At 43.7% G+C, this 269951-nt stretch overlaps 2 protein-coding genes across 3 annotated transcripts; both read right to left on the bottom strand.

Moving 5' to 3' along the window:
* Nucleotides 1-41134: 41134 nt before the first annotated feature.
* STAU2 (staufen double-stranded RNA binding protein 2) lies at nucleotides 41135-206715 on the bottom strand. 2 transcript variants are annotated; one of them, XM_054385295.1, is made up of 14 exons: nucleotides 206666-206715; nucleotides 205441-205571; nucleotides 202588-202747; nucleotides 199243-199378; nucleotides 168935-169094; nucleotides 163839-163946; nucleotides 156357-156569; nucleotides 150072-150209; nucleotides 146651-146782; nucleotides 143359-143419; nucleotides 128270-128577; nucleotides 108287-108400; nucleotides 42092-42180; nucleotides 41135-41228 (listed from the first exon to the last, which is right to left on the bottom strand). In XM_054385295.1, the coding sequence occupies exons 2-14, from the start codon at nucleotides 205552-205554 to the stop codon at nucleotides 41135-41137; spliced, it is 1827 nt and encodes a 608-aa protein (XP_054241270.1). In that variant the 5' UTR covers nucleotides 205555-205571; nucleotides 206666-206715. The 2 variants fall into 2 exon arrangements, with proteins under 2 accessions (XP_054241270.1, XP_054241271.1); XM_054385296.1 differs by lacking the exon at nucleotides 108287-108400.
* A 32174-nt stretch (nucleotides 206716-238889) lies between these two features.
* Nucleotides 238890-268279, bottom strand: UBE2W (ubiquitin conjugating enzyme E2 W). The gene is made up of 6 exons (XM_054385468.1): nucleotides 268255-268279; nucleotides 251680-251771; nucleotides 246783-246885; nucleotides 244406-244561; nucleotides 243699-243774; nucleotides 238890-238959 (listed from the first exon to the last, which is right to left on the bottom strand). Exons 1-6 carry the CDS (start codon nucleotides 268267-268269, stop codon nucleotides 238946-238948), a joined length of 456 nt encoding a protein of 151 aa, XP_054241443.1. The 5' UTR covers nucleotides 268270-268279; the 3' UTR covers nucleotides 238890-238945.
* Between the last annotated feature and the right edge of the window lie 1672 nt (nucleotides 268280-269951).

Genomic DNA, 269951 nt, shown 5'->3' with positions numbered 1-269951 from the left:
ACCTTGAAGACCGTTGAGTCCAACCATAGATCACGGGGTCCAACCCTTATTTCAGCACAAAGCCAGTGTAGTTTAAGTAGCTCAGGTAAAAGTTTTAAATTGCTAAATTAGTAATGTGGAAAGTTTTCCTTAATTCTGTAGGATGATGCCACAAAAGTTTCCTATTAAACCCAAATGAACCAACATGGGTGCACCTCTTGGTATCTCTCTGTCTTTGGCTGATCGGATAGGCAGCTGATGAGAGCTTTCTCAGAAAGGCCCTCTCTTAATGGTGCTAAGCTTGTATTCATGTAAAGAAGGTGCTTGAAGCTTGTGCTGTAACACTGTGCTTCCCAGTAAGCATTTCCCATATACTCAGCAGCACCAGGGAGAATGCACCTCAAGTACTATGTCCAGTTTGGGGCACCAGAGTATAAGAAAGGCATTGAGGTGCTGGAGTGGGTACAAAGGAGGGCAATGAAGCTGGTGGGTTTGGAGAGCAGGTCTTATGAGGAGAGGCTGAGGGCACTGGGATTGTTTAGTCTGAAGAAGAGGAGGCTGAAGGGAGACCTCACTGTGCTCCACAGCTACCTGAAAGCAGTTTTGAATGAGGCTGGTGTTGGCTTCTTCTCCCAAGTAACCAACAATATGACAAGAGGTACTGAATTTCAACTGCACCAGGGGAGGTTTAGGCTGGAGATTAGGAAAAATTTCTTTGCTGCAAGAGTGGTCAGGGATTGGAACACGCTGCCCAGGAGGTGGTGGAGTCACTGTCCCTGTTGGTGTTTAAGAAACAAGTAGATGTGGCGCTTTGGGACACAGTCTAGTGGTCGTGGAGGTGTTGGGTAGAAGGCTGGACTTGATGATCTTAGAGGTCTTTTCCAACTGTAATGATTCCATGATTCTAAGCAGACAAATCACATCCTTGCTGCACCTACAGTGGTGCTCCAGTTGTTAACAATCAGTGAAGGCAAATAAGCTCTGTCTGTTTTACAGAGCTGGGGGCTTTGGGCAAGTTTTAGCTGTATTCCTATCTGATGAGTAGATGCTTGATGCTTTCACAACACAGGAGCTGACTGCTTCCTTGTTATAGAAGATCTTTGGATGACTTGTTCAGACGTCATGTCTGCATGGTCAGGGGAATGGTACCTTAAGGGCTTACATGTGTTTGTTTAAACAGCTCAGAAGGTGTAAGATAACTTCTTTTTCTCTGAGGAATAAAATTCTTTGCATTTGCCTCATGACAAGTCCCTGTGCACAGGCAGCTGCTGCAACATAACTGGTGTATCAAAGGTGTGTTCACAGCCAGGCTTACCTTCTGGTAGCTTGTTCCGGAGTCTTTCCAGGTAGTTCCCAAACACATGTCTTTACAGTTTTTTAGAGCCAGGCTCTCCGGAGCACTGCCCTGTGACAGAACAAGAAATAAAGGGCACAAACTGAAACACAAGAGCTTCCCTCTGAACTTCAGCAAACACTTTTCATGCTGAGAGGGTAACTGAGCACTGCCACTGCTTGCCTAGTGAGGTTGTGGAATCTTCATCCTTGGGTATATCAAAAGCCATCTGGACACAGTCCTGGGCAACCTGTTCTAGATGGTCCTGCTTGAGCATAGGGGTTGGACCAGAGGACCACCCCACCTCAGCTGTTCTGTGATTTTGTGACTCTGTAAGCAAAAAGGGAGCCTGGCTTCTGGTTAGTAGGGCATATGTGAAAGTCAGTTAGCAGCTCTTAAAAGCTTGACTGTGTAGAGAGGAAATGTAGTCTTCCAAATTCACATCTCCAGTACCAACCCCCTGTATGGACAGCCTCAGTGGGTAGTGGAGCCTGGGTTAATCTGGCTTTATAGATGAATAGGACCTGTAAATCTAGATTTTTCCTTCTGTCCCATATAACAGATGTCTGAGGGAACAAGCTTCTCTTCCATTCCCTAGTCTGTGGTTGCTAGATTTCTAAACTGAGTGTACCTATTAAGTAACTAGTATGAGATAAGACAAGTTTGGGCTTCAAGATCTTTGCTTTTAGTGTTAGTAGTTTCCTGTGCCATGTACTTGTTGGTTATTTTATGTATTCATGTAGTTGCAGCTTGGAGCATCTATAGTAGATGCCCAATATGGTAGAAATTGTTCTCTCCCCACAGCTTGTTAGGCTGGGGGGTGGGACAGGTAGAGTTGTTAACACGCAAAAAAGGTTACATCATAATGACTTGTGCAGAAGACCTCCAAGTGAGGTAAGCTAATCAGGAACAGTACCCTTTGGCTTCATAAGTGGTCAGTCATTCAGGAGCAAGGGCATCACAGCCTGTTGGAACTGTGGTGTGCAGACAAATGCTGATGGGCCTTGTCTCCAGGAGCAACTTGGGAAAACGCAGAGGAATCACAGTTCTGTGGCAAACCTAAATTAAAGGATTCATTTATCTAGGGTTCTAAAATTGTGTATCCACACAAAAGCATGAACTTAGCCTCTGAATTTGGTTCCTAATTCTTCTCCATTTCACTGAGTAAACAAGTCCTAAGCATCTGTTCAACAAAACCAGCTGACTGTAACACACATGGTAATCACTAAGTATTCAGCCTCAGAGTCTGTTTCTGTTCATTCATGCTTTAAACCCAGGTTTTCCAAGTACAGAAGCTTTGGGGCTCTGCTCAGTTTCCATTGCTGCGAGGTCATACCCAGAGGTATGAACTCAAGCAGGAAATAAAGCTGATTGTCACAGATCTAAAGTCTTATGAGAGCCCCTGAAACAGCAGGTTAGGCAGAACTGGTTGGTGAGGGCACCTGATTTAATGTTTACTTTGTCATGAAGCTCCTAACCCTAAATGCAAGGTGTCTAGTCATGCAGCTGCTCCCTTCCCTTGTGGGGAAAAAAAAAAAACAAAAAAAAAAAAAAAAAAAAACCCAAACTGGAAAATCTAGGAATGGTCCTCCACAAAGTCAGAAGTGTGGTTACATAAACCCCAAAACCTCACATCCCAATTAGCTTGTCATGTTTCAACCTGGCCATTAACTACTGATGTATGTAATGATAGAAAGCATTGCTTGATCATGCCACCAAAGAAAGGAAGACATTCACATTGACTTTATTTAAACACAGTTTAAGTGGACAACCCAAATATTTAAAATAACTTTGGAACTAACATTCCAGCTTGCATACTTCTCTGTCTGCTTAATGCTGACAATATACAAAAATTAATTTATTACACACACAGAAAGAAAAAGAAAAGCTTTTGAGATAAATGATGAATGTGCAGAAGTTAGGATCAAGTGGGTTTGTGTGTGTGTGTAAGCTACATTGGCAGGATATTTGTTTCCCTCTTCCTAAGCAGAGCAATTGTAGCTCTTAGCCAAGGAGCCACAATGTATTTTGAAATCTATAAACACATCCCTGAAGGTCCAGGCTGACTAGATTCCCTTCAAAATGTTGCCCTGTTCTGACTGAAATTCTGGCAGACACTATGCCTGGGCCAGTGTCTCTGGCACTGGGATAACTGGACCTTTTCTTTCCTAATCCTGTTATTGATAGAAGCTGCTGTGGAAGCAACATGTGGGGAACACCTAAAGCTGAGCCATTAGGAATGCCAGCTGCTGTATCCAGGGACATGTTTTTAGTGGGAGAGGATGAACAGGATGCTAAGATGGCTCTGGGGGTCTCCCCTCCATACCCAATGCTAGCAGCTTCTGTCTCAGTGTGTGTGCACACAGTGTCCCACTCGGTGCCTCCCCCCCCCGGCCCAGCTGCAGACAGCCACAGTCCTCAGCTCACCTACCAGGGCTGGTCTGCAAATCTGGACATATCCCTGGCTCAGAAGCTATTCTGGAACAGCTCCATGTAAACCTGGGCCTGTCTTTGTGCATCTGTGTGTGTATTTGAAATCAGCATCAACTTAATGCAATTCAGCCTAAGTTAAACAAGAGCAATGCTCTGGAGCTAGAGATGCTGCACTTCACTGAGATGTGTCCACCGAAGGTAAGGATGAGCAAAGTTAACTTAAACAACTTCTGTCCTCTTCACAGACAAGAACATTTTGATCCACTCTTTAGGACAAACCTTGTTCAAATACCAGTTAGGTCTTTACATCATCAATAGGTAATGGGCAGGAGGAAGTGTGCCACAGTGATTAGGATATTAGGGTCTTCCTGCCATGCTGAGAGCCAGGAATATTGACCTTCCTAGTTGCTATGAAAAGGAGCTCCTGCCTAATTAAACCTCTGGCATGTCAAATACCTAAATGCACACTTTGAGTACTGTGCTCAGTTTTGGGCCCCTTGCTACAGGAAGGACACTGAGGTGCGGGAGTGTGTCCAGAGAAGGGCAACAAAGGTGGTGAAGGGCCTTGAACACAAGTCCTGTGAGAAACAGCTGAGGAAACTGAGGTTGTTTAATCTGGAGAAGAGGAGGCTGAGGGGAAACCTCATTGCCCTTTACAGCTCACTGAAAGGAGGTTGGAGCAAGACAGGAGTCGGTATCTTCTCATATGCAACAAGTGACAGGACAAGAGGAAAAGGCCTCAATTTGTGCCAGGGGAGGTTCTGGCTGGATATTAGGAAAACTTTCTTCACAGCAAGGGTCCTCGGGCATTGGAACAGGTTGCCCAGTGGCAGGTGTTGGAGTCATCATCCCTGGCAGTATTTAAAAGACTCGTGAACGTGGTGTTGAGGGACATGGTTTAGGGGCACTGTTTTAGCAGTAGTGGGATTGCAAGCTCTAGGCAAGCAATAGGACTTGATGATCTCAAAGGTGTCTTCCAACCTTGACAGTTCTATGATTTGATGTCAATAGCATGATTGGAGGAGAGGGTGGAACTAAGGTCTCCCAAATCTCTCCAAATCAAGCTAAAGTCAGTGCTCTTCACTTTGCAAGTGTCTGCAATGAGGTTTCATCACCAGGTCTTGTAGCAACAGTGGGAGTCCTAATGCTGGTATGGCTCCAAGGGACCAGTGTTTCCTCAAGGTCTCTGCTTTCCCAGGACTTGCCTGTGGACTGCAATGCTTGAAATGCTGAGAGCTACCAGCTTCTTCTCCAGCAACTGCTGACAGCAGTGGGGAATGAGCACAAGGCAGATGAGACCCAAGGCTTCCAGTGGAAGAGTCACAAACCAGAACAGTCCAGCAAAAACACTGCTGCATGCATTTTCTCCTCTCTGCCTTGTATCCACAATCCAAACAACCCGACAACAGTGCCAGCTTTCCTCTGCTGGCAGTGACTCCAGGTACAAATCACTGGAACGATTGCTCTCTCTGGTTGATTTCTGACCTTACAGAAGTGACCACTTCTCTGGTTGTTTAACTAACAACTTTGACATTTAAAAATAACATATGACTACACATCAATCATCATCTGTTAACCTGTGCAAAAGCAGGTACTTTGTAAGTCTCAGGGCTGCACTGGGAATCCGGGGGTGGAAATGCAGGTTGTTCAAGCAGTAGTTCAGCCTGGTTTAGCATTCTTTCACATCTTTATTTTGGAGCAGACTAGAACAAATGAAGCAATTAGAAGATGTGCAGTTGGCCTTACTGGATGGCAGAATGAAGTTCCCTGTGGTCAGGTCTGGTCTGGTCTATAAAGAGGTTATAAGCCTTGGGAGCGAGGTTTTGAAAATAATTTGATCTATATTTTAATCTGGAATCCTTATTTATAGGCAAGCAGTCCTGAGTCACAGCTGTTGGTGCGATGGTGTTTTCTCAAGGAAATCTTTTCTCCTCTGCTAAAAGGGAACAGTAGTAAATTTCACCAAGCCATTAACTCAGACTGGGGCTGGGGCTGGGACAAGAACTGGAAGAGAGGTGCGCCCAGGTTTTCCATTCCTGATTTTAGCTTTAGATTTTAGCTGAAATTAGAAAGCAGAATAGATTTAGAGGTAAGTGTTCCCAGAGTCTTCGAAGATCAGCTTTGCACTATCTCTGGCTTTCTGCTATTGTAAGTATTTGCAGTCCCTTGTGAAGGTTCTCCTCTGAAGACCTGGAGCATCTAGTAAGAGCTTTCAAGTCAGCCAAGATATCCCCTGTTTGTTGAAGGGGCAAAATTAGATATGAAATTCCACAACCCTTGATCATGGGGATCCCAAGTACCTTGTTTCCACAGAAAATGCATTTGTTGCCTCCCTCCTAATGCTTGAATGATCAGATGTGGAGATGCTGTCAGTGTTCCTGGGATTCGCCTTGGGAAGCTGAGCCTTTGCCACTAAATACTTGGAATCGGACCTAAAATTATTCTCTCACTGAGGACTCATAACACAATCTGCTGCCTTGAAAATTCTTAAACAGAACAGCTTGTGGGACAGGGATGGCTAGGAAGCAGAGAAACTAATATGGCACTCTGGGCTAGAGGGAGCAAGGCAGAGCTCAAGCAAAGGCCCCGCTGGGAAATTCATTAACCGCAGCTCCTACAGCTGCTGGAACTGCCTGTTCTGTCACTGTCTGGACTTTTTCCTTCGGTTTTACTCCCTGAAGATAATCCCAGTGTCATGGTCAGGACTTGAAGTTTCTCACTTGCTGAAGTGCTGCATCCTTGCCTCTTCTCTCTGCTGGGGGTGACAATTTTGACCCTGAGAAGGGCCAGGAGCCAAACCACTGGGGCAAAGCAAGAGCTTTCCATCTGTTGGATCCATCTCAGGAGGCAAAAAGGGAGGTTGTTTAACATTGCCCCCTGAGCTTTTGTGCTGTGTTGTGCACCTGAAGCCCTGTTGAAGTATGTCTAGGCCCAGAAAAAGAAATACAAAGCCTTAGGCAGAGAACACATGCCCATAGCACCTGACAGAAAAAGACACTTTTAGAGCATACATGCATAAGCAGGAGTGTACAGAGATGGTTACGAACCTCTGAACCCACAGGCAGAGTGGTGTCTGCAGGGAGCTCCAGTAGGCAGTTTTTTTCTGTCAAGCACCTTTGACTTCTTCCCACGTAGGAGCCCATTGCATCTGCAATTTTTTCAAACAGAAAGACACCACACATGGGAGAACCTCATCCTTCCACAAGGACAAAGCAATGCATCTGTTGCTGAAACATAGAAGTGAATCTTTCCTGGCCAGGTCAGTACCCTCTTGGCTGAATGGCATGGCATGCCCACTGGTGTGCAGTGGTACCCTTCAGGAATGGCTCCAGGTCACGTTAAGCCATTCCACACAGCAGCTGTGGTTGAACCACTTTTCAAACTTCAAGGTTGTTAGGGCCAGATCTGCCATTTGAAGACATCCAGGCACACTTCTGTTAAAATCAGTGGGACTTGCTGGGAGGTGGGGGCTTTCTCTGTTGAAATGTCTACTTGTCTACTCATTTCTTAAACACCTCCAGGAATGGTGACTCCACCACCTCCACGGACAGACTGTTCCAATGCCTGGCCACTCCTTTAGGAGATAAATTTTTCCTAACATCCAACTTAAACCTCCCCTGGTGCAACTTGAGGCCATTACCTCTTGTCCTGTCATTAGTTACTAGGGAGAAGAGGCCAAAACTAGCCTCACTCCAACCTCCTTTCAGGTAGCTGCAGAGAGCAATGAGGTCTCCTCTCAGCCTCCTCTTCTTCAGGCTAAACATACCCACTTTCCTCAGCCTCTCCTTGCTGCATGAGTACTCCTGCCTTCTTCCTTAGAGAGTTGTGCTGTGTTAGGTCAGATTTCCATCCAGGTCTAAGTATTTGAGTTCGTGGTTTCCCTCATTTGGTTCCTTGTTTTAACTACTAAATCTTCTTTGTATGTCAGCTCTGTAGACATCTAAGCAGTGAACATGCTTGCAAAGATCTGTGGTTGTTAGCTAGCTCTCACACAAGGCAAGCTGGCATTTTAAAACAAAGTTTAAACACAGAGAAACAGGATTTTATAGCTGCCTATCATGCAGACAAAGCAGATCCAACACACAGAAATAGCCCTGTCCTTCTTAAATCTGTATTTTGAACTGACTTTCAACCAGGTGTTTCCACTTTAATTTGATCCCAGGCATTCCTAGAGGTGATGTAAGATCCAGATCCACAAGGTAATAATGAAGTCAAGAGTTGAAAAATTATCAAGGCCTAATCTGGCAATTCAGTCCCTTGTAAATCATTGTGGTTAGTTATTGCAGGGCCATTCTTACCAACCATGTTCTCCTGAGACTTCGCATTAACTTCACCACCTGTTTGACTGTCAAAGAGACAAATTTCCTTGAAGGGAATCATCCACTCCTGACATTATTTATGTCTGGGGGAAGAGGATGGATTGACTGGGAAACTTCAGTGGCAAGAGTCTACATATGCTGAACCAGGGAGTGATGCAACTAATTTAATCTGTTTGATGTTACACATAAGATCCCAAAATGAAACCTATAGGATTAAGGAATTCTGCTGGCCTGTTTGGTGCTCTAATGAAATGTGGACAACTGTTGCTCTTTCTTCTTCTTTTTAACAATCAGATGCAAAAGTCAGAAGAGCACATCCAGAGCTGTTCTGTCATCTGTTACTGCACCTGTGCACTCAATGTCCCAATGGCTTAGACCCAAAAAGTGTGTCAATGAGTTTAACAAAAGCTCTTCTACTGAGAGACAAAAAACCCCAGGATAATAAACACAGCTCAGTGGGGTGGCTCCTTCAACTAACTGCCTGGGTTACAGGTTACGTGTGATAACTTGTAGGCTCTGAGCAGTGTCAGTGAGTGAGGCAACTTGTGTCTTCAATCAAAGATAGAGCAAAATACTTTCACAAGCTCAAGCTTGAGATTTCTACACAAAGCGTAAGCCCAAATTGCTGCTCAGGCTTTTTTCTTCTTTGTCTTCTTTTTCTTTTTTTTTCTTTTAGGAATATCTTTCAAAACAACTGAAAGTTGAGTAGATTAGAAGTAAAGATTAAAAAAATAGATATTAGGTTCTAAATCTGTTATTTCCAGCACACACCAGTTACTTCCGACAATATTTTCTTGAGTTCCTTCCACTTGAAATGATACAGCTTATAGTGTGGATTTTGTAGAGGGAGTATGGACACATACATGCTATGAAACTCTCATCCTTACCTTGTCATTCAGTACCCTGAATCTGCATCCACTCCACATGTCTTATTCTGTGTAAAATCTGTCCCAGTGGAGGTGGTTCTCTCCTGCTCACAGCAGCTTTGCATGTCTTTCTCTTGAGTGGTGCTGACCATAAACCCAACCTGCTGATGCTCTCTGCCAAAAGGCAGAAAACCAGCTTCCGTGGCTTCTCTGCCCCATTGGTGCTCCTGACCACACAAAGCAGACAGTGTAAAGAAAGCTTTTACCTGAATTTACAGAGTGTCTTGTGTTTTGAGGTACTTGTTTTGTTATTCTATACTCTCCCAGACTGCTGGCAGCAGTGCAAGGAAGGTTGTGCCTCCATTGGAATCTCTACTGAGAGATGTAAACTAAGGAACAGATTGTTGGAGAGGATCTGGCAGAGCTCTAGAAGATGCTGTGAGCAAATCTGGGAATAAAAATGCATCGTAAGGAACTGCAGAAAGATGATACAGAGTTAAGGGAATGCTCAGGATATTACTCAGAGATGTTTTTATTCAGGGTGTGAATCCTGTATGTTCTTTAAGATATCTCTACAGCAGGCAGTGCCAGGATTGTGGTCTTCCCCAGTGGAAAATGAAGGAGGGGGAGGGAACCTGAGCTGAAGCCCAAACCATGCCTTTTGAGGGCACTAGAAATGTCTCCATGTGGGTGAAAGCCTTTCTTGGGAAGACAAGGTCAGTCAAGCTGTTGGTGAGAATATAGTCGAGACCCTTTCTAATGCCCACTGGTATTTCTGGAAAAGACTGAAGTATTTCAGGTCCAGCAGCCCAGCATCACCAGCCCAAACAGACCTCAGTTAAATTCATGACATTTCTGTTTATTATATTATTCTTACCCTTTTTGTGACCCAAACTTCAGCCAAATATGTGGAGCTGCAGGTGTTGCACGGGAAACCGAAGATAGAGTCAGCTGTCTCTCTGAGGCAAATCTGTTTACTTACCGAAAACATTCAGAAATTGTGCTTTCCCTAGAAGCCTTGACCTGCAGGTGACAGGTTTTTTGCTTCCTGCTTCACATTGCTGTCAGCCAGCATTCCCTTCAGGATAATGTCTGCCCAGGCTCTTATCAGAATTACATTTAGCAAGGCAGCAAAGGAAGGGGCATGAGTCTGCAGCCCAGCTTTAAGTAGCCTTGGTAATGTATTTCTTGAACTGCCTGGTCACTGAGGAAAACAAAACAAAATCCAGAAGAAGAGACCAGAATTCATCTGCTTTCCAGACAAGTTCCACAATGTTCAGCTGTGGAGCCTGGCCCTGCCTGTGCTGCCTTGCTCACTTCTGGCCCAGCTTCGGCTGAGGAAGGCTGCATGCAAGGGTGGCATAGCTTTGACTGCTGCTTCCTTCTTCAGTCAAAACATTCCAAGTTTGCTTCCTAGAAGAAAGACTTGCTCTTCATCAGGAACTCAGTTTTCCTCTTTCTTTTCCTGGCATAATGGCCAAATGAACATTCAAAGCAAGCTGGGAGAGGACAAGTACATGATAACATGGCAGGTGAGAGTGACTTCCAGTTTTGATTTCCTTCCTTTTGCCTAAGTCAGGCCTGACAGACATGTAAGCTTTTTCCTCTGTGTGATCAGAGATCTTCCAATTTCCACTTTTGGAGCAGATCAGACAGCAGGGTGTCAACATCTCCCTGACAAACTGCTGCTGCAGGTAAGCCCTTACTTGCTGCACATGAACAGTCAGGTCCATGCAGACACAGACAGTCCTGTGTGTCCAGGATGCTTGGCTCAAGCAAGTGTCCTACACTTCCAGGTTGGCTTCAAATTCTCTCTCCTCTCAGTCTCTAGGTCCTTCCTTTACCTTCATCTGCAAACTGGGACTATTTATAAACTCTGCTGACTTGTCAGGTGAAGCATGTGAGCGACCTACTGATAGATGTGTTTGGGTGTGTAAAAATAATTGCAAATTTCTCTTCACCACACTCACTTTAGTGAGAACCACGCTGATAGGAGAGCTGGGAGATGGTTTCTGATGGACATGGAGCTTAGAAGCAGAATGAAACAACAGGGTAAGAGGGTTGCAGAATCAGAGCAGGATCACCTAGGGCAGGTTACACAGGCAGGTTTGGAAAATCTCCAGAGAAGGAGACTCCACAACATCTCTGGGCAGCCTGCTCCAGTGTTTTGTCACCTGCACAGTGAAAAAAAAAATTCCGTATGTTCTGTTCCCATGGAACCTCCTCTGCTCCAGCTTGCACCAGATGCTCCTTTTCCCATCATTGGACATCACTGGGCAGAGCCTGGCTCCATCCTCCTGACACTGCCCTGCACATCTTTATAAACATGAATGAGGTCACCCCTCAGGCTCCTCTGCTCCAAGCTGAAGAGCCCCAGCTCCCTCAGCCTTTCCTCAGCAGGGAGATGTTCCACTGCCTTCAGCATCTCTGTGGCTCTGTGCAGGACTCTTGGAAGCAGTTCCCTTATTGAGAGGCCATGATATGATGTGGGCTTTGGAGGACTGGGCTTGGCTGACCAAGGTGACAGGGACCTATGGGTACAGAGAGGGTAGAGGGAGCTGATAACGGCAAGTGCCAAAGTGAACAGGGACTGACCCTTAGTGGGAGCCATCTGTCTGTAAATAGGCTTAAGGGAAAGGAATGGGCTTGTGCAAACAATTTGTTCTGACATTTCTTAGCTGTTGACTCCTGGGGTCCCTTAATTACGTTTTTCACTGTGTTGATAAGAACATCTAAAGCATACACGTGTGAGATATATTAAAATGAAAAAAGACCCCAGTGCCTCCAGCACTGCTCTCATAGAAGACTAATTAATCCTTTCCCAATCCTTCTCACTAAACTGTTATCTTTTGAAAAATGAGAATGAAAAGCTGTAAAAGATAAAGCTAGAAAAGGAAGAGGTAGATATTTAAGGTGAAGATCCACTGGCTATTTTTATACTACAGCCCTACAGAGAGAAGATTTTCTGTGCTCAGAGGTATGAATTAAGGCCATGTGAGTCCAAACTCTGGATTTCCTGGCACGTGTCAGTTTAAGCTGTTATAAAAACGTATTCATAGGAGTGTGAACACTTATAACTCATGCCTTTCTGCTATCTGGGATACACTGCTGTGCCATTTGCATGTGCAATTTACCAAAGAGCTTGGAAGAGCAATGCTTGGAGAGGTAAATCAGTCACAGGATCATCGAATGACTCTACAATTCCAATTGTATTTTGAATGCACACTCTTAAATTATGGGAAAACAGCCACATGGGCCATTGATTTTCCAAACATGCAAGTTAAAGATGATTTACTGGCAGATGGCTGTGTGCAGGGGTACACACACAGAGAGCTGCTTACCCCCAACTTTACAAGAAATCCTGGGAAACATCCCAGCTTGCTTTACAGACTTACAGTAAGAAGAATGTGACACCCTTTGCCATTATGTTTGCTGCCAGGGATTCAAGCAGAGGTAGAGGGGGAAGGGGAAGGCTTTTGGCAGAACAGCTCAAGGTCTTGAGCTTAACCTTTGAATAAGCAGTGACTGTTTCTTCAGGAGAACTGTGGGTGTTGGAGTAGGACAGTGAGACAGAGGAGAGTAAGAATACCTCAGCAGGGGTTTTCCTTCTGCTTTATGGAAAATGATGCAAAAGCATCCATGAGTTCCTTCTAATGGGAGTGAAAAGAGCCACAGGACTCATTTTTTGTTAAGGCAGACAGCAGTTTCATGAGGTCATTGTTCTTAGTCACAGCTATCTCACAATTGGCTGAGCAGCTTTTTTGTCTTCACCTGGCTGCATTGCTCATCCAACGCCCTGGGGGATTCTCTTCCCAACCAGATTTGAGAGGGCTGTTTGGATGACAGGAGCTTTTAAAAACAAAGTGCACTTCCTCGTGACTAATTGCTTTCTGGTTTCTTGTTGGTGATGCAGAGCCATCTCTGTCTGAAAGTGTGACTAATAATACTGCATCTACCCATTGCTCCAGGGACTTGCCCATTTGCTCTTGCCCTGGAGAAACAACTTAAGAGATGTCTTGAGAGAGCAGGAGCCTTTCTCATCATCCTTGCACATGTGGGACTATCAGAAAGTGAGGGTTAAAGGGCAGCACGACCCTGGCACAATTCCAGGGTCCCAACCCTTTGTGACATTTCTGGGGCTGGAAGACTGAGACCAGCCCTTCTGGAGTTTTGCTGGGGGCAGAGCTCCTTGCTCAGTCTGCCTGGCCCCACAGTCATGGGGCTTCACTGCAGCTGGGCTCATTAACAGTGTTTCCCCCCTGCCCTCCCGAGGCAAGCTCCTGGGAACAGGTGGTGAGTAGCAGAATCCTGTCCGGTGGTGGCACCATGCTTACCTCCACCCATGGTCTGGGCACTGAGAAGACCTCATTATCACACTCCCCTAAATGTTTACAATGAATGATGAGGAACCCACTCAGAAAGAAAAAAATATTCATGTCTTCAAAATCAGAGGGAAAGCTGCATTGCGGACAACAGTCTGTGAGGAAGGTGACAAGCCATGCCTGCATGTACCTGTGTACACAGATACACCCTGCTCAGACAACCAGCTCCACTGGACCCTCCCTCTTCCTGCCTAAGCTTGATTAAAAATATCAACTTCTTTTCCATATAGACTGTGAGAATGATGCAGGCACTTCAAGTGTATCTGTCTCATGTTTCAGGTCACAATCACCCCATGAATGCTCCAGGCTTGGGACAGAGCAGCTGGACAGCTGCCCAGCAGAAAAAGACCTGGGGGTGCTGGTTGGCATCTGGCTGAACATGAGCCAACAGTGTGCTCAGGTGGCCAAAAAGGCCACCAGCATCCTGGCCTGGGTCAGGAATAATGTGGCAAGCAGGAGTAGGGAAGGGATGATGCCCCTATACTCAGCATTAGTGAGGCCACACCTCCAATACTGGGTTCAGTTTTGGGGTTCTCACTCCAAGAAGGACATCGTGGTGCTGGAGTGTGTCCAGAGAAGGGAAAGAAAGCTGGTGAAGGGTCTAGAGAACAGATCTGGTGGGGAGCAGCTGAGAGAACACGGGTCGTTCAGTCTGGAGAAAAGGAGGCCGAAGGAAGACCTCATTGCTCTCTATAGTTTCCTGAAAGGAGGTTGGAGTGAGGGGGAGGTTGGTCTCTTCTCCCTATTATCAGGTGATAGAACAAGAAGAAATGGCCTGAAATTACACCAGGGGAGGTTTAGGTTGGATATTAGGAAAAATTTCTTTGCTTCAAGAGTGGTCAGAGATTGGAACAGGCTGCCCAGGTGGAGGTGTTCAAGAAACGTGTAGCCATGGCACTTTGGGACATAGTTTAATGGCCAGGGTGGTCTGAGGTTGAAGGACTTACTGATTTTACAGGTCTCTTCCAGCCGAAACAATTCTATGATTCTAGGTATTATGATTAAACCCCATGTTAAACCAACTCATATAGACCAACCAGCTGAAGTCCTTCCTCTCATTTCCATGGTCATCGGATCAAACCTGCAACCAGTATATAAGAGCTTTCTCACTTCTTATAATTAAACTGTGTCCCTGAAAATATCATTAAATTCTATCAAATTCTTCTCATATTTCCTTCCAAAGCAACTCTACCCTTATGAGTCGAGAATTACGTACTCTGCCTCATGGCAGGTTTTTAAATAATGCACCAGAACTATGCCTGCCACTTGCTAGCCCTAGTAAATTTGATATTTACACTGTCATCAGCTAAAGTGTGTTGGGCTCCTGTTGTGTAACCTTGGGGATTTGCTGGGGTTTCTATAAAACTCAGGCCAGCTGCAATAGCGAAGGCAGCTCAGTTTAATAGGCTAATAAATACATTTAATGACCCTCATTATGTCTGGCAGTGATATCTGGTATTAAAATGCAAGTGTTAGCCTGAGCAGAACGTAAAATGCAAAGTCCCCTGCTGAAATGGTGCAGTCTGTGTATGTGTAACCCACATAAACACACACACGTGCATGCAAACCCATTGGAGGGGTCCTGAAGAAGAATGCTCTGGCATTTCTTTTTCATTAGTTCTTGAGCTATGTCAGATATCTTTGCAACTCAAGAGAAGAAATAATTTCAAGTTGCAAGAGAGTATGGTAGAGGAGACATGGGATAGATCTGCTCCCATATGAAGGCAAGCAGTCACGTGCCGGCTGGCAGACACACTGCACCCAGCCTGTACCACTGGTAGGGAGCCAAAATAAGCTGGGAAGGGACTTTTTATAAGGGCTTGTGGTGACAGGACAAGGGGCAATGGCTTTAAAAGAGCAGGGTAGACTGAGATTAGACATTGGGAAGAAGTTTTTTTGCTATGAGGGTGGTGAGGCACAGGATGTTCGCTGAAGTTGTGGACACCTCATCCCTGAAAGTGTCTAAGAGCAGGTTGGATGAGGCTTTGAGCAACCTGGGCTAGTGGAAGGTGTCCCTGTCTGTGGCAGGGGGGGTTGGAACTGGATGATCTTTAAAGTCGCTTCCAACCAAACCATTCTGTGATTCTATGACCCTGTTATCTCCAAGGGATGTCTCCACTTCTCAGGTGGCTCCAGACTCTGGCCAGGCTCAGGCACAGCACTGGGACTGCTGTTGGGATGTCAGGGAGGTTTGACAGTTCAGGCTAAACGAGGTGAATGGAGGCTTTAAAAAATTCCCTCCCTGATCAGGTTCATCAGTTTGGATGGATAAAATGATAGGGAGATGCTGTAGTGGGGGGGGGGGGGGGGGGGGGGGAAGGTGACATAAATAAGTAAAAAATGATCACTTTTGTATTTAAAAATAAATCCTCTGGTAAACCATTCAGCTTGTCATTGCTGAATCAGAACATGCCAGTCACTGGATCATCTGGACCCGAACGTCAGCAGGTGCTCAAAGCACAGACCCTTCATTTTCATGTACGAGATTGATAAACTCCTGAATTTCCTGGCTAGCATGGATCTGAGCACTCCAGAAAGCAGGGGAATGAGGCTTGAGTGTTTTCTGTTGCCACTACAAAAAATAGGATTATCCCAGAATTCCAAATATGCCCCTCTTTATTTTTAGTTAATATGTTAATCCGCTTAGGGAAAACTCCCCCTTGTGCTCCCTTCTGCTTTCCTGCTCGCCGCATAGAAAATGATCTTCGTTATGAAAGAATTCTCTCCGGCCTTGTTTTCAGTCATTTCAGCACACAGAAATTTCCTGCTCCAGCCAGGCAGTGCTCTAGCACCCTGACCTCCCAGGGCAGGGAAAGGTTCTGCCATGAGTGGTCAGTGGCTTGGAGGGAGCACCCTGCGTGCCCTCATGCACTCTCTGCTCTGGGCTCTTTCTTAGAGGCTTTGGAAGTATTTGATCAGCTCTGCCTTCATTCACTCTTTATGCAAGGTCAGACTTTTTCCCCCTCAGGGACCCCAGCTAACTTGTTAGTCCCAGCCAATCCCTTTTATGGTTTTGGAGGCACAATTCCACTTAGCTCATCTGCCCTGAAGATGAGTGCTCACCTGTGCTGTGCTTCTCAGTACAATGAGATCCACTTTTGCTTTAACTGCTCTCATCAGGAACAAACCTATGGATGATAGCTTTTAGAAGGAGATTTGGTAGCAGGTCAGTGAGGTGTGGAGGCTGTAAAGCACTGCACCACAGGGTTTCACAGAAAAAGGAAGTGTTCAGACAACAGGATGCAAGCAGGGAGAGCCAGAGAGGAAGCTGGGACCTGTAAAACAAGCTGGTCACCCAGGGCCAGAAAGATTGTCCTCTTCAGAGTTCAATAACACTATTAGTCACCATGAAAATACTGGAAAATATAAACTGTGGGTGAACTTCTCATGGATTAGAGATATAAATTGACTCCTAGAGCATCCCCTCTGAACTGGAGATGGGAACAGTATCCAACCACAGGCTCTGAAGTCAGCAACCCATGATCCGTGACATGGCCAAGCTGCTGTGTCCCCAGGCAGAGGTAGAGGGTTAGAGTTAACTGTCTAACCAGCAGTGCTGTTTTCCTCCATCTCATCATAGAAGTCAGTGTGGCCACACACTGGGACTCATCCTAGGGGATCCTGCACTGGTTTTCCTGGAAGCTGTTGTGGCAGAGAAAATCTGTGAGAAGCACAAACCTTGGAGGATCACAACCTCAGAAGGCAATGGAGGAAGAGATCAGTTAATTATAAAAATAGTTTAAATCATATGTGGTTGTTCTTGAAGTTTTGTGAGCCTTGCAACAGCAATAGGCTCACTGACCCTGTTGCTTGTTTCTGTGGTGGACCTTTCTCTGGACAGATATGGGTAACAGCTTATTTTCTTGATTCCAAATGCCATGGGTATGCCCCCAGATTACAACAATGACATTTGGGGAGCTGGCACTGAGGCACTCTGGCCACTCTCTGGTAGAGTATCAGGTGGCAGGCTGCATGTTCAGAGACAAAACTTGTAAGCAAGAGCAGCCAGAGAGCAACAATCTCAATGTTAGCTTTTTCCTCTCACCTATTACCAGGTAATCATAGAATAGTTTGGGTTGGAAGGGATCTTGAAGATCAACTAGTACCAACCCCTTGCCATAGGCAGGGACACCTCCTACTAGATCAGGTTCCTCAAGGCCCCATCCAACCTGGCTTTCAACACTTCCAGGCTTGGAGACTCCACAACTTCTCTGGGCAAACTGTTCCAGTACCTCACCACCCTTATGGGGAAGAATTTCTTCCTAATGTCTAATATCAGTTGAGCCTCCTCCAGTCTGAACCCATTGCCCCTTGTCCTGTCACTTCATGCCTTTGTCAAAAGTCCACCTCCAGCTCTCCTATTGTCCCCTTCAAATACTGGAAGGCTGCTGCATGTTCTCCCCAGAGCCTTCTCTTCTCCAGGATGATCAACCCCAACTCTCTCAGTCTGTCTCCATAGCAGAGGTGCTCCAGCCATCTGATCATCTTTGTGGCCTCCTCTGGACCTGCTCTAACAGTTCATTGTCCTCTTTGGGGACTCAAGAGATTGACCCAGCACTGCAGATAAGGTCTCTGGAGAGTGGAGCACAGGGGCAGAATCCCCTCCCTCCACTTGATGCCCACACTACTTTTGATGCAGCACCAGATGGTACCAGGGTTGGTTTCCGTCTTTGTTTTGGCAATAGCTGCTCAATTGCTTTGACAAAACCAGAGTGCTCTTGCTGGGGTGCTTCCCAGTGTCCTGAAACTAACAGGTTTGCATGACAGAAGTCCCACACCTGCCAAGGGAGGTAGAAGAGAGCTTAGCAGGCAGGCAAGCAAGCAGAAACAGAGTCAGAACTGATACATTTCTACTTAGCATTTCAATATTTTCAACAGAAATCCATTTCAGTGTACTTGTGTTTTCAGCAGAAAGGAAAACCAAAATGATCTAAAAAGCTTTTAACTAACTGTAGTGTCACGGGCAGGACACAGGAACCACAGGAAGTCTTTCCTTGTTCTGCATCATCTCTGAAAGAAGCTCTTGTAGATTATCAGGAGGAGGCCATGCGTTCCTTGTGCAGCTATTGACTTGTCTCTTCTGGAATTACCACACATCACTCCATTGGCAATGGTTTGGTCTGAAAAATCTCATCTTTAAAATGATCTGTCTGTTGTTTCTGGTGACTAAGCACCAAAGAAGGAAAGAGCTTTTCATTACCCCTGCTTGCAATGCCTTCCCCAATTTTTATTCATCTGTTTTCTGTTCCTGGGTGAAGAGGAGTTGGGCGAGTCTTGTCAAAACTGCTCTCTTTCTGCCTGGACAAAGAGGAGTACCACACTGGTATGGTGCTGAGAATAGTCAGGCTGGGAACACATCAAAGGCCAGGAGACCATTCTTTCATATGAAATGGAAGAGGAGTATTCCATTTGTTTGATTCCTTTGAAAACGCCCACTGGGGTGACACAGACACAAAGCAGAGTCAGTCTACACACCCCTGACTGACAAGCACCTGTGTGGCCTAGGGAATGAAACCTTCCCACAGAATCACACAGAATCACAGAATCTAGGGGCTGGAAGGGACCTCCAGAGATCATCCAGTCCAACCTCCCTGCCAGAGCAGGATCACCTAGGGCAAGTCACACAGGAACACATCCAGGTGGGTCTTTAACATCTCCAGAGAAGGAGCCTCCACAATCCTCCTGCGCAGCCTGTTCCAGTGTTCTGTCATCCTCACAGTGAAAAAAGTTTTCCTCGTGTTTACATGGAACTTCCTATGCCTCAACTTCCACTATTGCCTCTTGCCCTCTCATTGGGCATCATCATCGTCACCATCCTGCTCAGTGAAACCCAGAGTGTTTGACAGAAGCATCTCCAGAAAGAAAACTGAGCATTGTGCCAGGCAGGAAAATCAAGATTCATCAGGATCTGGCCTGCCTCTCCAGTGCTCTTACCCCACCTTAGTTCTTCCCTGTATGTTTTCTGTCTTAGACTTGTAAGCCCAAGGTGTTGAGGTAGAAGTAGGCTGACTGAATGTTCATTTCCTGCAAAGGTTTCCTGTATGACGTAAGCAGGAGAGTGGGAGCAGCAAACAGCTCCTCAAACATTAGCTTTGTTGGGGTGTTTGAGGTTGTGTGAAGCTTGAAGGAAAGCTCTTTTTTTTGCATTGATGAGTGTAAACATTAGGGGGGGGTTGAAGAAAAAAAAGTTTTCTTTCCCCCAGCTCAAGGGAATTTGAAGGTTAAGAAGGGTCCCAACAAGCTGAAAAGAAATGTCTCTGCTCTTTAGGTTTATTATTGAAAGTGGCCAGATGCCATTTGGATGTGACTAGAAATGGGAAGTTATACTACAGAATGCAACACTTCAAACCCCATGGTGAAAACAAAAGTGAAAATAGAAAAGCATTCAGCTGTGCTCATTTACATTTGTGATCCACAGCCTAGGGCCCTTTGACATGAAGATAAGAACTGAATTTTATCACATTTCTGTTCAGTGTGAGTGTGGCGTGTCCTGCACAGTCAGCTGGGTTTTCACAAGATGAATCTTAAACCCAGATGGGGTGGTGGGCGGTGGAGCACTAGTGGAGGAAATGCACTACATGAACTAGTTTGAAATCATCTAATGCTATTTTTTTTCTTTCCCAGTCCCAGTTGGAATGCCATCCTGTGCTTCAACTCAGAGCTGTAAATTTTTGCCTTGTATTGGACACAAGACCTGCTAAGAAAAGCAATGCAAGGTTCTTCAGCAATGAACTAATTATTCTGGCACTTGATTCCAAGCAATAATAAGAGTAGAGGAGGCAGAATAGCTTGTAGCTATCTTATTAACTTTCATAAAGAAGGAGCACCAGGCAAAACCTCTGCTACCATTCATGGATCTGACTTATCATTAAGGATCTTTTGCCACTGCCAAAGAATAAGATGGCTTATACTACCTTGTAGTGCTTACAGCAGCAAGGCTTCAGTATGCCCACCTGAAATCACATAAGCTGTTTTTCAAGGCATGTGAAAGTGAGGAATTCGCCAGCGGTTCACCACAGGCTACGGTAGAAATTATACAGGCGGCATGACGTCAGATTCAGGCTCCATACACCTAACCAGCCACTGTGAACTCCTCTGGTGAAAGAACATCCTGGAGTAAAAGACACATTTTTGCCACAGTATGATTCACCCTGCCTTCTCCATCAGTGCACAACAGCCAGTCAAGAGTTTCAATGCTCTGAACAGCCAAAGAGCATGAAGAAGAGGTAGGACCAACAATTCTGGCCCCATAGACTTCCAAGCATGTCCCCATTTTCAGCCACATCCCCAAGTGCCGGGTGTGCCCTGAAAAACAAACTCAAACGTCTGTGCTGTCACTCAGATTCTCTGCAAATCCTATCTCACATATGGTTGCTTTCTGTGTGTGTGCACAAGACCAAGTGATGATAACACAAATGCCCAGAGAAATGCTGTCCAGAAGCATTTCTTTTACCAGCCCTTGAGTAAGTTACACCTTGAATATGGGAGCTCTTAGCCTGGCAAATGAAGAAAAGGTATTAAGTTTCTTTGTGTAATATAGTGGAAAGAATAAAATGACACCTGTCCAGGACATGCTGACAATTTCTGTGTTAGCAAATTAAATAGGACCAAAGAAGGCTGCCAGGCACCAAAATGTGTTTATGTTGTCAAATTGTTGTTGAGATCCCTGACAGAATTCTGGCTAGTAGCATTCATTAAGATGAGTGAATGTGCCTCTCCCATTCTTTGGTGGGCAAGAAAGTTCAGGACTGTGGATGTACCTAGAACAAGCCTCTATATCTCAGAGATTCTGACACAGAATCACAGGATGTTGAGGATTGGAAGGGTCATTGAAAGATCATCCAGTCCAAGCCCCCTACCAGAGCAGGATCACCTAGGGCAGGTCACACAGGAACACATCCAGGCAGGTTTAGAATGTGTCCAGAGAAGGAGTCTCCACAACCTCCTTGGGCAGCCTGCTCCAGTGTTTTGTCACCTGCAAAATGAAAAAGTTTTTCTTTATGCTCACATGGAACCTCCTCTGTTCCAGCTTGCACCCACTGCCCCTTGGTCCTATCACTGGACATCCCTGAGCAGAGCCTGGCTCCATCCTCCTGACACTGCCCTGCACATCTTTATTAACATTAATAAGGTCACCCCTCAGTCTTCTCTTCTCCAAGCTATAGCCCCAATTCCCTCAGCCTGTCCTCAGCAGGGAGATATTCCACTGCCTTCAGCATCTTTGTGGCTCTGTGCGGGACTCTTTCAAGCAGTTCCCCATCTAGGGTCACCCAAAGAGCCACACAAAGTGTAATCAGTACCTACCTACTCACAGCAATCAGAGATCTATGGACAGTCAATGTGGATGCAAATCCTACTGATTTTCATCAGAATATGACTGGGTTGGGGCCTTCCAAAATCTCTGGAACAAGACAACACCTGTTAGTTACACTGAGGCTGTTCCCGCCTCTGTGAGATACAACTATTGGCTCTGTCTCATGTGTGTCAGCATTATCCATCCCAGCTGGGTGAAATATTCTGGGTTGCTCCCCAAATCTGGTACAGATAGGATGCCCCTGAATCAGTGAACTGCCAGGTCACAGTGAAAACATATTTTTCATCTGTGCTGTCATTCTTCACTAGTAATAGCTTAATTGCCTTGGAATTTGACAAGCACAAGTCATGAGTGATTTTGTACATTTTAATCTGATCAGTTGTTCACAGTAATTTATCATTTTTCAAAAGTGAGGAAATAAAGGTATTTCAGAATGGAACTCTGGTTCTTAAGTCTTCCATTTAGGCTGCACAAAGCATGGGAACTAAATATTTACCTTAAATGTGCAACCACTGAACAAATGTAAATGATGACACAAATCAAAGCAGACTTGATCTAGCTCAGGCATTGAAAGAAATTTATTTTTCATTTGCCATGCAGCCTGAAGTCAGACTGCCCTAACTACAGATAGCACAAAACCCTACTGTATATGAGAGGTACAACTTTGATAGACCCATCTGGCTTATTTTTCTATAATACCAAACAATGGCTGGCACAGGACTCAGAGGGCATCAGCCAGCAGGTGATCTACAGGACCAGCTCCAGTTGTGGCAACAGCCCTCCCAAGCATCATTTCTGTCTAAATGGAGCAAATCTTTACTAAGGTGTGAGGAGCAGTCATCAGTCTTAGCTGGCCAAAGCCAAAAGGTAAACAAAGCAAGTAAGAAGCCACTTCAGCTGAAAGAAGAATCTCAGAGATTGACGTTCCTGGCATATTCTGGTATTCAGAGGGACTTTCCAGCACAAATTAGCAGTGGACCAATTTATATATGCTCAGTGGATTTGAGCTCAGCCACAGGATTCCAAGAACATTCCTAGAGGAGCAGTGTTTGCCCTGGAACTGCATGCCATCAGTCCAGAAATACAGCAGATGAAGAAGCAGCTGCTGGAAAGGAGGCAGAAAGCTGGTGGCCATGAACCCTGTACACACTGGTTAATACCCATGAAGAAAGGGGGATTCTGAGCTGGCACATGAACTTACTAAACAGCAAGGACAGCTGATGAGTTTATGCTGCAAAACAAGGGACAGTGACATAATATGGGTGAAACATAAACCATGTGGGGAAAAACCAGTGACACAAAGGAGTGCTGTGAGTACAAGACTGGATGTGGTAGAAGGAGCATTGAGTACAAGACTGAATGGGGTAGAAGGAGCATCATCAGTGTCTTTTAGCACAGGAAATGAAAGGAAGGAGTAAAACCTGTGGCCACACAGAGCCAGCCCAGCTTCCACCCTGGTACGATGGTGTCAGCTGGGACAGGACACTCTTGAACTGCTGCATAGGGATCTCCATACTGTCATTGCCTTCTTTATGTCCCAAATCATGACTACACAAGATTTAAGATGATTATTATTTGGAGACCTCTACATGACAGTTGTATAGCCAGTGAGGATTTAGAGCAGGTCTCAATCTTGTTAATTTCTTGCAAATTTCTTGCACAGCACAAAGCTATTGGGGTAAAGATAGTGAGGCATCATCCATGAATATGCATGTAACTGAGGAAATGGTGATGTACATGTGACAAAGGTGTGTTCTGTTGAGCTGAACATGAACTGTCACATAGCTGCCAATTACAGATGTGTCAGAGAGGTGCTGACTACAGGCAGGGGAGGTTCAGGTTTGTAACGTTCCATTTTCTGATGCATAATACAATACCCACCTTTGCTGGGTGGTGGATTAGTCTTGAGGACTTCTGTTAGCTCTAAACCAGGGTGTAGAGCCCCAGGAGTCCTTACTGTCCTTAGCACATCTATAAAGTTAAACATTTGGGATGATCATCTTTCATGGGAATACATGGGCTTGTCATGGGAGCTTGTTGTTCTCTACATGTAAACCCACTTAGAGACAGCAATGGCCAGGAAGAAAGTTTTGTTTCACAGTGGTCAGAATTGTCTAAGCAAGAAAAGATGCAAGAAGAGTTTGCTTAGATGTAGATTGCTTCTAAGCAAATAGTTGAATGAGACAAGGTCTGAGAAGTAGAATCCATGGTGATGAGTTTTTCAGAGTTCCGTGTTGCTTCTTTAAGTAAGAAACACCATTTTGGTTTGTTTGTGCTGAGGCGGCAGTCCCACTACTCTCAAGTCTTCTGGAAATTCCTGCCCCTCCTCTTCATGATCTGTAATGCAGTGTGTCTGTGCAGACTTGAAACCTCTTCTTTTTTGCCTCTAACCTGACTGAAGAGGTCTGCCCATGCTGCTAGCGTGTACTACCCAGCTGGGTCAGTAAGGCAAGACGCCGTTAAAGCCTGACACCATCACACAACACTGAGTGTTCTGCAGTGGGCTCCGCTCTCTGCGATTATATCTTTAACACATCAATAACTTAGCCTCTGGTTAGCAAAGATCGCTGAAGCATGACTAATCAGCAGATGAAAGTGTCTTTGTGGGTATTAGCTTTAATGAAAAGAAAAGGGATAGTTATTTTGGTGGTTTGAAATCTTCCATAAATCAAAGAGAATAGTGACAAAGCAGGTTCATATGGTAAGAATGAAGCTATTGTGAATAAAATTAAAGGAACAGCTATGCTTATATAAATCACAGGCCAGGACAGCATTTGTAAGAGAGTTCATGGGAACAAGATCATTTAACTTCCTCAGGTGTAAATAACTGATATTTAGCTAATGTTAAAGCATCTCTAAAGAAAAACTGATGGATGAGAGTCCTTAATAGGGAGTTTCCTTTTTTAGGTTTTCCTTTCCTTTCCTTTCCTTTCCTTTCCTTTCCTTTCCTTTCCTTTCCTTTCCTTTCCTTTCCTTTCCTTTCCTTTCCTTTCCTTTCCTTTCCTTTCCTTTCCTTTCCTTTCCTTTCCTTTCCTTTCCTTTCCTTTCCTTTCCTTTCCTTTCCTTTCCTTTCCTTTCCTTTCCTTTCCTTTCCTTTCCTTTTCCTTTCCTTTCCTTTCCTTTCCTTTCCTTTCCTTTCCTTTCCTTTCCTTTCCTTTCCCTTCCTTTCCTTTCCCTTCCTTTCCTTTCCCTCCCTTTCCTTTCCCTTCCCTTCCTTTCCCTTCCCTTCCTTTCTCTTCCTTTCCTTTCTCTTCCTTTCCTTTCTCTTCCTTTCCTTTTTTCTTCTTCTTCATTTTTTTTTTAATGCAAAGAATACCCATTAGTTTATCTTGGCCACTTTGTCATGTGCAGCGACAAACAGCCAACATAGAACTTGTCCTTTACCACTGCTAGAGAGGAGGTCATAGCCAGAGAAACTTCAGTCTGGTCACTCATAGAAGCTGTTCCTGGCTGATGTAGACTAGAAAGTTGCTTGGCCTTCATGATATGGCTTGGAGGAGCTCACAGGGGCAGTGGGGACAGTGACAAGCACAAAGAAAGGTGAACTCCATTCCTTCTGGGGAGTATTCATGTTCAGCTCCTGAATTTTAGACCTCCTTTGCACTCCTGTGTGGTTAATGTGCTGTATAATCACCCCTTGAGCTTTTCCAGGCAGTGACTCAGAGCACTCACACTGAAAGCTTAACCCTCTGCAATGCCTGCATGGGAAGCCTGCATGCCAAGGTAGCTAACAGCTCCCTTTCATCCTCTCATGTTGGTTTATGCTGTGTCTCCGTCATTGATCTTTAGTGGGGTGCATCAAGAAGAGCGTGGCCAGCAGGTCGAAAGAGGATCTCCTCCCCTGCTACTCTGCCCTGGTAAGGCCACATCTGGAGTATTGTGTCCAGTTCAGAGCTCCCTGGTTCAAGAAGTACATGGAGTACTAAGTTTCCATCTCTGGAAACATTAAAAAACCCTCCTGGATGTGTTCTTTTGTGACTTTCTCTAGATGAACCTGCCTTGGCAGGGGGGTTGGACTCAATGATCTCAAGATGTCCTTTCCAACCCCTACCATTCTGTGACTCTGTGAATTTTACATTTCATCCTCATGGATGTGACAATGAACCCCAAACTCAGAATAGTGGCTGGGGTCTCTCTGCCTCTGGCTTAACTGAACATCCTTTCAGGTGGCCTGAAGCAAATGAAAAACCCACTCAGGTCCAGGTCCCTTTGTTTTCAACTGTACTTTTGTATTGCTATCACATGCTTCTTTTTCAAAAAGCTATTAAAAGAACTTGACCTGCATGTTGCAGGAACTGTTGCTAAATGGTTGCTTGGAAATCACATAATCTTGGCCATTACCCTAAGGAAAGGTGGCATCTAAAGTAAGACTTTATGTAGAAATATTAACTTATGCTACCACTCAGCTACTGTATTGGAAGGCTTCCCACACTCTGAAATCTTTCAGTTTGGGATGTTGTTGGGGTTTTTTGTTGTTTTGTTTTGTTTTCTGAAATCTTTTAGCTAGGGGCTTTGGTTTGGTTTAATGCTGCCTCTTTGTTGTCCTCTCACAGTACAACTGTCCAGGGAGCTCCTGAGTAGGTGAAAGAGTTCTGCTGAAGAGTTTGTGAATCAGGATCTTACTCTAAGCTATTTCTTATGCAGCTTGTTTTCACATTTCAGGACAATTCCCACTTAACTAAGGCTAATGATGAAACATTTAATATGGATCTATAAAAAATGTGTGGGGGTGTGTTTGGGTTCTAAACTCATAGTTTGGCCATCACAAGTTTTCCACAGACATTGAAGCAAAGGACTATGTGGTTGCACAGCAACGAGAGTAGGATCAAAAAGTAATTTTCATGGAAGAATTTACCATGGTCATGGTGAAAAAATAAAAGCCCCAGACCAACAAAATGCTGTAATTCAAGACTTTTACATGATTCATAATTTACAATGGGAAGGAAAAAGAGCATGATGATGCAAAAAAACCGCTGTGCACATTTTTGCACAACATTCTACTGCTACATGAATCGTGCTTGTCTTGGGTTAACTTGAGGGAAATAATCCTAGTAATGTACGTAAGGCAGTCATGCCCACTTGTCAGGGGCTTTTTATATCCAGATTTCAGTGGAAAGAGAGACACTTTTTAAACAGATGGCAAACAAGCTCCTTTCCCCTTAACTACTTAGCAAAGTTAATGACGTAGCTAATCATAGGACTGTGTGTGGTAATTCATTCATGTGCTTGCTCCATGTATTTAATGTTTCTGGAACCTCCACTGCAGAGTACCTGGTTACAACTGATAAAATACTATATTGGGTCATCATGGATTCAAGCACATTAAGCACCTGTTGAGGGTCAGCAAGTGCTGAGAGCCACCACTCAGACCCATGAAGCAACCCTGACTTTGCCTCTGACTGAGGCAGGAGAGAGCCTGACTACTACTTGGTGGTGCATCTGATGCTATTTTGTATGCGTTGCAGCTGTGTGACACCATTCAAGCTGGAGGACAGAAGCAACGTTAAAAACATGCCTCTGCCAGGGGAGAGGCTTGCTAATCGTCTCCGAGGACAATGGCTCCTTTTGCTGTGACTGACAGCCTGGAGTACCTTGCACCAATAAAAGCCTCATTTCAAGTGTCAGATGCACTGAGTAAATACATAAGGGGTTCTTCCACGAAAAACTCTCCGTACAGGAAGGAAAACAAGCTGAGAACCAAACCATCTCCTGGTTAGCTTTATGGTTGTGACATGGGAAAATTCCTCAGTCAGGAAGATCTGGCTGTTTACATCACCAGTTCTTTTTATGTACAGTTGTTCCAGTTTGAAGGGGGAACTTTAGCCTAGTCCCTTGCTGCAAAGACTGAAAATAAATTACCATTGGATGTAAAAGGAAATAATAAGGTCTATAGAATTCATTGGATTGCTAATGGGGATATAGAGCAGAGGCACAAACAGTTCTCCCTTCTTCTGTCGCTTTTTCTTGCAACTTCTCTCTCTCTTTTTGTGGCCTTGCAAGGGGTATCTCTGTTTTGACTACTGTGTGAGGTAACAGGAAGGAGGGAGGGAGTGGGGAAGGAGGTGAACAGGTTCCCTTGATCTGTCCAGGAGGGGTCTAGGAGTTTCTGTGTTATTTATAAATTGCAAATAGAGATATATTGTATATACATATTGTCTATTTTGTACATACTCACTGCATTCCTTATTTCTAGATTTTTGTTTGCTTGTAAATATAGCTTCATTTTCTTCCAAAACTTTCTGAACTAGCCTGGCAATTTTTTACTTTGGGGAGAAACTCTCTCAAACTAGTTGGGGGTTAATTTCAACCCACCACAACAGTTCAAAGCATATTCACAGAATCACAGAATCACAGAATCAATAAGGTTGGAAAAGACCTCAAGGATCATCAAAGTCCAACCTGTCACCCAAGACCTCATGACCACTAAACCATATCACCAAGTGCCACATCCAATCCTCCCTTGAACACCTCCAGGGATGGTGACTCCACCACCTCCCTGGGCAGCACATTCCAATGGCCAACCACTCTCTCCATGAAGAACTTTCTCCTCACCTCCAGCCTAAACCTCCCCTGGCACAGCTTGAGACTGTGTCCTCTTGTTCTGCTGCTGGTTGCCTGGGAGAAGAGACCAACCCCCTCCCTTCAGGTAGTTGTAGACAGCAATGAGGTCTCCCCTGAGCCTCCTCTTCTCCAGGCTAAACACCCCCAGCTCCCTCAGCCTCTCCTCGTAGGGTTTGTGTTCTAGGCCCCTCCCCAGCTTTGTTGCCCTTCTCTGGACACGTTCAAATATCTCAATGTCCTTCTTAAATTGGGGAGCCCAGAACTGGACACAGTACTCAAGGTGTGGCCTAACCAGTGCTGTGTACAGGGGTACAATGACCTCCCTGCTCCTGCTGGCCACACTATGCCTGATCCAGGCCAGGATGCCATTGGCTTTCTTGGCCACCTGGGCACACTGCTGGCTCATGTTCAGCTCCTGTCACCCAGTACCCCCAGGTCCCTTTCCACCTGCCTGCTCTCCAGCCACTCTGACCCCAGCCTGTAGCTCTGCATGGGGTTGGTGTGGCCAAAGTGCAGCACCTGGCACTTGGACTTGTTGAATGCCATCCTGTTGGACTCTGCCCATCTGTCCAGCCTGTCAAGGTCCCTCTGCAGAGCCCTTCTACCTTCTAACAGATCAACACCTGCTCCCAGCTTGGTGTCATCTGCAAATTTACTGATGATGGACTCAATCCCCTCATCCAGATCATCAATAAAGATATTGAACAGGATGGGGCCCAGCACTGATCCCTGGGGGACACCACTAGTGACAGGCTGCCAGCTGGATGTGGCACCATTCACCACCACTCTCTGGGCTCAGCCCTCCAGCCAGTTCCTAACCCAGCACAGAGTGCTGCTGTCCAAGCCACAGGCTGACAGCTTGGCCAGGAGTTTGCTGTGGGGGACAGTGTCAAAGGCCTTGCTGAAGTCCAGGCAGACTACATCCACAGCCTGCCCCACATCCACCAGGCTGGTCACCTGGTCATAGAAGGAGATCAGGTTGGTGAGGCAGGACCTGCCCTTCCTAAATCCATGCTGGCTGGACCTGATTCCTTGGCCATCCTGCAGGTGCACTGTGATTGCCCCCAAGATGATCTGCTCCATCACCTTGCCTGGCACTGAGGTCAGGCTGACAGGCCTGGAGTTTCCAGGATCCTCCATCTGGCCCTTCTTGTGGATGGGCATCATGTTGGCAGCTTCCAGTCATCTGGGACCTCTCCAATGAGCCAAGACTGGTGGTAAATGATGGTCAGTGGCTTGGCCAGCTCATCTGCCAGCTCTTTCAGTACTCTTGGATGGATCCCATCTGGTTCCATGGACTTGTGAGTATCCAAGTGGCTCAGCAAGTCCCTAACTACTTCTCCTGGATTTCAGGGGGATTGTACTGCTCCCTGACCCCATCTACCAATTCAGGAGGCCAGTTATCCTGAAGTCCTCCTGCCTTCCTAACAAATTATAAAAATTCAGGTAAATGTGAAACTTGTCAGGGAAAACAGCAATATTGTCTGGAGCAGGTTAAATGCCAAAAAGGGCAGAGAACATTTAGGGTATCTGAGTTTCATAATCTATGCATCTGCCTACACATATCGGTTTGCTTCAAGGGCTCTTTGTGAACTGTGAGAATTATTTAAAAGGTTAAAAAAAATAAAAGTATGGACACTAATTTAGGCATGTATCATAGACCAGCTCAGGAAAGAGAAGAGTCTCACAAATCACACAGGGATTAAGCTGGGGGATATTCAGAAAAGTGAGAGCTGGTGATGCCTATTTCTGAGCCAGTGCCACTCTCCCTACACTGGTGTCTCTCCATACATTTTGGGTGCCAACCATTGTGGCACCCAAAAATGCTGGAAACCCAAAATACTCATGTGGTTGAGAGGTGACCTCCTGTTTGAATTTCCCTGATAATTTCAGTCATTCTTTCTTTCATTTTACCTCTTGACACTGCCAGAAAAGCAAAACTGCAGGGAATTTGCAGGATCCTACACCACCCCTGCTAAGGCAAGGCTCTTCTCCAGCCACTTGGGCCATTCATACAGCCCTGGGTAGGATGAAGGAGCTGATGTGCCCAGTCTGCTGCTTGTCCCATTTCTGCTGTGCCCACAGCAGACAGTCCCACAGCACAAAAGCCATCTCCTGAAAGTGCCTCCCAGAAAAGATTTGCACTGGGACCAGGCAAATGACTCAGCCCTCTGCTACCACTGGCTTTCTGTGTGGCCCCTTCCCACTCCTACAGCTCCTCTGTGCCTTTACTCCAAAGGCAGCATTCTTTCCCCCTGGATGTATTTCTCTGAAGTGCTTTGCAATCCTGAAACATCTCCTCCTCTGCCCCCCAGATCCCATATTTTTCCTAATGTCTGTAGGTTGCTTTTAAAAATAGGACGTGTCCTGACTGTGTGTCTCACTGGGCAGAGGGCCCACTGCCTGTCATCCTTGATGTCTCTCTTATTACTTGTTTTAGATGATTGTTTTCTCAGTATTTAAAAGCTCTGTTGTGTTTCACACTTTCAATTAAGGAGGAAAAATGCTCTCTGTGTTGTAAGAGTGAAACTGGCAGTTGTACACTTTGGTTTGTAGCACAAACAGTTACACAAGGATCCGTTGGCAGCCTTCCCTTCACTAAGGAGGCTATCAGCTAAATGTCACAGATGTGTCTGGGTCTTGCCAAGAGCTGGAAATGTAATGGGAAACTTCTGAAAATGCCCTCAGTTAAAAAAAAAAAAAAGCTCTCAAGGATGTAGTAGACACGTGCTAGCTGCAGGAGAAGATGGAGACTCTCTCAGCATATGGTCAGCGTCTCTTCTTCTGCATTCCTCTTTACCTCTGGAGTCCTCACAGAATGGGCTGTGTCTCTCCCCCACTCTAAGCCAGTTTTCCTCCTCAGCAGCTCAGTTCCTCTGTTGGACTACAAAGCTGAACTTTCCCTTCTTGGTAACAGGATCACAAATAACACAAGGCATTAAAAATGCCCTCACAAATAACGTAAAATGTTAAAAATGCCTTAACCCCTTGACACCTTTGTTATGACCAAAGCAGCAGCATGACCTTACTGCTGGAATTCTCACCCTCCCTTCCCACATCACCCACCATCACTTCATGTTTTAACTACAGCCTAATCTTGCAAACACTTCCTATTCAACAGAGCAATTACCAGCCCCTTTAGTAGCCCACTGACATGGGTGGATTATTCCAGGTAGTACATCCTAGGAAAGCTAAAGAAGTGTTTGCACCACTGGGGCACTTGGTTTGCAAGCTCTTGGGGGATATTATCTTTTGCCTGTAAGGAATCATGCACACGCGCAGTACTATAGAACTAATTAACCACACCAGAACTCACAGCAAACTAGCATGTGCAGGAATTCCTTCCACTGCCTTTCCTGGCTGCTAGAAGAAAATTAGAGAATTAGGGACTTTGGAGAAAGCCTCTTGATAGTATACCAGGGTTTGTGGAGTTCACCTCACTTTGGGAAAATACTTTCTCTTTCTCTGCACCAGAGGAAACACTGAAGAACCTTCACACGGCAAGAAATACAGAGGACATATTTTGAGTTAATCCAAAATCTAATGAATACCTCCCAAAGGTAAATTAAAGCTCTTATCACCCTCTCTAACCTTTAATTGCATAACACAGGAGGTCTGGGTTGTATCAAACTATTGACTCTTTTTTGTTTCTTTGGCTTTCACCAATGTTGCACGAATTGTTCCTTGGTAAAGGCCTTAAGCAATAAAATAAAATTGCTAATTTTATTTCCAATGCACTCATCCTTTTTGTTCTCAAATTTTCTCGTACTTTTCTCTCTCTCTGACATATGACAGGATGAGCTGAATGGGTCCAAATTATGAAATAAACACAAAAGATTAAACCAGGGAAAGAAAACACACAAGCAAAACCAAAGCTGTGAGGCCACAGAAGCTTGGGGCTCTGTGTGATGCTATAACTTCTGGATTAAAGAGAAAAGCAGAATATTCCCTTTTAAAAAATGCTCTTATGAAGGAAAATAAACCTAAGGTTCTTGTTAGAACATAGTTCTCTTGGCTTTCTGATTCCACGAATCCATGAGAACAATCCTTCCTCTAAAGATACCAAGTGTGTCACCATCACTTGCTGCTCAGAGAGAACTTCATCACTCAGGTGCAGTAGTCAAGACAGGTTTCCTCTCAGTAAGAAAGCTTGTGTTTCCTTCTGGGGAGGGTGGCACATGGCCATTATATTCAGCTGCTGTGCTTTTCACCTGCTTTTGCAGATCAGACTGAGTTACGAGATGCACAAGGTGAGATTGCTCAGAGTTCTTGTGGCCCTGACAATGTCTTTGATTAACAGGTAAAATAAACTCTTCTGCTTTCAAAGAATGCTTTAGCCACCAAAACATGGATGTCACTGGGCTACTTCCTCCATTGGAAACAATTCCATGTTGTACAGAATAATTTAGTACTCAGTGTTTCTGACAGTGGAGCAGTGAACACGGATAGCTGCCTCTTGATTAACTGTTTTAAGGAAAAAGCTTGGAATGCCAGGCTCCTGCTATCCTACTCTGCAAGTACCCTAAGCACCAGATAATAGGAATAATTCTCCTTTCTCACTGATTTAGTGAGTGCTGAATAGATCTGTCCAAAATGAAGAGGACTAGCTGGAGAGAAGGATAACATCTGGGAGGATCCGTAACGTTCTCTGAAGAAAGGAGCAGAGAAAGAGGTTCATCCCCAGTCTTAGCTACTGAGTCAAAAGAAGGTATTTGTTGGCAGGAGTTCCTCCTTCACCAGTACTTTGTATGTTGCCCAGATTGGTATATCCCATGAGAGTCTACAACGACAGCATATCTCTCCTTGGGAAGAAAGGGAGAACCCAGCTTCAGAGTCCCAGAGTGTCTGGAGCAGGAAATATTTCATGTGGTCATGATTAAATGCTTTTGAAAGTGCCCAGAATTGGAGAGTAGCACAGAAGAGAAGGACCTGAGGGTCCTGGTGCATAGAAGGATGACCACGAGCCAGCAATGTGCCCTTGTGGCCAAGAAGGCCAATGGCACCCTGGGGTGGATTAGAAGGGCTGTGGTTAGCAGGTAGAGAAAGGTTCTCCTGCCCCTCTACTCTGCCCTGGTGAGGCCACATCTGGAATATTGCATCCAGTTCTGGGCCCCTCAGTTCAGTAATGACCTCAGGGAACTGCTTGAGACTGTCTAGCAGAGAGCCACAAAGATGCTGAAGGCAGTGGAACATCTCCCTGCTGAGGACAGGCTGAGGGAGCTGGGGCTCTTGACCTTGGAGCAGAGGAGCCTGAGGGGTGACCTCATTCATGTTTATAAAGTTGTGCAGGGCAGTGTCAGGAGGATAGACCCAGGCTCTGCTTAGGGATGTCCAATGATAGGACAAGGGCCAGTGGCTGCAAGCTGGAGCAGAGGAGGTTCCATGGGAACAGACCATATGGAAAAAACTTTTTCACTGTGCAGGTGACAAAACACTGGAGCAGGCTGCCCAGAGATGTTGTGGACTTTCCAAACCTGACTGGATGCATGCCTGTGTGACCTGATCTAGGTGATCCAGTCAAATACACAGAAGCAGACAAATATATATAGAATATTTAAGCATAGTATGATATAGAAACATATATATAGTATGTATATACATATAGTGTATATATATATATATATAAATATATATAAAAATCATAGAATTGTCAGGGTTGGAAGGGACCTCAAGGATCATCCAGTTCCAACCCCCCTGCCATGGGCAGGGACACCTCACACTAGATTAGGTTGCTCACAGCCACATCCAGCCTGGCCTTAAAAACCTCCAGGGATGAGGCTTCCACCACCTTCCTGGGCAACCTGTTCCAGTGTCTCAGCACCCTCATGGGGAAGAATTTCTCCCTGACATCTAATCTAAATGTCCTCCAGCTTGGATCCATTCCCCCTAGTCCTATCGCTACCTGACACCCTAAAAAGTCCCTCCCCAGCTTCTTTGTAGGCCCCCTTCAAATATTGGAAGGTCACAATAAGGTCCCCTCAGAGCCTTCTCTTCTAAATATGGATGTTTATGTATTAAAATATTAAAATATGTATATATATTAAAAAATATAAAAAACATAGAACTCCATTCAGAAATGTCACTACTGCCCTTTTCCCAGCAATTTTGTGTTTATTTTTCAGCTGAAGCAAAATGTGAAGGACTTTTGGTTGGAGGAAAAAAGCAAACCATGATTTCTTTAAGAGGGGTTTTTTAGGGAATTTTGGTAAACCAAAGTTTAAAAGGGAATAGCAAACCAGATCAGCTGATTTCTCATAAGCTTTGTTTCCATGAAAATATTTTCAAAATCTTTCTGAAAATCTCTGTGGAAACTTCTGCATCAGCCTTTGTGCAAATGCAGCAGTGAAGAGTGCAATTGAAGCAGAGGGAAGGGACAGAAATCTCCTGCACTTCCCTTTAGATGCCTCCAAAATCTGCTGCAGAAGGGGCAGGATATTCAGGTGGACTTACAAAGTTGTTGTGAGGCTGTGCAGAGAGAAAATTAGAAGGGCCAAAGCCCAAATAGAAATTAATCTGGCTTCAGCTGTTAAAGGCAACAAGAAATGCTTCAATAAATATCTTAGCAACAAAAGGACATTTAGATAGGCTGTAAGAAGAAAATTCTTCACTGAAAGTGTTCTCAAGCGCTGGAACAGGCTGCCCAGGGAGGCAGTTGATCCCCATCCCTGGAGGTGTTTCAAAGAGGCAGAGATGTGGTGCTGAGGGCCATGGCTTACTACAAGCCTTGATAGAATTAGAGACTGATTGGACTTGATGATCTTAAAGGGGCAGGGAGTGGAAGCAGACCTTTTGAAAACACTGCACTAACTTGATTATACTTGCCCCTCACCACTGTAAACAGGTACCAGTGGATTATTAAAAAAAATAAAATTTATGCTGCGTATATAATCACAAACAGAAGTAAATAAGCAAGCTTAGGTGATCTGTTTCAATGCATAAAGACATTTTAAATGTATATTTCAGTGAGATACATAAACTGTTCCTTCCAGGTGAATTTTCCTCTCATTTATTGTCTGCTGTTGGGTAAAACTTCACAGATATTTATTGCAAATAAAGGAGAGTTCAACCCATAAATAAGTTATATTTTCAGTATAGCAACCACTCTGGTTTGCTTTCCCCTCTTCTCATAAATCAGTTATTGAGGTCTGTTTAATTAAGAACAGATTAGAAACATTTTCATTGTTGTTTTTCAAGTTTCCTTTGTACTGCAGTGCTATGGAGTTAAAACACCAAGCACAAAAGTGCACAACCGACCATGACTAACTGCATGAAGCCAAAAACAAGCTGTATGATCAAAAACGAAAGGCAGGGCTGTTCATGTGGGATAATAGAAATCATACCACCAAGACACTGCACACATCTCCTCTGCTGAAGCACACACTTGCTCAGCTCACCTCATGCATCAGGAATGTAGCTACAAGCAGAAACGAACCTGTACAAGAGGTAAATACCCAGTGGGGAAGCTGTGCTTCCCTAAGTCTCTTCCTGGTGGTGCCTTACCCCTTCAGCTCGAGGTTTGTTGGCTGGGGAAGGGGGAGAAAGACAGAGCTAGCTCAGGACGTGCTTCTCTCCTTCCAGCTCTCTGGGGATCTCCTTGGGGAGATACGCCAAATGTGTCAAGCACCATTGCCCAGAGCAGATAACTTCACCTGTTCGAGTTGGAAGGCTGGTGAAGGACAGACACTATCCTTCCCATCAGCTGCAGAGTGACATCCCCACAAAACACACAAAATCCTCATTGAAGAACCAGTTCTGTGGCTGGGGCTGGAAGAGACCTCTGGGGATCATCGAGTCCAATGCCCCTGCTAAGGCAGGTACACCTAGATCAGGTTGCACAGGAACGCATCCAGGCAGGTTTTGAAAGCCCTCAGAGGAGACACCACAACCTCTCTGGGCAGCCTGCTCCAGGGCTCAGCACCCTCACAGCAAGGAAATGTTTCCTCATGCTTAAGTGAAACCTCCTGTGCCCTAGTTTGTGCCCACTGCCTCTTGTTCTGTCACTGATCTGCCTTTTAGCTAATGATCAGCTTTGAGAAGATCCCCTCTCAGGCTGCTCTTCTCCAGACTAAACAGCTCCAGGTCTCTCAGCCTCTCCTCAGAAGGGAGATGCTCCAGTCTCTTCAGCACCTTCACGACCCTCTGCTGGACTCTCTGCAGTAGTTCCATGTCCCTGTTGAACTGGGGAACCCAGAACTGGACACAATACTCAAGGTGAGGCCAGGCCAGGGCAGAAGGAATTGAGAACCTCCCTTGAGCTGCTAGCCAACACAGGGCTCTGACAATTCCTGTCTTCACCATCGTCTGCTGATTTTTCTCAGAGGTTGCAAAGGCCATTCCTATTTGACCAAAGAAAATCTTATCTGCTTCTGGGTGCAGCTGAGAGTGGGGAAATGCTGGATGTGTCTGGGAAATGAGAAAGATTTTACCAGTTATATTTTTTTTATAGAGAGTTTGGAAACACACAAACAAATGCCTACAAGCCTCTGCCTGTTAACTGAACAAACCCAGCTTAAAAGTTTTGCTCCACTCTCATTGCAGGAAGTGGGAAACTTTCTGCAGTTTCATGGGGAACTGGAGCAGGCCAGAGACAAGAACAACAAGGAGCAGCCACCCACCAATAAAACTGATGCAGTAAGGTCCTGTCAGCAAGATCAAGGGCTTTGCATGCGCTGTAGGAAGGATTCGATTTCATTGTCACTTCAGGCCAAGGAGGAGGAGATTCCATAGTCCTGCACTCCTTCATCCCAGCTACTCCCATACTGATTTTTAAAATCTGTGGTGGCTCAGCTCTTTGCTCATGTTTCAGAGGGAAGAGCTGGCAGAGGAAACACCATCTCCTGAGGTTCCTCTCCACTTGTAACACAAAGACCATTTAAAAGTGCTGCTGCCAAGTGCTAAAACTGTTCTATCCTATGACTTTAACCAGGGGAGTTCATATGCCAGCATAGTTCTGTCTTGAATTCAGTGGGGATTTTGGCTGAGGGGGAAATTCAGCTCCACTATGAAGGGAAGGTGAATGCTGGGATGGCTGGGGACAGTAATCTGCACCCTCTTCTCCAGCTCTGCAGGCCCCAAGCCATTGCATTTTGCATTTGCTGGAAGCAGCACATACGTTCTTTTGGAAACCAGTGCTACATGTGTGTGTCAGGGCAAGAACAGAAATTCTGAAGTTGTTGGCAATCCAATGTGCAACTGGAGATGGTAACTCAGATCCAAGTGTAACTGTGCGAATTTCTCATCATTTTGAGCTAGCTGATGAGCCATTTCTAGTGCAAGTTCTTAGTCCACTGACCCCTAGAAAGTGTTGAGAAAATCTTCTGAGAGGATACCTGAGGGTTGTATTTCCTTTTTAGAATTATTCCTCCTGATTAAGGTCCAATCCTAAGCTTTGCTCCTTTTTTCTGCCTTCTTCCTAAGCAGCAATTTGCATTCCAGAACCACATCTTTAAAATGTGGCATTTGCTTGTCACTGAAAGCTCTCTGAGATCCAGGAGGAGAGGTGTGGGATTCACATTAAGCAGAGATCTCAGCTAGTCTCAGTGCTTTGCAAACAGAAGTTGGACACAGTCTCTATCTCAAAGAATGTAGAATCTAATAAATAAAGCAATACAGAAATTAAAAAAAAAAAGGTAACTGCTCTCAAAACAGTAAACTCAACCCTTTTAGAACTAATAATAACATTTAAACATATCAATATTCTTCCAGTGTCCATCATCAGCTAATTATTAAACAAAACTAAATATAGAGTTTGCTCCATTCCATGTGCCCTTGCTTACAAACTCTGACCTAATTTTAGGAAGCAAAATCAGTAGGGTAAAAAAAAAACTCAGGTTACTGAAAGAAAATAAAGCATTTTTAGATCATTGGACTTGAGCCCTCCCCATCATCTTTCAGCTGTTGCCAGATCAGGAACTAAGAGGAATAGCTGTGAACTAAGAAGACCAGAGAGCAAAACCAAATCCACCAGCTGCTGCAACATCTCTGATGCAAGAGTTTTCCTTGTGTCCTTGGGCTCTTGGAAGGTCACTGGGGTATGACAAACTACATTCAAAGTGCATTTCTGTATCTGTGTGTGCAAACACTGCAGGATTTCCTTCGGGAAGTTTCTCATGCATGATATGCAGGTGGAGAGATGGAAACCTTTGCATTATCACAGGAGCCTTGGGGTGCCTTTAGTGACACCAAAATGACATCACAGAGCTCAGCTCTGGTATCTTGCTGAGTTCAAGACAGAGATTCTGTGATTTCATCCATACCTGTAGGGTATCTTTCTTCAGATTTATGCCAGGAAAAGCTCTTTCTTAGCTTTTGTTGGAGCCTCTCCGTGAAGCTTTTCACTTATGGCTTGGGAGGTGCTTTAAAACTGCCACCTATGTGGATGTTACCTCAGGCTGCACAGACCTTTCTGACTTGAGATCAGAACAATTGTAATTCAATTTTGCATCAGGAAAAGAGGAATCATGCTACAATATGGATTTTTTGCCCCAATCTGTTCCATGTTTCTATAGCTTTGAGAAAAACAGTGTCCCCTAACTAAGATACTTGGGTTGTTTTTATGTCAGCCAGAATTAAGCTCTCTCTAATCAGCAACAGGACCTGAGATGAAAATAGCTTCCCAGAGATGATCTGTCCTTAGTGGTGTCTTGATTGGAGGGGCTGGATGAGACATCCTGTAGCCTAGACAGCTGGTTGCATGCATTTAATTGCAATTTGCTCCTTTAGAGTGAGGTGAGCACCACTTTGCTGTTCTCCACATGCACTGGAGCAAGCCTGGAGCTCAGTGCAGCAGCCACCTGCAACAAAGCAATTGATCTGAAGTTTACTGGGTGCATTTTTGTGGCTACGACTAGGGAACGGCACCAAGTGTACTTTGAGCTTCTGTGCAAACCAGTACAAGGGTTCCTCTGTAGTGGTGGGACTGGGAACACACTACAGAGGTTCTGTTTATGCCAGGGAGACCATATTGCCAGTATTCTTGTCAGATAATCCCCAGCAAATTCAGCCTCTTGCCCTTAGGACAAAATTGTCAGGGAATGGGTTTGCCTTTTCCTTTTTTATTTTTTTTTTCCCCCCTTCTCCATGCTATTTGTGCTCTGCATACTGTCAGGCACTGTTGAAGCACAGACTGAGCCTGTTTCTGAGCTTTCTGAGCTGGCTGCTGAGGTGAAGGAGCAGCAGAATTTCTGCTCTGGTTTCTTTCTAGGCAGGTAACATATCCCTGAGAAAGATGGCATGCAGGAGCTAATTATTTTTGTCTGCTGCTGCCTGAGTAACTTGAATCTGTCAGGTGCCAAATGCCTCTGGAAATCCCTCAGTGCTGTGGGAACTGGAAGGTTCAGCTTGTTCCTCTTTTATGGAGTCAGACTCTTTTTGTGCAAACTTTTAGCACAAAGGCTCCTTATTGGCTGGGGAGTAAATGAATCACACCCATGAGAACCATGAACTAGAAAAAAAGATTCCAAAATTTTAGTGACCATTGATTCTGCAAGAGCATGATGCATGCTACCCTGAAAGCCTGTCACAGAGGTGAATCAATGCACCTTGCACCATTTCCTTACACTGCTCTTTGTCTGCTGTCCTGCATGAGTCACTTGGGTTGTGACACCCTGGTTTGCATGCTTCTAAAACCTTGTGCAATGTTGTCGTGACTGTTACGCTGTCAGGAGAAGCTTTATGTGCTTATTGCACTGGGTTTACATGAAATAAAATAGAAGGGTAAATAAATGGCTTAAATGTCAGGATGGTCTAACACAGTAAGTTTGCAGAAGGTGGTGGCATGGGGAAAGGTAGGTTGGACCCTGGCTGTGGCATGGGAGCCAACTATTTGTTGGTTTGCAATTGTTTCAGTTTTTTTTTTACCTCATTCTCTTAGTTGTCTGCCTGTGAATGATAAAGAAAGAGATAACACTGTCATTGTACACATGAATTGATGTGGGTTTACTGCATTTGGGCAAACACTTCAGAGAAACATGCTGGTACAGAGCAGACACAGCTCTTCTCTCTGCTGTCAGCCCTTTCACAAAATGATGATCTTTACACTAACCATTTGCATCCTCGGCTAGATAATGCTGCAGTCCTACCTTTTGCTCTTGGTCCAAATGCAGAGGTTAAAAACATCCAGCTGATGCAGGTGGTGGGTTGGTACGACACACAGAATGGGAGTTGTAGATGTGCTTCACACAACAGAGAGCAGAGTCGAATGGGGAAATGTCGCTTGGAGGCAAGACACCTCTTTAATCGATGATGGCAAGGAAAATCAAGGCCCACATCTGCTTTATTCCTGGAGTATATGGAGGCTGATCACAGCTAACATCTGCTTCTCTTAGGCAAATGCTCGTCAGGATTGAAACTTCTGCTTGCATACAACTCTCAGTAGTGCATCTTAAAGTCATACATGTTCATATATAGGATGAAGAATGCATAACTCTTGCATAAAAAGATAAGCTGTATGACTATATGGAGAAAACCAGCTACAAGTCTCACAGCACTGTCATTGCTTAATTGTAAAATACCCAAGCATTATTTAGAAAACAGTAAGCTGAACTCAAAACTACACTACGAAAAGATTGTATAACTCAACCAAGGATGACTCATTTTCCTCAATATTAATCAATTGTAAAGCTTCCCCTCCTCCCCCACCACCCAACAACTTATTCTTTAATTTTTTTTAAACACTTTTTGTTAATTAGTTGTTATTTTAGCCTCCAGTAAAATGATTAGACTCTGGGCAACGTAGTTATGCTCTGATCTGAAGTTCTAAGAGAAGTGCTGGGGGGTTATAGGCGGAACACACAGTACCATGTATGCTATCTCCTGTGCTAGAAGAGTGTTGTCTTCACAGAGGACTCCAGCCATGGCATTAGTCATTCATTTCCCATACACATCACCCTATTGCGTGTTGACAGGTTTATAAGGATGCAGTGGCGGCCGTGGGTGCTGGGAAGCTCCTAGATGACAGCCTTTGAATCCTTGCAGTCCTGAGCAGTGGTGCCTGAGTTAGTCTGTTTATTGTCTGCTTTCTCTCCCAGATGCTTGACTTGTCTGAAAGATTAATACATTAACAAGAGTGGTAAGGTCTGGGGTTGCACATCTTTAAGACATGTTTATTACCAGATGGCACATGAGATTCAAAGGTCACTGTGGAAGGTAACATTTTAAAGTGAAACAACAATATTTATGTTCAAATACTAGGCTGATGAGATCATATGGAAAAATGTTTCTGATTAAATTAGCTTATAAATAGTCACGATACACATCTATTGAAAATTCCAAATGCCACTTTTAGTTCTATTTCTTACGTTCTATTATTTCCTGATTTATTTAGTAACACAAGACTACCTTCTTATGTAAACCAGACTAGCAGCTGGAAAAAAAACCAAAATCTCTGTACTGGACAGGCAATCCCAAGTTCTTAAATAATTGCAAATCCAGTTTGAAACTTATCCTCATTGTTTACCGTTTAAAGATAACACTCCACGCAAGAGTGTTTTTTCAGACCTGAAATCAATTTTAACTTTACATTCTTTAGGGTAAAATTAATCCTGTGGGCACAAGAGCTCACTGGCTGATAGCTGTCCTTGTTTGCAGGCAATATCATGTGCTCCTACACAGCTGACAAAAACCATGTTACGCTCCTTAGAGAGAATCCATACAGCAAAGAGAAAATCCTTTGCTTTAGGATTGCCATAGGAGGACTGACTGTATCTCATAGCTCATTGCTAAGCAACATCAGTAATGCTAACCCTGAAATCTTGTTTATCCTCTCAAACTGTCACAAACTGCATGTAAATTGCAGAGGAAATAGTTTTGCACAAGTTTAAAAGGGCACCTAAGCTCTGAATTACCATTTCTTATCTCCCAAGCCATATGGGCATTAAAATGCAGAGGATTTTCGTGGTACTTACTTTTCATGTGATCCATTTTCAACTTTCAGAGCCCCTTCCACTGGATCCAGCCCTTGTTCTGAAAACTGTTTCAAGGCACTTAATGCTGCCTACAGGAAAAATGAGTTGTCGTAAAAGCCACAGGCACAAGGGTATGAACACAAAGTGGAGGAAGGTGTGCGTTTTGATAGCCTAAATTGAAATAATTTCCTATATATTGAAGCCATTTAGACTGCAGGGCTAACAGAGTGGGTACCTAACATCCTTTGCATGAGGATATCTCCTTCTTCTGGGTACATGGGTGATTACGACTACCTGAAGGGAGGTTGTAGCCAGGTGGGGGTTGGTCTCTTCTCCCAGGCAACCAGTGACAGAACAAGAGGACACAGTCTCAAGCTGCGCCAGGGGAGGATTGGGCTGGATGTCAGGAAGAAATTCTTCACAGAAAGAGGGATTGGCCCTTGGAGGACCTGCCCAAGGAGGTGGTGGGGTCACCATCCCTGGAAGTGTTTAAAAAAAAACTGGATGAGGCACTCAGTGCCATGGATTAGATGGTATTGCATGATAGGTTGGACTTGATGATCTTGAAGATCTTTTCCAACCTGGTTAATTCTGTGATTCTGTGATTCTCTGTTGTGTTAATGTAAGCTTCATCAGCTACACAAAGACTATGATATACTTCTAGGATTCTTGCCTCTTTGGTCTGTCAAAGACATATCCTGAACAATGTAGCAGACTGATGCCTCATACACAGGTCAGGTAGGGGAGCTAAAGAGGGTGAACCAATACAGGTTGATGAAGAAGCATCAGGAAGGGGAGAATGATCAGTTTTCAGCTGTTCATTTTCCATGCAAGTACACTCTTTATTGACGAGCTTCCCTCTCATCTTAATGAGTCTTGCTTTAGGACTCTTCTCTCCCTCTAAGTCCTTTGGTAAAAGCCAAATGTTTTTTTTTTTTTCCCATTTAAGGTTGGTTATGAAACACTCAGACTTGGAAAACACACCCAACACGATGAAAGAGTTGAAGTCAGTTCTGTCTTGAAGGTGCAATGTAAAGCAGAATTGAAAAAAAATCACTGCCACCTAGGATGCATTCAGGGGCAAAAGGGGTAACTTTGCACAAACACTGTCATCTAAGGTAATATCTCAAACAGTGGGACTGACTGCAGACCCTACAGCACTGCTCTTCACAGTGAAGCAACAATTACTGTGGAGAAAATTGAAAGCTGCTCTCCTCTTAATTGTTGGGACAGAAAGAGTCCACCTCCCCATCTTCAGTATTATTAAACAATGTGTATCTGGGTGAATGAGAAATGGTGCAGAAATTGCCAGGCTGCCCTCAAGTAAAAAAAACAGGCATCCAAAATTGGTGCACCCTCCTGGGGTATATTAAGAACAGTGTGGCCAGCAAGTTGAAGGAGGTTCTCCTCCCCCCTCTACACTGTCCTACTCTACGTCTGGAGTTTTGCATCCAGTTCTGGGATTCCCAGTTCAAGAAGGACAGTGATATACTAGAAGGAGTCCAATGGAGTCTATGAGGATGAAGAAGGGACTGGAGCATCTGTCTGATGAGGAAAGCCTGAGAGACCTGGGAGTGGTTAGCCTGGGGAAGAGAAGGCTGAGAGGAGATCTTATTGATGTTTACAAATATCTGTAGGGCAGGTGTCAAGAAGAAGGTTCCAGTGTCTTTTCAGGTGGTGTCCTGTGATAAGACAAGGGGCAATGGACACAAACTGGAACACAGGAAGTTCCACCTCAACATGAGGAAACAATTCTTTGCTGTGAGGGATTTGAAACCCTGAAACACGTTGCCCAGAGAGATGGTGGAGTCTCCTTCTCTGGAAAATTTCAAGACCTGTTTGGTTGTATTTTGCTGTGTGACCTGCCCTCGATGATCCTGCTCTGGCAGGGGGCCTGGACTGGATGATCTCTTGGGATCCCTTCCAACCCTTACCTTTCTATGATTCTATGATCTTTTGACTGGTCTATAGTAATGAGTAGCTGCTAAAGCTTCAGAAGGCTGTGCAAGGTACTCTCTTCCATAATGCATGAAGGTGGAATTTCTCTAGTTAGTGAAGTTTGATGTTTGTTACCCTACAAAACAATTAAAAAGCCAACCATCTTACAAAGGGTCTTGGTAGACCTCGGATGATCACTGTTAACTTACTCATCCACTCTACTTAATGTTCTGGACTCCCTGTATCTAGCAGCTGACCTGCTCTCTACTTACTCCTTTTCCCCATCCATTGACATAATTTCCCCCACCATCTTCAAATCTCTGCTGTCCACATCTTTCTTTTTATTCTTTTTCCTTGCTTATGGCTAGAGGTGTGAGGGTCAGCTCCACCTCAGTAACAACGTCTTCACTTTTATTGCCCATTGAGTTCCCTAATGAATTAATTCTCCCATTCCTCATTTCTGGTTTTCTTTTTTTTAAAGACAGTTCTTTCTCTACCACCTCATAATGTCCCTTGTTCTTTTGGACATGCATTCTCAACCACAAGCTCTAATCACCATCTGCCTTTCCATCCTTGATCTTAACTGCACAACAAAACCACTGTTTGTTCAACCCTAATAATTTCTCCCAGTGGCAACAAGAGTTTTCATCTACTCTCAACGTCTTTGTTTATTCCAGTAACCCAACACGTTTCTTCATCCCAGTTTCTGTCTTCTCCTCCTCTCCCTGGGGTCCTTTTCATCACAATGCAAGCACTACTGATCGTGTGAGGAAGGGGAGGGATTTGGGCTCCTGTGCTTCCTTGCACAGGGCTGCTTCGCTATTGTACTTTAGTTGGTCATGGGTTAGCAACCATGAGAGCCAAAGTTCAATGGTTAGGAACTGGCACACAAGAACCTTCTGTCTTCTCACATCTATTTTTCCTGATGTACTCTAGTAAAACAACCAGGATCTCCTTTCTTCTTACATATGGCAATTCAAAAACCACTACCAGGTAGCACTGCAAGGATAGAAGGAAACTGGGACATCTGCTCCTCCTACACAGCTTAATTGCCACCTCATCTGTTTTTTAATCCACCTTGTTTACCTTTTTTATATCTACTCCTAGCTTCCGGGTTTGATGTGTGAATTGTAAACTCACTGTTGCAGAACTATTTGTTCAGGTTATTTGTGCAGTGGTTTGGACAAAAAGGTCCTGGTAAGAAGTACAGCCAAGTCATGTCTCATTCAAGATTAGATCACAAGTTGATCCTTTGATATGCAGAACAATCTGATCTTGATCAGTGGTCACTGAAATCCCCAAATTGTTGAGAGATTAATTGGACCAACCCAAACTTCCTAATTCCTTTCTGGAATTGCTCTGAATCTAGTGTACATCTGTTAGTTATTATTGTTTTACTCACAGAGCTGGCCATTGCAAGACATACCACATAAATTACAGAGCAGCTTGCAGGGTTGCTTTCCAGAAACACAGCTTTGGAACTTCCTAGAAAAATATTAGCCACTATCTCAACAGAAACAGAACATGAGGGCATCTCTTCTCTTCTAGCAGCAAGGGGAGAAGTAGCACAAGCTAAAGTATTGAACTTTTAGCCTGGAAGCATGGATCATTATTACATGGGTGTCAAGGAAGTCAATATGGAACAATTATAGGAAACGCAAAATGAATCAGGGTGTTTAATAACAACACATCCATGCTTGTGGTGTGGTCTCTTTTCTCCATCTTGCCCTTCTTCAAGCCTTGCACTTCCCACACTAAAATGTGGTATGAAAGGTATCAAATCTCTTGTATTTCTGAAAGCAAATATCAGAGGGGGAAAGTGGCAGGAAAGCAGTGCTCTACCTGTATCTTTGATCTTCCAAGCAGAGGTGCCAGGGTGTTTGTGTCAGCACTATTGAAGAGCCAGCCTTCACACCAATGCTCATGGCTGGGCTTCTCACCTGTGCTGCTCTGGAAGCTGATGATCTCTTCAAGAAAAGTCCATTCTTCTCAGTACCAAGCCCCCACCCTCCACATCACTTGCCTCAGTCCCATAGCTTTCTCATGCCACTCTAGTGCCTCTGGTCTTCTCCTCTCTATTATCCACCCCAGGGCTCTGACTTCTTTTACAGCAGATGCAGTCATGTTTGCTTCTTCACAAATCTCCCCCTTCCACTACCCCTACTTTTTCCTGATCCTAAATGCTCTTTCACCCAGGTTCCCCAGATACTCCCAGGGCTAAACTTTCCTTTCCCAGGTCCTCCCAACCTCCTACCAGTTTCCTCAAGTGTTTCAGGTTTATATGAGATCTGATTTCATATCTGATTGATGGAACCATGTCTTTCTCCCCACCCGATACCTGTGGGGGGAAGACTACCTACTTATATCTCAACTTTTGCAACAACATTTGAATTTCCAGAGAGTTTCTTTCATATTTAAAATGGGATGTAGAAAGGATCCTTTCCTGGTTTGCGCCTGAAAGGCAGCTGAAGAATGGTAGAGAGCACCTTGCAGTGGCTTAAAAACTTTCCTTTTTCTTTCCCCCATAGCCTGCTTACATTTGGAGAGATCAGCAGAGAGAACCTGCTAAGTAAACAGTAATTTGGACCTTAATAGATGTCCTTAATGTTTCCCTGCTGTGTCCCTAGACAGACATGAAGATGCTGGATTCAGGAAGGAAGCTGGTAGCTGAGAAACTGTGACCTGAATAGTCAGCAGAGTGACACGGGGCAGCAAAGAAGAGTTACAAGCAGACACCAGCCTAATTTAATCCATGATTCAATTCTATTAGTCCCAGCAGATTTACACCACTTGGCTTAAATATAACTTATGAAGAGCAGATAACTCAGGTTAAATGAAAGGGAAAGAAGAGAATGGAACATTTGACAATTAATCTGGTGAACAATTTCCTCTTTCTAAGGCTCAGCACTTCCTTCCATTGATATTTTCTTTTACAATAGAGCATCTGCAGAGATCGAGAGAAATTTTTCTCTCCTCCAGAAGATTTTACAACTGTTTTGTGAGCGAAGCCCCATAGGTTACAGAACAGATGTACTTACACATTTCTCCTATCATTTGTGTTCTCCATAGCTATGACAGTGCCAAAAATATGATGCCAACAGGATGCACTGCGCCGCTAGCTGCTTGTCTTGGCTGCCATTCCCAGGATTACTACAAGTATCTCTCAGGATGGGGATGGATGTTTCCAGTCAGCTTTTAGCTTTTCTCAAGTCAATTGGCAATTAGTAAAAGAGCATTGAAACTGTTTCTCACTCTGGGGATTAAATGTCTTAGAATGACAATCTGGTAACATTAGATCATTCTTTTAGCAACAGCAGACAGGCACTTCACTAGCCCACGTGCATTTAAGACCACATCCTCACAACAAAATTCTCCTGTGTTTGTTTTAGCACAGTATGTGGTTTGTGTTCTTCCTCTTAAATCCATGTTAACTTTGCAGATTATTTCACCAAGCTGAAAACTGTAAAAGTTTGTTGTTCTCTGTGGCCCTTTCAGTTGACTTTACCAAGGAGGTCTGAGACAATCCTAATAAACACACTGCTAGCTGACTGGAGGTATGTCTCCTAACATCAGTTTTCTAAGTACATTAAAAAAAACACTATTCAGTTTGACCTTAACCAGTGTTTTCTGAAGACATAACAATATGGGTAGAAACAATTATGCTGCAGAACTGAACCAAGTCAGGGTCCGGAGCAGGTCATGAAGGACGTGATTTTACTGTCTTTAGTAGCTGGGTCTTAGCTCAAGGTTGAGTTTGCAGAATGAAGGGACTCATTGTGGTCATACTTCCTATAGCCACAGGCCATGTACCTGAATCACAGAGTCACAGAATCATAGAATGGTCTGGGTTGGAAGGGACCTCCAAAGGTCAGCTTTGTCCAAATCCCTCTGCACTCAGCAGGGACATCCTCAACTAGATCAGGTTGCCCAGTGCCCTGTTGAGCCTCACCTTGAACAAATCCAGGGATGGGGCCCCAACCACATCCCTGGGCAACCTGTTCCAGTGTTCTGCTATTCTCATGGTAAAGAATTTGGCTCTGCCTGTGTTCAGGCTTGACGAAATGCTTGCATGCCAGGTTAAAATTATAGATCTAGTTCTGGGACTCCGTTTCACTTGTGAGCCAGAAGCCTAGACACAAACAGAGGAAATGCATGAACAGAACTGGTAGCAAGAGCATTTTGTAACTAAAAAAATAGAAAAGCCTCCCAAATCAGAACGGTCCTTGCTGTGAAAACTGAGGCCTCGAAAGCCAACATCACCTGTGCAAGAACACTGCAGCAAAGATGGCTGTGGCAGTGATCAGATGCACTTCATGGCTGCTTAATATGTGGATTTAAATGCCACAGTTGAAGGCTGCTGAGATAACCACAACAATACCACAGCTGAAGAGGTGAGTTTGTGGACGTAGTGTCCCAAAGCTGAGCATCTATTTAAATTTGTATGTCTTCAGAATTACTGTTCTTGACGATTGGGTTTGGGTTCTCTTGATGAAGAAATTTTTGACCAAGCTTCCACTTGGCTTTAATTTGTTCACACTAAAAATCTGGTGCATACAGAAATGCACTAAGGGAAGTTAGGCCAACCATGTCCTGGGCTGCATCAAAAGAAGTGTGACCAACAGGATGAGGGAGGTGATTTTTCCTCTCTAACTCTGCTCTCATGAGACCCCACCTGGAGCATCCCGTCCAGTTCTGGTGCCCCTAACACAAGAAGGGCATCAAACTTTCAGAGCAGGTCCAGAGGAGATCACAAAGGTATCAGAGGGCTTGGAAACCGCCCCTATGGAGACAGGATGCAAGAGTTGGGGTTGTTTAGCCTGGGGAAGAGAACGCTCTGAGGAGACCTTAGAGAAGCCTTCCAGTACCTGAAGGGAGCTACAGGACAACCAGGAAGGAACTTTTGACAAGGGCTTGTAGACAAAGGGCAATGGTTTTGAGCTGGAAGAGGGCAGATTTAGACTGGAGATCAGGAAAAAATTCTTGGCAGTGAGGGTGGTGAGACACTGGAAGAGGTTGCCCAGGGAGGTTGTGGATGCTCCCTCCCCAGAGGTGTTCAAGGCCAGGTTGGATGAGGCCTTGAACAACCTGGGCTGGTGGAAGATGTCCCTGCCCATGGCAGGAGGTTTGGAACTAGATGATCTGTACAGTGCCTTCCAACCCAACCCATTCTATGACTCTATGACATTTGCTTGTGTAGACACAAACACAAAGCAGATAAAATTTGACTCCTTATAATTGCCATTTAGTTCTCTTGGATTTACAGGCTGCCTATATAAAAGCCAAGCCAAACCCAGGTAATGGGTATTGCAAACAAGTTCCTTTTCCCCACACCTTCTGGTGTAAATGGATTTACTAGATCACAAGCTATAACTCCTGTCCCTTTCCTCCCAATGTGCCATTTTCCCTGGTTGATAAGATTTCATGTGAACCAGTTTTAACACCTGTTTAAAAATTAAATTCAGAAGGGCTTTTCACACTGCACAATGTAAATCTTAATTAAATGACTTTAAGCCCTTTCCTCCCACAATTTATGATATGCATAAAAACCACAGGGGCGTAATATGATTAATTCATGTAGTTTCCTTGAAAATAGCATTTTCTACCCAGATTAATCCCTGCACAAAGGCAGAGCCACCTGACAGGCACTACAATGAAGGCTACTGATTGCACCTGTCGAGAGAAGGAGCTTGGAGGACAGGAGCCCACTACCTTCAGAGAGTGATTATTCACAGATGTAGCTTAGAACAAGTCCCACACAGTGGTTAATGGTACCCTCAGGCAACTCATGAAGCCAGAACTGAAATGACACGTAATCCACGTAGAGCCTAATCTTGCCAACTTTCTGGGGGTATCCTAAAGTAAGGATTAACTGTTCTTGAACAGTTTTTCCAATCTGTTAAGCAGATCTTCTGTCAAAAGCAGCATGCATGTCACCTTCTTCCACCTAGTTTTGACAGACATGTTCACTCATTCCTACATGCCCCTCAATATTCCAAGAAGTGGATTGTGTGAAAGATGATATTCATGACTGAGTTAACAGTAGAGAGAACTGATTAGATATGATTTATTTTCACATGTGAACCACCACATCAGAAATCTGACGACTGTTCTTGGGACTACGCAATAATTGCAGGGGTAATGGACAGCAGAGTATTCTCTCAAAAAGCCGGAGAAAGAGCTGCAGGATCATTTAGGATGAGACAGTTCTGTTGCTTTAAGGGTGATACAAGATTTTCACAGATTCACAAATTGCATCAGATTGGAAGGGACCCTTGAAGGTCATCTTGTCCAATGCCTCTCCAGTGAACAGGGACACCTCCTGGGGCCACATGAAGTCTGATCTTGAAAGTCTCCAGGGATGGAGTTAGAAAGAGAGAAAACCATACTGAAAAGCACCTAATTTTAAAAATAATTAAAAGGTCTTTAATAAATAATGCTGAAAGTCAAACTTAGTGAATGTACCACTAATGTAAGAGACTGGTCTGGTTGCCAAGTTCAGGTTGTGATCTTACTTGTGGGTGAGAATAAGAGAGGAAAGAATTGCTAAAAGATCTGTACAGGACTCAGACTGTATGAGACTGTTCTTACACCTGTATCTTCCCCAACTCCTCCCTCTTCATATAGTCTCAATTGTGAGGAGAAAGGTTTTCAAGTGCTACCAAAATGCTAACTTTTGCCTCTGTGGCAATCTCTGCTGGAAATCAGCAAGCAGGCACTTCTTCATAAACATTTAGGATGAGATGGAATGGCCTCAAGTTGCACCATGGGAGGTTTAAGTCAGACATTAGAAGAAACTTCTTCCCTGAAAGGGCTCTCAAGCACTGGAACAGGCCGCCCAGGGAGGTGGTTGAATCCTCATCCCCGGAGACAGAGATGTGGTACTGAGGGACATCATTCAGCACCAGCCTTGGTAGAGATAAAGAATGGTTGGACTCAGTGATCTGAAAGGTCTTTTCCAACCAAAATAATTCTGTAATTCTACAACCTCAAAAGAGCTTTCAGGTTCAATATCAGTATCAACCAAGTTACATCTGAATTCAGCCCCAGTATCAGCAGTTAAAATAATTTCTAACCAAGCCTCTGGTTGTCAGGTAATTTCTATCTTTTCAGTGAAAATTTTTCAGTTCTGGTCTAAAAATCTGGAAGTTCTCTTAAATTTGTTTCTAAATTCTAAACTCCTTTTCTTTTCTTCAGTTGTTACAACTGAGAGAACAAAGAATCATGCATCTTACTTAGCGGCATAAAGACAAATATTTTTAAATAATAAAATCTCCAAGTGTCTACACTAGGTATTGACAACTGAATTTCACCAGATAACAAGTAATCTCAAATTAATCTTACCCTAATTTTGTATCCTGAGACAATAGATTCTTAAGCACTTTCAGAGAGAGGTAGACATTTGTGCTTTCAAAAATTAGAGACTGCTGATGAGAGCATTTAGGTGGCAAATTATTGCATGGGTAGGTAGAGGTTTAAATCATTCAACTGGCCTCAAGCATGGCCAAAAAGCTGCAGGCAAATATTAAAGGAGTTTTAAAACCCATGGCTTTAAATTTAAAACTGAAAACAGCAGAATGCAGATCGGCAGGCAAAGTCGTTCACCAGCAGGGAAGAAAGGCCATGAATCACTGTCTCTTTCATCACTGATGGCTGGAAAATATCCTTGTCAGCTGTGTCCTTAGAACAGTTTGGGTTGTTTAATTATTTATTTATGGGCATTTCTCCACATCAAGGCCACAGACTTACAAGTCCGCTGTCATTAACCCTATCTGTACTGCAGGAGATTTTGACTTCTGGACTTTAAATACGTGGGTTGAGGTTCTCGGCTGTGTAAGAGTTCATGAGGACTTCCAAAATGTTCTGTAAAAGACACTTGTCCTCATCTGTTTGATCTCCACAGCCCTACCTTGTTTTTAACATCTCTGCCACAGCTTTCACTACATGGCTAACAGTCCATAAAAGAGGCAAAGACTACTTAATTCCTCGCCAGAGAATGAGCTCTAAACTGTGAACCCATATAAGTAGTAGCCAGAACTTGTTTAACAATATGAATGAGCTCTAAACTGTGATGTATTCAAATCAGATATAAGCATTTATTCTGTTATTTCAGTGGTTTTGTTAGGCAGCTGCTCATGCAGAGTGGCCTAAAATTGGATATTAAAAGATCTTCCTGAATTCTCAAAGATCCATACCAAAATTGGCACACAAAAACGTTCAAACTATTGTCGCCCAACGTTCATGTCAATGTGGTTACTCTTCCACTTAGTAACCTGAGCTTGTACAACTCACTCACTAGTGTTTAAATACTTTTTACCTCTTCTTGCAAGTATCCTCCTCTTTATGAGACAAAATGGCACTAAGGACCAGAGGCAGTTTTATTATTCCTGGTTTTAAACAGCAGGAAACTAAGGTAAAGAAAGAGTGCATGAACAAAGGGCTGTGAAGGGCTGGCTCGAGGTCAGGCGCTGGAAGTAAGAATTGTTTTTTCTAGTTTACATGCATTTTGTCATGGGTTCTGGAAAAAAAGATATATATTTCATGATAGAAAAGAGCAGTCTATACTGCAGCCGCAATTTCAATTGAAATGCCTTGCTCCTGTCACTATCACCCAGCAAGCAATAACCTTCCCATTAATGCTGAACACTTTCTCTAAAGAGCACTTTCCCCTCCCCGATATTTTAGGAAAATACCGTATTTTTTTATTTGAGCTTGATGTTTCTATTTCTAAAGACCATGTGTGCTTTGCTTTAGACATGGGAGTAATTTCCTAAGTATCAGATTCCTCCTTTTAGCAATTTTTCAATGGAAGAATGTTTGTTCTCTCATACTAAGACCATTACCTTAGGTTTAAGTGCAAAGTCTGGTTTGAAGACAAAAAGGATTACAAAGGACTGCCCATTGGCTTCTGCAAGCACCACTTTGCAGCTGGAACAAAGAAGGAGTCAGGGCCGTAGATTCTTGCATTACAGCATCTGTGATGAAGCCCAAGTACCAAACTGTCTTGTTCTGTGTAACTCTGCTCCTGTATCAGTGTTCTGAGCAGGATACTTCCAACCTCTTCACTTTCCAAGTTTTATTTTGCAAGTGTGCATACAGCTCCAACAAAGAGCCACATCCAGACTGACAGCTAAAAGCATGCCATTAGCATATATGGCCTGTAATTAGAAATCTGGATGTTTCCACAACGCTTGTTTCCTTTTTTTTTTTTTTTTAATTCTGATTTTGGAGTATTTTTACACTACATTAATTGGTATTTTTATCCTGATTGAAGTGGAGCTACAGGCAGAACTTCTCATCTGAAATAGTTTGTAACATAATTTTTGTCCTTGCTAACTGCTTGATGGCTTGTCCTTATCCCATTTCAACCTACAGCCATCAGCTCCTTTAATGGAAGTATCTATAAAGATCTTCTCTAAAATATGCTTTTCCAGCACACTTAATGTTTTTTAATGTCTTTCCAATTAAATCCAGATGTGAAAAGCTTAAGGAACAGTTCTCAGGACTGAAAAAGATGACATAAATCTTGCAGCTGACAGAGATCCCACTGAGCTCAGTTGGGGAAACTCACAGAGGACTTCTTGTGGGCCAGAAAAGCTGCTGGGTATAAAGACAGATGTGCATACTCCTATTAAAACTTTTAAATGAAAACTGACTCCTACAATGAAGTATCTACAATTATCAGGGACATTACTAACTCAGTCCCTCAATGTGCTGAGCACATCCTGTGTGGGACAGATTTCCCTCATCTTTTGGGGAAGTTTATCAGAGTTGGAGGGAGTCATATCTCTTCAAGAAAGATCTCTTCACCTCCCAGGTTTGCAGCTCTCCAACCACTGCAGGGGCTGGCTCTGGAAAAAAAGCCTTGGTCTCACACTGCAAAACCAGACTCTGCAGTTCTGCCCTCTCTCCTTCACCTCCTCCATAATCAGGCTAGCAGATTAAATTGTGGCTTCATTACAGAAGAGCCTCCAAATGTGCTATTAAATATAGATTCTTACCAACCTGATGGGAAATTGGGTATTCCTAGCAGCTGACTACTGCTGCTGGGCAAGTGCTTTGTGCAACTATCAGTTTGTTTTGCTGTAATATTTTGTACACTCCCAGGATTCTTTCTTTTTTTTTTTTTTTTTTTTTTTTCCCAACAGTAGATCATCTTATTTTGCTCCTCCTGAACTGTAAATGTGGGCCCAGCTCAATCTACATCTCTCAGAAGGACAAGAAATGGCAGCCACATGCAGCTTGTATTAAAGAAAACTGCCCAATGCTGACAGCTTTAATACTTTCCTACCTTCCTGCTACTTACTTATTTCTGAAATTAGGAAAATATCCAGGCAAATCAATGTTTTTTAAAGAGCTGTCTCCTTATGACACACCAGAATGAAAAAAAAAGGACAAATGTTCCAAGACAAAAAAAAGATTTCTTGCTGAAGACACAGTTTGTGTTCGTTAGTGACATGAACTTCAACAGAGTCATTCTGGATAGTATTAATTTCCTTGCATTTTCCTAATGCCCATAGAAAGCTTTTAGCACCATTTGCTGTCATGAGGGAGCATAGAGAAACATAAAGCTAGCTACATGAATCAAAGGACAATCTTGCATAGTCAAGTAGAACAAGAAGTGATCAAATACAGGACCTGGACAATAGCACATCCCTAACACAGAACTGTAGGCTCCTAACACACACACACACACACACACACACAAGAGCTCCTGAAGATAAAATTCCTCTGGTTCTCATCTTGCTCTGTTTTGCACAATGACAAGCACTTTTCAGATTATCACTCCTGCAGAGCTGAGGGCTGGATCTCACTCCCATCAAAATCAGTGCTTCATGACCATCACTCAGGAGACATGAGGAATGCCCTCCCCTTGGAATGAGCCACTGCCTCCGCGAGGATCCCACTCTTGGCCAGCTCAGGGAATGAGCTCAAATCTCCTGTGCTTTGCTGCCAGGGACCACCAGGCCAGCTCTGATTTATAGCTTTTTCTTTGCAGTTTTATGATACAAGAATGTTCACTTGTAATTACAACAGCATTTTGTTGGCTCCCTGCCTTCACTTGGGTATGCACCGCACCATATTCTTCATTCCAGCCTTTTTATGTCAAGACCCAAAATTTGAGAAGAAAAGTACATCAGAAGCAGCATGAAGATGCTGCAGATCTTGCTACTCCTCAAAAAGGGGGCTTATACATATTTGCTGGGGGACACGTGTGACCAGCTGGATAGGACACTGAGGAGCGGAGGTGGTCAAAATTATTTCTCAGAAAACCACAAAATCAAGTAATAAAACTTTTTGTGAGAATGTGTCAGTTTTCAGAAAAGGTTTTCTATGTCCAGGACAGACTCTCCAGTCTAAATGTCATGGGCAAAGTGCCATACCTAACATACCTAACCGCTGGGCCAACGAAGGTGCCTGCTGTGGCATATTCATATACTTGTTGGTTCCTCTGTGTGAAGAACAAACCAAGAGGTCTTGAATTCTTTTCAAAGTGAATGAAAATACTTCAGCTCCTGATGTGTTTCATGGAATCAGTCTATTTTCCACAGGAACAAATGACAGGACAAGGGGAAATGGCCTCAAGTTGGCCCAGGGGAGATTTAGGTTGGATATGAGAAAAAATTTCTTCCCTGAAAGGGTTCTCAGCCACTGGAACAGGCTGCCAGGGGAGGGGGCTGAATCTCCACTGCTGGAGGCATTTCAAAGAGGCAGAGATGTGATGCTGAGGGCCATGGTTTAGCACCAGCCTTGGAAGAATTAGAGAATGATTGGACTCAATGATCTCAAAGATCTTTTCCAACCACAACAATTCTGTGCTTCTCTAAAAAATTTCTGTCACTCAAAAGACAGTGACTTTGCCACTAATCTGCTGAGTGACCTTGGAGATCCACTTTAGCTCAGTATTTTTCAGCCTAAGCTCCTGGCTGTGAGACCATCAAGCAGTATGTTTCCACCACTTGTGGTGTAAATTTGATTGTGTCATTTTCAGTAGAGGCATTGCTATTTTCCTTCCCCAGAGGAAATGCCAGGTATTTTAGATGCCACTTAACTGTCAGTTTCCAAGTCTTTTAAACAAAGAATGTGCTAGCTTAATTTATAGAGCCAGGTATGTCCCATTTGAAGTATCTGTGAGTAAGAAGAAACTCTAAGGTTAGGTTTTTTTTCTGCTAAATGAGAGAAGTTTAAAGCCAATAAACTGCACCTAGGAGATTAAAAAAAGGGGTCCTAGTCACTGAATTTTTAACCTGGGTCTATTGCTCCTGCTGTAGTGTCCAGCAGTCCCAGCTTACAGTGTTTGGAATTAGAGCTGAACTGCAAAATAAAACGACTTTTTGAGAAGAGCAAGCGTCTGGTGAGTGCCAAACACATAGTGACAGACAGCAGCAGCTGAACAGGTTGATTTTTGCAAATATGACTTCTTCCACAGGTTTAAAAAGTATTTTAGACTAGGTGTAGAAACTTCAACTTGCTATGTGGATCAGAGGATCATGAAAATATCTGGAAACTCTGGGAGATCCTGCTGAATCTGGTGGATAAAATGCGAGCTGTACTTTGTCTAGCCCCTTAGTACAGGAGAGGGGAGACAGAGCTTTATGCTTGGGCTCAGCTTTCTATCTCACCTGTGAGAATACTTTCCAAGTGCCCCCAAAGTTTGTCTTCATTCTACAGCAAGGAGTAAAGGAAAAACCGTGGTTTTCCAGCAACAACAACAACAACAATCTATACTATTTCTGTCCTCCCTATCCCTTTTCAAGTGTATATTCATATTTTTAACTTTTTTTTTTTTTAGTACAATATTTTAACCTGCCTTTTTTTATACAAGAGCAGTATCATGACTTCATTGCTTCTCCTTTTACCTCAAAACCCTGTAAGGTCATTTGGGTATTTCCCAGAGGTGAAATAAAAAAAACTAACCTGCCCTCAGTGACTGATCAAGTTAACTGACAGAATTGCTGAAAACTCTTGTAATCCATATTTTTTCCCTGCCAAGTCCAGTACTGCTATTTTACACCCAAATTCAACCATTTCTTTGGCTAATGCATGGTAAGATGAAGGATTTGCCCTCACTCAGAATGAGTCCCAGCTACCTTACTGTTCATTTTGTGAAGTGGAAGCTGTACTTTTGATGACTGGATTATTTTATGTTTTTCTACTGCTTGACACTTCCCTTTTTAATGGAAAAGCCTCAGACTCAGTTTCTTCTGCCCTTTTTGTGTTGATTTAAGTAGGAACTGGATGTGCACACCCAGGATTTCTCTACAGTCATTACCTCCTACTTCTGACTGTTGCTACAATGCAGGTAAAAAGATGAGTAGTGATGATGTGGGCACTTTCAGGCATCCCTCTGAACGCTCCTCCTCTAGGAATGATATACCTCACGGGCTTTGTAGCTCAAAAAGTGCTTCAAGAGAGACACTAACAAGGAGGAACCAGATTTCCTCTAGAACTCTGACTTCTTAAATTCAGGAACCCCTCCAACTGGCAGCTCAGCAGTGCAGACATTCCTTGACTGATTAACTAAACTCTCCAGGTATGGACCTGCTTTTCCTCCATTTACAGTTACATTGAAAAATACAGATGTATGTCCAACAGCTTCACTGAACAACTGGAGTTTAGTCTGGAAGCTCTGCTAACAGCTATTTTATCATTTCATCCTAGAATCTATTATTAAAATCCATTAACTGCAGCTGTCAAAAAGGAGCTTATTCCAAATCTTGCTAGTTACAAAATAACCTGTCAGGGTGAGATTCAATGAAGAATTCAGGGGCTTACAAATTAGGCACTACAAGAGCAAAGTTTTAAATAGCATGTCCCTGGGATAAAAAATAAAAGGTTAGTACTCAGTAAAGTTAAGTACTCAGTTTCTTTATTCAGTATGAAGAGGAGAGCCAGGTTTCTCTGCAGAATGACCCAAGAAAGCTACATGCTGAGTATGGAGCTACCTGCAGGAAATGAAGTGCTCTAAGCCCAGAGGTGGACTCCGGCTCTTCTCTGTATCTCAAAAGCAAAGCCAGGAGTACATGCAGAGGACCTGGCAGCTCGGTCAACTAGTGTCTACAGATGCACAGTCCTCTCCTCAAGACATGTGGCTCTTCCAGCTCTTCAACAGGCCTGAGCAGAGCCCACTGCTTTCACCAGAGAAGAGAGTAGAGGTAAGACTCCCCTTTTTGTCAACAGCATGGATGTGAGAACACTTGTCCAGTGTACTAGAGATACAGATTTTAGATTTCTTAGCTTTAGGTCAAGAAGCCACATGTCCTGCCTCCCAGGGAACAATCTAACCTCCAGGGTCAGTGACAGGCAAGATTCAGCTGTTGCAGAACAAATAAATCAACATTCACAGGTCAGAGAAAAAATTACTTCATGGGCTACACAGCAGTTCTTGAACAATCTCAAGGATCATACCATGCTCCCTAGATACTTTCTGTCTTTATCTAATTGGTACTTAAACACTAAGCTCAGAAGTGATGAGAGCAGGAGCTGCAATCCAGTACTTTGGCTTCTCAGGGGTTTCTTTAACAGGTAGGATGCAATAATATTCCTTTTCATGCATTCTTTGTGCAATCCTGAGTACTTTAAATTTTTTGTTAGTCAGTGGCTCTGGTTACCTGGGAAGGAAGGCAGATAAACAGCTTTACTTGCATTTAGACAGTCTCCTGTGGCATCTCATTATGAATATCTTAATGCTGTGGAAGGAATGGAGTCCAGGTTCACAGTTCCTTGGTAAGTCCTTGTTACTGTGTAAAGCATGGAAACCACCAGCTCCAACCACAGTTAAGAAGAAAAGCCTTCAGGGTGCTACTTTCTCTAATATTTTTCCATATAAGGCATGTTAATTAATATATATTAATAAAATATCTTAATCAAATATTTTGTTAAGAGAAATAATATCAATAATCCTTCACTAGTCAATCACTCTTCATGTAAATGATTCCAATAAGCCTGCAGACTCTATGAAAGGGCTTCCAGGATCAGGCTACAGGCAGTTTTACTCTGCTGTGACAGAGTAGAATTCATAGATTCATAGGAAACCAGGTTGGGAAGGACCTCAAGGATCATCTATTCCAACCTTTCAGGGTAAGAATATAGTTCAAATGAGATGACTCAGCACCCTGTCAAGCTGGGCCTTGAAACTGCCTAATGTAGGGGAATCCACCAGTTACTTAAAATCAGCACACAATAAAAGCAGATACTAGTGTAAGTTAAGTGGCAGTCGAGACTAAAACATTCTGCTCAGTCTCCTGCAGCACTACGAATTTAATACTTTTAGCTGTCACACAAACAATACAAGTGGGGCATGAAGGAGCCACCAGCTTTGTGAGGCTGCAACCAGAAGCTGAGAAAATACACCCATAACCATTTTACATTACACAGTAATATTCTTCAAGCACAAATAAGACCTATTAGAAACCATGCCTGTGATAACTGCCATGCTATCGAGTTACAATAAAGACGAGATCAGATTTATTCTTTCCTTCACAATGAAATCAATATAAACAAATCATAGAATGTTTGGAGGCCAAACTTCTGAAACAAAGACACCCTGAAAAATCTCTTAAAACCACCCACAGATTCTCCATACTGCTCTGTGATTATACAACTTGAGAAGATCATCCAAACTGCAGGGTAAACCAATGTTAGCCTGCAAATGACAGCGCTACAGTGGTTCTGAGAAGAAATTAAGCAAGTCCCAGCAACAGCCGTCAGTAAGGAACCCTTTCATCTTTATCTACCCATCTGCCTTGTAAATGAGGAATACTCTGCTTAAAACCTAGAAAAAGAAGTCAACTTAATCTCCATACTGAGCTCCTGTGTGTGTCTTTACTAAACTGCAAAAAAAAACCAGCTGAAAAAAAATGGGTCACTCTGAAATGGGTCAAGAACTGGCTGGAGGGCCGAGCCCAGAGAGTGGTGGTGAATGGTGCCACTGCCAGCTGGCAGCCAGGCACCAGTGGTGTCCCCCAGGGATCAGTGCTGGGCCCCATCTTGTTCAATATCTTTATTGATGATCTGCACTAGGGGATTGAGTCCATCATCAGTAAGTCTGCAGGTGGCACCAAGTTAGGAGCAGGAGTTGATCTGTTGGAGGGTAGGAGAGCCCTGCAGAAGAACCTTGCCAGGCTGGCTGGGTGGACAGAGGCCAATGGGATGAGATTTAACAAGGCTAAGTGCAGGCTTAGCAGCTCCAGGCTGGGGACAGAGTGGCTAGAGAGCAGCCAGGCAGAGAGGGACCTGGGTTGCTGGTTGATAGTAGCTGAACATGAACCAGCAGTGTGCCCAGGGGGCCAGGAGAGCCAATGGCATCCTGGCCTGGATCAGCAGTAGTGTGGCCAGCAGGACAAGGGAGGTTATTCTGCCCTGTGCTCAGCACTGGTCAGGCCACACCTTGAGCCCTGTGTCCAGTTCTGGGCTCCTCAATTCAAGAGAGATGTTGAGGTACTGGAAGATGTCCAGAGAAGGGCAACGAAGCTGGGGAGGGGTCTGGAGCACAGCCCTGTGAGGAGAGGCTGAGGGAGCTGGGGGTGTTTAGCCTGGAGAAGAGGAGGCTCAGGGGAGACCTCATTGCTCTCTACAACTACCTGAAGGGAGGTTGTAGCCAGGTGGGGGTTGGTCTCTTCTCCCAGGCACCCAGTGACAGAACGAGGGGACACAGTCTCAAGCTGTGCCAGGGGAGGTATAGGCTGGGTGTTAGGAGGAAGTTCTTTACAGAGAGAGAGATTTGCCTGGAGATGTTCAAGAAAAGACTGGATGTGGCACTTAGTCTAGTTGATTGGATAGGGCTGGGTGATGGGTTGCTGCTCCTCACCAGCTTCACCAACTTCCTTGTCCTTCTCTGGACATGCTCCAGCACCTCAATGTCCTTCTTGTAGTGAGGGCTCCAGAATTGAAACCAATACTCAAGGTCTGGCCTCTGCTTTGCTGAGTACAGGGGCACAATCCCTGCCCTGGTCCTGCTGGCCACACCATTGCTGATCCAGGCCGGGATACTGGTGGCCTTCCTGGACACCTGGGCACACACTGGATCATGTTCAGCCAGCTGTCAACCAGTACCTTCAGGTCCTTTTCCACCACGCAACTTTCCAGTGGTGGCTGTTGTGGCCCAATTGAAGGACACTCAAACAACTGGCCTCAGCTGTATTGATAACATTTGATCTTTTCTAGGTCTTATTTACAATGCTAGGCCTGGCTAAAAGCAGTGCTAGAGGCACCAGTGTCACCAGCAGTTGCACAATGAATTGACAACAGACTTGTAGATGAACAATGCTATTCAGTAAGTATAAGAAAAGATATTTCTAGCAGTTTTTCATTATTGTTAGCTCTCCTGGTTTTATCTACCATAGGGATTTCAGCAAACTGGTCATGTATGAAGAGCTAAAGACAAATCACAGAATCACAGAATCACAGAATGGTAGGGAAGGGTAAGGTTGGGTTGGAAGGGACCTCATCAGATCTTTGAATCCAACCCTCCAAAGGTAGGTTCACCTAGGGAAGGTGACACAGGAACGCATCCAGCAGGGTTTGGAATGTCTCTAGAGATGGAGAATCCACCACCTCTCTGGGGAGCCTGCTCCAGTGCTTCATCACCCTTAAATTAAAGAAGTTCTTTCTCATGTTCAGATGGAACTTTATGTTCACGGTTGTGCCCATTACCCCTCGTCCTGTCACTGGGTACCAATGAAAAAAGCTTGACCCCATCCTCCTGAGAGCCACCCTTTAAGTATTGATGAGAGGCCCCCTCAGTCTTCTCTTTTCCAGTCTAAAAAGCCCAAATTCTCTCAGTTTCTTCTTAAGAGAGATGTTCCAGTCTCCGACCATCTCTGTACCCTCTCCAGCAAGTCCTTGTCCTTTGAACTTCTTGAAATACTGTTCCCTAATATTTTGATATTATTTCAATATGCAATTTTAACTTAGGAAGTTTGTAACTGAATATAAATTGTTATGAATTCTAAAGGCAAAACATGAAGTTTAAAAAAAATAAATTGTTTTTTAAGTTGCATGTTCAGTCAAAATGTAATTCCCAGCCTTCAGTGGAGTAGGGGCAGGAAGGAGTTTTTAATAAATTGTCAGAATTGGATGCTGATAGTTTTTGTATTGCAGTTACAAGCTCACAATGTTTTAATACACAACACATTTACTTTGTTAATGATTTCTAAACAAGAGCAAACCTTCCTCTCGTTATAACAGCTGCAGTGGCCCAGATGTCACAATAGCAGAATGTCTTTGCTGGGTAGGGGAGGGACAAGGGCTTCCCTTGGCACTGACATGTGGATGTCCCAGCCAGTGCCAGCCTTTCACAAGCACGTAGTGCCTGGTGGGGGATGACTGCAGGAGAGGGCAGAATTGGTTTAATGAATAAAACACGGACTTAATTTTTGTTGTTGCTGTGAGAGACTTTTGGACGTGGTTTGCTGAGCAGAAAACAGCAGCTCTAGCCCCATGCCTTACTCTCCTTGTTGCACCACAGTGCAGCTGCCCAGTTCTTCTGATTTGGCAACAGGATCAAGCTCTGGCCTTGATGAATTGAGTCAATAAAGAATATGAAGTGCACACACTGAATAACAACTCACCAAGTAGGCAGAGTTGATTGTTTCTGATGAACAGCAAAGTTTGGCAGGCAGAGGAGGTGCCTATGCTATTTGGCTTCTGGGAAGATAACATCTATTGTTGTCTCTACAAAGGTCCTAATACATTGGTAGACTAAAAAAAGAAAACAACAAAAGCCTTGGTTTCTCCTGGAAAACCACAAAGCTTCTTGCCTATAAAGTGCTGTGGAAGGTCCTGTCCAGCAGTGTAAAGAAGCTCCAGCCCTCCATTCCCCAGAGAAGAGGCAGCACAGAGTTCCTAGCCTCCTCCCAAGATTATTACTCTCACTATCCCACATTCATGTCTTTCACCAGTTCCCCTCAGCAGTGAAAAATGAGTCTGTCTGCAGGGTGGCTTAGCTGGCAGGGTGGATGCTATCTCTGGGCACCCAAGAGCAATCCAGTCTGCAGGGGGCATTGCTGGCAGGGTGGATGCTATTCCTGGGCATCCAAGAGCAATCCAGTCTGCAGGGTGGCTTAGCTGGCAGGGTGGATGCTATGCCTGGGTACCCAACAGCTAAGCACAAGGTCTAATAGAAGTGGAAGAAACAAGGGTTTGCCTCTAACATCCTGTAATAAGAAAAGGTTAAACAGAGGGTGAAGAGAGGCTTGAGGTGAAACAAACTGATGTATGCTCCTCGTAGTGCAAATGCAGTTTTCTCTGTGGAGAATGCTACTAGGCAGAGCTAATTGGACAGCTATGCTCTCATAAGGGCCAGCTTGGATCCTTGTATACTCCGCAGTCCTGCACACTGTTTTATTACTTTGCTTTTCAATGTATAAAACTCCATGCACCTGCACTGCACAGCGTTAAACCCTGCATCTACTGCATCTGCCAACACAGAAGCCAGTTCATCTGGTGGCATTGTTAAATGTGCTCACTCCTAAGTGGGTTGGAGGCACAGGACCATCTCTCAAGGCCTCTGCTGCAGAAACAACTGCAGCTTTTCATCGAGGTGGGCAGGACCAGGGCAATTTGTGGCACACTTGAAACAAAGCTGGTTTTGAAACAAAGAAACAAAGGTCTTTTGTTCAGTTCTAACATGTTTCTTGACTTATATTCCCTACTTCTGCCTTTCCCACTCCCAAGGAAGGTTCCATTAATCATCCTTCTAATGGAAACACTTGTGTCTGATTGCTGAGCAGTGGACACAGGCATAGTCTTGGGCATGCACTGAACAAGGAGCCCAAGGGAAGCCCAGCTGAAAAGTTTGGGAAAGCAAGGATGCCTTTTTAAAATAAACTTTGGAGAGGTCAGCAGGACAGCAAGGGGTCAGCACCAGGCAGCCAGTGGGTGGATGGCACAGGAGAAAGACAACAACACTTGTCATTAATTATATCTGTTGGAATGCTACACATTTCCCCCCCAAGTGGTAGTACTCCAGACATCCAAGCACAATCTCTCCCACGTCCTACTCGACCCCAGGCAGGGCACATGCCAAGAAGCTCTTAAACACTAGAAGCCAAGAGGCAGCTAATACAAGTGGAGATTAAAGAATTTAAATTGTCCCTCCATTTGGAAATTTTTTTTCTCTAGTTTAAAGCCATCCTCTCCTAATTGTCTCCTCCAGCAGCAAAATATATACTGTCTTCGAGCTAAGTGTGGCTAGATTTCTGTGCCTAGCCTCCAGCTAACAAAACTCTGACTTTCTTTGGAAAGGAACAACTGCTGGGAACTGGACTGCTCAAAAGAAGAACACAACCTCTAAAACTCATTCTGCAGGATCCTGAATTCCATGTACCCCTTACCTGGGTCCAGACCTGCAGAGGTGTTTTCTCTTAGAAACATGTTTTGCAAGATGTCTGCAACTGCTGGAGTACATCACCACAGCTGATGCTCTCATACAACTGGGAACTAGCCCTGTTTATAAAGCTGATTACTTCACAACCAGCAGTAACTTTAATACAACCTCCAATAAATTGTTGACTGGAGAAGAAATGGCAGGCTAGCAATGGATGCATTCTCACTTAACCCTGAAGACATCAAGGACACAGTCAAAGGTGAAGGCTGAGGCTTGCCAAGGTCATAGTCTACCATAAGCAGAAGAAGACAGGTATCTCTTGAAGGTGATTATCCCACCCTAAATAGATAGGTGGGATGAGTCAACCTCTAGACATGCTCCTTTCTCTGGGGAAACCCATAAAACTAGCCCAGCTTGGAAGTGTTGTAGGTGTCTGAAAGGTAATCAAGATGTTTTAGTGACTTTATAGTTTACAAGGAAGCTTTGGGTATTGAAACTGCAGTGTAGTAGTTACAAATCCTATCAGCTACAAATCACAGTAGTTACAAATCATGGAAGAATATTACCTGTCCACATCATGGAAATTTCTGCCCATTTCTGCATTGCCCTGGGACATCTTTAAAACAGACTGTGAGGTTCTTCAGTGTATATGGAAGGAAAAGGCAGCACCAGGGGATTCTGCAGAATGCTGGAGGGAGAATGGAGTGTTCTCTCTACAATGCAGAACCCTGTTTTGCACTAATGGAACTAGACAGAGGTAACAACTTGAAGGAGGTCTGGATATGCTAAGCCTTGCTAATGGGTTCTGATTACTAAGTGGAGAAGAAGAGAAAAGCCTGTACTGGGGCCACTGGAAAACACTGCACTGCTCTGTGGCTTAAGGACAAATCCCCCTATGATGCAGGGGACACTTTGAGACTGAAGGAGAAAACAATATATCTTTTTGTAGAGAACAAGGAGAACGAAGAGAGAACTCCTCCAGCAGAGAAAAAAAACAGACTTTGGCTGTGTTTTCCCACATCCAACAGCGAATATTCAAACTGAGTGTTGCTGCCTGCTCATTCAAGATGTAAGATGGGCTCTGAATCCACAGCTTCAGAGCTTAAGTCATCAAATATTTTTGAGAGCTTTCATTTAACTTTTTCTTTGCAGATTTCAAGCTTTCATAGTGTCTTAAAACATGGGTAAAAATAGGCTCATTTGACAAGCAGAAAAATATTGTGGAAGGAAACACACACTGTGGTAAGGAACAGTACCCACAGGAAAGTATTCTCAATCTTTTTACTGAAAAGAGGGAAAACTACCAATGCTGAAAAAGCACTAGGAATATAAAGTAACTTGTTAGATGGAGAAAGAACTCTGGAGTAAACCATAGTGCTTGGCACTGAGCAAAAGTGATAAGAACAGAGACTGAAGTACACTGAAGAATTTAAAAAGCAACTTTTCCTGCCTTCCCTTCAGAAAACAATAGCAGACAAGCCATAGCACAAGCCTGGTTGTGTTGATTTGAAAACTTGCTGCTCTGAGTTGTGCTTGTACTAACCAGAGACCAAATTCCTGGCTCCCTTTCCTATTTTGAGCAAGTCATCACAGATAGAAACTGCTTCTACAGGAGGCAGACAGACCTAAACCAGTGTCAGCACAGTGAATTTGCACTCAAACCTCAAGGAGAAGTGAAAAAGTGACCTGGCTGAGTCATCAGTTTCAAAAATAAGCACCATCAGGTATCACAGAATCACAGAATGGTAGGGGCTGGAAGGGACCTCTGCAGATCATTGAGTCCAACTCCCCTGCCAAGGCAGGTTCACCTAGAGAAGGTCACACAGAAATATGACCAGGAGGGTTTTGAATGTCTCTAGAGATGGAGACTCCACAACCTGTCTGGGCAGCTGGTTCCCATGCTCTGTTGCTCTCAAATTAAAGAGGTCCCTCCTCATGTTTAGATGGAAGTTCTTATGTTCAATTTTGTGCCTATTACCCCTTGTCCTGTCACTGGGCACCACTGAAAGAAGACTGGTCCCATCCTTGAGCATGCCATGGGAGCAGAATGAATACCTGTGCTTTCATCCAACACCTGATTATGAAGATGGGCTGGCACCAGAACTGATGAACTTTCTTCAGTTTAGCTCCTCTCCCTCTCTGAAAATGTGCATTGATTTGTCTGGTGTGTGCTACTTGGAGCACCGATGAAAGTTACAGGTTAGTGAGTGTTCTGTTCCATAGTTCTAAACCACATAGGTTCACCAATCATCAACTTAGAAGAGAATTTGAATTGGTCTAATCTGTCCTCCCATGCACCCTGCTGCGATAGTGCTGTCCTTGTATGCTGACCAGAGAAATTCTGTCCTGATCTACAGAATGCCAGTGACATTGAGCAGCTTCTTTCCATGGGCAAGCATTTTTCTGCCCAGGACTGCTTTGTCATCTGAATTTGTGTACCTTCAGATTTTTGCTGTTTATTCTTATTATGTCCTCCTCAGATAGATTAGAGTGTGTTAGGAGCCAGTGGTTTTTAGTTTGTAAGTACTTTGACAGAGTCAGCTCAGCTCCCAGTTTTTTCCTTTAGATGTTGCACCAAAGGAGCTTTCAAGTCTCTCACCAGAAGGCATTTCCTCCCACTTCCTCTAGCAAATACTTTTTTGTGGCTGTTTTCTGAACTTACCTCAGTGTTTCCATATCCCTTTAAAAATGCAGACATCAGGACTGGATGAATTCTTCCAGCATCAGCTTGGCCAATGCCATACACAAGGATGTACCCTGTAACTCATACTTACTATTACCCATGGCATTCATGGCCAAGTACTGTAATGGGAACATTTACTCAGTTGCCCATCTTACATAACCCACGATCAGTTACTTACTTTTCGCCTAAAATTCTCCATTCTGTCAGCATGGCTTTGACCCCTTGTTCCCTGATGAATAATTGCCTAGATAGCTGTGTCAGGATGGACTTTGTGGAACCAGCTAGGCTCGCTCCATTGTACTGTACAACTTACCACCATTTCAAACTCTTGGTCTTTGCAATACAAGCAAACACTACCAAGAAATGATTTCCAGACCACTGATGATGAAAATGGTGCCTAGAACCCAAGGCTGAAAATGAAACCTAGCTTTTGAAAGGCTTATTTCTGTACAGCGTAGAGAGTCTATCACCGGAACAAATTTCTCAGGATAACTCAGGAAACAATGTACAGACAATAAAAATAAAAGGTGAGGTCACATTTTGCTGCCCTTCTCTCCAGTGCTGTGTAAAGTAATGATAGGATTAAAACGGAGGTATTTGTATGTGCCAAGAAGACGCTGCAGGCTTTCTGATTTCTGTCAGATTAGGTACATGGACTCTCCTTTTTGAGCCAAGATCCATGCCCTCCTCACACCTCTTTGCCAGATTAAGGAGAACAAAGTCTTGGACTATGTGTAATTGGTCTGCTGCATTCTCAACACAGTTAACAAAGGAGAAAAGAAAAACAAAGGGATAACTAGTCCACACCTTTGTTATGATATGACAATAAAGTTGAGTATTGCAGCAGTGTAACTATCAAACCTGAAGCACACTCTACTGAGCTGAGATGTCTGAAAGTGCCCAATGAGATCTTGCCTGATTGTCATGGGTTGACTCTGGCTGGAAGCTAAGCCTCCCCCCAGTTGCTCACTCATTCCCAAACAGTGGGATGGGGGAGCAAATTGGAAAAATAAAAGTGGGGGTTGTTAAAGACAGCTTAATAAGTAAAGAAAATGGAGATAAACCAAGTGATGCACCTCCCTCCAGCAGACTGATGTTACCTTGGAAAAACCTTTTTTTTTTAGCTGAACAGATGCTATATGGCATGGAATATCTCCTTGGCCAGGTAGAGTCAGCTGCCCTAGCTGTGTCACCTCCCAGCATCTTGCACAACCCAGCCTACTTCCACTGGGACTGAGAAGGAAACAGAGAAGGCCTTGACCCTGCACAAGCATTATTCAGCAACAGCTACAACTGTGGTACACTGTCAGCACTGGTTCTGTCATAAATCCAAACTCTAGAATCATACAGGCTGCTACAAAGAAAATTCACTTCACCCCAGCCAGACCCAGGATACTGCTAGGCAGCAATGGAGCAGTAAAAGGTACTGAATTCAGCTTATGAAAGCAAGTGCCCAGACTGCCACCAGCTCTGCTCCAGTCCATGTGGGTGTTCACCAGACCCAGCTAGAGAGCAAAACCAGCAGTACATCCTGACTTCAGCAGCCTGTGATAGCCAACAGAGCTATGAATGCCCATCTCCTCTGAACTACACTGCATTTCATTCGAGAAAAGATAAGATATCTGTATAAGAAATGAGAGGACTCTGAGAACTCTCTCCACACAGGACAAACAAAAGCTTCCTTAAAACATGAGTTGTGCCTCGCTGAACTTCTATTGCTCTTTTTAAAAACAGGGGTTTAGATGAAACTGATTTGTCTTTATTGCCTTGTAGTCTCAAACCTTATACTCTGCTTGCTTCAGTATTTGAAAAATCAGTGATTTCCAAGTATTAATGCTATGAAGAGTTAGTTGCACCCTAACAAAAAGTGCTCAAAGCACTAAAACTGCTTGAAATTAATTAGGGTGGCCTTACTTAGGTGTGAAAACAATGACTGTTCCTGAATCTGTCCTAGTTTAGAGGCCTAAATGGCCACAGAAATCTTACTCCTTTGTTAGCTTACCAGCTCATTTCAATTTCAAAATTCACATACTACTAACTGTATAGTAGCAGCCTGCACTGTCTCAATGACACAACATTAAATACCCTGCACTCTGTTTCCATTTAGTATAGAAAGCAATGTAGGTCGGATGCATCCAGAAACCAAATTAAGTTATCAGAAAACACTGATTTCAGCATTGAGAAATGTTGTGGCTTTGATGAAAAATGTGTGAAATAAAGTTAAAACAAAAATAGGATAAAATATCATCTATTACTTTCAAATAGAGTATTAGAAATACAAGACAAAATGAAGCTGTGAAAATTCAGATTTCTGCATCATCCTCACTCAACTGTGATGTTATTACTGGCCAAAACCACTTGGTTTTGTTCCCATAGCTTAGCTAAAAGTTTATTTGTTGATATATGATCCCAGAAAAATCACTCTTTGAGTTGGGATGGAAAAAGAGTTTAGACATCCAGGCCTGCCTCTGGAAAGGTTTTCTAAAGGCTCCATTGCTTTGGTAAGACTTCTGTGTCTGGGCTCATAATCTAGGAAGGCCAAAGCCATGAATCCCCCAAAGTTATTATTTTATATAAAGCGATCTGTTCTCAGGCTGCTACTCCAACCAGGGAGGCATGGCAAGAGAGATGGGGGTTATACCTGCCTATGGTACACCAGGCTCTTCCCACTAAGCTCCTGAAAGCTAAAGCACTGTGGATTTTCTATTTTATAAACATCCTGGTTTAGAAGAATGAAGGACCAGGTAATCCATGAATTTAAGTGATACTGGGATCCCATTATGAGCACAAACCTTTGGACCTTGCTAAGTTTTACATTCCTTTGCCTTAAAGCGTTTTACTGAATTACTTCTTGCCGAGTTCAGCATGCTGAACAATGGGATTTGAAGTGTGGAGGAGGAAGATTTGGATACACTGGAATGATTTGAAACATCAATATCAGAGCGGAGCATGGCTGTGGCCCATAGAATGGCAGAGCCCTTCAGGGCCATGCCCAGCATAGGTCACTCACCTTGGTGACTGCTCCCAGGGTCTGTCCTGCAGCAGTTCTCAGCTTGCATCTGCTGAACACCACAGGAGCAAGATCCTACACAAGGGGCCTTGCTGCAATGCCTCCCCTGTCCCATGCACTTGGATTATGTTCAGGGAAAATCAGGGTGGAGACAAGGCAGGAAGAAGGGCTGCTGGTCACCTGCTTCTTTCTCCAGTCTGAGGCTGGGATATAGTCAGTGTATACCAGCCTCCGGAGCTCAAAAGCTCTTCTAAAGAGTGAGCTCAAATATTTTTGCCTGTAGTTATATCAAATGGATCAGAAAGTTGAAGCAAGCAGGTGGTAGGACATCTTACCAATCTACCTATACAGACTGCAAATTACATTACTCTGAATTTTGCTCTTTTCTAGACCTGCCAGGAACAGGATATCCTGCATCCAAGGTCGGATTAAAAAAAAAACCCATGACATCACATTCGAAATACACAAGCAAAGGAGTTGTGTCTTATGACAAGTCATATTCAATTCTCATTATTATTTATTCACAGTGTCCATCCTCAACGAGAAATTTTTAATTCCTTTTCAAATTTGAAGGAAGTACAGAAGATGGTTTTGAAAAGCATCTTCTTTCATTTAATATTAAATATGCTTTCCTTTCTTTGCTTTTTTTTTTTCTCCTGAGAAAAGAAACCCTACTTCTTTACATTCACTTGAAAAAAAAATTTTCACTAGTTCTGATGAAGGAGGAAGTGGAGATGCCAACATTTGATGCTGATTCAGAGACACCCACCACATGTTGTAAAAGCTGCTGCCTAAAAGGGATTATGTGTTCCCTGAACGATTACATGCTTAAGGAGATATGAATAAACTTCCAAATTCCAAAATTATTAAAAAATATATAAATGCTCCCATGGAATAGTAAGAAAAAAAGATAATTAAAAAAGAAAGTTGATGAAACAGAACCAATTCACACCAAATTTTGCCAACACATTTTATATGAATAAGACATCAGATGACCTAGAGTTATTTATAAAACTAGTCTACAAACAAGAACTGTCAGTACCAGAAAAAATGGGGTTTGTCTGCTTATTTTTTCTGTTTCAGAATGTTTACAAACCTGTAGCACAGAATAATTACAAAAGACCATCATGTTCCTTAGGTTACACAACAGAGAATCAGAAGACTAGATTGCTCGGCTATCGTTTAGAGCAGTGTTGAGGCTGATTAAGCCACGTTAGAGACTGTACGAGCCATGTGCAGTCTTCTTTGACCTCATCCTCTAGATCCTAGTTCAGACACTGAAAAACACCCGAGAGGAGACCAGCTTTTCAGAGCCTTCTTAGTCAGGTATGATCTGTTACATAGGCATGATGGTTACTTTTTGCTGAGGCTACTGTCATTATCACTATTTCCAGTCATTTCTCTGAAATACACACTGCACAATTTTAACAAGTGCAAATTATTATCTCCTTGCTTTGAAAGGTTCAGACAGAAAGAAAAGTTAGACCCTTATCTTGATAAGTCCTTGGCATTCACCAGTGGATTTATTTTTTTTTAAACTAGCAAAGAACCACAGTGGCTGAAAATCTGAATGTAACGATCCAGGAATTACTGAACCAAACTATTTCATAATATATTGCAGTTCAGATTCAGTATAACCCTAAGCTTTATTGCATTCTTCTCTTTAGAAGCAAATCTGCCTTAGGCATACTATTTTTGACAGTCTAGAGTACATCCTCCATAAACCTGAATTCATATGGTAAGCTCTTATTCTTAAATGCAATTTTATCCTTATTGGGGGGGGGGGGGGGAGGAATAAAGATAAGGATCAGTTCCTACACTTGCCCTTAGCTGCTTCAGAAAGAGGAATGCAAACTGACAAAGCTTCTTTATTTCCACTTATTATTCTAATTACTTACCCACAGTTTGGATCATGATTGCTTCTATTTATACTGGAAGCCTACACATCGTGCTATTTCTGCATGACTGATTGTCAAAAAGACACCTCAAACAATAATAAACATCCCCCCTCCATAATTAGAAATTCAGAGTTTTGCAGGGGAAAGAAGTGAAGCATTTTTTTTAGACAGAAGGTAACTGAGCTGCAAATTGGAGCTGTATGCCTCAGATTTATTAATAGAGACAACCAGAAGTGAAACAAAGTCCTAAATTAAAGATCAGGGCTCCCAGTACATGAAAGCAAACTTTTAGTAGTGAAGCATATTTACACGTGTGAAGTATTCAAAGATTTTAACAAGTTGTGTAGTATGCAGCTATGTTCTATAGACATAACTTAAAAGTACTTGAGCTGATCCTCTTCTGACTAAAAGGTTACCCACAATCAGCATGAAATGAATGAGGTTTGTTTAACAGGGAGAACAGAATTATATCCATATACATATATATTGATTTATATATATATGTATGTAGCTCTGTCTCTGTTTTGAAAGGTCATAAGAAAGGGGATGAATGTGAAATTCCAGCTTTCATTTACAAATGAACCAAATTTTTTAGATCTTGTTATAAAGCCTTTACACACCATACAGCTGGGAAAACAAAACCTGCACACCATTGCATGTTAGGAAATGATGCAGCTAAGTGAAGTGACAGTCAAGTTTCCATCTGAAAATAGAGGTGGCTAATAGGGAGCACTGACACAGACTGTGGTGCCAATGACAAGCCCCACAGGTTTGACTTGCAGGCTGCTCTGTGTAACAAGCTTCCTCCTTCACATGCTGTGGAGCAAAGTAGCACTAAGGAATTCCTTCAGAAAAAGTTTGTCAATCCCTACAAATCTGGGTAGAAGTAAAGGCACAAGAGAGCAATAGTCAGTTTCCTTCCAAGGGAGCTAACATCATGCAGTCCAGTTGTTAAGAGCCTGCTGTGGTGAGATGTTGAGAGCGCTCCAGTTCAACGGGCTGCAGTCAGTGTGGGATGCTGAGCACATTTCACACTGCACCCCTGATCATGCAAACATCCAATATGCTCACAACCGTTCTAGGAGTCACCCTGAAGATTTGCACACAGCCCACAGCCACCAAAAAAAAAAAAAAAATGGAGCGTATGGCAAGATTTTGAATTGTTCTGAAAGACATCAGAGAACTTTAGAGCCAGCCACAAAATATTCCATATCCAAATGATTCAAAGCTGTTTCCAAAATATCACTGTCATTCTGTGGGACTGATCCTGCTGCCCTTCTCCTTCCTTTCCAGTAATCCCCTGAGAATCTGAGAGTGCAATGGCCCTGAAACTCTTCATACAACAGCAGTTAGTGATAGCAGCAGAGAAGACACAAAGCTGTACTTAGAAGCTGCTGATTTATGCATAACTCCTCCAGATGCTATTGAAGATGTCCATATACAGTTACAATATTGTGCAGGTCCAGATTTGTCCCGTCATCTACCCAGTCTGGCTGCTCCAGCAAGGTTTCAGCAGTTTCAGCAAGGTGAGCATGCTCCCTAACAGGTGAGCTCCCTGCATGCTCCCCTTTTACCCCCAACCCCACTCCTCTCCCATTCACCCTGCCTGAAGAACTAGCCCTCAATATGATGCCAAACCCTAGAAACAACTTCTAGGATTAAGTTACTTCCAGTTTTGGTCAGACTGCTGCTTTATCATACCTGATACTCAGGGCTCAGAGTTGCACCCACTTTGACTTTGAACAAGGAGCAAACTGCATTATCCTGTGACTCCCTGAGGCTGTCAAAATGACTCACAGAGTGGCATGTGGGCAGTATGGTTAAACCCAGACCTGCTCCAAGACCAAATATCCCTTATGTTTTAGATAAAGGAAAGCCTTTGCTAAACTCTTACTACAACAATAGCTAGAAAGATATTTCTTTTGGGGCCAGAATCTGCTTAATCTGCTTAAGCAGCTCTTCTCTCCTTCTCACTCCACTCCTCCGTCACCACTCCAGGCCCTGTGTTGCTCCATTAATCATGCTGCTACAAATGTCTAGCAGGACATATCAGCGAGCAGCCTACAACTGATTTGCCAGGAAAAAAAAAGTTCTATTTCATATCAACCAGTTTGCCCATCCCATTCACCCTAGAGGTCTGAAGAGCTGCACCAAGACAAGGAGTGGTGTGCCAGGCCCATGTGTGTCACACTAACCATGAAACCATGGCTTGTGAACTGCACCAGAAAGGCCCCACTGGGAAGTCCCTTCGGCTGCAGGAGCTGGCTCCCAAGCTGCGGCACAGCTCTGGTGGGGAGCAGTGCGGTCATGCTGCTCTCTACACAGCACTGAAGGTAGCTCGGCAAGCAGGCCAGGCCAAGCCTGCCAAGCCTGACATCAGCTCGCTCCCCAAATCCGCTGTCCCATCTCTCTCCTCCCTCCCACCCCAGGAATGTGCTCTGCCCCCAGTCTTTCACCACCATGGGCACCAGATGAATGTCCCAGGCAGCCATAAATCTAGTCACATATTTCCACAGGGTTCACTGTTTCTGGGCCTAGACCTCTGAAGGAGTCCTGTGGGAGCAGGTGCCAGGGTGACCGTGCTGTGGGGAGAGAGATGGCAGGAAAGGGCTGAGACCACCTCTTGCATCAGCAGCCAGCAATGAAGTTTAGCTTTGGTGTCAAACTACATAATGACTAATGAAACCCAGAGTAGTACCATCTGTCTGTCAATCCTCCAGTGAGCATAAAAAGGTAGAAAGGTTCATTCTCCTGGTTTAAGGTGGTGACATGTGTTAAAAGTGGGCAAAGAGAGTGGATAAATTTCTGCTGAGCAGAGAGTGTTGGGAGCATAAGAGGCACAGCTCATTAGCTTCACTGGATGCAGGGGAGGGGAAGGGCACTTTCCACATAAGGGCTTCAGTAAACACAGGATTTGGCAGGAAAGTGCTTTGAGCAGGAAAGCTTGTGAGGAAACACTGAAGTCTTTTTAATTAACAATGGAGATACATTCTATGGAAGTTACATCCATAGGATGCATTCTGTTTGGTTTCTGTCCTGTACACATTGTCATTTTTTATAGCCTTTTAGTGATTGCTTGGTAAAAGGTTTATGAAATGCAACTTCTCTCAGTGGTTTGACAATACAGAGACTTTGACAGTAATGCCAGCTAAGGAGTAAGAAGGGGTGATGTGGCATCCTTCTTAGCCTCAGATTTCCCACTTCTTCTAAGTGCCTGTGCATTACACCAGAGAAGCTGGCTGTACAAGATGAAGAAAGTCTTGAAATGAAACATGATGGCACTTGGAAGCATGCTCTTCTACTCTGGAGACTAGAGTTCACGGAAGGTATCCCTGCCCATGACAGAAGTTTGAAATTAAACTGAGATGAAAAAAAAAGAAAGAAATAAGATCTTTTCCCCTCAAATTATTTCTCTTTCACACATTTCCCACATCACAGCCCGGGCTGGGGGTGTGCTCTGCTCCTCCACGCTAACGCTGCGGCATTGTGCAGGCAACGACTTAAGGTTACCAGCAAGAGAGAGAAGACAGCTGTCCTACTCTATAAATGTTCATCTGGGAGAAGAAAGACCTGGATTTCAATTTCTGCTCTTAAGATTTCTTGTTTATTTTATCTGCAGTAAGAACCTTGTCTTCCCTTAGAGCGGGAGGGACTTTGTCCCCCTGGTCCCTGTCTTGTGGTCCTTCAACTTGGGAGGTGTGAGGAGATGCTACCAGTGACGACGAAGGAAAAAAGTTGTTGAGAACCTCAGCTTTCTGTCTGTTGTTACTACCTCACCAGTCTTGCTTATCAGTCAGGGTACACTTTCTTTAGCCTTTCCTTTTCTGGTTGATGATGCTTCCTTGTTATTCTTTGCACCCCTTGCCAAGTCAAGCATCAGCCATGCCTTAGCCTTCCTGACCCCAACACTACACAACTGGGCAGTGTCCTTATGCTCCTCCTAGGCTACCTGTCCCTGCTTCCATTGCTTATACATTGCCTTCTGGCTCTTTATTTTGACTAGCAGATCTCAAGTCAGCTGTGCTGGTCTCTGGCCTTCCTTGCCTGATGTCTTATGCTTTCTGAAAAACATCCCTTAAGATCTGCCAGCTCTGTTTTGCTCCCTTGACCCTGAGGACTGTTTCCCAGGGAGTCCTACTGACTAGCTCCTTGAAGAGATGGAATTTTGTTTTCCTAAAATCGAGTCATAATACCTTGTTGGAGGAACATCCCTTCATTCCCTTGAGGCATTTCATGGATGCTGCCACGTTGGCTCCTACTACCTCAGGATCACCTCGCTTATCTCTGTAAGACTTTGTGCTGAGTGTCTCCAACAAACACCAGCACAAGCTGAGGGCCCTTACTAGCACCCTGTCTCTCCATGGTGTGTCATCCTCCAGCCAGGACTCAAGGTGTGGCCTTACCAGTGCTGAGCACAGGGGGACAATCCCTCCCTGCTCCTGCTGCTCACACTGATGCAGGCCAGGACGCTGGTGGCCTTCGACACCCCCAGGTCCTTCTCTGCTGGGCAGCTTCTCCCAAACAAGGTCTGTCAAGCCAGTTTTTCTTCTTAATTCTCCTTCTTGAAGATTTGGGGCTAAACTACACCCATGAAACTGTGACTTCTCTGTTCAGGTAGTAATTCCAGGTTTTCTTAACCAGTGTTGCTTATTCACCTGTTACCAGCCCCACAATATTTTCATTCAACAGAAAAATTTGCTTGATTCCTACCTCTCAACAAACAGAAATTAACTGGCTTGCTTGCAGCCATGCATGAAGACATTAGCCCCAGCTGTTGTGTATCTACAGCAGGCCTCAAGTCAAGATTAAAGTGGTGAACAGTGCCAAGTAAATTGACCTACCCAGCAGTTTTCTCTGGAAAGAATAATGAACAGAGCTGTAATACAGCTCCTCTCCTTCTCCTGCGTCAGCGCTCAAGATAACACTGGGTATTTGCTTCACATCATTTACAAAGAAAAAAAAAACTGCATGGGAAAATGTACCAAGGAGTTGAAATGGTAAGAGAAAAGACGGGTAAAATGTGGAGTCAATTAAGAAGAGTGTGACCAGCAGGTCAAGGGAGGTTCTCTCTCTTCTACTCTGCCCTAGTGAGGCCACATCTGGAGTATTGTGTCCAGTTCTGGGCTCCCCAGTTCAAGAGACAAGAAACTACTGCAGAGAGTCAAGCTGGGGGGCCTGGAGCACCTCTGTGAGGAAGGGCTGAGAGCCCTGAAGAGCAGCCCCAGAGGAGATCTTCTCAATGTTCAGCAAGAGCCAAAGGGTGGGGGCCAAGCAAGAGCAAGAGGATGGGGCCAGACTCTTTTTCAGTGGTGCCCAGTGACAGGACGTGGGACAACAGGCACAAAGTAGAACACAGGTTCCATCTGAACATGAGGAAAAGCTTCTTTACTGTGAGGGTGCTGGAGCACTGGACCAGGCTGCCCAGAGAGGCCACGGAGTCTCCTTTTCTGGAAAGGTTTCAAACCCACTTGGACACAATCTTAGGCAACCTGCTCTGGGAGACCCTGTGTAGTGGTTGGACTACCTGATCTCCAGAGGTCCTTCCAAACCTTAGCAATCTGAGATTCTGAGATACACAGGTGTGTAGGAAAGAACCTGTGGTAAAAAGAGTGAAGTGCATCAAATCCTTTCCCCTGCCATTCACTTTCTCCGTGGATATACCACACAGCTTAAAGAGAAGAGCCTGCAGAGAGGGGTTTAGGGCAAGTGAACTTGCACAACCTTACCCTGGGAGAGAGGTTGTACAAGATGCAGATTTCACACTAATTCCTCATGCAAGCACAGCCCGGGCAGGGAGAAAGCCCCCACGTTCCACTGATGTCCTCACCTGCCACTATGAGGTTATGTTTCCACATGGTCCCTGCTCCAACAGCCAGCATGGAATTGCTGGCAGAGATTACCAGTTACAGCAGTGCAGGTCTGCCTACCCAGATCAAAACTTGCAGCTTCCTTCACAGGGGGCTTCTCCATGCAACACTCCAGGTCTGGGGCAGAGAGTGGCTGGAAGGCATACAGAGAAGGGCAGCAAAGCTGGTGAAGGGTCTGGAGAACAGATCCTGTGAGGAGCAGCTGAGGGACCTGGGATTGCTTAGTCTGGAGAAGAGGAGGCTGAGGAGAGACCTCACTCTCTACCACTCACTGAAAGGAGGTTGGAGTGATGTGGGGTTTGTCTCTTCTCCCAAGTAACAAGTGATACAAGAGGTAACGCCCTCGTGTTGAACCAGGAGAGGTTTAGGTTGGATATTAGGAAAGATTCTTTTATTGGAAGAGTGGTCAAGCACTGGAACAGGCTGCCCAGGAAGGTGGTGGAGTCACCACCCCTGGGGATGTTCAAAAAACATGTAGACACTTCAGGACATGGTTTAGAGGGCACTGTGGTGTTGGGTTGGTGGTTGGACTTGATGCTCTTGGAGGTCTTTTCCAGCCTTAATGATTCTGCAGACATCACATTTGAACAGTGGTCAACCACCCATGACCCAAGCCAGATTCATGCAGGTGAGTTGCAAGTCAAGTATTTTCCCATACTAACCTCTAGTGGCCATAAAGGGCTCTCTCTAACAAGATAAAAATGTCACTATGTTGAACAAAAATGGTACCAATTTTTAGTTCAGTGACATTTTGTTTCTTAACAATTATTGATATCAAAGAAGGAAACAACTAAAGCAGTGACCTGTCCTATGCATTTAGTTCTCTTTGAGTCCTCTGCTCCTCAGGACACCAACAGCCATGGGAATCACACCTCTAGGGCTAGCATCTCAACAGCACAGCAAATGTGCTGTCTCACTTTGCCTGAGGTTATGCTCTAGTGAACAAGGAGCAGGAAGAAAGATGAGCATTGATCATGTTCAGAAGAGGGCCACCAGGATGATCAGAGGACTGGAGCACCTATCCTATGAAGACAGGCTGAAAGAATGGGGGCTGTTCAGCCTGGAGAAGAGAAGGCTCAAAGGGAGACCTTAGAGCTACAGTTCAATATCTGAAAGGGACCAACAGGAAAGCTGGGGAGGGACTGTTTAGAAGAGCTTGTACTGATAGGACAAGGGGCAATGGTCTGATACTGGAGAAGGGGAGATTTAGGTTGGAAATCAGGAGGAAGTTCTGCACAATGAGAGTGGTGAAATACTGGAACAGGCTGCCCAGGGATGTTGTTGTCATCCTGTCCCTGAAGGCATTCAAGTTCAGGTTTGATGTGGCCCTGGGAAGTCTGATCTAGCTGAAGGTGTCCCTGCTGACTGCAGTGGGGGAAGACAAGATGATCTTTGAGGGTCACTTCCAACCCCATGCAAACTGTGAATCTCTGACTCTGTGAACAGCCAAGGAAACCAAAGGACATTGCATTTCCCATATTTGGAGGAATCATAACAGGACAGGAAATATCTGCTGCTAAATATGGTCTGGAGAGGACATCACCACTGGGGACTTCTTAATTAATACTGAAGACAGAAACCTAAACCAAAAGATGAGCTTGGAGTTGTGCTAACCTTTAGATATTCATAGCCTGGCAGATACGTAAAGCCATGTCCTGCTCCCTCTGCCAATAACATTATAAGAATCAAGATACTTGGGCTTACATATGAGAGAAAAATCTTGATTATTTCAATATGGCACCTTAATGAGGCTTACTTTATACAGCTACTCAAATACAGCTATTTAAAAGACAAAAATGTATTCCTTCTGTGGGGAGACAAAAATATGGCTATTGGCCCTCTGTTAAAAAAAAAAAGAGTTTATGTGGCAATTTTTAGCTAGATTTGGGGTTAAAATGAACTTTGCACACAGAAAAAAAACCACATATTTTTCAAAAGCAAGAGTTTCAAAGAACCTTATGAAAATTAGCTCTGCATTGGAGCCAAATGTTTCACAAAAAGAACTCGGAAACAAAACTCTGGTATTGTGTCTTGGATTACTCTCAAACAGAAGCTTCTGGCTATAATGGTATGCAGCACTTGCATGATATGGACAATTGCCTTGGGACTGAGAAATCAATTCTGCAAACCATTAAAAATGTTGAAGATTAGCACTTGGTGGGATACTGCTGATATTGTTTCTCAGACAAGTTAGATGCTGAGATACCCAAACTGACTTTGTGCCCTGGAGTGGGTCCAGAGAAGGGCAATGAAGTTGGTGAAAGGTCTGGAGGACAGGGCTGGTGAGGAACAGCTGAGGGAACTGGGGTTGTTTAGCCTGGAGAAGAGGAGGCTGAGGGGAGACCTTTTGGCTCTTGACATTGCCCTGAAAGGAAGTTGGAGCAAGGTGGGTGTTGATCTGATCTCCCAAGTAACAACAAGGTCCCTTTGGAGGTCCCTTCCAACCCAGACCATTCTATGATTCTAAGTGATAGGATGAGATGAAATGGCCTCAAGTTCCATCACTGAAATGATTCTCAACCACTGGAACAGGTTCCACAGGCAGGTGGTTGAATCCCCATCGCCATCTCTTGTGGTGTGGAAAAGAAGCAGAGAGGTGGTGCTGAGGGACATGGTTTAGCTCCAGCCTTGGTAGAGTTAGAGAATGGTTGGACTCAATTATCTTAAAGGACTTCACCAACCAAAATGATTTTATAACTCTAAAGGATTGCTCCTTCAAGCATCTATAGACAAATCCTTTTAAGTCCCTCCTGAAGGGCAGTGTTTGCAAGTACACAAAAATTCTTCAGGAATCATAGAATCAGTCAGAGTTGGAAGGGACCACAAGGATCATCCAGTTTCAACCCCCCTGCCATGGGCAGGGACACCTCACACTAGATCAGGCTGGCCAGAGCTGTGTATTAAACCTGAAGGTCAAGGTATATCCACCATGCCAAACTCCATTTTGCTGGAGATAGTGAAATCTATTGTTTGGGAATGGAATAATTAATTTGATAGAGAAAGCACTTATGAAAAAAAATAACCAGGTAGTAGTTTGTGGCTTAAGAAGATCTAATGGAAGGTAATGGATCTATTTCACAGAACCACAGAATGGAAGGGACATCAAGAGATCATCCAGGCCAACCCGCCTGTCAGAGCAGGGTCACCTAGAGCAGATCACAGAGGAATGCGTCCAGGCAGGTTTTGAATATCTCCAGAGAGGGAGACTCCACAAGCCCTCTGGGCAGCCTGTTCCAGGGTTCACAGGGAAAAAATTATTCCTCATGTTTCCATGGAACTTCCTATGCTTCAGCTTCTACCGTTGCCCCTTGTGCTGCCACTGGGCATCACCAAGCAGAGCCTGGCTCCAGCCTCTTGGCACTCAGCCTTTACATCTTTATAAACATGAATGAGGTCACCCTCAGGCTCCTCCCTCTCCAAGCTACAGAGCCTCAGCTCCCTCAGTCTCTCCTCATAAGGAAGATGTTCCACTCCCTTAGTCATTTTTGTGGCTCTGTGCTGGACTTGGACCAGGAATTTTACAGTGTCTCAGATTGCTTAATTATTCAGAACTTCACCACCAGTTTTCCCTACTCACCTGCGAAACTTTCGAATCAAGAAGTGCTCTAGATGAGTAACTGGAGTCTAAAACTTTTCTGGTGATGATTTAGGCAATGATTAGTATGAGTTGTTGTGTCAGTGCTAGTTGACTTTCAAACACCTGCCCAGGGCTTGATTTTTCAGAAACCATTTGCTTGGGTCTGAACAGTTTCTCTGCTACTTCAAACCAAAGCATCTACAGTCAAAGGTTGCTTGCAGATCTCTTCTCTCTGCTTACTAATGCGCTCTGATAACTGCACTTCTTATACTTCTATCTTACTAAGAGTGAAGCAGCAAAGAGAGAGTTTTCAGAAGTGAATCTTGTCAGCAGATAAATCCTTGGTATGCCACTCTAATAGCCTCACTCTTGGCATGCTACGTTTTCATGTTCTGATAAGATTTTGGCATGATCCTGTAATTATTCTTGCAAAGAACACAAATAATGAAATCACGAAGTACTCAGTTTTTTTGGTATTATTCCCCATCAAAGGCCATATGCAAAACAACTTTATTGCTATGACACTGTAAATAAGGCAGTAAAACCCTAACAGAGATAAAATGTAAATCACTGTGCTGCATTAACTCTGCACAAACTAAGTGGCAAGCTTCATGCCCTTCAGTTATTCCCTGAAAACAGGGAATAATCAAAACTGCTTTCAAATGCCTGTCTAAAGACTGAAGAAGTGAGCAGCTTTCCTTATGGCCTTTCTTGAACTCTCTTCTACAGCACCATTGACTTTGTGTGTGCCTGGGGGAAAGGGGTCCACCAGCTTTGTGAATTAGTCAAGAAATCTAGAAGTATCAGAAAGCACATGTCCCAGAACATTTTGTCCCTGGCTCAGCAGCACAGGCTAAAGCAACGTACAGTCTGAGGCCCTACAGTTGTGTCCTATTTCCTCTGCACAGACCTCCAGCACCTGCTCTCTTTCTTCCCTTAAGTGCCAGTACAGGCGTAGAGGATCAGTCTTCCCTGCACTCCTCTTTCACCATGCGCTCTCTTTCCATTCTGATCTGTCTGGACACATGGCTGAGGCAGAAAAGGTAAACGTTCCCAGTTACATCTTAGGGCCTGTCTGGGTTTGTACTGGACCATGTCATGGCCCTACCAGGACAAAAGTGTTTTGTTCCTGCGTGCAAGTGGGAGGCACAGATGGAAAATTCTGGGCTATGAGTGTAAGTTACCAGCTCCCTGTCCGTCTGATACTGTTGGACAAAATTTGAGCAGATTCTACAGTACAAAAAGTGGTAGAAATGCTTAGTGTGTCTTCAGAACCATCTCTGGACAGCTCCTTTGTCAGCTACAAACTTACCTAAATGATGTGTCTAAGTTAACCAGCTGTCTGCTGCTATTGTCATCTGCCTGCTGCCAATATAGCCACAGCCTGGGGAAAGAAATGGACAACCTATAATAGACAACTTTGGTTGCAAAAGACCTGTAAGGTCATTGAGTCCAGCTATTCTCTATCAAGGCTGATGCTAAACATTGTTCCTCAGCACCATATCTCTGCCACTCTGAAGCACCTCCAGAGATGGGGATTCAACCTGGGGAGCCTGTTCCAGTGATTGAGAATCCTTTCAGTGGTGCAGCTTGAGGTCATTTCTTCTCATCCTATCACTTGTTACTTGGGAGAAGAGACCAACACCCACCTTGCTGCAACCTCCTTTCAGGCAATTATAGATCACAGACCTTCAAGCACTTGATTAGACACAGTCCATGAAACTGAAAAATGGAGAACTGAAAAATGGAGAACTGAAAAATGGAGGCACTGGTGATGAGATGCAAACTTGGTATGGTCCTGCCTGTATGTGCAGCATGGCACAATCTCTACACACATGCTTATCCCATCCCTCTCTAATGTCACTCATAAGATGGGCATTCCCAAAAGAGTAGCTCTTTTTCAAGCGTGGCCCATCACAGACCCAAAGTTTCATGATAAAGAAAGGGGCAAATTGTAAGGATGCCCTGGAAAGCAGCAGAGCCCACCAAGGAGAGCACCACACCAGCACTTCCAGGTCGCCCACTGGCATGGTGGCTGACTTTTAGCATGATGCTGAGCATCCTCATCCCTCATTTTCCTATCAGCAGCACAAGCAGAGTGGTATCAGCTTTCTGGGTAAAGTATTTGAGACAGACACACCAGTAAGAAGGGAGATGCAGTAAGCAGGTCTCTTTTTTGAAAGGCATGAGGTACACACCTCATACAACCTTCTCTCAGTCAGGGGAAAGACTGAAAAAAAAACCTCCACACCTTTCAGTAAACAAATCTAAACATTCCCAATCCATGGGTTGCACCTGGAACTGTTTATTACCAAGATCTGATTCTGTAATGGGATTATTTCAGCCTCAGTGTTACAGTAACTCCTCTGTGGATTCACTGTTGTAGCAGGGAATACCAATACACACTTCTGGAGCTGTGTTTCGTATTAGATGGTGAACACATTCGTATAAGTCCTCGTTCTCCCATTCAGCTTTAGAGGATCCCATTACAGAGTTTTGCATAGTTATTTTCTACTTCTGCTTTGGGTCAAGCTTTCCCCAGGGTTTCCTTCTAATTCATGGCCCTCTACATTATTATTATTACCCTTTTGACATAAATGATTAGCCAGCGTTTGAGACCCTGAGGGCTGTCTCCAGCAGGAGAAAATTATGTAGTTAAGCTTCCTTTAGGCATATCTAGTGGAAAAAAAAATAAAATAAATCCACCTGCAAAGTCACCCACCCCCAACTTCACTCATGTGTCCTTGAATGCAGGAGATCCACAACAAGAAGAAATCTCTGCCATCCCTTCTTGAAGCCTTTTCAGCCAGCACTCAGACCTTTGTGGGACTGTCACAGTGCTTATCTAACTACTTTATTCTTAATTTCACTTTTTTTTTCTCCCTTAAGACTTTTGCTTTGGTTTTCTCCTGCTTTATCTCTTTCTCTTTAATTTTTCCCCTTCTCTTCCATATATACCCAGCTTCCACAGAGCCTAATTGAATATCCAGTCAGTCTTCTTCCACCTCATTCAAATGTTTGACTGTCCCGACATATACTTTCAGGAGGTGAAGTGTGCCTGAGATTAGGGTGGAGACTGCTATTGTTGGAGCTGCTGCCAGGATGAATTTACCTGTACCTTAAAGAAAGGATTCAACATTCACCAGATTCTGTGGTATCTCACTCAAAGATGCACATCACAAGTTCACACTTTTGGAATGCTGTGGAGACTCTCCTGGTTTGCCTATGGACTCCACTCAGCTGGCTCCAGAGACTGCAGACAAACCAAGACTTATGCTGATTGTGGCAGTGGTGTAAGCAAAGGCTGTGTTCCTGTCCTCCCCCAGCCTCATCTCCTTCACTGACTGCAGGATAAACAGCTGCAAAAGCTTAAAGGAAAGTGTGGCAGAGGCTCAGGAATGAGAAATCAGGAGTGGGGAAAAGGCAGGACCAGTTTTGGCATTGGTGTCAGCACACCTGCCTTGAAGTATTCATTCAACTAATTTCATCCATTGCAATCTCCCTGAGTTTTCTGCAAGCAGAAAAGTTTGTGCAGCAAATGCCAGTAGCTGCCAGTTCTAATCTGAGGGTTTGGATAGGAATGGTATAGAAGAGCTGTGAAGTGTTGAATTATAGCCATTACATAAAGTAGCACAAAGGGTCTCAATGCTTTCTGCCTGCGTATTTAAACATCTATCCAAATGAAACAGAGAACACAACAAGAAACAGACTCATGACGAATTCTGTCTTGATCCTGCACAGACACAAAGGGGGTTTTGGTATTTCGTGCCCTTTAGCAGCAGGAATCCTTAACAATTTTAAGAATGTAGGAACCTCCAAAAGACTGCTGTGAAAGAGAAATGAAATTTTACACAGTGACTTGCCCGAAGTTAGTGGCAGCATTCGTGGCACAGCACCCTTGTGCCCGTATCTCCACCTTCTAGCCCATCTGATTGCAGTGCTTTCTTCACAACAGGAGTCCAGCTACTATCTTCAAAGGGGGAAACCGTGTGTGAGTAAGCTGTGAAAATAGCTAGAGAGAAGCACATCAGAGAGTGCCCTGCTACTATTTCCTCTTGCTGATGCACATTTGCAAATAAATCTTCAGTATGGATTCTCAAGGCAATACCCACAGCCTTCTCTAAACTACTTCAGCAGTTGTGATGTACCTAAAACCCCAATCTGTAACACCAATATTAAAGCAGGAAAAAAAAAAAAAAGGGGAAAAAAATGAGAGCATAAAATCCTCTATTACCACATTCATCACAAAAGGACACTTGGCTAATATAAAATTCAGCATCATCTTCACTGAGGGTTCAGGGAAATAATGTTGTAATAAATCACCACGAGGCAAAGTGCTAATGATTGAATGAGGCTATGCAATTAAGATGTAACTTTTTTAATAACCTTTGAGGTTAAACATGGAAGAATTATGAGGAAAAGGGCAATTAAATGCTAGAGTTTTCAGTGTAAGGTCCCCTCATCAAAGATTCAGATACCTAAACTGTTTTTCACTATTTCAGAGGAAGAAACTGGGTGCAACAGTATTTCATCCCCCACAAGAGGAAGTAAAGAATACTCTTTCAAAGCATTGCCAGGCTATCAAAATCTTTACAAAGAAAAATAAACTAATCAAGATTGATCTACTAGGGCTCTCAAGTTCCCAAATTCCTAAATGTTAGCATTAGGTTATAAAAGAGTAAAAAGTGTATAGAAGTGTAAAACGTAGCCATTAGCATCTTCATATCACAGCCTCAAGTAATATATATCTTAATGAAACCTTAGTTGCACGAGCAGTGTGCTTGACATTTATATAATCTGCAACTTGTTATAGAGTTTCACTCATTGTGTTTAAAACCCCTTCCATTCTGAGATCTATTCAGATCTGGTTTTAAGGAGGAAGATGGATTCGTTTATGTTCTTATCCTTCAGACCCTCACATGTCTGACTGGCTTTAGTGTATACAACATCTATATTGAGCAAAGCTATTCCAGTTGAAGTATATTGAAGACTGTGAAGCCAGTTTCAGTTTTCTTCAAGGGGCACATGAAAAATCTAATACTTACTGACTGAAAAATTGAACTAGCTGCAAACTCCAGTTGTTCATTAAAATGAAAAAAAAAATGCTTGGCATAATATTTAAAATAGTAACCTTCCCCTCCCCCCTACAATTCTTTTCTCTTTCCAAGTCACAATGTGCTAGTGCATTGATATAAACCAAGAACAGAATTTTTTCTTGTCATATCATATAGAATCATAGAATCATAGAATGGTCTGGGTTGGAAGGGACCTCCAAAGGTCATCTAGTCCAACCGTCTCTGCAGGGGGTTTCCAAGGCCTGTTAAGATGCAGCAGTTTAGCAATCTGACTTGTTTTGTACCTCTGTTTCTAGAAGAAAAGAGAAGAAAAAAAAGAAAAGAAAAGAAAGGAAAGGAAAAGAAAAGAAAAGAAAAGAGAAGAAAAGAAAAGAAAAGAAAAGAAAAGAAAAGAAAAGAAAAGAAAAGAAAAAGAAAAGAAAAGAAAAGAAAAGAAAAGAAAAGAAAAGAAAAGAAAAGAAAAGAAAAGAAAAGAAAAGAAAAGAGAAGAAAAGAGAAGAAAAGAAAAGAAAAGAAAAGAAAAGAAAAGAAAAGAAAAGAAAAGAAAAGAAAAGAAAAGAAAAGAAAAGAAAAGAAAAGAAAAGAAAAGAAAACAAAAGAAAAGAAAAGAAAAGAAAAGAAAAGAAAAGAAAAGAAAAGAAAAGAAAAGAAAAGAAAAGAAAAGAAAAGGAAAAGAAAAGAGAAAGCAAAGATATGTCTGCATCATATAAACAAATAAAGACCACAGGCAATCTCCCCTTGGGCAGAAGGGAAAATGGAGAAAAGAAAGAGCAAGCAGCATATTTGACAGATGCTAGTCACATCACTTACGGCGTGTCTGGAGAGCCCTTAGAAGGCGTAACCTATTCCAAAATAACTACAGAAAGTCAAAATTCACACCAGTTTTCTGCAAGAGCTCACAGGTTTTATTTTAAACTAGGAATGTTTTATTTTGCTCTAACCTAAAATAGGTGTGCACAACCCTCCTTATAAAAAGATGCCACACTGAAAAATGTTCTCTTCAGATACACAAGACAAAAACTGATTCTCCTACTGACTGAAGTTCAACCCAAGGTTCTCTAATTAAAAACTTCCTTCTGAAATGGATAAAAGTAGAGTTTAGGGGGAGAGGGGAGAAGAAGTAGCATCCTAAAATGTCGTGCTTTCTGCCTTGTGCAAAATGTACACCTCTTTGTTTGTACCATTAACTCTCCAGCAATCCTGGCAAGCATGCTGCACAAGTTTCATTGTGCTTCAGTTGGACTTGGTAAATCCCAGGGTCTTTTCCAACTTGAATGTTTCTGTGATTCTGTGATTCACTACTGCCATTTGCACCAGAGTTCTCTGATTCTCAAAACCCTGACAAGCCTCCTCATGGTGCTGTTCACCACAGCCTTTCCATCTTGGCATTTCTGAGGTACACAGGCAGCTTTCCTGACACGTGGAAGAGTGCAAATTACTGGAGCATTCAGATTCATAAAACACAGTGGCTGATATAAAAGCTGCAAATGTGCATACCAGCTTTTTATTGTGCATTTACAGCCCAAGTCAAGTTTATGAATAGAGCTTCATTAAAAGTTGAATGATGGCATGTGGGGTATGCTGGCACTACATTAACATCACACTGAAAGCCAGAGGCAACTGCCTTTCTCTTTGTAAGATGCAGTCAAGCTTCCCTTCCTAGATCTACAATTTTTAGAAATCCCTCCTGCCTCTCCAACAACCTTCTGCTAATTTTCTTCAATTTTCTGCTCCACCAACTTAAAAGTAATTTCCTTAGGAAAACAGATGACAAACAACCTGAGTGACTGATTATACTGTGCCATCACTTTGTTTTTTCTCTGAGGCCTGGGTTTAAGAGGATGGATGTTAGTGTAAATGACAGAGAGGGGAGCTTCACATAGGATTTCACTTCTGTTCAAAGACAAGCTAATGCAACCTCGCTGAGGTGCAATCAATTTGACAAATGGATGCTGTGCAGCCCTGTGCCTCCCACTGAAACCCGAGAGTCTGATTTGCACAATATTCCCCCTGTAAACGGAGGGAAGCCCAAATTCCAATCAGACTTAACGCTGCTCAGGCTCTATAATGGGTTGATCTGATAATTCCTCCTATATAATGAAATCTGATAATAGTGGGAAAAAAAAGACATCAGAGGGAATGGAATACATTAATGAACTTGTAAAAATACACTTAAGTCTTAACAGATTTAATAAACAGAGGAGGGATGGCTCAAACCGGGAGTCTTCCTATGTGGTCAGCAGTTCCCAGGTTTAACAATGAAGCTGACTGAAAACACAGAGTTTCTATTTACAACTGACTACATTCACCACACCTTTTTTCATATGGTCAGGAAGAGAAAAAAAAGGGGGGGAAAGGAAAAAAAAAACATTTAAATATCAAAGTAAGCTTTGTAATATGTTTACATGTCTTGCCTTGCCTTGTTCTGTTTCCCTTTCAAACTAAACGAATTCTGTGATACAGGCTGTTTGCTCAGGGAAATGTGAGTCACATAGAAATGTTTTCCTATGCAAGAAACAGTGCTGCGTTTAGTAACTGGAAAAAATAATAAGGAAACATTTGCTTTTAGGCTTTTTTGGAACTAAAAAATAAAGACAATTCCATTTCAAAATGCTTGTCACACCACTTCGACAGCTGGCACAAGAATTAACTGACTGTTTGCCCTGGAAAAATGTCACAGAAGTGTCTATTAAAATCAGTATTTTTTTGTGTATCATAATAAGCCACTCTGCCGGTTAGCGTTCTCTACAAATAAACATTTTGCCTTAGCAGCTACAACTGTGACCAGAAGCTGTTCTCCCACATACATGAGTTGAGTAGTGCAGGACATTTAGGGGTTTGTTTACTTTGCTGTTGTCACAAATAAAAAGGGAGACGGGGAGGGGGGGGCGGGGGGGGGTGTGAAGAGAAGGAAAGGAAAAAAAAAAACTTATGCAAACATTTCATGCTGAAGTGAATGGATTTCAACAGCTGCTGATTTGGTGACATCGAGAACCCCAGTGGAGATGTCCTGCTGAATTAACGTCTTGGAAATGTTAAAAAGAAACTTCAAACAGCCCTTGTTTAGCAGGCGGTCGAGGCTCACTCTCGGTGGGGATCATGTGAAGACTAGCAGAGCAGTCACTCAGTCATGAATCAGACTTGTCAATAGTTGCCTATTTTCTCAACAGGTGTCTCAATCACACACCAGAATCCTTCTCCTTGCCCCTGCAGGCTTCTGTTCAACAGAAATCCCCTCGGGACGCTGCTCTGCTGCCGTGAGACACGGATCCATTTCTCATTGAGCAGCTCCCTCCCGCAGTCCCTGCTGAACCTCAGCTTTGCTACAGAGACATCGCTCTGCCGTGTGAGCGGGCGTAGGGACAAGCTGAGAACCGTGCCACAGCAGTGAGGAAATATTTAATCCTTTGTTATCTCTGCAAACTCCAACCCATCAGCCGCGGCTTTGTCAGATCATTATCTAAGGCTACTAGCTGCGGTGCCCCTTGTGAGTCCCTCCGTGGAGCAGGAACAGAAAAAGGCATCGCTCACATAAAAGACTCTACTGTAAATAAAAATGGAGGGAAATACCTCCCATTAACTATAAAACAAACAAACAAAACAAAAACAAGTTTACATTAAAACCTCAGGAAGGTGTTTTCAGAAAGATTTTTTTTTAATAGCTAACTTTCAATCGTGAGATTTTTTTTCAGCTTTTTTTTAATTTTGTTACATTTTGAAACATTTTTTAATGATTCATACATATCTAGAAAAGTAAAGTAACTCTTATGGGTCACAGCTGTTGAAATACTGAAGAAATAAATACAGATATTGCCAGAAAAATGTATGTTCTGCACAGTTTTTACCCCATTGAAAAGTCTTTATCTCAGCACTTACAGCTATACTTCTTGAGCCTCATCAGTATTAAGCAATGTAACAGTCTGGAGAAGAGACCTCTTTGCTCTCTACAGCTCTCTGAAAGGAGATTGCAGTGAGGTGGGGGTTGGTCTCTTTGCCATAGTATCAGGTGATGGAGAGGAAATGGCCTGAAATTTTGCCAGGGGAGGTTTAGGTTGGAGATTAGGAAAAAAAAATATCCTGCAACAGTGGTCAGGGATTGGAAGAGGCTGCCCAGGGAGGTGGTGGAGTCACCGCCCCTGGAAGTGTTCAAGAAATGCGTGGCCGTGGCACTTGGGGACACAGTTTAATGGTCATGGTGGTGTTAGCTTGAAGGTTGGAATCCACAGTCTTATAGGTCTTTTCCAATCAAAACAATTCCATGATTTAGAGACATTTTCCTTGGCTTTTCTGTCAAAAAGCAATGAAACACTAAATACAACACTTACGAAGCTTGTACTAATCATATCATAAATGATGTGAATTAGAACCAACTTTGTATCAACAAACTGCTCCGGGCTTCCTGTTGCTGCCCTTGTTCTCCAGTTTTGCCCATTACGAGTGCACAAAATACTGATGGTTTGAGGTAATCTTCTGCATTTTCAGACCCGTCTCTTTCTGTACCAGTGGAAGAAGTATGCTTGTAAGCCAATGTGATTCTGAATCAGAATCACAGAATTCCAACAGAAGGTTGGCAGAGACCTTTGAGATCATCAACTCCAACCTATCACCCAATAGCATCTAATAACTAAACCATGGCACTGAGTGCCTCATCCAGTCTTTTTTTAAGCACTTCCAGGGACAATGACTCCACCACCTCCCTGGACAGCACATTCCAAGGGTAAATCTCTCTTTCTATGAAGAATTTCTTCCTCATATCCAGCCCAAACCTCTCCTGGCACAGCTTGAGACTGTGTCCTCTCCTTCTGTCACTGGTTGCCTGGGAGAAGTGACCAACCCCCACCTGGCTACAACCTCCTTTCAGGTAGTTGTAGAGAGCAATAGGGTCCCCCCTGAACCTCCTCTTCTCTAGGCTAAACAACCCCAGCTCCCTCAGCTGCTCCTCATAGGGCTTGTGCTCCAGGCCCCTCACCAGCCTTGCTGCCCTTTTCTGGGCAGCCTGCTTCACCTCTATAGCAACAGCTCCTGTAGGAACTACAGCTCACAAATTAAACAGCATTTACCTCAAAATACAGCAGCTTTGTGCACGTTTTGAGATCCTGAGCCTGCTCATATCAAACTTTCTATACAAACTCCCTAAGGAAGGCAAACTCTCCCAATGTAGCATTCGATAAATACTTTCCAAATACCTTTGGAACTCACGTCAGATGAAGTTAGATAGTAAAACTGCTGCAGTTTGATCACTCCAGCTGCATGTCAAAATTCTTCCACATTGTTGGACAACATGAAAGTGCAGCACCAGCTCCTGTCACCTTCAATTTAAAAACTTCTGATATACTACCTCAGAGCACGGAGTTGTTTAAATGCTATCTCTAACATCAGTAAACTGCATGTACCACCTGCACCCTGGCTTGAATTACTGAAACAGAACACGACGCAATTAAAGACAGCATCTCAGATTGCACCAGAAAAAAAAAAAAAGAAAAAAAAAAGAGCCCAACATTGTCCTGAGGAAATTTATATGAAAAGAAAATATTTAAACCATCTTTCACATGTAAAATACAATTTGATTGTGTTTCTGAGGTACACACAGATTGTGACTTTCTACAGCATACACCACAGTGACAAGTTGTTTAATTGTGTGCTTAGATGCCTGTAGCCTGAGCCAGGCTGTGTAAATGCTGTGTAACTGAGGGACTTCATCTACAAGTAATCCCTGGGAATCCATCGTAACTACTCACAGCAGAGCTCTGTAATTGAACATAAAAATTTTTGTGATTTCTGTAAGAATGAACTTAAAATACATGCATCACTTCCCACATTGTACAGATAGCATGGCAGCACTTTCTCTTTTTTTTCCCCCACTCTGAGGTAGTTTGTAAGGAAATGGCCTCAAGTTGCACCAGGAGAGGTTTAAATTGGAAGAAGCTTTTTCACTCAAAGGGTTCTAAACCACAGGAACAGGCTGCCCAGGGAGGTGGTTGAATCTCCATCCCTGGAGGTATTTGAAAGAGGCAGAGATGTGCTGCTGAGCGACACAGTTTAGCACCAGTCCTGGTAGATAATCATAGAACCACAGAACTGTTTTGGTTGGAAAGGCCTCTAAAGTCACTGAATTCAACTGCTGACCTAACACCACCATGGCCATTAAACCATGTCCTGAAGTGCCATGTCTGCTTTTAAGCACCTCCAGGGACAGTGAATACACCACCTCCCTGGCCAGCTTCTTCCAATGCCTGATCACTCTCGCAACAAAGAAGTTTTTTTTCTAATATCGAACTTAAAACTAGCACAATCTCAGACCATTTCCTCTCCTTCTATCACGAATTACTTGGGAGAAGAGACCAACCCCTGCCTTGCTCCAGGTAGCTGTAGAGAGCAATGAGGTTTCTCCTCAGCCTCCTTTCCTCCAGGCTAAACCACCCCAGTTCCCTCAGCTGCTCCTCAAGAGCCCTGTTCTCCAAACACCCTTCACCAGCTTCATTGCCCTTCTCCTGATATGCTCCAGCCCCTCAATGTCTTTCTTGTAGTGAAACCCCTAAAACTTAACACAGGACTCAAGGCATGGTCTCCCCAGTGCTGAGTACAAGGACACGACCACTTCTGTGGTCCTGCTGGTCCAGACTATTGCTGATCCAGGCCAGAAAAAATCTTCCCTGTATTTCAAGACTAAAGAATCTTAAGTTGCTCTGCTCACAAACAAAGGTGTGAGTAACCTAACAGTGGGCCTGCAGAACCCATGAGAGAGATTTGCAGGGAGAACTCTCCAAGTAACAGACAAAGATAACACCAAACCTAACATCAAGGTAGAGGATGATCAGACAAGATAAAAGGCACACAATCTCTCTCAGACTGGTAAGACTGATATTGAGCCTTTTCTTTCTTCTGCCAGACAAGGAATTCAATGGAAACTTCAGCTGCAAACTCTGAAGCACCTTCCTTAGCAAGGTTCTGGTGTCAGTATCTACAGTGGTGTGCTCTCACTGTCAGTTTCAAGCCCTAAAAGGACTTTTCTGACCTCTTTGTGTAATAGAACCCAAAGCATGCCACCTGGTTCTACCACTCTTAGCTGGCAACATGGCTTGATGACCTTCTAGTTTCTACTTGAAATGGGGAATGTGATCAGAACATTTAGAAGTACATAACATGCGCCTGAGAGTCCAGTTCCATCTGATAAAGACTATCCCTGCCAAAACTGCACTCCTGCTCAGACCACCAGTCAGGTACCAGTCTTTGATTCTCTGTGCTGCTGCTCTCTCAACTGTAAAATCATTTGCAGTCTGGAACAAGGTTTTAGAAGGGAGGTCTCAGAGCAAAGTAAGAGCCATTGTCCAAAAGGAGATCTAGGAGACACTGTGGCTCTTCAAGAGTACACATATCTATTCTCAGGACAAGGGCTGTGAACTCCTGTGATTCCAATAACGAACCTTTACATTCACTTTTGGCCAGCAGGGAGAAATGAGCATACGAGTACCAGCTACAGTGACTTGTAAAAGAAAGGCAGAAAGAGAAAAGGGGAGTCCAAAATACAAATGATTTATTCTACTATAAAAACTATGGTATGCGTGGAAACTGCAGCTTTCACATAATTTGAGCATTGAAAACTAACTGTAGGAACGTCAGTTCTGGGTATGAGTGTGTTTAGAGATGCTGTGTTTTCCTCTCCTAAACTTAGCCAAGATCCCACCTGAAACAAAGATGAGACACTAAAGCCAGGCAATGTATCTACATTTGCTATTTCACCTCTATCAGCCTCCACTCACACCAGTTACTTGCATGTCTCACTCTCTGTACATTGGCACAGACCAGCCATCAGTTCATCTGATGGGACAACTCCTGTGCAGACCTGCATGAGTATGAAAGTGTTTACAGGAGTGGGACATTTGGGCAGAATTTCTTCATGGACCAGTCCTCAGTACCTTTTCATCACTTACCTTCTTTGTCTAAAGCTGAAGGTTTATTGAAAAGAGCCAATTTACTCCTTATCACTTTTCTCACAGTTGAGTCATGCTCAGAAACAAGATGTTCCCTAAGACATTTCATAATACCATCAAATTCTACACTTCCTGTTTTTCCAACTGGTTTCAGGACTCTCTTCATTCCACTGCTTATTTTGTCACATTTCCCAAGTCTTACTATAACTCAGTGGCTCTTACATTGCTGCGTGTTCTAGAGGCTATTTAAATGTGAAGTTCTCTTGCCTTCTTATCCTGAAAGGTTTATTTTGTACACAGCAATTAATCTGCTTCTGATGTTAACACTTCGCTTGCTGTTCTTTCTTTCGGCGACATTCACCGACAGAAAGTATAATTGTGACCATTTTCTTTGCTCATTGTCTTCAGGCAAGTTATTTTGGGTTTTGACAGGTAAACAAACCCCTGCTGCTCTCTCACCACTTGCCGGCACTGTGGAGATCGGAAGATGTATGTCTAAACAAACTGAAACACAAATTCTACTGCAGACGTGGTGTGACCTAAAATGTGCATGACAGCACTTCTCTCTAGATGAAGAATTAAAATGTATTGCACTTAAAGGGAGTGTGTCGAGGGGAAAGTGTGGACACCCATTGCTCAGCTGACTCTTCAAGAAGCTCATCTGCTGCTAAAAACATCTTCTTGAACTTCCCTCAACAGTGCAAGTTACTTTCACAGACAGTCCCAAGCCCATTAAAGCTGTCAGCTTTTGCTTTTATTTTTCACATTTCATTTTGTCTGTGTTAAAACATTCTTTTAGCAAAACTGAGACCGCAAAGTTCCTTTAAAATCCCAAATAGTGTTGTCTGCTGAATGTTGGCATTCTATCACTTTACTCTCAGAAACACTTTTGACCTGAAGAGAGACACGAAGCCATCAGAAATAGGAAGGGTGCAGCCAAAATATTTATTTTTCAGCACACTATACACACTTTCCCTTTCACTCTCATTAAAATTCACATCAAAACACAGTCTTTAAGAAAAGAGGTGAATTTTGACTCTTCCCATTGTCTGAGGTATTACCTTTTCTAAATGCCAAATGATTCATTTCGAAGTGTAACTTTCCCTTTTAAATGAACATATATATAGTCCCAAACACCATTTCCTTACACTCTACTAAACACAGCCAGGGATGGGTAGAGGCTGCAGATCTTTAGGTTCTCCACTGATGCATAAACTAAATACAAAAGACAACCTTACTTGTTTTAGAAAGCTTTATTAGAATAGGAATCTTTGAAGACAAACACAAAAGTTTCTAATATGTTTAGATTTTGTAATGTAAACAACTAATTTAATGCATCACTAGCAACATACAATGGTCGCCATCTTGCAACATGAATGCAAGTAAGAAACTGATGTAATCCATGAGATATTTCAAAATAATTAATTTGAGAAGAAGAAAAAGAGTAAGAAAAAAAAATCTTTTATTGTGTAAACTCTGTTTGCCTTTTTAAAAAGGATCAGAAAGCTGCAGCGGTTGAGTCTTTGCTAAATGAAGGTAAGAAGCAATCTTTTGAACTGGCCTCCAAATGAAGAACACCTAATTGCCTGAGAAAGGCTGTTTGATCATAAGGGGTTAAAATGTTACTTACCAGAAGAGTTCCAAACGCTTCACAAGATCCAGTTTATCTAAATGAGGGCCAAAAAAACTTTCAAATTTCTGCAAATTTCCTCAAAGTGCTTTGGTGTGGCTAAACTGTGTGTTTGCCAGCACGTCAGACTCATTCTGTGCTCATACTTTTGTTCTGTAAGGGCAAATGGGACTTTAAATATTTTTGGGTCAAGCCAACATTTGATGCCTCCTTTTAATTTCCTTAACTCCCTCTCAAACCCATATCTCCTTGCTTAACTACTTTGCATCTTAGAAAACTGCAGCCAGTGATCCTTCCCAATTGTTTTCCTTTTACACAAGTCTCCTCACACACGTGGACAGACACACAATGACAAGAAAGAGTTCTACACCCCAGTTCCTGCTTATTTTTGATTAAATTCTGAAAGAAAGATGCTGTTGTCTGGCACACTCCAAAACCTCAGTCCCAGGTTCCTGTAGTATTATCTGCACTGATGAACTGAGGCACCCTGGGAAGCCCCTCTCACATGAACAAAGCTTCATCCAGCTGGCCCCTAAATGACTGACAGTGTATTATTGTACCACTTGGCATAAATGACAACAGGGTATTCAATCAAATACGACAACATGAAAATCTCCTCAATTCCTAACTCCATGCAGCATGCTGTGCTAGAAAAAAAATCACCTCAATTACTCAAAACAACATGAGGGATGAAATCTTTAGGGAGTAGTCTGTGAAGTAGGACTCACCAAACAGCCTACTGGTTTAAAGGAATGGCTAAACAGGCTTTCTGTGACCCCCCCCCCCAAACCAGCTAAAATCTTTACTGGGATGAGCCCTGTAGCCAGTACCAGCAAAAGGTGAGCTTTTCATGTCAATAGCTGAGGCATGAGGGGCACAGGGACTGCTCGGAGCCCCATGCAGGGAATTGCACCAACATAAGAGATTCAACAAGGGCAGAGGTTTAAAAGTACACCAAGAGGTCCTTTATGAATCCATGTCATGTGTTACAGTGTGAGAGCTGAAATCCCCCTCCCACACTGACAATAACCCAATGTTAAAATTCCTGAAGCCAGCATAAAGCTTTTTGATCGACATCTGAAGAGCTGAACACTGAGGAAGGGAAGCTCTCTTTGTCTGTGGGTTATGCTGTGAAGAATTGCACAAAGGAGGAAGAAGATGATGTTCTGAAATATACAAATACACTGGCAAAAGCAAGATTGCATTGGTTAAAGCTGCTCCTGGCCTTGGGACAGATATTGTGCAATTTCAGCTGTAAATAACTGTAGAAACTCCGAAGGTATCTGGTATGGTTTGCTTAGCTTTGGCCATCTGTAGTGAACACCAAAGGTCAAGAGTGACTTATGGTTCATACTGCACTTTGGGAAATCACAGCTTAAGCCTCTTTGACTCCCAGGAGGATCCAAATCTTTCTTTTCCCCTTTCAGGACAGCATCCCAAATGCCATCTTGTAAAGTATTCAAAAAAGACAATTCCCCCACCCTCTTCTGCTTCTGCAGCTCTACTGAGCACACTGTTGAGTGAGCCAAAGAAGATGGCTACTCTATGGTTACCACTTTGTGTTCCTGTAGCTACCCAGCTGTGCTGCTCTGTAGTATGAGGAGGAGTCCCACAGAGGATTCATGCTCCTGTGGGGACAGGTACAGAATAAAATACACATTTGCTGCACCATGCATGTGTGCATGAACTACTGAGCTTGTTGATAAAACAGTTCAGCATCTTTCCCACCAGTTCTGAGTCTCAGCAACTTCCCTTGTTCTCACTACAAATGCCCGAGTACAAAATGAATTATTTTTTTTGGCTAGAATCATTTTTTTTTTCTTTATTTGGACCAATTTGAACTGTTTTGGGGAGGGCATAAAGGATGAGAGAGGCGATTTTGGACTGTAAAATCAATTATTTGTACAGCCATCAGGATCTGTGGAAAACTAGGTCTCACAGTCTCTCTAATGGTGGGAAAGAGAAAGAATGAAGATGAAGAAATATATATGACTTAAGAGTTCACTGTTTTGGTTTTGCTTGATTCCTCCATTTTAGTGTTTATTATCTCAAGTCCTAGATTCTTGAGAGGGTGAATTACTTGGAAGCAGTCTCACATTGAGCATATGTGAAGGATCTTGCTGGAATGAAGCATTAATATTGGAACACAGATGGTCTGTAATGGCTACAAAATGGGCACCGTAAGTTCAAGAGTACACATGGTGAACCCCTGATTCTGCACATTTGATGCTTTGGAGAGTGAGTTTGTTGCTGACTCCTTCCTGCCTCATGCAGTGGGATGCTCTGACTCAATGATCTGAGAAACTCAGTGTGACCACAAATAATCTGCATGAGAAAGGAGTTTGGGAGACAAAAGAGGGACTCAGATGCTGTAAATTAATTACAGGAAAGAATATAAACACCTTTATTCCTGGGTATGTCTGACACTTGCCATCAGAACATCCTTGGGAATCATGTGAAAGAGGAAAGTGAACTCATTTGCTCAGATGAAGTATCAGTGATCAAGCTAGGGTAAGACTGTAGCTCTTTCTTGGTGGGGTATTTAGAAAACCATCAAAGAAAGAAAGCAGGATTTTGTGGCACCATGTGGCATTTAGGAACTGAGTTTATTCTTAGTGCTCCTAAACACAGCTCCACAAGTTCCTTATGCTCAGCAGAGATCCAGACCCAAAAGGTATTGATCTGTGTTGCAGCAGAGCTAAGAGAGTAAACTTCAAGCTGAACTTTAAACTGGGCAGAACCTTGCCACACTCTGCACTGAGCATGCTTGCATGACTACTTTGATACTCTTCCCATTACCTGACAAAACTATTCCTTTGCTCCTCTGCTAATCCCACATATGCTCAGAACAGACAGGAGTTTACCTACAACAAAATTAGAAAAGTGCTTCAGCACTAAAAGCACAGCCCAGGCTATGTCCAGAGGCGTTCACAGAATCACAGAACCACAGTGGTTAGGGTGGTCCAACCCCCATGCCAGGTTGGGTGGTCCAACCCCCATGCCAAGTTGGAAGGTCCAACCCCCATACCAGAGGAGGATAACACAGGTACACATCCAGGCAGGTTTTGAATATCTCTGGAGAAGAAGACTCCACAATCTCCCTGGGCAGCCTGTTCCAGTGTTCTGTCACCTTCACAGTGAAAAAAATTTTCTCATGTTTCCATGGAACTTCCCATGCCTCAACTTCCACCCATTGCCTCTTGTGCTGTCATTGGGCATCACCAAGAAAAGCCTGGCTCCATCCTCTTAGCACTCACAGTGCACATCTTTATAAACATGAATGGGTTCTGCAGACACAAGAGATGACAGGATTTGCTGTGGGATTGCAGTGCTGGAAGACACCCCAAGTTTACAAGATGCACTTAGCCCAGCACCAGGGCTGGTTATCTTGAATAGATTTATCTCAAAAAGAAGGAAAAGTTGTTTGAACTGAGCAGACAGATGAAATTTGTACCAATTTGATGAAGCTGAAGTAGTGGTAGAGAGGAGCACTCAGCTGTGACATCCCATTGTATTTCATGCTACATAAGCTTGGCTATTCCCATGTTATTGCTTCCAAAACTGGACCTCCTTCATTTCACTTTAAGTCTGTTGCTAGAACATTTATTATCAGATCCTAGCTTCTTGAAGAGAATCCTTGAAATAAAGAGGAGCAGGATGTCAAATTTAGTTTCTACTTGCACTGTATAGAGGCAGGGTTTGTATGATGAGTATGGAAATGAAAAGGACAAAGCTTAATTCATGCCAGGTGAATGCATTGTGCCAGCCATGTGATATTATTTCAAGAGAAGTGGAAAAATGAGGTGGCAAACACAACTCTGGCAAAAACATAGTTCTTCAGATGCAACATGTGCAAATCATTATTTTGTCTTGTAGAATGGGTAAGGAAATGTATTTTGAAATGGCAATTATATAATTAGTGTGTTAAGCAACTCCATAGAATGGCCAGTGGTTAAACACACAGCAACAACCAGACACAGCATTACTTTGATTGGTGTGTGGAAAATGCCACGGAGTAACTCTAGCAAGTAGAGGGTGGGCAACAAGGTTGGGCCTATGTTTCACTAATACCTTTCTTTGTCTCAAGTGGAGGTGCCTACAAAACAGGCAGCTTGTGTTTGACTGAGTGTCAGTGCTAATTCATAAGGTTTTACCCATCCTAGAAATTAAAATGGACATAGATATTAAATGCTGCCCATCAGGGGTCAAGATGAAATACCCAGATCCTTGTCAATCTCATCTGCTACTAGCAGGGTCTCTTCCCACTTCATTTTTGCCTCCATCTCTGTCATCAGCTTTTATCTGGTAGGTGTTATGTCTATCCATTTTTAACTGCTGAGTAGGAGAGCAACCCCTCTTTGTTGTCTTCCTGCTGTTTTTTTCCTGTCAGGGAGAAAGCTGTTAGATTTCTTGATACTGCTTGTGGGTTGAATCTCCTGCTGCAGTGTGACATAAAACTGACACTTTCAGCTTTCCCAAACTTCTCCAATACCTTTCCCTTTTCAGCATTTCCCTTCCTTAACAGCCACAGCAGCAAGAAGAGCCACGATTTTTACATTTCACCATTGGCCAGCTGAGCCTAAAGTGAGAGAAAAACAAACCAAACCAGGAACAGATTGCAAACTCAGGAGAGGGAACAGCTGGCCTGTGGTCCATGGAAAGTTGGCTCGTTGCGTGCCGTTAATGCCTTTCTTTTCACTTCCACATGCTACGCTGCACTGAAGGCCTGCTAAGTTATTTTAATGAAAGCAGCTACTAGGGTGCAGCTCCAAAACAGCTGTGCTTCTCTAGAGGGATGCTACGACCCTGCTCTTCCTCCTTCTGTGTGCATTCCTGGCCTCTTCTTCACATCAGAACACACTACTGCACAATGAGCAGGTTTAAGGGTACTAAACAAGACAAACATTTCTATGGGAAAACCACTTTTCTGTTAATTTTGGCCTCATCCTCTTCAAGCAACATTTTACAAAGTAGGTAAACTGATTTAATAGCTTGCTGCAGGTTCAGCCTCTTGGCTGAGCAATCCTGATGTCTTCCTCTTACAGATGTGGTACTCCTCTAAGGATCAGTCCAATTCATTAGCTAGCTAAAAACTTGAGTTAGTTTCTGCCAGCTCAGTGGTGTAGGAAGCAGCCAGGTTTGGAGATGAAGTCCACAGAAAGAACCAACCAAGACAGAGTCTTCCACCTTGAAGATATTCCTGGTGCTCCTGTTCTAGATGGCCCTGTTTGAATAGGGTAGTTGGACTAGACAACTTCCAGAGATCCCTTCCCACTTCAACCACTCTGTGATTCTGTCACTCTCACCACTCTTGTGTGGCTGTCACCAGGACATTTCACCTTTTTTTATTTTCCAACAGGAAGCAGTCCCTGAAGCATGCATGGTCTTTGTTCGCACAACTTACAGGCTAAGCGTATAGGATACCCAGTGACTGCAGAGGTAGCATTTCATATCTTGCTGACAATACTGTGTAAAAAAAACATGCATGCACAGGGCACTGAAAAATCCCACTCTGCACCTTCAGCAAGAGGCAATCACATTGGAAAACTACTCAGGAAGCCCTGAATGAGAGCGCTGACAGAGTCTGGCAGGGAGGCAGCCATGCCTTTGCTTACGTTCTGTTCCCAGTAGGCAGTCATTAAGTAACTTGCCACATGAAAATGAAAGATGACACATCCTGAACCAAGGCCTCCACACACAGGCTTGGGAAGCACAGCAGATGAGGAAAAAGTACCAAACAGCAGACATGGTCCTAGTGAGCCTTGCTAAAACCTGACAGGATGACTCCAACTGCAATGTCAACCTAAGAGGCACAACTTTCCCAGTACAACAAGAGAAGAGTGAAGAGTGGTGCTGCATATCTGCATATCAAAAGCAGTTTATATTTCTGTCCCAGGAGAACTGTCTCTTTTGGAGCACCAGGCACTCTGCTATGGCCATCCCTGACCCACACTGGAGGTTATGGAGCCATGAAAAGGAGAAGGCAGCAGCCAGGCAGATCACGTTGGCAGGAGAAGGAGAGCTAGTTGCGTGAGATGTTCCTACAAGATGAGGTAGGATCATATAACATCAGCCCAAAGAACCAATACATGTATTTTTTTAAAGAAAGTCCTAACATTTTATCATTTTTTGATATGTCCAGGGCACAAACACCCACTGTGAATTAAATCTGAACATCTAGAAAGCACCAGTTTTGCCTCAGAACAAAGCAGAAATTAAGGGAGGGCCAGTAAAGGCATCTTAAGAAAACCTCAATTCCATTCTTTTTTTTTTTTTTGAGTTACAGCATTGGACAAATTCTCATCCTCTGCACACTCACTGACTACACCATTAGTTTTTTGGGGGTTTGATTTCAGTCAGCCACTCTGGCTGGCAGAAGTCCCCTGATGCTGCCTCCTCAGCACACTCTACAAGCAGTTCTCAGGCCAGAATAATTAGAGAGATGTGGACCTTCATATGTGTTCTGCATTTGCTCTTACAAGGTAAAGGTCTTCTTAATTTTCAATGCTCCAAGCACCTTGAGCACCTCACTCTAATCCAAACTCTTTAGTCCCTAGGGAACTGCTTCCACCTTTGCTGTTATTTAACTGGCACCAGAAGCTGCTCACCCCTGGGCATCACCACAACCTTCTGAACCTGCCCAGCAGTGCTTTTTTGCAGGCTGATCATGATGGTTTGCTACAAACCACATTTCAATTTGCCTGTCACTGCTGTTTGTCAAGCTTTCCAGCAATGATTTCTGAACCTGCTGAGCATGACATACAACTTTCAGTGCAGCTCCTCCCTATTGGACTCTCCTAGCAAGTCTACCTCATCAGTGGCTCTTCCACTTCTGCAATTCCTGTCCCTGCTTATTCTCTTTCCACCTAATTTTATGCTTGAAAATAAGTGTTAATAGTGGTAGATTACATATAACATTACACAGCTGTCATCTGTCCTAGAAAATAGAAGTATTCTGGTTTACACATTATAAAGTATAAGAGAGTTCTAAAAACATGGCCTAATATATAACACAAATATAATGAAAGGCATTAAGAAAGCATTGTGGCTGAAAATGTAAGTGCTGAAGGTTCATTGTATTCACTTAAAATGCACACCTCACTGGGACTACTGGGTGAAATGAATGACAGAAGTCACTGACAAACAAATGGACAGTATTGCTAGCTCCAAAAAACATTCCTATGTTAAAACCTCCTCAAAAAGCATTAAAAGAATGAAACTTTAAAAAATAATAAAAAGGGGGGTGAAGCTCTGCTCTTAGACCTGTCTCCCAAAATTTAAGTGGAACTGGTCGGTGCTCAGCAAACAGCAAGTCACTGGGGGTTAAAAATTCAGTTCTATAGGCAAAGTACTCCATGGCAAGCATTCAGAAATCCCAATATGAGTCAAATCTGTTCCTCTTAATCACCAGAATGGTCTTTAAAATAGTTTTATTTACACATGAATGTTTATGCTTTCAATTTTCCTGCTGTCCAGAAAGTCTTAAGAATGCACCCAAGATGTTTTTCCCAGGGTTTTTTTCACAGCTGTGACACCCACAAGGCTATGAGACCCCTGAAGCACAGTCTTACAGCCACTCAAAGCTGAAGAGTTCAGAAAAGCAGCAATTATTACAAAGCCACTAAAGATGGCAACATTGCAAGTTTCCAAAACACATATGTAAAGAGGGAAGCTGAGTTTGACATTGTATTGCTCAGGATGTAGCAGAACTGACACTTCTTAGATTGAAACTCTGTCACAGGCCATCTTGTATAACACAGACTGTCAAATTTAATCTAACTACCAAGTGAGTGCCACAATACATGTTAAGTGAAGCATACCTCTAAGAACTTGATGGTATTGACTAGGATTCTTTAGGGAAAAGGGAAATCTCTATTTTCTTCAGTACTTTGATAACATCACACCTTCTAACAACGAGTTCTTGGTCTGTGCTCAAGGATTCCAAGACCTCTTCCTATAATCCAGTTCACTAAAGCTGAAGGATATTCAGTTGTGTCAGTAACAAGCAATTCAGTGTCTTTGAGAAGCCAGGTGGAAGCCAAGCTCTGACTTTCAGACCAAGCAGTTAGAGATGATGTCTTTATTCATTTTGGTGAAGCTTTTAGCACCCTTTTCCACTTAGCTCTAACTTCCTCTCTTTATCCCACTTCCACAGCCTTTAGACATTCACTGCCCCATTGCTCTGCACCTTCTAAGTTTTCTGCTCCATTCCACCTATTTTTGCTTATTTCTTCCTCCTGTTTTTGATTATTTTTCCCCTTTCTGTCTCCCACTCATCGTACTTCGAATTTTCTTGGTGACACAAACAGAACTACATGGGGTTCCCTCTGGTTACTTTGTATCACCAGCATTCATTCACATTGCATGCCTAAGGTCCACCTTAAACCCTGAGAAACAGGGTCTCCAGTCCCACAGCAAGGTAAAACCCACCAGGATTCAAGGACAAACTTGAGTTTGCTTCAGAAAGCCACTAGAAAGTGGTGACCATTTTAACTAAAAGATGCTTGTAGTTAAATTCTTCTGAAAAAAACCACCAACAAACCAAAAGAGTGGTGGCCATAAAGGAAGGAGCAATGCATAGTAACAGTCACAGTCAGATACTAGGGAATGTAAAAGAGAAAAATAAATAATTCAGGAAAAAAATATTCTAAATCCCATGAAATTTCTGCTGGAGGCTGGCATATCTGAATGCAAAAACCAGCAGGGCTACTTTAGGAACGTTTCCTTTTTTTTTTTTACTGTTTACCTAAAGAAAAATGAAAGTCCAGCAATTGCTTCCATAAAACTGCTTCCAGCCCAAAGGAGATGTTTTGTTAACCAGGCTTTTGAAATACACACTAATTAGTGTGCCAGTATGAAAGGGTTATTTTAATCTCAACCTGCTTAAATGAAGTATGTGGGGGAAAATACTCAAACTCATTAAAATTACAACTGAAAGTGATGTGAAGAATGAAAGCTCCCCAGGCAGGATAGGAAAAGAGCAAGGGACCTGAAAAATTGCTGTGTCGATTCTGGGCATGTTTGCCACATCAAGCTAATGTGGTTATGTAAGGTTGTAAACACACTGGGATCTGGCTAACAAAACCCCCAGTGGGTGTGAGTAGAGAGATGTCTTACATCAAACTATAGTCTTGGAGATGCCACTGGGAACCTGCTATGCTTTTTTGATTGCTTGAGGGGGGAGGGGGGGCATCCCCCATTTCTGTTTTGTTTTTTGATCGAGGTATGTGGCCAGCTGAGGTTTTTCTGCCATGATACTGTGGCAAATCTGGTGTACAGCTTTTTCATCAGATGTTCTCACATCACAGAGGGCTGGAGCACCCTCCCTGCGAGCACAGACTGCCAGAGGTGGGGCTGCTCAGCCTGGTGAAAAGACGACTCCAGGGAGACCTTCAACACATGAAGAGGGCCTAAAGAAAGCTGGGGAGGGACTTTTTACAAGGGGTTGTAGTGATAGGATGATGGGCAATGGCTTTAAGCTGGAAGAGGGCAGATTTATACTGGAGATTAGGAAGAAATTCTTTCCAGTGAGGGTTGTGAGACACTGGAACAGGTTGCCCAGGGTGGCTGTGGATGCCCCTCCCTGGAGGTGTTCAAGGCCAGGTTGGATGAGGCCTTGAGCAGCCTGGGCTAGCAGGAAGTGCCCCTGCCCAAGGCAGGGGGTTGGAACTGCATGATCTTTAAGGTCCCTTCCAACCCAAACATTTCTGGGATTCTAGGAACAGATTTCACCACTTTCCCATAAACTATTCCAGTGCCTCATTCAGACAGTTCTCCATTAAAAAAAAAAAACAAAACCTAGAAATTATAAAATCTACATCTAGAATGAACATGAGAATAACTCTCTTCATAAGCACTGTAGTGAACAGATCCTGAAGTCAAACTGGTCTCCTAGCTGCACCAAATCCATGTGTCTCTATTGGCTTTCAGGTGATTAGTCCACCCTAATTACCATGCAATGCAAAAGAGATGAAATGAAAGTAACAGATTACATAAGTAAGTTACAGAAGAGCACTGCAGTTTTAAAGTACATGTCTGCCTGGCACTCATTTCATTTGGTTCTTTACATTGTGGATTAACTGAGCTTAACAAAGAGTTTCTGTCTCCTGTTTTTCTCAGAAGAAGAATGGTATGAAATAAACCTGCTGGGAAGGAAACAGTAGCAAACCAAGCAAAATCATATCAATCACACAGGAACAAGAAAGAAAAGGGGATTTTTGGTTTTAGTTAGTCTGTTAAAAGCCCTAATTTTGTTATTAATTAATTACAGTGCCTGAAAACACTTGTGCTTTCTGCTTGCTTGCTAGTGATTCCTGTTATTCAGGTGGTACGGTATGTTTCATATTTGAATCTTCAAATAACCCTTCAGTCCAGTCCTGCCACCACCCTTATCAGTCAATAGCATCCCTTTTCCCCAGAAAACGGAATTCCTTTGATGATTAGGAAGGGCACAAGCAGAAATTTGTGAATTTTGCCCAGTATGTGGCTCTGTTTTGTGCCCCACTTGGCTTTTAGATGATTATTTTCTTTTCCTCTCAGCTCAGGTGAAGCCTTTGCACAAGTGATGCGAGTTCAGTATTGCCTCAAGCAGCCCATCATGCAATGCCAAAACATTTTCCATTTTAAGAGCCTTGAGGAAAATCACATAACTAAAACCAACCAAGAAGTGTTTTAGAACTTCAAATGGAAGAAAGATCAGGAAATTCTAGCTTCATAATGGCCCAAGTAAAGTTAATTTGACCTATTTGTGCACATGCTCTGATGCAATCTTTATCTACATTATTTTAAGCTTTTGGTGGTTTTCTCCTGGCAGAAGCATGTCCTGTTTGGAGCACTGAATGGCTACACTTGGGACCAGGCTAACGCTGCCGCATAATCAGGAATTTCCTGGTTTCTAGGTGCTTGACTTTGCAGGTTCAATAACACTTTCTCATTTAGATGTCTTAAATATGTAATTGTTCAGATAGCTTAAATGTGCTTTTTGCTTACAAAGTCTTTCTTTAGTTTACATATCATATTCTAGCCTAAATAAATGCTAAGACAAAGGCCAAGCTGGCTGCTAGCCCAGAATGTAGTTGTTACCAAATTGACAGGGACCACCTTAAATTCACTGAAATGTCTAAATATTGTATTTGAGTTATAACTAATTTTTATAAAGAGATATCTACTGCGAGCGAAATGGAGCAGCTTCAGAGCAGCACAAACAAGTTGCTGGATGAAATGAGAACTGAATGTCAAAGCCTGGTCTGACCTACCCCAGTTCTGCATTACTGTGAAACACCAAATGCTTAAGGACAGGAAGTTACCATATACATGACTAATGGGCTTAGTTTATGCTAACGACTAACTTAGAATAGTAATAACAATAATAAAAATTTTAAAAAATAGCTAAGAGTGTCTGAAACTGTTCCCCAAAAGTAACTAATTCTGATAATTCTTAAGGTGACTTTTTCTTCTTCCTTACAGAATCTTACATTGAGCGTGCACAGTGCAATTAAAAGATGGTCTGCAAAGGCAAATAAAAATAATACTTTTTCCAGTCTACTGAAGAATGGTGCAAGGTTTGGTTTAAAGTTTTCTTCTACTTGTTTCCTTTTTGCTTTTAAAACTTTTGGAGTATCCACGTCTTGTCTTGCTCTTATACATAAGAGTGTTGGAGGATAAGAGGGCTAGACTGGAAGACCCCTTCAGTTCCAATCTGAAGTAGCAGGGTGCTGAGTAACTAATATTGAGACTTCTTTTTTTTTTCTCCTGGCTTTTTGCCAGAAGCTTGAATTAAACATTTTAAGAACAGCCAAATGAAAAGAGTGTTTTACATAGTCTGGTTAAAAATCCCTTTCCCCTCTCAAATGCCAATTTCTTGTGACAGATGATGGCTATAGATGTTGACTTCCTCTTTGCTTTTCCAGCTACCCTTAACCTTCTTGCAAAAATAGGACAGACAAGACCTGATACATGTATAAATCAAAGAAAACCTTTGCAGGAAGCTTACGTCTCGCTTTAAACCCAAAGCAAGCGTTTCAGCCTTTCCTACTATGTCTTAAAACTAGGTCAAAGGGAGCATAGTTTTATCTGCTTTTCAGGTCACTCTTTAGAAGTAATCAGGATTCTACTACGGCAAGATTGGCAAATCCCAGTGACAAAAACACGCCATACGAAAAGCACATGATGTGTGGAAATGTTAAATTTACTAATGCTGACGTTCTGGCCTTACTAGGTATTAATAAAATCAGTAGCAGTGCAGGGTGAAGGCATTATACCTGGTCATGGCTGGCTTCAATGGAGCTCCCGATACCTTGGAAAGTCATCTGCACAGGAGACAGTGCCAAACAGGTCATACACTCTTTGCCATTTTGTCTATCAGTGTAGTGTACCTATAACAGAATAACATACGTAATCTGCTAAACACCACATCTGCACAAGGGAGGCATGCTAAAATACTGTCCCCTTCCAACAACTTTGTAAGAAGAATTCCAAACATTTACACTGAATTCAACTTTGCTATCAAACAAGCAGTGTGTAATATAGCCTGGCTAGCCACACACTGAACTGGGGACAAATGTTCTATGATAGGTCTGTTGGATAGTGTTTGAAGTGCCGAATTCTTCAGTTCCTGTGATTGCATAATTCTAAGAACCTAGTTTCAGCTCCAGTTTCCAGCCTAGATATATTTTAACAGCATTTTGCAGCTGAAGTTATAAAACATCCATGTAAATCATTATAATTCCAAATACCTGCAGTAACAGTCTACATTTTTCCATTGCTATTCAAATCCACTAACCATTTGGACAGGGCTACTCCTGTGTATTTGAATTTGATTTTGTAATTAAATCAAAATGAGAGCTAGATTAGGGAAGAACTAACATTCTTCCTGAGATGTCTAGGATATCCTTTTCTACTCATTCCCTACCAATGTCAAGATGTGCATGCTGAACCTGAACCTTGCACAAAATACAGAGGAAGATAGTGCTTTGACTTGAATGATTCCCCTTGTCTTCAGGTTCCCTTCAGAGAGTTCTTAAACCTCCTAAAGAACGGAGGTACTTCAGTACATTGAGACAAAATGAAATTAAATGCTGCCAGGGTTTCATTATTAAGAACAGGTTGCCACTCATGATGAATTATGGAAATATTACAGTTCCCCAGCTTCTAGATAGTCAGATCAAGCACTTTGTTCTGCAGGAGAGGTGGAATTTACTTTATGGTGGTAATTTACACAGGCTGTGTGACCCCTGCCACACAGAGATGGAAAGAGAGAGAGCTCTGCTGGAGACAGACCTTTTATGTTAGTGTGTACTTACAGGTCTCAGGCAAAAGTTCCATGACAAAGCCTCATCTTGACTTTCAGACTACAAATCTAAACTTTATTATTTCTGAAGACAGCTAGGAACCATATTAGAGCTATTCCTGTGGAAATGATTTAGTGACATGTATGACACTTAACTGTGTGCCATGCACACTAAATCCCCTGTGCCTAACTCTTCTCTGCCACAGGTGCAAACTGGGAGCACTTCAGCTGAAGCAAAGCCAGTGCAAAACTGCCTGAGTGAGAAGAAAACCAAGTCGGTGCTATATTTACTGACAACACAGAGAAATAGCTTGGCTGTGGCCAGAAGCAAGATACAGAAAGCAAAATTGCCATCCAGATGCCATCCAGAGGGACCTTGACAGGCTGGAGAGGTGGGCACAAGCCAACTTCATGAGGTTCAACAAGACCAAGTGCAAGGTCCTGCACCTGGGTCGAGGAAATCCCAAGCACAAATCCAGGCTGGGCAGTGACTGGCTGGAAAGCAGCCCTGAGGAGAGGGACTTGGGGGTGCTGGTGGACGAGAAGCTCAACAGGAGCTGTCAGTGAGCACTTGCAGCCCAGAAAGCCAACCAGAGCCTGGGCTGCATCTGGAGAAGTGTGGCCAGCAGGTCAAGGGAAGTGATTCTCCCCCTCTGCTCAGCTCTGGTGAGACCTCACCTGGAGTACTGTGTCCAGTTCTGGAGCCTTTATTGCAAGAGGGATATGGACATGCTGGAAGGTGTCCAGAGAAGGGCCACCAGGATGAGCAGAGGGCTGGAGCACCTCTCCTATGAGGACAGACTGAAAGAGTTCAGTCTGGAGAAAAGAAGGCTCTGAGGTGACCTTCTTGTGGCCTTCCAGGGGAGGGAGGGACTTTTTACGATATCAGGTAGTGATAGGACTGGGGGGAATGGAGTAAAGCTGGAAGTGGGGAGATTCAGGCTGGACGTGAGGAAGAAGTTCTTCACCATGAGAGTGGTGAGAGCCTGGAATGGGTTCTCCAGGGAGGTGGTTGGGGCCCCATCCCTGGAGGTGTTTAAGGCCAGGCTGGATGAGGCTCTGGCCAGCCCCCATGGCAGGGGGGTTGGAACTGGATGATCCTTGAGGTCCCTTCCAACCCTGACTGATTCTATGATTCTATTAAATTCTTGTCCTATGTATAGAAATATTGTTTTCCCTCAGCCCTTCTGGAAGGTTTCTGGATTATCCCTGTCTCCCTTCCTCTCAGTCCCAGCAATATGTGCCTACTAAATTGCTCATGGCTCTCTGCCAGAAAAGCCATACTGCTTACTTAGAAACCACAAGAGGCCCCTTCATGTATACAATGGTTTAACTTTGATTAATCGGGAGAGGTATGAAATCTGGCTTGCAAATATAAACCGAAGTTCTTTAAATGTCAGGAACTACTGTTATGACAAGGACTTAGCAAGCTTTCACAACTGGTATCTGGTTGCAAGCTAGCAAGTAGTATGTAGTATGTGTTGAGGGAATGTGACAAGGAGGAACAGAGCAAGAAGATGATGTGGTCCTGCAAACATGACAAAGCAAAAGGGGCAAAATCTGGTGACACTGAAAAGTACGTGTCCCAGTGCACATGGAGAAATGAAAAAGAGGCACTTTCTGAACTGCATAGCAGGTTTGGAGGGTTACCCTTAAGGAGAATCAGAGCAATATAATACACTTTGTTAATGTCCGTTGGAATGAAGCAAGGCTAAGAAACTGAGAGAGCAAGAGATATCCAGAGGGAAAATTCTGATTGATATTATAGGTCAGTATTATCTGCAACCAGAGATTGGATCCACACACCCTTTGGAGTCCCACATTGAAACTGCAATAAACTCAGAATTATGCTCTCTTGCTAGGCTTAACTTTCCCAAAGAAATTTCATGATGCACTTTTGGCCTCACCTGGACTTTGGATGGGGAACAGAATAAAAGTTTGTCCTTTCATCAAATAACAGAATCACAGAACATTAGGGGTTGGAAGGGACCTTGAAAGATCATCCAGTCCAACCCCACCACAGCCAGCATCACCTAGGGCTGTTCACACAGGAACACATCCAGGCAGGTTTTGAATGTCTCCAGAGAAGGAGACTCCACAACCTCTTTGGGCAGCCTGCTCCAGTGTTTTGTCACTCTCACAGTGAATAGGTTTTCCCTTATGCTCACATGGAACCTCCTCTGCCTCAGCTTGCCCCTGTTGCCTCTTGTCCTATCATTGGACATCCCTAAGCAGAGCCTGGCTCCATCCTCCTGACACTGCCCTGCACATCTTTAATAAACATGAATGAGGTCACCTCTCAGGCTCCTCTTCTCCAAGTTTAAGAGACCCAGCTCTCACCCAGCAGGGAGGCTAGTTCACAGATACATGCAGTCAGCAAAGACATTCAGATGCCCTCTCCATCTGGCATGCCTATGTGCAATTTTCCAGTAATCACAGATCACAGAATGTTAGGGGTTGGAAGGGACCTTGAAGGATCATCTAGTCCAACCCCCCCACCAGGGCAGAATCACCTAGAGTAGATTCTCTTCTGCTATTTATCAGTCCAGCTGCTACATTCTTAAACTACTTCATTCCTTTCCTCTTGTAATCTGATCTATGAGACAGTGTGGAGTTATTTTGCCAAACAAGAGTGGATACTTGCCTATTTGAGTAGAATGTCCAAACCAGGCACTCAGAAAGAAATGGTAGTAGTCAAACAGTTATCAAAGAGCCTAAACAGCAGCAGATGCTTCAAGGTTTTTGGCCAGCAGTAATATTTCAGTTTAATTGCCTGTGCTATTTAGACTAAGTATGGGAGGAACTTGCATGTCTACAAAACTGGTTTCAGATTATCCCATCATTTAAGGCAGGGGAACAGGAAGGCACAGCCAATAGCTGATTCAGGATCTGCGACCAAGGATTGATGACTGAAGCCTGGCCAAGTGCTCCATCTGTGGCCATTAGTGAGATCCACTAATGACGATGACAATAATGCTCTTCTGTGCCTTAAGAGACAAGAGTGCTTGAACACAGCTTATCTCTGCAGGTAAGGGCACTTTATGGGCAGACATTAAATGGTTCATCCAAGTTGACTCAGCACTAGCAGGAGCAAATGGCAGTGCTGGGACTACGGCCTCTGGGCTAACCACAAATGGCCATTTTCCTTTTCCATATATTATGGGAGTAAAGATCAAAGAATCAATGAGTTCTGTCTTATTTTGGTTAATTTTTGTTTGCTTGCTTATGTTTTTTGGTTTGGTTTGGTTTTTCGTTTGTTTGGGTTTGGTTGGTTTGGTTTTTTTTGGGTTGGTTGGTTTTGGTTTGGGGTTTTTTTTGGCAGTTAGGGGGTACTCAAAAATGAGCTCTGTGCATTTGAAGGATTAAAGAGAAATGAAATGCTATTCATTAACGTTCAGAATGTTTTCCCTGGATAGCATACAAACGGAGATTTCCTAGAAGAGCATTAGGATCTTGTTAGAAAATGATGGCCAGAATACAGATGTCTCTAGTAAGGGTTGTGCAAAGTTCTGAGTAAAATGCAATGCTCCACCCTCAGACCAAGTGGTTTACAGGTAACTCTCCTCTGAGGTATGTCTACACAGCATGAAGCAGTGCCACAACAACACGATCTCAGCAGCAACTCCATGGGCCTGCTCATTTTTTGAAAAAAGCACACAGCACTGCCAGCTTCTCTCCTGGGTAACTCCATCTGTGGAGTACCTGAGATAAACCCTCTACAACCAGCTCAGGAATGCCAAGCACTCCATGTGCTGTGCAGGCAGGGCACGAACCCTCCACATGTCAAACACGCCATGCATCCCAGGCAGCAACATCACCAAATGCATTCCAGAAGTCATTTTTTCCATGAGCACATGCCATGGATTTCCTCATACATGTAGGCTTTCATCTTCCATGGGCACACAAGCTGCAACCCTATATCCCCTCACAGATAGCTTCAGTCAGGAAGAAGCTGCACAAAGGAGGAGCTATGAGTATCTATCTATACTACTGACTGGTGTATGTATATGGAAATGTATGCAGAGGTCTAAAAACCATTTGGGAGCAATGCTGAAATCTGGCCCTTGTTTTTAATATTTTAAATTACTGAAGAGATGCAAATATTTTGCTGGACATTTATAGCTTCATGTAAAGGAAGATATAAGATGAATGTTTACAATGCTACAACTGAATGTGAATGGCATAACCAAAATTCTCAACCTTATATGTTACTTTATAAGGGGAAAATTAAATTACACTGCATAAAACCACATGAGAAATTTCATTTAAGGTTACTTCTATGATAATGCTTTTCCAAAAGCAGGAAATTTCCCATTTCTCTTGTATTTACATAAAGCTGTCTCTTGAATCTAGCTTTATTCTGTCCCTCTCTCTAAGGTGCAAGTGCTCTTCCAGAAATGGTAAAAACACTGCAGGATTTCTCTGGCAGTAAAATATTCCAATGTGCACTTGCAGGTAACAGCCACAGTTAATCTGCATAAATTATTCTGTAAATACAGTGTCCTAACTTCAAGCACAAGGTAGTCTGCTGGTCTTCAGTGGGCACTTCCGAATTTGAACATCCGTCCTTTTGTACAAACAAGGGCAGAAAAGGTAAGAGACCTGTTATACTACTACATAGGAGTTAAGGTTTTACTGGGATAGAGGACCTCTTCTACAAGGACAGGCTGAAGGAGTTGAGGTTGCTCAGACTGGAAAAAAGAAGGCTCAGGGGAGACCTTACAGCAGCTTTCCAGTACCTGGAATAGGGGCTGCAGGAGAACTGGGGAGAGACTCTTTACATCCTGCAGTGACAGAACGAGGGGCAATGGCTTTAAACTAAAACAGGGTAGATTTAGATTGGATATTAGGAAGTTCTTTGCTATGAGGGTGGTGAGGCAGTAGAACTAGGGAAGTGTTTAAGATTAGGCTGGATGAGGCTTCAAGCAACCTGGGCTAGTGCCAGGTTGAAAGCCATGGCATGGGTTAGAACTAGATGACATTTAAGGTCCCTTCCAACTCAGGCCACTCTATGTTACGATTCCACAACAGGCTATGCTAAACTACTGTCAGAAAAAAAGCTAACTCTGCATTACCAAGAGACTGAGGGGAGCAAAAATAGAGGCTACTATTTTCACACACTGCTGCTTAGATGTTCACAGTTTGAAACACAACTTCTGTCTGGCCACTTTCTTTCTTGAACTAATTTTAAATTAGTTTTAATTAATTCTTGAAATAATTTTAAAACATAGTATGAACTAGCAAAAGTGAGAAGTCATCTGTGACACTGGAGTTCGTGTTTCCAAACGTAAATGTACTCAGGTCGAAGCATCAGCAGGAGTCTCAGGCTGCTAGACAGAAATAAACTAGGTAATAAAATGCTATTATATTCAGCAAAGCACAAATCTTCTGGATTGACAAGCCTGGACTATTTTGTTAGAACAAAGGATGGCATTAAATTTGCCCTTTAAAGGAAAAGCATCCAATTTAGTTCTGAATTTACAGAATAACTTCCAAGTTTTTACACAGGTTGCTCTGGATTTACAGCAGCAAGCGAATGAGCTCCAAACCCTGATGGCAAAACAGGAATTCTGACTTGGACGAGAGCCTCGTGAAACATTTTTCTTCCTTTAGCTTCCTGGTGAAATGTTTGTCTTTTCCATCTTGGTCTTTTATTTTCCTTTTTCTGGTGCTCATCTACCGTTAGTCATGTCATCTGCTATAAAAAATGAAACGATAGTGTTTGTTTGAGCTCAGACTCTGCCTCGTACATATTGGTGAATAAACACACTCCTGGCACAGAAATAAATCAAATCTATTTGCTCCTTTTCGCCATTTGCTCAAAGCCAGTTTGGGGGAGCTTTCAGAGTATAGTATTCCAGTACTTCAAAGTGTGAATCCTTGTGTTATCCTATATATAGCTTTCCAAACAAATAATAGATTGTTCTCTTCAGATATGGAGTAGCAGGAGAGAAATTCCAAATACCACTTTGCAATTGCAAGTATTTTACAAAAAAAAAAAAAAAAAAATGTAGGAAAACTTTGTTATGTGAACAAAGATTTTCAGGAAAAGTTGAGTCAGAGATATAAAAACAAGACTCAGATGAAAAAAACAAATTGTCCCAGATGAAAAAATTAGGCTTACAATTAAAAAAAAAAAAGAGGAGGGGATGCAGGGAAATCAAAGAAAATTTTTAAAAAAGGAAAAAAGAAAAAAAAAAGAGAAAAATTAAAAATCAGGGGGGGAAAGTGTTGAATCAAACTGCTTCCTGCAATGCTGGAGCTCCTTGATGTAGTGCAATTACTAAATATAGTATTTTACTAATCTCAGCAGGGAGCTGGCTAACTGCATGCCCCTCAGATGTTTCTAAGGGTCACCCCCTGTGGAACAAATCTAAGGAGTGCATGAAAAACACCCACATTTGACAAAGCCCCCTTGCTAGATCATTAAGGAAAGATAAAGGCCTGTACATTGGGCTGTGATATATAACACAATCATTGTGTCAAGAAAACACAGGTTTCATGAGTGTGCCTCAGGTTCATTAATCGCTGTGTCTGCTGCACAGCAGGGGCCAATGCTTCCACCCCAGCTACTGCACGGAAGGGGAAAGACACTCGGTGGCCTAAAGACTGACAGCTCAGCAGTAAATTTTCAGCTATTCCAACATGCTCCCCTCTCACAGAGTTTGAATAGCAGCTGTAATGGAGTCTTAAATCTTCATTAAAATGCAGTCCTAGGGTTTAGACTAAGAAATAAAGCATTACTGCACCATAAATAAGTAACAACAAGCAGACTAAAGGCATTGTCACAGTTACTGGGGCAGTATTTTACGTTCCTGACTAAAGGCAGACACTTGACATCCAGAAAGTCATGTGAAGTACAAATAGGAGTGAAAAAAATTAGCTGATACAGTTCCCAAAGAGAACAGATAAAATGCCTGCTGAATGCAAATCAGATTTGCCATCTGAAGGAAAGAACCCTGCATGTCCTTTTATTCACCCTATTGAGCTATCCTCTGAATTCAGAGGTCCTGTTCCAGGGATGCAGGAGATCTGGAAAGCATGGGCGTAGGCATGGGGCATGGGAAATGGAGACCCAGCTCTGCCCTCTCTCTGGATGTCATGCTCGGTTCTAATGAAGAGAAAATGAGCTAACACCACTGCTGCCACAGCAGCAGCCAGGAGCATCAGTACCACCAGCTGCTTACTGCTCAACTTTCACCCAGGTCTTCAGTCATAAGGACAATGTTTCTGAGGAGCACATCCTTCAGTCCTAGTGAGGCCACAGCTGGAATACTGGGTCCAGTTCTGGGCTCCCCAGTTCAAGAGAGAAAAGAAACTACTGCAGAGTCAAGCAGAAGCTATTAAGATGCTGAGGTGAGGGGCCTGAAGACTTTCTGTGAAGAGAAGAGGCTGAGAGAGCTGGGTCTGTTGAGTCTGGAGAAGAGCAGCCTGAGAAGGGAATTGCTCAATGTCCAGCAAGAGCTAAAGGGGGGGTTCAAGAGGATGGAGCCAGACTGTTTCCAGTGGTGCCCAGTGACAGGATAAGGGGCACCAGGCACAAACTGGAACCTGAACATGAGGAAAAACTCCTTTCCTGTGAGGGTGCTGGAGCCCTGGAGCAGGCTGCCCAGAGAGGTTGTGAAGTCTCTTTCTCTAGAGAGATTCACAACCCACCTGAACATAGTGATCCTGGGCAACCTGCAGTGGGTGACCCTTCTTTGGCAGGGGGGGGTTGGACTGGATGACCCCCAGAGGCCTCTTCCAACCCTCACCATGCTGGGGTTCCATAAAAAACTCCCACTGATGTTGGAGAGTCCCCTGCTCCCCTGGTCACTTCTTCTACTCTGTAACTAAGATGTGTATTATTTTGCAGATGTACCAGAGAGCAGTTGAAGTATGTTGATCTAAAAGACTGAATACAACCTTCCCCCTCCAAAAATGAAGATGAGAAACATGGTTAAAAATAACAAAGGAATGATTCTCAACTTAAACCACAGCAAAACACTACAAAATAATGTTACACCTGACATGGTTTTTGCACAAAAAACTTGTCTGCCTCTGATCCGTTAACCCACAATTATTCAGATTAAAATTGTATTTTCAGGGAGAGGAGTCAAAAATAGTTTTATAATTCACAGTTAAATGAAACAGGGAAAACTGGCACCCCTGGCATCTCCTTTTTTCATCCCATGGCCTAAAAAGATGAGGGAGGTGAGGGAGTTTGTGTCCTGCTAATAAAGTACACAGAGGATGAAGATATTACAGAGCTTTTGTGGAGGAGCCTGTGTTTGTGACCCTAGCCCAGATACAGGGCATATGCAGGAAGAATCTCTCTTCTTGAAATAAAACAAGACACAATCATTTCACCTCTGAAAATCATCCTGCTTTGCTCTGCTTCACATTCTGAATGAGATGACAGTGAAAAAATCCTCTGAAAAGCCTCAGCTTCAAGTCACAACCAGAGGAATAAACTGTAACTTGCCTCTTTCCTCCTTCCTCACCTTTCTTGTGGCTTCTCTTCTCAAGGGTTTTTGCTTGAGAGCTGAGTTCCTTCATGATAATTAAGGCTAAACCCCAGTCTCCTGTGAATTCACCCTCACACCTACACATTTTTGCCAGCTGAAACTTCCAGCCTTTCAAAGTTTTGGTGGTGTTCCAAGCCATGGTTTGTAGCTCAGTTATCAAGTCACATTAGGATTTACTCAGAAATATTTTGGCAGGGAACTGGGGCCGGTGCCTTTAGAGCTGGCTGTAGTGTTCTGAGCAACCCTGACAGCTTTTAAACTTTCTCATACACAAGCCCTCAAAATTCTAAAAGTGGTTATGAAAATAGAATTTGCCTTTTTTTTCCAGGGACCAAGTTATGTACAGGAATATGTGGGAGGATTTTAGTGGTTATTTGCAAGATGACAAGGAGAAAAGATACACTAGTCTGAAGGTGACACCCACACCACACCTGGGGACCCATGCAATGCCATTAGCCAGCCATGCTCTGTTTACCTTCCTTCCTTTTAGCCAATGAAACCAAAAAGGAGACCCTGGCTGCTTCTGGAGGCAAGAGCAAAGCTTCAGCAGCACTGAAGTAAAGGGCTTCCCTCCTTGCAAGAGGGAGACAGGCAGTGATGGAAAACCCAGAGGAAAGACAGTTTAGGCAGATTTCTAGCCAGAACCTAGGTTGTTGGAGACCTTGTGTCAGGATATCTACTGCCCCTTGAAGCCAGATTCACATCTGATTTGCTAATTCTGCATACTCTTGAATTCACAGAATCACAGGACTGTTTTGGTTGCAAAACACCTTTAAGATCATCCAGTCCAACCATTCTCTAACTCTTATCAAGTCTGGCGCTAAACTATGTGCCTCAGCACCACATCTCTGCCTCTTTGAAACACCTCCAGGAATGGGGATTTAACCACCTGCTTGGGGAGCCTGTTCCAGTGGCTGAGAAAGCTTTCAGGAAAGAAGTTTCTTTTAATGTCTGACCTAAACCTCCTCTGGTGCAACCTGAGGCCACTTCCTCTTGTCCTGTCACTTCTTACTAGGGAGAAGGCCTACCCCAACATGACTCCAACCTCCTTTCAGGTAGCTGTAAAGAGCAACAAGATCTCCCCTTTTCTCCAGATTTCTCCCCAAGTTCCCTCAGATGATCCTCCCCAGCCCTGTTCTCCAAACCTTTACCCAGCTTTGTTGCCCTTCTCTGGACCTGCTCCAGCACCTCAAAGCCCTTCTTGTAGTGAGGGCCCCAAAGCTGAACCCAGTACTCAAGGTACTGAAATGATTCAGAAACAATCCTCCTGCAGCAAATATTCCATCCTGCATTATACTCTGTGGCTGAATATGGTTTCTAAACTTGATACCTTTCCTTATGGGTACTGATAGGAGAATCATAAAATTGTTAGGGTTGGAAGGGACCAATGGTTCCTATCATTACTCTTTTGCAGAATGATTACCACTATTTTACTTCTTTTGAGGTCAGCTATAGGGTAATATGGACCTGTTGGTCGTCAGTTCACAGAAACATTTCTCAAATGAATGGAAACCAATAAAACCACTTCCACCCTGGGTCACTGCCATCAGCCTGTGGTATCTTCCCCCAGTTGATGAAAAACCTCTTACAAACCAAAATGGAATGAAGTCCAAGTGCTTTGGTTTTCCCACAAAGAACAATCCTTGCTATCAGCTTGTGCTGATTTATCTCTCCCTTCGTTTCACATTCCCAACATGTTTTCTTACTTTGGGCTAATCATGTAGAAATTAGGGTTTGGAGATCCTGAAGCTCTTTCCTACATAACAGTCACTCAATATCAAGTTGATTTTCAGTGTAGCAGGACATCTGCAAGTTTCTAAGAGACAGACAAAGACTCTCAACTGACAGTTAATCTGCTGATGTGCAAATCAGAGATGCCTCTAAAATTGCTAATAAAATCCTGACGGCTAATAAAATGCTGCCTTTCCTTGGAGGAAACTTCATTCCCTGTTAATGCAACCAAAATAAGTAGTTGTCTTCAATAAATGGCAAGGTGATGTAGAAAAAAACCAAACTGATAAAAGGGTGTAAGTTTTCTTTGGAGCACAAGAATTTGAAGTTCACATGGGAAAAAGGAACTCTTCTATTTCCTGCTTCTGCCCAGTGGCACACAGCTGGAAAGATGCCAGTGAAGTGTGTAAAGCTGTACGAGTTTTTTACTGGGACTGGGCTGATGTTTTTCACAGCTACAGCTGAGCAGCACTCACACAACATCAAGGCCTTTTCTGCTTCTCACATCACCCCACCAGTGCGCAGGTGGCGGTGGGCAGGAAGCTGGAAGGGGACACAGCCGGCACAGCTGATCCCAAATGACCAAAGGGATAGATCATATGATGCCACTCTCAGCAATAAGGGAAGGAAGAAGGAAGTTTGGAATTAACAGTATTTGTCTTCCAGGTAATCATTATGTGTGCTGAAGCCCTGCTTTCAGGAAACAGAATCTCAGAATGGTTCAGGTTGGAAGGGACCTTAAAGATCATATACCTCCAATCCCCTGCTGTGGTCAGGGACACCTCCGACTAGACCAAGGCTCCATTCAGCCTGGCCTTCAACACTTCCAGGCTTGGAGCCTCCACAGCTTCTCTGGGCAACTTGTTCCAGTGCCTCACCACCCTCATGGGGAAGAATTTCTTCCTCATGTTTCACCTAAATCCAGCTTCTTTCAGTCTGAAGCCATCACCCCTTATCTTGTCATTCCATTTTCAAAAGTCCTCTCTAGCCCTCCTGTAGCCCCCTTCAAAGAGCTGAAACAAACTAGCTCAACAATTGCTCGCTGATGGAGAGTAGTAAAAGAATTCCTGATTTTGCTTTGTTTTGCTTATTAAGCTGCTCTCATCTCAACCCTTGGGTTTTCACACTTTTACCCTTCTGCTTCTGTCCCCCATCCCATAGAGGGGGAGTGACTGAGCAGGGCTGAGCTGCTCCCCAGGGTTAACACAGAGCAGCCTCTTCTGGCACCCAGTGTGAGACAGGAGGGCAGTGAGCTAGCAGCAGGTTTGATCAGTGCCAGCTCAAACGTGCAGCAGTTCAGCTACCACTTGGCAGACTCCGGTGCCTGCCGTGGGGCTGATGGCCTCACTGCAGATAAGAGTCCAGTGCCTGTTAGCAGCTAGGCTTTGCTCCTGCTGCTTCCTCTTTTCCTTATCTGCCTGGGAACAGACTGATAACAGCAAGGGGCTGGCAGAAGGCCAGGGCATTGCTGTGCTCTGCTGCTGCTGTTATGGACAGGCTGGTACTAAAGTCCAGGCTATGTGGCTGTGGATAGCTGCACACCAGAATGGGCAACTCCAGAAGGGTCTGTGGCCATGGGGTAGTCCCTGAAGGAGCATTTGCTCCTCTGAGGGGACTGTGGCCTAGAGGTAAGGTCATGCTGGAACAGGGATGCTGGCCTGTGGACAAGCTCACACTGGAGCATAGACACCTTGAGGGACTGGTGGATAATTCCCCACTGGAGAAGGGGCAAGGGGAGAGTTTGTGGCAGTAGATGATGGCCTAGTCCAAAGGGTCAGGCAGTGAAGATTGTCATGGCTATACTTTTAAATTGTAGCCCAGGAGCTGAGCTGCACGTTACAGGAAGTACTACAGCAGGTACCATCTGAACCAGCAGAGGACAAGCCTCCTAAGAAGCTGTGGAAGTGCAGCAGTGACCCAACTGAGCCAAGTAACACACACAACACACACAACACTCCAGTCCTGAGGAGCTACCATAACATGGAACAAGGATGGACTAAAAGGACTCTGTGGGACTTTGCAAAGGGGTGGCCTAAAGGAATGACATCTGTGTATGTATCAGAGCATGGGAAGGGTAGGGTGTTAATGAGATCTCTTGGGTAGTGTGGGACCTGAGCATGACATACATGGAATGGATAAGGGGTAGAGATTATACTGGTTTTGATTGGATTGGGACTAATTTGCTTCACAGCCGCTTGTATAGTGCTGAATTTTGGATCTGTGACCCAAACAGTGTTGATAACAGCCCTGTGTTTTAGCTGTTGCTGAGCAGTTCTTGCCCAGCATCAAGGCCTTTTCTTGCTACTCATGTTGCCCCACTGGTGAGCAGGCTGGGAGTGGGCAAGAAGCTGGGAGGGGACACATCTGAGACAGCTGATCCCAACTGACCAAAGGCACATCCCACACCCATGGCATGCTGCTCATTGATAAAAGCTGGGGCAAGAGGAAGGGGAACACCCTGTGCTATGGCATTCACAGGGAACTGTTAGATGTGATGCCTGCTAGTGGGACGCAGTGGATGAATCCCTTCCTTTGCTTTGCTTGCACACACAGCTTTTGTCTTTATCTCAACCCAGCAGCCTTCTCACTCATGCCCTTCCAATTCTTTCTTTCATCTCACTGTTGGGGGGAGTGAGCAATCAGCCTTGTGGGGCTTATGCTGCCCCCCAGGGTTAACCAACAACAGGACTCTAAAGCAATTTAAACATTGAGCAGTAGCTTGGTAATTGGTGAAAGTGTAAACTTCACCTCAGAAAAAAACACATGAAAAGTACCCAGAAGAGACAGAAACTGAGATAATGACTTTGACAACCAGTTCTAAAGGTGTTTATAGTCCTCCTGGGCAAGACACAGTGCTGAGGTGATGGCACTAGCTATTGAACAGCACACAGGAAGTGATCACCCATCTGCAAAAGGCCAGATTTCAATACTTTCAGTCATGATAAGAGTGCAACATCATTTCACACACTGGTACAGAAACCCATCTGACCAACAAGCAGGTGCAGTACTAATAAATTTGATGAAGACACTGGGACAGGAACCAAAAGCCCAATTCCACAGCTTGTTATGTAGAAGCAGGTATTGGTAACACACAGCTGCCTGGTCACTCTCCAGCTCCTTCAAGGGGTTTCATAATGATATTTGTATTCAAAAACAAGTACTCAGTTCCCACTGCCCTTCCGAGGGTTAACACTAAAGAGAAGCAGCTGAACACAGCTCCCTCTAGGCCTGACTGTACACTACTGATTTTGAACAATTTCACTAATATTTGCAGCCCAGTCAACCCTGCCGGGAATGCAGTCTCCAAGGCCTTGGTTGGCAGGGGGGTTAGATGCACGGTTTATATAGAGAGAGGATTATAGAATTATGTACCCCCAAATGTGGGTGAAACATTATTTGCTTTAACAGCCTGATTTCAAGAAGTGTCATCTAATATTACTCTATGAATGGCTTCCTTTTTTTAATACCCTGATTTTTCAAGACAAGATCTTCTTCAAAGACACATCTCTATAAAACCAGTTTGCCGACATGGCCTTCAAACCCACTGACATGAATGCTGCCAAGAGGCCTTATTATTTCAATTATTGTTTAGTTTTTTACACTTTGAATGACTGGTGAGACTTTTGCTCTCCCCAGAACTAGCCCATTTGCTGGGCCTTCAGTCCCCACTCGGCAGTGGCCACAAGATTAAGGACAGAACAGTATTATCTGGGTTTACATTCTAGTTTTCAACATTTGCTACACTCTTCCTTCTTGGCTTTAGCTGCTTGCTAAAGTATACCTTTGGGTTTGTTTATCTGCAGGCAGCTTTGCAAGTGCACTTTCTCTGACAACTAACACTGTAATTACACTTATATTAATCATAATAGATTCAGTACCCTCAAAACTGAGTAAAGTTTTACTTTTGGGATTTTTTTGTCTCTTCAAAAGTGATTTGGGGAACTTTGAGATAAATCACATCAGCCATTCATGACTCAAGAGAGATGGTTTGGGTTTTGTTCAGCTGACCACAGCTCAGCTCCATTTCACTCCTAGATAAATGATCATTTGAATACAACCACCACAAAATGGCTAATCTTCTGACTACAGCTTTTGAGGGTAGACCCAGCAGATAACTCCTGAGGAAGACTGCAGGTGACTTACATTGTGGGAGGGCCACTTGACACAAAGCAGTGACCCCTGGGAAAGGCTGAGAGAAGCAAAGAAAAGTTGCTGCTTTCCTGAAAGAGGAATGGAAATGAAAACAAAAGCAACCCAAAAGATCATCTGTTGTAAGAACTGTAAGAGGACACTTGTGATGGGAAGGTAGTCTATGGCCCATAGGCAGGAAATGCCCACTGATTTTCTGAGAAACCATGGAAGCTTCACTGAGATGTGCTGCTGCAAAGCCAGAAGCATTCCCCTCCCTCACAGTCTGCTTTCACTTCTTCCCATTGACCTCCCCAGCAGGGAGATTCTGCTCAGAAGCAGATGCAATACTGAGCATTCCTCAGAATGCTTTCAGCTAACTTCTACTCACCAGAACAATTTAAAAAGTCTTATAAATCCCTTGACTGTAGCTATTTGAATCTGGAGCTGCTGGGGAATGCTTGGAGGTTTTTTCCTGTTTGGGTTTTTTTTTGTTTACTTTTTAACTCTGCAATTTGCATCAATGCGCTCTTACAACGCTCAAAGCTAATTCAGAGATCTGTGCTCTTCAAGAGCTCAAACAACTGGTACATGTCTTACTCTAGCCTTCTCCTGATTTATCATGGCAAGTTTATGGGAAAGTTTGAGGCACAGTCCTGCTACCCAAATCCACAACTACTGTGTCAGTCTGTTGCCTTCAGAGATACAGCTTCTACAAGTAAACAATCTGGTCATAGCTTTCCAGTCCTAAGTGATAGTGAAGATCATAAAAAAGAAATATTGTGGTGTGCTGGCAAAGACCAATGAACATTCAGCTGAAAGGTTCCCTTCCCCCCCTTCCTGTGGGAAAAGGATAGACTGAAAAGGGGTTAAGATGTAGCTTTTACCAAGGTAAAAACAGCTTCAGAGGCAAGAAAGAAGAAGGGAAATAGCTAACGTCGAGACTCCCGGCCACCTCTTGGAAACCAAGTATGAATATTTTGCTTAGTCATGCAATGAACAAGAACTAATGAAAGGAAAGTTGCTTCCGCCTAGGGAAGTCAAATGAATTTTAGTTTAATTAAGCAAGCATCATTTCATAATCGTAACCTACTCTGGAAAAGAACTTTTGGGTTGAAGTTGTTACTTCAGCCATCATCAATGAGTCAGCACACTTGCATACAAAATGTTGATGGAGGAAAACAGAGGCAACTGCACTGAAATTTCAAGATATGGAAGATGTGATGATAATAATTTATACCCTAATTATTTCCCTTAGGCTTACTCCTCAATCCTTTCTTAATTCCTTTTGCATTAAAAATTCCCACTGAACCCAAATCTGATTTTCATGACTGTGCCTAGATTTGCTAGAGGAAGAGTTGCAGGCCCAAACTCTTCATTATTAAAAAGACCAGGAACTGTTTAACTATCATGAACACTGTTCTGACAGTGAATTTAATACTGGTCAAAGAGAAAGAGATCTCAGGTAAAAGGAGGGTTGGAATTCACCAGCCTTCACAGATTTAGGCAGGACGGCTGTGAGGGTCACCCCCATCCGTTATTTGGGAAGCCTGGCACCAGTTGTGTGGTGCTGCAATTATTAGCAGCCACAGCTCAGTCTGAGAGACCAGGAATGGCCCCAGCACAGCCTAAACTCCAACTGATGGCTGCCTCACACACTACCCAAGCCTGGAGAGGCCAGACCAGCCCCTTTCTGCTCTTCCTGTCACGACTACAGCCTTTAGCAAAAGCAGTGAGTGGTCACTGAGCGAAATACCATCACTGGTCACACCAGAACCACAGCACAGCTCGTGGGGATGTGTCTGCATCACACAACACAGCACAGGGCCAAAATCTCCAAGGTATGACTGACTTCAGGGAAGGGGTTCACAGTGTGAGGCAACAGCCCCACTTTGCTAAACTCTGTGTAGGGTGCCCAGGCCTACAAGTGAAGTGGAAGGCAGGCACCAAACCTGCACACAGGTGTTTATGAAAACCCCTAAGATGACTCTGCAGCTTTAAACAACTTACTGTTGGCATCCATATTGCCTGTGTCAATTTGGAACATAGGAATTGGGTGCTTTTTAAAATCTGACCTGCTCCAAGAAACTTGCAGTTCCAAAATTCAGGTCTTTCCTTGAAACCCACTGAGGGTTGAATTTCCCTGAAACCTTCCTCAAATGCATATTTTAGCAGTGAGAAATGCACATCTCAGTAGCAGGATCCAAGCACTTTTTCAGTACTTTTCCACATATTGATCCCAGTAACTCTTAAGGGCTTACCGTAGAGCATGGCTGAGATCACAAACAGACAGTTTAGAAGAATGCAAATTAAATAACCACATTTTAAAGACATGCCGCCTGCAGCTAAAGAAGTTAACACCCCCCCCAAACATTCAAATAAGCAAATAACATTCCTTTTTTTACATTTACAAATGAAACATCATATCTGCATTTATTGATTTTTTTTTCTTTTAAAAAGTCAAAAATACATTGTAACAGAACAGAATGTATGAGTTCTTCAATGAAAGACAGCAGGATGGTTATCATCCAGACCAGAATACAAATACATGCTAACAATTTCAGATCATGTTGGGTCTTTCAGGAAACACGGAACAAGATGGCTGTTTGCAAACGCACTCCTTTGCTACTGAGTAAATATGCCTGAGGAAGTTCACCTGTAAAGCAACCAGCTTTTAAACTCAAACACAAAGAGCTTTCCAGGCTGAAATGGTGAAGAGACCTGTGATAGGCAACCTACCAGGCCACCGAGCTGTTCCCCTGCTCCACCTCGGCTCAGCCAGCCGGCAGCAGCAGTTTCACACCCACACCAGGCTGGCTGAAGCGAGGTGTTCAAAAGTCTGCTCAGGGGATGGGACACACACAGCACCTGGGTGGTAATGATTGAGGTGCTCTGCCAGACCCCTTGGGTTTGGTTAGGGCCAAGTAAGAAGTTATAGTCTGGTTTACGAATTAAATGGATTACATTTTTTGGCTCAAGGTGAGACCTCTTCAAAACAATTTCTATGTGAGCATCTAGAATCAAAGCATGAAAAAAAAAAAAACCAGGACAAGCATAACTGATCATTTTACAGTAACCACATACTGTAGGCAAGTAGGAATCCAAACAGTAACATAAAGTGTGCATTGGTGTGATGGAAATAGAGTGTTACTAGTAGACAGAAGCAATCTGACAAGATGTGGAAGCAAGCAGTGAACACTTCACAGACCAAATTTCTTTTTTGTCAGAATTCATTTGCTCCTACTGCAGGCAAGTAACAAATGAAACTCAGGAGAACTGAGTTCCCAGTAGCAGCTTAACTCTACTATGGTGAGGCTCAGGCTTTTACCTTTTCTTGCACTAAAAGACATTCAAACTAATGAATCAAAAATGACATTTTAAAAATGAAGACCAAAATGAAGCTGAATGTACATTTCAGACAGCAACAGCATCAGGTCAAATCCACAACAGGTGGTATCTGATGTAACATAACTGGCCCGCTCATGCCAACACAATATCCCACTGCTCAAATTCTAGCAGCCTTTTTAAAATCACTTCCAACAACTGCATACTTTTAAAATTACATGGGCTTTGACAAGAAAAATTGTTATCAGGCATGCAAGAAACACTGACAGAAACCTCCCATTTCCAGAATTTGGTTACATGATCAAATAACATAAGCTAGAACATATGAAACTGACTTTTCCAATTAAATAAATTCACAACTCTGAAAAGGAGAAAAAAACAAAAACAAACCAACCAAACAAAAACACACAAAAAACCAAACCTGTGACAGAAGTATTTCCACACAGATGGTCCTATCCCCTGATATGCAACACAGTCCAGTGAGCTACTGCCCATGCAGGTGTGTAATTTTGCACACGATGGTAATGGGGAAGAGGCTTCCTTTTCCCACTCTCCAGATTGCAAAAGGACTGGATGCAGTACAGAGGCTGCCTCTGCCCCACGAAATGCAGGGTGTTGGCCATTGCTGGGTACAGGTTAACAGTGCTGAAAGACCTATGCACTGACCCAGCAGGATTCATCTTACATTCTGTATATTGACTGGGATGTCAAAAACATTCTGCATTGCTCTGACACCAGGTCTGCTCCTGGGCTGCACCTTCTGACCAAAATGTTGTTCTACAAGTTACACCTAAGGGGTGCAGGGTGTGAAGCAGAATCAAGGCTTTAATGACCAGGCCCAGAAGATAAGCACAAAGTTAAGGTAGTGCACCAGTACCTTCTGGATCAGAGTCGAAGAGAGAAATCAATGCCAGAGCAGCGCATAATGCTTGTAATGCCAAGAGGTGAAGACTATCAAAGTGCAGGTAAAAAGCATAATTTAAGCCTGAAATTATTTAAGGACAATAAACAAAGGAGACAAAGATGGCCTGCAGTAAGGTGAATGAAAGGAAGGAACAAAAAAAGGAAGGAGGGACATGTATATTGGTGCAGGGTTGTATCTCCTGGACCCAGAAACTGCCTTGGACACCAGCTAATTTTACAAGATAAGTTACATGCATGCCCACATTCATGAGGGCAAGAGCGACACCTTGATGGCAATGCTATGATTCTGGCTGAAGAGCTTCATTTTCCCCCTCCCATACCTGAAAGCCTTGAATCCTTGCCAAATACTCCAGCTGTTTGGAAGGCTGCACTGCAGAACAAGGGGAAGCAGGCGATATTCCTTTTAGACCTATGGCTTCAGCAGTTGGGGAGGTTCCATTCATGAGAAGTTCCCTGGCAATGGTGGCTGTGCTGTTTGTTGTAGGAGATATGCTGAAGAAAGAGCTAGGAGTCTGGCTCATTTCTTTGGGTGACAAATAGCTTACGGTGCTGCCAGGGGCTGACTTGTTGCGGCTTGCTTCCATCTCTTGATAAACATCAGGAGAGAGATGGAGTATTCCTTTTGGTGCTAAAAAAGAAGAACAAAGATCACTCTCATTACTCTGGAACAGGTTGGATATGCAGACAATTTCCATTCACGTATTTTGCTGTGGAAAACAAGGTGTTTAGAAGCAGTATCTTTTCCCCTCATGTACTTTAAATAACTTATTTTAAACCAAAGCAGGTTTAAACCAAAGGAAGTGACCCTCTTCTGCCCTCAGTCTTTTTGAGAAAGTACAAACCTGGACTTTAAAACTGCAATTAGCACAGAATTCTCTACACAAACAAGGATAGTTTGGAGGTCCACAAAGCAAGAGGAACAGCTGCTACTTCAAAGTACCAGTTTTGGTGATATTCCTTTGCATGGAAATGTGCAGAATTAAGCCTGAATTTTGTTGGCTTTCACAGGCAATGAAGCACTGAAGTACTAATGAATTATGCAATGAAGTGTCCTGGGCTGCATCCCCAGCAATATAGACAGCAGGTCAAAGGACAGGATTCTCCCCCTCTACTTCACTCTCCTGAGACCCCACCTGGCGTCCTGTGTCCAGCTCTGGGGCTCTCAACACAACAAGGGTGTGTAAGTGTTACAAGCAGGTTCAGAGGAGGCCATGATCTGAGTGCTGGAGCACCTCTGCTATGAAGACAGGCTGAGAGAATTGAGGCTGGAAAAGGCTCTGGGGAGGCCTCTAAGCAGCCTTCCAGTACCTGAAGGGGGCTACAAGAGAGCTGGGGAGGGACTTTTGACAAAAGCATGGAGTGACAAGGGGTAATGGCTTCAAACTGGAAGAAGTTCCATTTAGATGAGACATTAGGAAGAAATTCTTCCCCATGGGGTGGTGAGGCACTGGAACAAGTTGCCCAGAGATGTTTGTGGAGCCTCCAAGCCTGGAAGTGTTGAAAGCCAGACTGGATAGAGCCTTGAGCAGCCTGGTCTAGCAGGAGGTGTCCCTGCCCATGGCAGGGGGGGTGGAAGTGGATGATCTTTAAAGTCCCTTCCAACCCAAACCATTCTGTGATTTTATGATTTGTTGGAAGCAGAAGTACCCAATTTGCTGATATAAGAGGAAAACCTCTTTCTTATTAATAAATTGAAAAATGAGCTTGAAACGTGTAATTTCTTATTATTTGCATACTTTAATTTTCTAGCATGTATGTGAAAACAACATGGTTGAACCCTGGCCTTATGGCATTTCATTCTAGGAATAATAAACCTGTTTGTTACCTGATTTAGTAATCCCCAGAGAAATCAAAGGGTTCAATGTTTAATTCATTTGCAGTAGTTATTAAATTCCCCTCAGAACGCAGAATACATTCAAAGAAGAGAAGAAAATTAACTTCCATTTACCCAGAAAGAATTCATCTGTTCCTAGTATTGTAAGTAGTATTTTTAAATAAAATACCTACCACATGGAGAAGACTCAAAAAATATTGCCGGTAATTAATAGCCTCATTTTCACCTACGTGGTGAAAATTGAACTTCCTCCCTGCTGACTCAGCAGACTGCTTACTGATGAATCTTTTAATTGATTTAGTCCCACATTTGGCTTTTAAATGCTTTCAGAAATCTGGAACAGCAGCTTATTCAATTCACAAAGATGTATCTGTTACTCACTTGACTGCTCTTCCCACCTACCTTCGTGGAGATGGTTGGACTTCTAACCTTAAAGTTGTTATACCCAGCCTTATAGCTGTGATTTTGTACCCTTCTTCTGAGGCTAAAACCTCACTACTCATATTTTTAAATGGTCTCATGCAAGAGATTACATGAATGATAATGACAACAGATAATACAGATACTGATAGCTGATACTAGGTTACAAGGCTAAGTGCCAGGTCCTGCACCTGGGTCACAACAACCCCATAGTAAGTTGCAGACTTGGGGATGTGTGGTTGCTGGGGGTATTGGTTGACAGTTGGCTAAATATTAATCAGCAGTGCTCAGGTGGCCAAGAAAGCCAATGGCACCCTGGCTTGTATCAGAAACACTGTGGCCAGCAGGAGCAGGAAGGTGATCATCCCCCTGTGCTCACACTGCTGAAGCCACACCTCAAGTACTGTGTTCAGTTCTGAACCCCTCAATACATTGGACATTGGAGGTGCTGGAGTGTGCCAGAGAAGTGCAACGAAGCTGGAGAAGGGCCTGGAGCTCATGGCATATGAGGAGGGGCTGAGGGAGCTGGGGGTATTTAGTCTGGAGAAGAAGAGGCTGAAGGGAGACCTCATTGCTCTCTACAGCTCTCTGAAGGGAGGTTGAAGTGAGGAGGGGGCAAGCCTCTGCTCCTTGGTGGCAAGAGACAGGAATGGAGAAAATGGTTTCAGGCTGCACTGGGGAGGTTCAGGCTGGATGTTAGGAAATCTTTCTTTACTGGAAGGGCTCTCAAACATTGGAACGGTCTGCCTAGAGCAGTGGTGGAGTCACAATCCCTAGAGGTGTTTAAGCAGTCTGTGGACCTGGTGCTTAGGACATGGTTTAGTGTTGACCCTTCAGTGCTGGGTCAAGGGTTGGACTGGATGAGCTTGGAGGTCTCTTCCAACCAGATATATTCTGTGACGATTCTGTGAAAACCAAACAGCAACAAGAATGGAGTGGCAGGTGTTCAGCACCTCCTAAGACCTGCCCACTGCAAATCTGATTTCCTATAAATATTTGAGAATTCAAATGGAATAAAAGGCAAAGCAGGACACTTGTTAAGAAAGAACACATTAGCCTCCCCAAATCGATTTTAGAAAAACATTGTACAATGTAAACTTAAAAGAAGTTTAAAGACATTTAAAATCAAGCCCAGTGCTGCAGATGTCTGTTCCATTGATGTAATACTACTTAAAATAAACATTTGACATGCTTTCTCAGCCATTTCACTGTTTTTACATGATCCACCCAAATATCTAACTGCTGTCTGGAACAATGGTTTGGAATACTTCCAGATTACTAAGCTTTCTAAATGTTAAAATAACTAATCTGCAGCATATGATGAATAAAAAGATACTGAGCAGAGCTATAGCAAATGCTCCTGAAGTACTGACTTCACCATAATGGTTATGTTAAATTAATAACAGTCCTTTTACATTTATGTAACATCTTCCTGCTAAAGACTTCAGAGTGCTTTCTAAGCAGGAATTAATTTAAATCATACATTGGCTCTGAGAGGCAGGTATTATATTATCATCATTGATTATCTCTGGAAACAAAGTAAAGCAATATTCTGGACACTACATTAATAGAGTTGCAATCTATTAACATTTTCATATTCAGGGCGTATGTTTCATGAAGAATCTTACAAATTTGTTTTAAAAATCCAAGAAGAACTTGAGTCTCTTTGAAAATCTCAGCAAGAGTATCACAGAATCATTTTGGTTGGAAAAGACCTTTAAGGTCATCAAGTCCAGCCATTACAGTCTGACCAATACTAACCATAACTCACTATTATTTTTTAATGTCTTAATGAGGATTTTTTTAAATCTCATTCCCCACTGTTTTCTGCTTATTTCAACTCTGTTAAGTGTTGAAGAGAGCATAGTTTAATATATCTATATATATATGTACATAAAAAACAGCTTAGGTACAGTAGTAAAGCTGTTAGCACAAGACAAGTATGACATCAACGATGGAAAACGTGTGAGAACAAAACAGCTCTTCAGAAACTGTCTTCAGCAGTCTTCAAAGAAGCACTTTAATAAAAATCATGGGAGTAAAGGGATACTATGCTCTATACCTTCATCACACAGAATCACAGAATCTTAGGGGTTGGAAGAGACCTCAAAAGATCATCCAGTCCAAGCCCCCTGCCAGAACAGGATCACCTAGAACAAGTCACACAGAAACTCATCCCAGGAGGTTTTGAATGTCTCCAGAGAAAGAGACTCAACAACCTCTCTGGGCAGCCTGTTCCAGGGTTCTGGCACCCTTACAGTAAAGAATTCCCCCTTGTGTTGAGGTGGAACCTCCTCTGCTCCAGCTTGCACTGCATTGTATTTGCATTGGAGGAGAACATCTGTGGGTGAATATTTTCATATTTTTCCTAGTCTTTCAGCTACAAAATAATTGGCTTTTTGTGTCCACTAAATATTTATCCCATACTCCAAAGACAGCGCTGTAATGATGAGCAGTCACAAGATCTAGAATACTACCAATAACGCTGCACTTTCTGCTGGACATTAACTTCGAGGTACTCATGAAAGATGTTAAAATAATTTCCATTTATATTATTTAAACCTGTGGGCAAACGTACTGGGAAAACATGCAGGCTAGCTAGGCAATCTAATCACTAACATTCCAAACACGTCTTACTCATCCTTGGCAGTACTTGCTAACAGCCTCTCACAGCCTTCTGAAGTCTCTGAACACTCCAATGCCAAAGTCTTGTCTTACCGAAGACCAAATTTCTTCACCTCCCCCTGTCCACGTTTGCTGTCACATACTAGCCAACCACACAACAGTTTAGACTCCAAGCAAATGCACAATTAAGATACACAATGGCCCAACCACCCTTCACAAGCCTTCCCCTTGAAGTTTTATGTCAGTGCTTTGAGTCCACTTCTCCCAGCAGCAGTAGCAGAGGCAGTCTCCAAAGCACGTGTTGGAGTAGTTGGGTTTCCATCTCCTAACCCTTTCCCTTCAGGGTTCCCATGGCTGGGAAGACAGAGGGACCTTTCTACAATAGAGTCCCCTCCTACTGTCCCCTCCTTCTGGAGTGAAGGTCAAGGCCTTTGACACTGTCTCCCATGACATACTAGTGAGCAAGCTCAGGAATTGTAGGATAGAAGAGCAGACAGTGAGGTGGATTAGAAACTGGGTACAAGACAGAGTTCAAAGAGTGGTGATCAATGGTGCCAGGTCCAGCTGTCCAGTTGAGTTCCCAGGGATCAGTGCTGGGTCTGCTGCTGTTCAACATCTTCATCAATAACATTGATAAGGGGACAGACAGAGAGACAGAGTCTGCTCAGCAAGTTTGCTGATGACACCAAACTGGGAGGCTTGGCTGATACAGCTGAAGGCTGTGCAGCCATCCAGCGAGATTCAGACAGACTGAGAGCTAGGCACAGAGGAACCAAATGAAGTTCAACAAGGATAAGTGCAGAGTCCTGCACCAGTACAGGTTGGGAGGCGATCTGCTGGAGAGCAGCCCCAATGGAGAGGGACCTGGGAGTGCTGGTGGATAACAAGTTATCCATGGGACAGTAATGTGCCCTAGTGGCCAAGAAGGCCACTGGGAGCCTGGGGTGTATTAAGAAGAGTGTGTCCAGCAGATCCAGGGAGATTCCCCTCCCCCTCTACTCTGCCCTGGTGAGACCTCATCTTGACTACTGCCTTCAGTTTTGGGCTCCCCAGTTTAGGAGGGACAGGGACCTGCTGGAGAGGGTCCAGCAGAGGGCTATGAGGATGATTAGGGGACTGGAGCACTGCCTGATGAGGAGAGGCTGAGGGACCTGGGCCTGTTTAGTCTGGAAAAGAGAAGACTTGGAGGGGATTTAACAAATATTTATAAACATCTGAGGGCTGGGGGTCAGGAGGGAGGGGACAGGCTCTGCTCACTTGCTCCCTGGGATAGGACAAGGAGCAATGGACATAAACTGCAGTACAGGAGGTTCCACCTCAACACAAGGGGGAACTTCTTTACTGTAAGAGTCACAGACCACTGGAACAGGCCCTCAAGAGAGGTTGTGGAGTCTCCTCTGGAGACTTTCAAGGTCCATCTGGATGTGTTCCTCTGTGATCTGAGCTAGATTGTATGGTCCTGCTCTGGCAGGGGGGTTGGACTCGATGATCTCTTTGGGTCCCTTCCAACCTCTGACATCCACAGCAAGCAAAACTAGCCATCAGAGGGACTTACTGCATGGAGAATGGGGTGAGGAAGGAAGACCACTGACATTATCAGCAAGTGAGCCTCAATGTAGTAAGACCCACAAAAATGGCATTTGCTGCTATGAGGCAGTGAAAAGTTACCGCACAGCAGTGTGCTGCTAAGCTAAGAAAAGTTCAAAGTACTGACAGAGTTGCCTGCACGCTCACAGATAGCACTGCCTACACTGCTACCATGGATGGCCCATTTCCAATCTTCTATCCTGTCAGGAAGATCAGAAAACACAAGAAGGTAAAAATTCTATTTCATCATTCAACTCCAAAAGATGACCCACAGGATCAGGCTTGTATTGCAAACCCATACACATGTATCAGTGCTCAGTTCTTCTCTTTTCTACTTGATCAGCATTGTAGGGATCCTCAGCCTTCACTCAATGACATCTCCTGGTCTGAGGTCACTCCCTGACTTTGTGTTTACAGGCCACCAGTATACTTGGTCTAAACCACAACTTGATTCTTTTTTTGAGAGCTACGATTTTCCCCCTACGCTCTCATCTGTCCTACAGGAAAGCTCTCCTTGTTGGTGCATCAGAAGCAGTGTCAGCTGGTGTATGGCTTCACCTGACACCCCTGAGGAGCACATGCTCTTCCTTCCACTACAATCAGCAGAATGGAGGAGTGCTTTGTGTAAGGGTGAAAAGTAAACTATGATATAATTCTGTACATGACATCCTCATAAATTAATACCCTGATACTTGGAATAACCCAGCACTGGATGAAGAAAAGATGCTTCATAAACAGATAATCAGGATTTTCAGAACTCACTAAAATCCTTGATGAGCATCCAGAAGCTTTCTCTCAGGTTGCACTACCTGTATTGCCATCAAACAAAGCCTTCTTATGTAGTGCTGCTTAAAAGCCACGGCAAAATCTTGTAGGAAGACACTAAGCAGGAAAAGTTAGACCCAGATCTAATCCTGACTTGACTGTTATGTAAGTAAAAATAGACCAAGCCTTAAGAGGCATGGAGGACTTTGACATGCAGTAATCACTCCATACAACTGGCACGTTCTCCACAAGCCTAAGGTATGGCCCATCACAAATCCTCTGAGAGAATTTACAAAACCAAATAACTATTTCAATAACAAGACTGAAAAATGTAAATATTATCACAAAAAGAAATTATCTTCTGCTCCACTCACTGTAGAAGCCTATTTATATACTCAAATATTTTCAAATGCTGTTTTATTACCTCAGTAGGAGCTCAGAAAACGTCAGTGGAACCATTGACTAGGCAAACAGTGTGGCCATCATGTTCTCAGTAATGGTCTCCACACAATCTTGGATGGAAATACCAAGATGCAATCATTACCTACTTCACACAGCTATCTCTGGTATTTCCAACTCACTAGCTACTGCAATATTCAGACATGAAAAAATGTTCTGTCATTACACAATGTCCTTCAATCAAAAGATCTCATCTACATGACCTTAAACAAACTGATGTTACATAAAGTCTCTCATTAAAATACTAATTTATTTAACCTTAAAATAACTATGATACTGAAGTAAATACTATTTAGCCCTTCCTGGAGTCAGGTCTTGATATCCTTCCTTTCACTGCGACATTTTCTGTACAACCAATAAGGAACTTGCAGTATGAGAGGAGATTCAAATTGTGCACATTTTGGCAGCATTTGGTGTTCAACTCGTGTGAGGGAAGTCCTTTTAAAATCTGCCACAGCTTTACTCCTGCTTGGGAACATAAGATTTTGGTAAAAATAAGGCTTGGTGTTTGCAGTGGGAGATACTCTATGAAATATTCCAATAGACAGATGAAACATCTACACCATTGTTTTTAGATTATAATCTCTGCACTATGAGTTTCTCACAATTCATCAGGCTACCAGATAACCTAAGATTAAGATGAAGCTGGATATGAAAAAACCCAATCTAAACACAGTAGAAAGGACAATATTCTTATCAGAAAGTAGGATCAGCAAATTTGGAGCAGGAGCAAATCAAGCTAGTGAGCTGGCAGATCAAGGTGCTGGTAAAAGCTGCAAGAAAGTGATTTCTGAGAGGGTGAAGCAATTAAGAGAGTGCCTAAGTGCAACTGGAGGTGACTTGTGCAGGCAAGACTATTCATTAACAGATTAAGAGAGGAATGAGAATTGTGCTGATGAAAACAAAGGCATGACCCACACACAGGACAGATGAAAGAAAGTGCAAGTCTACTAGACAAGGATAGAGAGGTTGCTGAAGCTAAGAAGGTCAAGGGGGACATCAACAAGCAGGGCATAGGTATGAGTGAAGATGAAATCAGAGGAGGGGAAAGTGGTGGGGGAGTGGAAGTCATAGGCATAAAATGTTTGATGTAAAGGAAAGGGGATGGAGGAAAGAATAGAGAATTAAGCCTTGGTTCTGACAGCAAGAAAGCCTCTGTTCAAGTGATTCAATTCTTCGAGGACATTATAGCCCTAGACTAAGAGGGAGGCACATGGTGGGTTCCAGGCTGAGGGGAAAGGGAGTAGGAAAAGGAGAAAATGCTTTGGAAAAATGAAAGGATTTAAAGAGAACATTATATTTGGTTTAACTGTGCGATACTGCTCAGTTTGCTTGGCTGCAGTCAGCAAGCCAAATGCAGACTGCTTGCAGGATTACATTATTAAATCTGCATTTGAGAGCTAACATCAAACCAGAGCTTGTAGTTGCTCTCTCCCGTGTTGTCTTTTCCAAAGCACCAGACTGGCACCCTGGATCAAATGTAATTCACAGAGGATTTTCAAGGGGCCAGGAGAAGCACAAAGGGCATTTCTCTGACATTCCCTCTACCCACAAAGCTGGCTATCTGCTGTCAGATAGCTCCTCTTTCTTTATACGTTTCATATCAAGAGCTCAGTGGTTATGCAGCCTGCTAGAAAGCTGACTTGGGTTCCTTCTCAGCCTGAGGGCATTCAAACCAGCAGCCTCACTGCCCAGGTGTGTACTTCTTACAGTCAAGAACCAAGCAGCAGGTTTCTTGCAACACTTTTTTGTTTGCTTGCTTGCTTGTTTGTTGTTTTTTGTTTGATTGTTTTGGAACCTGTCTCTAAAATATGCAGAATATAAAATCTGCAAAGCAGCCAGGGAACACCAGAATTCCTATCTGCACCCTCACTCATGGGTGCTTTACTCAACAGACAGACTACAAATGTTTAGAGATCACAGAATCATGGAACTCCAGCATGGTGGGAGTTGGAAGTGACCTCTGGAGATCATCTAGTCCAAATCCCCTGCCAAAACAAGGTCACGCACAGCAGGTCATCCAGGATCACTATGTCCAGGTGGATTTGGAATCCCTCCAGAGAAGGAGGCTCCACAACCTCTCTGGGCAGCCTGCTCCAGGGCTCCAGTACCCTCACAGCAAAGAATTTTTTCTTATGTTTAAGTGGAACCTCCTGGGTTCCAGTTTGTGCCCATTGCCCCTTCTCCTATCACTGGGCACCACTGAAAAGAGTCTGGCCCCATCCTCTTGCCCCCTGCCCTTTAGCATTGATCAGATACTTTCTCTGGTTGCTCTTCTCCAGGCTAAGCAGCCCCAGTCTCTCAGCTTCTCCTCCTAACAGAGACTCAGTCCCCTCAGCATTTTAGTGGCCCTCCACTGGATTCCCTCCAGTAGTCCCCTGTCTCTTGAACTGGGCAGTCCAGAAATGGACCCAGTATTCCAGCTGTGGCCTCACCAGGGCAGAGTAAATGGGGAGAACCTTGACTTGCTGGCTACACTCCTCTTCATGCACCCCAGGAGACCACTGGCCTTCTCACCCATGAGACACATTGCTGGCTCATGGTGAACTTGTTGTCCACCAGCACTCCCAGGTCCTTCTCTGTAGAGCTCTTTCCAGCAGGTCAGTCCCCCACCTCTCCTGGGGTTATTTGGGATTATCCCTCCCAGATGCAGGACTCTATCTACTTGCATGTATCAACCTAACCCCTAGCAAGAGTGGCACAGTTTAGGAAGTTTGGGAGCAATTCAAAAATGAAGTTCAACAAAACAGCAGTACCTAGCAAAAATGTGCACATTCCACTGCAAATCACCTTTGAAATACACCTAGAAGTGATACATACTTCAGCAAAATATATCACATATAAACTCCAATTAAAAATATCTGAAAGACAAAACAAAACCTTTATTCCCAACCTGCAGACTTCAGTTACTGTTCATGTAAGTACAGGGGCATTAAACTACCTACTGAAGCCTACACCCAAATCCCTAGTTGAAAAGCCAACATGGACAGGACTATGAAAAAAAAGATCTCTATAAAGCTAGTGAGGGCCAAAACTATACAGTGCACATAAATTTTGTTTCCAACAAAGTGAAGATGTATTAGCCTGTAAAATTTCAAAAAGGCATGGCTTATTTTGCATTTATTCTTCTAAAACATTGGGAAAGAAGAATGTGGGTGTAACTGTACAGTAAGGGCTTACAGGACCACCATATATTTTCATAAATTTTGGATTTCTCATATTCTTAATCACTCATAATACTAAAATGTATGTTATTTCTGTGAAAAAAATGCTCAAAATTCCTCAAGAATTTAGAGGAGATTTAAGAAACTCTTCTGAATATCTATTTGCTTCTTTACTCATCTTTAGTTTTTCTTACTCAGAACAATTGCATGAGATCAAGTATCTTTGTTCCTTAGGAGATCATCTGCTCCTGCTGCTTATTTACCATCTGAAATCATCATCATCTGTTGGTGACAATCGAATCATCTTCACAGTAACTAATTGTGATGTCACAAACAAATGATTATGATTTCAGGTGGTGAAAAAACAGCAGGAGCAGATGTACTCTGAAGAACAAAGACTGTAAAGTCATGCATGAATCAATAATAAAAAGTTAGGCCAGAAAAACAAAGACCTTGTCCTTTACAGAGAGGTAGGACTGCTCTGACTCTTTCTTTTTTTTCATTATTACTTTGTTTCAATACTTTGTGACTCCCCAAATTGCTGGAAATAGATAAAGGAAAACTATACTACAGAAAATTGAGAGCAAGGAACATATAAAAATAGTTAGGGTAATTTTTTCCCTTTACATAAAAACACTGCTGCTTTTGCCTTCTGTATATATTTGTTCTTCATAGCTCATCTACAGCTGCTCCTACCACACATACTATATGATGTTTGTGATGACCCCATCCAGAAATATAAAACCACTTGGCATTAGGATTGCAGATTTGTTTCATGTTTTGATTTTGCTTAAGTCAAATCCAGAGAGATAAATGAACATTCTGACAGTAAACATCTTCTGTATGGGCCACAAATCACAGAATGGTTTGGGGTGGAAGGGGTCTTCAAGATTATCTAGTTCCAACCCCCCTGCCATGGGCAGGGACACTTCCTACCAGACCAGGTTGCTTGAGGCCCCATCCAACCTGGCTTGGAACACTTCCATGTTTGGAGCCTCCACAACTTCTCTGAGTATGCTTGTGGTTTGCCCACAATATCCCAAAGTCTCTTCCAGAAGCATCAGAGAGAAAAACTGAAAGTCCTTGCTGTTTCACGTGTGAGAAATGACTAAGATATCCCAAACAAAGAAACAAAGAGCTGCTTGTTTCATCTTATGAAATGAAGGGGAGAGGAACAGGTTGCCCTGAGAGGTAGTTGAGGCCCCACCCCTTGAGATATTCAAAGTGAGGCTCTGGGCAACCTGATCTAGTTGAGGATGTCCCTGCTGACTGCAGAGAGGGTTGGATTAGAAGACCTTTGATTCCAATCCAAATCATTCTATGTTTCCATGAAGTAAACCTGTGGGAAGCAGCTTTGCCAGTAAGTAGAAGTGAAGCTTACTGAAGGGATATCTGCAAAGGTAACACGACAAAGAGGGAGAGAATTTTCAAGGATATTTAATATGGAATACCAAAAATGCATTGAGTCAGGATGTAGGAGGATACAGACTGTAAGGTACTTCTCAGCAAAAACAAGCTACAGAATAAAGGTACAACAAAATCTGAACTAATCCATACAACTGTTAGGACTGGGGTTTTTGGTGCACCATCCCTTTACTACTCTAGTTTGATTTCACATCATTTCAGGTGGAAACACAGTGCAGTATGCACACAATGGAAGAGGACCTGCCTGCAAAAGGAAACTGATGCACAACACATTGTCCGACCAGGACACAGTTGTCTTCCTGGAATGAAATTACTGGAAACCTGAATGAGAACTACCTCATGGTAGATGTGGCAATCTCAGAGCACCAGATCTTGAAGGCCACTGAAAGCTGGGTTTCAAGGTAAGAACAAATGCAAACTGCACATTGCCCTTATATGCATGGATTGGCAGAACAGGTCTTGTGAGGGGCAGCTGAGGGAACTGATGTTGTTCACCCTGTGGAAAGGAGGCTAAGGGGAGGCCTTCTCACTCTCTATAACTACATGAAAGGAGGCTGAAGCCAGGTGGGTGTTGCTCTCTTCTTCCTGTTTTTGTAGCATGGCCTGTGATGGCCATAAAAGGTCTGTGAACAGGTTAAGCCATGAAAAAATAAATTCTTTGGTCAGCATAAGTTTAAAACATATTTTGTGTTGATCTTGCCTCCTGCTAAGTGAGTTTGCCTCTGTTTTCTCCTTCTAGATTTGGATTCACATGTGTAACTGCTGAAGTTTTCTTGCTAAATGAAGCTAGGGAGAGAGATTGTTTTCTTCTTGCTGGTGTAGTAGATGATTAGGATGTAATTTATAAATATCTTTGCTGCAAGACACTGCAAGGAGAGGAGAGAAAACCTAGGGCTCCTGTTCTGCTGTCCCAAACTCCAGTATGTTAACATTTGAAGGTGTTCCATAGGCCATGCCCTTAAGAGATTTTGACAATGCAAACAGAAATCATCTAGAAGTATTAATAAGGATTGGTGATAGGAAGGAAGCAATTAATCAGAATTCTTAGATCCTGTGGAATCCTTCCTTTCAGGGAAACACAATGGCATGTACTGACTGGGTTGACAACAGCCCTGAAGAAAGGGACTTCGGGGTGCTGGTGGACGAGAAGCTCAACATGAGCCAGCAGTGAGCACTTGCAGCCCAGAAAGCCAATCACATCCTGGGCTGCATCAAGAGAAGCATAGCCAGCAGGGTCAGGGAGGTGATTCTCCCACTCTACTCCATTCTGGTGAGACCCCACCTGGAGTACTGCATCCAGTTCTGGAGCTTCTATTACAAGAAAGATCTGGAGGTGCTGGAAGGTGTCCAGAGAAGGGCCACGAGGATGATCAGAGGGCTGGAGCTGCTCTGCTATGAGGACAGACTGAAAGAGATGGGGCTGATGTAGTGTGAGGTGTCCCTGTCCATGGCAGGGGGATTGGAACTTGATGATCCTTGAGGTCCCTTCCAACCCTAACAATTCCATGATTCTATGAATCCAAGAATACTTCAAACACTACCAAACATTTGTGTGAGTTGAAGAGCAGGCCTAATGACTGGGAAGACCACATCTCTACTGGAACACCACTGAAATCCTTTCAAACATGCTTGTAGGACCAAGCCCTTCAGATATACATAGGCAAAAGACAGACAGTAGCTCACGGATGTGTCCTTCCTGAGGAGATAACATTTGGGGTTCTTCAAAAAGTTTGTAACACAGTTCTAGAGAAGAATTCAGGGCTCATGGGAAAGTCAAGGAAGTACTGTTCATATGATCTTTGTCATTGTCACCAGCAAAAATCTAGTTATCAAGTCACAAAGGTCTGTCCTATCCATTACCTGTTACAGTGAAACTCAAGTTGATCTTCACCAACAAGGTCTCCCAGGTTTTGTGCCTGTAGACATGGCTCAAGACAGAAACTACAATGGGAGAATCTGATCAGAGTCTGAGATCTCTTGAGAAATCTTCAGCCTGTACAAATCTATTGGTCCAAAGGGGATATACCTTAGCATGCTGACTAAACCAGCTTCTGTGAGGCCACTCATGAAGATAATAGTATCTTTAAAAGGTCATAGGGATCAGGAGAGATCTCCAATGCCTGCAGAAAGGCAGCATCCTCAACAAAAAAGGCAGGCTGGTCAGATTCACTTGAGTTCCTGGGAAAATCATGCAGCAAGTCCTTTTCATGCCATTTGTAGGCACACAAAGGAGAAAATAAAACACTGGGAGCAATCAGCATGAATTTACCATGGATAAAAACTAGCCTCAACAACCTGTTTGCCTTTTATGATAAAATGACTGGATTTATGGATTAAGGGAGAGCAGAGGATGTCATTTACCTTGGCTTTAGCAAGGCTTTTGACATGTCTCTCACAGCACCCTTGCATCCAAGCTGTGATCTACACAGCTGACTTACTGGATGAGGGAAATCTATTTGGCTAACCAGGTTTAGAGGACAGTTGTATGCTCTGGGGGCCTAAGAACAGCTTTCCAATACCTGAGAGTATGTTGCCAAAAAGACTGAACCAGGCACATTACTTAGGTACATATCAGAAGAACAGGAGATGACAATCCTAAATAAACAGAAGATGTTCTGACTGGGATAAAAGGGAAAAATCAAATGTAAATATAATTAAGCATTGGAATAGGCTGCCCACAGAAACTATGGAATCTCTGTCCTTGGAGAACCACAGAATGTTAGAGGTTGGAAGGAACCTGGAAAGATCATCCAGTCCAACCTCCCTGTCAGAGCAGGATCACCTAGAGTAGATCACACAGGAATGTGTCCAGGAGGGTTTTGAGTGTCTGCAGAGGAGGAGACTCCAACCTGTCTGAACTCTGTACTGGCCCAGCTTTGAGCAGACAGTTTAGATGACCTCCTAAAACCTTATAACCTGAAGGATTCAATAATTCAGCGAGTAAATAAAAATCATCTTGTTCCTGCACCCATTCATACCTGTACTCACACAGAGGATGCTCAAGAGTTAATTCATCTAACTGCAACAGAACCCCTAAAATCTTTACAAAAGCTACGTCAATTGTCTGGAATGACCCAAATGAGACAAAAAGGAATAAGGATAAATACAAATTTAAGAAAGCAATACTCACTGTTACTTGTTGGCTCAGGAAACCCAACATTCTGGCCATTCCAACTCATGTTTTCTCCAAGCTGAAACAGGTAGAAAAAGACAAGTAAAGAGCAAACTAATCCTTCAAACCAAACAGTCCTGTTTAGAAATTTAGTTGAAAGATTCTAAAGAGGATGACTTAGGATTGCCACATCTGCTCACAAAACTTTGCTAGCACATCTAAATTTTTATCTGAAATAGGTTATTTGAGGAATGTACCCTTCATGAATAAACATTAACAACTATTGCCTAACACTGAAATATAAATGTTTCCCCAAGGATAAGGCTTAACTCAATGTGGTACCAAATCAGGCAAATATTTTAAGCAGCTCTCAGCTGAAAACATACAGAGACAACAGATAAATTACATTCTAAACCAAGAACATCCTAATATCTGTCTATCAAAGAATGTATAAACACTACAAACTACTTTGGGTGTAATTTGAAAATATTTACTTGCTAGGAATCCATTTAGTTACTGAAAGAGAAATGAAGAAAAAGTTGCACCAGGGGAGGTTTAGATTGAGTATTAGGAACAATTTCTTTCCCTTAAAGATTCTTAATTACTGGAACAGGGTACCCAGGAAAGTGGTTGAATCATCCCTGGAGGTGTAGGAATGTTGTTCAGCAGCTGACTTGATAGCAGTTGAGTTAATGGTTGGACTTGATGATCTTAAAGGTCTTTTCCAGCACAAATGACTATGACCTGTCAGGGCTCTGTACAACCATTACTAATTTCTTCCAGGAATGGAATTACTGCAGAAAGAGCAGAGCCTTTACTTTTTCACATTACTTGGGTTACGTGCTTGCTTGTGCTGCCATCAGCACTATTCAAGACTCTTGCAATACCCTCAGGTCTCCATTAAAACAGGGAATAGTCACATCTAGTTGCCTTTTTTTTTCCAAGCATCATAAAACAGCACAAGCGAAAATGGTCCATTCAGATGCCAAACAGATCCCTCAACTAATCTACACGGGGCTCCACTCCGGATTCAAAGAGAGAAACAAGTATCTTCTAATGGTACATCTTTATCGTATAATTTATATGGGAGGAATTTTGCAGTGCTCAAATTGGAAGATCTGAGGGCTTTTTTCCCTCTTCTCCAGCGCACTTTGAGAATTAAAATGCTTTCATCCACATGAGTATCTGCAAATATGTTTGGTCTGTTATATAAAGAAGATAAAGCCAGATGTTCTAGACATCTGATGCCCTTACCTCCAAGAAAGCTATAAAAGCTTGTTCTGTGGTCTTGAATATTGCCACCATTGATCATATTGATCTTGATTCACTCCATAAAATTGGAGTAGTTTGCATTTTTGGGATCTAATAGCATGCTTGCTTGTTGCATTCAGAAGATGAAACCATCATACGCTGTTCTATCAACTCCAAGATCCCTACAGCTGCAGGTATGTAATTAAACCTGGCTTTGCAAGGACCACAAACTTGTAAGCAACAATTGAATAAATGTAGGGAAACAAAGCAGCAGTGTCCCTTGTAGCTCCTCATTTTTCTTTAAGGATTTCAGTGCAACCACAGGTTTCTCCTGTGTAGAGCTCTCCAAAGCAACTATGTTGTGGGCTGAATTTTTTCAGGCTTTATCTCAGAAAATTACTAAGTAAAAATAGTTCAGGCAGTTCTAAAATCCAAGAATGAAAACCTACGTTTTCTTATTAGGAAAGAAAAAAATAAAATTTAAAAAATCCCCTTTGGCCAAATTGGCAGTGAAGAAAAAGTTGAAACTGGTAGAAAGCACCTTCTGCAGCAGCAAAGTCTCATCAGCCTTTTTTTAAATGGCTATGACTGCACTGTGTGTTTTCAGTAGAACACCATTTAGCTGCCATCTCCTCTGTTTAAGAGTACCCCACACCTGTACATGACCAAGATATATAGCAAAGAATGTAGTGAAGGTAAGTGTGAGGATGCGTTGAAACCAAGTGATCTTTAAGGTCTCTTCCGACTTCACCATACTATGAACCAATGAATCTACAGAGAGCACACATAGAGCTGCTCCTCTCAAAAGAGAGGGAAACAGAAGGAGGTGGAGCCAAGTAATCAGTATGGCATTTATCTTTTCTTGGCCAGAAGTACAGAACATTTATAGAAAAGAGTATCTCCCTTTCACCATACATATATATATATTTAAAGAAAAAGAAAAGGTGTTGTACAATCACAAACTCATAGAATAGGTTGGGTTGGAAGGGACCTTAAAGATCATCCAACCCCCCCCTTCCATGGGCAGGGACACCTCCTGCTAGACCAGGCTCCTCAAGGCTCCATCCACCCTGACTCTGAAAACTTCAAGGCTTGGAGCCTCCACAACTTCTCTGGGCAACCTGTTCCAGTGTCTCACCACCCTCACAGTGAAGGATTTCTTCCTAATGTATCATCTAAATTAATCTTTTTCCAGTTTGAAACTATTACCCCTTGTCCTATTGTGACATGATACACAGATATAGAGGCATATACTATGCTCAGATTTATCATGACGTCCCTGGAAAAGCACAGAAGATTCCCTTGACCTGGCCTAGCTGCTGCAAGCTGTAGCAAATATTTAAGCCATGATCAAAATAAATACATGCAGTGACTGCATATGACAGAAGCTGTTTGAGTCCACATCTTAGCCAAACACTTACCAAGTATCTCTTCAGGATACAAAAGCACTTAGTTTTGGTTAGAAACCCTCCTGTCAATAAACTCAGGAGAGGAGTGCTAAGCTGCACATTCACTAACATAGAAATACATACCTGCAACAGAGAGGAATTTGGAATGTCCCTCCTTCTCCACAACAAAAATAAAGACACACATTTTCTTTCATCGCCATCAAATCTGAAAAGGTCATTACTTCTCTGGAATGCTTTTAGTGCACATGCAGTAGGAAGACAAACACTCACTACTGTGGCTACTTCATGTATGAAAATTGCTAACATCATTCCTCTTGGTGCTCTCACAGATGTCTAAAGTAGAATAAAAGGCACATTCATCCCCATCTGTAAGTAGAAATAGGCTCACACATCCCATGTACACTTTCGCACACACACTGTCCTATGGATATCCCTTTCTGGTCTTAACTGCTCTTACAGGAGCAGAGGATGCACTTACTATAGAGTGTAGCTATAGAGCTGTAGCTAAACAAGGGATGATCTCTGATAATCAACTCCCTAAAACAAAGGAGTGCACAACTTTCAGCTTCCCTTCTTACTGAGTCATCAGCTGATACAACAAAAAAATGTGACAAGGGTAAAACGTGAGCATTATAACAATTGGTTCTCACCTTTTCTGGCTGGTCTTGAAGAGGAGTAGAGGCTTTGTAACCCAGCTGTAGCAACATTGCTTCTGCTGCATTTCTTTTCGCTATTTTCTTGTTGGGGCCTGTTCCAGTAGTAATCTCATTGCCTACTTTCACCTTAAAAAGAAAACATTGATCCTGATCACAATAAATGCAAGACTCCTTAATATCACCATGCAATAATCTTGCTGACCTGTCAGCTCTTTTGATGAAGATGTAATCTTCATCAAGTAAGAACAGTGCAAAAGGGGACTACAGAACTTCACACAGAGGAGCTTGTTTAGATTTTTTGGAAGGTTCCCCAAACTCATAGCAGAACTACATTTTTCTGTATCTCAGTGCACACAGTTGTCTCTCTCTTCCACCAGCCAGTGTCAACCACATTCTCCCTGCTGAAGATCTCTCCCACTCTTTCATAATGTGAGAAGTGCAACAGGATTTGTACTGCCTCTTTCTTGCAGGAGCATTGCCTGCAGCAGCTCCCCAGCACCACTGAGAAAGCATCCAGAACAACCAAGAGACAGTGACCTGGAGGTTGAAATGAAAGTGGTTTCTAAAGAAAGATGACGCCTGTGGTTGCATTCCTCCTGCTTTGTTGCACAACAAAGACAGAAGTGTTGGGGTTGCTTTTTCCCTTCTGCACTTACACCTGACAAGATTTTATCAAAACAGTCTAAGGAAAGAAGGCTCCTCGTTGGACCTGTGATCTGCCCTGCATGAAGGGTTTCTGACAAACTAGATGTCTTTCATGGAACTAGGGGGAATTAAAACCTCAAAATAAAGACAAATTAGAGACAATGGCTATCAACAAAGATCTAACTTATTCCTCAGCTTTGGTATCAAGCTGTAGGCATCTGGCTTGTGATGTCAGCACTGTCACTGCTCTTCACTTCTACCATATTCACAGCTCTTTAATAGGTATAATTCAGTCTGCCCATTAAGCTATTTTATTGCCAAATTCTCTCTTAAAAGAAAGTATCATTTCAAAAGTGCATTAAAAATTAAATTAAGAGATAAATAAAAACATTTTAAAAGTCAAAGAGATATGAATAAAAGAAACCTTAGAGGTCAAAGACCTGAGACAACCTGGAAGGAGCTTTAAAAAAAACCAATTGTAAACCCAGAAATTGTTAAATAAATAATGGCATGCACTATTTATTTTATGTGGTAATCAATTCAATAATTTACTCACAGTCCTCAAATTATCATGTATGTATTGTCCTAAAAATGCTAATTTTTCTTTATTCAAATACCTATCAATTCTAAATAGAGAGAAGAGGATGTAGATAACCCAATGGCCACAAATACCCCTTTAAAGTATGTATATAAGTAAGCACAAAGATTTTGCTTCAGAAATCAGAAATGTTAATAGTTTGAAATATAAACTTTTTTTCTATGGAGTTCTGCAACCACCATTTAAAAACAATCAATATGCTATAAGTTCAGGAACAAGTTCTTTACCAGGAAGGTGGTGGAACACTGGAACAGGTTGCCCAGGGAGGTGGTTGAGGCCCCATCCCTGGAGGCTCGACAGGGCTCTGGGCAGCCTGATCCAGTTGGGGATGACCCTGCTCACTGCAGAGGGGTTGGACTGGATGACCTTTGGAGGTCCCTTCCTACCCACACTATTCTATGATTCTAAATTCAGATGCAATAAAATTGAGACTTTATTTCTAAAAACAAATAAAAGTGCTGCTGTTTCTCAGACCTGTAAAACTGGTTTAGCTGTTATTATAACCTCTATCAAGGATTAAAGCTCTAACTACAATGAGAAGAGCTTTGGGAACACAACACCAACTAATGTCAGAGCTTTTCTTCTGTTTCTCCAGTAGTCAGGACAAGTCATTGGATACATTTCATCACATCTAAAACTGCTCTGTGTGTGACAGATAAAAAATGAACATATTATCTCTGGATATTCTGCTTCCACGTTTAATTACATTAAAACGTTTAAGAGGTTTATACAAAGGCTTTTTATTATTATAAGGTGGAGGTCTTTTGCATGTCCTAATGAAATCAAGGAGACTTCCTGAAGGCAGGAGAAACAGCAGCGTGAGTTCAGTGTGGAAGTATTACAAGAGGTAAAATGGGGCTATAGTGTTTAAAAGTATTCATAACAAAGCAACTGTTTCTGGAAATTTTTTCACTCTTTCACAAGACTTCTCCTCCATATTCAGATCAAAGATTTTGCCATTATTGAGACTCCTCCAATGGAAAACCCAAATTCTGAGCCCATCTTCCCAATACTGACTGCATTACAGCTTTCTTCTCCCAACTCACGCAACCACCTCTGGCTGTGGACACTCCACAGGGGTCTGAGCATGGAAAAAGGGATTGTCTGTGATAGGATCACTCTTCTTCAAATACTTTTAGGTAGCATAAAATGATGGAAAACCAAGTTTATACTCATCAATCAGATTCTGCAACAAAAGGAACTCAACATCCTCTTTCACTTCAGAGAGAAAAATAACAAATCATCAAGAAAGACCACTAAGGTACAAGGAAATGAAGCCTGCTAGCCTATCTTGACAGACATGAAGGAGGAACTGCAAGATTTACGTGAAAATATAACCACTTCTTTTTGAGAATGAGGTGCTGGAACCTCAGTCGCTCCTGCTTGTGCTCAGAAGCGACATTTTGGTATGGTTTGTAGACAGTAAGTCAAAGCATGCTGAGGTATGTTGTTTCAGCACAAAATCACCCCTGAGTGAAAATACAATTCTTTCCTGTTCCTAATCCTTTTCAACCTGCTGTTGTGCTGGCTAAGAAAATATCATAGCTTTATCCAATCTTTCCAAATGTCCTTAATTTAAAGATTAAAGAAGCATTAATTATCTGCTGTTTCTGTATTAGGTCAGGAGCCTTTAAAGGGAGAGGCTAAAACACACAATGGAAGGCTCTTTTTTTTTTTTTGGTGTTAGCAGTGTTGCAGATACAAACAAAGCCACAAAGAAACTGAAAATCTGGAAAGATTTTACACCACTATTTTTTTAAACAACAAATACTCAGCAATATGGAGATATCCATATCTGTATTTCAGAATACTTGTTGTGTTTGCAATCAACAATCAAGAGAAAAAAATCTCTTCTTTTTTTTTTTTGTTTCAAAAAGACAAGTAAATCAATCATGAACCTTTGGAGATAAAGACAGGCACCATCAGGTGAAATACAAATAAGAAGAGGATAAAAAGCATAAAGCCGCTACAAGAAAAACATCTAGAAGGCACAGAACCTTGTTTCACCAAGAGAAGGAACGTTTCAACAGGCTCTGTGATACTGTTTTTCACACTCTGCCTTTTTAACTGCCCATCAAGCAAAGAGAGATCTGCTTCATCATGCCACCGTTTAGCTTGAGTCTGAAGATGACACAGCACTGGCACTGTGTCTAACACAACAGCAGATGATACCTGCATGACAAACTCCCGACGGCGAGGCATTCCCCTCTCAGAAAGGAGCACGTACTCTGGCTCCTTCTCCTTTTTGGCCTGTTGGATCTGAGCCAGACGACTGATGGGATTCATTCCTTGACCATATTCTGGTCCGGTCTACAAGAGATTTAAAAGAAAGCACAATTATTGCAGCACATATCATAGAATCATAGGATTGGTTCATTTGGAAGAGACCTCTAAGACCATTGAGTCCAACCTTCAACCTAAGCCCACCATGGGCCACACACTTCTTGAACACCTCCAGGGATGGTGACTCAATACAACTATTACACTGTTTCAATAAATCATTTACTAGGTTTGCATATTTTGATTACTCCCTTTGAGAGAGTAATAAGTAAATTCCTTCCTATCTTCTGATCAAGACACAGAAGAATCCTCAAGCTCAAACCTGTGGCAAAAACCAGACTTACTGTCTGTCACTGTTGCAGGTTGTGTGCGTGCCTAGCTTCTGCAAGCTACTAATACCCCCATCTATCTATGGAGATCCTATGGGGATGGGGAAAATTAGCAGATTCATCAGTCAGTTATTTCATCACCCTATTTGTATGACCCTTAAAATAGGTTGTTCCGATGCCTGAACATGCAGTATGCTAACAAAAGGTAAAATTTACATGGGGACAAAAAAAGATTTGCCATATGGAGCTGCCTCTCGGCCTTCTGGCTTCCTTCTCAGAATCCCCGCCATCCATTCCACAATGCAACTAAAGGTGTGGAAGGTTTGCTCAGTTTGCACATCATAGGAATTCACCCTCAGAATACCTTTCTGTAGTGAAGCCAGAGAGAAGCCTCTCCAGTGGCATGTTGTGAGCCACCCACAGTGTGTTTCAAATAATTCTCACAGTATCACGTCAAAATGTATGGTTGGAGGGGGAATCGAGCTGATGGGGGGGAAAACAAAAGTACTGAGAGACTAATCTGAAACAGACAGGTGATAAACTACAGTCCTTACAAATCAGCTAGAGCTGAAATCCTTTTAATGTCATTACTCTCACAGCAAATGCTCTCTCAGCGCAAACAGCTATGAAAATATTTGTTTGTAGATCTGAAGAAAAAATTAAAACCCCAGATAATTATCTGAAGTCATATTTAACAGATTTCTACACCACAAACAAAGAAAGAACTCACTCATGTAAATACCATTTGAATGTAGAATTGTTTTTGTATTATTGAGCTATTTCCAGGATAAGAGAAGAAGAGAAGCTGTTTTCAGGGTAAGAGAAAACCAGCACCCATGCTTGTTTGAGCTCCTCAAATAGGAACAGACAAGTGGCCTGGAACCTAGTGATGATCAGCAACTGAAGGCATAGACCAGAGGGGTATATTATATTAACAAAGCTGTGCACAAATCCTATGTAGCCTACCTGCTGAAGATATTAGAGAAGATGTAGATGAAAGACTTCAGACAATGTCCTACACAAGGGCAGCTGTGTGGGCAAGAAACTAAGCAGAGACAAGACGCAGAGCAGGCTAAGTGCAGGCTGTAAGATAGAGCCTCATAAATATATAGAGGGATCAAAAGAAGTTAGTGTCACGTTTTTTGATACTCAAGGCACATGCAGGCTAAATGAGAAGAAAGAGGCACGCCCAAAGCAGTTCAGAAGTCTGTGTGTTCAAAAAATAAAACCTTCTATGTATCTGGGTTACTTCATAGATTCAGAGAATGGTTTGGGTTGGAAGGGACCTTAAAGATCATCTAGCTCCAACCCCCTGCCATGGGCAGGGACACCTTCCACTAGACCAGGGTGCTCAAGGCCTCATCCAACCTGGCCTTGAACACCTCCAGGGAGGGGACATCCACAGAATTTCTTCCTAATCTCCAGTCCAAATCTGCCCTCTTCCAGCTTCAAGCCATTGCCCCTCATCCTGTCACTACAAGCCCTTGTAAAAAGTCCCTCCCCAGCTCTCCTGTAGCCCCCTTCAGGTACTGGAAGGCTGCTCTGAGGTCTCCTCAGAGCCTTCTCTTCTCCTGAAAAGCCCCAGCTCAGGCAAGCCTGTCCCCATAGGGTGGTGCTCCAGCCCTCTCCTTTGAGGACAGGCTGACAGAGTTGGAGCTGTTTTATTAATGTCTTTTTCTAACGTGGCCAACTTTACATAACTCAGTTTCAGATTGTAATGGTCAACGGTATATGGTAACAGAAGAGATTTTTACATTATTATACCTTTAGCATCTTCCTTGCCAGAGACAGCAGCCCTTGCAGATCTTGCAGCTTTAAGGCTGTATTAATGCTAATGGTTTCCCAGTAAAGCTTTTTTTTTCCTCCATTCTTCCTAGAATTTTTTGAGAATTAGATCTCCAGAATTTTGTTAGGAGATGAGTATCTAATTATCCAAGGGGGGGGGTTGGGGTGTGAAAAAATAATTCATTCTGTTTTGAAGGCAAATGGAAAGAGGAAGATGATGAAGTAAGCCCTTTGTAAATTTTCCAAACCCAATTTTGCACACTCCAAAGCACTGGCACTTGACAAGTGACAATCTAGGCTGAGATGGTAACCAATTCTTGGCCTTCTTTCACAGCATTAAATAATCAGAATGAAGCTGAAGCCACAAATCTCCCAAATCTAGCTCCATGAGGGGAGGAAGCTGGACTGTGCACCATTTCCCATGTATTCCACCTACCCTTACCCTCTTCAAACCAGGGAGAGTGAAAAGACCAGTGAGAGAAACACCACAGAATCATAGAATCAGTAAGGTTGGAAAAGCCCTCAGAGATCATCAAGTCCAACCTATCACCCAGTACCTCATGACTAACTAAACCACGGCTTCAAGTGCCACATCCGACCCTTTTTTGAACACCTCCAGGGATGGTGACTCCACCACCTCCCTGGGCAGCACATCTCATGGCCAATTACTCAGGCTGGTTGCCTGGGAGAAGAGACCAACCCCCACCTGGCTACAACCTCCCTTCAGGTAGTTGTAGACAGCAATGAGGTCTCCCCTGAGCCTCCTCTTCTCCAGGCTAAACACCCCCAGCTCCCTCAGCCTCTCCTCACAGGGCTGTGATCCAGACCCCTCCCCAGCTTTGTTGCCCTTCTCTGGACACGTTCAAGTATCTCAATGTCCTTCTTAAATTGGGGAGCCCAGAACTGGACACAGTACTTAAGGTGTGGCCTAACCAGAGCTGAGTACAGGGCAGAATAACCTCCCTGCTCCTGCTGGCCACACTATGCCTGATCCAGGCCAGGATGCCATTGGCCTTCTTGGCAACCTGGGCACACTGCTGGCTCATGGTCAGCTCCTGTCAACCAGCACCCCCAGGTCCCTTTCCACCTGGCTGCCCTCCAACCACTCTGACCCCAGCCTGTAGTACTGCATGGGGTTGGTGTGGCCAAAGTGCAGCACCCAGCACTTGGACTTGTTGAATGCCATCCTGTTGGACTCTGCCCATCTGTCCAGCCAGTCAAGGTCCCTCTGCAGAGCCCTTCTACCCTCTAACAGATCAACACCTGCTCCCAGCTTGGTGTCATCTGCAAATTTACTGATGATTGACTCAATCCCCTCATCCAGATCATCAATAAAGATATTGAACAGGATGGGGCCCAGCACTGATCCCTGGGGGACACCACTAGTGACAGGCTGCCAGCTGGCAGTGGCACCATTCACCACCACTCTCTGGGCTCAGCCCTCCAGCCAGTTCCTAACCCAGCACAGAGTGCTGCTGTCCAAGCCACAGGCTGACAGCTTGGCCAGGAGTTTGCTGTGGGGGACAGTGTCAAAGGCCTTGCTGAAGTCCGGGCAGACTACATCCACAGCCTTTCCCACGTCCACCAGGCTGGTCACCTGGTCATAGAAGGAGATCAGGTTGGTGAGGCAGGACCTGCCCTTCCTAAATCCATGCTGGCTGGACCTGATCCCTTGGCCATCCTGCAGGTGCGCAGTGGTTGCCCCCAAGATGATCTGCTCCATAACCTTGCCTGGCACTGAGGACAGGCTGACAGGCCTGGAGTTTCCAGGTTCCTCCATCTGGCCCTTCTTGTGGATGGGAATCATGTTGGCAGCTTCCAGTCATCTGGGACCTCTCCAGTGAGCCAAGACTGGTGGTAAATGATGGTCAGTGGCTTGGCCAGCTCATCTGCCAGCTCTCTCAGTACTCTTGGATGGATCCCATCTGGTCCCATGGACTTGTGAGTATCCAAGTGGCTCAGCAAGTCCCAAACTCATTCCTCATGGAAGTCAGGGGTACTACTACATTTCTCCTTGTCCCCATCTACCAGTTCAGGCCAGTTATTCTGAAGTCCTCCTGCCTTGCTGTTGAAAATGGAAGCAAAAAAGGTACTTAGTACCTCAGCCTTTTCCTCATCTTTGGTTACAATATTCCCCTCCAAGTCCAATCAAGACTGGAGTATTTTCTTGCCCCTCTTTTTGGCATTCCTATATTTATTAAAAATGCTTTTTATTGTCTTTCACAGCAGTGGCCAGTTTGAGTTCTAACTGGGCTTTTACCTCTATAATTTTTCTCCTACATGACCTAACAATATCCTTACACATATCTCGAGTTACCTCCCCCCATTCCCAAAGGTGATATCCCCTCTTTTTCTCCCTTAATTCCTTCAAGAGATGCTTGCCCATCCTGGCTGGGCTCCTCCCCCGGCGGCTCATCTTTCAACACATAGGCACAGCCTGTTCCTGTGCTCTCAAGAGTTCCTGTTTGAAGCAGGTCCGACTGTCCTGGACCCCTTTGTTCTTAAAGGCTTCTACCCAGGGTACTCTCCAAATTAGTTGCTTAAATAAGCTGAAGTCTGCCCTGCAGAAGTCCAAAACAAGGGTTCTGTTATTGCTCTTCCTTGTTTTCCTGTGTATTGAGAACTCCACTGTCTCATGGTTGCTGCACCCTAGACAGCCTCCAACCATCACATCTCCCACCAGCCCTTCTCTATTTGAGAACAGCAGATCAAGCAGGGCCTGACCCCTGGTAGGCTCACATAACAGCTGTGTCAAGAAGCTGTCCTCCATACATTCTAAGAACCTTCTGGACTGCCTCCTCTCTGTTGTGTTAAGTTCCCAGCAGATGTCTGGCAGGTTAAAGTAGCCCACAAGGACAAGGTCTGATCTTGAGACAGCCTCCAGCTGCTTATAGAGTATTTCATCAACCACTTCATCCTGATTGGGTGGTCTATAACAGACTCCAACCAGGATGTCAGTTTTGTTAGCCCTCCCTCTGATTTTAAAGGCACTCAATCCTTTCATCCTCTACCTCAAGTTCTGTGGCGTCAAGAGATTCCCTAATATACAGGGGCACCCCTACTCCTCTTCTCCCTTGCCTGTCTCACCTAAAGAGCTTATAACCATCCAGTGCAGTACTCCAATTGTGAGAATCGTCCCACCATGTTTCTGAAATGGCAACTACATCATTGCAAGTGCATTGGTGTAGATGCACTTCAGCTGGGCTGCTGATTTCACTACAGTCTCTAGTTTATGTCCCTCTCTCTCCTCTCCAGGGAGACTGGTTTCATCACCCACCCCGTTCAAACCTAGTTTAAAGCCCTTGCAATGAGCCCTGTCAACCCTTGTGCTAGAGTCCTCTTGTCCTTTCTACATAGATTCAGCACATCTAGGTCCAGCAGGTCAGGTGTGGTAAAAGTTGCCCCTTGATCAAAGAACCCAAAATTCCGCTGCTGGCACCAGCCCTTGAGCCATCTGTTGATGGCAGGGGTTCTCCTGCTCCTTTCAGTGTACACCCTTGCCACTGAGGGAACTGAGCAGAACACCACTTGAGCTCCTGCCCCTTCAATCAATTGTCCAAGGGCCTTGAATTCCTTTTTGATTGTCCTGGTGCCCTTTTTATCAATTTCATTGCTTCCTGCTTGAATTACCAGCAATGGGTAATAGTCAGAGGGCTGGATTAGCTTTGGTAGTCTCCTGGTGATGTCCCTAACCCAGGCTCCAGGGAGACAGCAGACTTCCCCCACATATTCTTAGCAGGATATCTCAGAGATGAAGCTAAAAATTCCTGTGGCTGTAGAGAGCTGCTTGGAGGGACTGATCCTCTACTAGACTTGAACCATACCCCTGAAGAACTCAGTGATGTGAGCTCGGTTCTTAAGCTGAGCACCTTGTAAGCCATTCTGTTAGAGAATTTCACAGCATTCTCAGAATTTACAACAGAACAGGCACAACAACTAGCACAGGCAAGCAAGCTGACATTGTGACAGAAAATGACAGGCAAGCCTTTCCTGATTTTCAATCTAAGTAAATTCATTATTTTCTGAGCAAACATTCGTAATTCTGCCAAAGGCGGACACCTACCTTCAATATTGTTTTTGGACGTTTTTTAAAGTAAGGTTTTGGCTTTTCAATCACAGGAAGAGGAGGAAGTTTCTTAAGTTCTTGTAGGACAGCCATTGCAGCACGCTTCTTAGAGAGTTTCTTGCTGTTGCCTTCTCCTTCTGCAGTGAATTCTCCTACCGTGACTCGTGTAACAAAGCTCTTCATGTGAGGAGGTCCGCTTTCTTTAATCACCTTTCAAGCAAAAGTAAGAGTCAAATCACCTACAGTATCTCTGCAAAGTACAGCAGCTTTCCTGCTATTGAAGACATTAGATCTGGACAAGTATTAGTGACCGCACCACGTTTGAAGACAGCAAATGAAGGTTTGTTAGACAAAGCAAATCTAACCATCACGTTCAATGTTTCACAGCACACAGGGCACACCTCTATTTTCAAAACTATCCATACACAACAGCAATGCACATTTAAACCCAGGCCAGTGGTTATTTCCCTTACAAGGTGCTTCACATAGTAAAGAAATTTACATTGGCAGAATCACAGAATGTTAAGGGTTGGAAGAGACCACCAGAGATCAAGTCCAACCCCCCTGCCAAAGCAGGATCACCCAGGGCAGGTCACACAAGAACACATTCAGGTGGGTTTTGAAAGTCTCCAGAGAAGGAGACTCTACAACCTCTCTGGGCCACCTGCTCCAGGGCTCCGCCAGCCTCACACCAAAGAAGCTTCCTCTCATGCTGAGGTAGAACTTCCTGTGTTCCAGCTCTTGTTCCTTGTCCTATTCATCTTAATACCCACCCTTCAGATATTTATAGACTGATCAGATCCCCTCTCAGCCTTCTCTTCTCCAGACTAAACAGCCCCAAGTCTCTCAGTCTTTCTTCATGGGAGAGATGTTCAGATCACCCATTCATCCTCACAGATCTCTGTTGGACTCTCCCACCAAAACCCTGTCTCTCATGAACTGTAGAGCCCAGAACTGGACACAGTAATGCAGGTGTGTTCTCAGCAGGGCAGAGTAGACGTGGGGGGAGAACCTCCCTAGACCTGCTGCATTCACCAAGCAATCACACCAGTGCAAGTGCTAAGGTAGCCATCTCCTCATGTAAGCACTGTTCCCTGGCCATGAGTCAGTAATCAGAGACCTCATCTGGAAAAAGGTTCCACTGCTATGTTTGATGGGGGAAGGATCCATGTAATGTGGATATGGAGACGTTACAGCACCTGGCAGGCCTCTCTGTGTTATCTTCAAAAGCAACGCAAACAGCTATTTTTTCAGTAGGTTCAGTGACACCAAGACGTTTGCTGAAGGAGTGCAATGCTTGAGTGTGAGGGAACTCAGGTGAAGGTGCTAGGGCCTTCTTGGTGTAATAACAGGATTTGTAATGGGCAGAAACCCTCAACTTCAATATTATTATAACATGTTTTCTATTACAGTTCTTTTTATCAAGGTCATGTCCCTTGCATTATTTAGTTTTGCTGTTAGACTGTAATGAGGTCTCCTTGGGCTTGTATTGTTTAAGCTCTCTTTCGTGGCAGCATTGCCCAGCAAATACAATTGTCACAGCATACACCAAAAAATCACACAAACTGAGAGCTAACAGACAACTCTGTCCCAGAACATGAGGACATCTGTGCCAGCATAATATTTTTCTGCTGTAGTCTGGGAATGTTTGCACTCTGAGATTCCAGGTAATCATTTCAGAAGTATTTTCCTGACTGTCTCCCTTGAGAGCTGGCCACTAGTACTCCACAAGAGAACAGAGCAGTGGCTCAGTGACACTGATTCACGCTGAGCCACCGAAGCTGCAGTGCCTGTACCAGAGCTGGGACAAACCCGGCGCTGGGCTTCATATCAGTGCTGAACAACTTGGAATCAGAGAATCATTAAGGGTGGAAAAAACCTCCAAGATCATCAAGTCCAACGTTCTACCCAACACCTCCATGACCACTAGAGACCATGTCCCAGAGCGCCACATCCACGTGTGGATGGTGACACCACCACCTCCCTGGGCAGCCTGTTCCAATGCCTGGCCAATCTTGCAGCAAAAAAACTCTTTCTCATATCCAACCTAAACCTCCCCTGGCATGGCTTGAGGCCATGACCTCTTGTCCTGTCATTAGTTACTAGGGAGAAGAGGTCAACACTGGCCTCACTACAACCTCCTTTCAGGTAGCTGTAGAGAGCAATGAGGTCTACTCTCAGGCTCCCCTTCTTCAGGCTAAATAATCCCAGCTCCCTCAGCCTCTGCTCACCAGACCTGCTCTCCAAACCTCTCACTAGCTTTGCTGTCCTCTGTATCAACTCAACCACGTCACCATTGTCTTTCTAATACTGTGGTGCCCAACACTGCACACCATACTTGAGATGCAGACTCCCCAGTGCTAAGTACAGGGGCACCATCACTTCCCTGCTCCTGTTGGCCACTTCCTGGCTCCGCAGTGCTTCCCACTCTTTTGTGAAGTTGTTTCTTAATCCCTCCCTGCCCACTGCTATGCAGACTAGCTGTAAAATATGACTACATTAACCTTGCTAAGGGCCTTAATCTTTTTGTGGTCTTATTAACACCATTATATAGGTGTTTCTAGTTACATGCAATATAAAGTATTAATAAAATCTATGGGAATGTCTATACTGACCAGATGAAAAAGGACAAATTCGTTTTCTTAAGAAATGTAATTGCTGAGTTCCTAAAATATTAGTTTTAAGAAAGTTTTTTAATATAGATATATAAAGAAGTGCACACACTCACACAGATGTATGAAACAGAATGCTAATAAAAAAACCAGATTATATTTTCAAGTACATGAAAAAATATTTCTTAATATAAAAGGAACACATTCTGATGTGGTTTTCATCTTTTAAACTTGTAAGAATGTGACACGAGATAAATAATTGCCTTTGTTAGTGTGCAAATAAAAACAAACCCAAAAAACCCCACCAGCCTGTGTTGTCAGTGGATTCAGATGGACTCTGGATGAAGCTAAATACCCAAATTTGGGAATTTAGCAAAAAAAAGAAAAATTTGGAATTATTTTGGTTGGAAAAGACCTTTAGGATCATTGAGTCCAACTAGCTCTGGAGCCCTCAACGCAGGAAAGACACAGACATGATGGAGTGGGTCCAGAGGAGGGCCATGAAGATAATCAGAGAGCCAGAACACCTCTGCTATGAGGACAGGCTGAGGGAACTGGGGTTGTTCAGCCTGGAGAAGAGAAGGCTCCAGGGAGACCTAATAGCAGCCTTCCAGTGCCTGAAGAGGGCTACAAGAAGGCTGCAGAGGGACTGTTTCCAAAAGTCTGGAGTGACAGGACAAGGGGCAATGGTTTGAAATTAGAAAAGAGAAGAATTACATTGGATGTTAGGAAAGAGTTCTTTACCATGAGGTTGGTGAAACACTGCAAGAGTTTGCCCAGAGAGGTAGTTGAGGCCCCATCCCTGGAGATACTCAAGGCCAGGCTTGACAGGGCTCTGAGCAACCTGATCTACTGGGGAATGTCCCTGCTGACTGCAGGGGGGTTGCACTAAATGACCTTTAGAGGTCCCTTCCAACCCAAATCATTGTGTGATTCTCTAAGCAATCAAAAATCTTGCTACTCACCTAGCAAGATTTTTGATTAACCCCAAATTTTAGATCTTTTACTCCAGGTGATTTCAAACAGTTGTGCTATAAAATGTGGGACAGAAAAACACTAACAAGAAACTGAGCTTCTGCTATCCAAGAACAGTATCTGCATCAGCACATCAAACTACTTCCTCAGACACAACCCATGAACCAAATCATGGCTAATTTAAAGCTGAGAATTCAATTAAGGGTGACAGTTCAATCCATTTCTCTTTTTCTATTCCACTGACTTAAAGAATAACTCCAGCAAGAGAAAACACACAGGGACAAAACACATATTAGGGTCAAATTACATGAAGAGTGAATTCAACTTAATGAATCACGCTGACAAATGAAACCCAGCAGTGCTATTCCAGTGAAAAAGCAACTCTGCTTCTGTTAGCAATGAGACTTCAGGTAGAAAATTCCAAAGGTTCTGGCAAGTTAAATACATATTCAAAAAGAAACAAAACAAAAAAAACCAAACAAAAAACAAACAAAAAAGCCAAGAGAGACAAAAAACAGCTCAACAAAAACACATTAGCTACATCCACGATTATTTAGAAGTTTTAAAATATCAATGTAGTTCCCTGTGCTTCTGTGGGCAGATATAACATTTTTCTTTTTCTTTTTTTTTTTTTTTTTTTAAGACAAAAGAGCCCAGAAGTTTTTATTAAGCCTGGACAAAATCCAAATGAGAGCTACTGAATGTTTCGGTCAGCCAACCTGAAAGCCTTAATCCCCAGGAGTACAGGAGTCAGAAGGGTGTGAAACTTCCTGCTGAGAACTTGCCCTCTCAGAGTCAGCAGTTTGGGCTGTTTCTGGTTCAAAACACAGAATCTCTGCCTCACTCTGGAACACAAGAAATGTACGTACCTTTCTCCCAATAGAATACAGATATGGGATGGAGGGGCAGAAAATTTGCCTGTTCAGGCACTCTATCCCTTCACTTTGAATAATGATCATGAAAAATATCTATTTGCTATTCTAAAGAAAGAACACTCTTATCCAAACAAAAACACTGAAGTGACAACCAGAAACACCCCAACATGTTCTAACACGTGAAGCTCACTCAACTTCTTAATGACAAGTCAGATATAAAAAAACATTTACAGAATCATAGAATCAGAATTGTTTTGTTTGGAAAAGACCTCCAAGACGATCTAATCCAGCTGTGGCCATTAAACCATGTCCCCAAGTGCCATGGCCAAACGTTTCTTGAACACCTCCAGGGTTGGTGACTCCACCACCTCCCTGGGCAGCCTGTTCCAGTGCCTGACCACCATTGCAGAAAAGAAACTTTTCCTCATATCCATCTTAAACCTCCCCTGGCCACTTCCTTTCATTCCATCCCCTGACACTAGGGAGAAGAGACCAACCCCACCTCACTCCAACCTCCTTCCAAAGAGTGGTAGAAAGCAATGAGGTCTCCCCTCAGCCTCCTCTTCTCCAGACTAAACAATCCCTTGTTCCCTCAGCTGCTCCTTATCTTGCATAAGAACCAGAAAAAGCAAGAATTTAGCCTACAGTCAAGGAGAGATTAAGCAGCAAAATGGCCACTTTACAGCTATTCTAACAATTCCTACAACAATGAGGTTTGTATTACTCCTTTAAAATTGGCCATTGACAATCTCACAAAGGCCTTGGAGGAGCTGCTTTTTGACTTAAAAGTTGATGAACAAAGGTTAGGTAAGGATGCAGCAGTGACAAGCATGGAGCAAAGCTTGTTTTCTGTCCCAATGGAATGCTTTTATTGTAGTTAACTACTGAATAGAGACAAATTCCTAGAATTCACCCTAAAGTTCCTAGGCAATTAAAACCAGCAATATTACACCAAACAGGATAGACAAGAAAGCTATGTGGCTCTACATGCTCTTCCTGTTTCCCACATCTTCTCCAATTCCAAGGACACATTTACACAGAACTAAACAGCCCAGGTCTCAGTCTTTTCCCACAAGACAGATGGTCCAATCTCTTAATCCTTTTGTTAGCCCTGTATTGGACTCTCTCTAGTAGTTTCCTGTCCCTTTTGAACTAGGGAGCCCAGAACTGGACACAATACTCCAGATGTGGTATCACTAGGACAGAGTAGAGGGTGGGGAGAACCTCCCTCAGTTGATGGCCGCACTCTTCTTCATGCACCCTAGGAGACCATTGCTATTCTTGGCCATGAGGGCACATTGCTGATTCTTGGTGAGTTTGCTGTCCAACAGCACTCCCAGGTCCTTCTCCACAGAGCTGCTAGGTCTGTACTGGTGCACAGGGCTATTCCTGCCCAGGTGCAACACCCTACACTTGTCCTTGCTGAACTTCCTGAGATTGCACTTTGTCCAGCTCTCCAGCCTGTCCAGGTCATGCTGGATGTCAGCACAGCCTGATGTAGTGTCAGTCACCTCTCCCAGTTTTATATCACCATCAAACTTGCTAAGGGTCCACCCTGTCCCCTCATCCAGGTTGTTGATGAGATGCTGAGCAAGAATGAACCCAGTCCTGATGTCTGGGGAACACCACTAGCTACAGGTCTCCAACTGGACTCTGTGCCATTGACCACAACCCTCTGAGCTCCACTGTTTAGCCAGTTCTCAATCTACCCCAGTGCTCACTCTTCTAACTCACGCTTCCTGAGTTTGCCTATGAGAATATTATGTAAGACAGCGTCAAAAGCCTTGCTAAGGTCAAGACAGACAGCATCTGCTGCTCTCCCTGCATCTACCTATTCAGTCGCACCATCGTTTAGGTTGGAAGCCATGAGGAAGTTCTGTACTACAAGAGTGGTGAAACAGTGGAAGAGGTTGCCCAGGGATGCATTTAAAGCCCTGTCCCTGGATACATTCAAGATCAGGCTTGATGTGGCTCTGGACAGTCTAATGTAGTCAGAGGTGTCACCGCTGAATGCAGGGAAGATGGACAAGATGACCTTTGAGGGTCCCTTCCAACCCAGTGCAATCTGTGAGGCTATCACATTAGTCAAGCATGTTTTCTCCTTGGACTCAATCACCTTAAAGATCTTTTCCAACCAAGGTGATTCTGTGATTCTATGACAATTATTTTTTTCAGACATGCAAACACATGAAACCATCTCCAGTATAGGCACTCCCCATGTCTTTCATATATACTCAGTTTAAATGTAAAACAAAAAGCAGGAAGAAAAAACTTTCAGGAGTTTAGCATTTTCTGCATTAAAAAAAGACAACAACAACAAAAAGAATCACCACCAAAAACAAACAAACCATCCTGAAAATCTGTTGGTTCCTACCACAACATTAGACTTTTACAACTAGTTTGTGTAAACTTTCTCATCGGAAAAATCTTCCTGTTACTATCCCTCGTTCTCCTGAGCTTAGTTCATTGATAGCATTGGAGCTATTCCAAATGTTCAGTGCTACTTAAGGTAAACAAAGGTGTCAGAAGTAGGTTCCTAGATAAAACCATATGAAATGAGAAAGAAAAACAAACAACCATGAAAGCTAAAGCAGAGAGAGATAAGGAGTCAAACTGTGGAAGATAAAAAGATAGCCGGCACATTGGATGCAAAGTGTCTCAGTGGGAACTTTTTGTAGTGGATGAATGCCTACAGTTAAAGCAAAGACTTTGGCTGACTGTTTTGAAGATTATTTCAAATTATATTGAGTGTGGCTACTGATCCTAATCCAACAGCACTACACAGAGGTGCTTGAACTGTCTCTCTGCCATCCACCTGTCTGCAAGCAAATATTAGATCTCTTCTCTTAATCCTTCCGAAAGAACATCTAATTTAATACTAAACCCAGTGTCTCAGACTCTGATACACCACTCATTTTTTAATTTACATTTTGTTTGAATTTAAATGTCATATTTGTATCAGCATTATTAACTGTGATGAGTTTTAGTGGCACTTTCTTAGCAAACAGGTAACATACCTCAAAAGTGACAGGGATATTGCGCTTCAGAGCAATTTCAAACACTACACTGATCTCAGACTTGTTTGCATCTTTATCTTCTTCTGATTCTTTTCCTGTTTCTCCATTCTGAAAACAAAGAATACATAATCACATTACAATTTTTTGAAGACAAAAAATATGCTTCTCCACTGATTTCTCAAAGATTTGGAGTTCTCCTGTAAATCAGCTTTGTACACCCATCTCAGCAGGCCGTTCTCAGCCAGCCACTGGCTGTGAAGCCACATACACTGCCCTCAGGCTTCACAATAAAAGGGAAGACACGCAGAATTAATAGATTGATTGTAGCTGGCAAAATAACTTGTACGGATTTTAGCCTTAATAATGACATGGGTAATGATAATCAGAATACACACTTCCTTTGTCAGATGAGGCTCAAGCAGATCCTTTGGCCTGTTTCTCAGTCTCTTTGTGGGTGCCCCTTACAAGCAAGGAAGAAGTCTCCTGTACTTCTCGGAAAGCACAGAAGACTACTGCCCTCAGAAGAAATTCAGTCAATGACTCTCACACTTTGCCTGGGCCACGAGATTATAGGTGTCCTCAGCAGGTCCTGCTGGTTAATGGCCTCTCCCATTGACCTGCCTCTGGAAGTTAGAATCAGCGTGCAAAGGCAGTGGCAGAAAGCAGCTTGCTCAACACAGAACATTATTTATTTATCCACAGGAACATAACAACCAAAGAGGCTAAGAGAGAAAACAACAAAAGGCACATGCAAACATTATGCTGCCTAAAGTTCAGCTTTGCTTTACATTTTGGTCTTTTTTCTCAGACAACCACCAGCACAGGGATCAGTCAGAGAGTGATCAGCTTCTGCAACCACTACCTTTTGGTGTTTGTCTCCCAGGCCACATCTTCCTTAGTTCTCAGAGGTTTCACTTTCAGCTGCTTTCAAACAGCAAAGCTCTAAAAGTTTCAAACTGGGATCTGTCAACAGCCCTGTAACCTTGGCCAGGCTCCTAAATTTTTATTAGTGGAGGTAAACATCAAAGAAACTTGTGCTGAATTAGGTGGATTCCTGCAGAGTTCCCATCTTACATAACAAAGTTTGATCTAAAACTTCAGCCACCAGCATAGCTGCAAACTGCAAATATCTAAGTTATAAAATTACATTAAAAAAGCATTAGGTTCTTCAAGTTAACTGTGAAACTCATCCATCTTTTAGACTACTGTTTGTTAGCTCTTAATAATGTAATAATCTTAGTATTAATAACCAAAACTCCAGCAGTCAGCTACAGCATGCAGATTGGGAGCACTTTTTGTCTCATTAAATGGCTGCAAAATCTTGAGTCTGAAAAAGCAATTTACATCCCTGACACTGATCTGGAGAAAAAGACAAAATTAAAATCCATAAAATTTACAGAACCTGCTGAAAAAAAAACAGGATACAGTGCAAAGCAGTAACCAGGGCAGTTAGAATGAAACTACGTAAGACCTCTATAGCTCATTTCATATAACGAAATGTAATCTGGAAGTCATTCAGAATTTATTCATTTGATTAGAAGTTCACTGAGAAAAATCAACTGAGCAGCATTTAAAGGACACTATTTTAAAAGTAAAACTGTATTTTGAAGATATAAAGAGCATCAAATATAAAGAGTGGGATACTACTATTCTGTAAAAGACCTCTGTGAGAATCTTACTCAGTGTTGGATTCAGTTACATTTGCGTTTTATAAAGGATGCTGACAATCAGTTTGGAGAAGAGAAGGCTCCAGGGAGACCTTAGAGCAGCCTTCCAGTACCTGAAGAGGGCTACAAGAAAGCTGGGGAGGGACTTTTTAGAAGGGATTATAGGGATAGGATGAGTGGAAATGGATTGAAGCTTGAGGAAAATAGATTTAGACTGGAGATTTGGAAGAAATTATTTAGAGTGAGGGTGGTGAGACACTGGAATAGGTTGCCCAGGGAGGTCATGGATGCCCCCTCCTTGGAGATATTCAAGGTCAGGTTGGATGAGGCCTTGAGCAGCCTGGTCTAGTGGAAGGTGTCCCTTACCATGGGACTTGGTCTAGCTCAGTAAAACTATGCTGACTTCAGAACTAACCTGTTTGGGTGAGCCATGGATGGTGATTGATGTACCATGCCTCAAAAAACACGTGTGGATCACAGCCAGTACACATTGGAGTCTTGCTGACCTCAAGTACATGACTAGATTGAGCTTTCTTCCCCCATCAGTGCCACTGTGCTTCCAAGGATAACAGAGAGAGGAGCAAGGACATCCCTGCTGGTACCAATCTAGACCTGTGTCCCAATAGTAACTCAGAGAATTCCATTGCAGTGGGATCCATGTAAATACAGGGGTTTACTTTTTCATCTTCCTGTTTCCTTAATGCATTCTAATATGTTATTCTTTAATTTCAAGATACCCAAATTTTCCAAAACTTAATTAAGGATAAAAAACTTCAAAGGCTATTAAACCACTGAAGAAGAGAACTGCTATCTTAATTTCTCACTGTGCAGGCAGGCAGAAGAGCGCAAGGTGAGCAGAAACAGGGAGCGATCAGCAAACAGGGCAAGGATACAGAGGAATGTGAACTGCCTTTGTCAAAGGGCCATTGTGTGCCTGCCAAAGCACCTCTGTTGCCTCAGACAAGAAACTCAAAAAGGCCTTACAGTTAAAGGGTCGGTTGTGGAATGAGGATGAAATTTAGATCCAAAGTACCCAACACACTCCTGAGCGTATTTTATCTTCCTTATGGAACTCATATGACTAAGGCATGAAACTTTATTGCTCAGTACTGAGGTCTAAGCCTTCATGTCTACGATTGCCCCTAGTCTCCACTCACGGCTAGGCTCTCAGCTGTTTTGGGTGGAAAAAAATACAGAGTTAAAACTGTAAAGGCAGTTGGGGATTTTCTAAACTGATGTTTTTGTATTAATCAAGAAATGTTAAACATTAATTTCTACATGAGAATACATACCTGGTTAAACCAGGAAACAGCTAGAAAACCTAAATGTTCTTGACTTGGAGGCTTGGTGACAGTCCAGTGGACTTCGTACTATTATATGTAAATTGCACCACTGATTAGTCCCCATTTCAAAGATAATTTGCAAGGTATTTCTTCTAGATTCACTTAGCTTCATTTCCTGCCTGATTGGTATTGTCTTTGCTGAATATAACAAACAGGTATCAAAAATTCTCTCCCCTGTATAGATTTGTAGATTTAAGTCATTTTGACTTTTTATAGAACCTAACGTTTCTGTAGTGTCTCAGTGTCCAGTTGTTTTAACTAATCAGTTCATCTCTGTGGCTTTTTGGTCAGCTTTTCAGATTCAATTGTTTATCTTGAATGGGACCTTAAAGATCATCTAGTTCCAACCCCACCACCATGGGCAGGGACACCTCCCACCAGCCCAAATTGCTCAAGGCTTCATCCAACCTGACCTCCCCTCTGGGGAGGGGGCATCCATGACCTCCCTGAGCAGCCTGTTTCAGTGTCTCACTACCCTTACTCTAAAGAATTTCTTCCTCATCTCTGGTCTAAATCCACCCTCTTCCAGCTTGAAGTCATTGCCCCTTGTCCTGTCACTACAAGCCCTTGTAAAAAGTCCCTCCCTAGCTCTCCTGTAGCCCCCCCTTCAGGTACTGGAAGGCTACTCTAAGGTCTCCCTAGAACCTTCTCCAGGCTGAACAGCCCCAAGTCTCTGGCCCATAGGGAAGGTGCTCCAGCCCTCCAATCATCTTCATGGCTTCCCATGGACCTGCTCCAGCAGTTCCACATCCCTCATACTAGAAGCACTAGAACTGAATTAGGCAAGGATGTTAATTAAAGATTTTATTACTTTTGCTAGGTAAATTCCATATGCACACTATGAAAACTCAGTCTGTAAACCAGGTACATACCCACGTTACTTATTTATATTAATTACTTCAGACTGCTACTTATTGGCCTATGTATTTAGTGGTTTAATTTCCATTCTGATGAATGGGTATCTTGGATGTACTGATAAAAGACACTAGTGAACAGAATTTTCAAAAATGTTGAGCTAAAAATTTGTTTCAATAACATAAGATTCCCACTCACGTTTGTGCTAAGGATTTACTATCAACCAATATATTTGATTGAAAATCAAAAGAGAAAAGAAGGGAATTAATGAGAAAACAGGGATTTCTCCTAAGACTTTACATATTCTTTTCTAATAGTTTTCTTGATTTTAAAAAATGAAATATTTATTTTAGTAAGTGGTTTTGAAGATAATTTCACAACCCAGAAAAATAATGTAACAAAAGAAAAGAGTAAGTCAAACTGTCTTTGGATCAAAAGGAGGATGTAGATGCAGGGTGAGGCAGGAAGAACAAAGATTTTAATACAAAAAATTATCTCAATTCTTCAAAACCAGACTAAAATTACCACACAAGACACTGAGGGTATTGTTAATAATGTTTTGTGCACACAAGAGTTCAAGAGGTATCATCAGAAAATAAAAGAGATTGTCACCTTGTGCATTCATCTTGGCTTATCTGGGCAATTTCATTATATTTGTCAATTCACTTTGCAAAGAAACAGTAATTTTTCTGTTAAATATTCTTCAAACCACGACACAACATTTTCATTTTTAAGTAGCAATATACACCACTTACAAACACAGCAGGGGGAAAGCTAGCTATTAAAAAGGTACTAAGTGCCTAGAAGCCTAAAACTACTAAGGAGCTGTCAGTGAGTTCCACCAGCTTTTTTGGTACATCGGAGACAATTAATTTCAGGTGTAAAGATCACATTCATGGCACAACACACATTCAAGATTAATAATTCATGTCCATGAAACTACTAATTAAACAAACATTTTCTCCACTTTTGGTATAATCTCAATTATTTTAATTTCATTTTATTTTTCACTTAATCACACCACCTTTAAAATGCCTACTTAGTTTTATTACTCAAGCTCAGTTTCACGTTAGGGGTGTTATTACAAAGAAATAACCCTAAGGATTTGTTAGTATTACTTCTTTACTTACTGAGGCTAAAATAAAGACTAAAAGATGGGAAAACTGGCAATTGAATTGTTCAGTATGGCATCTCAACATGAAGATTAGGAACAGTTTTCTGAAACACAAACCTGAGGTAATTTTTCTGGAATAGGCTCATTCTGGAGAGCTTGAAGGGCCTTCATTGCAGCATTATGTCTAGCAGCTTGACGAGTCTTTCCTTCACCAAAAAACTCACTGTTGCCAACAGTTAATTGGACATAGAATATTTTAGGCACTGGGCAGTGATACCTGGAAAGAAGTAATGAAAAAAACCCCAAACAATATAAGAATATAAGAATTTTAACCATTGGTTTTATTTAATACAGAGCAGTAGTTAAGGATAAAACACTATCTTTTCTGAGTAAGACCTAACATTCAAATACATGGACTGTTCTTTAGTAAGGCCATCAGCAACTCTGACAGCAGCCCCTATGTGCAAACCAGCTCTTCAGCCACAATTACAGGGCTCTGCAGGGCTCTACGATCCTTTAAGCCCAACAGTGTAGCTCCACTCTTCTTGGTTTGAGCCTTAAGAAGACTAACCCTAATGAGAACCAAAAGCTTTAGTGGAAGCCATACCTAGGAGACAACTCCTGTCCCCCAGGAAAGTAGAATGGAGGAAGAGGGATTGTGAGGTCTCTCATCTGAAACCTGATGCCACAGTTCCGCTTTTGGGGACAGCTGAAAGTCAGATGGCAGACTGTGAGGGAGCTGGGCAGTGTACTTTTATCCTCTTTTTAAAGCTCAGCTATTGAAATTGTTGTAGCAGATAAGGAATTCTCTAAAAGCATAACAGAGAGTAGGGAGAAGCTCTTTTCCAACACCAGAACAGCGAAACATTTTCTGGGCACTGAAAGAAAAGCAGCCATCACCACCACATTGTTTTCCACTTTTCCTTCCTACAGAAAAGTTTCCAAACACAATGGCACAGTTTATCCAAGTATGTCTGGAAGACACCAAAAGAAAGATCAAGCAGAAGTTGAAATGTTTTCCTATGAACTGGCACAGCTATTATTTCTCAAAGAAAGCAGTATCTTTAGGTCATCAACTCTAACATCTCTGTTTTCACTTACAAAGGTAGCTAACTCACCCCATACTCACCCCATACTCACAGGCTCACAGGATGTTAGGGGTTGGAAGGGGCCTCCAAAGATCATCAAGTCCAAGATCCCTGCCAGAGCAGAACCACAGAATCCAGCACAGGCCACACATGAACACATCTAGATGGGGCTGGAAAGGCTCCAGAGGAGACTCCACAACCTCTCTGGGCAGCCTGCTCCAGGGCTCTGTGACCCTCACAGTGAAGAAGTTCCTCCTCATGCTGAGGTGGAACCTCCTGTGCTGTAGTTATTATATCCATCGCCCCTTGTCCTATCACAGGGTGCAATTTATCAGAGCCTGTCCCCTCCCTCTTGATCCCCAGCCATCAGATATTTATAAACATTGATCAGATCCCCTCTCAGTCTTCCCCTCTCCAGACTAAACAGCCCCAGGGCTCTCAGCCTCTCCTCATCAGGCAGTGCTCCAGTCTCTTCAGCATCCTTGTAGCCCTCTGTTGGACTCTCTCTAGCAAATCCCTGTCCCTCCTGAACTGGGGAGCCCAGAACTGGATGCAATATTCCAGGTGAGGTCTCACCAGGGCAGAGAAGAGGGGGAGCAGAACCTCCCTCCATCTGCTGGACACACTCCTCTTAGCGCATCCCAGGATCCCATTGGCCCTCTTGGCCACAAGGGCCCTGAAACCTGCCTGTCGCTTAGCAGCATGTGAAGAGAGAGATGTAAAGCCTTGCTTGGGCTGGGGAGGTTCTGTCACAGCACTGTGACAACATAGGAGCTTGTGCACATAAGCAGTTTCTACAGAAAATGAGTGTCTCACAACCTTCCAGGCTCAGAAAAAGCAGTTCAGCAGAGATAATTAGTTCTAATCACCATTAAAATTATAATCGTTTAAGAGAACATTTCCATAAAGCCCTCTGACCATGTTCTACACAGGTGAGGGAATGTGCCTCACACTCTTCACTCTGCGGCCTAGTCTTCCTCAAAGGCTTTTCTAACACACTGGAGATGTAGTCGTTGGAAAAACATAGACCTGTCAGAAATGGTTTCTCATTTATGACAAGTAACTTGCACATATTTTATGGCAACATAAAAAAGGCCAGAATTCCAAAAGCATGGCCAAAAGCGAGGCCCATTGCAGCAAAACCAGAATCACTCAGAAGCACCACAAAGCACTACAGTTTCCTTCTTCATCTTATTAATGACTGCCCTCTCCTTTTTCAGCTCTTGACTTTTTTTTTTTTTCCTTTGGGGTGTGTGTGAAGCCTTTCTGACTTTTCACTAAATTGTAACTGATTTGTTTCAACCATAAAACAAAATAGAAAGTTTTCAGATAGCAGCACACTTCAAATCTAAGTGTGAATAAGCGTTCCAGTCTCAGCATCCCTGAACTTTGTGCCTAATTCTAAAAATACATTTATATGGAAAGAGCAAAGCTATAATACTGGCTCCAACAAGTCTCTGGGCTATAGGGCCTCGGAGGGGTGAGCTAAGTTGCCTTTATGACAGGCAAAATGTAGGTATTTACTTTGCTTTCCTGTTTGCACTTTAACACATTTATAGGGAATTATTAAGGCCTGGAAATGCATTTGCTTATGTAACATTTTCATCAAATTATAGAATCACTCAGGTTGGAAAGGCTCTTGGAGGTTATCTGGTCCAATGCTGCACCCAAAGCAGGGTCACCTCTGAATTTACACCATCTTGTTCAGGCATTAACCAGGGTGTTTGGATTATCTCCAAGGATGAAGATTCCACAACTTCTCTGGGCAACCCTTTTCAGGGTTTGACCACTTTTTCTGGAAGAATATTACAATTGTCCTTTGGGCAAAATGAAATTCAAACACTATGGTGATATTCTTTAAAAAGGCAGCTGTCAAACCAAGAAACAGATAGCTCAAGAATGACAATTTCTACCCCACTCCGCTGGGTCCTTCATTGCTTCTGACATACAGCATCCACCTTCTGCTTCCCTCTGCTTCTAAAAGGTACAAACACAATACCAAGACACTATCAATATGACAAAATCTAAAATAAAAAATTTACCATGGTTTCACGGAGGTTTACCCCAAAAACAATGATAGTTTTTCAAGTGAGAGGTAGAATTTCATCCTTTCCCTTCACTTAATGAGTTTACATGAAATCAACATTTCCTTTTGATTTAGCAGTTTTGCTTGGTTTGCAACATTGTTTTAGGGAATACTGAAAATAAAAACTGTCCATGGCTCCTCCACACCACTAATGTGATTACTCTGAAAATCTTTCCTTAGTTTATCACAGTAACACAGAACAGTTGAGATGGGAAGCAACCTCTGGAGATCCCCTAGTCCAACTCCCCTGATTAAAGCAGGTCAGTTAGAACAGGCTACTCAGGGACACTTCCTGTTGGGTTTTCAGCATCTCTGAGGGCGGCTGATTCAACAACTTGTCTGGAAACCTGCTCTGGTGTTTCACCATCCACACAGTAAAAAAAGTCTTTTCTGACAATTGAATGGAACTTCTTCTGTTTCAGCTTGTGCCTCTTTTTCCCTGGATACCACCAAAAAGAGACTGGCTCCACCTTCTTTACTTACCCCTTTCATATATTTTACACACATCCAGGCAATCTACCTCTTGATCATTCAGTCCATGGGAGACACCCAACACAGTATGGCCCACACTGGTATGCCCTTTAGCTCTGAGCCATGAACTATCGGGTGCCTTATCACTCATTGCCAGGCTGAGCTCCATGCACCCCACTGCTCTCTCACATAAAGGACAGCACTCTGTCCTTGCCATCCTGGCCTGTCCTTCCTAAAGACCCTGCAAGCATCAACTGCAGCACTCCATTCTATGAGTTATGGCTCCGGTTCTCTGTGATTCCAGAGAGGCTGCAGCCCTGCAACAGCTGCACAAAGACTTCTTACTTCTTCTGTTCATTCTCCATGCTTGTGTACTGGCACTTCAGATAGGAACTCAAGTGTACTGATTTCCCATGCAGAGCATAAAGACTTTTCAAATCATTCTGCCCTGTAGGATCTCCTCTACATGTGTGCATACACTTGGGGTGGGACCCCTTCAGCCCTGTTTTCTTGGTTTGGGGATCTCTCCTGTCAACCTCACCCTTAAGTCTTTGCACACTAACTTGGTCTATAACTTCATCTCTTGGTTTTAGTCCTCTACTCTCCATCACTTTAAAGCTCTCTTGGCAAGATTAGCCAACTTGTTGATGAAGATGCTTATCCTACTTGGTCAGGTGGATTCTTTCTCTTCCAAAGACTGATCATGTTGTAAAAATCAAATCACCAAAGTATTGCTTGTGCGCTCCATATGCCCCCTTAGAGTACCACTGGTGCCCACAACGAAGTGCAACAGCAGGCAATAGCTTGAGGAACAGACAACCCTTTGCAGTCTATCCACAAGCACCCAGTAAGAAGCAAACCTCCTTGTACAGCAGGTCAGGATCACAGATTGTGGTCTCCATTCCCTAATATAGGAAGTTGCCCAACATTATCATTTGCTGCTTCCTTCTGGTGCTGCTGCAGGGCTCAGACTTGGCTGGACTGAATCTCTTGAGAGCTCCCAGGCCCTCATCTGATGCCATAGCACTGAAATTGTAGTTGCAGATTTGCAGATGGAGCAGAAGACTTCCTTCTGGTGCTAAGAATGACAAGCTTCCAGCGTTCCCAATCACAGAACTCCTCATTTCCCATCCCAATAAGCACTGTCTCTCCCTGCTCCTCTTTTGGTATGGCTGGGGATTCAAGCTTTTGTATGTGCAGGGTCTCAGAGAAGATCCAACTGATCTCTCACTCATCAGCTCTAGTGATGTCAGCACATCTTCCTGTATCTCCTTTACTTGGTTACACAGCTTCTCTGACAATGCACACCTCCTGCAGACAAGACCACTGTCTACCTGTTCCAGCTCGATCTCTGGAGTTAGATCTGACTCAAGGTCACTGCTGTACGAAGGAGTGCTGCTGCAGATGGTGACACGAGGGGCATCACCACCGCTGATGAGCACACACACACACTGTCATCAGCAGAGGTTTTGGCTTCTTTCTGCATGAACTGATATGCAAACTGATGCATCTTCTGCTTGCCTCTGGAAATGATCTAGGCCTTGCAATTTTACGTGCTACTCCTGAGCACCTGCTGAAAGGGTGCTTGATCCTCTCTAATCAGGAGACAGCTGGAAGAAAACTACTGGAAGGCAACTACTAGAACTTGCTAAAAGTCACAGCCTCCTGCTATCCTTTCCCTGCAGCAACAGGCACCCTGAAGTTCCTCAAAGAATTCCCCAGGAATCCTCCTAGAAGTTTTTAGAGGATCTAGAACTAGAATATCTGTGGGCTGCCTCCATCAGCTGCAGCATAGCACAGGGTAAGCTCTGTCATGCAAAAGCAGTCAGCTGCTTGATAGCACATCCCACCTCACTGCTTCACAGTCCTTGTTGAAGAAAAACAAATGTGGCAGTGCTGTTAGCAGCTACCTAGATTTCAGGAAAAAACAACATCCATCAGAGGTCCATCAGACCTACCTTGCAAGGAGGAAAGCACATGAACCTTAATCCACTTTATACACTCAGGTCCCACAAAAGGCCCTCTCTTTTTCCCTCTTCTCCCTCCCTCCCTCCCCACCTTTTCTTTTAAAGAGTGTTAGGGGAACTGTTTATGTGATAATATGGAAAAATTATATTCAGCCCATGGCTTTAGAGTCTCACACAGCTCTTTGGCACTGGCAGAATGATTAGGCTTTTGCATGGTTTTGATTAAACTATTCCTGCTCTGCTTGGCCTCAAGCAGAATTAACACAGCACTGACAGTAGGAAAGCTGCCAGGCAAGTGCAAAGGAGCACCTGAAACCCCCAGAAAATGGGCTAAATCTGGGAAGATACCAGCTCCTCTACTACACAGAGCATGGCAAATTGAAACAAAATATCCTCCTCTTTTCAGTGGTGAGCACAGAGACCCTATTAACAAATACCTTAAAAGTGATCCTAACGTTACCGCCTGAAAGTAGACTGAAATGGTTAAACTGAGTTTTAATGCTGAACCCTGATGATGCACACTCATGTAAGGAACAACCCCATGAAAAATTAAAATACCCTATCTGTTACTGATCACTAACAAACCTTCCCAAGGTATTACATCTGAGTTACTAAAAAAGGACTGCAAACACGAACAATCTTGGGAGCATTTACATAGCATTTGCTGATTATTATGCAGTAACATCTCACCACAAGATTTTCCATCACCAATACACCTACCAGCCAGCCCTACACTTCTTAGGTCTCAGACACAGAACTAAAGGAGTGAGGATTTCAAACAGGAATACCGCACTGACAGACTCATTAGGTTTCTGTAAGCTTTATAACTACTTACATTTAAAGAACATGCATCTCCCTGCACTCTACACAGCAGCTACAAAGGCCAGGATCTTCCCTTGGAGAAAATCCTTAGGTAAAAAAGATACCTGGGTGATACCGGCATACTCAAGCAGAACATATGCTGCCAGATACACCTAATGGTAGAAAATGACTAAAAGACAACAAAAAACACACATGAAATGAGCATTCAACTGGGAGGAAAAAAAAAAAAAAGAGAGAAAAAAAAAGTGATAAAGGATAATACTTTAACAGTCAGTCACATACCACCTATTAAAGGAAGTCAGTTTTCATCTGGCTCTTCTGTACATTTGAGACACCTGTGTCCAGGTCTGGAGCCCTCAACACAGGACAGACATGGACCTGACAGAGTAGGTCCACAAAAATTGTCGGGGGGCTGGAACACCTCTGCTACAAGGGCAGGCTGAGGGAGCTGGGATTGTTCAGCCTCGAGAAGGCTCTGGGGAGACCTAAGAGCAGCCTTCCAGTACTTGGAGAGGGCTATAAGAAGGCTACAGAGGGACTGTTTCCAAAGGCCTGCAGTGATGGGACAAGGAACAATGGTTTGAAATTAGGGAAGAGCAGATTTAGATTGGATGTTAAGAACAAGTTCTTTACCACGAGGATGGTGGAACACTGGAATAGGTTGCACAGGGAGGTGGTTGAGGCTCCATCCCCAGAGATTAATTCAAGGTCAGGCTCAACAAGGCTCTTAGCAATCCGGTCCAGTGGAGGATGTCCTTGTTCACTGTAGGGGTGTTGAATTAGATGACCTTTGGAGGTTCCTTCCAACCCATATCACTCTATATTTCTATGATTCTATGAAATAAGAGGTCTGGAAAACAGGTTCTCTTCATTCCCTTCATGTTTCATAGCACTGGATCTCTACTTGTTACCTAATGCCATTGGTACCACTTTGGAATAGTCAACCTGAAAAAGGGTATTTGCTCTATGACTATGACCTTCAATGCCAAGTTTCAGCAATGAGTAACTATTTACAACTAGTTATAAATCCCTAAAAACAGGGGTTCATAACAGAAATGCTGACAGACCTTAACTAAGTTGGTGTGAGCGGGCGCCACTATAATTAAATAAATCACCAAGGTCTGTTGACAATTAGAAAACTCATTTTGGTTTGCTACAGAGACAAACAAAAATTCTGTTCATTATAATTTTACTGGAATATGATGTCATAACATGTAAGCATACTGAAACAATCTGCTGCTTTTCTAGCCAAAATATTAATTGCATACTAAGGAGCCCTTGGGGCCTCTTCCTTTTTGGCCATCAAATCAACACACACAAAGACAAATAAAGTATTAGTATGTACATTATGTGTTTATACTGCATTTCTCTGGATTCCTCAACGGCATAAATATTGCTGAGAAATACTTTTATTCGTACAAAGGGGGAGGGAAAAATATATCAAGCTGCAGCTCACAGATATCAGGAAGTTCATTTACATCCAGCCTCCTTTTCACTATTAAAACTCCAGTCAGGTTTTGGCTAAATTCTAATGGCAAATTTATCTTTCACCTATGTAAAAAAAAAAAAAAAAAATCAAATAAACCAAATTACTTCCCCACTACACAAATGTTATAGGAAGTTACATTCTATCCCCATTTCATCATGTAAAGTGAAGAGGGACCATTTTGGCCAAGATGAGGATCACTAAAATCCAAGATACAACATGGTACAGAAAAGTCATTCTTCAGAACTCAGCTCTGTTCTGAAAGGGTCATTCTCTGCACTTTTTCCCTCTGGCTCCTTTCCCATACCATCTCAATCAAACTGGCAGCCCTGCTGACACTGCTGAACCAGGAAAATGCTGTGAGCTCCAAGAGCGGAGAGATGGACAGAGAGAAAAGGCTGTGAGCTGAGTGGAGGGACAGAGAGAAAATGCTGTGAGCTCTGAGAGTGGAGGGATGGATGGAGAGCAAATGATGTGAGCTCTGTGAGTGGAGGGACAGAGAGGAAATGCTGTGAGCTCTGAGAGTGGAGGGACAGAGCTGTAGATTATGCAGGGGAATAGGAAACTGCATTTGCTATGAATGACTTTTTCCTCCATACCATTTGGGATTTCTCTAGGGGAGCAAGTTGCTGAGTGCAGCTGTTCCCTAGGCATGTCCATTAGCCATGTGTGTTTCTTACAGATGTGAGTTCTACGTTTTGAAGAAGGAACATCCAGTATAGTCACTTTTCCTCTGGTTCTGTCCACCCTTTGGTTCTTTCAGCAGGTCCACACCACCACCTAGGAACAAAAAGGCTCTCTTTTCAAAGTACTGAGAAGCACAGCCCGTTAGCCCTGCCTTAATCTGGCTGTCCTCTTACAGATTACCTTCACCTTCTCCAAAACCACTCTTAGTGTAAAGCAAGCAAGATGTGGCACTACCTATCACCTTTAGCCACAGACATACCTTATTAGATGGAAAGATAATTTTCTGAAATGCCTATTCAGCTGCTTATTTATACAGCCCCTTACTGTAATCACTTTTCAGTGCTGGCTTCCCCTTAGATTATCCTTCATTCAAAAGAGTGATTTAAACTATAATCTAAATCTTTACAACTGCATTCTTTCTGAATGATTTTTTCCTATCTATAATATTTGATATGATCAGTTTATGAAACCAATTTTTACCCAGTTGTAGAAAACCCCTAAGCAACTGAATGTTTAATTGACTATGTAAGAATTGTAAAGAATAAGCATGTGATGGAAACATGTTAACAGAGAGGCAAAACCATTACTAATATTTTTTTTTAATATTGAGAAAACAACAAAGAGACTTCCCAGAAACCCCAAACCTTCTCTATTTGAAATCATAGAACCACCGAATGGTTTGGGTTGGAAGTGACCTCCAGAGGCCTACTCTAAAACCCCTGCAGTTAAGCAGGGGCATCCTCAACTAGATCAGCTTCCAAGGTGAGCTTTCCCACTCCCTCTCAACCTTTGCTCTGCAAGTCTTCTGCATAAAAGGCTTCCCATTATCCTGATGATCCTTCACAGCTCTTCCTTATACCTGTTCCTGTTAATATGACAGTGAAGAATTGTAGCAAATATACCAGATGAAAGGCTTTGTGGGATAGTGATATTCATACATCTTTACCAGAAATATCTTGCTTAGTACAGTTTAAAAACCGTATCTGCCTCTCCATTGGTTCTATCACATCAGTCGTTCTTAGTTTATGTTGCAAAAAGTTAGTAAGATTGGATTCCACTCCTGTTCTGTGATTTCCAACTGAGGAACCCTCAGGTGACAACAGAGTTGGTATTACCAATGCCTGCAGTCTTAATCTTACTCATTTTGAGAGGAAAGTCTAGTCTCATCCCATTTCTGACATGCTAGTCCTCACAACCATCCACCTCTTCCTGCACATCTTGATCTTCCAGTGTAGCAACGGTGCCTTCTAGATCCCACAAACACCCCTACCTTTTGTGCAAACACCTTTAACAAAGGTAAGTGAAAAGGTTGATTCTAAAACTGGAAGAACTCCTCTTAATAATCCTGCTCCAACTTTGACTTTTAACACTGCTGATTATTTTTCTTCTCCTTTCCCACCTTGCATTTCTTATACAAATCCCCATCTCTTTCAGTTTAATGAGTGTCTTTATCTCATGCCATAAAATGCTTAACTGAATCCCACAAGTGTAAGGCTGACTTTATTCTCTTTACCTAAAAAATGAGTTACCATATAACATACAAGGTTATTACATTAGTCAGACACGATCTACCTTTTGTATACACTAACTTTGTGGTGAGTTTTATCCTGGTTTTACTACCATGTCTTTCTTTATCCTTTCTTTGTGCTGAGTCTGTGAATATTTCAAGAAGTCAATGTTGATTCCCTTTTCTTCATTTATTTTTCTCCTTTTCCTGGCTAGCCTTTCCTCCAAACAGTACAACTTCATAAAACAAATCAACTCATGTTTTCACAGTCACAATATCAAAACATTCCTGAGTAAAAAAACAAAAGGGAGGGGGATTCAGTTTACGTAACATTATCTAATGCAGAATTTCCTCAGGAGAATTTGTGATGACACGATGATCATATTGCCACATCACTCTGTCTCTCAATTCCAAGTTGCTCAATACAGACGTTTGACTGATAGAAATACATTATTTACACTCTGCACATACCACTACTTTGTTCACCATTTGCAGTAAACACCTACATCAGCAAGCAACAGACCAGTTGCTCATCAAAAGTTATTAGAAGAAACCAACAGAAGGCTACAGACATGCTAAGTTGAATACTTTTAACAGTCATAGATTAAACTAAGAAGTAATAAAGCAAACATACGGAATCAGCTACATAGCACTAGTAATAAAGATGCTTCCTTGCACAGTAAGTTCAGATTCACAGACTGCAATGGCTTGGAAGGTGCCCTCAAAGGTCATCTTGTCCAACCCCCCTGCAGTCAGCAGGGACACTTCCAACTAGACCAGGCTGCCCAGAGCCATATTGAGTCTGATCTTGAATGTCTCCAGGGACAGGGCCTCAAACACATCCTCGGGCAACCTGTTCCAATGTTTCACCACCCTCATTGTGCAGAACTTCTTCCTGATGTTCACCCTAAATCTGCCCTGCTCCAGTTTCTAACCGTTACCCCTCGTCCAATCACCACAGGCCCTTCTAAACAGTCCCTCCCCAAGCCTTCCTGTAGGTCCCCTTCAGATATTGAAATGTTGCTCTAAGGTCTCCCCTTGAGCCTTCTCTTCTCCAGGCTGAAGAGCTCAAATTCTTTCAGCCTGTCTTCATAGGAGAGGTTTTCCAGCCTTGGACTGGTATCAAGGGCTGCCCAGACCTAGGTGCAGAACTCTGCACTTTGCCATATTGAATCTCATGAGATTCTCTACAGCCCACCTCTCCAGACTGTCCAAATCCCTTATTGCTCTCTCTCCTTCAGTCCAAAGCCTTAAACTCTAGAATAAGCACTTTTCAAAGAGACAGAAGGGTCTCAAAACTAGTCCAAATACCTTTTTTTTTTTTAAAAAAGGAAAAACAAACCAACGAAAAACTAGAGAAAGAAAAAAAAAAGGCTAAGAAGAAATAAAAGAAAAAGAATGTATTATGAAATGAAGCATCCAAAGTACTGCACATTGGAGATTAACAGAAAAAAAAATGAAAAGCAACAAAATTGAAATCAATAAAGAGCACAGAACAAGATGCCATGTGCCTCTGAAGAAGTATTTTTACCTATCAACTGAAGAACTAAGTAATGAAAATGGTCAACAGGGCTTCGACTTACTCTTGATTGCAAAAATAGCATAAATAAGAACTTAAGAAGAGTACGGCCTCCAGAGCTTAAGGCATTGGGAAATGTCAAGTGGACAATGCTGAAATGGAGATGGGGGCTAAGCAGGAGGAAAAGATAAATGCAAGGAAAAAGAAAATATTCTTCTCCATAACAGAAGAAACAGGACAACAAGAATAAAAGAGAAATCATGACAAAGCTGTGATGTACACTGGACTCTTAGAGGTTAAATCAGACATCCAAAAGACAAACATCTCAAACCCTTATCTACTTCAGCTCATAAAATTTCCCATGGACTGTATTACTCACTAATCTTTACAAGCACGCAGAGCAGTTACTGGGAATGCTGGCCCTGTGTCCACTGCACTGAAAGAACACAAACAACAGAATCACAGAATGGTGGAGGTTGGAAGGGACCTCTACAGATCAAGTCCATCCCTTCTGCCAAAGCAGGATCACCTAGGGCAGGCCACACAGGAATGCATCCAGGCAGGTTTTGAAAGTCTCCAGTGGAGACTCCACAACCTCTCTGGGCAGCCTGCTCCAGTGTGCTGTCACCCTCACCGTACAGAAGTGTCTCCTCATGTTGAGGTGGAAACTCCTGTGTTCCAGCTTAAATTTGTTGTTCCTTGTCCTACCACTGGGCACCACCAAAAAGAGCCTGGCATCTTCATCTTGACACTCATCGTTACAGACACTGATAAGATCCGCTCTCAGCCTTCTCTTCTCTAAACAGCCCCAGATCTCTCAGTCTTTCTTCATAGGAGAGATGCTCAAGTCCCAGAGTCATCCTCGTAGCTCTCCGTTGGACTTTCTCCAGCAGATCTCTGTCTTTCTTGAACTGGAGAGCCCAAAACTGGACACAGTATTCCAGGTGTGGTCTCACCAGAGCAGAGGGAAAGGAGAACCTCCCTAGATCTGTAGCTCTGATCACACCATCATTCTCCTTCTACAGAAGAAATTCATCTCAAAGAAAAATCATCTCACTTGCCTGTCTAGAGACTAAGCAAATGACAGAATGCAGTTCCTCATTTAATTTCATTATGTGTTTACACTGGTAATATAATGCCTATAAAAATGTCACTAACAAAATCAGCTCAGGTCTAGGACTTCACAGGAATTAACTCCACCCCAAAGCTCACAGAGGGAGGATTCTACATTAACTCAAACTGAAGTAACTAATGTCCTTCAGGCTACATTCTGTTCCCACTTAGTTTGGACTAGATGATCTTCAAGGTCCCTTCCAACCTGGTATTCTACACATCTGTGAATCTATGCATGCAAACACTAAGTGGCAGTCAACAATTTAATCTGTCATTATAGACTTGGCTGTTAAAGGATTCAAAGTAAGAACAAACTGAAAAGCCCCACTTCATTCCAGCTTAACAAGTCACCCCTCAGCAGCTAACGGAGGATTCACGCCCTCCTACCTTCCTAGTCACCATCTCTGCACCCTCTGAAAACGTACTAACATGGCCAGCTAGGGGCTGACAGAAATCTTCCCATCAGACTTGCAAAGAGAAGAAATGTGAGACAGAGGGAGCTTGGTCAGTTGGGAAGGGAGGGCATTTTGTGTTCCCCTACACTGATTCCATCAGGATAGTGAAAACATGGATGGCCTTTTGAAGGAAGCTCTCACTACACATGGGAGGGGAAGGAAAGGCTCTGTTAACCACAGAAGCATAGAATCAATCAGAGAATGGTAGAATCATTGACCCATTTCAGATGGAAAAGCCCTCTAAGATCGAATGTCCAGCTTTCCTGGACTCCTTTGCCCCTCACACCTGCCTCCCGAAGGACTCTGTCAACCAGGCTCCTAAACAGCTTAAAGTCTGCCCACAGGAAGCCCAAGGTGGCAGCTCTGCTGGCTCCCTTTGTTACTTCTCCAAGAAATGAAAATTCTACCATTTTGTGATTGCTGTGCCCAACATGTCTTCCACCCTTCACATCACCCACAAATCCTTCTCTGCAATCAGCTGGCCCAGCAGTCATTTTCCCTCACCAGCTGTGTCAGGAAGTTCTCTTCCACACCCTCCAGGAATCTCCTGGACTGTGTCCTCTTTGCTGTATTGTATTCCCAGCAGATCCCAGGTAAGCTGGAGTCCTGCACAAGGACAAGGGTTAGCTACTGTGAGACTTCTCTCAGCTGCTTGAAGAGTATTTTGTCTGCCTTTTCATCCTTGTTGGGTAGTCTATTACAGATTCCTACCATATCTGCCTTGTTGGTCTTTCCCCTAATTCTTACCCATGAACACACCACCCTATCATCACCATCATTCAGCTCAAGACAATCAAAACACTGCCTTAACACACAGGGCTACCCCAGATTAAAAAACTCAAAGATGAGGAGGAACATCTCTTCATGCTTTCACTCTGAGTGAAAACAAGAGAAGTCATGGCTGAAACTCAGAGAGACAGATCTGGAGCCAAATGTACCTTCCCCAGGGAGGTGGCTGATATATATATATACCCTGGAGGTATTTCAAAGAGGCAGAGATGCGGTGCCAAAGGCCATGATTTAGCACCAGCATTGGTAGAGTTAGAGAATGGTTGGACTGGATGATCTTAAAAGTCATTTCAAATCAAAATGATTCTATGATTCTCCAGAGCAAGGAAAGATTTGAGGAAACTGAACACCTAAAAAACCAGAACCCTGTCCACTGAAGGAAGCTTCAGGAGAAATAGCCAAAACATGAACCAAGGACCACAGAAGGATAGGGCAGCCCTCTTAGAAGACTAAGCAAGAAAGTAAGTGTTCTGAGGAGGCCACTGTATCCTGAAGGAAAATGAAGAAAAATATTAATTAAGAGAAGAATAAAGTATTAGGACTTAGAAGCCCCTCTATAAATAGGGCCAAGAGATCACTGACAAAACTACTTCATCTTGAGTGAAGACAGATCAGAATGCTGCAGCAGTGTAAAATGTCACTCCAGAACTTCAATGTCTTTTCTGTAGTGAGGGCCCAGAGCTGAACACAGCACTCGAGGTGAGGCCTTGCCAGTGCTAAGCACAGGGGGATGGTCACCTCCTGTACCTGCTGGCCACAGTGTTTCTGATCCAAGCCAAACTGCCATTGGCTTTCTTGGCCACCTGGGCACTGCTAACTCATGTTCAGTCAACCAACACCCCAGGTCCCTCTCCAAGTCACAGCTTTCCAACCACATATCCCCAAGTCTGTAGCTTGCCATGGGGTTGTTGTGACCCAGGTGAAGGACCTGGCACTTGGCCTTGCTGAACTTCATACAATTAGCCTTGGTCCATGGGTCTGACCTGTCCAGATCCCACTGTAAAGCTTCCCTACCCTCTAGCAGATTCAACACAGCCACCTGTGTGGTGCAGTTTCTGGGTTTTCTGATCCCCGACACTCTATGCAGATTTGTGGTTCAAAACACTGGAGAAATTAAACATTAGCTGTCCAAAATTTCATTGCAGGTATAAATATCCTCTGTCATTAAGAGATTTGTATTTTTTTTCTAATCCAACCATACTCAATCACTATTGTCTAATCTGATAGCTACTGGCAATGGCAAAGCTCATCACCTGCAAGCTCCCTTGCCACTGTTCTTTTGGGAAAACTCTCTTTAGGCAAACAGATGTTTCTGCTGTTTTAAACCAACAGGAAATGGACTGACTTACTCCCTTTTCCTTTCCTAGAAACAAATACTAGCAAAGAAAAATCTGAGCACAGCTGTATGCAACACTTTCCTTACAACAATATGTCTGTGTGGGAGGCAGGCAAAGAGTGGGAACAAACAGGCCAGGGGAAGTGAAATGTAGCATGCAGAAGATGAGCACAAAGAACTCATTTAAAAGTCTGTCAGTGGATTGCTGCACCATCCTGTTATACACTAACAGGGTAATAAGTGTGATGGATGAAACTTTGCTTTAAGACATGATCTGAATCCTGTCTCAGCCAGTAATGTACAGACTGAACCAGCTAGCTGACAGTCTCAAATCCCTTCCAAATGAAAAGATGCTCCACCAGAAGGCATTCTTAGTAAGAAATGGGGCACAGGTTTAGTGGCTGAGTTGCAGCTTTATCTTTAAGGAACCGACTTTTCAAAGCCAGGTTGGATCGGGCCTTGAGCAAGCTGATTTAGCAGGAGGTGTCCCCGCCTTTGGCAGGGGGATTGGAACTAGATGATCTTTAAGGTTCCTTCCAACCCAAACCGTTCTGTGATTCTATGAAATGCCTTTAGGTGAAGCCTGAGAAATGAAATCATCTGGTGACTTAGAGAATTCTTGCTGCCTTTGTGTGGATGTAGCAAACGCTTCAGTTTTCACTGCTGACAAACTCCCCCTGGATTTACATAAAAAAGGGGAAATGCCATTGAAGTTATTACATTATGAACTCAATTTTTATAGAAGAAAGCAAGGAGATCAAAAATTGCAGCCAATCTGGTTTTAATTGATTTCTGCTGGAATGACATTGTGAAGTCATAAAAAGTTTGAGAATAGAAAAAGGCAACTTTTGCAGGAGTGCTTCAGCAATTCTCAGAGCAAGCTAAACACAAATTCATGCTGCCATCTAACGGTCTGAACCGGCCCTTCCCAGCTGAACACTTAATTGCTAATTGGAAAAATCATTTGCTTTATACTCTTAGCACTATTCTTGCCTTCCCAAAATTGTAACTCTCTGAAACCAGTACCTGTTGCCCAGAATAAAATTAGAGTGTATGAGGAGATGTAACCTATTCTAATCAAACTATTCTATTTCTATTTTCAAGCAGCTTTTAGTATTTCTTCCAAAAGGGGTTTTGTCCATTTGTCCAAAGAGATTGGGAAAAGGGCAAGGAATGTAGAAAGGAGTTTTGACAAAAACAGAAAGTACACATCTTTGTCATCACACCTCATAATCCATGAACTGCAAGTTTTATGGACAAAACTTTGCATCCCTGACTGGAAGTGCAGGTCAAGAACCTCCAACTCTGCCTGGCCTTTTTAGAGGAGGGATCTTGCACCTCTGGCTGAAGTCTGAAGCAGACAGCTATAGCAAAGTAAAACTCCTAGTGCCACCCCACACTGCTCCTGACCAAGGAGGTTATTTTCCTGTGACCAACTCAGCTCAACAACAGGCTTTAGAACCAAGGGCCCACTTCACCTGGAGAGCAAGAGCACTGGTGTCCATGGTGTCCACGTACAAAAACTCTTTGCAGCAACAGTTTAAACAAATGCATTTCAGTGCTCACACCCCTGCCCCTCCTTAGAACTCTTACTCCCCAGAGATTGCTACTGTCCCCACACAGTTTGCTCTTCTGATAGTTTTCTCTCACTCTTCTCTCTGGTGCTTCCACTGCAACAGTCAGATGACTCCCACTATTATCACAGATAACATTCTTCAGATTATTTCTCAGAGTAGGATTCAGCTCTGTCTTCATAGGACTGAATTTAGGTATTTAGCAAATGTGTAGAAACTAAGTTGCTCTTGCAGTGAAGGTCTGGAGAAATCTATAGTTTCTGGCATGACAAAGAGCATCGGACCAGTGACTGCTCTGATGAGACCTTCCAGGGATTATAATGGGAGACTGGTGTTTAGTGCACAGGCAAAGACTGTCTGAGAGGCATCTGAGCTCGGATCTGAACCCCACCAGCACTGTACAGAACATCACCTAGGTGCCCGAACAGCAGCACACAGCACCACCTGAGCTGCAGTCTCGTTCCTAACACGTCCTCATGACGTGACACAGGGCAGATCCATGAACAGCACACATTTCCCATGAACAGCTGGGTCCTGCTGGATTATACGAAATGCTGTGATGACTGAACCTTGGTTTCAAGGATTCACTCAACTGCCTTAACATAGTTACGCAGGCCCATCTGCAGTGCTCTAGGGTGCCTTGCCGGGCCTTCAGCTGCCACTTTAGTAAAGGTCTTCACTAGATCTTCTGCTAAATCTACCAGTCCCATGTGGGTATCTGAAACACCCTGGTATGTCTCAAGTGACCCTAGAGACCTATGGTTAGGCAACTTAGTGTCCTCACACCTGCCACAGTATATATGCTTAGGAAAAAGATCTGCTTTGGACACAGCTGTGCATAAAATCCTCCCTCCTCTGTTGCAGAAAGCCTCAAGAACTGGAACTCGGCAACATGTGCCTAGAGTCATGAAAAGACTCGAGGACTAATCTGAGCTTTACCTTTTCTGGGCTATTGGCTGATCTGATCAGTTCTAGATCAAAAAAGTCTTTCAGATGCAACAACTCTGTACATTAGGTGCTGGACTAATTGTGCCTCAAAGAGGGAAGAGGCTTTTCATGCAGAGATAGATCCCCAGCTAGAAGGCAAACAGGGCACTCAGGCAGCACAGCAAGACTCCTAAAGGTCAGGAGAATTTCTGACTTCATTCTCTTTTTGTACATTAAGTCACTTGGTCATATAAATGTAGAGGTACTGCTGGAGATAGTCTCATCAGATTTCAAATCGTTTCCTGAACTGCAACTCACTTCAAAATCTGCCTTCCACAGCTGTTCTTCTGGCTGGATTTTCCTTTCCCCCCCCCCCACTCCCCCACTTTAGGACTATGTAACTTTTGTAAAACAAATTGTGTAAGGATTTAGATTGCATTGCTTAAGCAAGTCAAGTGACACTAGGCTCAAACCTGTTCTCTTTTATGCACATTTTAATCTTTAAAAAACATTCACAGAAAACCCAAACTTTCCATTTTCTTCCATTTGCTCCCCATGCACCCTTGGTTAATCTGAGCTGACAATTTCAGGAATTTACCCAATAATCACACTCTCTGTTCTCAATCATTAGACTGAAGAACATGTTAGTCCACTACGAAGACTTGCCCTCAAATTTCCTTTTACTGCCACATTTTTAAAGTGCTGATTCAGTATTTGGGGCACTGGTTCACAGGGTTGATAAACTTTATTTCAGGAGCAACTCAGCCTAAGCAAGCAGTCCCACACAGCAATTCAAGTACCCAAGAGGAGAGCTACCTACCTGGTAAGTAGGAACTACACACCCATGGAGCGTGATGCTTTGTGGACAGGCAGCTTGGCTGGCTCCACAAGAGGCAAGAACATGTTTTTTCTCTGTTTCTCTGAGTTTGATCTTGCAAACAGCACTGAGAAGAAGCATTCAGTAACATCAAAACACCCATGCTCAGAACAGCAGGGCTGTGAAGAAAAAGGAGGAAGGGTCTTTGCACAAAGGAGAAAAGTGAGGGTCTTCTCCTTAGTCTGTCTGTGCAGGAAGAAGCAACCATATGCAAAATGAACACAAAGGCTCAGTGCAACAGAAACTGTCCAAGTGCCCAGAAGCTGCAGCTGACTCCTACAAGGAGCTGAGGGAGCTGGGGGTGTTCAGCCTGGAGAAGAGAAGGCTCTGGGGAGACCTAAGAGCAGCCTGCCAGTACCTGACAGGGGCCCACAAGAAGGCTGCAGAGGGACTGTTTCCAAAGACCTGAAGAGATAGGACAAGGGGCAATGGTTTGAAATAAAGCAGAGGAAGTTCAGATTGGATGTTAGGGACAAGTTCTTTACCATGAGGGTGGTGAAACACTGGAACACATTGCCCAGGGAAGTAGTTGAGGCCTCATCCCTGGAGATAGATATTCAAGGTGAGGCTTGACAGGGTTCTGAGCAACCTGATCTAGTTGAGGATGTCCCGGCAGACAGCAGACAGGGTAGGACTGGATGACCTTTGGAGAACCCTAACAACTCAAACCATTCAATGATTCTCTGATTCTTTGATTCCATGACTCATTCCAGGTACAGTATCAGTTTGTGTGACATGCTTGTAGAACTATCATACTATTCAGATTCCTCCAAAACAAGCAAGAAATTGCTTTAATGGCTTTATTTCCATTCTTTACCTTGCCATGGTTTTGGCTTTTCTTTATTCCTATGCTTCACAAGTAGTTTTAATTTTGAAAACTCTCTTTTTTTTTCTTCTAATAAAGGTTTTCAAGCTCTCTGGATTGTGATGAGACAGATTTTAAGGAATTTTATATAATAAAAGCAAATAACTTCTGAATTCTCCAAAAACCAAAGGGCTGAGTTTTGTGATCTCTTTAAGACTGCTTTCCATACCAGAACATCAAAAGCTGCTGTTCAGTTTCTGCTTGGTTTATTTCTTGGCTGAAAATATTTAGTTCAGGTAAGTTTAAAAGATACCAGTTCTGTTTTGACACTTACAGACATTCTGTAACTGAAAGTACTGCAGCACAATTAAACTTCAGGAATGACTCTCTTCAATTCTAACTGAAGTAAAAAATAACAAAACAAACCAACCCAGCACCCAGTGGTGACAAGGCAAGCTGGGTGACCCTGCAGTCAGAAGCGATGCCCAGGTTGTTTCATTGCTCTCATTTGAACAGCTACAGTTCTTATTTTTTTCACATGGTTTAAACCAACTGCACACTCATGGCTGTGAGGGAGTACAGGTTCTAGCACTGGCTAAAGAGGTGGGCAATATGCATGTTTCACACTCAGCTCTGGTTTCATCCTCAGCTCTGCAAGTATTTCTCAAACCTCTTTCGAGGCTCAGCCTCTTCTGAGTCATGTGCCAGCCCTACTGAACAGTGCCAGATGGTGCGCTGAGGAACGTCCAACCTCAGCCAGTCAGCAAACAGCCCCTGAAAGCATCAGCATCTCCTTCCCCAGAGTCAGTCTGTAAAGCTCTGAGATAAAAGAAGCTGTACAAAATGCAAAATCCACCATTTTTAGCCTCTCTGTTACATAAACTGTTTGAACTGAGAGATCCTCATGTGCCTTGGCTGCAAAACTGTTCAAAACTCCAACTGGCAAGGCTCTAAATAACAGCTGGTATAGAAGCTGGCCTGAACTTCCAAACACATTCCTGTTCCCTCTCTGGTGAGGACACAAGCTCTACTATGGCTAGGTGAGGAGGTCTTTAAGTATAGTTCTAAGTCTAGGAGTAACTTCTCTCTTCCTCTCCCCCTCCAAACTGATTCACTTCCAAACAGCTCCACACCCAGTGCTGGAAGCAGGACGTTTCGCAGGGACACAATGGCTGGGAACAAAGGACAGAGGAGGAATCACTGCCACCTCAACACAAATCATTTTAGCCTGACATGGAAGCCAGCCCTCACCTCTGCACACAAATAACAGCTCTTAGATCACATTTCCATGAGGTAGTGAAAAGGCCCTTTTACCTGCTACCTGAAACTCTAGACTTGACTGGTCCGAAGATAAGCCCTGGGACAAACTTAATACTTGATATAACTCAAGCCATTGATCTTGTCAGAATCAAAGTTCCATAACACAACCTCCTCATCTTCATCTGTATCTTCACCTACTAGAAAAGGACAATATTTTAAACAGATATCACTAAAGAAAATTTAGTCACAGTATAAAAGACAAAACCAGCTTCCAACTCAGGTAAGAGGTTTTGTGTCTGTTTTAATAACAGACAATCATCCACACTCAGAAGCTGCTGAAAATGAAAAGTGCTGACCGCAACACATTACCTACATTATTTTTCTAATCTCAATTTTAAACAGTCTCCATGGTGTGCGTTTACTTGGTAACTTCAACAACACTTCTATTCCACTACCCAACTCCTATAAACCAGCAAAGGAATACAACAGGAAGAAGGGATACAACTAGGGGATGAACTAAGATGAAAGGAAATGGCCTCAAGTTGCACCAGGGGAGGTTTACGTTGGACGTGAGAAGAACCTTCTTCACTAGAAGTGTTCTCAAACACTGGAACAGGCTGCCCAGGGAGGTGGTTGAATCCCCATCCCCAGAAGTGTTTCAAAGAGGCAGAGATGTGGTGTTGAGGGCCATGGTTTAGCACCAGCCCTGGCAGAGTTAGGGAAGGGTTGGACTGGATGATCTGAAAGGGCTTTTCCAACCAAAACAATTCCATGCTTTTATGGTAGAAGATACCACAGGAACATAATAAATGTGCTTCATATTTGGGGCCTCACTCACTATGATTACAGATCCAGAATCTGCATGCAGACATCCCTCTAGTGAGGGTGGGTAGGAACTTCACAGGGATGCTAACTGGCAGAGGAGGAGGGTTCTGTGCACCCTCTGCTGTGGTGAAGGTCTGTGGCACCTGTGTGTGGGTCTCAGGTCTGTTCTACATATCCCAGAGCTCTCAGCATCTGAAAGGGTGGCACAGAATCTGTGTTGTTCTTTTCCTACATCTTCAGCGCTAATAAATACCCTTTTAAATGATACCTTCCAGAGTTTAAGGGCCTTTCTCACTGGGATCCCCCTGGACCACCACCTCTTAATGCAAAACAAGGCAATGAACAATGATTTCTAACACAGCAGTCCCACACTGGTACTGTATGGCATGGCCTGTGAAGCAGGCAAGCACAGATTCTGGCCTTCTGCCCCACCTTGCCTGTTTTTTTTTGTTACCAGAAAAATCAAATGCCCTTGGCTATTAAATGTGCCCAGAGATACAAAGTTTATGCACCATTTGACCCTAACATGGCTCTCATGAAAGAAACTTCCCAGAGGAGCAAACTTAAGAGATAGCACTAAACATAGTAATCATTTTCTGTGAAAAGAAATAAGACCAGCAACTGCTAAGTGCTTCATGATCCTGCTTCCACAAATACATTTCAGTTAACTAAATCCCAATTCCAGCTTTCCCCATTATAGGTTTTTTCTTCAATCTGCACTTTTCCCAGCCTAGTCTCTTTATCTGTCAAACTCATCTCACTACAAAAGCACTTCCGTTAACTAACAAGCACTAACAAAACTCATTTCAGGCACCACTCTGATGGTTTTAAGACTGTCTTTTTAATTTTTCTTCACAAAGTTTGAGCAGATACAGTGAAAGAATATAAATAAATCACTATTGGATGTAAGAAAACAAATAATGACTATTCTAAACACTTCCATGGGAGAGATAGAAATGTTTAAGAACTACTTCTAAAAACAAGGTCAGGCAGTCGGGCACTCTCACAGGCCATCTTCTGTCAGTCTGCCTGCTGCTTCTTTTCTGGCTGGAGATAACACACCTGCATACTGACCTTGACAAGCTAAGTCTAAGAGCCTCTCTGCTGTTACATTTGTAGGTAAAATTCTCTCTTGTGAGTCCTTCAGACTACTACCCACTTCTGGTCTTTCAGGTGGGTAGTGACAATGTATCAAGGAGAGGCTCACAATCAATTAAAAGAGACTTCAGGACCTTAGGGCAACTGCTAAAGGGATCAGCAGCTTAAGTTGTGTTCTCCTCTATCCCTCTAACGTCAGGGATGGACAAGGGAATATATAGGAAGAGCCAAGAGGTCAGTTCATGGCTCCGGGGCCGGTGTCATCAACAGGGCTTTGGGTTCTACAATCACAGCTCGGTTTACAAGGCACCAGAGCTGCAAACAACAAATGGGATGCACTTGTGCCAGAGGGGGGAAAGGATCCTGGGGCAGGAATTGGCAGGGCTCGTTGATAGGGCTGTAACTAGGTTTGAAGGGGGAAGGGGTTAATAGTCTTCTGCTGGCCAGTGACAGAGGGGCAGCTCACCAGAGGCAGAGGGATGGAGAGCTAATGAGGGCTCTCAAATTGCTGCCCTGAGGCAAGCCACGAATGATGCACCAGGACACTCTGTGGAAATCAAGGGGAATTGGCACAAGAAGAGGACAGGGTCAGCCCAGCTGAAGTGCCTCTACGCAAATGCACGCAGCTTGGGCAACAAACAGGATGAATTAAGGGCCACTGTGCTGCTGGGATGTCATGACAGAGTGGCTATTACTGAAACTTGGTGGGATGATTCCCATGACTGGAATGTAGGGATAGATGGGTACAAGCTCTTTAGGAAGGATAGGCATGGGAGGAGGAGGTGTTGCCCTCTATGTCAGTGACCAGCTGGAATCAGTGGAGCTCCACCTGGGGAAGGATGATGAGCTGGTTGGGAGTGTATGGGTTAAGATTAAAGGCAAGACAGGGGAAGGAGATGCTGCTGCAGGGGTCTGCTACAGGCCACCTGACCAGCAGAACCGAGCAGATGAGGCCCTCCACAGGCAAATAGAAGCAGCTTCCAGGTCACAAGCCCTGGTCCTCATGGGTGATTTCAACCACCCTGACATCTGCTGGAGGGACAACACAGCAAGGCACCAGCAATCCAGGATGTTCCTGGATTGCAGAGATGACAACTTCCTCCTCCAAATGGTAGAGGAACCAACAAGAAAAGGAGCTATGCTGGACCTTGTTCTCACCAATAGGGAAGGGCTGGTGACCAATGTGAGGCTCAAGCACAGCCTTGGCTGCCCTGACCATGAAGCAGTTGAATTTAAGATCCTCAGGGCAGCCAGGAGGACATAGTCCAAGCTTACGACCCTAGACTTCAGGGGTGCAGACTTTGATCACTTCATGGATCTGCTGGCCAAAGTGCCCTGGGACAAAGCCCTAGAGAGAAGAGGGGCCCAGGACAGCTGGTCAGTATTCAAGGACCACCTCCTCTGTGTCCAGGAGCAATGTATACCAACAAAGAGAAAAGCAGGGAAGAATGCTAGGAGGCCTGCCTGGATGAGCAAGGAGCTGCTGGACACACTGTCACTTAAAAGGAAACTCTACAAGGAGTGGAGGAAAGGACAGCTGGAATGGGGGGACATAAGGAAGCTGCCTGAGCAGCAAGAGACCTGGTTAGGAAAGCCAAAGCACAGTTTGAATTCAATCTAGCCAGGGAGGTTAAAGGGAACACTAAGAATTTCTACAGGTATATTAATGGTAAAAAGAAGACTAGGGAAGGTGTGGGCCCCTCAGAAAGGAAACAGGTGGAATGGTCACAAGTGACATGGAAAAGGCTGAGGTTCTCAATGACTTCTTTACCTCAGTCTTCACTGCAAAGGCCTCCAGTCACACTCCTCGAATAGTCATGGAAGCTAATGGCAAGAACCAGAAGGAAGAACTGCCCATCATAAGTGAAGATCAGGTTGGTGATCACCTGAAGAACCTGAAAGTGTTCAAGTCCATGGGACCCGACAGGATACACCCACAGGTACTGAGAGAACTGGCAGAGGAGGTTGCTAAACCCCTCTCTATTATATTCCCAAAGTCCTGGCACTCTGGGGAGGTCCCCACTGACTGGAAAAGGGGAAACATTACTCCCATTTTCAAAAAGGGGAAGAAGGAAGAATCAGGGAACTACAGGCCAGGCAGTCTCACCTCTGTGCCTGGTAAGATCATGGAGCAGATTCTCCTGGAGGCAGTACTGAGACAGAAGAATAGTGAAGAGGTGACTGGGTACAGTCAGCATGGGTTTACCAAGGGCAAATCCTGCCTGACAAACCTGGTGGCCTTCTGTGACAAGGTCACAACATTAATAGCTGAGGGGAGAGCAACTGACGTCATTGACCTGGACCTGAGCAGAGCCTTCCACACTGTCCCACACCACATCCTGGTCTCTAAGCTGGTGACACATGGGTTTGATGGGTGGACCACGAGATGGATAAAGAACTGGCTTGATGGCTGCACCCAAAGAGTGGCTGTCAATGGCTCCATGTCCCAGTGGAGGCCAATGACAAGCAGAGTCCCTCAGGGATCAGTCCTGGGACCAGGCTTGTTCAACATCTTTGTTGGTGACATGGACAGAGGCATTGAGTGCACCCTCAGCAGGTTTGCTGATGACACCAAGCTGTGTGGTGCAGCAGACAGGCTGGAGGGAAGGGATCCATCCAGAGGGACCTGGACAGGCTGGAGAGGTGGGCACAAGCCAACCTCATGAGGTTTAAGAAGACCAAGTGCAAGGTCCTGCATCTGGGTCAAGGCAATCCCAAGCACAAATCCAGGCTGGGCAGGGACTGGCTGGAGAGCAGCCCTGAGGAGAGGGACTTGGGGGTGCTGGTGGACGAGAAGCTCAACATGAGCTGTCAATGTGCACTTGCAGCCCAGAAAGCCAACCAGAGCCTGGGCTGCATCTGGAGAAGTGTGGCCAGCAGGTCAAGGGAGGTGATTCTCCCCCTCTGCTCAGCTCTGGTGAGACCCCACCTGGAGTACTGCGTCCAATTCTGGAGCCTCTGTTGCAAGAGGGATATGGACATGCTGGAAGGTGTCTAGAGGAGGGCCACCAGGATGAGCAGAGGGCTGGAGCACCTCTCCTATGAGGACAGACTGAAAGAGTTGGGGCTGTTCAGTCTGGAGAAAAGAAGGCTCCGAGGTGACCTTCTTGTGGCCTTCCAAGTATCTGAAGGGGGCTACAAGAAAGGTGGGGAGGGACTTTTGAGGGTGTCAGGGAGTGATAGGACTGGGGGGAATGGAGCAAAACTAGAAATGGGGAGATTCAGATTGGATGTTAGGAAGAAATTCTTCCCCATGAGAGTGGTGAGAGCCTGGAATGGGTTGTCCAGGGAGGTGGTTGAGGCCCCATCCCTGGAGGTGTTTAAGGCCAGACTGGATGAGGCTTTGGCCAGCCTGATGTAGTGTGAGGTGTCCCTGCCCATGGCAGGGGGGTTGGAACTGGATGATCCTTGTGGTCCCTTCCAACCCTGACTGATTCTATGATTCTTTACTCTCTGCTTTATGCCAGGGGGCTCTGGAAGGGGGAGTGCACTTGGGGAAAGAAGCACAGCCCCTCGAGGGGAGGGGGAAGCCAGGGGGCTTGGTTGTGTTTTTCTATTGATTGTACATACTTGTGAATGTTGTGAATAGTGTATATTTGCACATATTAGTTGCATTTCATCCTAGATTGTAGTTTTGCTTGTAAATACAGCTTTCATTTGCTTCCAGACTGAGCTAGCCTGGTTATTGTCAGTGTGGGAGGGGGATTTCAGCTCTCACACTGTTACAACCACAGTTAGCTTTCAAACTGAGGGATGTACACAGAGCCTCAGGTCAGCAGTGACCAGAAACATAACACAAGTAATGCAATAATCAAGCATTGTTCTGCAATGGAAAAGTTTTCTTCCAGGTTATTTTTGTTTGCCTTTCACACTTCTAGTGTTAATTATATTATTGTTCCTACTAAAAAAAAAAAATCAGAATGAAATGTTAAAACCCTGAAGTTTTCGTGGAGAAATATTTTCCTTAGACTATTCTGAAATGCTGCATTTTCATTGCAAACTCCTTCTTTTTTAAACATTGCTGTAAATCCAGTTTCTAATGAAAGAATTTTGAACCAACACAGTTCGTAACCTCATTCTTCTTGGTAATTATGAGATGCAGAAAAATTAATAGGAAATCCATTAAGCAAACCTTTATGAGGAAGGCAATATGCTATTAGAAATTCATGACCTGTTTTGGGTTGGGGTTTTTTTTTGGCTCTTATTTTACAGATTACACTTGGTATCACTTTTGGATACAACTGATCTAGTGTAGCTCCTTTGTGGGAAAATGGGAAATAAACATATCTCAGAGAAAGAAGTTCTTGGGATTGGAAATTAATACATAAATTACCTTAAGCTTCTTGCAGACTGTTGCATTAGATACAGATTACATTTAATTCAGAGTAAGCTACAATAGTTTTTCTCAGTGTACTAAAACGGTACAAACTGCAAAGACATTTCAGAACTTCGGAACATACTGAAAGATGAAGTATGTGGATGGCCCATTAAGAATCAAGAAGGTTGGAAGAGACCTCAAAGATCATCGAGTCCAACCTGTCACCCTACACCTCATGACTATCTAAACCATGGCACCAAGTGCCACCTCCAATCCCCTCTTGAACACCTCCAGGGATGGTGACTCCACCACCTCCCTGGGCAGCCCATTCCAATGGCCAACCACTCTCTCTGTGAAGAACTTTCTCCTCACCTCCAGCCTAAACCTCCCCTGGCACAGCTTGAGACTGTGTCCTCTTGTTCTGCTGCTGCTTGCCTGGGAGAAGAGACCAACCCCCTCCTGGCTACAACCTCCCTTCAGGTAGTTGTAGACAGCAATGAGGTCTGCCCTGAGCCTCCTCTTCTCCAGGCTAAACAGTCCCAGCTCCCTCAGCCTCTCCTCACAGGGCTGTGCTCAAGGCCTCTCCCCAGCCTCGTTGCCCTTCTCTGGACATGCTCCAGCAATTCAACATCTTTCCTAAACTGAGGGGCCCAGAACTGGACACAGCACTCAAGGTGTGGCCTAACCAGTGCTGTGTACAGGGGTACAATGACCTCCCTGCTCCTGCTGGCCACACTATGCCTGATGCAGGCCAGGATGCCATTGGCTCTCTTGGCCACCTGGGCACACTGCTGGCTCATGTTCAGCTCCTGTCAACCAGTACCCCCAGGTCCCTTTCTGCCTGGCTGCTCTCCAGCCACTCTGACCCCAGCCTGTAGCTCTGCATGGGGTTGGTGTGGCCAAAGTGGAGCACCTGGCACTTGGACTTGTTGAATGCCATCATGTTGGACTCTGCCCATCTGTCTAGACAGTCAAGGTCCCTCTGCAGAGCCCTTCTACCCTCTAACAGATCAACACCTGCTCCCAGCTTGATGTCATCTGCAAATTTACTGATGATGGACTCAATCCCCTCATCCAGATCATCAATAAAGATATTGAACAGGATGGGGCCCAGCACTGATCCCTGGGGGACACCACTAGTGACAGGCTGCCAGCTGGATGTGGCACCATTCACCACCACTCTCTGGGCTCAGCCCTCCAGCCAGTTCCTAACCCAGCACAGAGTGCTGCTGTCCAAGCCATGGGCTGACACCTTGGCCAGGAGTTTGCTGTGGTGGACAGTGTCAAAGGCCTTGCTGAAGTCCAGGCAGACTACATCCACAGCCTGCCCCACATCCACCAGGCGGTCACCTGATCATAGAAGGAGATCAGGTTGGTGAGGCAGGACCTGCCCTTCCTAAATCCATGTTGGTTGGGCCTGATTCCTTGGCCATCCTTCAGGTGTGCAGTGATTGCCCCCAAGACAATCTGCTCCATGATTTTCCCTGGCACTGAGGTCAGGCTGACAGGCCTGTAGTTCCCAGGTTCTTCTGCTCGTCCCTTCTTGTGGATGGGTGTCACATTGGCCAGTTTCCAGTCTTCTGGGACCTCTCCAGCGAGCCAGGACTGGTGGAAAATGATGGAGAGAGGCTTGGCCAGCTCATCTGCCAGCTCTTTCAGCACCCTAGGATGAATCCCATCAGGTCCCATGGACTTGTGAATATCCAAGTGACTCAACAAGTCTTGAACTAATTCCACATGGATTTCAGGAGTACAACACTGCTCCTTGACCCCATCAACCAGCTCAGGAGGCCAGTTATCCTGAAGTCCTCCTGCCTTACTGTTGAAAATGGAGGCAAAGAAGGTATTTAGAATCTCAGCCTTCTCCTCATCCTTAGTTACAATGTTACCCTCCACGTCCAGTAAAGAGTGGAGGCTCCTCTTGCCCCTCTTTTTAGCATTAATATATTTATAAAAATGCTTTTTGTTATCCTTCACAGAAGCGGCCAGTTTAATTTCTAACTGTGCTTTTGCCTCTCTAATTTTTCTTCTACATGATCTAACAACATCCTTAAACATATCACTAGTTGCCTCCCCCCCTTTCCAAAGGTGATAAACCCTCTTTTTTTCCCTTAAATCCTTCAGGAGCTGCTTGCTCATCCAGGCCGGTCGTCTTCCCCGCCGGCTCGTCTTACGGCATGTGGGAACTGCCAGTTCCTGTGCCTTTAGGAGCTCCTGTTTGAAGTAGGTCCAACCATCCTGGACCCCTTTCTTCTTAAGGGCTGTTACCCAGGGAACTTTTGAATAAGTTGCCTGAACAACCTGAAGTTTGCCCTCCGAAAGTCCAAAGTGAGGGTTCTGTCACTGCTCCTCCCTATTTCCCTGCATATTGAAAACTCCACTATCTCATGGTCGCTGCACCCTAGACAGCCTCCAACCATCACATCTCCCACCAGCCCTTCTCTATTTGAGAACAGCAGATCAAGCAGAGCCTTACCCCTGGTAGGTTCACCTAAGAGCTGCATCAGGAAGCTGTCATCCATGCACTCTAGGAACCTTCTGGACTGTCTCCTCTCTGCTGAATTAAGTTCCCAGCAGATGTCTGGTAGGTTAAAGTCCCCCACAAGGACAAGGTCTGATGATCTTGAGACAGCTTCCAGCTGCTTATAGAATATCTCATCGGCCTCCTCGTCCTGGTTGGGTGGTCTGTAACAGACTCCAACCAGGATGTCAGTTTTGTGCGGCCTCCCTCTGATTTTAACCCACAAGCATTAAGAAAACTGCTCAACCCACTTATAGTTTCAAACTTTTTAATCCTTAAGGATTTAGTCATTTAAAATTTGAAATTTTAATAGCTGACTCTCAGTGATTACTCCAACTTCCTACATTAATGAGGGCATTGAGAAAGGGCTCTGAAGAGAGGTGAAATAAAGGTTTTTCCTGAGCAAGCACAGAAGAACTGAAATAGCTGACCAGACAGAATGGTTTAAAAAAAATGGAAACCTGAGTTTTCAAAGTGCAGCCCTCCTGACTTTACATCCAGTTTCTCAGTAAAGAGAGCTTCAAGTTTAATTCTACAGTTTCCAATCACCTGACACAAGAGCAAAGCAAAGCAAAACCTCTCTCCCAAGGAATGCTCTGCCTCCTCACTGCTATGGCTGCAGACTGTAACTGCAGTACAGATATTAAAGACATAGGAATAGTAGGTTTCCATGCCCTTATTCCTTGTGGCATGCTCGGGCACCTGTTTTCTTTTAGAAGGAGATCACGCCTGTTTCTAAATAAGGCAGCCAAGATTCTCCTTAGGAAAAAACCTCAGCTTGATTACTTTGAAATAACCTAGGCAGTTCATAAAGATTTAGAAGACACTGATAAGGAAAGGGTTAAAAAAAAAAAAAAAACAACAACCAGTAATCAGATAACAAAAGATACAAACCTCTGATTGTACATGCCCCGGAAATTGTAATTAGCTCTGTAATTGGGAATTGGCTTTGGATCCAACGGCCTGTAGATGGCAGGTTCTCCTCTCTTCATAGCCAGCCCATTCAGCTCCACTGTCGGGGTGATACTGCCTGCAAAAAAAACACAACACTGCAACACACACAAGTAGGGCTCAGATGAGCAGCAAAGAGAGAGCTTCATGACACTGGTTTGGTCTTAAATTTAAAAGAGCACCAACTTCTGTTTCCCTGAAAGATAGGAATACACTTGCCAGCTTAATCACAACCAACAATAACAAACACCTAAGCATTTGTCTCAGGGAATTCTCCATGCACTTTCAGGAGATACATCTTCACCCATAATGAGGAAGAGCTGTAATCAAGCTGCTGATTCATCTTTTCAGAGCACTTACAACACATGATGAAACTTTCTGAAACTATAAATATAGAAGAATCATGTCTCTCCCTGGTGAAAAACATTGAATAATGCCAAGAAAGAAGAAAGCAGTAACAGGCATTACTGCAGTCACTTGGTAATCTGACAACAAGTTAGAAAAATCTTTTCTTTGAAAGATTTGAAAACTTCAGACTGTAATTAAACAACTGATCTAACAAGAATGATCTAACCAACCGAAAATCCAGCTACAGAAAACCAGTGCAACTGCAGCCATCTGCTGGTGACAGAACACAAAAATTGTGATAACCAGCACTTGCCCACTTGCACAGAATCATAGAACCAGAGAACTGCTGGCATGGGTCCAGAGGAATCCATGAAGATCATCAGGGGGATGGAGCACCTCTGCTATGGGGACAGGCTGAAAGAGTTGGGGCTGCGAAGCCTGGAGAAGGCTCCAGCAAGACCTTAGAGCAGCCTTCCAGTACCTGAAGGGGACTACGAGAAAGCTGTGAAAGGACTTTTTACAAGGGCTTATAGTGATAGGACAAGGGGGAATGGATTGAAACCTGAAGTGGGGAGATTTAGACTGGAGATTAGGAAGACATTCTTTACAGAGAGCATGGTGAGACAACAGAAAAGGTTGCCTATGGAGGTAGTGAACTCCCTGGAGGTGTTCAAAGCCAGGCTGGATGAGACCTTGAGCAACCTTGTCTAGTGGAAGAAGTCCTTGCCCATGGCAGAGGCCGCTGGAACTGGGTGATCTTTAAGGTTCTTCATAACCCAAACAATTCTAAAAATCTATGCATTGTGTTCTCCAAAATGCCAATAAAAAGTGATAATGTGACTTCACTTACCTATTTTGTTTTAAGTAACACTAAGCTGCAATATCCCCTCTTGCACTGCTGTAAGAAAATCCTAAACAAGCTAATTCCAATAAAGAGGAGTTAACGTGTTCTCAAAATATTTTCCTAAGAAGCTGAAATAAATCCAGCCTTAAAACATCTGCAATTGAGGCTTCACATGCTCAATGATGAACACTTTAATGCAATATTTATTACAAAAATCCTATCAGCAATTCTTCTGGTTTTCTCGAGCATGGAATTGATGTCACAAGGATGGAGTTAAAGTCTTTTAAGCTGAATAAGCATATAATGAACTGGTTTGAAACCAGGATAGCAAGAATGGAAGGTCCTTAAGACTAAAGGACAGGATGACCTTGAAAATTAAAATAACCAGAAATAAAACACAGGATACAAGAGCAGTATCTAAAGACAGTCAAATTCTGTTAGCTTTTGTAGATAACATCTCATTATGGTTTCTTTACATAAAGCAGAGACAGACAGGGACAGAGATCAAAATAAGAGATGTCCCCTCCAGAATCTGTGGGGATTTTAATAACAAAGCCCACATCTCTAGGAGGAGAATCTAAATGTAAATGTGGGATCACCTTAGCACAATGAATTAGATACTAGTAAAATTAATTGGGTAATCGATGGAATATGTGTACAAAGATTGATGTGTGACCAGTCCTCTCCAGTTCCTTTGTTACTAGAACTGTACATAAACTGCAGCTGTATGAGCTCATGAGGCTGCATTTGTGATTTATCACCTAGCACCTATTTCTGAACAACAGACATAGAGCATGGAGGGCCATGGTTTAGTGGCCAAGGTGGTGTTAGGTTGATGGTTGGACACAATGATCTTGGAGGTCTTTTCCAACCAAAAGAATTCCATGATACTATGATTCTATCACACACATGCAAAATGTTTTCATGAAGAGAAGCTTCCTGTGCATACACAACACATCTTTCTTTGAACAAAACGACAGTGTTAAGTGATACAACTTTTTAATGAATTTTTTATTTTAATGAATATGTTTGAAGCCAAAAAAACTATACGCTGCAGTGTCAAGATTCAGACCTAGGATCCCTTTTTATAGAGGTCTGTGTCATAGTGACTAAAGGACACAGGCCAAAAGCAGTGTCTTGGGTCAGGAGAAGCAATACATTAATGTCAAAACGAACAAGAGAATACTGTCACACCACTCTCATGCAATCCTTGACAGTTAATGCTCACAATAACACTAACAAGCTCTAAAGGAAACTTCTTGCCTTTTTTCCCAACTAACTAGAAAATTATTCCATTTTAGGTGGCTGAAGAAGACTTTTTTTGAAAGGGGTGAAGAGCAGAGGGAAATGAAAAGGGAAGAAGGGGAAAAAGTGGTGAAAAAAATGTGTATAAAAAAAGTGAAAGGTGACTTTTTTCTCACTGTTCACTTCCTTTTATATTAGTTTGAAATAAAATTAGGAATATTTTTTATTATCTTATTGAAGAAGACAGAACTGAGTCATGCGCATGAGATGTGTACCTCAAAAGGTATTGCATGCACAGAAGGCAACTCTGAGGTATGCAAGATAACAACATCCATTCTTTCTGCTAGTCACAAAACAGGCTCTAAAGCCACCTGAGAGCTTTTCAAAAGCACAGGTTTCTATCAAGGCAAAAACTCATAATGCAGGAAATCCACTGTCAAAATTCTCATGCCAAATCCTGACCCACAGTGCAACAGCACAGGACTGAATAAAAATTCCGAACCTAGCTAAAATAACTCTTCAGGAAAAAAAATTTTACTACAGTAATAATGGTCAATTTCACCTGGTTTTGTCTTGTCTGTCTCCTGCTGATTACATACAACCACTTTCTACACATCTGAGTCTCATCATCAACATAGTAAATTCACCTACAGTTAAATCATTTTAGACGTCTGCATTAAAAAATTGCCCTGTGCAAACTCACCAGAGGTCCATCATTGTACCATCACACTTATAAGACAGCTAGGTTGATTCTCATCTTCCAGCTGAACTTGCATCTTGTTCAACTGATTTATTAGTGGTATAATATCCCAGCCCTTCAACTAGTTCATGCAGAGAGGAAACTGTCATACCTGGATTATTGTTAACATTATTTTTGGGTGGTCTAGGCGTCGGTTTGGGAAGGGTGGTTTCAGTCAATGCTTTGCTGGCAGCAGCATGTTGGGCCTTCTTAATACTGCTTCCTTCAGCCTCCCAGGTCTGTTCTCCAAGAGTCAGTTGCACTGTAAACATCTTCAAAGACAAAGAACAAGTAAAAACTGGCAAGATTATAACTGTAGATAGACCAATCTGTATTAAAATCTTCAAGGACTGAAGGGAACCTGTGCTCTCTTTTCTTTATATTCAACTCCCAAATTTGATTCTTAGAGCTCAGCGAGTCCTTAGCAGTGGGCAGCACCTGGCCTTTCAAATGGCAACATACCACTATATTAACATCAACTAGCAAAGAACAGATGATATTTAAACCAAGCAATGACAACTGCAAACTGATTCTCTGCTCTCCAGAATGTTTTAGATTATTTCACCTCGCTAGACCCAGGAGCAGGTGCCCAAAGATGGGCAGGTTGGGCAACCTTTAGATGTATTTTCATTCAGTGTGTACTTGCAGACAAGCACATGAACACATGTATGTGCCTCAGGACTCAGCCCTACACACACGCACACACTGCATATGACCTGAATGCTCAAATACAGGCTTGTGTCTTAACTACAGGCTTGAGGTTTGGCCCACCGTTACTCTCAGCAGCACAGGGCAAGTCCCCATATCCCCGTGCTGTTTCTTTTCCACAGCAGTCAAGACACAGACCAGAGGAAGAAACAATGTAGTCTCATCATTTCCACTCTGTCAAACCCTAGCTCCACCTAAAAACTAAGACAGTGCTAAGTATTAGAGCTAAATACCCATAATTATATGCATCACCTGAAAACACACATTTTTGTTACCAAAAGAACTGAATTTGGGGGTCTGGATCTGGAGTTATTTGTTTTATATTTTGCAAGAAAGTATCAGTGTAGCATTTTTATTGCAGGAGAATAATCTTGAATGTCAATAAAAATATGATGACTAATGGCTACTTATCTACTTATAACTCTCCTCCTAGTGCTTAGAGCAATAAACAGAAATTCACAGCCAGAGCTCTAACCTTACTTAGTCCATCTGACAGAAAAACTCCTGCAAGAAACCACACACAGTAGTAGGTGAGAACTTAATTAAAGGAAGAGAACTGCCTAAACCCAAAATCTGGAGCAGCCAAGGAAGTGCTCAAGCTCTGCAAAACCAGAGCTGACAGTTCTGCTACAGACTGAAGTTTTCTCACCACTTTTCTGAGGAAGCTTGTCTTACTTATGTCCAATGTAATTTACCCGATGGCTAGAGCAGAAATGCAAAGGCCACCACACTCTGGGTTTGTTCTCACTCCACTGTGTTCATTAGATCAGTCTCCCTTAGCTCTGGCAGGTCTTTCCTCCTCACTCTTTCTGCACATAGAACTTCCTCTCCAGCTTCCCAGCCTCCCAAAGTGGTAGGTCCCTTACCCTTTCTCACTCTTCTCTGCACTACCACCCACTGTCTTCTGTCACTCTTAAATTTGTCTCCTGAGATGCCACTGACATAGAAGCGCAGATGAAACAATCAGTCTTACTCAGGTACCCAAAAATGCCCTTTATGTTAACAAAGACTTTCTATTTTTTCTTATGCTGAAGAATTCCCCTGGAGGATAGACTCCTAGAAAGCCTTGCTGCACTGTCAGGAAGCACCACCTCTCTCCCAGCTCCATTGTTTCTAGTTTCCCATTTCACCACCTGTTATCAAAACTAAACTTCCAGAGACAACTAGAAATAAGTATACAAAAATTTACTATCATTTGTGGCCACAACATAGAGAGCTGGCTCTGAAAAACATGAAATCCATTAGTGGCCAGGAACAGGCTATGTGTAGGAAGAAAGCAATGTGAGACGCTCCTTAAATGGCAAAGAGAAGTGGCAGCACTACATTTCCTCAGGTCATGCTTTCTAGGACAAGCTCAGCTCTCCTTCACACATTCTGTCAGGTAAGAGCTGAAACTTACTAGTAAATCACTCACTGGTGTGACCCCACTGTCTTACACAGCTCTGCCACTCCAGAAAGGCTGAGCCCAAAGCAGTTCTTTGTCCTCCCATTGTCTAAGAGTTTTTCAAGTCTGTTTCTCCTCCCCTAGATTGTTCCTAACTACAGAGGAAATTCAGAATTACATCTGAAAATTATCATCAATAGAGTATCTGTGTTATCCATCATCTGCAAGCATCCTAACTTGTACTTACGAAATTCAGTCTGATATCCAAAATTATATGAGAAGTGAGCAGAGTTCACTGTTAATTTACTAGGAACTTTAATGCTACAATCACATTAGGTAGTCTTAGTATCACTGTAAATCTTAGAGCTAACAGAACTTAAAGGAAAGACCAGCAATAAAGTCTGTGTCCCATAAGGCAAGATCAAGATCCATTTAACTTTATGGACACACAATCTTATCAATAAGCACTTTAAAAGATGACACAAACTAGCCTTGTTGTTATCTGTACAGCCATAAACAGACACAGAGGCAGTCATCAGAGCCATGCTGATTGGGGAGAAGGATTCATGCAGCTTAAAAAAAAAAAATGCTCCACAATGATTAAGAAAGGATGGTGATACCCCTGGGAAGACCTTGACAAGGTTCTTCTAGAAACTGACAAGTATAAACTCAAAGGTGGAAGTCAAAGTAAGGTACAAAATGATACACAGGGCTTCAGCAGAAATACAGACACTTTCTGAAAGCAAAATAAAGACCAGTGAGAAACCCTTCCCACTGGAAACATGGCTGTGGTTACAAGCACACTCATCCAGACTATGGCATCATCTGTTCAGCATTTAAGGTATGGCTCATCACCTGGAACTGTGACCTTACCTTGGCATGAGCAGGCCCTCTTTCATTCAGAAGCTTATACTGGGGTTGAATTCTATTGAAACGTGCTAACTCATTTACCAGACACATTGGAGTTTTCTCTTTGGGGTTTGCCATGTTATCTTGGAGAAGAGCTGTAAATAAAGAGTCTGTAAAGTTTTTGTGGAGAAATTTATTCTTCACCACTTCGCAAAGCTTTGCAAAAGCAGCAGCATGCTTAGAAAAGCAAGAGCTTTGGCTAAACCACTGACTTTTGCACATATGCTAAACACTACCTTTAAACACCATTTACACACGAAGCACAGGAGAATACACATTGTACATCAACCACTTGGATTATATGCAACTCAAAAAAATATACTTCTTCCTTTCCAGAGTGTATCAGTAGAAGACAACAGTGCAGGAGGACATAAACTTGTGCTACACTTTCTCCAGCACCAAAGCTATTGGCAGGAGTGTTCTGGTTCTGGAACTGACTGCTCTTTCAGAATGATTCCTCAGCACTTGGAAGCAGAAGTGGGTAACATGAGGGTTGCAAGATAAATAAAGCAGCTAGACTCTGTGGTCCCCACTTGCTACTCCTTGCTTCTTCCCAGTGTTTTAGATTTTTGTCACAATAGAGAAATCACTCTCAGAGGACTCCCAAAGGACACCTTTCCTTCTCCTTTAAGGACTCAGTTCTGCTGTTCCTAGGCTTGCTTCCTTCATGCAGACTGACTATTTTTTAACTTTCTGCTATTTCTTCTTCACCTTATTTGTATTTACCCCTAACACACACACACTGCCATTTCTTCCCTCATTTCTCAGAACAATATTTCTGTATTTCACACCCAGTTCAGTGTAGGAACTATAGCATTTACTAAGCTACAAAGGGAACGCCAAACTGTGCCAAGCAGCCTGAAGACATTCTGTTCTAGGGAAGAGAACTACACTTGGAGACCTTCCTGCACCACTACAACTTCTCTATGAAAGATACACTCAGAATTTGACAAAATAGACATGTTCTTTGCTGAGCTTTTATACCATTGCTCAACACTTCACTCTACGTCAGAGCTCAGTTGAAAAAAATAACTTAGCAAACAGACTATGTAGCCAAAATTTTTTTTCTATGAGTTTATTTTCTTAATTTTTATTCTCTTAAAGACAACTTCCGCCCTCCTCCCCCGTAAATGCCCTGTTCAAAAAGATTCATTTGAACATCAAAGATAATATACCTGGACCAACTGACCTGGTGAGTTGCTAGAAGGCTCAGGATCCAGGAGGCTGGCAGTAGGACTGCTGCAGCTGGCAGCTGATTCTGAAACGGATCCATTCATTGAGGACGGCAGACCCAGGGTGTTTGGAGCTGTAACTGGTAGGGGTAGCACCATAGGGGACATGGTAGGTCCAGACAGGTTTGCTGTAGGCTGCATCTTAACTTGTGCCATTGACTATCACTGCAACAAGGAGAAGATTATGAGTATTTGGGAATATCAATACTTCTTCTTCACCCCTGGATCTGGGTCACAGAGCTATCCACAAAAGTCAGGCCTCCCCACACACTGCTTCAAACTGATGCATGAAGAAACAGAACTCACAACCAAATAAATTCACCACAGCAGAACCCATGTGCCCTGACTCCAGGGTCTGCTGCTCAGCTGTGGACTGCCCCAGCCCAAAAGACATCAGGAAGAATGAACAATCTAGCACAGAATTCCATACAATTATTCTGCAGATAATAATTCACACCTGCCAATTTCTTCAAGGCTTTACCACAAACTGCCACAGCAAACCTTTACCATATTTTTTCCAGTAAAGTGCACATAAAACACCAAATAAGCCCCAAGAGAAAAATCTCTTTTTTTTCTGCGTCTTAGCAAGACTGAAAGGAGGAAAAAATAAGAAAACAAAGAACCAAGAACAAAAGACCAACCAAAAAAAAAAAATCACTGCTGATCCAATCAGCCCTGAATCCACAGGTACCAGGATTTCCGCAACTAACTTTTAACCCAGAACCTAAAGCATTTGCCTGGAGTATACCAGGTACTGTCTCCCTCTCCACCTGTCCAGACGTATTTCTTCATCACCATGTTCCTTGGCCAAGTCTATACTCAAACCAACCAAGGTCAGGGAATGGCTCCTTCATACCACATGCTGAGTCTGCTCCTTGGCAAAATGTTGGGAACTGCCAAAAAGCTCTAACAGCCCCCCCACACCAGGAGCAAAAAGATAAAACAATTTTTCAATATCACATTGAATTCCAATTCCAGTCCTAATATGTTTGCAGTCTCCTAGAAGCCTGCCTACAAATTTTATCACTGCACTGCTTTATCCACATTGCTAATGAAAATACTGCCAGGTACAGGGGCAGGGGCAGGACAGGCAGCATCTCAAGGTTTGCTTCCAGACCAACCTCTGCTTTAGTTAGCAGCTTGTTAATGCTTCTGTACAAGTCCCAGGTTGCAGAACCCTAATAGAGTTAACAACTTCCCAAGCAAAGAGGGTTTAGTTTTAGCTTTAAAATCCCATTAAACTCTCCATTCTTCTTCTGTTCTTCTGGTATGGAGGGACTCTGTTTAGCCCCCGAATTGGTAGAGTTAGATAACGATCCTGATCATCAAACTGTTGGAGTGGGCCCATTTTGGTAGATTTAGATAATGATCCTGATCATAAACTGTTGGAGTGGGCCCAGAGGAGGCCATGAAGATAAGCAGAGGGCTGGCGCAACTCCCCTGCGGTGACAGGCTGAGAGAGTTGGGTCTGTTTAGCCTGGAGAAAAGAAGGCTCTGGGGAGATGTCAGAGAAGCCTTCCAGTACCTGAAGGGGCAACAGGAAAGCTGGGGAGGGACTTTTTACAAAGGATTGTAGTGACAGGACAAGGGGCAATGGCTTTGAGCTGGAAGTGGGCAGATTTAGACTGGAGATGAGGAAGAAATTCTTGACAGTGAGGAAGGTGGTGAGACCCTGGAACAGGTTGCCCAGGGAAGTTGTGGCTGCCCCCTCCCTGGAGGTGTTCAAGGATAGGCTGGATGAGGCCTTGAGCAACCTGGGCTGGTGGGAGGTGGTCTCCCATGGCAGGAGATTTGGATCTTGGTGATCTTTATAGTACCCTCCAACCCAAGCCATTCCATGAATCTATGATCTTAAAGGTCTTTACCAACCTAAACAATTCTGTGATTCTTTTCTCCTGATGTGACTTCACTCAACTCAGTTACACAAAACCAGAGATGTTAAAATGTTATTTCTTGTGTGTTGTTTCTCACCTTTAGGATAAATATTTCTACATATATGTACATTAATATAAAACACACTATAGAAATCATGAACTTGATGTAATTTTTGTACTGTGTTATATCTAGCAGATGATTTGTGGATGACAAGAAACACACAGTTCTGCATTGCCTTCAGAGCAGCCATTAATTCAATCTTTTCTGTTCTATAAAATCAAAAAATGAGACAGCCCCACAGCAGCAGCTTAGCAGAAGTTTGACTTAAAGCAACAGTCAGCAGATGGTTACTTAGGATTAACAGCAAAATTTATTATTTTTATATTTTAAATAGGCAAAACTGACAAACCACACATGAAATGACAAAGGGTCTCTCTACATATTCTATACTACTGATGGTCCTCACTGTTCATCCTCCCCACTTCCTCCTCCACCAATGTCTTGGTTGTTTGCCGTACGAGCAGGGGTTTTTCAACAGCCAGACTGATCTAACGACTTGCTGGCACAGCAGGGGCAATCCTGTGTCCTTGCTCTCCTACAGCAAAGAGCTAATACTTTCTGTCTCTTTACCCCACTGAACCAGCCCACACATGGGTGAGGAAGATCAGATCCATGTCTGTACAGCAAGGGGCATAAAACCCTGACTTGGAGTTGGTACAAGGAATTGGCCCTTTCAACTCCTACTAATCAGCTTACCTCTGCTGCCAAACCCACACCAAAGTTCAGCTCCTTCACAGTGTTCAGCACAAATCCCAGAAGCTCATCCCCAGCCACTTCATCTTCAGAAACCTGTGGCCTGTGATTTTTTTACATTGCTTTTCTTTGGTTTTCTTTTTCACAGTACCTTACACTAGAGAATCTTAATTTCAGCAGGACTTTGGACATAGCTACCAGATAATTAGCAACTAAGTAAGACATTTCCTTATGGAAAGAGTGGTCAGGCACTGGAACAGGCTGCCTAGGGAGGTGGTAGAGTCACCATCCCATGGAGGTGTTCAAAAGTGTGTGGACATGGCACTTCAGGATATGATTTTAATGGCGATGGTGGTGTTGGGTTGATGGTTGGACTCGATTTTAGAGGTCTTTTCCCACCAAAACAATTCTATGATTCTATAAATGACAGCAAGGGCAGTTAGTCCTTAAAAGCATTTTACTTTCCTGGAGTTTAAGGGGGAGGAAACACTGACATTTATTTTGATTGTTTTGATAAATTATAACTAAAAACTGCAGACAAAAACACCCAAAAATGAAGGTGAACTGACACAGAACATTAGGGACTAAAAGTCAAAATGCAAGGAGCTGCATGGCTTTTAAGAAAGCTCCCCCACTTGGTGAGTGCCAAAACCAGGCCCTGAGGACAGACTAGATACCATAGTTCCTTACAAGCAGCTTCCTCTGCTCTTGGAGTGGAGCAGAAGTTGCAGGTAAAGCCCTGGGAAGCAAGGCAGGGCCAGGCAGCTGCACTGAATGCCAGCTCGGATCATTAGATCTCATCGCACTTCTGAAAAACACAAAAGTTGGTTTTGCAAGAGTTATCATCCATGGGGGAATGCCCTTTGCAAACTCCTATACACAATCTGTTAGAACCTTTCTGAGGAGAGGCAGGAAGGTATTTTGGGAAAAAAAAAATAAACAAGGCAAACAAAAAAAAATATCTAGTAGGAAACTGAAGAGATGAAAAATCCACACTCATAATCATTTTCAGGCGCTTCTTCAAACAGCAGTCACCTCCACTTCCTTTTTGAAATTACTGAGCAGGACAAGCACATTGAAACAAAGTAAGAGAAGGACTTAAGACTCAGAAGACCAAGCTAGAAACTGCTTCCCACAGACTTCTTTCATCATGCAACTATATGGGTTCCCTAATTTCCAATACTATGTTAATCCAAGGTGCTACATGAAGCATGAACTCCAAATCCATTCCCAGGTTCCCATTACTGGGGAACGCATATTTGTGACATCTGCTACCAGTCCAGCTCGTCTTTAACAACTCTTTGCAACAGCTTTGTGTCATTTGGAAGAGAGGAAAACTTCCAACAAAACCAAATCAGACAAATAAGGCAACTAACTATGAATCACAGAATTAACCAGGTTGGAAAAGACCTATGGAACCAAAGCCTTAAAACTAAGATTTTCTCACGCAACACAATGGTCAAAGGTGAGGATTTTTTGTTGCCATTTAATTATGATGTGTTAGCAAGGGGGCTAGAACACAAACAGGCTTATCCTGCACTCAAGGTAAGAGTCATACAACTTGGAACATTTTGTGTGTGTCACACAGCAAACATAATAACCAAACATTCTGGATGCAGCAAGTTGCTTAAGCCACTCCAGTAGAAAAAAAAAAAAAAAAAACAAACAAACAAGCAAATAGTGAGAGAAATGTGATCACCAAGGCCATCTACAAGCACAGCATATCTCACACCAGAAGAGTTACCCAGCATGGTATGGCACTGCTATACAATGAGACAGCAGGATTCAGGGAAGGATTAAAGACATCCATAATATAGGTTTCCAAAGCAAGTGTCTAAACTGCCACTGAAGCCAACGGAAATATAGTATGGAACTCAGCCATCCACCCATGGCTTACCAGAGCCATGTCCTAGGACATCACACCTGGATACCTATGTGCTCCATCCGCTGCTGCTTCAACAAGCACAAGTTCCTCTCCCTGAAAACCCATGTCACATCTGATGCTGCATGTGGCAGATGGCTCAGAAAAACTCTTGACAAGGCAAGGGAGCGACATGGCAATAATGCCTGTGCTTGAACAACTGTGTTACACAGCACACAGCTGGCCCGCCTGGGGAGCTGCTCAAGGTGATCAGTGAGTGGCCTCCTAATTCAGGATTAGCTAAACCACATGGCCAAAGACCAGACATGATACCTGAGCATCTCCAACTGCACTAGATGTCAAAACATAGGCAACTGAAGCCTACATGCTTGTCTTCAACAAGCCAGCCATCGTGCACCTTACTGAAACACCCAGGCACAGGGAAGCCAATGAACTCTTGCAAAACTCCTATGTAGAGAAACTTTAGTATTATTTATCTAGAACCATGATTGCTGGAGAGGGCCCAGAGGAAGTCAAGATAATCAGAGGGCTGGAGCAGTTCCCATATGGGGACAGGCTGAGAGAGTTGTGGCTGTTCAGCCTGGCGAAGAGAAGGCTACAGAGATACTTTAGAGCATCCTTCCAGGACCTGAAGGGGGGTACAAGAAAGCTTGGAAGGGACTTTTTACAAGGGGTTGTAGTGACAGGATGAGGAGCAATGGCTTTGAGCTGGAAGAAGGCAGATTTAGACTGGAGTTTAGGAAGAAATTCTTTCCAGTGAGGGTGGTGAGACACTGGAACAGGTTGCCCAGGGAGGTTGTAGATGTCCCCTCCCTGGAGGTGTTCACGGCCAGGCTGGATGAGGCTTTGAGCAACCTGGGCTGGTGGGAGGTGTCCCTGCCTATGGTAGGAGGGTTTGAATTAGATGATCTTTAATGTCCCTTCCAATTCAAACCATTCTATGATTCTATGACAGGTAAAAGGATTGCTGTTCTCACCAACCAACCTCACTGATATCACAGATTGCTGCAGCAAAGGCTGAGAAAAACACAAAAAAAATCAACATCTAGAAATGCTTCGGAGAAGCACAGTCTGCAAACACTTCATGAATACAGTTGCACTAGGGCAGTTTGGGAAACTTAATTACAAAATTTTAAATGACAGGAGACATCCATTGGATTATCAACTTTTAAGATTTCAATACCAGAAAAACCCTAAAAGACAAGGAAAGTAGACCTGTTGCATCAGGAACTGAGCCACTCTGGCATCTCAACACTTTTCAACATGTTTTTAACACAAAGCCCAAGGGGGAAAGATTGGGTTGGTTTATATCAATGTTTGCTACTTTACAAAAATAAGATCATCAGAAAGTTTCTCTGCATTTGCTGTTGCTGTACAGAAAACAGCAAAGATGGTCAAAAAGGCACAAAAATTTCCAGCAGGCAAATTGAGCCAACCCAGTTCTCATACTGCCACGAATTTTATGCCCAAAAAAGACTCCAGCCAAAACACTGGTTGAGTCACAGCCATCAGTTTGACCCAGACAGAATACCTTCTTGTTACAGAAGAAAATGTGAAACTCCACCATGAAACAACAAAGTGATCATCAGAGCCATATTTATGGAAGGCCTTCCACCTCCAAAACCCACCATGGTTTGAGGTACATCCAAAAACTTATTGATTCCTTTCAGTCTTACAGATGAGAAGCAGGACCTCACACAAACCCCACACATGCCAGAGGGCAATATCCTTCTTTGTGTCAGTCTACTGCATTTGGGAGCAGTCAACAAACCAAAGGACGAAAGCTGGCTGTCCAGTATTGTAACTCTTTAGACTGTAATCTACCTGTGCCTTCTTCAAAACTGAAAACCTCTCTCTTTCTAGGCACTCTGCAATACAGTCTTATCTGTAATGTTTTTGGAAAGAATACCTTACCTGGCCCTCACAGCCCTTGAAGAAGGGAGAATAAGACAGTCAAGAGACACTCTAGGCAACACTGACACAAGTTAAGCTGAACTTTCAGGGCCACCTCCAAATTTACCCAAACACATCAAATGAGATTCAAGGAGATGAGTCATTAATTTAGTGACCTCAGAAACTGTCCACATGGAAGCTTAGAAAAAATGTGGAATGAACTGTTAGAGAGATTTATTGAATGACTTACCTCAGAAAGTATAGAGTGCAAGCATTTAAGTACTCCACTGAGACTTGAAGCACTGCAACGAAATGGCTCTTGGCGGCCACCATACACAGTGGTCACCACGCCATCCTCCTGCAGATGCTAGGCAGGTAGAACCACATTTGCCTCAGGTTAAGTAAAAATAGGTTATTACGCTTCTCACTAAGAGCCAGAAAGAAGGAAAGCCTAAGCCATGAGTTTAGCAATCAATCGTCGGCTTAAAAGTGCAGAGGGGGATTAAGTAAATAAGAGAAACGTGACTCAGACTTGACACACCCCTGCTACAGACTGGTTTGCACCAAAGCTGTAACTGGTTTCTTACTAGTGGTACTAGAGCCTAATCACACCTACTTCTAAGAGCCTAGCTTCTTATCTAATGAGTATTTTTTAATTTCTTTCCTATATATTTATAAAAGCTGTCATTTTTTTTTCAATTCATGCTAGCAACTAGCAGTTGATATTCCTTTAAGTTATATTCCTAAATAATCTTTGACTGATTTTAAATTACAAAATATTGTAATATTAAATAATATTTAACAATATTTTGGAATCAATACAACTGTTATTTTATTCTGAAGAGGTAAAAAAGACTTCTTGGCTAAAAAATTTATTTCCTAACTAGAAACTGCACATTATTAATCAAGCATCTCTGCTGTGAGGACAGGCTGAGGGAGCTGGGGTTGTTCAGCCTGGAGAAGACTCCAGAGAGAGCTTACAGCACCCTTCCAATACCTGAAGGGATCCTACAGGAAGGCTGCAGAGGGACTTTTCATAAGGGTGTCTAAAGACAGGACAAGGGAAATGGTTTTAAGCTGAGGGAGAGCAGGTTTAGACTGGATCTTAGGCAGAAGTTCTTCAGTATGAGGGTGGTAAGACTCTGGAATATGCTGCCCAGGGGGGTTGTGGATGCCTTCTCTCTGGGGGTGTTCAAAGCCAGGCTGGATGAGGCCTTGAGCAGCTGAGTCTAGCTGAGAGGTGTCCCTGCCCATGGCTGGGGTTTGGAGTAGATAACCTCTAAGGTCCCTTCCAACCTGAGCCATTCCATAAATTCAGAAATTACTTTGGTTTTCCTTGGCTGCCTGTGACAAACTACTCTGATGAAGTGGCAGAAGCAGATCATTTCCTCTGCCAAAAGTTACAGCTTCTGCTACCAGCCCTCCTCATGCTGTGCTCACTCCCTGTCATGATCAGCTCCAAGATCCTCAGGAAAAGCGGTCTCAGTGGACAAGTATCAGGTATCATGCTCTGTTGTTAGATAAAATTCTGGTTTGTGTATTTTGTTCTCCACAAGTGTATTGAAAGAAAAACAACACTTCACAATTAGAGTGACGAATGCCTACCTTGAAGTCTCATCCAGCTTCCAAGAAGTTGCAGCTCACAGGCAGAGTTGGGGTCAAATTGCCATCTCCTGTTCATGAATCACTCCTGGAGTTCCCCCTTCTCTCAGCTCTCCCACAGAACATGTTTTGTGACGTGGGATACAAGATAATTTCAACATTCAGCTCATCTTTCTAGCTTTCTACCCACTGGGGAACAGAATGGGGCCTCTGCCCACAAGCATAAAGTACATTGTCAGATGATAAATTCTGCAACGCCTTCAAAGAGCCTCCTCCCTCTTTTAAGTGCTGCTCTCAGTTGCTGAGCAAAGGGAAAATAAAGACCAGGTATACGACTCGGAGTTCCCATCCCTCTGACTGTAGAAAAGCACAAAATCTAAGCTCCCAACAGGACAAAATTAACAGTTTAGAGATGCCATGGTTGGGGGCAAGGTCATGAACCCTCGTGAAATTTATGACTCAAGCACAGCTAAACAACAATGAAGACAGAGTCCAGAAATTAAGGACTATGTAAGATTATACATAGCCAGTGGTCACCTGGGGCAATTAACACTGGACTCTGACAAACAAGATGGGAAGAGACGCATGCCTAGAAGAGTTTAAGAGAAAGCCAAAGAGAAGAGAGCTACCCAATCCAACCACATGCAACAAGCAGCTAGCAATGCAGACCAGTCAACATCCTGAGAATTAAAAGAACCACCAGTACCACAGCAAAGTACACAAGGGCAGGGATTACCTCTTGCTTCCTTGTGGCCAGCCCATGCTTTGGGCAGAAATTACACAGCTCTGCAATGAACCAGAGTCAAAATAAATAATTCATCTTCAAAAAGAACTACAGTGAACACTCCAGGAAGAGGAAAAATTCCTAGTGGCATGCTTGCAGATCCTTTCAGAATTAGCAAAGAAAACACTGAGGAAAAACTGTTAGATGCATAAGATAAGATAGAAAATAAGAGCTCTTCATCCATCCAGCTGGGAATTCAGAATGGTTTGTTTCCCCACACCAAAAGAAGTTATAACTACTGCAGAGGGAAAAATGTAAACACACCGTGACTTAAAATTGGACTTTTTTTTCAAGTATTTTAACACAGATGAAGAACCAGAAATAAAACCAAGCATAACTTTGACTGGAAGCACAACCCAATTCAGTGGTAACATGAAATGATTCAAAGGAAGTAACACCTAGAAATGAGTGGAAGCTGAAAACATATATTTATTAATAGGTTTAGGTTGGATATTAGAAGAAACTCCTTCATTGGAAGTATTCTCAACCACTAAAACAGGCTCCACAGGGAGGTGGTTGAATGCCCATCCCTGGGGGTGTTACAAAGAGGCAGAGATGTGGTGCTGAGGGCCATAGTTTAGCACCAGACTTGGTAGAGTTAGAGAATGGTTGGACTCAATGATTTTACAGGGCTGCTCCAATCAAAAGGATTCCATGACTCTAAGAAGTTTGCACAGCTGAGGAAAGACAGCACTGACCACAACAGCATAGGCTCTTGACTACCTGGAGGCAGAATGGATGGAGGGGTGATACCCTGAGCTGCCCCTCATAGAAATGTCTTTCTCAGCACTTATTGCACTATCAAGACTCCAAAAGCCATTAACTTCAGCAAGATAAAGTCAGCATTTGTGACTCTGGAACCACCCTTACCCAAACTGAAAGAACAAACTTGCTTTTGAACTCACAGGGAGCTAGTGCTTTTGTTCACTACTGAGCTAAGACTACCTTCAAAACCAAAAGCAAGCCAAAAGAGAGCACTTCAGAAGGGAAGAAGGATCTCCAACAGAAGGTGTGTTGTTTAGCCTCATATGTATGCCTAATGCAGTCTCACCTCCTGCAGAAAGGGGTTGGAGTGCTCCTAGCCCAAAGGGCCTCCAACATCTACGCTGTGATGACACACAGAAGCAGCTTAGGTGGAAGTGCTGAGCTCAGAGCTGCAGAGCAGAGGCCTGCAATCCAGCACACCTGCAAAGACAAACACACACCTGAAAAGGAGAGAAGGTTTTGGAACTAGAACTTGGCTTGGCTAGAACTTGGTTAGCCTTGGCTAACCCTGTCTCACCGCAGTGCTCTGTCTTGCCCTATCCTGGGGACATACTAGGTGTATTAGCTTGATAGTAACTATGCCTCCCTTGCTCCTGCCAGCCATGAGGTGCTTAAGCAAACAGTATTTGCAATGACAGCAAATAAAATTTGCTTCTTTTTTAATGCTAGATGTCAAAATCCCTAGTGAACATAAAGCTATTTTAAAAGCCTTGGAAAGGTTCAGTGTAGTACTGTGACCATAATAAACCCTCAAATTCACTTCAAGTCCAGAAGGAGTAAGTTGCTGTTTGCACTTTGCTTGAAATTCTTGAAGCATGGCATTAAAACCAGGGTATTAAAGATGGATTTCAGCAGCCACTGCAGCAGAGTGCTTGCATGCCTACCTGTAGCAAAGGTGACTATTGCAAAGGGCCAAGGGGCTTTGGCTGCAGTGGGGTTTGAAGAGAACCAGAAAAAGAAACTCCAAGGTTTACATGTAGTTTAAGGACGATGGGAACGTCCCTTGGGTAGTATACTATTAACCAAAATACCCGCTGGTGATGTCCATTTGAGGGACACTGCCGCCACAGCTGGAACACAGCTCAAAGCAGGCAGGTTGAAGTGCTATCAGATACACAAGATTTCAACAAAAAGCAGAGAAAACTTTTTCCATTGTCTGAAAAGTAAAAAGCTCTGTAACCTAGTACCAAGGCCTGGAGAAGGACCAGAACAGGGAAAACAAAGAAAACACAAAAAAAAAATAACATCTGCCATTTTAGCAAGAAATTTTAGATGATTTCTTGTTCCTACAGAACCCTTTTGGTTGGAAAAGCCCTTTCAGATCATTGAGACCAACCATTCTCCAACTCTCCCAAGACTTGTGCTAAACCATGTCCCTCAGCATCACATCTCTGCCTCTTTGAAACACCTCTAAGGATGGAGATTCCACCATCTCCCTTCACTTCAGTGAAGTTTCTTCTGATGTTCAACTTAACCCACCCCTAGGGCAACTTAAGGTCATTTCCTCTTGTCCTATCACTTGTTACATGGGAGAGAAGACCAATGCCTACCTGGCTCAGAGTAGAGAGACAGGTCTCACCTCAGCCTCATTTTCTCCAGGCTGAACAATCCCAGTTCCCACAGCTGCTCCTCAGCAGACCTGTTCTCTAGACCCTTCACCAACTTCACTGTCCTATCTTTACCATGAGGGTAGCAGAACACTGGAAGAGGTTGCTCAGGGAGGTAGTTGAGGCCCCATCCCTGGAGATATTCAAGGTGAGGCTTGAGAGGGCTGGCACTACACGACCTTTGGAGGTCCCTTCCAACCCAAACCATTCTATGATTCCATATCTTGTCTAACAAAGTCAAAGCTCCTACAGACTTGGTTAATTCATTATATCACTACAAGTGGATATACTATAAATCGACCCAAACTGGTCAGTTGGGCAAGACAGAAGTAGTTCTCTGTCACTTAGAAGCCATTACTTACCCAGGTAACCAGCTACTGACAACCATCTGCACATTTGACATTTCCTTCTCTTTCTGCATAACAGGACTTTAACTGGGGTTATTGTGTGAGAAACCACAAATACATGACAGCTACCAAACTCAAGAAACTAAGTATAGCAATAAAAATTAGGCTCCTCCTCAACTATTAAAGAACTCCTCTTGTTCCAACAGGGGCGCATTTCCACTGTAAGAAACATCCCCAGAAAACCTGATCTCCTACACTCAAAATCACTTCCCTCAGCCTGGAGGCAAACAGCCTCCTCAGAGCTGTCAAGCAGCAAAACTGGAAGTGTGACCACTTCCAGTTCTCAGGGCGAGACTGTAAACACAGTCTTCCAGCCTCTGTGGAACCACAGCAAACATCTCAGCAACCTGTCTTTTCCCAGAAACTACGGACAGCAGGTTAACTCCTACTTGCTCGGATACTTAGCTGCTGGCCATCACTGGGAACTTCCTGAGAAACCAGTGGGAATCTGTGCTCAAGCACCAATTTCTAAGTAGTTTAATCTCTAGTTAGTCTAATTACTCTCTTTCCCCTCTACTATGCTCTGGTAAGACCCTACCTGCAGTACTATCCAGCTCTGGAACCTCCAAAACAAGGAGGACATGGAACTGCTGGAGCAGGTCCAGAGGAAGCCATGATCAGAGGGCTGAAACACTGCTCCTATGGGGACAGGTTCAGGGAGTTGGGACTGTTCAGCCTGGAGAAAGCTCCAGGGATACCTTAGAGCAGCCTTCTAGTACCTAAAGGGAGCTGCAGGAGAGCTGGAGAGGGACTTTTTACAAAGGCATGCAGTGGCAAGATGAGGGGTAATGGGTTCAAACTGGAAGTATCTCCATTCAGATGAGACATGAGGAAGGAATTCTTCCCCATGAGGCATCTGAACAGGTCGCTCAGAGAAGTTATAGAGGCTCTAAGCCTGCAAGTGCTCAGAGCCAGGCTGGATGGGGCCTTGAGCACCTGGGCTAGTGGAAGGTGGCCCTGCCCATGGCAGGGGTGTTGAAACTGCATGATCCTTACGGTTCCTTCCAACCTAAACCATTCCAGGATGCTCTGACAAAATGAGATTCCTCCCCCCGCCCATCACTTTAACAGCAACTAAATTAGAAGATGATGGAGGTACAAGACTATACCAGAGTCACAAAAGTAAGTAATATGCAAGAAAAGCAGCATGGTTCACCAAGGAAAAAAATACAGATTTCACAGTTTGATTTTATTTGGTCAAGTATCAATAAATTTGTAACACACCAGTGCTGTACTACACAGAGGTGCACTTGAGTAAAGCAAAGCGAGCATGCAGCATGACACAGGTGAGCACACTTCCCCAGGATAGATGTCAGTGCCAGGGAACTGCCCAAGCGCTACCAACTTAAAAACAAACCAACCAACCAATATAAAATAAAACTCACAAAGCAGTTGCCATTGAGATGAAGTATGAGCAAAATTTAGCAGCTACAGGCACGTACAGACACTAACAGAGATGGCTTCTCCAAATTCTTTTCCAGACTGGGAGTTTATCAAGCAGCTTTTTTATTGTAAAGAGTTTCTAGAATGCCTGATGACATCTCTCAGGTTTTGACTGAGCTCCTGTATGCTTCATATATTGCCAACCATGACTGGTGGCTGACAACAAGCAGACCCCTGAAGGCAGAGCCCTTTACTTTTAACGTCTCTATATTGACCATGCTATGCACAACTATCTTCCTGGAGCTTGGCACATGCTCCTACCGTCTCTTCTACCCACCCCCTGCATCATTACCCTCTCTCCTCTGCTTGAAGCTGCCTGAACTTCCCTGACCTGCCTTCATGGTATCCCAGCCTTGTGGCTGATGCTCTCACCCCGCTGCTGTCTGGCCTGCTGGTTCCAGAGGTCATGTCTGTGTTCCCATCAGCCAAGAGCAAGCAGATGACAGAGGAGCAGCGGAGTGAGAGCCCCAGGCAGGGCCTCCAGCAGCTCAGACCCTCACATGCTGCATTCACAAGGCTTTTAACGTGGTGGAATCAACAACAGGAACAGCTGAGAAGCAAGAAAGCAGACAGGGGTACCAGAGATTGCTGTTTTCCCATGTGGATCTTGACACTGGCATCCACAGCAGCTTTAGGAGAGCCATTCTCTTTGTCTTTCTCTTTTTGGAACAGATAGAAAATTAAAGAACTATCGTGAAAAATACAGGCTATGCCTGACCCAGAGATTAGAAATGCAAAGTAATTTGTTCTGGCAAAAGACAGGCCTAGCTCTTATCTTCTAGACCTTGTTGTGGCTGATAGGAAATCAGTGTCAGCAAGAGAAGGCTAAGTGAAACTTCAGTGGCTTATTAATAGAAGTTACATAGTTACAGTTATCCTGAAAAGATGCAGTTAGGTCCTACTCCATCCCCTCAGTGTGACCCATGTGAGGAAGCAGACACTTGGCCCCCCTCTGCGAGAAAATCTGGGCAGGTGCACAGACCAAAACCCATGGCACTCAAACCTGTAGACTTTGTAAGACCTGCTCCCCTGGGCTACAATCTTAGGGGATGTATTTTGGGCTGAAGGACTGGAGGTAATTGATTATTTTTTTCAGTCTTTCCAAAGACAGACAAATCAATAACCAAGTATTTTGGGCAGGTCAAAACAAACTGTTGAGACAGCACGACAGGTGCAGCTCTCCTAACAGTTGGAAAAGCAGTCTTGGAATCAAGAGGATATGCTTTGCTATGGCTGTCACCCAACCTCCCCAAGGTCATTTTTCATGACACTTCACAAATACAACAGATACTATTTGATTCCCTGCCCACACTCACACACATATAAAGCAGAATTGTGTTTATAAACCTGTGCAGGAAAATCAAGGCTGACACTTGCCCCCAAGAAAGGGGCAAGTTTAGGATGCATTTAAGCTGTCAATTAAACCACCTCTGATCAGGTTTTCCTACAAGTAAAATTAGGAAGTTCCTTCATAATCTACTTTTGCAATTCAGGATGCAAGATTGTTCAAGTTTATTCTTATTTTGATATAATTCTTGAGGGGACAAGGTATCTTAAGCTGGCAAAAAAACACGTAAAAGACCTTGGCTTCCAGACTACAGCCTTGAACCAATGATGGCTTCTGCTAAAGCTGAGCAATGATGCTGAAAAGTTCTCTGCAAAGAAAATCTGAATTGTCTTTCTCTCACAAACTATGAACAAGCTGGCAGTCTCAATCCTATTCCTAGCTGTCAGCAATAAAAATCCCTCCCTCCATGAATTTTTCAAAGGCAAAGCCAAGGTCCAGAGACTGGAAATCAGTACTGTAAATCTACACTGCTGCTGGCTTTCTAGACATAAAGGAAAAACAAACAAACAGTTAAAAAAAGCACAAACAGCAGTGTCACAACAGCACTTGTACAGAACCTTCCTGCATTTAATATTGCTACACTAATGCAGATTGCTAACCTCAAATTACCACACAGCTCAGGAGGGTCTTACTCGTGCACAGCTGGATGCCACTAGTAAGCTAAGCAACCACATAGTTACACCAGAAGAGAGTCTTGTGCCTTGCACCACCACACTCACTGGCGGTAAGTTCCTCAGGGCTGCTCGAGACAGTATTTCATGCAGAGAGTGGGGCTGTGACACCAGCACTTCACCTACTCTTTTGTAGAACATGAACTTTTTTTTAGCACGGTGGCAATTGCACGGGGAGCATTCCAAGAACGGACGAGTAGCTTACGTCTTGGTATCCACAGAAACAGCTTGCTGGCCGTAAGGCAACACCGGGCAGATGCACTGTGGGGACATTTCTCACTTGGGTATCAGTGGCTTGGCCAGCGGGCCCTCTGCGCCACAGGGCCAACAGCTCGGCTGCAGGCCTGCCCTTCCATGCAGTTTCCTAGCAGGGTACGGCTATGACTTTCAAGCCTGCCTGGGATCGAGACAGGAACTTTTTCCCAGCAGACACCTGAAAACCATGCCTGGGCTAGGCCGGTTAGCAGCGGTGTCTCCCCGGCTCTCACCCCCACCTCCAAGGCAGTCCCGAAGTCCCGTGTGGGGCCAAGGCCAGCAAACCACTGCACTGCCCCTGGCTTCCTAGAAGAGAGGCCGACCATTTTGGGAATGGGAAAGCCTAGACTTTTCGGCAAGGTTTGGGGCCGTGAACGAAGTTTGGGGGCGCAGCGCAAGCTGCGGGAGAGTAACACAGGGGCCGAGCTGGGCAGTCCGCGCCCCAGAGCGGGCAGCGCACGCCCGCGGCCCTCCCCCCGCCAGCGGCCGGCTGCCACCCAGCGACCCCGAGGCCGCGCACCTACTCAACACCGCCGGGCTGGCGCGGCCCAGAGGACGAGGGGCAAGACCAGGTCGCACCCAGCCACTTCCCGAGGTCTGACGCACGGCAGGCCCGGCGCAGACCCTGCAGAGTCCTGCTCCACCGTACGGCCCGCCCCGGCTGGACGCGGCCCGGCCTCAGTGCAACGGCGGCCACCAGCAGCAGTCGAGGAGACGAAGGGAAGATGCGGCGGGGGCTCCTCCGCAGCCCCCCGAGGTGGCGGCCCACCTGTGCCCCGCCTGCTGCTGGGCCCCGCGGCGGATGGCAGGGCTGGTGCCTCCTCCACGGCCGCGCACCGCCGGAGCAAAGCGGGCCGGCAGCACCGTGGCGCAGAAGGGCCCGCCCGGCCCCGCGGAGATGTAGGGGCAGAGCAACGAGGGCCAGCGGAGCCCTCGCCCCGGCGGGAGGAGGCGGGGAAGACTGGCCAAGACGTGGACATCATGGCTGCAGCAACTCTCTCCCCTCCAGCCTGGCCTAGCCTAGCCCGGCCCGGCACAGCTCCCCCTACGGCCCGTGTCCTCCCCGCTGAGCAGCGGGCCGCACAGCCGCCCCCGCGGGCCCGGTTACCTGCTTCCCGAGGACACTTTGGAGACGCCTCCCACATCAGCAAACACTAGAGAGAACTGACCCCGCCGCTGCGGCGGCCGCCGCCGGCCCCAACCACTCCGCCCCCCCTCACCCCCCGCCTCCCGCCGCCCCGCCTCGCCTCGCCGCCCCGGCGCCGCCTGCCACCCCGCGCCGCCCTCCCCCTGCCCGGCCGCCGCCGCCGCTCCCGCCACGTCCCGCCGCCCGCGGAGGGCTCCCGGCGCCGGGCCGCAGCCTGACTCCCCCCCGCTCCCGCGGAGCGAATGGCCCCGTCCGCGCCCCGCTCCCGGCCCGCCCCCAGCGGCACGCTGGGCCCGCTCCGCCCACCCTCGGCCGGGCAGCGGCTCCGCTTTCTCTGCCGGGCCCGGCAGGGCCTGCTCCAGCTGGTGGAATCGCTGCCGCTCCGCCCCGCTCCCTCCGGCCAGACACTGCCGCCAGCCGGGGCGCAGCCGGACAAAGCAGGGACTCGGACGGTGCCGGGTTTTTGGCCAGCCCCGTTTCCGTGCCCTGCCAGCCAATACCAGTCCCCGGGTACTATCACCGGAACACATCGATCGCTTTGCCATAGTGCAGGCTTTTACCGATCCCCGGCAGCAGGCAGAGCTAGGCAGAGGCGCGCGGCAGTGCGAGCGGGTGCGCAGAGCCGAGATGAAAGGCTGAACGGCCTCTGTGAGGCTTCCTCTAGCTTAGAAATTGATAACACGAATGTAAAAGGGGAGAAAATCTAAGACATTACTAGGCAAGGAGATTTTAATGATAGCTGTGAGACAACATTTGGTACAGCAAATAGAATTTAAAAGCTAAGATATTTAAGTCAGGATCAGAGTGAATGCAGAATCCACGTTTCTTCCAGCACCTGTTATTCCATGGATTTCTCATGTGAAGCCAAGTGGTGGGTCAGTGTGAAATCCGAGCAGAAGATGCAGCCCATGATCCCTGCGCACTCATGCTACAGACACACTCCAACAGCACATAGCCCAAGTGGATTTTGGTAGTAGGCTCTGTGTGTGTTGTAGACAATTTACACACCAGGTAGATGCAAGGAGACTCAGCTAGGGCTGAGTTATGAGTACGATAGCAAGGTTTACTCACACTAACACCACCAATGTGGCACTAAAAACTTGTTTAAACACACTCGGGGAACTCAGCTTTGTAACACACCCTGTACTCAGCTGTGGTAGGCAGCAACCCTCCTCCCTTTCTCACTCCTCCGGGGTTTAGTTTGCTGTTTCTCAGGCAACTCATCCCCGTTTCTGTTTCCTTCCAGAGCCCAGCACAGAAGCACACACCACAATACTTCCTGGGGTCTCCTGATAGAATTCAGCAACTGATAGTAATATAAGTACTTTTTATTAGCCTACTACAAGTTTTTTGCATGAGTAAAAGATTCTTCAAATGCTGAATTGTGAGGATGTAGCTATGAAAGTATGTGGGGTTTTTTTAGTTTGTTGGGGGTTGATTTATTTATGCCAAATTTTCCTTTTTGCTCACTGTCAGCAGTTTGAAGATCAACCCTATGGTGTAGCACACACTTACTATTGGTGTACCCAGCAGAAAAAACACATTCTATGAATGTCAGCATTGGGCTAGTGGGTAGGATTTCTGACCCTTCTGCAAGACACAGAATTAAAAAATTAATTGGAAAAGCTCTAAAATTTCCAGTCTGTGCTATTATTTCAATATCTAACATTTTTATGGTGTTGCTGTTACTACCCAGCCAAAAGCTTCAATTTCAAGATACATTTTTAAACTGTCTCAAGTGAGAAGAGTCTCATATCTCAATATACTTTGTGCTGCAAGGAAAACTCACCATAAAGAGCACATTTCACCTGAACACTCACCATACATACATATGACAACTGACAACTTCTGGATCTAATTTTGTCTGGGTGTAAACCAAAGCATTAAATATTTTTATAAGCATTTTTAGCCCATGATAGTTTTGCTTTTTAGTAAGTTTCATATTTATCAGAGCTTTACACACAAGGACAACTAGGTTGCATTACTAAACACTCTGATTTGCTCTATTTTTATGTTTTGTTTCTCCTGCTCTTAGGGGTCTGAAGGCTGGTCAATACCTCCAGTAAGAGCAGCTGAACAGAACCTAAAACCTTCTCTGGTTTTGAGACGAGATGCACATCTTGTGTACAGAATCCCAGCACATTGGGGGTTGGAAGGGATCTCTGAAGAGGTTCAACCACCACTGCCAGAGCACGGTTACCTCCACTTCACTCCAGTAGTGAGCAACAGGAGTGTCATGACTTGCCCAATAATCTAGTTTCAGAAGGGAAGCCACTAACAGGAGTGATTAATTCAGTCTGAAAACAAGAGGAAGGGGGGGAAAGCCACACTACTGGTGAAATGCCAGCAGAAATGCCTCACTGGGGGAAAGAGGACAGAGGAATCCATTTAGTCTGAATACATGAGCATAGGACACTTGAAGATGCATGGCTTTGTCATTTCTACCTGCAGATTCAGCATAAATGTCACTTGCAAGCTGTCTTGCAAAAATCAAAATATTCTCATGTTTCCTCATAGATTTTATTATTAGAATTGTAATTATTTTTTTCCGTCATTAAGAAATTAAATTTTCACTCCTCAGTTACACACTTGTGCAGCAAAACAAAAACAAAGGAATCCCTAAAGATGCACAGTGATGTATTTATTGAGGAAGAGACTGAAAGAACTGCAGCAGCAGGAGCCTGCTTTTAAATCAATGCACTGGAAACAGAAATATTGGTTGGAAAGGACCTCTGAAGGTCACTTCCCCCCCCCACCCTCCCTGCCCACTCAAGGCAAGATCAGCTTTAAAGCTGACTTCAGAGCTCACAGGTAGCTCAGATTACTTTTGAAAATCTCCAAGGATGGAGATTTTTACTTCTTCCAAGGTTTGATCAAGTTTCTTTGGAGCTGTACCTTTTAAAGGTATATTAAAGAACTTCAATGATATTTTGATACTGAAGTTGGAAGAGTAATGAAGCTAACACAGAGTGCCTATAATGTACTGACAGGAGGTGGAAAATCCATTATTTGTATCAGTCATTCGGCTGAAGGAAAGCCTCTCAATAGTTAATACCCAAAGTGTGGGGCATTTAATATTTTAATATTTTCCCAACAACTACAAGCTATTATAAAAGCAAAAGCTGAGAGTTTGGGATTACATTTGATTAAATCCCAGTATTCTTAATAAACCTAAGGCTGATCAGATCACTGCTCTCCCCACCTACAGGTGCAGAGCTGTGACTATGAAAGCAGATTGTTGACTACAATGCATAGGAATAAAACTTTGTGTTTATGCAGTGGTTGGAAGGAGAGACATGAGCTACCCATGATACAACAAAATTAGGAGTAAAAACCACACTGAGCTTCCTCAGGCAATGGAAACCACTTTAGGCTTCAGTGAAGACTCACAAGCACTGAACTTTAACAACTCACATAACACATTATCTGTCATGATTCACCTCTAAAATGAGAGTTCCCTACATCAGATGAATCACTTCAAGAATCTTAATGAAGTGAGCTAGAACTTGTGCTCATCAGCACATAACTTTTTCCATCGCTTCAAATAACTCTTAGTACTAAGGACATTGTGCAACTTCCATCTCCTTTAGCGTGTACTTTTTTTTTTCCCCAGAACACACCAAAATTAATTGAGCCAGGATAATGTGCTGATTCTGCAACTACCAGCTTACAACTGGATCTCTTGTCATCAAGGTATCAAAGCCAGTCCTTCATTTCTTGGCTCACTGACCCAAATTCAGACCACTTTGTATGTAAAACTGCATTTGTTTATATTTGTTCCCACTGCTCCCACACATCAATGCTGGAAGTAGTAACACCTTCTCTAAATAAAAGCTTTACCCTTTTAATAATACTAGTTAGATTTAACCATTCCAGTGGCATAGTATATAGTATGGGACAGTACATAGGAATTGAAGTATACTCGGTTCTTCTCCCGATTCAGGGGCCATTGGGTGACAAATGAAGGCACAAACCTCATTGCCACATAGCAATGAGATTCCAGAAATGCAGAGAGCAGAGAAGCTCAGAAGTTCTCCCAGAAGTCCTTTATTACTGCATTGTAGAACCTCTAGCGTTACAGTCTCAAAATCCCACTTACAGCAGAAGTCCCAGAAGCCCTTAACAGACAAAGCAGATAACAGAAGTCCCAAGCATATCCCTTGGAGCATCCCTACACCGAAGCCCTTAACAGAGAAAGTAGCTAACTGATAGAAGCAGAAGTCCCTAGCAGCCCTAACCACAGATCCTTGAGAAGCCCTAAATGAAGTGACTATTGCTTAGAGAGGCTATTTTTTATACTCTTTGTTATCAATCCCTCAACCAGTAAACCCCAACCACATAGCTAAGCTAAAATCTTTTCCCAATGAGAGGTGCCATCATGTCAAGGAGGTGGCTCCTGCAGCATGTTCCAATCCAAGAGTGCCAATGTGAGGATGTTCTTGGCACCCATGGAATGTTATTGTTTTGCTCTATGCAGCTAAGGAATTGGTCAGCTAAGGAATCCTGCACTCTGCACACATCAAGCAGCTGCCCTCAAAACAGTGGCTGCTACAGTATACATTCAGAAGACTTCACATTATTCAGTATCAAAAACTGTACAGAAGCTGGACCATAATGTCTGCTTTCAATGTGTGCTGGGTTTGTATCAGCTGTTTCCATCATTTTTACATTTCTTTGCAAGACAATGAAGTGTGAGAGCTTTCTGCACAGTCCACCTGCCTTCTTACAACTACAGAACTACTATGTACCGTTTGCATGCGCAGTAACTACAAGCCTGCACGTGTGTGTATGTGCACAGCCGGTTAATACACATGAGCTCATCATCCACGTTGAGTGCGGGAAACTTCTATTCCTCTGTGTTTTCCAGATTTACAAGAGCCTAGGTTTGGATTATTCAGATAATTCAGCTCAATCAGGCCTTCAGATCTCATGATGCCAGGCAACAAATACAAATGTAACCACTCTTGATGAATTAGCAAGAATAGTACCAGAGCTACCAACCTGAAGACCACAGTGTGTCAGTTTTCCCTTGCAAAGCACAGAGGCAGGCATTAGAGATGGTCCACTTTTGGGCTTTGCTCCTTCATGGGAGGCTTTGCCCAGGAGAAGCACAGGAAAGTCAAAGTGTAATTACAGGCCAAAGCAGCAATAGATTCTGTAAGATCAAATTCCTGTAGTTTGTGGTTTCTTTCGTTTGGGTTCTGCTTTGCTGATAGGATTCTGACTACGCAAAAGTACCTTCACACCACCCCAGATACCACACAGTGTTGTATAAAAGCAATGCACCCACCTTGAAGTGTTTTGGGTTCCAATTGGTGCCTCTCACTGCAAGCAGAGACCATAGCAGCACCCCTCAAACACAATCAAAGCTACCCCAGGAACAGCACCAGGCTGTACATCAGGGTCAATTCCAGTCAATTTATTGGCACCTTGTACCTGATCCAATCTACTGACAGCTCCACAAACAGCAGACTGGAAAAGAGCAGGTCACAGAGAAAGCAGGGATCAGGCCTTTGAAATTTAGAAGTCAAGGCCAGTGTTGGACATGAAATGAACTATTTCACTCACTGCCAAACACACTCTTGTAGTAGCATTAAATCTACCAGAAATAGTTAAGTAGATGGAAGAGGACACAACTAGTCTGGAGAGAATGAAATCAGCAGAACAATGCTTTCCATTCTGCATAGTTTGCTTTTCACCCAGTGATGCAAGTTACGCTGCTACAGGGGCAGCCTCTTGGTGGCAAGCAAGAGGATATGGTTCCAGGCTGTATCAGGGGAGGTTCAGGAAACACTTCTTCACTGAAAGGATTCTCAAACATCATAATGGTCTGCCCAGGGCAGTGGTGGAGTCACTGTCCCTGAAGGTGTTCAAGCAGCCTGTGGACCTGACACTTAGGGACATGGGTTAGTGTTGACCCTTCAGTGTTTCAACGGGTTGGATTGGGTGAGTGTTAAAGTCTCTTCCAAGCGGATGTATTCTGTGATTCTGTGATTCACCAGGCTGATGAATCCTCTGAAGCAAAGGTGAGAGGAGCACTCAATGATCTTCCTTATCATGAATACTTGTCATAGCTGGATGGAGCTGCAAGGTGGACAAGCAACAAAGAGAAAGGTGACAGAAAATATGCTATCCCACCATATGAGAGGAAATGCTCCACATAAAGAGACACTAATCCAAGGCATAACTTTGCCTGTTGTCTCATATTCCCATATTTGTGTTGTAATTACGGGAAGTAATGAGCAAGAAGCCATCACAGACATTCACAATCACTAAGGACCTGAGAACTGTTTCCAAAGGCCTGTAGTGATAGGACAAGGGGCAATGTTTTGAAACTAGAGGAGATTTAGATTGGATGCTAGGAACAAGTTCTGCACCATGACAGTGGTGGAACATTGCAACAGGTTGCCCACAGAGGTAGTTGAAGCCCCATCTCTGGAGATATTCCAGGTCAGGCTCAACATGGCTTTGAGCAACCTGATCTAGTGGAGGATGTCCCTGCTGACTGCAGGGTCTGGATGACCTTTGGAAGTCCCTTCCAACCCAAACCATTCTATGAAAACACCTTCTATCCCTCACTGGCCAGTTTATATTCTGCACCACACCAGGGCAGTTTAGACAAGCAAAGCCCGACCCTCCTATTATTGAAGGACAGTAGAAAAACTCTGCAACAAATTGAGAAGGTCCTAGAGTTCTACCACTTTTTAGAAGGGAAAAAAAATACTTAAAGCAATTAGTTAAGATTATACTGTTAAATGAGTAAGGTTTAAAATTATTATCCTCTCAGAACAAGAATGATCTTAGACATTCACAAAGCCAAACAGCAAGCCTGAAAGAAAATCTCTGTACATAGCATTATGCAGACTCTTCCTGCAGAAAAAGGCCTCTCCTCCCCCCCAAAAAAGCTTCAGAAGTTACTAGTGTTGTAAATGTGAATCAGTAAACAACATAAAGGGCTTCTCATGGTCAAGAGAAACAACACTAAAGCATTGCTCACACATGCTCCTAAGTATAGAATCTCATGACTGGAAACAGCACCAGCCAGGACCACCGGCAGCATTGTCACTCAGCTGATGTTTGTTTGCAGAGGATTATCCACGTCGCCAAATTGCCAGCAGTTCTATCTCCTGCCAGAACACACCAGCTTCAGCCTCGGCTTGCTCTGTGTTTTAAGTGGTGGCTCTTGGAGCTGCTAGCTGTGTGCTACTTCTAGGGCTGGCAGCAGCACATAGCTTCAAAAGATGTGAAGTGTTACTGGGAAACAGCAGGTATCCCACCCATGGAAAACACACAGTCAAGGCATTGGAAAACTACATCAAATCCAACCTGATGATGTGATTCATCATGAGGGTGGTGAGCCATGGGACCAGGCTGCTCAGAGAAGCTGTGGGAGGCTGCAATCCTGGAAGTGTTTCGAGCCAGATTGGCTGGGGCCTTGAGCAAACCAGTCTAGTGGAAGGTGTCCCTGCCCATGGCAGGGGGACAGGACATTGTCAAACACTTTACACAAGTCCAGGTAGATGACATCAGTTGCTTTTCCCTTATCCATTGATGCTGTAACTCCTTCATCATAGAAAGCCACCAAGTTCATCAGGCATGATCTGCCCTTGCTGGAGCCATGTTGTGTACCACCAATCACCTCTTCTTCATTTTCCATCTGGCTTAGCAGAGCCTTCAGGAGGATCTGCTCCATGATTTTGCCAAGCACAGAGGTCAGACTGGCTAGCCTCTAGCTTCCAGGGTCTTCCTTCTTTCCCTTGTTGAAGATCGGGATTGTGTTTCCCCTTTTCCAGTCAGCAGGGGTTTCACCAGACTGCCATGACCTTCCAAATATGATGGACAGTGGCTTGGCTCAGGACCTGTGGGTGAACTTTACTGGACCCCATGGATTTGTGCACCTTCGGGTTGATAACATGGCCTCCAACCTGATCATCATTTACGGTGTCTGATCTTCCTTTTCCCATTCCCTGTCATTGCCTTCTGGAGCCCTTGCTGGTGAATACTGAGGCAAAGTAGTCACAAAGTAGCACCTCAGCCTTCTCTGTATGTGTCATGACAAGGTCTCCATTTTCCTTTTGGAGATGCCCCACAAGTTCCCCAGCTGCCTTTTTGTCATTGATGTACCTGAAGAAATTCTTGTTCTCCTTTCAGTCCCTGCCCAAGGACTACAGTTTCTTTGTAGTCCTCCCAAGTGGTCTGTTCTCACTTCCATTGCTTATAGACTCTCCTTTTGCCCCCAGGTAAGTCCAGCACCACATTGTTCATCCGTGCTGGCCTCCTGGCACTCTTGCCTGTTTTCTTCCTTCTTGGGATGCACTGCTTCTGGAGGAGATGGGCCTTGAATATTGACCAGCTTCCTTGGGACCCTCTTCCCTTCAGGGCTTTATTCCATGACTCTTTGCCAAGCAGATCCCTGAAGAGGATCAAGGGTGCTCTCTGGAAGTCCAGAGTAGGGAGCTTGCTTCACACCCACCTTGATGCCCTGAGGATTTTAACCTCTATCATTTCATGGTAGTTGCAGCCAAGGCTGCCCTTAATTTTCACATGACTCACCAGCCTCTCCTTGTTGGAGAGCTCTTCATCTATCCCCAGGTGGTCCTTCTTGCAGAGGGCAACATTTCCTCCCTTTCTCCCCTTCCTGTCTTTCCTGAAAAACTTGTCACCATCTAATCCCATGCTCCAGTTGTGGGAGCCATTCCACCATGTCTCAGTGATGCGAATGACATCACAGTCCTGCAGGCATGCACAGGTCTGTAGCTCTTCTTGCTTGTTCCCTATGCTCCCTGCCTTAGTTCAGAGGCATTTAAGTTGGGGTTCCACTGAGGCTGATTTACTGACTGGGGTTCCCTTATCTTGCTCTTCAGGTGCTCTCTTCCCAGCCTGCTGTCTAACTGCAGGCCCAGGGTGCCTACTGGTGTCATTGGCTTTGATGCAGGATGGATTGAGGACCCTTTCCCCCAGCAACCCTACTTTAAAGCCCTCCTCACTAGATTGGAAAGCTTGTGGCCAAAGATTTCTTCCCCTTCTGTGAAAGGTGCACCCCACCAGCCCCAGGTTTCTGAAAGACAGTCCCAAGGTTGAGATGGCCAAAGCCCTGCCCATGACACCACTCCCTCTACCAGTGATTGATTTTCCCAGTTGGGTCAGACCTTTCAATCCCCTTCCCCTTAACTGGCAGGACTGATGAAAGGACAACCTCTGCTCCCAAGTCCTTCACTGCTGCTCCCAGGGCCTGGTACAGCAGCAGATAGTAGTCAGTGTTATGTGCAAGATCTGGCAGCCTCTCTGTTCCATGCCTGCTGGAGCCCCTGGTAAGCAGCACACCTCTAGTTTGCGGGCTGGGACAGCAAACGGTGCCTCTGTGCCTCTCAGAAGTGTCACCTACTGCTGTCCCCCACTGCTTTTTCTTGGCACTGCAGTCGTTACACAACAGGGAGCTGCTCTGGCTGCCTTGCTCAGGTCTGAGGACACAGCAGATGCAGGCTCCTTGCCCTGCTCCATTTGCAGAGCTGTGAATCGGTTCTGTAGGGGTGCTTCAGGCTGTGAGGGAGGTTTCTCCCTCCTGCTAGTCCTTGCCCTCCCAGGTCGTCATTCCCCACCCTTGCTGGCTTCCCCTCTTTCTGGGGGTGCTGGTGGGGCAGTTTGGGGTTGTTTGGTCACGGGCTGTGGGTTGAGTGCAGTGCACTTGGATCCAGCTCTCTGTCTCCATTTCTGCCTCCCTGATGCCAGGCAGGCCTGTCTCCTGCAGCTCAGCCCCGCGCTGCAGGAGCTCTTCCACCAGCGCACCCCTTCTGCAGGCCGCTTTGCCCCCATCTCCACCGCAGGAGCAGGGTTCGGGCTGCCCGCGGCGGCACCGCGCTCAGCCCCCGCCAGAGCCGCAGGTGCGCCCGGCCCGGTGTCCGCGCCCCAGGGACGCTCAAACCGCCTCAGTGCCGCCAGGCCCTGGGGGCTGTGCGCCGAGCTGGGGCTGCCCGGGACCAGCAGCCGCCGCTTGGTGCCTCGACCCGGCCGGATCCACACCGCCGGCTGCGACTGCTGCTGCTGCTGCTGCTGCTGCTGCTGCTGCTGCTGCTGCTGCTGCTGCTGCTGCTGCTGCTGCGAGCACACCGCCAGCACTCCAGAACGGTGCACAGGGTGTCAAGCTCCGAGCACAAGAAAGTGCAGAGGGGCCAGAAAGAAAGTGGGTACCTAATATGAACCAAAGGGATACCACCTGCAGAGCTGAAAAAGATGAAATGTTTCTCCTTCACACAAGGTGTCTGGAGCACCAGGTGCCAGCTTTCACTTGGGACTGACCATCAAGACCTGATTTCCTTTGCCTATGGTCATGACAGATACAGAGAAGGGCTCCATGACTACTTTGCCTCAGTATTCACGGTCAAGGGCTCCAGCTGCACCACCCAAGCTCCAGAAAACAAAGGTGGGGTATGGGGAAAGGAAGATCCACCCACTGTTAAGTGAAGATCGGGATGGATACCATCTAAGGATTGTGAGGTGCACAAGTCCACAGGGTCTGGTAAGATCCACCCACAGGACCTGAGGGAACAGGCAATGAAGTTGCCAAGCCACTGTCCATCATATTTGGAAGGTCATGGCAGTCTGGTGAAATCCCTGCTGATGGGAAAAGGGGAAACACAATCCCGATCTTCAACAAGAAGACCCCAGAAACTCTAGGCCAGCCAGTCTGACCTTTGTGCTTGGCAAGATCATGGAGCAGATCCTCCTGAAGGCTCTGCTAAGCCAGATGGAAAATGAAGAAGAGGTGATTGGTGGTACACAACATGGCTCCAGCAAGGGCAGATCATGCCTGATGAACTTGGTGACTTTCTATGAAGGAGTTACAGCATCAATGGATAAGTGAAGTGCAACTGATATCATCTACCTGGACTTGTGTAAAGTGTTTGACCATGTCCTGCATGACATCCTGCTCACTAAATTAGAAAGCACGGACTTGAGGGGTGGATCAATGGCTGGATAAGAAATTGGCTAGATGGCTACACCCAGAGGATAGCGGTCAACAGTTCAACGTCCAGATGGAAACCAGTGACAAGTGGTGTTCCTCAGGGCTGGTGCTGGGTCCATGGGTTTAACATCTTTGTGGGTGACATGGACGGTGGCACTGAGGCACCCTCAGCATGTTTGCAGATGACAGCAAGCTGAGTGACCCAGCTGACACACTGGAGGGAAGAGATCCATCCAGAGCGACTTGGGCAGGCTCAAGAGTTGGGCCTGGGCCAGCCTCATGAAGTTCAACAAGGCCAAGTGCAAACTCCTGCATCTGGGTCAGGGCAATCCCAAGCACAAATCCAGGCTGGGTGAGGAGTGGCTCGAGAGCAGCCTGGAGGAGAAGGCCTTGGGGGTGTCAGTTGATGACAAATTCCTCAAGAGCCAGCAATGCTCACTGGCAGCCCAGATAGAAGCCATGTGCTGGGCTGCATCCAAAGAAGTGTGGCCAGCAGGATGAGGAAGGTGATTCTGCCCCTCTACTCTTGTGAGACCTCACCAGTACTGTGTCCAATTCTGGTACCCCTGGCATAAGAGGGACATGGAACTGCTGGAGCAGGTCCAGGGGAGTCCACAAAGATGATCAGAAAGCTGGAGAACCTCCCCTAAGGGGACAGGCTGAGGGAGTTTGGGCTTTCACCCCAGAGAAGGCTCTGGAGAAACATTAGAGCAGCCTTTCTGTTCCTGAAAGAGGCCTACAAAAAAGCTGAGGAGGAACTTTTTACGAGGGCTTGTAGTGATAGATCAAAGGGCAATGGCTTTGAGTGAGGGTGGTGAGACACTGCAACACGTTGTCCAGGGAGGCTATGGATGCCCCCTCCCTGCAGATGTTCAAGGCCAGGCTGGATGAGACCATGAGCAACCTGGTGTGGTAGAAAGTGTCCCTGCCCATAGCAGGAATTGGAACTGGATGATCTTTATGCTCCCTTCCAACCCAACCCATTCTATGATGCTAGGAATGGCAGTTGTGAGTGTAGCTGTCTGCATCCTTGAGTGCAATTGCAGTAATCAAGTCTGTTTAAGTATCAGGGGTTAATTTAACAATAGATGAGGCATTTTGAAGAGCCTCAAGGGGGGGAATTTGAAGACTTGCTAACAAAGAGCCACTGTGCAGAAGGAGTTTCCAAGGACAAGACACAGATGTTCTCATCACAAATAACAGATGGGGAGGAACCTTGCTTCTTTGATAATAAAGCAAAGTGTCCTAAAATCCATCCTTAGATACCATCAAGGCCAAAAACAAGTTATGAGACTGCGCAGTCTGCTGGAAACTCAGTACTAAACTAAAGGGGAGACAATGTAAGATCCCTCAAAGACCACCAGAAACCTCTTGGAGACCAGCGGGCCCCACCAGAGAGATGCACTGTGCACAGGTAATAGATATGTAAACATGGTGATTATTTCCAGGACATAACAGGAATATGAATGGCTGTTCTGGGAAATCTGGGGTGTATGCATGTGTTTGAGGAACAAGAAGCTGCTACTCTGGCTTCTTGGTGTGCAAGGCCTGAGACCCGAGTCTCTGTGTACCCCATGCTTTTAAGGTTTTCTTACATCCCAATTTTTGGCATCACTTCCAGAGCAATGCCCATCATAGGCCTTTCCATGGCCCAGCTGCAGTGGCTTAGAGACATCAGTTCAAGGAAAAGACAGAATTCCAAAACTTCTCTCTTCTCCTTGTTTATCCATGTGCCAGAAATAGGCCTGGCCTGTAGCTCCAGAAAAGGAGGTAGCCAAGGTCTATCAACAGCCATCGAGATTCCTGACTCTAGGCAGGCCTTGTCTCTTCAGAACAATTGAAATGTCATGCCCTGACCACCTGAGCAACTCTGGGCAGTGGGGAGAAGGGATGGAGGGGCTGTTCTTGATAGATTCAGAAATTTCCTTGGAGTAAATGAAGGTGACCAAACACCAAACGGCTGATGAGTTCAGTTTATTGGAATCAAGAAGCCTTAAAGAAAGCTTTTGGTCAGTCGTGCCTTAAGGACGCTTGGTTGGAGGAAAGGAGAGGGAAATAAAGGAGAGAGAGGGAGATAAGTCAGAAAGAAAGATATCACCACCCTTGGATCTAGCGATGTCTCATGGGATTAGTCCAAGTTCTTCAGTTGTGGGTGTACATCCAGCAAGGACTTCTGTGGTAGATGCAACACCTGGACACGAAATATTGCTGTCCCTTTCTACCCTTCAGGTGTAGGGTGGCCTCCCCCATTCACAGAGGGAGGCCGTGCTGATTTGCATGAGCCCCTCCAGTACAGTGCCCATCATAGGCCTCTCTGTGGTACAGCTGCAGTGGTTTAGAGACATCAGCTCAAGGAAAAGACAGAATTCCACCTACGCAGAACTCATCTCTTCCCACTGTTAATCCATCTGCCAGGAACAGGTCTGGCCTGCAGCTCCAGAAAGGAGGTCGTTGAGGGCCATTTGAAAGCCATTGGGACTTCCTGTCTCTAGGCAGACCTAGTCTCTTCTGCCCTTTCTCACTGCACATTGTTGGAGACAATAAAGTCAGGCTCTCACAGTGGCACAGTAAGGTCTCTTTCCTCTGGACTGGCTGACAGGATCCATCACGTGAACTGTTCACACACAGCTCTCCTGGGTGCATCGACTGTTGCAATCCATACAGAGCAGTTGGCATGAACGTACAGAGGGAGTCTTCGACCACTTCCAAGAATAATCATTTGGATTCACTCAAAACAATCACATTTTTGCTAAACAAAAAGTCAGGAGCAGAACTATTTCATTTGCTTAAAGTTATCATTTTGGGCTCTTAAGAGAAACCAAATTCTAAGTTGTAAAGGCTCACTGTGAAAAATATAGACACACATCCAATGTACAGCCAAAGCCAGATCTTTACCATTGCATTTTTAAAAGGCCAAGAGATATTTCCAATACAGGAAAAAAAACCCAGCAGTTCCTGAAGCATATTATTGTAGCCTCACTTCACTGGCAATATCTGCAACTCAGCTGCTCTACCAAAGACTTTTCTGAAGCAAATCCATCTGAACTCTCTCCACCCTGAGTTAAGCATCTACACTGGTTTAAAATGGTTTAAATGTTAGGTAACAGAGAATTATGTACAGAGCTATAAAACCTGTCAGTTACCATAGAGCGGTAAGAAAAAATAAAATCAAATCCCTTTTTTCAGCCAATTCTCTGTTCGTTATTGTAGTTATTCATTCTGAGTTGGGGCTGGGAGGGGTTTGGCTTTTTTTCTGTGTGTGTTTGTTTTTAAATCAAGTAGTTACTTGATTTATACATTCATGCATTAATTGATTTTTTTTGAGTGCAGCAATAAGGCAACAGTAAAAAAAAGTTGTAGAAATTTTTGCATGTGTGTAAAGGTATTAAGTCTATAAAAGTGCTTCCTAAAAAGACAACCTAACTGCAGTATCAAAATGTTACAGAGTGGGGAGAACAACTTCCACTTCAATAAAGGTTGCTCCACAGAAAATCATCAGTGTGATTTGAGGCTTCTTCCCCTTTTTGGTGAAGTAAAAATCTGGAAAAAAAATTGGTATGGCTGCATGGGACAAGCAAGTTAAGAAAATATACTTTAGTCTAAACTTAAATAAGAAGGTCCACACTTTTTTGTCAAAACATTAAGCCTCTGTCAAAAATGTATTTTTTTCTTTTTTTTATAGTACAGAATTAAAAGACAAGATGCTTACAAGATAAAGAAATAGTTTACATGAAAATATCTTCTGACAAAGCTTTTCAATTAAAATATTGGTTTGTGACATTCAAACATAACATACAACAACAAAAGAAACAGTGAATGCAAACAAAAAGATGTTTTATGAACTGCTCTCCAACACAGAAACAAACGAAATACCGGTGTGGGCAGCAGGGCTCATGCTGATGGCTAGCAGGAAAGAACAGTGTGCAATCTATCTGGAAAAAGCTGGAAAGTACAAATTCCAAGCCCAGTTACGGGCCACAGAAAGTTCAGTTCTGTCACTGCCATCCTCTTCTATCTCCAAAATAAATTCTCAATTAAAACACTCTAAGACCCTAAGTTTACTCATACCTTTGCTTCAGAGATATGAATAACTATATACAAAAAGTAGTTTTTATTTCACCATAGGGATAAGATTGTACCTCTCTGCCAGTGTCACGGTGAAAAACCTTCCATATCCACCCAATGTGACAGCAGATTAAAATGCAATAAATATGCAATGCTCTTCTTCCAGTCCTTCAGCCAAGTATGTTCACTCATGCTGCTTAGCTTTGCGATCAAAGTGCATAGAATCCAAACAGAAAAGAATTGGGTGGCTTTTAAGGTACCAGTAGATCCCTTGCTTGCAATCCAAGTCTATCCAAAGTCTATTCACAAGCTCTGTCATGCGTCAATCTTTTTTTTTTTTTCTTTGTGGCAGGAGCAAAAAAGAAAACAAAAATATTATAACAATAGAGTAAAATCTCTTTCCCTGGTACAATGTCCATTGCCGGCAATGGCTGCACCAAAACCGCCAAGGAGCTCAGTGTTATTGCACAATATCTATGAAGACCTGGAATTCTTCCAAAAGCTTAAAATAATAATAATTAAAAAAAAAAAAAAAGAATTATTCTGATGTTTCTGGACACCTGCATTAATACTGTATGACTAATAAAAGCATGTCAGTTGCATGGACTGAATCAGAGATCAACATGCGCCCAGAATGCACACTAGTAAGAATGCAGTCAAAAGGAAGTAGTCTTTATTGCCTTCCAGTCAAAGGTTAAAGTTCAAAGACTGAATGATCAAAGTGCTCATTTTCTCAGTAGGACTATCTTCTGCTACGAGGATCACAAAACGGTGCCATCAACATGTGTCATCTTTAAAATAAAAGAAGAACATTTATGGAGAACATATAAACATTCCAAAGTCCAAAGCAGCAAGGTGCTGTATGCAGCCTAGTTCCTAGCATAGACAGGGACATGCAGTGGCAACACACTGAGGAGTTCTGGGCTCTTTTGCAGTCATGACTCAGGAGAAGATAAGATCAAACACACAGCTTCCAAAACACACATCCACTTTCCAGCATGTTTGCATTAGCAAGTATTCCATTAAAAAGACAGCAGTCTCCATACTCAATATTTAGAAAGCCACCCATCAGGAAAAGGGAAGATCAAGTGAAGGTCCACACCAGAGATCAAATCAAGAAACCCTTGTACAAAACATCTGTAGAGATAAGAGCCAATGGTGTGGGCTTCTGCTGTGTCCTTAATCACCTATTTATGTATATTCAGTTATCTCTCAGGAATCAACACAAACTAGAGCCAACAGAACTAGGCAAAAATAACAGGTTACTATAATCCTATAATACTAAAATCTTGAACTTGCAAGTAAATGACATTCACCACATTTTGGATACTGTGACTGGACATAACATAGCACAAAGCAGTGTGTTCTGTGCCAAGGAGTATTACTACCCACAGGAACTACTCATCTGTGAAGGTCCTGCCTTTTCCACCCACCCTGCGGTGTATTTGCATCTGCAAACAGTCACTATGAAGCCTGTTAGCAGAAAGCAAATTTAGTGTCTGGTTATTTGTAATGCACACACTTGGAACCTCACGCATCCGGAAACTGAAGCTTCACATGAGGCATTTTGACTGTTTACAGATTTAGTTTGTAAAATAGCAGTGAGCAATTCTACATTCTCGCTGGAGAACATGATGCCATCAGTACTATGACATCTAAAAATCCTTTGTGATGATATCAGTACTGTCACATCTATGAAAACCTTCTTCACTTTGACAGAAGGCTTCTGTACATGTGAAAAAGACTGGACAAGGACGTCAGAGGTAAAAGAGGTATTTAAACTGCACCAGAGGATTAGGCCAAATACCAGAGAAAACACTTTCTACTTAAAAAAAAAATCCAGTCCAACCCACCCAAAGCTGTAACGAGACGCTGGTTGCAAACAGCACCACCACATTCCCCTCCCCCCAAAAATCTACTGCCTGACACCATTGAGGCCAGCCAACAGCTTTATGGAACTGATTTCAGCCTGGCTGCCCAAGAACTCTATCTGGAAGAACCTCCTCTGTCTTTAACACAACACAATCCTTCAGACTGAAATGCAACATGGAATTCAACGTACAGCTGAGGCAGAAGTTGGGTAGGATAGGTGATCTAGAAACGTTTTTTGTTGTCAAAGACAAGGAGTTTCAGAACAGCGCTTGTGAGGACATGAGTTTGTAGCAAGCCAGGCTCCATAACTCTGCTTATGGAGTAAGTTGCTTTGTCCAGTCTGGAGAAAAAGAAGCTGAGCTAGACAGGTGTTGGTCTCTTGTCCCTAGTAACAAGTGATAGAATGAGAAGAAATGGCCTCAAATTGCACCAGGGCAGGTTTAGGTTGGATATGAGAAGAAACAACAAGCTGCCCAGGGATATGGTGGAATCTCCATCCTTGGAGGTGTTTAAAATAGGCAGGGATGTGGTGCTGAGGGACATGGTTTAGCACCAGCCTTAGAAGAGCTAGGGAATGGTTGGAGTCAATGATCTTAAAGATCTTCTCCAACCAAAATGATTGTGATTCTAGTTTACCCAGCCCAAAATGCTTGAACCACAAGACTAAGCATGTGACACTTTAGCTGAATCAGGAGCAGAAAAGGAACAGGACAGAATCACCTTTTCCAAGGCAATGTCAATCTTTTCAAGTGTACCTAATGTTGCAGCCAGCTCTTTTCAAACAGAGAGGTGGTTAAACTTGTTTGTACAACTCACCATTTCTTCACACTGACAAAATAAACATGGAAAATCTAAAGACCATGTCTTAGCAGTCTTGTGTCCACAAAAGATAAACAGAATTACTTTTAACTGGGAGAAGGACACACACAACTTGAAGGAAAATCCCTTTAGCATCAAAATTTTTGTCCTTTGGCCATCAAGTAGGTTTAATTTTTCATGTAAGAATTTAACAATGGGGGAGAATTGCCCAAGAAGCTTTTAATCATCTCCTTTGTATCTAGTACTTAAAAAGGAAGTTAAAAAGCAAAGGACCATTTTACAAAGCAAATCAGTATGAGTGACAAGACATGAACCGTCTTGCTTTATCTGGCCTCAGATTGGTTGCTGTGTTGCTCTGAATTTGGGGAGGGGTAAAGTTTTCTGAACTTCTAGAACACAGCCACTGCAAAGTTGCTGTAGAGTTCAGTGGACTCCAAGCAGCTTGGTGGGCTTTGAGCCATGATTACAGAGCAACTTTCAGAGTCAGACAACCCACACTTCTTTTCTTCTACCTCTGTTCAGCTCTAGTTACACCACATCTGGAATGCTGTGTTCTGGGCTCCCCAGTTTGAGAGGGAACTACTAGAGAGAGTTCAACAGATAGCTACAAGGATGGTTAAGGGACTGGAGCATCTCTTAGGAGGAAAGACTGAGCAACCTGGGGCTGTTTAGTCTGGAGAAGAGAAGGCTGAGAGGGGACCTTACCAATGTTTCCAACTATCTGAGGGGTGGCTGTCAGGAGGATGCAGCCAGTCTCATTTCAGTGGTACCCAGTGATAGGATGAGGGGCAATGGACCTAAACTCAATCACAGGAAATTCCATCTCAACGTAAGAAAGTTTTTCACTGTAAGAGTGACAGAAGCCCTGGAGCAAGCTACCCAGAGATGTTGCAGAGTCTCCTTCTCTGGAGGTCTTCCAAACCTGCATGGATATGTTCCTGTGATGACCTGCCCCAGGTGGTCCTGCTTTGCAGGCGGCTTGGACTTGATCTCTAGAGAGCGCTTCCAACCCCTACAATTCTAGAGTTCTATGACACTCATTTGATGTTTTGCTTGTTTAACTTAACTTGAATTTCATAAATAAGAAGAAATCAAAGTAGTATCTGCAGGCTGCTCTCCCTGATCAACTTCAATCCCAAATCAAAACAAGGCTAGCACAAATTCCAAGTAAAGAGAATGTATTTTAATCTCAAAATAAAGCAAATAAATGGGACAGTTTCTCTTTCACTGGCATGTGACAAATAAAAAGTTCATAAAAGCTCTCCCAAAATTGCCAGTAGAAGAGGAAGAAAAACTAGAAACAGAGAAGCACCAAACACGTTGTGTGTGAAAAAGGAAGAGTAAGTGACTACTGAATAATCTGGTGAAGATGAAAATTCAGTCTTGTGGGCAATAGAAGGATTATTCTGGGAGTCTGTTTTTCAGACACCACCATGCACAATCACAGGATGAACAGTCCTGAGTTTCTTAAATACCTCTTAATCCCATGACACACAGCACTCCTAACTGCAGCTGAAGTATCCTTGTTCCAGAGCTGATGTGACAGTGTTAGGAGGAGCAGTGTTCCATTCTGTTCACTGCCACCATGGCTCTCAGTGAGGATTAGCAAACTCTCCAGTTTTTCCTGGGAAAGCATCCATGGGCTTTTAAGAATCTAAGGGTAGGAAGGCTTTGATTTCTGCCTCTCCAGGCATTGACTTCCACTGCCTCAAAATGCCTGCTCTCATTTCCCACAAGGAATAGAGTATGTCCTGTGGTGGGTAGGTAGTGATAACAGGGGATGTCTTATGATGGAGCCCCTTCAGTGAAAGGCAGTGCTGGGGTAACTCTTCCTGCCCCACACTAGCAAACAGTGTTACCTGCTCTGAGACATCCCTTCCCAAAATACACAGGCTTCCCATAACCACCATTTGCACAGCATTTCCCTAGGAAAAGCCCAGCAACACTTGGCCAACAAGAGAGGAGAGAAGGAAAGCAAAGCCTATCTCTTCCTCTTCCTTCTCTCTTCCCTCAGCAATGGAATAGAGATGATAAGCCCATGCAGCCCACTCCAGATCTGGGAAGAGGATGACAAATGTTGAAGCAGAAGAAAGAAACCACACAGTGTAGAGCCAGGTGGAGAACACCTGGAAAGAAAAGCAAACAAACCACAAAACCCCCAAACCAAAACACCATGACACCAGCACTGCAGCCACTGCAGCACTGTAGGTTTTGCTGGTTTTTTTAATCACCTCCATGCAGAACTTGACGCCTCTACTACTGACTGTGAGTTCTTAAGGGCCCTGAAGTCTCTTAAGTCAACTGTCTCACACTGGAGATTCTGATTATCAGTGGAAAACTATTAAAACATAGAGCTGTTCACATCTTCTAGTGTCTGTGAAAGCTTTTAAAGTGTAACCAACATTTTAAACTAGAGATTAGGAAGAAATTCTTTATGGTGAGGGTAGTAAGACATGGAACAGGTTGCTCAGGGAGGTTGTGGATGCCCCGTCCCTGGGGGTGTTCAAGGTTGGATGAGGCCTTGAGCAACCTGGGCTGGTGGGAGGTGTCCCTGTCCATGGCAGGGGGGTTGGAACTGGATGATCTTTAAGATCCCTTCCAACCTAAACCATTCTAAGAATCTGTACCGATTAAATTTCTATCAGAAATTACTAAAATGGGATATTAAAAAAAAATATCAAAGCAGAGTATCTTAGAAACAGGACTTTTATAACTCTTTGGAATTAAAAAAATAAGAGTGTTTAAGGCTTTGAATACATTTCTCCTATCTTACTACACGTTAATTGCCTTCAGCCTGAAAAACCAACTTGAGCATTCCTGCTCGCCATTAAATACTTACCATGATACCACCATTTTGTTTTCTTTGGATTCTTGTTACATGTTCTTACATAAAATGAGTTATCTGGAGGTCGCTTCTGCAATAGAAGAGAAGACCTACAGATCATCAAACGATCCTCAGATTGTTGCTCAGGAGCTATTTCATAAGCTTAGGCAAGGCTGCCAGGTGAGTGCAGTGACAATGTGTTAACAGGCAGGGCTAGGCCTTTGTCAGGAAAAATCTCTTCAGGCTCCACGTAACAACTGTGACTGGAGATACTTCAGTAAGTAAAAACACCAAACAGCTTGGAGACAGAGAGGGGGAGAGAGAAGTCAATAAAAAAAAAAAAAAATTAAAAAGCCACCAGAAGATTGGAACAGCTGGTAAAGACACTCCAATAGTCACTGTGCCCTGTCTTTTGGACAGAATCAGTTTACAAAGATCTGTCCAAAAGCGTGACTGAACTTCACAGTTCCTACAGCTGGAAGGGTTCCATTTAATTGTCTTTCCCAGTGATGACAGGCAAGCAGGTTAGCATGAAAACAGTGACAAAGTACTTCCTGCACTGGTTATTTTGCAGATCTGTCTTAGGATTTTGTCAGCAGGTGAAATGCAGACAGAGCAGTTTTGTCTGTTGTAGAGTCTCAAAAACAAAGCCTTCACTTTGGAAAGCAAAAAGCTATTAGTTTTTAGTTATGCTACTGCAAAAGTGCCATAAAAGCCCGTACCTTTTCTTTGCAGCTGGAAAGCATGCTAATAATGCTAAGACAAACAGATTGCACCGAGAGAGCTGGGGACCAGTCTTCTGTTAGGATGGATAAACAGATATGACCATTGCTATAAACATGGGGGTGAACAGGAATATTGTCTCCAGTAAAGATGACCTAAAAAAAGAACATAATTTTCATTTATTATCTACATTTTAAATGATAAACAGCTAGTGAAGATGAAGTTTTGTAAATGGTTACATGGAGGGTATTTTTCTATGGACATTCATACAGCATAGAAAAAAAATGCCAAGGCGATAGGATAAAAACAAACTGATTTTTTCTGTACCTCACAGCCTCAGACCTTCCTGCCCTAAGGAATACAGCTGTAAGGAATACAGGCCAGAACACAGGATTTGAACCATTTCAAAAGCCACAACATCATCCAGCAGGGAACACAACAGAACTGACAAGTGAGGAAGTGCATAACCCTGGACAAATAGAAACTCAGTTCTGCACAACTCAGTCAGGTTTCAGCACTAATCCTCAGAACTGTAAAATAAAGGACTTGTACATCCCAAGTATGTTCCCATCTAGGAAATATTTTTAGCTCCTTATTTCAAATGGAACATGCTTTTATGTGACATGGATTAATATGGAACAGCATTTAGAACTGCAGCTCCTATTAAAAGGTCAGAAAAGCAGCTTTCACAACTGTTGCTCTCACACGAAGTTTGTTGTCCAATACGGTTGGCTTGGGCCCAGCAGAAACGGGAGTAAATGTGAGACCTTCCTAGCATCATTTCCCTCCTGAGCTCCCTCTCCAACATAACCACTGTCACTTTCACGCAATGGCATGACAAATCTCTAGCACTCTAACACTCAGAACCTCCCAGGTGTTTCCCAGGTTCTGTAGATAGATGGATAGGTACAAATACGTGCATATCTACAGAACATACCCACCTCACTGCGAGCAAGAAGCAACACCCTTCTACAGGAAACTGAAATGAAAAAGCTTAACCCATTTACCAAATGGCAGAGAAGTTCCTAAGGCAGCAGAAAAACTGGATGCAGAATGATCTTTCATAGGCCTTGCAATGGCTATTTTTCAAACGTTGAGGAGCTTACCTTCATAATCCCTTCCTCACCTATGTCTTTCTTTGGTAGGAAGACAAGAATTAGGCAGACTAGGACAGTGAAAGCATGCACACTGTGAGGAACAACAGCCATTTAGAGGTAGAAACCAGCCAAGTGATTAAGCAGCAGAAGTGTAAACTGTCAATTCATGGTAAGCAGACTTGCAGGAGAGAGAATTATGACCCAGAGGTTTGGGATACAGAATAAAATTACTGCAGCAGCATTTTTAGAATGGAAGTTATAGCCATCTGCAAGAAGCCAGTATCCAGTACTTAGATTCTTCATTGTTTTCTGAGCTAAGAGGCAGTGGGCATGTACAAATCGAATTTGCTGCTTTGTGGTAAATTGCACAGAGCCACACACACACAACTTGGGTAACAAGTACAAACAGCATCTACTTGGAACTAAATCAAAGTGGCTACTCTCTTGTGGATCACCTATGAGTAGTTCACTGCAAACCTGATGAGGTTTGTTCCTTAAAACCTAAGACTGAAAAGTCAGCATTCTCGTTTTCATGACAGCACCCAAAATATGTCATGGTTCTGTGGTTGCATAGCTCACTTCCATCACCTGGGAGAGCAGTGTCAGAGATCACTCTTGGAGCTCTCAGCTGAAACAGGACACAAACCAAAGCAATTTTGCTTTTCTTCCTTTCCAAAAAGCATGGCTCCTGCCAGTCCTGTTTTGTAACACTGCCCTCAGGTAATGGGCGGTGGATGGACATGGAGCTCATTCTGCAGCCTTGCAGCGTGGTTGGCTCTGCAGCTCTTTACCTTGCCACAAAAGCAACCCAGCGTCTCACACGTGGCTGACAACCAGCAGCTTTGCAGGCCTCTCCTAAAGATGTCACCCATCTATGACAATCCCAACCGTTTCTCAGTTGTAGTAAGAATGGCAGCAGACAAGATGCAAGAGAGACTTAAAAACAGGTTTGAAAAATTCAAGTTGGAAGCAAGAGCAGAAGTGATGAAGCAGCAGCTTGCACCACAGTAAAGGGACCTTCCTACACGACCCTGTATTGAATACCAACCTCAAAGCAGCCTCAGTTTTATGCTGTTCTTGCATGTCCTGTGAAAGCAAGTCACCTGTCACAGCACTACACCTCGCTGCAGAGTAAATCTGAAAAGGCATCTGCACAATGTGTCTAATCAAATTAATTACTAACTAAACCTCATTAGAATATGTGGGTGGTATTAACACTCAGCATGTGTCATGCAACTATAACCTAAAGGCGCTGTTAAAGAAGGAAGAAAGTAGTTACCTGAGGTGAATCAAAAGGATACCGACTACTAAACTTAAACAGAAGCTGAAACTTCTCCCCTTCATAGAGTGTTCCTGGAGCACCTTCCATATCTACAATCCACCTAGGGAACAGGGAATAAAAGCTGTTAGTGTTGGGGACTGGCCAGCTGTAACTTTACTCCTAGAGCACAGGACTATCAATACCTATCACTGAGCACAGCCACATCTTCTAAACTCCCCATCAATAACAGTTGGCCTCTGTTTGAGAAACCAGCCTGGCATTTCATACCTAGGCACTGACCCCACACTGCAAATCATATGTGGAATTATGGCTTGAGTTCAGCACAGACCCAGCAGCTCCCAGGGACATGACTGTTAATGTGAGAAACTGGTACACATTCCCTCCTACCTTCTTTTACATGTCTGTCAAAGAAATCATCAATACAGCTCATTAAAACAAAATCTGCAGCCCACAAAGCTGGATTCAAGGTCTTATGCCTTGGTCAGTGCAGTCCCAAGCACAAAACCAGGCTCCCAGGATAGGGAGCAGTGCTGAGAAGGACTTGGGGGTGCTGGGTGATGGGAAGCTCAGCGTGAGCTAGCAACACGTGCTGGCAGTCCAGAAATCAACCCTGTCCTAGGCTCCATCCCCAGCAGCGTGGGCAACAGGACAAAGGACAGGATTCTCCCTCTCTGCTGTGCTCTGCTGAGACCCCAGGTGGAGTTCTGGGTCCAGCTCTGCAGCCCCCAACACTAGAAGGACATGGTAGACTGCATCCAGAGAAGGCTATGAAGATTATCAGAGGGCTGAAGCACCTCTGCTATGAAGACAGGCTGAGAGAATTGGGGGTGTTCAGCCTCAAGAAGAGAAGGCTCTGTTGAGAGCTTAGAGTAGCCTTCCAGTACCTGAAGGGGGAATAAAGGAAAGCTGGGGAGGGACTTCTGACAAAAGCATGGAGTGACAAGGGGTAATGGTTTCAGGCTGAAAGAAGCTCCATTTACAAGAGAAATGAGGAAGAAATTCTTCCCCCATGAGGATGGTGAGGCACTGGAAGAGGTTGCCCAGAGAAGTTGTGGAGGCTGCAAACCTGGAATTATTGAAAGCCAGGATGAATGGGGCCTTGAGCAACCTGGTTTATTAGAAGACATCCCTGCCCATGTCAGAGGGTTGGAATAGATGACCTTTAAGGTCTCTTCCAACCCAAACCATTCCATGATTCTATGATAAGGGGCAATGGCTACGCTCCTTTTGCACTTACATCTGTAAAAACATCAGAAATTAACTGGTATGTAATCTGGCAAGTAACAGAACCAACACTAGAAAGGTTAGCAGTATAAAAAGGAAAAGGTTATAGAAGATTAAAAGCAAAACCAATAAAAAGGATTGAGACTGTAATCAAGATAACATCAACAGATCACGGTATTTTTTCCTCTGCTTCTGCTCCTTCCATTGGAACTAACAGAAAAGTAACTGGCAGGTGGAGTTGGCAGAGGGTGGGGTTTCTGTAGTTGCTGGGTTTAGGTTGGGTTGTTGGGGATTTTTTTAATCTGGTCAAAAATAGCTGCTTTGCATGTCGTTCACCACATTCAGCACCACTGCCACCCAGCTTCTGGTATTTTGGAGTTATGTTGTTGATCACTTAATACCATCTTTTGCAGCATCACTTCCCCATTTCTGTCTTTCACCCTGGATCGAGTTTTACATGTTGGAGTAACAGAGTAATTAAGATTCAGCAGAAGACTACAAAAATGCTCAGATAAGTTTGACATCAGAATCAAGGGAGGCAGCAGTTGAGATTTTTCAGAACAGTGATGTGTTCAGAAAAGTTCACATCTCCTCCAGCTGGCAGTCCTGAGGATCCTATTCCAAACCTTTTCATCTTCCTTCATATACACTCTCCCTGTCTATTTAAGCTGTGCACATCTTTATCTTCCCTACTATTACCTTCTTTTCACATTGGAGAAAAGCTGCATCTGTACTGAGCTGCTTCTCTACTGCGCTGGCTGTCACTCTTCAGCAGGACTGCACCTTCAGCAGTCACATGGCAATGGCTGCACTACTGTTCCAGATTTGTGAGGACTCCTTTGATTTAATTTATCTGCACTTCAGCTCACTTCTCCCTCTCCATTTATACCCATGGGGCACCGCCACTCTTCAGCTTTATCAACCCTTGTCATGCAGACCATCCACACTCTCTCAAGTGTTTTAGTTTCATTTACTCAGAAGATGGTAAGTGCCTGGACACTGCTCTGTTTATGGTCAAGGAATCACTAGAGCCCATAATTCCTGTATGCTTTATGGTTTAGCCTCCTCAAATTTCTAATCCTTGTGTATTTCAAGTAGACGATTGCCCAATGTTTCAAATGACCCAGTTACAGCATAGCATCCATTATTCTATTCAAGAGCTTTCAAACCCAAGCCAGTACTGCTACACAAATCTTTACTGCAATTTGATTAAACAACTCAGAACTACTTAGCACCAAAAACCCACACAGAAAGAAAGCGTATGGTGTCACTTGTGACAGGGAGCTGCTTACAGAATCACTGAATGTTAGGGGCTGGAAGGGACCTTGAAGGATTGGTTCCAGCCCCCCTGCCAGAGCAGGATCACCTAGAGCAGGTCACACAGGAACACATCCAGGTGGGTTTTGAATGTCTCCAGAGAAGGACACTCCACAATGTCTGGGCAGCCTGCTCCAGGGCTATGTCACCCTCAGAGCGGAAAAGGTTTTATGTTCCCACGGAATCTCCTCTGCTCCAGCTTGCTCCAGATGCTCCTTGTCCTATCATTGGACATCACTGGGCAGAGCCTGGCTCCATCCTCCTGACACTGCCCTGCACAACTTTATAAACATGAATGAGGTCACCCCTCAGGCTCCTCTACCTCCAAGCTCAAGAGTCCCAGCTCCCTCAGCCTTTCCTCAGCAAGGTGATGTTCCAGTGATCTCAACATCTTTGTGGCTCTATCCTGGACTCTCTCAAGCAGTTCCCTGAGGTGATTACTGAACTGAAGGGCCCAGAACTGGACACAATATTCCATATGTGGCTTCACCAGGGCAGAGCAGAGGGGGAGAAGAACCTCGTTTGACCTACTAACCACAGCCTTTTTAATCCACCCCAGGATGCCAGTGGCCTTCTTGATCACAAGGGCATATTGCTGGCTCATGGTCATCCTTCTATCCACTAGGACCTCCAGGTCCCTCTCCTCTGTGCTGCTCTCTCCAAGCAGCAACAATTCCAAAATCTAGCATGACAGTAAACAGGAAGGGGTTGTTTGCATATCATTTGAAAGGTTTAAAAATTGTACAAAGCAAAAACAACAACAAAACCCCCAAACTCCAAAAAACAAACCTTGAGGTAATACTCTGGGAACAGAGACCCAAGAAAAGTGGAAATCCACAAACAGAAGATTTTTTTTTTTCTCCATGTCTGTACTGCTGTAAACTTTCACTTAATAGTCAAGGGTTTCGCAATACCAGAGCGATTTTTTTTCCCATAAGATATAGGTATTTTGCTTCCCAAAGAAAACCCAAAATAAAGGGTAAGGTAATACAAAGTAAGAAACACAACTGTTAACTCAGATTTATAACCATGATTTATTACTATTTGTACCAAGCTCTGTAGAATTCTATGTCAATGTTTTAGTCACATTTACCTGCACAAAGTGTCAGAGAACCCAGCATCATTTAAAGTCAGCAGGGCTTAATTCAGAAGATACAAAGCTTGGGGAGGACTGATGTGACATGGTCAGAGTGCTAGCACAGAAAAAACAGAAGTGAAGCCTTGTCACAAGTCAGCTTTGTGTTATGTTTCTAACTTGATCCTGTTGCCCCAATCACAGAGCCTCAGATTCATATTCAGAGATGTTTACATCTGCTAAGCAGTTTTAATATTTCTCTAGAATGTAACTAAAAATTAAATAATTATGTCAGTGTCAAAATATTTTTAATTTCAGTCAATTAGAAAGTTTAAATTGGTTCCAGCAACAAGCCCTGGCCCTGTCAAAAGGAAAGAATACAGAATATTTAATCGTGTTCCTCTTTCACAAATCACAGATCAAAACCACAACAGGAAGAAACGTGTAACAAGTACACTTAGATAATTTTGCTCTTTAAGAAGTTTCCTCCACTTACTTTAGAGAAAGAGGGTAATGGATGTTCACATCCAGGAAATATATCCAGCACAAAGAATGCCGAAGCTCTAAACCAGCTACTTCATTATTTCAATACATTTAGAGAGCTTTTTATAGATTAGAAAGATTGTTGAAATGTTTTACTATAAAATAAGAAGCTTTTACCAATTGACATTTCATTATAAAGCAAAATGCTTAATAAACATTAAACTAATTCAATACTTAGTTTCTAAGTGTCCAGCACATGTGACAGCCTGAGCTGGGGCTGTTCAGCCTGGAGAAAAGGTTCCAGGGAGACCTCAGAGTAGCCTTCCAGCACCTGAAGGGGCTACAGGAGAGCTTGGTAGGGAATTTCTACAAGGGCTTGTAGTGACAGGAAAAGGGGCAATGGCTTTGAGTTACAAGAAGGCAGATTTAGACTGGAGATTAGAAAGAAATTCTTTAGAGTGAGGGTGGTTAGACACTGGAACTGGTTGCTCAGGGAGGCTCTGGATGCCCCCTCCCTAGAGGTGTTCAAGGCCAGGCTGGATGAGGCCTTGAGCAACTTGGGCTAGTGGCAGGTGTCCCTGTCCATGGCAGGGGGGCTGGAACTGCATGATCTTTAAGGTCCCTTCCAACCCGAACCACTCTGTGATTATACTCATTAAGCAGAGCAAGGTTTCACTCCCTAGACAAAAAATACAATTCAGCCTTGGGGTAAGTGGTGGACGTGGCATGCAGAGAGCTTCTCCTTCCTTATGCTTTTCAGCTTGAGAGCAGAAACAAAGCAGTCTAGATACTTACTGCGTAATTGAGTTTTCTACACTCTTTTCATTGAGTGTCATTCCTGGAGGTGGGTCCTTTTGGAATGCCAATAGCTCTTTTTGTAACCGCTTCTATAAAGAGATTGTACAGAATATGTGAAACCAAGCTCAGCAAGAAACAGGCACACTAAAGCACATTTCATCCATTACTGAAAGGCTTTGACCACCCTCACTGTCTAAGACATTTCTTCTGAACCTTACTAGAGTATCTCATGTTCCAATTCATGTCTGCTGTTCTTTTTCTTCCCACTGGGGCTCTACTGTCCCCAAAACCTCCCCCTTGTGTTGCTGTAGGCATCAGCAAGACCTTCCCTTTGCCTCCTCTCCTTAAGGCTGAAGAAACCCAGCCAGCTTCCCTGTACAGCATGTACACCCCTAACCATCTAGGTGGTCATCTGCTAGTGGACATCAATGTCTGTCTTGTACTGGGGCTTCCTAAAGATAGCATGCCTGAGTGAGAGGCAGAATTGCTTTCCTCCAGCTGCGGCCTACATGCTTCCACACACAGCCCAATAACCAGCATAGATATTCAGAAAATCTGGAAGATACTCTCCAAAGAGATTAGGAAGGACTATTTTTTTAGTTCCTTTCTGCCTTAACACGACTTAAAATAATTTGTCTTGTGTTGCATCTTATTAATGTACAGGAGGCAGATCCAGACCAAAAAAAAAAGGTCAGATTCATACAGTTTGATTATAGAATTGAGCTTTTGGCAATTTAGAAAACATCTAAAGGTGAAATGCAACAGCTAGAAATTCATTCCTCTTTGGTGTGTAACTGTACCAAAATGGTTCCAAAGAACACTCATTTCCTCAGAGTACTACTGGCGAAAGCCTACTGTGAGATCACACAATTGCCACTTCAAGAGCATTTAGTGATGTCCTTGTCAAACACCACGACTCTGATACACTAAGCCCACACACGTTCTGTGGAAAAGGCACACTGCAGCTGGAATTTCTGCAGTTAAACGTTTGAAAAAGAACAACTTCAGAGGGAGAAAAGCTTCCCTCAGACCTGACTGCCATGAACACATAAAAACGATTTTTGGGCACAAAACTCTTGAGAATTAGCAGCAACACATGTTGATAAAGTCTAATGGATTAACATTTGTCAGACAATTTGTAGATTCTTATAATCTTTGGACTTGAGGATACCTCAGGGAAGCCACCTCTTCACCTTCTTAACATAAGGATGGATCAAAGATTCTTCAAATATTCTTGCAGTTAAAAGCCTCTCACTTCCCACATTATGCTGTCTCTTGCTTTTATAATTAATTCCCTTCATCTAAGAGATCTAGGTGAGCTGAATAAATCATGATACTCTTCATGCAAATGAAAGAGAACTCTCTTACTTATTCCAACTTCTCTCTTTTCCCAGCCTTAACTAAACACCGTTCTTTCACATCACTGTAGACTGCCCTCCAAATATACTTTGGTAGGTCCACTTAGCTTGGCAGAAGCAAACACTCTCTCTCAGTCAGACACCCAGTCAAAATCTTGAGAAGTGATCTTCATGGTTAATAAGAAAATAAAAGCCACTGATTTATACCACACTTTTCTTCTCTGCATATTCAAGTGTCATAGTAACATAGGTCAAAAATATTGGCATGGTCAGAACACAGATACTGCTCTCCTTCCACAATAGTTACTGCACAACAAGAGTAGGAAATCCTGTTAGTTCAACTCGATTCTGCTTCTGAAATCCATTTGGGCTACTTTTTATCTAGGTACTCACAAGCTAATTCTTTGTTAGGTATCAACAACTATTTGGTCCAGTGATTTCAGGAAGCCACCCTTTCACACAGTAGTAGAAAAATAGTATTTATCATCTGGGAATTCATTCAAAGTCATTGTTTGGCAGGATTTGTTGTTTATTTAAATATCTGAGTCTGTTCTTCTTTGCTTTCCTTTTCTATTCCCAGGCTAGTCCCTGTCTTCATCTTTCTAGTGATTTATAAATCTTTCTGAACTGCTTTTTGGACCTGCTAATCCCAGGCAGTGAATCATGGGTAGCTCTCACTCTTCTACGCTTGTCCCTTTCCTGCAGACATTTATTTTCACTTTGCTGTTCTGGACACAGCCTTGTCATCCCTCAGTTCACTAAGCAGCAGCCACACTGGCTTTTACAATTACTCCTCTATTTTTTCCCTATTGAGAGACCTCATCACTGTAAATTAGTGCTTTCTTTTAGAAACTTGTAGCCTTTCAAAATTGTTAATGACCAGGAGTCCTCCTTTATGTACAGAACTCCATGCATATCTAAAGTCAACACCATTATTATTTATGCTTCTCTTCTTCCCATGGATCAGGGGCACTTTTTTGTTAACCAAACACTCAAGTTGTTTTCAGCCTCTTAACCAACTCCTTTAAGCCCAAGTACAACTCAATACAGCTCCTCAATCCCACAATAACCTCCGAACAGATGTTTGCTATTCCTGGAAGCTGTGCTTGCTGGATTGTTCTTTTCAAATCTCAAGACCATCTTCTGCTAATCCATCAGATTTCCCAGAGATCCCTTTCTGCTTGTCAACTATCTGCAAAAGAAAACAGGGACTGCACTCATGGAGTTATTTGCAGAAGGATGTACAGGCAATCTTCATTTGATCTTTGAGAGAGGATTTAGTGGAACGTTGGAACAGGCTGCCCAGAGAGGCAGCTGAAGCCCCATCCCTGGAGATATTCAAGGTGAGGCTCAACAGGGCTCTGGGCAACCTGATCTAGTGGAGGATGTCCCTGCTGACTGCAGGGGGGATTGGACTGGATGACCTCTGCAGGTCCCTTCCAACCCAGACCATTCTATGATTTTAGGCTTAAACATTCTTTCAATACAATTTCCAAGTAAACCAAAACAAAAAGGTACAAAGAAGGTACACTTGGAGGCCTGTGGCCAGCAGTGTTCCCCAGGGATCAGTACTGGGTCCAGTTTTGTTCAATATCTTTTATCAGTGACCTGGCTGAGGGCATTGAGTGTCCTCTCAGCAAGTTCGATGATGATACAAAACTGGAGGATGGCTAACACCTGTCAGGCTGTGCTGCCATCCAACACGACCCAGACAGGCTGAGAGCTGGGTGCAAGGTTCAGTAAGGACAAGTGCAGGGTCCTGCATCTGAGGAGGAATAACAACAGGCACCAGGACAGATTAGAGGCTGCCCTGCTGCAAAGCAGCTCCATGGAAAAAGACCTTGGAGTGTGGGTGGACAGCAAGTTCTGCATGGGACATCAATGTGCCCTTGTGGCCAAGAGAGCCAATGGGATCCTGGGGTGCAGCAAGAAAAGTGTGGCCAGCAGGGCTAGGGAGGTTCTTCTCCCCCTCTCCTCTGCCCTGCTCCCCTGCCTCCACAGCTGCAATCCTGTGTCCAGTTTGGGGCTCCCCAGTTCAAGAGAGACAGAGACCTGCTGGAGAGAGTCCAAGGGAGAGCCATGAGGATGCTTAGGGGACCTGAGCATCTCCCTGTGAAGAGAGACTGAGAGCCCTGGGGCTGTTTAGTCTGAAGAGAAGACTGAGAGGGGATCTCATCACTGTGTATAAATATCTGAGGGGTGGGTGACAAGTGAAGGGGGCCAGGCTTTTTTCAGTGGTGCGTGCTAACAAGACAAGAAACAACAGGTACAAGCTTGAACATAGGTTTCACCTCAATGTGAGGAGAAACTTCACAGTGAGGGTGACAGAGCACTGGAGCAGGCTGCCCAGAGAGGTTGTGGAGTCTCCTTCTCTGGAGACTTTCAAAACCCACCTGCATGCATTTCTGTGCAGATTCCCCTGGGTGATCCTGCTCTGGCAAGGGGATTGGACCTGATGATCTCTTGAGGTCACTTCCAACCTCTGTGGTACTGTGATACTGTGAAACTGGTAAAAATCTTTACTGTCTCATGGGAAACAGACCAGCATAGTAAGACTGGGTAACACCAGAGCCCTTCAACTAAAAGAATAGCCAGCTGCCAAAGGCAAAGAGGAGTGACAGAATCAGTTGTTTACACAAGTTCTTTTCAAAGAGGTGAATGTCTTTGAAACCAAGATGACTTTATTCACCTAACTCCACAAGGATGATTCAAGGATGAATTCAAAGAACACAGCTTAACACAGATCCAAACATCAGTTCCAAAAGATTTATTCAAGAAGCTGAGACCTGACTGACATCACACAATGGCTTGTATTCTTTTGCCAATTCTGTCAAACAGGATTTGTGCAACCCCTTCAGTTTTCCTCCACGGATTGTGAACTGTCAAGCTCGTACTACTTCTTAAAGCAGACGAGCAGAGAACACAAAATTAACTGGAGTCAGTAAAATTCCTGCTGCCTCCCTAATCAGCTCACAACAACCTCTACCAGTTCAGTCCTGATAGATGGCACTGTCTGTCGTGGTTTAAGTTCAATACATCTCTGAAGAGCTTCTAGCAGCTTTACAAAAAGATACATTCTTCTTTCTCCAAGCTTGGCCACCTCTGGAACTGGTGTGCTAAACACCTCAAATGCTAGAAGTACACTCTCACTCGTCTTGATTCCTGGTGGATCATAACAAGAAGCAGAAGGCAGGGCAGAAGTACATGAAAAGATACAATATCTGAAAAGGGGAGACAGTAGAAGTTTAGAACAGGGCGAGAGTTGGAGGTTAGCATCTCCTAAAATCAGACAGTTTAGTTGCTGTGCACCACTGAGTTGATGCTACATATCATATAAATGTTTGTAAACCCACACAAAATTATTTCTCTGGTCAGTGTCCCTATCAGCTGCTTCCAGAGGCACAACCTTATATTCCTAAAGCATACATGATAACACCACTATCACATTACCCAAAAATAGGGATCTCTTTTCTGATTCTACCACAAACAAGGCTCACACTCAAAGACAGGCAGGTAGGCAGGCTTTAACCACCATCTCCTATAACACAACAGTGTAGTCAAAAGTGTTTTCCTTCCCCTGCCATGAAAACTTCCCTAGCTCAGGTAGGCATATGAAAATTACCTTTCTCAATGCCTTTAAAAGGAGTACTACAATATCAGGTGCTTACTTCAAGTTCCAAGCTCCTTGTCAGGGCTCTAACAACAGCTCTGCCCCTTCCCTAGGAAAGCAGAGCCTAGAGAGTTAAAGTTTAACAAAGCTATATGCAAACAAAAGCATGTGTGCAGTTATAGGGGTCACTGCCAAGCACCAAGTATGTACACAGAGCTGAGGGCAGCAAGGAGAGCCAAGGATAGGGTTCCAACTAACATGTCCCATCTCACAACTGTTACCTTGCCTCTGTTAATTAGCAGTAAATATTAACACCATAAGCCAATCAGGTTCAACTGTGCGCCCACACTCCTGGATTATTATCTCCTCCAAGCTGAAAATAGGAACTTTATACAGGTAGTAGTTACAAAGAAAAGAAAGCTGAAGCATGATGAATGAATACATCTTTACAGTTCTTCAAAATTCAACTTTTGGGTGTTTCAAGAAATGTTGCATGAGCTGTGCAGTCTCTTCAACAGGTAAACTAACTGATCAGCTACCTCACACAAAAAAAAACTTACCTATGAACAATCCTTAATACAGACCTGAAAGTCTACTTCAGAGGCTTAGAAAGGAAGAAAGACAAAAGCTAGTTAAACCAAAGACAAGATATACTAAGGGCAGTTTTAAGACTTTGGTAGAAAACAACTAGGAGAAAAGCAATTTTTATCTATTAGTAGAGCAGAAACCTACCAGTAGAGCAACAAGTACAAAATGAACAAACAGCTTCCATTCATTTCTGCTGGAGGAAATATTCTGTTACCACACCTCCTTTTACCAACCAGTGAAAAAAACCACAGTGATGGGTGCTTAAGCTGCAATGTGGTGTGGCCTTTTCACCTGCAGTGGTAGGGACTCTATGAGGCATGCACAGTTAGGATGTATGATGGTGATATGAAGAAATCAAAAGATGGACCAGCAACATCACAGGAAGCCTGGGTGTTCAAAACATTGGACTTGATTTTGTTAGAAACTTTCTATTTCCAGGCACTTGAATTCACTTGTCTTTGTTGCAGTGATGTAAGAAAGAAGCAGCCTGGCAAGGACAAGCATTCCTAGACACTGTAAACTCAAATCTTAGTCTGACTTGGAGATCAAAGAGGAGTTAAAAATTGCTCATAAACATTTAGAAGTTCAGGGTTGTTCAGTCTGGAGAAAAGGAGGTTGAGGGGAGACCTTATCACTCCCTACAACTACCTGAAGCGAAGTTGGAGTGAGGAGGGGGCAGCCTCTTTTGCTTGATGTCAAGCAACAGGACCAGAGGAAATGGTTTTAAGCTGCACCAGGGGCCATCCAGGCTGGATGTTAGGCAGCATTTCTTCACTGAAAGGGTTCTCAAATATTGGAACGGTCTGCCCAGGGCAGTGGTGGAGTCACCATCCCTGGAGGTGTTTAAGTGGCATGTGGACCTGACACTTAAGGACATGGTTTCGTGCTGGGTCAAAGGTTGGACTGGATGATCTTGAAAGTCTTTTCCAACCAAATATACTCTCTGATTCAGTGAAGTTAAAAATTAATCCCACAGGGCCTCTTCTGCCTTACACTGGTAAAGCCACTGCACCCTAGGGAGACCCAACAATATTTCTTTAGTAACAGTGAAGCTGGTGAAGGGTCTGGAGAACAGGTCTTGTGAGAAGCAGCTAAGGGAACTGGGGTTGCTCAATGTGGAGAAGACAATGATAAGGGGGGACCATCTGGGTCTCTACAACTCCCTGAAAGGAGGCTGGAGTCAGGCAGAACTTGGTCTCTTCTCCCAAGTAACAAATGATAGGAGGAGAAGAAATGGCTTTGAGTTTCCCAGAACAGGTTTAGGTTGGATACAAAAAGAAACTTCTTCCCTGAAAGGGTTCTCAGCCACTGGAGTAGGCTTCCCAGGAAAGTGGGTAAATCCCATCCCTGGAGGTGTTTCAAAGAGGCAGAAATGTGGTGCTGAGGGACATAGTTTGGCACCAGCCTTGGTGGAATTAAAGGATGGTTGGACTGGATGGTCTTAAAGGGCTTTTCCAACCCAAAATGATTCTGTAATTGTACCAATTCTCTTTCCCCTCCAGAGACGTAAACATCACTACTATGAAGTCCTGGCAAAAAAATTACATTTCACTTACGAGCTACAAGATCATTCAAGTTACAAAATGTTTCACAAAACCTATCTTTCATCCAGCAGTTCTCCCTCACTGAATGGAGGCAAACAACCTTCTTCCAGCACAGGGAAGTTTTTCACAGGCTGCAGCAACAGTGGTTGTTAAAAAGCCATCACGCTGATCCATCAGCAAAGCTGCAGCCACTATGCTAGTCCAACCTACTACCCTGAGAGAGTAAGGCCAGTAACAACTCTACTTTCAGCATTCTGCTTTTTTCATTCACACATTTCTTACTGAAAAGGATCTCAAACCCAGAACATGATGTTCTAAATGCTGGGTAGATGGTCCCACTTTCTGAAACAAAACTCCTCTACAGAAGAAGCTCAAAAACATTTTTAACAGCTTAAGTCTTGCTGGAGCTAATTGAATATTACTCTTTTAATTAGAAGCCTGACTTTAAATACCAAAAATTTCTTGCACAGAAGAGAAAAAAGGTGAGGGTTAAAAATGGTGATTCGTAAGAAAAAATTAGCTCCTTAAGTGGTGAGATGGACTGTAGCAGTCTAAAGATGACAGTTGCTACAAATCAAAAATCCTTTGTTTCCTAATCAAATAGGTCATTTAAGAAAGTCCCCCCACAGGGTTTATATCACAATCCAGATGAAACAATTTGGCCCAAATTGACAAGGCATCCAGATACTTGATTATCACAATCCTGCGTGAATTTTCTCTAACTGAAATTCTTCTGGGAAGTTTAAATCAAAGCCCAGAGAAGGAAAGGAAGGGAATTGTCTGGAGATGTCCAATTAAAGCTTTAATAGCAAAGCACATAACGAGCAGCTTCAAAAAAATGCCCTGTCCATAAAAACTAATACCAGGATTTTGATTTGAAGAATTGCTTTTCTGTTTGATCTATTTTTGGATGAATATCAGGTTTTCAATCTGCACTGAGAACACAGAAGCAGATTAGTCTCCTCCTCCTCATTTCTAATAAAACATGTTAACATCTGGCAACCCAGTTCTCATGTTATTTCCCAGACAATCCATACCTCAGGCAGTTTGTACACTTGTCTTTCAAGAAACCAAAGGGAAACGTATGAATCTTTTCACAAAATACTAGCATTAAGTTTCCACCCCTGATCATTTGTTCTTCTAAGCACTTAAAGACTTCACTAGGTTATGGACCAGGGGGATGGGAGGAAGGACTCTTGATTTCTCAGTTCGGTAACAGAATTATCCTAAAGTGCTCCAAGACATGCTGAAATATTTGAGTGGAAGGTCAAAGCAACAGAGCTGTCTTCTGAAGGGAGCAACATGCTTGAATCAAGCTCACTAAGAAATGAGATTAACCTGAAATCAAAACTACAAAATGATTAAAAATAAATCAATAACTCACAAAACATTCTGTACTCCACAGTCTGAAAAGCTTTCTGCCAAGCAATCAATTCTTTTACAACTAGCCCATCATTTTAAAGCAAATTAAATCCACTAATAAAGAATAAAGAACTGACAGTCAGTCATCTGCTTTGGAACTGGAGTCTTCAAATGTACCAACACCCAGCACAAGCCTCACAGCACTAAAATGTTAAACAAATAATTTTATCTTGCAAGGATGAGAGTCTGGTGCTATGTGAACTGAATTTAAGACAATAATTGCAGGCACAAGAAGGGCATCCACATATCCACCTGAGGGCAATTCCTGGTGGGGAGGTTACTCATCCTTTTAAAACCCATTCCAAAAGTTGATAGCCAAGATAAAATGCTGTATAACAATAAGCCTTTTGGAAAAAGCCTTCGAATTATAAGGGACAAACTGCTGGAAGCTGCAAACTGTAACAAGACCTAAACACTCATCAAATCCCTCAATCATGGGGAGACAATTTCTAACTTAGAAAACCTCAATTCATTCAGTCTCCTTGTCCCTTCCGGTTATTAGCTACCAAATTTTCATCAAGAAGGAATAAATAAACTTCTGTCAACAAGCAGTATCAAATTCTATGAAGCATTTTATTCCATCAGACTTGTAGAGAGTTATTTGCCACACTCTACTAAACTATGATCAAGATTTACTGACATATATACACAGGATTTTCTTCTTGAGGCTGGTCAAAGAGTATTTTTAATTAAATTGGATTAAAAAAAATTACAAACCACTTTGTAATCACCTAAGAGAAATAGTTAGTTTTTAATGCAGCGTGAAAGGATCATTTTATCTATCAGATCATTACTTATCAAGCAAAGCACCTTGCAGTTCCTGCTCTACCACCACTAACCTCTGACCTTTCTTTCCTAACATATCGATGTTGACCACCGGAAGGCACAAGGGCTTCCCTCCTGTCTGCCCCTGTCACAGACTGATACCTGCTTTTTATTCCAGTGATTAAGGTCACCTCAGAGGAAAAACAAACAAAGACAGAAGAAAAAAAAAACTGTAAAAACTGGCACAGGTTCCAGAACACCTTTGGAAAGCCCTCACTTGTCCAAAGCAGGCAGAAGACAGGTTACCCAACTTTCATTCTATCACAAAGAGTTGCTTATGGCTCTTTGGATTTTAAAACATTTAACCCATTTACTCTATTTTCATTTATTAAAAAAAAAAAAAAGTTATAACATGTTTCATTGAACAGGTACTATTGTAACTTCCTCCCTTCCAAAGGCCAAAGTACCACCTCAAACTGACAGTTCTGTCACAGTTCTTTGCTACTTCAAAAGCATGCAAGATGCACAAAATTTTTGGCTCCATGTAGAGCAGAAGACTTTCATCACCCTCTTCGCCTCTGCCCCAGTGGAAGCTTTAGCCTGTGGATTGCTTGAAAGCTGTAACCAAGGCTGTGAGAGACACAGTCTTTAAATCGTGTCTCTCACACAGCCTTGGTTACAGCTTTCACACAGGGGTTTGCTGAGGACAGCCATAAGCATGGGTAGGTTCAGTGGAAGTTGTGTCTTGTCCCTATGAATAGGGTGATTTAGTCACGCAGTCTCTGGTAGGACTCACCAGCACAGCCTCTACCTGTATAACGTGCAGTAAAGAGCCTTTGGTCTGAAAGTCTGGGCTTGGGAAGTTTAAGCAAAGTGCTTGATCATGGAATTTTGCACATTATTTGAGTTAAGCTGCTTTGGTTCATTAATTACAAACTCACAGAGCTTGCCAAGGGAGCAGCTTAATCAGACAACACTCCCCAGCTTTCACCAGTCCATTATTTTCTCTTATCACGTTCCTGGAGCTTCCATAGTTAATCCTGAAAGTACAAGGTGCTATCAAACTCCAAACAAAAAAATATTTACAGACAGATGGAGTAACTATTCCTTACAGCAAGTACCTGCATGCTTTTGTTTTCCTGATCTGAAGTCATGCACCTACTCATGAGATATCAACATTCCATGTGACAGGCTGAAAGCATCCAAAGTTCTCTATGTTTTAGCTATGTACTTGCAAGGAAGACCTCAGGGACACTGGTTTCAGTAAACTTGTCTAGTACTGCCTTCTTTTGTGAAAATTAATATTTCCATTTCAGCTCAGAAACTGCAGTGAGTTTCCCAAGCTCCATTTACACAGGCAGATACAGAAATTAGCAAGTGAGTGAGACTCTTCAGGGCCTAAAGCCACAACTTCGATTTTATTCTTCTTTACTGACTTCAAGGGAAATTTAAAATGTATAGTCTTGACATTCAACTCACTTTATAAGATTATTAAAAAACTCCCAAGATTAAACTACCATGTTTGTTGGAAAAGTAACTCTAAATTCTGCATTTCTCTTGTTTTCCTGTAGGCTGACTAAGCTAACACAGCACCTAGCAGTACAGACTGAAAACTGAAGGGGACTGGAACAACTAAGTATTTCAGCTGGAAGAGGGCAGGGTTAAACTGGAGTTTGGGAAGAAATTCTTTACAGTGAGGGTGGTGAGAACAGGCTGCCCAGCGTGGTCATGGATGCCCCCTCCCTAGAGGTGTTCAAGGCCAGGATGGATGAGGCCTCAAGCACCCTGGAAGGTGTCCCTGCCCATGGCAAGGGGGAGTGGAACTAGATGATCTTCTAGGTCCCTTTCAACCCAAACCCCGCTATGATTAACAACTTCTTACTGAAGAGGAGAAACACTTTTAACTCAATCTGGTCTGAACTGTGGTACTTGCATTTTTCAGTTTAACTTCATCATTTTATGATTGACATTTTCAGCTGCAATGGCATTTCACCAATGGAACCACTAACTGCTTGTTACTAACTGCTAATATTTTCTTATCCCAGAATAGCTTGTTAGGGTTACAGTAACCACTTGAACAGCATCAGGCACTGTGACATTTCATAGAATCACAGAATGGTTTGGGTTAGAAGGTCCATGAAGATCACCTAGTTCCGAAACCCCTGTCATGGACAGGGACACCTTTCACCAGCCCAGGTTGCTCAAGCCCTCATCCAGCCTGGCCTTAACAACTCCAGGGAGGGGGCATCCACAACTTCCCTGAGCAACCAGTTCCAGTGTCTCACCACCCTCACTCTAAAGAATTTCTTCCTAATCTCCAGTCAAAATCTGTCCTCTTCCAGCTCAAAGCCATTGCCCCTTGTCCTGTCACTGCAAGCCCTTGTGAAAATTCCCTCCCCAGCTCTCCTGTAGCCCGTTCAGGTACTGGAAGGTTGCCCTAAGGTCTTACCAAAGAGTACTCAACACGTGCATCACCACTGAAGTTCCAGCTGACTGAAAGCTTTCCACATTCAAGGTTAGGTTTGTTGGGGCTTTTTTCCCCTCAAGATACATTAAAACTAGTTTAGAACTTTTCCCTGAGCAAAGATACAAAAAATAAAGTTAAAGTTATTCCCAAACTACTACAGAAAGAAGGATTAAGCAAAATACTCTGAGAACAGCTGGAAACCACAACTTCCACTAAGACCAGAACAGGTAAAGAGTAGAACCATGATGTTTAACCAAAAGTGCATGGAATTCCTCGGAGGTTTCAGGGGCCTGAGATTTCAGTGGCCTTTCCTCCATCCCCTGCACTGCGATCTGAAAACACTGGGGTGAAATTTGTGGGAAGCTGTTCTATTGCTACTGGCTCCTGTGATCTCACTGTAACATGAATTCTGTGTTGTCATCCAGCACCACTATTTTATAAATGTCTGTTTAGATATGTATTTTGGAAAAAAAAAATATCTACCCTAGTGCTGAAACAAGACTTTCCACAGAGCACTGTATTTTGATGTGTGCAGGCAGACTGATGGCAGCACACCAACAAGCTGTATTCAAGGGAAAAACATTTTTTAAATGCTGATAAAACACCACAGGTGGAGGCTGATGTTCCACACTCCTTAAAACTGATGCGTCAGTAATTACATTAGCTTTGTATTTAATCAGATGTAAATATGCTGTCATAGAATCATTTAGGCTGGAGAACACCTTAAAGATCATTTGAGTCCAACCATTATCTAACTCTACAAAGTCTGCATCTAAACCATGTCCCTCAGCACCACATCTACACAGCTTTTAAACATCTTCAGGGACAATGATTCAACCACTGCCCTGGCCATCCTGTTCCAGGGCTTAACCACTATTTCAGTGAGAAGAAATTTTTTCTACTGTTCAACCTAAAACCTCCCCTGGGGCAACTTGAGGCCATATCCTCTTGTCCTATCACTTGTTCTCCCTGGGAGAAGAGACCTACACCCACCTTGCTCCACCCTCCCCTTTCAGGGAGTTGTAGAGAGCAATGAGGTCTCCCCTCAGCCTCCTCTTCTCAAGGCTTCTTCTCACCCCCAGTTCCTTCAGCTGCTCCTCACCAGCTCCGTTCTCCAGACCCTTCACCACCTTACTTGCCCTTCTCTGGACACACTGCAGCACCTCAATGTCCTTCTTGTAGTGAGGGGTCCAAAACTGAACCCAGTATTGGAGGTGCAGTTGCAAATCTATGTGTCTCATATCTTCATGTACAAACCTCATGTGTCTAACTGGAAAGACAAGAGGTTACTTCTATTCTTAATACAAGTTCAGTGTTTCCAAATATTTATTGCTTGTTATTTCTTCAGCAATTGCCACTTTTTAAGTCATCTGTACCTTTAAGCTTTCAGATTACTAAAGATGCTATCCCAAATAAATTTTGTTCACTTTTTTTCCCTCTACTTAAAACTACTCAGAATATTTCTGTTGGTTCCCCCCCCCACCCCCCCAGGAAAAAGTTGCACAAGCTTGAAAAAAGAATCTTGGAAAACAAAACAAAAAATTACTTTTTCTTCAAGGTTTGTTTTTAAGGAAAAAAATATAATTTGCTTAAAGTTATACAAACCAGGTTCAAACCAATCCAGCAATAGAAGAGTAGCTATGACTTTGGACCGAAAACAAAACACAGGATCTCTCCAGCATCGGCTTCTATTCTTCTAGTAGAAAAGTTACCATTAAAGAATAGCCAGGCAAAGAAAGATCTGCACCTAAAGGCTCAAACTCCCAAGTTTTACAAGTCACCACACATCAAATGAACATTCATGTTCAGTGCCACTTGCAAAAAGAGGGGATTTGTGACAGCTTCCAATCTTTTCTTGTGTGACGAGTTCAAAAGAAGCAAGCACCAAAAGCAGGTGGGCAGCAGGGTGAGAGAGGGGATTCTGCCCCTCTACTCTGCTCTGCTGAGACCCCACCTGGAGTCCTGTGTCCAGCTCTGGAACCCCCAACATAAGAAGGACATGGAATCGTTAGAATGGATCCAGAGGCCACCAAGATAATCAGAAGGCTGAAGCACCTCTGTTATAAGCACAGGCTGTGAGAGTTGGGGTTGTTGAGCCTGGAGAAGAGAAGGCTGTAAGGAAGACCTTAGAGCAGCCTTCCAGTATTTGAAGGGGCCTAGAGGAGACCTGGGGAGGGACTTTGTTAACAAATGAGTGACAGAATGAGGGGTAATGCCTTCAAACAGAAAGAAGTTCCATTTAGATGAGATGTTAGGAAGAAGTTCTTCCCCACGAGGGTGGTGAGGCACTGGAACAGGTTGTCCAGAGACGTTGCAGAGGTTCCAGGCCTGGAAGTGTTCAAAGACAGATTGGTTGAGGTCTTGAGCATCATACATTGCTATATAAAGTTAGAAGTAACTAAAACTTATTTAGCATACCAATCTATCATTCCTAACAGGACTATCAACAATGCTGCCACAATGGTAGGGTGCAGTGGTTAGCTGGAGACTGCAATGGTTGCACAAACATTTCAGTTAAAACTTTGGGTATTTAGCAACATGGTAGATAAAAATCAGAAAAAAGGCAACTCCTTTTCATTCCAGGCAACTTAACATGCTAAATGCTAGCACTAATAGGAACACAAATCATAGACAACAGTTTCCTTTGTAAAATGTTTCTCACACTGAAGATTTAAATGTTAATTAATAGAAGAATTGAGAGCCTTGAAACCTTGCTCACCTGGGAAGGTGTCTACTACTCAAACTTGCTAATTTTGCAGCTTACTAATTTTTCATTTATGCTTTCTGTTTATTTGTAAATAAAGTCCCAGAAAATTCCTTTTCCAATTTGCTAAAGTATATTGCTAAGCTAATAGTTTCCTAAACTCAGGGAAGTCATCAAAACATTATACACTCAGCAACACACAGACAGAACACCTCCAGAAATTTCCTTAAATATCTCAAACGATAATAAAACATGGTTAAAGGAAAAAAAAAGAAAATAAAAGTTTACTTTTACAGCTAATATTTCTAAAATTAAAGCAATTACAACATTAGACTTGCCTACATTTTAGGGAACACATTTTAAGGGAGTACTACCCTCCACACAACTTATCTTTTAGGCAATATTTGTCCTAAACAAGCTCATTTAATTTGTAATCATTGTTTCCCCTTCACAGAGGGAGCAACAGGCATGAGGGTGAAGCAAGATGTCCAAGGTCGCCCAGGTACTGGGCGAGAGACAGCAACACAGCACATGCTTCCCAAAGCCCCAGGGAGTGCCTCTTTCCACTTTCACTGCTGGCATTTCCTTCCAGTTTTTACACAGTTTTATAAAAATACTACTTAATTATTGCTTCTGCGTTGCAGTTATACATGTGAAAGTCTGAATGCTATAAAGAGCAGCATTACAAAAAGGCATTTGCCAGACAGAGCTGATAAAACAAGCACAGTTCACACTGTGTGACAGCTAAATGAAGAACATCCTGTACAGCATGATCGACTTCTTGATCCTGTTTCATTTCAGTAACTCAGAAAGACACACCATGGGTGTTTTTTATGATTCAGAACTCCATCAGCAGAATTTTTACCCCATACACTTACGCTAAATCGGGACATTTAAGTACACTCTTTCTGGGCTGTTCTATTACTAGGGACAAAGATACGTATTATACTGGACCAAAATAAAAGCAACGAAAGAAAAGCAGCACACACGGATCATTCAGATCGAAAAGCAAAATGGAAAACTGCAGAAACTGAAGGCAAAGTAGGGCAGTTACGGGTGAAATAAAGCAAGACTAGGACCACAATGGCACAAAACCCTTCCTCCTGCTCCAGTCACAACGAACCTCCACCCATCGGGTGCAGCACAGTGAAAAGTGATCCACACTGCCACAGCAATTTCTGCAGCTACTAGTCAAGAACTCCTTGAGAGAAGGTATGAATAAATAATTCAGCTGGAAATACCTGTCAAGCAGCAGGATGTTTCATGCTACTGTACCAACAGCAACCTCATCCAGCCGCGTAAAACCAGACGGTACCTGTCCACATGACGAACACCGTAGCGCAGCCACGTTTGATAGAAGAGGACCCAGGGGCAAAACGGGCACACGGCTTGACGCTCAACTTGTCTGTGCCAGCCCCGTGTCCGAGAACTGCAGTGCCAGAACCCCAAAAACTACCAGCAAGACGCAACTGCTGGGCTTCGCGCTGTCAGAGAGGAGGTCTCCCTGACCCTCACCGGAGAAAGGGGACGAGCCCGCCTCCTCCCAAGGCCGCCAGCGAAGCCGTGATCCCCACAAACGCCGCCGAGACGAAGAGGGCAGGGATTCCTTTGCCCTCCGTGCACCTCCCTTGGGCAAGGAGCTATCACCACAAACCTCTGCCCGGGAAAACTCGCCACCCCGGGCGCCTCCTTGCCGCCCTCCCTCCTCCCGTGACCGCCCTCAGTGGCGGCTCCCTCCTCTCTCCACAGCCGCAGCCGGGGCCCGGCCTCGCCCCTCACAGCCTGTCCCCACGGGTCTCAGTTCCGGCCTGACGACAGGCAGCAACCCCCCTCACCCTCCTTCCCGGGTACCGCCGCCGTGCTGCAGACGCCCACACACACCCACCCTCCACAGCCAACGTACACTCGACCCCCTCAGCCGCTGCCCCGGCGGCTGCTCTGCCCGCACTGCACGACCGAGGAAGCGGCTCCGGGCCCCCCGCCGCCGCTCAGCCCTAGCGGCTACTCCTCCCGCACCGCTCGCCAGGAGTGCACAGAGCACCACGCCCGGGGTAACGGCTCCTCCCGACTGCAGGTCCCCCGGCGCTGCCCCGGCTCCGCCACAGGGTCCTCACCTGCATGGACGCCATGATTGGTTCTTTCCCCGCCCCTGCGCGCCGGCGGCCCAGGCACACGGGAACGCAGCGCCGCCGGGCCGGCCCCTGCCGGCGTCCGCGGTCGTGTGCCACCGGCTGGGCATGCGCGGGACGAGGGCGGGACGAGGGCGGTGCGGGGGCGGCTCGGTCTGGGACTGGGGACGGGGCTGCTGCCTCGCTTCGCTTGTTGAGGTGCTGCGGCGGGCGGTGCCGCGGAAGGAACGCAGGTTGGGCTGGCCGTCACCGCCCCAGCGGCGACAGGGAGGGAGAGGGGAGGTGTTCGTCCCACCCGCCTTCCTCTCTGCTTGAGGAACGGTTTGGGTCTGCGTCCCTTTAAGGGATTTAGTTGATGCCAGCTGTGCTCTGCTGCGGCTTTCCCCGGGCTCCACTGACGGCCCCAGTGTCCTGCCGGGAGGGTCGGATGAGGGCTCGCAGCAGGCCCGGTCCTGCTCCCGGAGCCGTCGGCCAGCCGCTGCCAGCCCAGGCCTGCTGCGGCTTGCCGGGATAGCTTTCCGGGCCGAGGCGGGTTCCGGCTGTGCCCCCGCTCTGTCTTGCGACACACCTTCACGTCTCTGTAAGGGTGGGCTGGTGGTGCACATGCCGAAGTCAGCACAGGGATACGTTAAGCAGGAGCATTTGGGACTCCTGTGTTTTCCTTTCCTGAGCAGCAACGGCAGACAGACCCTGTGCGCCGTCTGACTCTGTGGTCGCTGTGTAGGTGCAAACAAAAGCAACGTCGGCCAGAAGCAGCTGGCATGCCGTCCATAAATGAGGCGACTTGCAGAAACATTTCCCGTAAAGCAGTTACTCCAGCTGTAATATTTAGGTATTCCAAACATTCAGTCCTACAGTTTAAATACATCTGTGCTGGTTAAAATTCCACCAGGAATTAATAAATGGGGATGTAAAAAAAAAAAAAAGTATCTTAGGAGCAGGATTTTTATAACTTTTTGGGATTAAAAATTAAGGCTTTTCATGCATTTCTCCTACCTTCCTAGACTTTAATTGCCTGGAAAAAAAGTTTCAAGAGTCCTGCTCCCCATTAAATGCTTACCATGATACCAACATTTTTTTTTTCTTTTGCCTGTTTCTCTCTGGATTCACTTGACATGCCAGTACATAAGATGTGTTATCGTCAGGTTACCTTTGCAATAAAGTCATACAAATCGTCAAACAATCCTCAGATGGATGTCTCTCAAGAGCTATTTCATAAGCTTAGGCAAGGCTGCCAGGTGAGTGCAGTGACAATGTGTTAACAGGCAGGGCTAGGCCTTTGTCAGGAAAAATCTCTTCAGGCTCCACGTAACAACTGTGACTGGAGATACTCCAGTAAGTAAAAACACCAAACAGCTTGGAGACAGAGAGGGGGAGAGAGAAGTCAATAAATAAAATGTAAAAACCCCTACAACAAAAAACAAACACACCACCCTTCCACCCCACCCCCACCGCCAAAAAAACCAAACAACAGCAAAACCAACCCGCACTGTTCACAAAAACTGAATGAAATTCCTTTGCAGTTTGGAATCTAATTCTGATATAGCAGATCCAGATCACATTTGTACATCTCAGCTTGGAGTGGCTGAAAAAAACAGCATAAACACACCTGATCAATACTTCAGATTTCTCAGCTTTTGACGTAAGTGTCATCATTATGCAAAACCAAGGTCCTAAGATCC

This window comes from Indicator indicator, chromosome 12 (genome assembly GCF_027791375.1).
Source record: "Indicator indicator isolate 239-I01 chromosome 12, UM_Iind_1.1, whole genome shotgun sequence".
NCBI lineage: Eukaryota > Metazoa > Chordata > Aves > Piciformes > Indicatoridae > Indicator > Indicator indicator.
This window is presented reverse-complemented; position numbering and strand designations above follow the sequence as displayed.

Bases quoted from the DNA above. Each gene is read 5' to 3' on its own strand.
- STAU2 (XM_054385295.1), bottom strand. From the start codon at position 205,554: ATGGCAAACCCCAAAGAGAAAACTCCAATGTGTCTGGTAAATGAGTTA. The intron at 156,570-163,838 runs GTATGTTACCTG...TTTGCTTGAAAG, and splicing joins ATATCCCTGTCACTTTTGAG to GTGATTAAAGAAAGCGGACC. The intron at 150,210-156,356 runs GTAGGTGTCCGC...AATCTCTTGTAG, and splicing joins GTCCAAAAACAATATTGAAG to ACCGGACCAGAATATGGTCA.
- UBE2W (XM_054385468.1), bottom strand. The intron at 244,562-246,782 runs GTAACTACTTTC...TTCTTTTTTTAG, and splicing joins ATCCTTTTGATTCACCTCAG to GTCATCTTTACTGGAGACAA. The intron at 243,775-244,405 runs GTACGGGCTTTT...CTTCTATTGCAG, and splicing joins TTTCCAGCTGCAAAGAAAAG to AAGCGACCTCCAGATAACTC.